General features: G+C 37.5%; 18 protein-coding genes, 1 long non-coding RNA gene, 1 other non-coding gene and 1 pseudogene across 39 annotated transcripts; 4 read left to right on the top strand and 17 right to left on the bottom strand.

Moving 5' to 3' along the window:
• Window positions 1-609: 609 nt before the first annotated feature.
• Golgin84 (golgin A5) lies at window positions 610-4270 on the top strand. Its single transcript, XM_071701677.1, has 7 exons — window positions 610-906; window positions 1202-1632; window positions 1828-2275; window positions 2362-2566; window positions 2658-2897; window positions 3068-3301; window positions 3373-4270. Exons 1-7 carry the CDS (start codon window positions 761-763, stop codon window positions 3430-3432), a joined length of 1764 nt encoding a protein of 587 aa, XP_071557778.1. The 5' UTR covers window positions 610-760; the 3' UTR covers window positions 3433-4270.
• LOC139770043 (uncharacterized) lies at window positions 3638-18660 on the bottom strand. Of its 3 annotated transcripts, none has more exons than XM_071701680.1 (3): window positions 18079-18660; window positions 9133-9446; window positions 3638-7620 (listed from the first exon to the last, which is right to left on the bottom strand). In XM_071701680.1, the coding sequence occupies exons 2-3, from the start codon at window positions 9428-9430 to the stop codon at window positions 7316-7318; spliced, it is 603 nt and encodes a 200-aa protein (XP_071557781.1). In that variant the 5' UTR covers window positions 9431-9446; window positions 18079-18660; the 3' UTR covers window positions 3638-7315. The 3 variants fall into 3 exon arrangements, with proteins under 3 accessions (XP_071557781.1, XP_071557780.1, XP_071557779.1); XM_071701679.1 differs by lacking the exon at window positions 18079-18660 and adding an exon at window positions 15541-15775; XM_071701678.1 differs by lacking the exon at window positions 18079-18660 and having other exon boundaries at window positions 9133-9481.
• A 208-nt stretch (window positions 18661-18868) lies between these two features.
• LOC139770040 (uncharacterized) lies at window positions 18869-24635 on the bottom strand. The gene is made up of 10 exons (XM_071701676.1): window positions 24492-24635; window positions 22826-23183; window positions 22407-22668; window positions 22103-22264; window positions 21943-22033; window positions 21713-21849; window positions 21258-21390; window positions 20251-21184; window positions 20043-20142; window positions 18869-19878 (listed from the first exon to the last, which is right to left on the bottom strand). The coding sequence occupies exons 1-8, from the start codon at window positions 24633-24635 to the stop codon at window positions 21134-21136; spliced, it is 1338 nt and encodes a 445-aa protein (XP_071557777.1). The 3' UTR covers window positions 18869-19878; window positions 20043-20142; window positions 20251-21133.
• A 1113-nt stretch (window positions 24636-25748) lies between these two features.
• Window positions 25749-26735, bottom strand: LOC139770041 (uncharacterized). Its single transcript, XR_011717671.1, has 2 exons — window positions 26489-26735; window positions 25749-26338 (listed from the first exon to the last, which is right to left on the bottom strand). It is a non-coding gene; the product is annotated as an uncharacterized lncRNA (long non-coding RNA).
• Window positions 26736-26768: 33 nt separating this feature from the next.
• On the top strand, window positions 26769-29283 carry Cycc (cyclin C). The gene is made up of 5 exons (XM_071701674.1): window positions 26769-27049; window positions 27119-27225; window positions 27746-27952; window positions 28046-28297; window positions 28375-29283. Exons 1-5 carry the CDS (start codon window positions 27018-27020, stop codon window positions 28575-28577), a joined length of 801 nt encoding a protein of 266 aa, XP_071557775.1. The 5' UTR covers window positions 26769-27017; the 3' UTR covers window positions 28578-29283.
• Window positions 29284-30390: 1107 nt separating this feature from the next.
• On the bottom strand, window positions 30391-36647 carry LOC139770036 (uncharacterized). Its single transcript, XM_071701673.1, has 10 exons — window positions 36521-36647; window positions 33689-36450; window positions 32819-32938; window positions 32604-32721; window positions 31998-32259; window positions 31739-31891; window positions 31572-31662; window positions 31345-31481; window positions 30568-30700; window positions 30391-30495 (listed from the first exon to the last, which is right to left on the bottom strand). Exons 2-10 carry the CDS (start codon window positions 33830-33832, stop codon window positions 30445-30447), a joined length of 1209 nt encoding a protein of 402 aa, XP_071557774.1. The 5' UTR covers window positions 33833-36450; window positions 36521-36647; the 3' UTR covers window positions 30391-30444.
• A 393-nt stretch (window positions 36648-37040) lies between these two features.
• LOC139770039 (uncharacterized) lies at window positions 37041-38223 on the bottom strand. Its single transcript, XM_071701675.1, has 4 exons — window positions 37943-38223; window positions 37684-37836; window positions 37517-37607; window positions 37041-37427 (listed from the first exon to the last, which is right to left on the bottom strand). The coding sequence occupies exons 1-4, from the start codon at window positions 38200-38202 to the stop codon at window positions 37287-37289; spliced, it is 645 nt and encodes a 214-aa protein (XP_071557776.1). The 5' UTR covers window positions 38203-38223; the 3' UTR covers window positions 37041-37286.
• A 2678-nt stretch (window positions 38224-40901) lies between these two features.
• Window positions 40902-46129, bottom strand: LOC139770035 (uncharacterized). Of its 2 annotated transcripts, XM_071701672.1 has the most exons (9): window positions 45351-46129; window positions 44452-44571; window positions 44237-44354; window positions 43781-44042; window positions 43522-43674; window positions 43355-43445; window positions 43129-43265; window positions 42346-42478; window positions 40902-42275 (listed from the first exon to the last, which is right to left on the bottom strand). In XM_071701672.1, exons 1-9 carry the CDS (start codon window positions 45492-45494, stop codon window positions 42225-42227), a joined length of 1209 nt encoding a protein of 402 aa, XP_071557773.1. In that variant the 5' UTR covers window positions 45495-46129; the 3' UTR covers window positions 40902-42224. The 2 variants fall into 2 exon arrangements, with proteins under 2 accessions (XP_071557773.1, XP_071557772.1); XM_071701671.1 differs by having other exon boundaries at window positions 40902-42478.
• A 756-nt stretch (window positions 46130-46885) lies between these two features.
• Window positions 46886-50136, bottom strand: Mrn (general transcription factor IIH subunit 4 marionette). The gene is made up of 7 exons (XM_071701670.1): window positions 49205-50136; window positions 48452-48576; window positions 48066-48271; window positions 47813-47986; window positions 47653-47739; window positions 47362-47577; window positions 46886-47194 (listed from the first exon to the last, which is right to left on the bottom strand). Exons 1-7 carry the CDS (start codon window positions 49716-49718, stop codon window positions 47113-47115), a joined length of 1404 nt encoding a protein of 467 aa, XP_071557771.1. The 5' UTR covers window positions 49719-50136; the 3' UTR covers window positions 46886-47112.
• A 2055-nt stretch (window positions 50137-52191) lies between these two features.
• Psf2 (DNA replication complex GINS protein PSF2-like protein) lies at window positions 52192-69921 on the bottom strand. 9 transcript variants are annotated; one of them, XR_011717667.1, is made up of 9 exons: window positions 69329-69921; window positions 69046-69154; window positions 68798-68959; window positions 68548-68608; window positions 64168-64328; window positions 63582-63711; window positions 55576-55807; window positions 54304-54608; window positions 52192-53577 (listed from the first exon to the last, which is right to left on the bottom strand). XR_011717667.1 is itself a non-coding variant. In XM_071701669.1 (5 exons), exons 1-4 carry the CDS (start codon window positions 69571-69573, stop codon window positions 68549-68551), a joined length of 576 nt encoding a protein of 191 aa, XP_071557770.1. In that variant the 5' UTR covers window positions 69574-69921; the 3' UTR covers window positions 52192-53577; window positions 68544-68548. The 9 variants fall into 9 exon arrangements, 2 of the variants coding, with proteins under 2 accessions (XP_071557770.1, XP_071557769.1); XR_011717665.1 differs by lacking the exon at window positions 55576-55807 and having other exon boundaries at window positions 68544-68608; XR_011717666.1 differs by lacking the exon at window positions 55576-55807 and having other exon boundaries at window positions 53885-54608.
• Traf4 (TNF receptor associated factor 4) lies at window positions 53445-68310 on the top strand. Of its 2 annotated transcripts, XM_071701665.1 has the most exons (7): window positions 53446-53585; window positions 59581-59754; window positions 64833-64937; window positions 65033-65194; window positions 65446-65763; window positions 66225-66485; window positions 67020-68310. In XM_071701665.1, the coding sequence occupies exons 2-7, from the start codon at window positions 59581-59583 to the stop codon at window positions 67371-67373; spliced, it is 1374 nt and encodes a 457-aa protein (XP_071557766.1). In that variant the 5' UTR covers window positions 53446-53585; the 3' UTR covers window positions 67374-68310. The 2 variants fall into 2 exon arrangements, with proteins under 2 accessions (XP_071557767.1, XP_071557766.1); XM_071701666.1 differs by lacking the exon at window positions 59581-59754 and having other exon boundaries at window positions 53445-53585.
• Window positions 69922-70733: 812 nt separating the features above from the next.
• LOC139770031 (adenosine receptor A2b) lies at window positions 70734-81266 on the bottom strand. 2 transcript variants are annotated; one of them, XM_071701664.1, is made up of 4 exons: window positions 77188-81266; window positions 74999-75210; window positions 74227-74751; window positions 70734-73684 (listed from the first exon to the last, which is right to left on the bottom strand). In XM_071701664.1, the coding sequence occupies exons 1-4, from the start codon at window positions 77639-77641 to the stop codon at window positions 73268-73270; spliced, it is 1608 nt and encodes a 535-aa protein (XP_071557765.1). In that variant the 5' UTR covers window positions 77642-81266; the 3' UTR covers window positions 70734-73267. The 2 variants fall into 2 exon arrangements, with proteins under 2 accessions (XP_071557765.1, XP_071557764.1); XM_071701663.1 differs by having other exon boundaries at window positions 74227-74757; window positions 77188-81264.
• A 3382-nt stretch (window positions 81267-84648) lies between these two features.
• LOC139770030 (sphingomyelin phosphodiesterase 4) lies at window positions 84649-88936 on the bottom strand. Of its 2 annotated transcripts, none has more exons than XM_071701662.1 (14): window positions 88710-88936; window positions 88081-88380; window positions 87863-87965; window positions 87542-87773; window positions 87205-87418; window positions 86969-87081; window positions 86719-86877; window positions 86463-86634; window positions 86195-86380; window positions 85900-86118; window positions 85725-85817; window positions 85484-85660; window positions 85196-85425; window positions 84649-85113 (listed from the first exon to the last, which is right to left on the bottom strand). In XM_071701662.1, the coding sequence occupies exons 1-14, from the start codon at window positions 88734-88736 to the stop codon at window positions 84972-84974; spliced, it is 2367 nt and encodes a 788-aa protein (XP_071557763.1). In that variant the 5' UTR covers window positions 88737-88936; the 3' UTR covers window positions 84649-84971. The 2 variants fall into 2 exon arrangements, with proteins under 2 accessions (XP_071557763.1, XP_071557762.1); XM_071701661.1 differs by having other exon boundaries at window positions 86713-86877; window positions 88710-88935.
• A 950-nt stretch (window positions 88937-89886) lies between these two features.
• Window positions 89887-109894, bottom strand: LOC139770028 (uncharacterized). Of its 2 annotated transcripts, XM_071701658.1 has the most exons (17): window positions 108473-109894; window positions 107016-107200; window positions 106714-106910; window positions 99430-106604; window positions 99124-99338; window positions 98730-99039; window positions 98471-98649; window positions 98153-98342; window positions 97791-98029; window positions 97317-97701; window positions 96681-96795; window positions 96258-96600; window positions 95852-95896; window positions 95645-95761; window positions 95476-95584; window positions 94273-95154; window positions 89887-94125 (listed from the first exon to the last, which is right to left on the bottom strand). In XM_071701658.1, exons 1-17 carry the CDS (start codon window positions 108615-108617, stop codon window positions 93119-93121), a joined length of 11838 nt encoding a protein of 3945 aa, XP_071557759.1. In that variant the 5' UTR covers window positions 108618-109894; the 3' UTR covers window positions 89887-93118. The 2 variants fall into 2 exon arrangements, with proteins under 2 accessions (XP_071557759.1, XP_071557758.1); XM_071701657.1 differs by having other exon boundaries at window positions 89887-95154.
• A 4146-nt stretch (window positions 109895-114040) lies between these two features.
• Window positions 114041-118928, bottom strand: Atac3 (Ada2a-containing complex component 3). Its single transcript, XM_071701660.1, has 8 exons — window positions 118730-118928; window positions 118232-118340; window positions 117973-118131; window positions 117690-117887; window positions 117267-117621; window positions 116907-117173; window positions 116532-116821; window positions 114041-116445 (listed from the first exon to the last, which is right to left on the bottom strand). The coding sequence occupies exons 2-8, from the start codon at window positions 118298-118300 to the stop codon at window positions 116191-116193; spliced, it is 1593 nt and encodes a 530-aa protein (XP_071557761.1). The 5' UTR covers window positions 118301-118340; window positions 118730-118928; the 3' UTR covers window positions 114041-116190.
• Window positions 118929-119684: 756 nt separating this feature from the next.
• On the top strand, window positions 119685-205972 carry Nachra3 (nicotinic acetylcholine receptor alpha3 subunit). 4 transcript variants are annotated; one of them, XM_071701648.1, is made up of 15 exons: window positions 119685-119853; window positions 123959-124082; window positions 146393-146451; window positions 185086-185203; window positions 189509-189648; window positions 190005-190049; window positions 195123-195232; window positions 196199-196379; window positions 197273-197388; window positions 197702-197870; window positions 199997-200133; window positions 200430-200588; window positions 201857-202045; window positions 202638-202851; window positions 203416-205972. In XM_071701648.1, exons 4-15 carry the CDS (start codon window positions 185152-185154, stop codon window positions 203611-203613), a joined length of 1710 nt encoding a protein of 569 aa, XP_071557749.1. In that variant the 5' UTR covers window positions 119685-119853; window positions 123959-124082; window positions 146393-146451; window positions 185086-185151; the 3' UTR covers window positions 203614-205972. The 4 variants fall into 4 exon arrangements, with proteins under 4 accessions (XP_071557749.1, XP_071557753.1, XP_071557748.1 ...); XM_071701652.1 differs by lacking the exons at window positions 119685-119853; window positions 123959-124082 and adding an exon at window positions 132980-133508 and having other exon boundaries at window positions 200430-200549; XM_071701647.1 differs by lacking the exons at window positions 119685-119853; window positions 123959-124082 and adding an exon at window positions 132980-133508.
• LOC139770026 (dynein regulatory complex protein 9) lies at window positions 123799-127977 on the bottom strand. Its single transcript, XM_071701654.1, has 6 exons — window positions 127745-127977; window positions 127571-127669; window positions 126018-126258; window positions 125665-125871; window positions 125186-125317; window positions 123799-124115 (listed from the first exon to the last, which is right to left on the bottom strand). The coding sequence occupies exons 1-6, from the start codon at window positions 127912-127914 to the stop codon at window positions 123915-123917; spliced, it is 1050 nt and encodes a 349-aa protein (XP_071557755.1). The 5' UTR covers window positions 127915-127977; the 3' UTR covers window positions 123799-123914.
• Window positions 163183-163256, bottom strand: Trnan-guu (transfer RNA asparagine (anticodon GUU)). The gene has a single exon. It is a non-coding gene; the product is annotated as a tRNA-Asn (tRNA).
• Window positions 205429-210013, bottom strand: LOC139770025 (uncharacterized). The gene is made up of 6 exons (XM_071701653.1): window positions 209179-210013; window positions 208788-209080; window positions 208380-208529; window positions 208198-208312; window positions 207892-208069; window positions 205429-207811 (listed from the first exon to the last, which is right to left on the bottom strand). Exons 1-6 carry the CDS (start codon window positions 209389-209391, stop codon window positions 207681-207683), a joined length of 1080 nt encoding a protein of 359 aa, XP_071557754.1. The 5' UTR covers window positions 209392-210013; the 3' UTR covers window positions 205429-207680.
• Window positions 210014-210616: 603 nt separating this feature from the next.
• On the bottom strand, window positions 210617-237198 carry LOC139770027 (uncharacterized). Of its 2 annotated transcripts, none has more exons than XM_071701655.1 (2): window positions 236480-237198; window positions 210617-214807 (listed from the first exon to the last, which is right to left on the bottom strand). In XM_071701655.1, the coding sequence occupies exons 1-2, from the start codon at window positions 236515-236517 to the stop codon at window positions 214150-214152; spliced, it is 696 nt and encodes a 231-aa protein (XP_071557756.1). In that variant the 5' UTR covers window positions 236518-237198; the 3' UTR covers window positions 210617-214149. The 2 variants fall into 2 exon arrangements, with proteins under 2 accessions (XP_071557756.1, XP_071557757.1); XM_071701656.1 differs by lacking the exon at window positions 236480-237198 and adding an exon at window positions 220019-220176.
• Window positions 237199-243444: 6246 nt separating this feature from the next.
• Window positions 243445-245030, bottom strand: LOC139770193 (facilitated trehalose transporter Tret1-like; annotated as a pseudogene).
• Between the last annotated feature and the right edge of the window lie 525 nt (window positions 245031-245555).

Raw genomic sequence — 245555 nt, 5'->3', positions numbered from 1 at the left:
ATACAAATTTGATACGGATACAGCGTACTTGGTACGCGTATATCAAACGGTCGGTGTATAAACTAGGCCATATTTTAAATTATATTTATATTAAAATATTTCAATAATAAATATGTATAATTGAAAGATTGTTGGATTTATTGGCAATCGAAAAACAATGGTCTCATATAATACTTGTGTAATTCAAAATTAAGCTATATAATTCCACTATAAACATTATATTACATGCATTTCATAATTTGGAATAATATATTTTATTCTGAGAAAATAAAAAATTATATGTATAGAATATACAAAGAAAGCAGAACAGAAGAAAAGATAAATCTTACATACTTAAAATAAATTTGTATGTTGAAAATGTTACAAAATAACATAAACTCGAACATTTTTGAAAACCGCATACCATGATCAATCTGAAAATTGCGGACGGCGTCTTTTATTTGAGAAACTCTAGCGAAAAGATCCACTATGGATCTTTGTTCAAAAATTGATGAAAAGATCGAGTTTCGCGAATTTTTTATCATGATTACAATTTCCGTTTGAGTGCAGCGAGTGCGGGTCGTGCGGGAGAGTGCAACTGAAGCGAACACGTTGCCCCTACGTCACTCTACGACGACTACTACGGCCTACGGCCAGTGTTCTGTGTTCTGTCATTTGTCGTGTAGCGTTCGGGAGTGTGGTATGGTTTGTCGGAGTCGTTACGTGCGACACGGTTTTATTCGCTTTTTCCCGGACATTTCTTATCAGCCCTCGCGTCAATATGGCCTGGCTGTCCGGTCTTGCTGATAAGGCAGAGAACCTGTTAAATAAAATTGACAAAAACACCGCGGCCGTCTTGAATAAAGATAAATACGAGATGCCGCAGGGTCATCTGTCAGAAGTTACGTGGCTCTCTCCGGAATCTGGGTAATTGCGTTCATGTCAATCTCCCAGGTTATTACTGTTGGTTGAATATTTGGATTAGTTGACCACTTCGTGAAATTCGTCATTCGTCATTTCACTTTATTTGTACACAACGTAAAATAATATGAATAATAATTTATTTATTCTACCAAAATGTCACTTGCGCTTTCATCCAGGTTTTAAACATATATGCTAATGAAAAAGCGATCAATGAAAAAAATATATTCTAAAAATATGAACGTATATTACAGAGGTAAAAAAATGCACGAAAATATAACGAGCTGTTCTCTTGATTCAGGTTAAATGGAAGTACGTCCAAGACGCCTCTATTGGGATTATCGGAGCATATTCCCTATGCAGCTCCTACTTCAAGTTTAACGTCGGTGAATCTGTTAAATGTAACGGCACCTAAAGAGGACGCGCTATTTACATACTTGAATACGCCTGACCCGAGTCCGAAGAGAACAGCGGAATCCTATAAATCACTGTCAACTACTTCATCGTTATTGGTAGAACATCCCACTGACGATACAGACTCGGATCTATCGATTCAAAGTGATCGGATTAGTCCAACTCCGTCTCATGTTTCGATAGAAATGGTCCCCAATGCTTTGGACGATAAAGACGCTGAGATAAATACGGAGAATGCAAATTTATATCCATATAATGAAGTGCAGACCTTGGATTGTGGAAATCTGGATAAGTCAACGACAGAAGCTATACAGAATGGTACATCTTAATTTTTACATTTTTACATTAATTTGATTTGTAGCGTATTATTTTCCAAAAACCAAATATATTTCCTTCGATTGCCAATTTGTTGTCGAAGGAAATATATTTGGTTTTTGGAAAATATTATTGGCGGAATAAACACTCACTTTGTCGTATTATTTTCTACATATATTTTGCATTTTTACATTGTAGAACACAGTAATGCGGAAGAACATTCAGATATATTCTATCCCCAGCCCAGATATAAAATAAAATCAAACAGTGTAAAAACGGATAATTTAGATAATCCAATTGATTCAGTGAACAAACGAAAATATACAAGAGAGATGGAAAGGCACCTGGAAAAACAAAATGAATTCCCTGGGAAACAAACAGACTGTCAGAAAGAAATCGTGGTTTTAAATGAAAAGTTGAAAACTTTGGAAGTAGAAAAGTTAGAGCAGTCAAAGCAAATAATAGATTTGCAGTCTGTTATTGACAGGAAAAGGCAGGAATTAAACTCGATTAGATCTGAATTGGAACAGCATAAGGCTAGAGCGCTGAGAACTTTACAAGAAAAGGAAAAACTCATAACAGAACTGAAAAGCAACGCACCAACAGCTATGGATGAAGCCACGATCATGGAGTTGAATCAATTAAAGTAACATCAATTAACATTTTACAACTGTGTAATGTTAACAGTCGATCTATGAACTCGATTTAATAATCTATTTTATCAAATCACAGGCAGGAACGTGACAGTGTTAGGGAGGAAAATCAGCAAATGTGTCAGCAGCTGAAAATGCTGCGGGAAGAGTTGATAAATGCAGATCTGAACTTGGAAAAGATAAGACAAAAGTCAGCCGAGACAAATCTACAAAATCAAGAGATTCTTGCTAGTGAAAGACGTCGAAGATTAGAAGCGGAAGAAGATATAAGATTGCGTTCAGAAGTAAATCACATTTTTTTGCATCTCCACAAATATCACATCTCTAAGTCATTGAATTAATAAATCAAAAGGGTTGAAAATACAAATGTTTTAGGAAACAAGATCCTTGAAAGATGAACTAATTAGTCAACGTAATGGATTTAGTTTACAATTACAAAAGCAGAATTCGGAGATTTCTAAGCTTAAGTTGCAATTATCTGTATCGACAACGCCGTGCAACGAAATGGATTCGAGAATAGCGTCTCTTACCCAAACTCTGGTTCTAAAACAGCAAGCATTGGAATGTTTGACGACAGAAAGAAATGCATTACGTCTCCAGCTTGAGAAGATTGAGGTAAATATAATAGCTTATAAATTTTTATAGAGAATTTTTTTGTTTGATATATTTACAAATAAAATTTTTTAAATTTTGATATTGTAAAATTTAGTATTTTAAAATATGTTTTCCTCTAAAGTATATTTTTGTGGTGTTTATGTACATACTAACAACAGTCTTCTTAACAGCACGAATATAGAAATGCTGCAGGCAATTTACGGAGAAACATATCGTACAATAATATAAACGATACGGACGATGCGAAAGCTCAAGTTCCCACGTTTTTAATAGAAACACCGTTCGATACCAGCGTTGCTAGAAGAGTAAAAAGAGCTTATTCTTCATTGGATGCTATAAGTGTTCGAACAGGAGTATTTTTAAGGAGATATCCATTAGCTAGAATTTTAGTACTGATTTATATGGTAAGTATACGCATACGTATTAATTGTTATAATATAAATACTGTTACAAAACGCAATATGTATTTTTATAGGCACTACTCCATTTGTGGGTTTTGGTGGTTCTCTTATCTCAATCACCGGAAGCCCATTAATAAAAATTAGTACTACAAATCTTAAAGTAAAAAAAAAAGATATATATTTAAAGGAATTTCACAATTTTTGTGAATATCAGAAAGCAATATTTGAGGAGGGATTAGATCTTGTACAGTTTAACATAGCATATCTTAATCTATAAAATTATTGTTAAATAAAGATTCAAATGAAATATAGTGATAAATCAGTGATAGTCATAAAGTATTATGATTGTAAAATTGTCTTTATTTTTTTACTACATATTTAAAAGGGTATAATGTTACAAGACTACAAATATATATATGGGCAGCATTTAAAATAAAATAAATTGGTGTAGAATTGAAGGGTGTAAATAAGTTATTATATATACAATATTACTTTGTTGCAATAATATAATCATTAGTTATAATCGAGTTTAAAATTTTTATAATAATAAAAATTCTGTTCTTCCTTTAAAGTTTTGGGGAATGCAATATATATACCAAGTATATACTCTTTCAATTATTTTTAAGTCATACAAACTATACAAAATATATTAATATACGATATAATTATGGATATTGCTCTGTTAAATACTAATTTCTTATTACAATATTTGATTCCGTTTTTTTCCAATAGCGATATTAGAAATAATTAAGCACAGTGATATGACAAGACATTATTTGTAAATATTTTTATGTATTAAATACATTTTTTAATGTATTTAATGTATAATGGGTTTATTCTCGTGCATGCACGCACGCACATATGCATGCATACACACATACACATACGCACATGTCCATCTCATATGTAAGATCAAATTCATAAAATATTTTGTAATCATGTCGACAATAAAATATTCTTATCTAATGTAAATACAGTAAATATTACGACAGACATTAGGTCTAATCACTACATTGAATCTAAATATTATCTAATCGTCGCTTATTATAGATGTATATTTGTATTGCTCCAGTGATTGGAAAGTAGCGCGTACATGCACCTTAGGCACAAATTCTCTCTATTCGCATACAGTTTGATTGAATAATGCTAAAAGGATATTTATCACATGACTTTCAGTATGAAGTTATTAATTATATTCCTGAAATATATATATATATATATATATATATATGTACTATGAGATTTTATCACACAATTCTAAAATAGATTAAATGCGGTATTAACATTGCTTTCAATTTGTTAGTTATATAGATATCTCAAAATACACTACGATCATAAAATAAATAAGGATTTGTTACTTATGAGAGATATCAAATCTCTTCTTTATAGGTATATGTTATACTTACATCATCATTCCTAATAGCTAAACTCGTGAAATAATCGTCAATTTGAAATTAAATTAAAATTTCCAAAAATTTTGCATACGTCAAGCTGGACGTCGTGCGCCAAATTAGTGGACGAATATCACATAAAAATTGTTGACAAAGCTTGTTCTAATCTTAAGCATGCAATTGATGATCCTAGCTTACATTTTTTATGAAACACAAAAAGTAGTCAGTGCTGAAAAGTATTAGACTGTATTTATAAGCATTGGAGATTTATTCACGACTGGACTTAAGTCTATTGTGACCTGGTGTTAATTTCTGCCGTAAATATCAATTCCATCGCTCTTTCTTTTTCATAAAAAGAATTCATCATATTTCTCGACGCGTTAACGATTATGTGATTATCTATGACAACTGTCACGCACATATAAAACTAAAATTTTCGCGTAAAATTACGTATCTTAGTACAGCTACAGAAATCTGTTTGACAAAACAGCCACGCAAGTTAGGTAAAATATTGCAAAGAAGATAATGTGGGTGTAAATACAGACTTCACAGCCATGTAACAGTAACAGGGTACGCTCGATTAATGTTTAAATTGTTAGATCGGATGTTGCTAATGTTCCATCAAAAATTCGAGAGAAAATCTTCTTTCAACTGACTTTGTGACTCTAATATTATTACGATTACATAGTATATACCGAAACAATATTGTACGAGTAATGTTACGAGGATTTGCAAATGTTACGAGAATTCTAACATTTTTACATTATACATCATTACCGCTTCTGATTTCGAAACATTAGCCGTTTAACGGCAATCTCGATTATTTAGATAAATAAGCTGACGGTAATTAAAATCGATTTCGTCAACTGTTTTATTCAGCATCGTTGATGATTGGAAATAATGAAAAAGAGTTGAAAATTTCGTAAAATTTGTTTTCCAACTCAAAAACCAGCAGCGATCGGTTAAAGTTTTTATTCAGCTGCTCTTTAGTTGGATACCATCGTACTTTTTTCATTTTTTATATTTATGTAACTCCTTCCCGTCCACCTTCGAGAGTTTCAGAAATATCTAAAGATACAATAAACGTCAGATAATACAAATGTAAACGGGGCCCGGAAATGTATTAATTATAACGTTTCCCCAACGTTTCTATGTTCTATTCTGCGATAAGCGGAAATCACCGGAAATCAAAGCGTAAATTAGCATTGCAAAGTGTCTCGATTATTCAAAACAGCTTTTTAACGTGTAACTTGTAAATCGAATTGCGTATAACATTGTAACATTATTCGTTCCTTTACTTCAGCATCAATTAGCATTGTCAATAGCAGACTGATTTCCGTAACCACCATTCTACCTCTCAATAATCGATTACCAATGAAAAATCGTGTAAGGCTTAACTGCCAGGATCCTAATGAACTAGATTAATTAATGGCGTTCTTCCCGTATCTTACACTACTCGAAGCGATTATACTAACACCCTCTTTTTTAAATGCTCATGCCATCTAAACGTTTAACAAGTTACTGACGTTTAATCAAGGATTACTTGTCGCTGACACACGGTTAATTTTAAATCCTCCAAAAGGAGCAATCTCATTTGTTTCGATATCTGAAACAGTGTGAAAGTCTAAAAAGTTGGAAAAAAGTGCACGAGTTCTGCCTGCGTATATTAACATCCAAGAATAATTTTCCTCGCTATATCTCAGAATTATTATGTAATAAGACGCGATTACACCGGGATCTCCCTTATTCTATACAAATTGCCGCGCACAGCGAAATCGCTCGTCTCTTTCTCTCATCGAAAGCTTCGTTCTGACATTTCAGCGCAGCATTAAATTCTTTAGTCTAAAGTTTGGATCGAACTTGTTAACGCGAAGCAATTTATTTGATCAGTGAAACCTCTATCGCTCTAAATACTATAGATATCGTAACGTGAATACGGAAGGTGGAGAGAGCGTTCCAGAATAGACAAAATTGGATATATAGCATTGCTTCCTCCGTAAAATTGGAAGTAGCGAGAAAGTCCCTTTTTTTTTCATCGATATTATCGAAGAATGGCATCGTTCTCAATTCCTCACGTTCTAATATTCGGCGTAATCGAGCCTCAAAACTCTGTTAAATTCATCTCAATAACGCGCGACAAATATAATTATTTATCAATTATCATTTGCGAATGTCAATCCCGTCACTTTATTAGCCTCTAAAGCTTAATTTCCGAAAAGTCATTCATTCTCAATTTCCAGTTTCGAAGAGATGATTGATGCAAATTTCTCCAGCAAACGAAAAAAATTAAAATTTCACGAAGAGATAACGTTGCAAGTTCACTTTCCGTTAATTCTGGAGTACTCCGTACGTGAAAGCTAATGATACTTGAGTTCTAGACACTGGGACCCTGCAGAGTAACATTGTTTATAGGAATACATTTGTCAGTTTGTTTTTTTTACACATTACGCAGAACAGGAGAAGAGTCTATGTCGGAGTCTCTTCTCCCGAAGAGAAGTGTATTGAAATATATCTAAAGAGTCAAACATGTGTGTCTACATACGCGGAGTAGGTGGCGGGCGCCTAAATGACTCACCGTCTATTTACGCGCCGGTTGAGAAGTTATCAATCTTCGGGTGGTGAAAGATCAACATTCGCTCCTGTCCGAATCTTCGGATTTATCGGATGAACTTGACTCGTCACTGGTGCGGTCGCGATTATCGCAACCGTAGGTGGCTCCGTGAAACGAATCTCTCGTCGAGACGGCTTTCTTCGTGGGGGACGAGTCCTCCGAATGCGACGGCACTCGCGATCTTCGTTGCTGACCCTCCGGATTATTTAACACGGAACTGAGGAACCGTCGCGTTTCCGCCCGCAACGCGTTCAGACGCCTCTGGAGGATACGATTGCGCCGTACGAGAATTATCGTGCGTATGACAATGCTCAAGAGATCTGCGGGAACGATTGAGAAACGTTAGTCGAGAATTCGTGAATCGGGTACAATGCGCGAAAATAAGATGAATCGAGCGAATGCGAGGGATTTACGAGGATTACGAAGACTGCCTCGCGGAGGGAAAAAACTTCGACAAGCTTTGCTTTATCATCCTAACGGGGAGGGTGCAGATGCGAAAGTACAGGGCAAAATTGTCTATCTTCCTTTTCCTTTTTCTCATCATTGGATCAATTCAAATTATCTGTTTCTTATATACTCTTTTTCTTTTTATAAAATTACGGTTTCTTTTTATGCTGACCGTGATCAAATCATAGTTCATTTCTGAAGAGATTTTAAGGAAGAAATTATAAAATCGATTTAGTACTTCTGAAGAAAAAGGTACATAAAGATCGGAAAACATGATTCTGTAGGAGAGCGCTTGAAAAGTTTTGATGTCATCAGATAATTAAAAGAAGTTCGTGCAATTCTTTTTATTAAAAACAAAATTCCTCGAGAAATTAACACAACGAGTTAACGTACAGGTACTGGATCGACTAGTATGTGCGTCATGACGCAGGTTTGAACTTGCCAACTATTGCAACATAAAACAATATAATTCATAGAAATGCTCTCGAAAAACGAACTCTTTTGGTCACCTGATATTTGGCGTTGCATTTCTTGGAATGATTTAGCTTTGTCTATTTTAAATCAAGGCTACAAGCTGAGGGTGCTAAATCCTGATGACAGGATTTGATGACAAATCAAATAAGAATGACAAATTTTTTAAAATTGCTTATCCATTTTTAACAGTGGGAGATATATAATCTTTTTATTTTTCAGAAATTTAAATATATATATCCAAAAATGTTTTATAGCTCAAAACGCAAATAGCAGAAAATAATCTACTTAAAAAAATTACAAATTAATACGTGGATTACATTTTCAAAGTGCACCCTCCCTGTAAAGCGTGCTATTTGTTTTTGTCAGCTGTGCCTCTCAGTTTCGAATGAATTCACAGGACTCTTTCCACAAAGGTGTCTTTTCACACTGAAAAGGCGCTCATTTTCAGCGAGCAAAAATCTTCAGAAATAATATTTTTTATTTATATATATGTAAATAAAAAATATTATTTCTGGGGTCACGTGATTTCGCTTTGACGCTAGCGTCAAAGAAATAAAGTTGAATTTGTTCAATATCCATCAGCGTTGTCGCTGAATCGTCATTGATCGTCCCGGTACAATGAAAAATGGACTTTGAATTAATTATTTTCAAGTAATATCTTCAAGTAGTAATATTTTTACAGATATATGTATATAAATGAAAAATATTATTTCTGAAGATTTTTGCTCGCTGAAAATGAGCGTCGAGCGTCAACATGAAAAAGCAGTAAAAGCACTTTAATGGAAATTGCTTGCTTGAGCGACTCGAATCGAAAATGCGTGTTGCCGCGAGGATTGCTGAAAATTCTCAAATAATTCCGAGATAAAATGAAATATCTCGCGTAAGTAATGTCGCGTTAGCGATCCCTTTACCTTTTCTTCTTTCCGCAACGTGTCGTCTGTAATTCTCGTCGACATTCATCGGGTACTCCTCGCTTCTGTCCGCTTTCACGACGGAACAATTCGGGACCGTATCCGCGTGGTCGAGTCTCCGTGAACAATGTTCGCGGGGTGGTACGAGCGTTTCGACGATCGTCCCGGTACGCAGCATCTCCTCCAACGCTAATCTCCGCCGTTTCGCGCCGTTTTCGGATCCTCGTCGGCGGCGAACGAGCGTGCTAACGGTGGTACCCGCCATCGGGAACTCCGCTACGCAAATAGTCGGCGCCATTCTCGGTGTGAGAATCCTGAAACATGAATTCCGCATTATCGTACGATATTTGACCTGGAAACGGACGCCTGATTTTTTTGCATAAATGGTCACCTGGGGTGACCATTATTTGGAGTGATTCTTATATCTCAAAATCATTGTTATTATAATTATATATTGCATATTTTTGATTGTTTTATAATTTATTAGTATTTGAGGACAATATATATGTAGATTTACTCAACATTCTGAACTAGATTTTCTCGACGTTTCTGAAAAAAGTAAGGAGGAACAAAAAAATATTTAAAAAACGAAAGATGCACATAAAAATGGAGATATTAATTAATAAAACGCTTTTGTATTGCGGATTTTTGATGTGGGATTGCATATTTAAAGGTTCGTAAAAAGAATAGTTATTAAAAAAATATATATATTATATAATACTGCAGGTCTTACATAATTTTTTTTTCTATTATGCGGGGGGTTGGGTCTCGAAACCTTCGAATAAAAGGTAATAAGTATGGATTCTCGATCGATAAAAGTAATTACTGTTACGAAAGCTCCATTTTTTCGACACTGGGGTGTAAAAATCACCCTAGGTGGGCGTTTCCGAGTTAGTAGCGTTTAATAAAAGCAAGAATAACGTAATGTAGACGAAATATTTCGGTGAATATTATATCAATTTTAGTATCCATTCACAAAACACAATCAATATATAATTGCATTAAAACTAAACATGCTAGTTTTGATTATTATACTATTTCGTGGTATTTTTTCATTATCGTAAATTTCTTATTACTGAAAGTTATTTAAAGAATTATGAAACAGCGTAACAAAATGTTTTAAAATGAATTTTCTAATAAAATGTTATAAATTGTGTTCTCACATAAAAAAGTACGACATTATTTCTCAAATAATTATAATGATAATTAACTTTTCGCCGATACGCAAGTCATAACTTTTAGAATCTATTTGATCATTTCATGCAGAATTGCGCGAATATTGTACAACCATTTGCTCTCCCGTCACTTGGCTTATTTATATTCGGGATATATTCAGAGTTCTATTTTAAACGATCAAATACGTTCTAGAATAAATCTACATTGAGCAGGGAAAAGTAATATCGCATCCATATTGCATTCCTTTCTCTCTCTCTCAACAAAATCCATCTCATTTTTTTAAAGAAGTAATAAAAGTGATTTTCTTATTCCAAATTCTTATTTGGAATTCTTATTCCAAAAGATAATTATTAAAAAGTATCACTTTATTAAAGTTTTTTTTTCTACAATAACTTGTTCATAAATATCGCCAACAACATAAGTATATATGGCGATGGTGCTTCATAAACGCGTGCGGCGAAGACGTCGCATTTGCGAAATGGACAAATCGTGTTCCCGGATATTTTAATTTCATTTATGCGCACAACCCAACGCGCATGCTATGAATATTAAAAAGAAAAATACATATATCTCCAAATTATTGACTTGTCAATCGACAGAGTAGTATCGCACTCGTGCGCGGTCATCGCGGATCGATGAACTTCTAAAAATCCGTACGCGCGCATAAAAGACGTATACAACAATGGATCTGTCATTGTTGTTATCACTTCCGCAAAACGCGCGGTCGAGTGGCGTCATTAGCGAGCCGACGTGTTTCTTAATGTCTCGCTATTGACTACGGAATAACATCCGGCGTTTTGACGACGACCTATGTATCCTGCACGTGGGGTATCCTTCCGCCACCGCCGCCGCCGCCGCCGCCACCGCCGCCCGATGCGATCGATGCAGGCGATGACCTGATTACCGCCGACGTCACTGCACGTGCCTGCACCGAAATAATGCCAAAGCCTCACGACTCCCACTCGTGGCGCGGCGCGTATATTTGAGATTGTTTTGACCTCGAATCCTCCACCACGTGCGAGGCGTGACGCGCGCGCGCGCGCGCGCGCGCGCGTGCACGTATCCGCGACCGTATGATACGTGATAAATAAATACAAGGAGTCCTTGACACATCGGTGGTGCGTGGAAATCCGAGCAGGTAAAGAGCGTCTGCATCGCGCGGCACGCGCGCGCGCCTGCATTTCACTCTCTATTATTTATGCCGCTCTATTTTCGCGCAAATTTTTACGACCCCCCGCGCAGTCTTGCGTTACATCCGTGCTTATCTCATCACGTTCATATATACATATATTTCTTATTTGTCAGATTTTATGTATATTTACAAAATTATTTATCATATAATTTTATTTATTTTATTTATATTATATATACTTTTTTATACATATTGTTATATTTATATATATTATTTTATGCTATTTATAAAATTATATGTATAATTTAATAAATATATGTTAGTAAATAATATAAATATATATTAGTAAAATGTGACGAATAAAAAATATATGTACATATAAATGTGAAATTACATATTTCGAAGAAAAACTAGTTCTCGAAGTGTACCTATATCCTTAATCGGGGATACACACACACGTCCAAGGGTATATACGCTCTTCGAGTATTAAAGTTATCTTTCAAAACATATAAGAATGAAAGATGCTAAAAATAGTGTCTTTATTCATCGCCGTCCATCGACGTGAAATATCGAAAAATTAATATTACGAGGGATGAATCGCATGATTATATATACGAGTCTATTCCGACGCGATATCGTGAAATATAATTTCAACCACTATCATCTCTCTTCTTGAGCGTATTAGAACCTACATTCCGAGTATTCCGCGAGCGCTTATTTCTAAAAGTCTCGGTGTAATACGTTCTATTTCGAATCTCTTGCCCGTATATCTCCCCAGATTTTCGCTGCATTCCGTTATTAAAACCGCATAGTTTATCGAACTAGATATATCCATATGACGAAAGCGACGGGTTTCTCCGTACTCGCCTCCATCCATCAACAGATAAATAATCGCGCCACTCAGCTGTGGAATACGTAATCTGTCTTACGATTCTTTCAGGAAGACATACTCGACTCGTCAGCACATAAACAGGATTTTTTTTTCCAAGCTTTGGCACGTGTCGGTGATTAACGCGCGCGCGCGCGCGCGCGTTCCCTGAACACGTTCGAAGCAATCTATTTTGCGCTTTCCGCCGACGGTGCTGAAAATCACGCTGCGCGCGACGTGCGACGCGACGCAAGTAACGTGTGCGATGCGATAATTGTGACACATTCGCGGAGATTCGCGGGGAAAAACTCGGTTTAAAGCGTTAAGGTTACGCCGCGCCGTGCAGAGAGCGATACACGCGCGGCGGCCGCGGCGGCGAGCGACGAGGCTGACGAGGGCGGGCACGTGGAAGGCCGTCTTACGTCATCCTGCCCCGCACGCTCGCTCTATTAGCGAGAGAGATGCGGGGACGAATGCCTCCATTGCCTCCGCGCCCGGCGACACGCGCGTACACGCGCCGACCTGTATAGACGTCGGTGGTGACACGTGCGCGCACTGACATCATTCCGAGACGCCGGGACACGTGTTAATGAGGAAACGCGTCCGCGCGGCGCGGCGTCGTGCGCCTCGTTGCGTACGATGCGTAGAAGCTGTCGCCGATTTTTCACGGCCGAGGGGAACGGATCCTTGGGCAGGGCGCTCGCAGGGCGAGGCCGGATATTCAATAGAACGTGCCTATACGAATCTCCCTGGAATACGTAATTCCAGACATAGATGACTGGACGATAGTTTAAAAGGAGGGAGAGGGGGGAAGGGGAGCGTCTTATCGAACTCGAAAGTGATAACTGATATGTATTTCGCTGTTATCCGTAACGGTGATTAGTAAACCCTGATAGATAGCTTTTTTGGTTCTGAGATTTTAATCGTGTCTGATCGCGCGTGTTTTTTAATCTGCCAGCCCGCACCTTTCTGCATGGGGGGAAGGGTGCTTTCTATATTTTTATATTCCTCTCGTCGGACCTCTTTTTTTACTCCCTGTACTTTCCTGTATTCCTTAGTAAAAAAATGTCTCAGAATTTTTTATATATATTATTAATCAGAATTTCTGTGAAAATTTTTATAATTCTTCAGAATGCTCAGAATTTTTCAGATTTTTTAAATATTGGAATTGGGACGTTTTTCAGAAAAACTCAGACAAAATAATAATAAAATATTTCAGATTTTTCCCGCCAACGCATCTTTGTAGAAATCTGAATAAATATGAGAAAATCAGAAATTTTCATACATATGCCGCGGGTACTGAAATATTCCGAGAATCCTCATCCAATTATTTCTGAAAGTATCTGAGAAATTTCATATTTTTTTCAGAATTTTTCATAAGTCTCAATTCTTACAAAATTTCTGAGAAAAATGAGAAATTTTTTCACCGGGGTTATTTTATTATACATTCCATAGTTATATTTATTAATTGCATTTGCGGCTGCATGTCTGCAAGATTTATCAAACTTATCTTCTCGCCTTACAGCTCAGTTTCACCATTTCTATGATTTTCTCGTGACTTTCACGAGTAAATCCCAACGCGCGTCATTACAAGTATGATAAGTGCGTTAAACGTCAACTTCTAGAAACTTTCTGCACGTAAACAAACACGACTTTAGCCAAGTTGGAATCGATTTCTTCTCTCAGAGGATGTCGAAATACTCGTAGTGTTTGTGCAATTGGCCATTGAAAATGGAAGATTTTTTGTGACGCAGCAAATGTCGATTGGGATTACTCTAACAGAATTTTAATTGGAATTTATAGTGTACACACATATTAAGTGGTTGGAGAGATTTGCATATAAATCTATACACGTAAGAGCTACGCAGTTTAGAGATAGACTCATATTGTAAAAAGTTTTGCGCTCTACTTTGAAAAGTAGAACTTATCGATAATTAATACAATTATATTATTAACAATTCACTTTTAGCGTCATAGCGAAACTGATAACCGTTCCATGCAAATTTCTTTTTAACCTACTTAAATTATTTTTCTAGTTTCTGACAATTTTCCAATTCCACTTCTATTTCTACTCTACAATTTACTTTCGTGTTAAGTATTTATTTAAAAGCTTTGTACTTATCTACATTTTTTCTTCCCGTTTTGCATTTCGGTTTCACGTCTAATAAGTTATCTGAATGAACGAAAACGTCGTAAGAAAAAAAGAATGAAAAATCTTTATGTTATTTTATTTCACTTTAAAAAGAATAGAAATAAAATGGTATGAAATAAAAGATTATATAATTTGATAGAAAAATGGAAAGACAGAGGCGATTTTTAACCGAAAGAATTATAATTTTTCGTGAGTCAAGCAGACGCAGATAGATTTCTTAGTTAATTTTAGTTAATTTCAAACAGACTTCATATTTTAATATGAATTATAAAGATACGGAATGTCCGAAATTAGAAGATTATGATAAATAATAGCATACATCCTTTAATATTTTCATCGAGAAAGAAAGGATCCCAAATCGATTAAAGAATTTATCATTACAAGTATAAGGATGCGAAATATGGAACAGCGTATATATAAATTTTCATCGAAAATACATTCGTAATTCGCCAACAATATAATAAACAATTAAACTTTCATTTCTTCCGACTACAATTGGCAAATAATCATTCGATGATTGTCACCGTGACGATTCGACCATTGGTTTTGGTCCGATTAATCGTCAAGACGTTAATAATCTTTGATACTTATACGTATAAGCATCTCATTTTTAAATAATTTAAATTCAATTAAATTATTAAATTATTAAATTTATTGCGAAAAATATTACCTCAGCCAATGGTCGAATCGTCACGATGACAATCATCGAATGATTATTTGCCAATTGTAGTCGGAAGAAATGAAAGTTTAATTGTTTATAATTTTCATGTTATGTCTGACAATGGAGTCATTAATTACTTCTCCACGAACTCTAACTCGTAATATCTTTCAAGAAAAGGTCATTCATGATAAATTGATAAAGACTAGAGACAACGATACACACGGTGTGTATTTTTTGACGCTAGATCGCACAGCAAACTAGTGAATTACTGGAAATTTTGCAAGCTGCACGATAAATATTAAAAAAAACATGCATCGCAGAGTTATTGCGTCTACAGATCCATCGATGTAAAATATCGAAAAATTAATATACGAGGAATAAATTCCGAGATTATATATAAATTGTCTACACTGACGCACCGTTTCATATCGTGAACTATAATATCGGTTATTTTTGCACATTTCAAAACTTTTATTCAACGCCGGGGCATTTATCTCTGACATAGTTTTATTAAAAAACATTTTTTTTCCGCATATCCAACCGAGTTCTCTCACATTTTATTACGAGATCGTAATTTGTCAGACTAGATATCTATATTCACGCATTACGCTAATTGAACCGATCGCCACGTTCGTTAACAAATTGGAACTGGAGTAAAAGCGTTCTCATATCCGTTTATATACCATTCAAAGGAGAGCTGTAAAAAACATAAGCCAGCACATTGCGAGATATAGTAAAAACGAAAAAATATTCGGGTCACGTGTATTATCTGACTGAACTTTATTTAAGAGTTGAACTTATCGTAGTCGCACACGATAAATGCATTTCTTGCCTTAGCAGACAATATTACTGGTCGTATGAAAAAAATCTCGAATCTATTTGAGCTGAATCAGTACGACTATACGCGATAATTTCCAAATTGTTCAAAGGTTCTCAGTTACCTGAGAAGCTTCAAAATGTGTTTCCAATTTTCCGTATAATCGTTGCAACAGTTATTGATATAGATATTGCGATATTGATTTTCAATATTTGGACAGTTAACCGCTTTTTCTTTCCATTTTTCTTCCCATTCAAATGAATTTCGCACGTATTCCGGTCCCTACGAAATTGACTTTTATGAACTCACCTGTAATTAACAACGCATATGTGTGATCCGTATATATGAAGAACAATTATGAATTATTTTCGATTTTACATTTCACATTTAACAATTAAACCCTTCGATAAATCTTTTCGGATACGTTTCGCGTACATTTCGAAAAGCAAAAGCAATCGGGTTCGCTTACCTCCGAATTAATTAAAATCGCGCGAATCGAACGGCTAATTAGTTCAACAGCATTTTAGTCAAGTGATTATTCAGTACGATAACCATCAGTTTGAATTCGTAATTTCAATTTTCGATAAGAAAATTCGAATTCGACTTATAACTCAAATTTTACAGATATTCGCATATTTTTCGGTTTGCGTTCACAAAATCTTCAAGATTGCGGGAAAAACGCAACCGGAAAGAACGTCAGCGTTAATCGACATCGCTCCCTTTTCTCACGTTCCGCGAATTTACTGTAGATACTGAATTCCCGTTTTTCTTTTCCGCACACGAGAAGCCCGCGGAGAGCACACGTGGCGGCTGCAAAGTTCAACGACTCGAACTTGTGTGTCCGCGCGTATTCTCTATAGTCAGCACGTCGCAGGTCGCAGAAGGACGGACACGCGCAATTCATTTTTACTCTCGTATAACTCCATCCATTTTCTCTAGGACCCATTCTCCTCCGATTTCTCAGCTCTCGCGGCTAAAGATTATATTTTACAGACATGCGCGAATTTATGGACCTTGCACGCGAACAACGATACCGCATCCGCGACGTGAATGGGGGAAGACGAGCCAAGATTATCGACGTATGCAAGGATTCAATATGTCCACGAAAATGGAAACTCTCAGTTTTTCAAGATATCTGTAAGATCATTTCCACTTTCCACCTCGTCATTTTAGGTGTCGGAAATTCTTACATAATATTTAACCGGCGCGACGATAAAAACTTACGCTTGTTTATCTATTCAAATTGTAAGTTAATATTTAGACAGTAAGATTATTTGCGCATCGTGTATGCCTAAGAGATTTGCACTGAAGCGTCTCGGAAGTTATATCGCTTCCAATAAAGCAACTGTTTTGTACGTTTCGGTTTAGGATCAAGTAATATCCTGATGGAAAAATGCCGCGATATTTTACGGGAGAAAAATGAATTTGTTAGAATCCTGCTCTGTTCGTAAAATGATTTATGAATGCCTATAATTGATAACGATATGCTGTATTTATCACTGCAGTGTAATCGAATATAATACATATTTCCTATTGTTAGTATAACGAATAATGCTAAATCTGTGAAATGGTAAAATATTTGAATTATATCATTGTTGATTGTTTTTGTACCTTGACCTGTTTTGACCTCGAAATTTTGTATCGCGGCTCAATGGATTGGACAGCCGATAAAGAGGAGAAAAAAATCAGTTTTTTTTTTTTCAAGACGGGATCGAGGTCATATTTTGGAGTCTGTCGCGAATACCGAGAATTCACATCGCGCGGAAAATACTAAAGCGCTCTCTCCTCCTGTTGCATTTGCGTCATTCACGAGCGAAACGCGGGGTAGCGGAACAACGCGAGAGCCCCTCGAAACGTGTCGCGAAACTCGACCTGTGATCCCGTGATCCCGTCGCCGTGTTCGATCCTTTCGAATGCGAAACCGGCTTACGGGGAGGCGCGTGCAATTTCCGGTAGCGGGACGGAGATGAAGAAAAAAAAAAACGCCACACGCGTCGACCGACGCGCGAATTCGGCCGTGTAACGACACGCCGGATGGAGTGTTCGAGAACTCACGGACCGCGTATAACCCTTTTTTCAGAGCAATATATATACATACGTAATAACACTATATATACATATATAAATATTATATACTTACGGAGCGGTAGAAGAAGAACTGTCACTCAACGTCGTCGTCCCTCTCTCATTGATCTACACGCGCCGATGGTCGCAAATCGACTAAACCACGCCGAGCAGTCGCCATGTTACTCCGGCCCGTGGTGTCGAGGGCACACCAACGTTGGTCACGCACGCGCGCGCTATGTCGGTGAAGTACACGAGGCGAAGGCTCGAATTGACTCGGATGTATTATATCACAATGACAAAAGGGACGACACGTGCGTCCCCACCATAACGGCCCGCCGTTGCCGCCGCCGCCGCCTCCGCCCCCGCCCCCGCCCCCGCCCCTGTCCCTGTCCCCGTCACCGTCCGCGTCCCCGTCCCCGACGCCGCCGCCGCCACCGTGTCCGCCGTGTTGGTCGTTGAGACATTTCGCGGTGATGTTGCCGCGACAAGACGGGACGACCTCGGGTCCGCGATTAAGCCAGCCCCCGTCTGAATCTGAACTCCGAGCGAAAAGAAAAAAAAAAAAAAAGAAAGAGATTGTCTCCCCGCGGGCGGGAAAAAAATTTTCCCGGGAAAAAGCCGTTTTCCCGGAGCGGGAAAACCGACCCGGGTATAGTGATCGTAACTTGTAATATATGTATGTATATATAAGAAATGTCAACGTTAAAGTAAACGAGACTTTTCGGAACTTCGAGATAACCTACTTCTGCGAAAGATATCCTCGAAGATATACGTCCTATGAGCCTATTCTGTAACTCTTATAACGACAGTTTCGTTATCGTTATATTTGCGTTGCGCAGCTTTTTTACCATATATATCTGCGCAACGCAAATATAACGACAACGAAACTGTTGTTAAGAGCTATACAGAATAGACCCACTGGCCCTTGAAAGTTGAATTCCCAGTAAAATCGCGGAAAAATTCGTATCTACGGTATCAATCCGTCTACGATATCAATTCTTGATATATCCGTGAAAAATAAGACTTTCGTAAGAAAATATATAGATAGATGATTCATTTCAGTAAATAAGAAATTTATTACTTTTGAGAGAGGTTTGTAAAATCGATACATGTAAATGTCGTAAACGTTGAATATTTATCTTTTAAGAATATCTCGAGTTTTTTCTGTTGAAGAATTCAAAACGCTCGTCAAGGGCGCAAAGGGTCTATGTATATAATAGCTATGATGTAAAACGTACAATTTGTGTGCTGTTAAAATACATGGAAAATATATATGGAAAATACATGGAAAACATATGGAAATACATGGAGAAAGAAATCCGCGAGAGGCACGCAAGCACCTGTTTTTACGATCGTTGCAACGTATGCATAAAGCGTGATACGCACGATTCGCAATTCTAAAGTTATCGACAAACGTGATAATACGCGACATTCTCGGTCTCGATGACATCGATATAATCCGATGAAAGTTATTTAAAGATTTGCGACTATGCGAAACTCGATTATATCGAGATAAGCATGAGTAACTTCACTTCTCGACGTAATAACTCACGTCCGAATGTTCTGATATAGTTACGTTATCTGCTTTTTTTTTTCGAGTTTAGCCGTTAATTTTAGCGGCTACAGAGGCTCCGCGAATTCTCCAAGCGGTCTGACTCGCCTTGACAATGAGATCGGCGTTATAGGAACAATGGAAATTCGACGTGACTCGAATTTTACGAGTGTTCGCATATCTCCGCTAATTACGCCAAAATTTTATTATATATCAGCCATTCGAATTAAATAAGCTCAACTTAGTGAGCGCTGTTATTGTTCTCGCAAATCTTAATTATTTACCTGCGACTGGATCTCCTCTCGAGAAGGAGGAAAATTCCTGAAAGAGAGTTGACCGAAATCAGATCTAATCTAACGTCAATTAAAACCCTATACGTTTCGACGTTCGATCCAACCGATCCAACGTTCTTCGGTACTTTCACGAACTGCAGTCACGTATTTATACATATATAAACGAATAATTAATTTGCTTTTTTATTTTACCTTGTAAACTTTGGTGTTACTAGGCCGTTTTTGTGTGCTCGATTGTACGTCAATAATAGCGAGCCTTGAGTGGTCTTTTTCACTTCGCTCTTGGGATCAACTGTTTTTACGCAAACATATAATTATTTATTATAGAATTATATGCTGCAGTTATGTCATTAAACGGTTTTATGTAATAATATACATAGTAATATATTCTTGTACTTACTGCTCGTTCGTTGAATTTTTTTTCGATTTTTACGAAATGGTTCTCCGATGAAATCTTGTCAACTCCTTTCACAATGTCTTGGCTTGTTTTAATTGCAAAGCGTTCCTTGATGCGTTTTCAGACTACGACGAATGAAGCAGAATGTCTCAAGATCTATTTTCGTCTTTTTATCGTTGTCACAAACCAGTGTGTTAATTCATAGATATAATATCTCTCGATTAATATTCTCTAAATAACCTTTTCTCATCATCATTTTCTGCTATATTAAATTCATAAACGTCACTTATTGTCGGAGAGCAAGCTTGGATGTATTAAAAGGTTAAAGTTTCTTTAATACCCGCGTGTTGAGCTACGAAGCCAGAGACGGGAAAATTGCCAGGGAATACACGTAAACGTCTTTACATACAAGATATGTCTATACAAATAACTTTCTTAACGATAAAATTACTTTTAGTTTAACAGATCAGATCTTTGTAAAAAAAAATGTTAATAATTATAACAATATATCGTTGAATTTTTATTAACATTTAAAATCGAAAAATAAATCTACAACACGTTTCGAAGTACGTTATCATTTTCATAGCTTGTCAATTTTTACTGATTTCATTTATCATTGTTACGCGATAGAATTAAAATTATTACTAAATTAGATATTATTTAAATTAGATTATACGAGTATATTACTAAAATTATATATATAGTATTATTATAGTATTATTACTAGTTACTATACATACTATTATTATTATTATTAGTTACTATATATACTATTAATATATTACTAAAATTAGAATTTTATATATGATAAAAAATTAGCCAAATCGCGCTAATTTTATCGTTCAATTATCCGACATCTTATTTCCCTTCTTTTTTTAACTGCAAATTACTTGAACGACGAAAGGGCGGTGAAATACGATACGGATGCCTGCATCATCTTAAAATTCAAAATGATTATGTGTTTCCGCAGTACTGAAAATGCTGTACGAATTGAAAGGAATCATTCTTACCGAAGCGTAATTCGCCATCGACAGCACGTACATTTTACCGGCCGTTAACGTACAAGGCACAAATCCCCTGTAAAGTAATATGCTCAATAGCCGTGTCGTTCTTCGCGACGTTTTATACCACACCATGTTGTACCTAAAACAGTGATCGAACGCGTAGTCTTCAATCTCTACAACGATCAGTCAATTCCTTTCAAATATTCCTTGAAACATTGAAACTTTGAAAAGAGCAGAAAAGATTTAGAAAAAATAAAAAAATAAAATAATTTTAAAAAACACCTAAGAAAACTGCAAAATGTTAAGAAATAAACAGAACAAGTTTATTCTCTTCTGCGTTGCCGAGGAACAGAAGGCAAGAAATTTTAAATGCTCTTTTCCGAAAAATCTATCTGCATTTTACCACATTTCTTTTTCTATTTCTCCACATCGCGCAAATAACTTTGGTGCGATATATTTACGCTTTGTGGAATATATCTGCGCTATGATCCATTATCCTTTGACCGGGATAACTCAGAACGAAGAGATGTATGAAAGCACCTATGACCATCGCTACATATCTCAACATCTCCTCTTTACGATCCATTAAGGCAGTTATCTGCAAGACGGTTAAATTCCAGATTGATTGAAGGAAGTTACGAGACGATTTCCGATCGGCAACACGTAGCTCTTAATATCATCGCGCGCTCACTTGAATTCCGAGGAGACTCGTAACGATGATAGTGATAAAGAGCAACATAAACGAATACAGTTCGAATAAAGAATCCAACAAACGGACATACCTGAAATGGCACATAAACGGATGAATCGGAATGCAAAACACTTTTGCGGTAAAAAAATTCAAAACTCACTGAAGACCCAGCTGATGCTTTTGCAAGAGAAGCACCAGTTCGCGATAGATCTCGTCGTCATAATCTCGCGATTTACGCTCATTACAAATTACATCTGCATCCTTAACGGGCCGATTATTTTCCTTTGAACTTATCTCCGAGGTCAGATTTTCCAATCGGCACCTTTGGAGCACGATTAAAAGTTTATCCATGCACGCGGCATGGCGCGGGCGAGTATTTCAGAAAGAAGAAGAAAAAAGTTCTTTTGCATTAAATTATAAAGCTTCTAAAAAAAAAACAAGTGATATACGTAAGTATACGATACCCGATAGCAGCGAAAAGACTGCAGGCGTGTTGCGCGAGCGACATGTAGCTCGTATCGGTTATTACCATGACGCTCATAGTCACCACGGTCGACAAGTACGAGTGGAGTAATACAGGATAGTAACACACCTCTCTGTCGAAGCTGTAGTCGATATCGAACAGATACTTGTAAGGGCGCGATTTATTGAGAGGCATGAGGAGATCCAATAATTGCGGCGTCACTGGGATCAGCATGTAAAGGCTCATCAACGAATAAATCATCACTGCAACTCGCGTTATTATTACGATGTAAAAAAAAAAAACACGCATCGACGAGTAGATCGGATGTATTGTGCAATTCATGATGACACGTGTAACGTTAAACGTGATGAGCAGGCGTTAAAAGCCAAGCGATACGCGAGTGATTTATCTCATTATTACCGGCGTAACTTATCGTCATCTTCCTCGCTACGATAGCGTACTCGTGCATAATTTGTACCTCCAGAGAATGCGTGAAAACGCGCCAGTGATAGTCGATGAGCGACAACAGTCGTTCTATCTGATGAGGAACATGGAATAAAAACGAATATGCGATGCGATCCGCCGCGACTCTTGCGATTCTTTTTAAAGTCTTTTCTCTCTCGCCGAAGCGAGAAGATCGCTGCTTGCGAAATCTTACGTTTTTGTTTTTGAGAACTATGAGGTAGAGCTTGACGTAACCGCCGATTGTTATCAGCACCATGATGAAACATTCGCAGTCCTCGGTTATGCTTCTCCATGTTTCAGATAGTTTTACAAACTGAAAATCGGCGATAATAATTGCGAACACCTCTGCGCATCTCTAACGTTCCACCTACCTGCATTAAAAGCAATGTAAATAGCCGGATGTGTACGAATTGCGACGAGAATAATTTTATAGACGTGATAAAACGATCTTTTATCTTCGATAACTTTCGTAAATAGTAGATATGTATATACACAGAAAAAAAAAGTGTCAAATCAACACTGATATATACTTGTGTATGTACGCAAGAATATATAATCTTGAAATATGAGATTATATATTGCGTTAAACGAAGAAAACTTGCTTGAATGAGAAATCATTTACTTATAGTTAAACGAAGTTTTACGTGGTTCAAGAAAAAAAAGGTTGAAATAAAAAGTTGGAATTGTTATTAGATTTTTATATATTCGTATATACAAGTTAACAAGTATATCAGGGTTGATTTGACTCTTCTTTTTTTTCTGTGGTGTTCCAGATCGACCGCACTTTCCTCATACTTTTGCCAATTTTAAATCGACTTCTTTTTTTCTTAACAAAAATATGACAGATTTCATAGCATTCTGTGTTTTATATAAGCCATAAGCAATTAAAATTCAAAAAGACTTTCTAAAAATAAAGTTTCTTTAAGCTTTCAATTCTAGTTTTTCAATCCTAATTGTTGCATTTTTGTTGCGAAAAAAAGAAGTTAACTTAAAATTGGCCAAAGAAGATGATATCTAGAGCACCCTATATAATATCGTTACAAACGGAATTAATTGACTATTTACTCGACAAGATAATGTCATGAAGATTTACATATACGTCTCGGATATTTATGAGAAGTTTAAAAAAAGTTGTCAGAAAGTCGTTCTCTAAAAAAAGTCATTTAAATCTTTAAGAAAGTTTTATTTAAGGTGGTTTTTTGGAATTTTTGCTTAAATATTTACACGTGCGGTATATTGAATTGTTGAATATGATTCGCGATTACTTGCAGCACAGTGTTAAGTCAGACGCATAATTTTATTGCCACGTGAGTCACGATGATTGCTTTGAGATTTGAGTAGTTTAAATATTTAGTCGATATGAAGTAACACACGCGCATCTATTTGAGTATTTCTTGGCACAAAGTATGAATATTTAAGACATTTTATCTCAAATCATTTACAAGGCGACTTTGCGAAATTAGCGCTATATATATGCTCCTCTCATCACGTCCAAAATACGTCGTACGTATGCTAATCACGTGGAGATTCTCTCTCTCTCTCTCCGTTTCTCTCTCGTAAATTTTATTCGCACAACGGTTTTTACACGGACACGCGGCGCAAAAAGCAGCCAGGAGTTTACCTCGAGAAAACCGATGCAGAAAATAAATGACGTTATTATGGTCGGCAGCAATATCTTCATGAATTTACTTTGCGTCGGCCAACCGCCGAGTTTCGACATGAGGCTCTTGTTAATATTGTAATAACGTTTCACAGCCGACTGCATCTCCCCGGCTCGGTTTTGTCCCGCGGCTGTCGGTTATTCTCCTTCAAGATCCAGGCCGGACATTTTCCGGACTTTCTCCTATATCTAAGTACTACATTGCGCGCATATATCCGCTAATAAGATGTTACGGCATTACATATATAGTAACGTTGTCTGCAATAATCATGGGTTGTCGGAGAACGCGCGTGCCGGCTGTGTCCCCCGCACATATCTTTATGTCTTACTCCTCTCCCTGTCAAAGAAAAGGAATTGACATCGCGCGCAGAAATTATACTTCGCGAAACGTCAATTGCTGCGGTGTGACACACACGAGATAATACTCGTCCATGTACGTATATCCGTCCCCCTTGCCGCCAAACTCGCGCTAAAAATATTATGTATTCTTCTTCTCTTTCTTCTCGCGATACCGTATGACTTTTTAATGTGAGTTGTGTCACGACGATAAATATAAGATAAGCGTAGCAGGAAAGTCGAGCGACTCGAAAAGCCGCGATAAGCGGCTTTATACGAAGGTTCGCATAACACCAGAGGGGACACGTAATCGTCGCAAAAATCTGACCGATAAATAATTTATTTTAAACTTAACTTTCGGCTATTTTATATCACACGCTGTCTAACAATAATAAATGAATCATACCGGCGCGTATCAATCCGTAGGAGCTCAACAGATCGAGAGTCTCATTAAAGATAAATCAAGAGAAAAACAAGACGAAAAAAGTTCACCGAGAAAGAAGATAATTCAGGCGGCTGCTTTCTAAAAGGAAAAAAAATACATGCGATGTGTATAAAGAATCAACAGTAGAAAAGAAAGCGCGTTTATTATAGGGCAGAATATACAGTAGACAATATAAGTAATAAGAGACTTTTCTCTCTTTGTAAATGGTTACTTCGTGTAACGTGACTGCGGATTTAAAAATTTGACACTTCAATTTATCGATACGAAATGTGTAAATTTTTTAGATTTTAATATCATTATTTCCATTAATTTTTCGGATGACTAGAAATCCGGAGAAACAGTTTATTTTACATTATTGCAAAATAATGTCAAATAAAACTGTGTAACCATTTTTTAAATATAATTATATAATATGTATATTTAATTAAATAAACATATTATGACGTTTACATATTTATTATTATTAACTTTCGGTGCTCAGATATTTATTATGATCGGCTAATATTCATGCACTTAAATATTCTCGTGGACATTATTACACTGGTCTTATAATCTCCTGTTACTAATCTGTGCAAAACTTCGAAATTATTATCTGCATAATCTGCATTATATACAATGTTTGAATTATCGTCATTATCGCTATTTTAGCTATTATAGCCGTAATATTTCTTAAGGGGGCGTGACCGTACGGCAAATGTAAAGAATTTCTTTTAGAGAAATTTACATTTGCGTCCTACGGTCAATAAACAATCGGTAATGGTCGGTAACAATGGTAATCGATAGCGACCGCGTTCCAAAACCCACCGAAAAAGAAGCTGTTTCGTTTGCAGTTACTTTTTGATCAAACTCCATTTAATCAGCGATTAATTCAACAATATGTCGAAGTGTATAATTTCTTCATTTCTTATCTAACAATAAATTAATCTTAATTTCACTTTTTTATGTAAGTGTGGCATGTGATAAATAGCATGAAATTGTATATTTTATTTAATTAAAATTGCTGGAATAAGTAACAGCACAGCAATATCTGTGAAGAAATAAACAACTTATCTGCTTTATTATGTTTAAATTGTAGATTTATAAATAATTTATATAAGAGACAGATTTATAAAAATAAGCACATTGCATGTTAAAATAAAATAATATAAAATTTCTAAAAATGTTAAAGCGAGTGTACCTGATTGCTCACGTCGCCAATTGGCCAATTTAACACAGAACCTTCTGATTGGCTGGTCGAGTGGGAAAACTTCACCGGTCGCTGTGGAATGGCCGATTGTCCACCTTGCTGATTGGTTGATCCAGTGGAAAAATTTCATTCTCCGGTCGTAGTGAATGGTGGTTTATTGCAACGTGATTGATCAAACGGGACGCTTCCGCTAGATCAGCCAAGTGAGCCAAGATTGGCCAAGATCACCCCCCTCCAACTTTTTCTAGGGGAAGTAAAGAAGACATACACGCAGGCACGCATTTACATGTATGTGTGAGCTATCGTAGATTTTTGTTCTCGATTATTCGTATCAAAGAAAACAAGAAAACAAGAAACACGGTTCGGTTCGTGCGCTGTCTGTATTTCGCGAAAATACGGAGTAGATTCGGTGTAAAATGTGAGAAAATAATTACCACGTACATTCAGTGTAATAGGATTTTAACAATTGGCACCGTCCAACGCGCACCAAAGGTTTACAGGCGGATAATTTGGTTATAGAATGGCCGGGAATTTCTGGCAGAGCTCGCATCAGTAAGTTCGGGAATCGTATCATAAACTTTAACGAATGAAATTTTCACGATGATTTCTTGTTTTCAATAGCCAGCAGTGGTTACTGGATAAACAGGACTTGATCAGAGAACGTCAGCATGACCTGTCAGTGCTGACAGAAGAGGAATATCAGAAAATATTTATTTTCTTTTCTAGCAGTAAGTTGCTGTGATCTTCTTAACAATTTTGAAATGATTTTTTCACAACTGATGAAGATTAAACTTCTTCTATATTTGTCAATCAATTGAGCATCTCGATTAACCTTTCTATCAGCATAATTTTGATAGGCTATTATTTGATTGGTATATATATTTGAATAGCCCGTTCATTCTCGTAAATTTCATAGTGTCATCACGATGTTAATCAAAATACAAATTTAGTATGAATAATTTTAAGATATATATTGAAACGTACAGCTAGTTTTCATCCAGCAAAACTATCTACTTTGCATTTCTGTTAACAAAGACGTTAAACGGTTCAGTGAACTTATCCATATTTTACGTGATTTATTAAATTCATTAAAACGAGGATTTAACATTTACCAAGCTGTAATTGATCGTTCATAAGTAGGGAGGACTGTGTTACATTTTGTCGTACAAATTACCACGTACAAGCATATAGCATATGCTATATGTAACATAATCTGTAACTACATCCATACATAAATCCTGTCACTAGTGATACAGATGATAGGTGAACAGTTAAAATTGAGGCAACAAGTGGTAGCTACTGCGACAGTCTATTTTAAAAGATTTTATGCTCGCAATAGCTTAAAATGCATAGACCCTCTATTATTAGCTCCTACTACAGTCTTTCTGGCGTCAAAAGTAGAAGAGTTTGGAGTAATTTCTAATAGTAGACTGATATCGACAATGGGAAATGTAAGTAAGTTCCATGATATATTGAATCCACCGTTACAGTTTGCTGGGGACTTGTGTCTAACTAAACGGTTTGATTAATGTCGTGTTTTTTTTTTAGTTAAGAACAAATTTAGTTATGCGTATTCGCAAGAATTTCCATATCGCACAAATCACATCTTGGAGTGCGAGTTTTATCTTTTGGAACATTTGGACTGTTGTTTGATAGTATATCAACCGTACCGTCCATTATTAACATTAATTCAGGATGTGGGACCAGATGATCAGCTACTTATGCTTGCGTGGCGTATTATTAATGACAGTCTAAGAACGGACGTATGTTTGTTATATCCACCTTATCAAATAGCTATTGGTAAGATACAAGTAATGGTTTTTCTTAATGCTTCAATATCACGAGGAAACTTAATGGCAATATATTTTCCTTTGCAGGCTGTTTGCAAATAGCTTGCGTGATATTGCAGAAAGATCTCAAATCGTGGTTTGCGGAATTAAACGCAGATATGGAGAAGATTCAAGAGATAGCACGGTACATAATAAATTTATATGAATTGTGGAAAAAATATGACGAAAAGAACGAGATGCCAGCAATATTAGCTAAAATGCCAAAACCAAAAGCAGCGCCACAGCGTTGACAGCAAGTTCTTGATTCGCCGAATGTCTGGGATTCGTGCTAATGCAGTGAAATGCTTCGATTAAATATCTGTCCTTTTTTCCAACATATATCGCTATCAGACATACATAGAATTGACAACGAATACCATTCTGCATTAATATCTGCGTAAAAGTATGTCTTAATCCATACATAAAGCTATGTTTCAAAATATGTTCAAATAATAATAATACAGAATTATTTGATATTTCTGTGTACTTGATGCTCGATATAGCGTATGGACGAGAATTATACATGCCACAGTTAAATGATTATTAAAATTTAATCCAATATTGCTCACTACCTAATAAGTGTATAGTAAAACTACTAATTTATATGTTTATTCGCATGCCTTTTATCTACATGTCTTTCATCATTTGTATACAATATTACCTATTGATTTAAATTATAAATATATTATTCACGCCAAAACAATTAATTCGAAAATGTTAATTCGGAACACGCTATATCGAGATTCGTGTATTAAATTTACTTCAGAAATGTAGTGTTAAAAGGATATTGGATTGACGGCTGTATTCCGATGGGAAAATTATTTATTAACGACATAAAAAATTGCAATAGATTTTAGTTTGATAAACCTAATTGATGAATTATGAATAATTCCTTCCTGATTGTATAAATTTTATAATTGGAGTAAGAATAAAACAGACAACTTAAATATCTAGAAACTTACTTCATTAATTCAGTATCACACCACGTTGCAAGACCTAGTCCGACCTGAGTTTTGGCATCGATTAAAAACATCTCTCCAGTTTTTTTTCCATTATTCCTTCAGTTTGTATCAAGAACGCTTCTCCACTTTTTCTGGAACAATATTTTTTTGTAGTTAGGAAACATAACAGAACATACATATAGAATTAACTAAACTTTGTTAAATCGAACATTAACTCGAGCATTTTGAATATCATTTCCAAAACTTTTACGTCATCGGCCAGCTTTGATAATCCCCCCTGATCGTCTTCTTACGAAATAAACATATTTTGTCATTAATTGCAGCACTTGTCACGAAATTTTTCGACAACGTAAATTATATATTTAATAAATATTTTATAATCTATGTTTTAAAATTTAAAATAATTACTTTTTGCCAAATTAATTACTCCTGTTGAGAGTGTAATTCATAAGAACTTTGAAGCTCTTTTATGAAAGAAATATAAAACTCCATCGCTGAAGAAAAATCAATTTTCGAATTTTTATTTATAATAAATGAACTTGACCGCTATGTAATAAACACAAAAAATAAAAATGTGCTTTATATAGCTGGACCTTTGTGCTTAATAATATTTTTGCGTATAGATTTTTCAGCTCAGCAAACTGCGTGCTGTAATGTCGGTCTTGAAACGCAGTCTCAAGCTGAAGCTGAAATAGCACACATATATAATTAAATTGGTAATTAATTTAATAATAATGATACTATTATAAATAAGCATTATACTCACTGCTCGTTGGAATGGGAAAACTGTGAGGGGATACACACAACATTTACATCCATACAACAATTACATCCATACAAACAATCTTTTAACGATGAACTTTGTTTCGGTTTAACAGGTCGAACTTTTGCGAAAAACATGATAACGATTATGACGATATAACGGTAACTACTATATATTTGAATTGTTATTAAAACAGAAAGATAAATCTATACAACACGGTTCGAAACACGTTTTCGCTTTCATATGCAACTTGTCAACTTTTGCTGAACTTTATTTGTCACTGCTATGCAATAGAATTACTTTCAGACGTTTAGCAGAGAAAAATCACTCAAATCGCTAATTTTATCGTTCGACAATCCAACGTAATCGTTCTCCTTTTTCTTTAACTGCAAATTACCGGAACGACGAAAGGGCGGTGAAATAAGATAGAGTTCCCTGCATCACCTTAAAATTCAAAATAGCAAAATATATACTTCCGCAGGTACTATAGGTGCTGTCGAAAAGAGCCAATCTTACCGAAGCATAATTCTGAAACGACAGCACGTACAGTTTGCCGGCTGTTAATGTACAAGGCACAAGACTTCTATGAAGTAATATGCTCAATAGCTGTGTCGTTCTTCGCGACATTCTGTACCACAGTATGTTGTATCTACAAACAATAACTCAATATATAACTTTTTTTTCTCTACAAACGATCAATCAATTACTTTCGAATACCTATTGGAATATTTAAAATTTGAAAAGAACAGGAACGATAAAAATTGTAGAAAATAAAATACTTTCAAAGATACTTAACTCTAGGTTGCTAATTATTCGTCTACGTTACTACTATAGGTCTGCGAAACCTAGAGTACCTTTATCTGTTCAGATCTCAGGTAAATAATATTTTTTATCTTTTTTTAAACGTCAAAGCCTGCTTAAACGAACTATATAAGCTTTATCTTAGAACCATAAATAGGAAAAAAATTATAAAGGCCCGGTAAAAAATTGTTTATATAAAAACATAAAAATATATGAAAAATTTTTTCAGAAGCTTAAAACACAAAGAATAATTTTTATACATATAGCCGAACTCTAAAAGTTTGTACTCGGGTCTTCCAGATCCGATGGTCATAGTAACCTAGGGTCAAGAAAACGAAAGGTCAATTGAGAAATAAACAGAACAAATTTAGTCTCTTTAGCATCGTATTATCAGAAAGGAAGAAATTTTAAATCCCATTTCTGAAAAAAGAAAATCCATGTTTTTTTCTACTGTTTTGTTACATCGCGCGAAAAACTTGGGTACATATTTACGCTTTATGGAATATATCTGCGCTATGATCCATTATTTCTTGGCCGGGATAACTCAAAACGATAAGATGCACGAAACCACCTATTACCATCGACACGTATCTGAGCATCTCCCCTTTGCGATCCATTAAGGCAATTATCTGCAAGACGGTTAAATTCCAGATTGATTGAAGGAAGTTACGAGACAATTTTCCGATCGGCAACGTGTCTTAATATCATCGCGCGCTCACTTGCATTCCGAGGAGACTCATAATGATGAAATGAAGAAAGATCATCGAAAACGAGTACAGTTGGAACAAGGACTCCAACAAATCGACATATCTGAAAGGTATACGAATAAAATACATTGAATACGAAACATATCCTACAGTATGTGCAGTACAATACGAAAACTCACTCAAGGCTCAGCTGATGTTTTCGTAGGAGAAGGATCAGTTCGCGATAGATCTCGCCATCGTAATTTGTCGACTCGTACTTATTGCAAGCTACCTCTGCATCTTTAACGTGATGATTTAAACTTATCGTCGAGGTCAGATTTTCTAGTCGGTACCTTTGAAACAAAAGTTTATCCATGGTACGGCGAAGATTTAAGACAAAAAAGTTCTTTTACAATAAATTAAAAATTTCTCGGAAAATGAGTAGTACGGATACAATACCCGATAGCGGCGAACAGACCACACACGTGATGCGCGAGCATCAGGTAGCTGGTATCGGTTACTACCATAACAGTTATAGACACCACGGTCGCCAAGTACGAGTAGAGTAATACAGAGAAGTAATATTCTTCTCTGTCGAAGCTGAAGTCGACATCGAATAGATATTTATAAGGGCGCGATTGATTAAGAGGGATGAGGAGATCCAATATTTGCGGCGTCACTGGGATCAGCATGTAAAGGCTCATCAACGAATAAATCATCACTGCAACTCGCATTATTATTATTACAATGTAAAAAAAAAACACGCATCAACGAATAAACAATCAGGCCGCATTATATATTGTGCAATTCACAATGACGCGCGCGTAAAAATTTTTTCTTTGTTTTGAGCTCCTGAAAAAATTTTTCATATAAAAAAAATATAAATATATATAATTATATATACAAAATATGTCCATATATGTTTTCTTTCTCTTATATAATCTCTGCCTGCATATATAAGAAAAATAATAAAAAGAATAATTGGAAAATAATTAGAAAAATAACTTTTGCATTTTCTTTTTGTTAAAAGCCAAACGATACGCGAGTGATTTATCTCATTATTACCGGCGTAACTTATTGTCATCTTCTTTGCTAAGACAGCGTACTCGTGCATAATTTGTACCTCCAGAGAATGCGTGAAAACGCGCCAGTGATAGTCGATGAGCGACAGCAGTCGTTCTATCTATGAGGAACATGGAATAAAACGAACGAGATACAATCCGCGTATTGGATTTTTCTTAAAGGGCCAAAGTGAAAGTACGCGGCTTGCGAAATCTTACGTTTTTGTTCTTGAGAACTAGGAGGAACAGTTTAATATAACCGCCGACGGAAAGCAACGCCATGATGCAGGACTCGCAGTCTTTAGTCAGCTTCTTCCATATCTCGGATAATCTTACAAACTGAAAATCGGTTAATAATTGCGAACACCTCTGTGCACCTCTAACGTTTTACCTACCTACCTGCATTAAGAGCAATGTAAAATAGCTGATGTGTGTGTATGAATTGCCGGCTTGGAATAATTTTAGACGCGACAAAATAATCTATTTTTTATAACTTAAATATAAAATATATATAAGGCTGTTTTTCAACCGCACTTTATTTATATTTCGAATTTCTTTTTCCTTAAAAAAAAATATCGCAAATAGATTTTGAGTTATAAACGGTTAGACTCTCTGAAAATTAAGCTTTAATTAAACACTCTGTATAATATCGTTACATATGGGATTAATTAACTATTTACTCGACACAGTAGGGTCGTGAAGATTTACAAATACATGGTCTTGGATATGTGGAAAGTCTAAAAAAATTGCTAGAAAGTTATTTTTAAGATATTTTTTCAAATAAGTTATTTATAACTTAAAGAAGTTACGATCTTTCAAACTAGAATACCTCCTTAATCGACATGGGAGTAACGCGGGTATATATTAAAAAATTTTTTTTTAGAATATGAACATTTGACGTATCTTCGGTATATATGTCAAAGAATTTCAGAAAGCGACTTCGCGTGGAATTCATGCTCGACATATAAAGTAACTCGCACGTATGCCAATCACACGAGCGTATCTTTCTTTTTCTCTCGCAAATTTTATTAGCGCAACGTGGATTTTCACTCGCTACCACACACTACGTAAAAAGCGGCGGGAATTTACCTCGAGAAAACCGATGCTGAATAGAAAAGCCGTTGTTATGGTCGGCAACACTGTCTTCGCGAATATACTTTGCGCCGGCCAAGTGCCGAGTTTCGACATGAGGATCTTGTTAACATTGTAGTAATGTTTCACAGCTGACTGCATCTCCCCGACTCGGTTTTGTGTGGCTGTCGATTCTCCCTCAAGATCCACCTGACGTTTTCCGGACAATCCCCCATATCCAGATACTCATAACGTGTCACGACATTACATAGTAACGTTGTGATAATCATGGATTGTCGGGAGACCATCCCGCGCTCCTTTATTTCCTACTTGTCATTATTGGATCGAAGAAAAAGAAGATGTCGTGCAGAAATTATACTTCGCGAAACCGCAATCGCCGCGGTGACACACGCGATCGATACTCATCCACGTGCAGTCTTCCACGCGGCACTCGCGTCGCGTCGCGTCGCATCAAGAGTATTATTTTCTTTTCTTTTTTGATAACGTATGATTTTTTATGCGAGTGATGTTGCGCCGGTAAGTACAAGGTAAGCGTAGCGAGGGAAAGTAGTTGAGCGACATGAAAAATCGCGCGGTATAAGCCAAAGAAATTACAGTGTCTACAAAAGTTCGCGTAACGCCAGATGAAGTCATACGAAAGTACGAGTGCCGTCGTAAACATCTGTCCGGTAAATAATTTATTTTTAATTTTCGAAGGTTTTATCCCGAATGTTTGTTCAATCTCCGCGTCTGCCGCGAGCTATTAGAATAATAATAATGAATCACACCGGCACTCATCAATCTATAAGAAGCTGAACGATAGATTGAGTCTCATTAAAGATAAATCAGGATAAAAACAAGATAAACAATTTCACTGAAAAAGAAAACAATTCCGATGCCTGCTTTCCGAAAAAAAGATGTGAAAATAGGTATGTGATGTAGTGAAGAATCGGCAGTAAGAAAGAAGCGCGCTTATTATAAGATATAATTTGCAAATAAGATGTTTTTTTATAAATGTACTTGCGTGATGTAACGTCAAGACCCTATACTTCAATTTATTGCTACGTGAAGGGACAATTTTTGAAATTAATATCATCTTTGTTTCGGATGACTGAGAAAACAGACACTTAATTATAGAAAAATAATATAAAATAAAATATTGTAACATTTTTTTTTACATAGAATCATATATATTTCATCCAATATCCGACTGTCCCGATTTTCAAATATTATTTATGACTTCTAAAGGCCATGGCACATAGAAAAACTTTAGCAGTAAGCTGTTGTTTTATTTACTATTTTTGTATTTGCATGGCACCAAAGTGTTACTCCAGAACACGCTATATCGAGATTCGAATATTAAGTTTATTTTAGAAATGTGGTATTCAAAAGATATTAGTATGGTTGTATTCCGATGTAAACTTTATTGTGACGTGAGAAATTGCAATAGATTTTAGGACGCTAAACCAAATTGATGAATTCCGAATAATTATTTCGTCATTATACATAAATTTTATAATTGGAGTAGGAATAAAATAGACAACATTAAATATCTAAAAACTTACTTCATTAATTCAATATCACACTCGTTATCAAAACCTAGTCCGACTTGAGAGAGCTTTGGCATCGATTAAAAAGAAAACATTATTTCTTCAGTCTATGTCAAGAATGCTTCTCCAGTTTTTCTAGGCACTTTCTTGAAACAATATTTTTTTGTAGTTAATATATAGAAAACACAACAACATAGAATGCTTACAACTAAACCTTGTAAATCGAACATTAACTCGAGGAATTTGAATATCATTTCCAAAACTTTTTTACGTCATCGGCCAGCTTTGATAATCCCCCCTGATTATCTTCTTACAAGATAAACATATTTTGTTATTAATTGCAGCACTTATCACGAAATTTTTCGACAACGTAAATTATACATATATTTGATAAATATTTTATAAACTGTTTTAAAATTTAAAATAATTACTTTTTGCCAAATTAATTACTCCTGTTGAGAGTGTAATTCCTAAGAATTTTGAAGCTCTTTTATGAAAGAAATATAAAACTCCATCGCTGAAGAAAAATCAATTTTTTTTAATTTTTACTTATAATAAATGAACTTGACCGCTATGTAATAAACATAAAAAATAAAAATGTGCTTTATATAGCTGGATCTTTGTGCTTAATAATATTTTTGCGTATAGATTTTTCAGCTCAGCAAACTGCGCGCCGAGTAATGTCGGTTTTGAAACGCAGTCTCAAGCTGAAGCTGAAAGAGCACACATATATAATTAAATTGGTAATTAATTTAATAATAATGATACTATTATAAATAAGCATTATACTCACTGCTCGTTGGAAAGGGAGAACTGTTAGGGGATACACGCAACATTCATACAACAATTACATCCATACAAACAATCTTTTAACGATGAACTTTGTTTCGGTTTAACAGGTCGAACTTTTGTGAAAAAAATGATAACGATTATGACGTTATAACGGTAACAACTATATATTTGAATTGTTATTAAAACAGAAAAATAAATCTATACAACACGTTTCGAAACACGTTTTCGCTTTCATATGCAACTTGTCAACTTTTGCTGAACTTTATTTGTCACTGCTATATGCAATAGAATTACTTTCAGACGTTTAGCAGAGAAAAATCACTCAAATCGCTAATTTTATCGTTCGACAATCCAACGTAATCATTCTCCTTTCTTTTTAACTGCAAATTACCGGAACGACAAAAGGGCGGTGAAATAAGATAGAGTTCCCTGCATCACCTTAAAATTCAAAATAGCAAAATATACTTCCGCAGGTACTGTAGGTGCTGTCGAAAAGAGCCAACCTTACCGAAGCATAATTCTGAAACGACAGCACGTACAGTTTGCCGGCTGTTAATTTACAAGGCACAAGACTTCTATGAAGTAATATGCTCAATAGCTGTGTCGTTCTTCGCGACATTCTGTACCACAGTACGTTGTATCTAAAAATAATAACTCAATATGTAACTTTTTTTTCTCTACAAACGATCAATCAATTACTTTCGAATACCTATTGGAATATTTAAAATTTGAAAAGAACAAAAACGATAAAAATTGTAGAAAATAAAATACTTTCGAAGATACTTAACTCTAGGTTGCTAATTATTCGTCTACGTTACTACTATAGGTCTGCGAAACCTAGAGTACCTTATCTGTTCAGATCTCAGGTAAATAATATTTTTTATCTTTCTTTAAACGTCAACGCCTGCTTAAACGAACCATATAAGCTTTATTTTAGAACCATAAATAGGAAAAAAATTATAAAGGCCCGGTAAAAAATGTTCTATATAAAAACATAAATATATGAAACATTTTTTCAGGAGCTTAAAACACACAAAGAACAATTTTTATACATATAGCCGAACTTTCTGCTCGGGTCTTCCAGATCCGATGGTTATATAGTAACCTAGGGTCAAGAAAACGAAAGGTTAATTGAGAAATAAACAACAAATTTAGTCTCTTTAGCATCGTATTATCAGAAAGGAAGAAATTTTAAATCCCTTTTCTGAAAAAAGAAAATCCATGTTTTTTTCTACTATGTTTTGTTACATCGCGCGAGAAACTTGGGTACATATTTACGCTTTATGGAATATAGATGCGCTATGATCTATTATTTCTTGGCCGGGATAATTCAAAACGAGAAGATGCACGGAACCACCTATTACCATCGACACGTATCTGAGCATCTCCCCTTTGCGATCCATTAAGGCAACTATCTGCAAGACGGTTAAATTCCAGATTGATTGAAGGAAGTTACGAGACGATTTCCGATCGGCAACGTGTCTTAATATCATCGCGCGCTCACTTGCATTCCGAGGAGACTCATAATGATGAAATGAAGAAAGATCATCGAAAACGAGTACAGTTGGAACAAGGACTCCAACAAATCGACATATCTGAAAGGTATACGAATAAAATACATTGAATACGAAACATATCCTACAGTATGTGCAGTACAATACGAAAACTCACTCAAGGCTCAGCTGATGTTTTCGTAGGAGAAGGATCAGTTCGCGATAGATCTCGCCATCGTAATTTGTCGACTCGTACTTATTGCAAGCTACCTCTGCATCTTTAACGTGATGATTTAAACTTATCGTCGAGGTCAGATTTTCTAGTCGGTACCTTTGAAACAAAAGTTTATCCATGGTACGGCGAAGATTTAAGACAAAAAAGTTCTTTTACAATAAATTAAAAATTTCTCGGAAAATGAGTAGTACGGATACAATACCCGATAGCGGCGAACAGACCACACACGTGATGCGCGAGCATCAGGTAGCTCGTATCGGTTACTACCAGAACAGTCATATTCACCACGGTCAACAAGTACGAGTAGAGTAATACAGAGAAGTAATATTCTTCTCTGTCGAAGCTAAAGTCGACATCGTATAGGTATTTATAAGGACGCGATTGATTGAGAGGCATGAGAAGATCCAATAATTGCGGCGTCACTGGGATCAGCATGTAAAGGCTCATCAACGAATAAATCATCACTGCAACTCGCGTTATTATTACGATATAAAAAAAAACACGCATCGACGAGTACGAACGATCGCCTTTATTTAGATCGGATTGTGCAATTCATAATGACACGTGTAACGTGTAAGTGCGATGTGTTAAACGTGATGGAGCAGGCGTTAAAAGCCAAGCGATACGCGAGTGATTTATCTCATTATTACCGGCGTAACTTATCGTCATCTTCCTCGCTAAGATAGCGTACTCGTGCATAATTTGTACCTCCAGAGAATGCGTGAAAACGCGCCAGTGATAGTCGATGAGCGACAGCAGTCGTTCTATCTATGAGGAACATGGAATAAAACGAATGGGATACAATCCGCGTATTAGATTTTTCTTAAAGGGCCAAAGCGAAAGGTCGCGGCTTGTGAAATCTTACGTTTTTGTTCTTGAGAACTAGGACGAACAGTTTAATATAACAGAGGACGGTAAGCACCGCCATGATGCAGGACTCGCAGTCTTCGGTCAGCTTCTTCCATATCTCGGATAATCTTACAAACTGAAAATCGGCGATAATAATTGCGATCACCTCTGTGCACCTCTAACGTTTTACCTACCTACCTGCATTAAGAGCAATGTAAAATAGCTGATGTGTGTGTGTGTGTGTGTGTGTGTGTGTGTGTGTGTGTGCAGTATGAATTGCCGGCTTGAAATAATTTTAGACGCGATAAAATAATCTACCATTTTTTATAACTTTCTTAAATATAAAATATACATATAAGGCTGTTTTTCAACCGCACTTTATTTATATTTCGAATTTCTTTTTCCTTAAAAAAAAATATCGCAAATAGATTTTGAGTTATAAACGGTTAGACTCTCTGAAAATTAAGCTTTAATTAAACACTCTGTATAATATCGTTACATATGGGATTAATTAACTATTTACTCGACACAGTAGGGTCGTGAAGATTTACAAATACATGGTCTTGGATATGTGGAAAGTCTAAAAAAATTGCTAGAAAGTTATTTTTAAGATATTTTTTCAAATAAGTTATTTATAACTTAAAGAAGTTACGATCTTTCAAACCAGAATACCTCCTTAATCGACATGGGAGTAACGCAGGTATACATTTAATTTTTCTTTAGAATATGAACATTTGACGTATCTTCGGTATATATGTCAAAGAATTTCAGAAAGCGACTTCGCGTGGAATTCATGCTCGACATATAAAGTAACTCGCACGTATGCCAATCACACGAGCGTATCTTTCTTTTTCTCTCGCAAATTTTATTAACGCAACGTGGGTTTTCACTCGCTACCACAGACTATGTAAAAAGCGGTGGGAACTTACCTCGAGAAAACCGAAGCTAAATAGAAAAGCCGTTGTTATGGTCGGCAACACTGTCTTCGCGAATATACTTTGCGCCGGCCAAGTGCCGAGTTTCGACATGAGGATCTTGTTAACATTGTAGTAATGTTTCACAGCTGACTGCATCTCCCCGACTCGGTTTTGTGTGGCTGTCGATTCTCCCTCAAGATCCACCTGACGTTTTCCGGACAATCCCCCATATCCAGATACTCATAACGTGTCACGACATTACGTAGTAACGTTGTCTGTGATAATCATGGGTTGTCGGGAGATCATCCCGCGCTCCTTTATTTCCTACTCCGCCTACTCGTCATTATTGGATCGAAGAAAAAGGAGCTGTCGCGCAGAAATTATACTTCGCAATCGCCGCGGTGACACACGCGATACTCGTCTACGTGTCTAGCTCCCACGCGGGACTCGCGTCGCGTCGCATCAAGAGTATTATTTTCTTTTCTTTTTTGATAACGTATGATTTTTTTATGCGAGTGATGTCGCGCCGGTAAGTACAAGGTAAGCGTAGCGAGGGAAAGTAGTTGAGCGACATGAAAAAGCGCGCGATATAAGCCAAAGAAATTACAGTGTCTACAAAAGTTCGCGTAACGCCAGATGAAGTCATACGAAAGTACGAGTGCCGTCGTAAAAATCTGTCCGGTAAATAATTTATTTTTAATTTTCGAATGTTTTATCCCGAATGTTTGTTCAATCTCCGCGTCTGCCGCGAGCTACTAGTATAGTAATAATGGATCATACCGGCACTCATCAATCTGTAAGAAGCTGAATGATAGATTGAGTCTCATTAAAGATAAATCAGGATAAAAACAAGATAAACAATTTCACTGAAAAAGAAAATAATTTCGATGCCTGCTTTCCGATAAAAAGATGTGAAAATAGGTATGTGATGTAGCGAAGAATCGGCAGTGAGAGAAAGAAGCGCGCTTATTATAAGATATAATTTGCAAATAAGATGTTATTTTTATAAATGTACTTACGTGATGTAACGCCAAGATCCTATACTTCAATTTATTGCTACGTGAAGGGTCAATTTTTGAAATTAATATCATTTTTGTTTCGGATGATTGAGAAAACAGGCATTTAATTATTGAAAAATAATATAAAATAAAATATTGTAACATTTTTTTTATGTAGAATCATATATATTTCATCAAATATCCGACTGTCCCGAATTTCAAATATTATTTATGACTTCTAAAGGCCGTGGCACATAGAAAAACTTAAGCAGTAAGCTGTTGTTTTATTTACTATTTTTGTATTTGCACCAAAGTGTTACTCCAGAACACGCTATATCGAGATTCGAATATTAAGTTTATTTTAGAAATGTGGTATTTTCAAAAGATATTAGTACGGTTGTATTCCGATGTAAACTTTATTGTGACGTGAGAAATTGCAATAGATTTTAGGACGCTAAACCAAATTGATGAATTCCGAATAATTATTTCGTCATTATATATAAATTTTATAATTGGAGTAGGAATAAAATAGACAACATTAAATATCTAAAAACTTACTTTATTAATTCAATATCACAATCGTTATCAAAACCTAGTCCGACCTGAGAGAGCTTTGGCATCGATTAAAAAGAAAACATTATTTCTTCAGTCTATGTCAAGAATGCTTCTCCAGTTTTTCTAGGCACTTTCTTGAAACAATATTTTTTTGTAGTTAATATATAGAAAACACAACAACATAGAATGCTTACAACTAAACCTTGTAAATCGAACATTAACTCGAGGAATTTGAATATCATTTCCAAAACTTTTTTACGTCATCGGCCAGCTTTGATAATCCCCCCTGATTATCTTCTTACAAGATAAACATATTTTGTTATTAATTGCAGCACTTATCACGAAATTTTTCGACAACGTAAATTATACATATATTTGATAAATATTTTATAAACTGTTTTAAAATTTAAAATAATTACTTTTTGCCAAATTAATTACTCCTGTTGAGAGTGTAATTCCTAAGAATTTTGAAGCTCTTTTATGAAAGAAATATAAAACTCCATCGCTGAAGAAAAATCAATTTTTTTTAATTTTTACTTATAATAAATGAACTTGACCGCTATGTAATAAACATAAAAAATAAAAATGTGCTTTATATAGCTGGATCTTTGTGCTTAATAATATTTTTGCGTATAGATTTTTCAGCTCAGCAAACTGCGCGCCGAGTAATGTCGGTTTTGAAACGCAGTCTCAAGCTGAAGCTGAAAGAGCACACATATATCATTAAATTGGTAATTAATTTAATAATAATGATATTATTATAAATAAGCATTATACTCACTGCTCGTTGGAAAGGGAGAACTGTTAGGGGATACACGCAACATTCATACAACAATTACATCCATACAAACAATCTTTTAACGATGAACTTTGTTTCGGTTTAACAGGTCGAACTTTTGTGAAAAAAATGATAACGATTATGACGTTATAACGGTAACAACTATATATTTGAATTGTTATTAAAACAGAAAAATAAATCTATACAACACGTTTCGAAACACGTCTTCGCTTTCATATGCAACTTGTCAACTTTTGCTGAATTTTATTTGTTACTGCTACGCAATAGAATTACTTTCAGACGTTTAGCAGAGAAAAATCACTCAAATTGCTAATTTTATCGTTCGACAATCCAACGTAATCATTCTCCTTCCTTTTTAACTGCAAATTACCGGAACGACAAAAGGGCGGTGAAATAAGATAGAGTTCCCTGCATCACCTTAAAATTCAAAATAGCAAAATATACTTCCGCAAGTACTGTAGGTACTGTCGAAAAGAGCCAATCTTACCGAAGCATAATTCTGAAACGACAGCACGTACAGTTTGCCGGCTGTTAATTTACAAGGGGCAAGACTTCTATGAAGTAATATGCTCAATAGCTGTGTTGTTCTTCGCGACATTCTGTACCACAGTATGTTGTATCTAAAAATAATAACTCAATATGTAACTTTTTTTCTCTACAAACGATCAATCAATTACTTTCGAATACCTATTGGAATACTTAAAATTTGAAAAGAACAAAAACGATAAAAATTGTAGAAAATAAAATATTTTCGAAGATACTTAACTCTAGGTTGCTAATTATTCGTCTACGTTACTACTATAGGTCTGCGAAACCTAGAGTACCTTTATCTGTTCAGATCTCAGGTAAATAATATTTTTTATCTTTTTTTAAACGTCAACGCCTGCTTAAACGAACCATATAAGCTTTATTTCAGAACTATAAATAGGAAAAAAATTATAAAGGCCCGGTAAAAAATGTTTTATATAAAAACATAAATATATGAAACATTTTTTCAGGAGCTTAAAACACACAAAGAACAATTTTTATACATATAGCCGAACTTTAAAAGTTTCTGCTCGGGTCTTCCAGATCCGATAGTTATAGTAGGGTCAACCTTAGGGTCAAGAAAACGAAAGGTTAATTGAGAAATAAACAACAAATTTAGTCTCTTTAGCATCGTATTATCAGAAAGGAAGAAATTTTAAATCCCTTTTCTAAAAAAAGAAAATCCATGTTTTTTTCTACTATGTTTTGTTACATCGCGCAAAAAACTTGGGTACATATTTACGCTTTATGGAATATAGCTGTGCTATGATCTATTATTTCTTGGCCGGGATAATTCAAAACGAGAAGATGCACGGTACCACCTATTACCATCGACACGTATCTGAGCATCTCCCCTTTGCGATCCATTAAGGCAACTATCTGCAAGACGGTTAAATTCCAGATTGATTGAAGGAAGTTACGAGACGATTTCCGATCGGCAACGTGTCTTAATATCATCGCGCGCTCACTTGCATTCCGAGGAGACTCATAATGATGAAATGAAGAAAGATCATCGAAAACGAATACAGTTGGAACAAGGACTCCAACAAATCGACATATCTGAAAGGTATACGAACAAAATACATTGAATACGAAACATATCCTACAGTATGTGCAGTACAATACGAAAACTCACTCAAGGCTCAGCTGATGTTTCCGTAGGAGAAGGATCAGTTCGCGATAGATCTCGCCATCGTAATTTGTCGACTCGTACTTATTGCAAGCTACCTCTGCATCTTTAACGTGATAATTTAAACTTATCGTCGAGGTCAGATTTTCTAGTCGGTACCTTTGAAACAAAAGTTTATCCACGGTACGGCGAATATTTACGACAAAAAAGTTCTTTTACATTAAATTAAAAATTTCTCGGAAAATGAGTAGTACGGATACAATACCCGATAGCGGCGAACAGACCACACACGTGATGCGCGAGCATCAGGTAGCTCGTATCGGTTACTACCCAAACAGTTATATTCACCACGGTCGTCAAGTACGAGTAGAGTAATACAGAGAAGTAATATTCTTCTCTGTCGAAGCTGAAGTCGACTTCGAATAGATATTTATAAGGGCGCGATTGATTGAGAGGCATGAGGAGATCCAATATTTGCGGCGTCACTGGGATCAGCATGTAAAGGCTCATCAACGAATAAATCATCACTGCAACTCGCATTATTATTATTACAATGTAAAAAAAAACACGCATCGATGAGTATAAACGATCAAGTCGCATTTATTTAGATCGGATTGTGCAATTCATGATGACACGTGTAACGTGTTAGTGCGATGTGTTAAACGTGATGGAGCAGGCGTTAAAAGCCAAGCGATACGCGAGTGATTTATCTCATTATTACCGGCGTAACTTATCGTCATCTTCCTCGCTACGATAGCGTACTCGTGCATAATTTGTACCTCCAGAGAATGCGTGAAAACGCGCCAGTGATAGTCGATGAGCGACAGCAATCGTTCTATCTATGAGGAACATGGAATAAAACGAATGGGATACAATCCGCGTATTGGATTTTTCTTAAAGGGCCAAAGCGAAAGGTCGCGGCTTGTGAAATCTTACGTTTTTGTTCTTGAGAACTAGGACGAACAGTTTAATATAACAGAGGACGGTAACCACCGCCATGATGCAGGACTCGCAGTCTTCGGTCAGCTTCTTCCATATCTCGGATAATCTTACAAACTGAAAATTGGCGATAATAATTGCGATCACCTCTGTGCACCTCTAACGTTTTACCTACCTACCTGCATTAAGAGCAATGTAAAATAGCTGATGTGAGTGTGTGTGTGTGTGTGTGTGTGCAGTATGAATTGCCGGCTTGGAATAATTTTAGACGCGATAAAATAATCTACCATTTTTTATAACTTTCTTAAATATAAAATATACATATAAGGCTGTTTTTCAATCGCACTTTATATATATTTCGAATTTCTTTTTTCTTAAAAAAAATATCGCAAATAGATTTTGAGTTATAAACGGTTAGACTCTCTGAAAATTAAGCTTTAATTACACACTCTGTATAATATCGTTACATATGGGATTAATTATATTTACTCGACACAGAAGGGTCGTGAAGATTTACAAATACATGGTCTTAGATATGTGGAAAGTTTAAAAAATTGCTGGAAAGTTATTTTTAAGATATTTTTTCAAATAAGTTATTTATAACTTAAAGAAGTTACGATCTTTCAAACCAGAATACCTCCTTAATCGACATGGGAGTAACGCGGGTATATATTAAAAATTTTTTTTTAGAATATGAACATTTGACGTATCTTCGGTATATATGTCAAAGAATTTCAGAAAGCGACTTCGCGTGGAATTCGTGCTCGACATATAAAGTAACTCGCACGTATGCCAATCACACGAGCGTATCTTTCTTTTTCTCTCGCAAATTTTATTAGCGCAACGTGGGTTTTCACTCGCTACCACAGACTACGTAAAAAGCGGTGGGAATTTACCTCGAGAAAACCGAAGCTAAATATAGAAGCCGTTGTTATGGTCGGCAACACTATCTTCGCGAATATACTTTGCGCCGGCCAAGTGCCGAGTTTCGACATTAGGATCTTGTTAACATTGTAGTAATGTTTCACAGCTGACTGCATCTCCCCGACTCGGTTTTGTGTGGATGTCGATTCTCCCTCAAGGTCCACCTGACATTTTCCGGGCGATCCCCCATATCTAGATACTAATAATTTGTTACGACATTACATAGTAACGTTGTCTGTGATAATCATGGGTTGTCGAGAGACCATCTCGCGCTCCTTTATTTCCTACTCGTCATTATTAGATCGAAGAAAAAGGAGATGTGTCGTGCAGAAATTATACTTCGCGAAACCGCAATCGCCGCGGTGACACACGCGATCGATACTCATCCACGTGCAGTCTTCCACGCGGCACTCGCGTCGCGTCGCGTCGCATCAAGAGTATTATTTTCTTTTCTTTTTTGATAACGTATGATTTTTTTATGCGAGTGATGTCGCGCCGGTAAGTACAAGGTAAGCGTAACGAGGGAAAGTCGAGCGACATGAAAAATCGCGCGGTATAAGCCAAAGAAATTACAGTGTCTACAAAAGTTCGCGTAACGCCAGATGAAGTCATACGAAAGTACGAGTGCCGTCGTAAAAATCTGTCCGGTAAATAATTTATTTTTAATTTTCGAATGTTTTATCCCGAATGTTCGTTCAATCTCCGCGTCTGTCGCGAGCTATTAGTATAGTAATAATGAATCATACCGGCACTCATCAATCTATAAGAAGCTGAACGATAGATTGAGTCTCATTAAAGATAAATCAGGATAAAAACAAGATAAACAATTTCACTGAAAAAGAAAACAATTCCGATGCCTGCTTTCCGAAAAAAAGATGTGAAAATAGGTATGTGATGTAGTGAAGAATCGGCAGTAAGAAAGAAGCGCGCTTATTATAAGATATAATTTGCAAATAAGATGTTTTTTTATAAATGTACTTGCGTGATGTAACGTCAAGACCCTATACTTCAATTTATTGCTACGTGAAGGGTCAATTTTTGAAATTAATATCATCTTTGTTTCGGATGACTGAGAAAACAGACACTTAATTATTGAAAAATAATATAAAATAAAATATTGTAACATTTTTTTTACATGGAATCATATATATTTCATCCAATATCCGACTGTCCCGATTTTCAAATATTATTTATAACTTCTAAAGGCCGTGGCACATAGAAAAACTTTAGCAGTAAGCTGTTGTTTTATTTACTATTTTTGTATTTGCATGGCACCAAAGTGTTACTCCAGAACACGCTATATCGAGATTCGAATATTAAGTTTATTTTAGAAATGTGGTATTCAAAAGATATTAGTATGGTTGTATTCCTATGTAAACTTTATTGTGACGTGAGAAATTGCAATAGATTTTAGGACGCTAAACCAAATTGATGAATTCCGAATAATTATTTCGTCATTATATATAAATTTTATAATTGGAGTAGGAATAAAATAGACAACATTAAATATCTAAAAACTTACTTCATTAATTCAATATCACACTCGTTATCAAAACCTAGTCCGACTTGAGAGAGCTTTGGCATCGATTAAAAAGAAAACATTATTTCTTCAGTCTATGTCAAGAATGCTTCTCCAGTTTTTCTAGGCACTTTCTTGAAACAATATTTTTTTGTAGTTAATATATAGGAAACATAACAATAGAATGCTTACAACTAAACCTTGTAAACTCGATATTAACTCGAGCCTTTTGAGTATCGTTTCCAGAATTTTTTCACGTCATCATGGCCGGCTTTGGTAACCACCATGGTTCTCTTCCTACAAGATAAAAAATATATATTTTGTTATTAATTGCAGCAGTCACGACAAATTTTTCGACAACGCAAATTATATATATTTAATGTAATCAAATTAAGAAAAACTCTATTAATATTATATATTTAACATTTTATAAACTATTTGTATTTTAAAATAACACAAATTACCTTTCACTTTGCCAAATTAATACTCCGGTTGAGACCGCGTGATCCCTAAGGACCTCGAAGTCAGTTTGCGAAAGAAATTGACTGTATAGAACTCCTTCGCTGAATGAAAATCTATTTCTTTCATTTTCCCACAGCTTTATTTGGTCTACAATAGTAGGTGGCAATATAGGTGGTCCCGCTTCTATCATCTTACTATGTGCATGTTGCTGTAAATAGCTGTTGATATAAAAAAATATGTAATACACAAACGTTTTTTTACTTGGCTATTTAAGACATTAGCGTCATACGTACCCTACTATTTGAGAAGCAGTTATTCCACTCCTTAATGCTTGTCTTACGGAATCTCTTGTCAATATCGATACAACTAAATTTGGAAACCTAGACATAGAATAATATAATTGTTAAAATTTTTTAATATATTTTGTACATATCTTGTATATGTTGTAATTACCTATACAACATTTCACAGAAAAGTCCAAGTAATGCAACTTGCAAGTTCGAGTTTGTATAAGCATATACTCGATAATTTGTTTCTACAATTATATACCCTTCTTTGTCTGTATCTCTGGTTAAAGGTTTAGTCTCACCAGTAGCAATATTTAACGCTAATCGAGTTGGATAAAACCTTGCAACACAAATTGACAGAAATATCAGCAATTCATGATTATCTGACAAATAACACACATCATGTTTTATCTACTTACCTTCCTGCTTTACGTTTTCGTTGATATACAAGTCCAAATTCTCTTAAATGTTGTAAAAATGTCAAGAGTCCTTCGGACATGCCTTCTGTACTATAATCTTTACCGAGGGTGGAAAAATTTAATTGAAACAGGAAAGTAAGGCACTCTACTAAATCAAGACCACGTGCCTCAATTGTGTCGAGATATTGTAGAATAAAATACCACACCTATGTAAAGAAAATATTTATGATGTACAAAGTAACTTGTGCAATACAAAAAAGAGATTGTTCAATATTATTGTATGAGTATATAACAATTAAGTATGAAAAGACATCCCATTCTAAATACGAAAATACATCTCTAGTACGATAAAGAAAATATCTCACAATCAGAGAACTGATAATTACCTGTGAAGCTGTGTCTAAGAGCAAAAACTGAAAACCAGCTTGTGTTATAATTGGGCTTCCATCAGCTTCATCTCTCTTCATTAAACCAGCATGTAGAAGAATTCTTACAGCATCGGCAGATATACCTATTGCAACATTTTATGTTAGACGTCTTAAATTTGAAAAGTTTTTATACAAAGTATGATTAAATCACAAGATACTTTGGAATGAAAATATGTCTCAGAAATCAGTTGTGCTTGAATAAAAAATATTTAAGCGCAATTACATGTATTTTTTACATTATATACGTAGAATGTTGGTACAAAATTTCAAAATTGTCGATGAAATACGGTCATAAATTTATATATTTCAAAAAATTCCTTGTCAAGGATTGAGACTTTCTCTTTGCAAAAAATCATACACATATCTCTATACCTTAGAGGTAAAGAATCATATTTCCATTATTATAAATTTAGTGAAAACAAGGTTTAAGTTTTTTAATAGAGAAATGGTGTATCTAGATATAAAATAAAAGTAGCAATTTGATTAAGTTTTTAATAAAGTAAGTTTAACCGATATATATTTAATAATACAACTGTCAACAACGCTGTACCTGAAAAACTGGAGATATGATTCTTCACTTCTAAGGACTACAGATCTAAAGACCAATAGTTTATTTCAAGTAAAACATTTTCCAACGCAGGAAAGCATAGAAATTTTGCGCCCTTTACACAACATGTAGTTACATTTTCAACAAGTCTCAAGAGCTCTTACCCTCCTGCTGCTGGGAACCGACCATGTAGTGCAAGACGCACTCCCACCTTTCCAAGGCGTAAGAATCCAGAAAGGCGACGTCTCGCGGCTTACTGTCGGTCTCCAGCTGATTGGACATGGTCCAGGGCTTGCCGCCTCCCAGCAGCACGATCTTCAGGTTCTTCTTGAAGGTGTTGTTCAAGATCCAACCCGGTAGCCCACCGGGTATGGACGCCTCCTTCCACACGTACAACTCGTTCAGGATCTGCACCACCTTCTGATGCTCCTCGAAATACAGTTTGGAGCACCAGGACGCAATAACCGCCTGCGGCACCGGCTGCTCGACGAACAGCAGCCTCATGACGTAGTGCTTGGCGATAACAGGTAGCTCGCGGAACACGGCCAGACATATAGGCGGCTTGTGATACAGCTTGTTCAGGGTGTCGGGGGTGCGAGACTTCAGATACTCGTGCAGGTTCTTGCACTGCAGGCCGATCGGCCGTAGCAAGTTCCTACCGCTTATCGTATTGGACATGTTGGCGTCGTTCGATCGGGCGACCTGTCACCAATGCGACATCAACGTGCGAACGATCCTCCGACGATGCGATCACTTTGCGATTTCATTTTTCAGCAGAGCGTATAAACGCGTTCGTCCAAGTGTTTCACGTGTAGGAGAGGTATCGGCAGTTCCGAGCAAAATTTCTGTGACAAATATCTGTTATTTTCACGACGCCAAACCACAACTGAACGCTCTCGAGCTTATCTCGTACTCGAGCCTGCAGACTCTATTATCTCGCGTGATATTATTTATTATAAAATTATTTCTGTTGTTGCCCTCGTTGCGCTACGCGGCTTACACCTGTGCGTGCGACCTGTGCCGGGATAAATACGCTTATGAACTGTTATGAACACTTGCGAAGAAGCGGAGTAACATTGGAAGAATGAAAAGAGAACAAACTGGCGTGGATGACGTGCAGCGCCCTCTGTCGTGGTGTCATTGAAGCGTCGGATGAAACTTCATGACCATTAATGGATCTCGGGGTAAAAGCTGGAACCGTTATTACCGATCGTTTTGTATCTCGATCATCAGAGGCTCATCAGATAATTTCAAAATGACTTTTATCATCAATGGTAACGTTACCTGTAATGAATTTCACTCGAGCATCGGTTGTCAACTCTCACGGGGACATCGCATTCGTGTCATAAATTGCGTAAACGTCAACATTTCTTGCGTATGAAACGTCTCGATGACGTAGACGACTTTCTATTGCGTAAAGACGACTTCGAACAATTTCCGATCAACTTTAATCGGCAATTAATTAGTTCAACCAGAATCGCTTATTGAATTACCTACAAAAATTTCCAATTGTATTTGTCCCTCTAATCTGATCTTTCTTTTCACGTATCAAACAACAAAATATTAATTATATATTCTATTTATATTAACAAAATAGTGTATTTAATAGTGTATTATTTGATAAGATAATTGCTGATTAAGTTAATTAAATTTAGTCAATTAAAATTAATCGGAATTTGATCAAAGCTCCACCCTAAGGTTCGTTATAAATTTTAAATGTTTTATTATACATGGCATAAGTTATACAATATGTTATATATTACATGAATAAGATATTTTCGAACTCCTTTGATCGATTAAAAATTAATCTAATGAAGAACTCGAACCGCGTTAACTGTGCATTTTTATGCATTCTACGGTCCGAATCCCTGCTTTAAAGATGCAATCTTGCATTGTTTGGAATATCGATCGTGATATTGCATTCCACGATATATATTTCGCGCAATTTGCGCGAAATATATATTGTATTTTTACATTTCTGCATCCGAGGTACATTTCGACCGCCACATACTGTCCCGCTCACGGCTGAAGACATCAACAGAATCTGAAACAGACGTTCTCGTGCTCTCCTCCCGTCTCCCGTTCATATTCGTCACCCCGGTTCCACAGTCAATGACTTCACTATCGCGTTGCGATGTAATGGAGAAACGGCGGAGGACGGTGTGTCGCGCTTTGCGTGATTGCGTGTGCTATCCAGTGCTATCCTCCGTCGAAGAACGTCGAGAAAGGAAGAAAGAGGGAGAAGAAGAGAGAGAAGGGAAAGAGAGAAGAAGGAGGAGAGAGGAGAAGGGAGATAGAGATAGAGATAGAGAACGAGAGAGTGCGAGCTTTTCCTACGTGAACGCTCGTAACGACATATGTATGCGCGTACCGCGTACCAGGGAGGAGAGAAAAGAGAGAAGCAAAAGAGTGAAAGAGAGAGAGAGAGAGAGACATGTGCGAGCTATTCCTGTATGTACGCGGCGAGTCGCAAGCGGCATAATAACGCCATGTTGTTGCTTAGCACGGTGAACTCTCTTGACGAGCGGACGAGCCGAACCCGAAGCGGGATATGTATGTACGCGATATTTAGGGTGACCGGAATGATCTCCTGATTTCCGAGGACGTGCCCTTTCTCTCCACGGCTTCCTTAAACGTCTCCGTGGATTTTTGGAATATATAATTTCAGTTTTGTACTCGGAAGAGAGAAGGGAGATTATAATTTATAAGATAATTCGAGTTCATATTGGGGGATATACTATTTGTCGATGACATCAAAAGCTGTCATTAGGCAATATGAATGCATGCCCCACAAAAGCGATGCAGTCAGCTCTAAATGTTATCATTACGACATCCGCTGTGTATATCATTGCTATGTAAGTCACGTTTCTTAGAATATCGTGGGTGACGTTGAGCTTACGATCCACAATCCGATTTTTTTCCCCAACTAAAAGTGGGGAACCAAGACGGTAATATATATGGCTTCCAATTATAAACGAAGTGCTTTTTACTTCCGACAAATCAAATCGAATTGAATTCAGATTGGCTTTTTCCCCGTGATTATTACGCGCGGTTTTCCGTAATTCTGTTTCTAGGCCCTTGGCGAATTCTCGTTGCCCCTCCTTCTTCCAATAGTATTGTCATCACACAATAAAATAATATCACATATTAATAAACTATGAATTATTATTTATTAATTTTTGTTAATTCTAGTCATTAGTAGAAGCGAAAGAAGATTGTTTTCTCTGCAATTATGTTACAATTTATGGGGGAACATTTAAATCCAGATTAATTCTCCGAGTCCTTTTCGAATAAATTAATTCGAATCATCGTCATACTCGATTTTTCCGATCTCGGTACCATCGGGTGTTATTTTGTGAAAGGGGCCGATTCCTTCCGTCGAATTTAAAGAATCCAAAGCGCGCTTTTTTTTCGAAAGGTTCTCCCTCGGTTATTACGCGCGGTTCTCCGGTAATTCTGTTTCTAGGCAATTCTAGGCACACTTGGCGAGAGTTCTCACTCCCTCTTCTTCCTCCGAGCCTCCGGAGTCCGGACGGTGTCGTCGTCGTCGTCGTTCCCCCTCTACCAAAGGGGCTTTTGTATCGCCTCTCTGTCTCCGGCACTTCCTGTGTTCCGCCAACACGTTCACCTGTCTACCGCCACCTGCCTCTGGTGGTTACCTAGGCGTACACGCCGTATACGGGGGCCCGGCCCGCTTACGCCTTACGCCCCGCCGGCCTGCGGCCGCCGAAGCGAAGGTCCCGAGGGACCTTAGTTTCGCCTAGCGCACGGTGGGGCCGCGATCTTGTCGCGTGTACACGTCGCACGTACGCGGCAATGCGACCGCACGCGATTGTGCAGTCGACTTTACGCTGTCGCGCGGCTGCGGGCGCGCACACGCGAGCGAGTTATCCCCTCGTTCCGATAAGCAGGGACGTTCGTCGAGGGCCGGACGATAGATAGAACTCCAGGCGGTTCGACGAACTCCCAGGCGAACGCGCGCGAACATCTCGCTTCACCGGACAGTCGCGAAGACGTTCGCGACGACTCTCGCGCGGATATTTCGACATTTCATCGGGAAACACGGAGCTCCGGTCGTGTCGCGCGCGTGTGTCGAGTCTGCCGTTCGAGAGGGAGAATATCGAACATATTATAACATATTAGACGATGTTTGAACATCACATTCGAACATTCCGTGCGCGCCGGTCCGCTGAGACACGCGTAGCTGAACGTCGGCAACTTATTTCAAGTTCGAAATAAATACAAGCTTGAGCGTCGAGATAAGATAGAGAGGGACAAGTTTGATGTAAGTTTAGGGGGAGAAAGTGAGTTTAAGGTAAACTTGTTTTCTAACCGAGTGCGATTGAAAGAAGGCTTTGGAGGCAAGTTCAAGATATTCAGTCCGCGAGAACTTGGTGATCACGCTTGAATTGCGACACCACCTGTCGACGCTGTTGAATCGTTAAAGAGCACCGGTCCTCGTCCATCTCGACGACGCCTGCTTTGGTTCCTCGACGCGGACAGCCGAACGCATCGACCTATGATGTCAACCGGATATCTGAAACGGTAAGTTTGCGATAAATACGACTGTTCGATGGTCTCGCGACCGGAGACGTTGTGCAATAAAGTTATATATTATTTGATTGATGATTTATACCGAAAAGAATGTTTGTTCTTTAATATATAGCACTATATGTATATTTTTTAATCAATTAATTTACTCGTTAATTCGGAACACAATGTTAAATTGTCAATAATAAGTGAAACAGGATCGATGTAATATGCAATCAATTAAAGAAATTGCCATTTAAGGCCCGGGTTGGAGCTTGTTAGCCTAATAATAATATTCTTTGAATTTTGTATACTTTTTCCAAACTTAGTAAATGGCGCGTCGATGTTTTTAAGAGACTAATGGTTGTCCGGTAACGTTCTTGGTTCATTTTTCATCGTCTCCCGCGAGTCCAGTAAACGTACAACTACTTGACGAAGAGTCGCGGTAGCGGCATTTTCGCGCGGTCGACTTCGCGAGGCCTTAACTTTCCCTTATCTACGTGTCGGCCACGCAGTATCGCGCGTACACGCGGGTACAGAAGTGATGTCTCTTATACGCTCGTATCCGGCGGTGAGATTTTTCTTCGCGATTCCTGGCGCGTTGCGCCTTTGAGAAGCGATTCTACTTGTACATAATTAATCGCGCGGTCCGTCCGTGCTCGCGCGAAGAGCCAGGTGATTCGCGTCACTTGGAGGTGTCGTCGCGAATGCGGGCCTCGCGATCCAGGTATACCGTTTTAACTCGCCCGACTGTACCGCCTTGTACACGACATACGCGTACGTAGGAGCGGAAGAGCGAGCGAGCGAGCGCACTGCCGATCGGCGTTCTGCCGATCGAATTGGGCGGGGTAATGCGCCGCGCTTCGCTGCAGCTGCCGTCGTCCGACACGTTCTGGAAGTCGTCGACAGCTGCGAGAACCGATTGCTCTGTGACTGCCCGAATTTCCTGGCTTTAGAGTGATCTGATTAGAAGAGAAGGGACGAGGCTGGCAGGAGGAGCGCCGGGACATAGAACGAGCCAACGAGATGTCTTGTCTCCTGCAAAAAATATGTTATTTGTCTCAGAATCATTGACATCACGTTTTCATCTCGAGTTCTCGATCAATTTTACTTCCAGAAGATTAAAAGCTTATTTAGAAAAGTGAAATCTTTTTTTTTATATAGATATTGTGTGTCAACAATCAATCTCGACGTAATCTGTTTGTATAGATACTTATAAAATATAATTGTTAATCTCTTAATATCTCTCTCTCTCTCTCTCTCTCTCTCTCTCTCTCTCTCTCTCTCTCTCTCTCTCTCTCTCTCTCTCTCTCTCTCTCTCTCTTCTTCTCTCTGTTCTCTTTTTTTCGTAATGTGTATAATAGCGAGAACTACAGCTGGAAGTTTTCTGAAAATGGTATCGCAATTGAAACGGAAAAAAAAATCAATTCAAGGTCTGAGATAAGCGAATAATATGTCGAAGATCCGACGTTACTCTGAAGAATCCACTAACTTATCTAGTATACGAAACGCTGCGAAACTTTCCTTTCACCTGGCTGTATTTGCGACACGAGTCTTCCATTGCGCTTCCACGCTAGCTACACTAACGTCGATTACGCAAGCGTAAATAATCACAAGTGACCGTAAAGGTCCATATGCAGATATAGGACAGGAATACGGTTTATTCTCTCGATTTTTTTTTATTTTTTTTTAAAGAAGATAAGATTATTCCAAGTCTGTCGTAAGTTATATACGCCTCATCAAAAAACTTAAATGATAAAATCAGACAAACCTGTTCGTTTAAATCAAACTATATTATTATTCAGTATTCTAATAGTCATACGATGAGTGGTGCAAAAATTGGACTTGTCCAAATGATACATATGTATCTACGAATTATAACGAAAGTAAAATAGAATTATTATGACGGTAAAGAAAAACAAGCGTCACGCGATTTACGATATCGCAAATAATACACAAAATATGGAAAAAAAAATAGAAAATTAGAGATCAGCGAATGTATTACCTCTTTGTCTGTACTTATTGTGGAGATATGTCGCGCAACATCCACTACGGATGTGCCATAAGAAAGCAGATGTGTGGGCAGGGTAGGAAGTTTAGTTTTACACAAGAGGCAGCTGATGTGCGAGCACAGATGCAGGCAGATCTTTTCATCTCGGAAAGAAGTAAAGATGCTTTTTTTCCTCGCGATGGTGGTAGTTGGTTTCGAAACGGAGTTAAGATATGCGGGCCTCTCTCTGGCGTAAAATAAATCATCACAGTCACCGATTACTTAAGGAACAATTTGCCTCATAACGATCGAGAGATAAGCGTTTTATTAAGTGTAATTTATAAATCAACGTATCACACACACATACGCAAGAAGAAAATATGAGATATAATTGAAAGTCTTTTTATAAAAACTAGTAAATTTAATTATCGATCTTATTGAAAAATCTATTATATTATCATTATTTAACTAAACGAAATCCATCCATTTTATGTACGATTGTGTTTTAAACGACTCTGTATTTAAGAAAATTGTATTTTAATAGACTCCGTCTTTAAGAAGAATACAGAGTCGATTAAAATTCGATCAGAACACAATATTGACAAAAGCAAAAAGATCAGTCTAGTTAGAAGCTCATAAACAATCACGTGAGCAATACATTTACATTACATTATTACATTTATAGAATAAATGTAATAAACGTGTTTATACTAATTGTACGACATTTATTACTCCAATAGACTCGCTTTCAAGATAACGCGGAGGCACAGAAGGCATCTAAGGTATGTCCAAAGAATGTCGATTAAAGGACATTATAATCGCTGATACGTGCTTTAAAGTTTAAACCATATCTTTTGGCCTTCCGTTGCTACGCTGGTACGGCTTCCAGCTGCGTTCACGAATTCACTGCGACAGGGTATAAAAATCCGTAAAAGAATTAGTATGCCGAGGCAGGAATTAGGCGGCGGCGTGCAGCCGATGCGAGGCAAAAGGTGCAGGAGGCGCCGCGCCGGAGGAAGGCTGGCCGGTCGCCGAGCAAGAAGAGGTGGGAGATAGAAAGAGGTTCGCAGCTGCTGTGTGACAGCTGCACACTTCCCAACATTACTCCCCGGAACGGTGCGCGCTCCGTTCCTATCCTCCGCATGTGCTCGATCCCTCCCATCGTCTTGGGCCAGGTGCTGCTCGGATCGCCGGCGCGCTCTTCGAAAAGGCGCACCTTTGTATCCTATACGCCCCGTCTGTCTGGCCGCAGGACAGCGTGCGAGGACTCGACGAAAATCCCTACCTCGGAAAGAGAAGACTTTCCGATCGGGTCGCGATCGTGCAGATTGCTCGCGCACGTTCACGTTCCACGTTCTGCAGTCCACGTGATCGAGGGACAGATGCACGCGGCGTCAAGTACAAGCGCATGATTGGCGAACGATTGAGTAATTGATTGAGTGTCGTAGTTAAGTAATTGTACTGATTAAAAATGCTACTTTCGTTATTTTAAATCTTACGTACAAATATCGGAGGCTTGTTTTTGTTTTACTTGTTGCTAGGTCGAATAGTTCAGCTCGACACATGTGTGACCACAAAGGGTTGAAGGGATATCGATATCCTTTGACATTTAGAAGTCTATTAAAGACAAAGAATCGTTTGTTTTACTAATTGTAAGTAGTATATGACCTTATGATCCTTCTAAAAACATATCGTACAAAAACTCCTCGAAAAACTCCTAAATATTCCTCGATAACGCTTAGATGCTTCGTAAACGCCAGGATATAAAAAGATTTTAACTCGTCCAAAAGTTTCATATTACATACGGATTTTACTATCGCTTTGTTTCACTCTTGTAATCTGTCATCTGTCAATTATAATTTTTATATTACGATATAAAAGATCTATTCTTAAAGACCGACATCTTCAGAAAAATACATATCAATTATCTTATTTACACATATCTCTATACAAAAAGTTTCTTAAATTCGTGAACGGTTCAGTGAAAATGTAGAGGGCTAGACAAACGAAGATATATATATATTAAAAGGTAAAGGAGTATAATAGCGGTAATAATCGTTATTACCGCTCCAAAGCGATTCGAGGAGCAACGCTCGGATGGCGAAGGTTCGACGAGTGAGGCGCGTGCACGCCTAGATATTTATTCGACCGCCGAACGACACCCTTTCGGCTTCGTGGCCTGTAACCCGTGCAAGCCCGTGATCCACGGGCGGATCGCTTTCGCGATTGTCAGGAGAAGATTTGGAGTGGACGGCCGCCGGTCAAGAGAGCCGGGGCTTGTCCCCCCTCGCCGATCATCGGTGGGGGGAAGGTCGAAGAAGGCCGCAGCTGGGCTAGATCCGGTCCGCGCACAGTTGAATGCACGGTGTGCATTGGCGTGCCTACCGGGCAGCAATATAGGTCCGGCGATGTCGTTACTCTCCCCACCTACCCACCTTCCCTCTTATCTCTCTTTCTTTCTCGCCCCCTCCACCTCCGCTCGCTACTCCACAAACCTGCAGTTGGCAACACGCTTAGGTATCTCTCTCTCTCTCTCTCTTTCCTTTCCGATCACGTCGTTGATAGAGCTCTTTGTCTCCGAAAGGGTCATTCCGGTATCGAGACGGAAATCAGGTTCTTCTTTAAGGCTTTCTTTCGCACGCCGATCAGTTTCTTTATGTCAGAGAGTCGCGCAATACCGCGAAAATTTCTCGTCGATAATTAATCAAGGGAGCAAGGTGGAAGGGAAGATATTTTGATAATTAAGTACTTTGTTACGAAATTAAAAGCAAAACGATGTCTTAATTATAATGGAATGATGACCTAAGTTCTAGGCAAACGTTTTGAAAGGTACTCTGCAGGATTGTGCAGGATCGTACCTGTTCGCCGCCTGAGAAGGAGAGAGAGGAGGAGAAAGAGAGAGCGGATTCCTGTTTTACATGCACATGCTCCTTCATTCACGACCTGTCCCTCCCTCCTTTCCGCTTCCCGACAGTGGTCTTCTCTCAGTTATCATGTTTCCTCCGGTTATCTTCTCCCAAAACAAAAGTCTATTCTTACGGGGGTGAATTGGTCTAAAGACCGGTTTCGCCGACATCTTTTAGCCTTAATCTTAACTCAATTAGTCTTCCTTCATCTCTTTCCACCTTTTAAAAATAAGATCCTAAACTAACTGGCCAAATTAAATCAATTTATCAACGTTGACGAAGTCAACAAGTTTATCAACAAGTTCTACGAATCTGTAGACTGTAACATATTGAATTACAATTCACGAAACAAATCGCTCGGTCGCGATCGCCTTTCTCATTCATCATTCCGAGTTCCCACACTCTTTCGGGAGAGATTTCAGGAAGTTACGGGGGATAATGCGGGTAGAACGAGAAACTGGGAAACTACATTCGCATGATCGCATCATGCACCATCCTTCGCAGAGCCAGTCTCCCGGTCGCTCCAACGGCTCTTCTGGCTCGCGACCGATTCTTCCCCCTTCTCTTCCTTCTCCTCCTCCTCCTCCTCCTCCTCCTCCTCCTCCTCCTCCGCCTCTTCCTCTTCCTCCTCCACCATCGGCCTAACCACCACTACTACTACCGTCCTCGTCGTCCCCATCGACACCATGATGGGGTCCAGGGGAGCTGTGGAGCTAGTCACAGCCTGCGTGTCAGTTCATCAGTGAGCTCGGTCTCGCGCGTTACCAAGCCGAGAGCAGTCTGCTCGAATAGGTCCGTGTTTGGCAGGTTTCTCGAGGTTTACCTGAGGTCGAGTCAAGTCAGATTACATTGTACGGGCACGCAACTTCCTGTCGAGTGTCACGACCGCGACACTCGAATCGGCTCGAGTCTCCTCGGCTTCTCGGGAAACGGATCGCGAGTAAGAGGTGCGAATCACACACACGCACACACTCGGACCCGTGGGAACGCGATTTAAACGGAAAACAAGCGACGACCATGTCCCTCTTTCGCGAGCCGCGAAACTGAATGGTACCAGCGGCGGACCCGAGTCACCTCAGTTGCGCGAGTGACGTTAGTGCCTTTAACTTTGAAGATGGTGCGCGGTCTGTCGCAGTGGACCAAGACCCTGAGCTTCCCGGCGAGGGTGTCGCCTCAGAGACCCGCCAAGGAGTCCAAGGGTTTCCACGTAAGCCCCAGCGCTAGCCCCACGTCACCGCCCAGCCCGATCAACGACACCATGGACAAAGCGCCTATAATTACCGACGAGGTTTGACACACTTCTTTTTAATTTTTTTTTTACATTTTTTGCCTTGTTTCCCCGTTTCTCTTTTTGGCTTTTCATTAATCATCTTGCAAAGTTAACAGTTAGTAGAATAACGATGCTTCCTTATCTAAATATCGAAGTATCTAACATATTTTTGCACAGGCTGCACGATCGGAAGATCAGAATAAAAAAGACATCATATGTGTGAACACGTATGATAATCACATATTTGTCTTCATTTCGTTAGACGGAAAATTTGGTTTTTTGTAACGATCATTTTCGCGATGACAATATAATAATGTAAACTGCGGGCGGGGAGAAAGAAAAAGAGAGATACGCCGTTAAGTGCATCGACGGAAACGACGGTTTCCGATATCAACGTCGCTTCCGGCGAGGACATCGGGAATAAGTTTACGGTGATTACGTCGGGACCGTTGACTCCAAGATGCAGAAATTCCGCGCCGGGAGAGAACGGTTCTTCGCGACAGCCGCCGCGTTTCAATATTGTCGCCAGATGTTGCGCCAACACTCGGCGACGACGCGACGAGGACTCGACGACGATGACGAAGCTCGCGTTTTTCTTCGCGCTTCGCGCCCGTATGATTCGTGGAATTTCGTGCGCGAGCGCCCGGTACCGTCTCACTGGAATAAAATGCCGGCTGTAAGGCACGACCGGACCGGCGGCGGGCAGCGGAAGCGTGGGAACCGAGCGTAACAGATGGCCTCGACCGCTTCCGAAGTCGTTCGACCTCTCCTCCCGTTGCCGCGGCTCCTTCCTCGCACGGACGATATATCGCGTCTCGCTCGATCCAACGAACGGCGGTGACGCCAAGTGCTCGGTTAAAAGAACCCCCCCAAGTATTTCATAATTGACTTGCTCAGCGCAATTTCCGGATCCCTGATATCTAAGAAGAATACGTTAAATTGGAGTTAACTGATGTTAGCAAACACAGTTTTAACAAAGTGAATGAGAATTTCCGAGATCTCGGATTTTATCTTTCTTGTTAGCGTAAAAAATTATTAATTAACAATAATATAATAAGTGAAACAGGACCGTTATGATATACAATTAATTAGATTATTAATTAATAATTAAAAGTATTAATTTTAACGCTATATTTTCTCTCATTTTCGTCTAAAAGAACTGAAGAGAGGATTATTCGCTATAAATTCTTCAATTAAACGAGTTTATCGAATGGAATTCAAAGTTACAATTCCTATGGTTAGAAAAAATTCAAATTTCAAATATGCCTACTAATTTTCACCGGAAACAATCCCGTTCGAAGTTACTTCGTTGAACTCTAAAACGGAGCATGCCGCGCCGTTCTTCTTCTGTTGTGTATAGAAATATACGAGCAGAATAAGATACGATCGCATTGTATAACGCAGATTAGCGAATTCAATGAGGCTATTAGAAAGTGGGAAGATGCATCGTTTCGTTCGAGGAGGATAATTTCTTAAACCGATACGCCTGGTGCGTCGTCGGTTCTCGGTTCGGGCGAATCGCTTCGTTAATTCAACTGCGAACGCGTGTGTTTCAAATCCAAGTAAGAGCGCGCGCGTCCGCAATCGTCGCGACCTTTTGTGGTTCCCCCCGTGTCATTCTCCACTGCTCAAGAATGCGAGAATGCGAGATAACACACGGGACGACGGTTTACGTTTAGTCCAACGAGCGGTAATTACAGTGCGTTATATTAAAGGCTCTCGGCTTCTCTCTTTCTCTCTCTCTTTGTCGCCCCCCTCTCTTCTCACGGCGACGACGACGACGACGACGACGACGACGACGGCGTTCCCCGGTCGGTCTGCGCCGGAAGTGGCGCGGCTTCGCGTTCTCCTCCTCTTCCTCGCGCATTGTTCCTCGTCGCGCATTCCACGGCGATGAACTCCGCCGTTCGAGTGAACGAGAACGTTACGCTCCGCGGCACGGGCGCAGCTCGCTGCGAGGGGAAGCCACGCGAGAGAACCTCCATTCGTTTGCGCGCATCTTATACATCTCCTACGACCGCTAACGTAAACAATCACTTATCTTTCGCGACGCGAATGGACGCCGTATCTTACCTCGATTTCCTCGATTCACACCTTTTTGGGACAGTATACGCAATCGTCTAAATATTCCGCGTGCGCGCGTGGAAAAAATATCGAAATAAGAATTACTCTTCACGGACTTTTCTACACGAACCTATCTAATTTGTATGAATCGTCGGGCACGAGTCTGTCTGAAAATTCTTGCTACGTACATTGAAGGATGCGTGTACGAAGAAATTAAATTTACTTTAGAAGAAAGAAGAAAAAAACTATTAAAAAAGAAGGCGAATAATAAAAATACATATGAAATGTATGCGAAGAATATATAGGATAATAAGATTATGTGAGATATAGAAATTTGAAGTATCGATTTCAGTCATTTTCAGAGAAATATAAAAATTCGGAGTGTGTCATGGATTATATAATTCGTGTTTACACCACATTAAACTCTCTTTATATCAATGTTCCACGAATTGTTTCTATTTCGAATCAAAAACACTGCTTTACAGATTGCTGACTGCTAATGGATAATTCTATTAGCGGTCAGCAATCTGTAAGGCGATCAAGAAATGATAAAGCTGCCATGCGGAACGCGAAAGAATTAAAAAGGCGGTTTTGTATCATAATTACTGCGCTTCGAATAGCTAAAGTGATCCATTTATTATCTCGATGTGATATTATTCGCTTGAGGATTCGATCGTTTTTGGGAATGAGGAGGCGGTGAGATCAACACACGTCGCGTCGTATGTTAATTTTCGACCATATATTCGCCAAGGTCGTGCGCTCCGGCGGGACCGAAAAGAGACGGTCGTTTCGAATGGAGCGCGAGTTCGCAACAGTCGATTCGTGGGAATATTCTTTTTATGTGTCGCCAACAGTCGCCAAGGAGAATGTCTAATTTTTAGCGACCATTTACGTTGTCGAGTACTTTAATGAGTAGAGCCGCGTCAAAAACGCTTAAACAGCCTGAGAATGCTGCCGATCAAAGTAATACGAGCAATCAATCGGATTTTTAATTCCTCTAAAATAATTCCGAAAATAAAATAAAATAATACGAGTAATAATATATATTTACGCAATCTGAAAAAACGATGTGAAACAATCATGAATATTACATGACTCGCTCGTTGTTACAACACGGATCTCGATCTAGATCGCATCTGGTTCGTCGAGGTCACGCAAAGAAAAAAAAAATCATGATTACATAAATTACGCCGATCGACCGTTTATGATGGCAATGACACTGAGTATTGAACATTGAACATCCGACGCTGCAAGGTACGAAGAATAAGTGGAACGCGCAAAGATCGATTGTCCGTTACTTTACCGTCATGCTTACCTGCCGCGGTGCCTAGTATTTTAATACTGGGGACCTAATACGACGCGAAAAGAACCTCATTCGAGGAGGGAACAATGAACGACTTACGATTAGTAGAGCAGAAACTTCCAGAGTTTCTGCTTATTTATTCCTTTAAAGTTCCAGAGTTATATTTGTTGTTATTGACTCTATCTCTTTTCTTAATCGCTCTTCCCGGCCTGTTTAATATGACTATATCTTTACGCTATGATGAATTTGAAACGCTAGGTAATTTATTCTTTGTTTCGATTTATTTTGAGACAAGATAGCTCAGGTTCTCCAATTTCTTCTACGTTTTTTCCTCTTTCGGAGCGTTCCACTTTTAAAAAGCGTTCGATATACAGTGTTCGAGAGCGATCTCAAAAGCGAGAAGGCATGTTTGTCTCTTTCATTTCTTTTCTGTTTATATCTCGCCGCTCTAAACGGCTGGGTTGGTTGCGTTACTTACGCTAAGTTCCTCGACCTTGCCGGTCGTGCAGGTTTCAACTTCCAAGCGTCTCCGAGCGCACGCATTTATACGCCGGATGCATTTGTATATGAATGGTATAAAGGTGGATTGTATCTCACGGCTCCTTTTTCTGAAAACCCGAAACGCTTTTTAAGAAAACAATTTCCGCAAATAAATCCAATAGAAAGAGAAAGGGAAAGAGAAAAAGTGAGAGGAGAGAGAAACGGGAAATTATTAAAGTTCTCAGAGTTATTCGCATGCATGTAGCGTGCATGGTTGTTAATTGTCTTGTACGGTCGAGCGTCTATCAATCCGATATAATTGGGATATTTTTGGCAATTCTCTACGTTCTAAACGTCTTTCTAAACGTTCAAAAATATTCGAAACAGCAAACGATTGTATTAAACTGCACTTATCGTAATAAATTTACTTATTATTAAAAATTTCTAAATTTTTACGCATTACTTTGACTGACGAAAATTGTTCTGTTGTTTTACGTTTGACAATATTGAAAACAAAATATATATATATATTTTACATTCGTCTGTTTGCTGAATTAAGTTTGGAAACGAAATTGTGTACTTACATCGCTATTATAGTGCAATCGCTCGAGTAACGCGACAATGGGTTCAAAATATTCCTGGCTTGCACCACCCACGCGGTTCTCTGCATGAGGCAGCATCTCCCATGGCGCTTTATCCCGTGTTACCACTTCGCTATTCCGAAAAGTAGCCCAGCCAGTGGCAACTTCGAAAATAATTTACTGGTTATTACAGATCAGACAAAGCTTTAAACACATTTGCACGTTCGAACAGTTCAAGAGAGTTTCCAGTTTGAATAATTCAAATGAAATTGTTTCTAAATCACCGATAAACTGAAATAGAGTTCGCGATAATTTATGGTTACGTTTTACGATTATAATTTGTATAAATACAATATTACGCGTTGTGCTCCTTTATCGAGTGGAGAGAAGAGCTTTAATTATTTCTAAATTTTAACATATTTCAAGAATAAAAATTAAAAATACACGTCATTGCAAATATTTCGTGGGAAAAGGTAAGAGGATCGTAAAACGAGGTAACGGGACTTTGCTAAAAAGATTCTTCGAAAACTACAGATTTTGATCCATTAATAATCCGGACGTTTACATTTCGGGTTACGGTATACGCGCATCGACGGTTTTACGTTTTACGTTTCGACAAATGGCGAACGGACGAAGGCAAATAACGTCTTCGTCTTGGTCTTTTCCAGAACTTCCAAGACACGGAGGCAGAAAAGGCAATAATGGGCTCCATCGTATACTGCATACATCACAAGGACGGCTGCAAATGGTCGGACGAGCTGAGGAAGTTGAAGGTAAAGTCATCGTGAAGAGTGCTCGGTATATTACATAGAATGTGAATGAGCCTCGACGGTCCGACTAAATTTAGATTATTTCCCTCTTATCACAGGCGCACCTGAACACGTGTAAGCACGATGCAGTTCCTTGCGGCAATAAATGCGGGGCGATGATTCCTCGCGTACTCATGGAGGACCATCTGAAGTACACCTGCGCTCAGCGTAGAGCCCGTTGCGACTTTTGTGCCAAAGAATTTACCGGACACACCTTAGAGGTATAATGATTCCCACACGCGCGAGAATTAACGAGATCTCAGAGAGCTTTCAACGATTGTGTCAGTAACAATCGGAAGATAATTTTATCGTCACCTATTTACCAAATTTATTTTTTTTTCTCAATTATTTTCGCACAAAATAATTGCTAAATTTTTTTTAGCAGTTTTTAAAAATTTGTTATTTCTACTGGAGATGCCTTCAAGAGTTATTGGTTTTAGAAAGTATAATTGTAAAAACGCAATGTTTGTAGAAACACACGGGGACATGCGGTTACGAGCCTCTTTATTGCGAAAACAAGTGCGGCATGAAGGTGCAAAGGCGACACCTCGGCCAACACAAGCTGGGGGAGTGCGCCAAGAGACTAGTCGCCTGTCGTTACTGTAACAAAGAATTCGTTTTCGATACGCTCGGCGCTCATCACGCGAAATGTGGTCGATTCCCGGTTGCATGTCCTCATCGTTGCGAAACCGCGGTGCTGCCCCGAGAGGATCTCGAGGTTCATCTGAAGGATCATTGCACCACGCATCTACTTTCCTGTACGTTCAAGGACGCCGGTTGCCGCTTCAAGGTACTATTTTTTCGCACGTTATAGCTTATATCCGCTTGCATAAAGGGTAAATAAATTAAAACGTATTGAAACGGGTTTTATTTCTGCGAAATAGAATACCCGATGTTTGAAATGAGAGATCGATTTTTAATATTTTTTTATGTATCAAATATCCTAGCCATCACTCCAAGGGTATAACTAAATATATTTAATATGAATTAAAACAAACTTTCCATACCTTAATATTTTCTGGGTACAAATTTCAATTTTTTTCGCGAGAATAAGCGAGTGAATACCATGAAAAAGAGAGAAATCAATCGGTTGATATTCAATGAGACGTTGTAATTTTAAATGTTCGTAACTTTGAGAAATTAATTCTATTAAATTATTTATAATTTGTTTGTGTTTAAACGAGAAGCCTATCTCGTCTATTATTTTTATTCTAGTTCAAAAAACGTTACGCCACGATCTTTCTGTAACAGGGAAATAGGTTCTCGCTGGATAAACATCTGGAGGAATCCGCAAAGATGCATCTAAGCCTCATGTGTAGCCTGGTGACGAAGCAGCAACATCAAATTACGAGCTTGAAATCGGCGATTAGCAAGCTTTCGTTAAATTACACGGGCACGCTTATATGGAAGGTCACGGATTATGCCGCCAAGATGTCGGAAGCGAAAGCGAAGGAAGGAATGGAGCTTGTCAGCCCACCTTTTTATACTAGTCAATATGGATATAAGTTACAGGTGTGTATATTGAACATTATATAAATCAGTGATCGATTTCAATTATAATTTTCGACTCAATTTTCGTGCCGACACCTACTATCCAGTCTCATGTTGCTGCATCTTAACAAAGAACCGCAGAACTTGTGTGATACTCTACCTCAGGAGCGGCCGTAATGTCAAAATTATAATTTTTTATATTATATGATGTACACGAGTTTCTCGAACATCAATCGTATCACTCCACATATATTGTAAAAGTAAATTATATATTCAATATCAAAATTCAGTATGATTGCAATTGGTGAGATAAGAGCCTTAAATAGGATTTTATAATTATTATAGAAATTATAAGAGATATACACACATAATAGAGTCACTAGATTTCACGTATTTTTCAAAGCAGTTAAAAGTCTCTTAAATAAATATACAAAATAGAACTCTATTGCCTTGATTATCTTATGGATTTTCATGCACTCGTGCTGTCCAGATAATTGGAACTAGAAAATTAAATGCTGAGTGTTGATTTCCTAAAATAATTTTTCGATTTTATAGGCTTCCATTTTCTTAAACGGAAACGGGACCGGAGAGGGCAGTCACATTTCAATATACATAAAGATCCTACCCGGCGAATACGACGCGCTCCTGCGATGGCCGTTCTCGCACAGCGTGTCGTTCACGATGTTCGATCAGACGGTCATCGCGGAAAAGGCCTGCAACATTGTGGAAAGCTTCATACCGGACCCGACCTGGAAGAATTTTCAGCGACCGAGCCGCGAACCGGATTCTCTTGGTTTTGGCTTCCCGAGATTCGTTTCTCACGAGATGGTGAAGAAACGACACTTCGTCAAAGACGATACCATGTTCATTCGAGTTAAAGTGGATCCCAGTAAAATCGTAGCGGTTTAAGGGAACACGTGAACGATTCTGAAACGTTACATTTCTGGAAACGCGGATTTTATGACCGGCATTCATAGTCCGATCTTATCGTCCTGAGCACGATCTCGAGGCGTTGTGTACGATCGCTTCATTGGTTGTATGGAGTTTTAAGATTGCCAATCTCAACCAGACTCAAGACGATCTTAGATATAAGATCAGACTATGAATCTCGCCTTATGTGATATTTTTTACTCGCTTGAGCGGGACGTACGGTACTTATGTCGTTTTAAATAATGCACGGTAGTTCAAATTAAAATCGACTGAAAACGCACGGGAACCTATGCTGCCGCCTGTCTGCGTCATAATAGTTTTCACTTATTAACTCATGTTATTGAAAATATTGCCGATAATTGTAATAATAATTAATTTATTAACATTGCCAAATGCGTAATGCGCCAGAATGCATTTAACTTTTTCAATTTTCTCATTCTTTTTTATCTAATTTCTTTATCGTATGTGGCGTGTAATCGAGACACACAAACATTTAATATTAATTATTACTTATTATTATGCGACATTTTGCGAGTACTTTTGCTGTCTTTCTAATAATTCTTACGAAAAATTGTATGTATATTTTCGAAAACTCTTAACGAATGAGAGCGAGACGCCTTGATTTTTCTAATGAGTGGCCTTACGATCGCGCGACTACTTTTAAGGAGAAAAAAATCAAAGATTGTTAAGAGACTGTGTGTACTATAGGCTTAGCAAATGTAAATATAAATGCGGAATGCCATACGATAATGGACAACGAAGAGCAATCGAGACAGATGCACCAATGTAAATACGCACTTATTACACATAGTAATAATGAGAAAATGTGATCGAGATATGCTAGTGAATGTATGTAACAATTTGAAAATAAGTTGGCTAATAAAAGCGTTATATAATATTCACATATAAAATGCAATATGTCTTGCACTTCATTTCCTGCATTTATACCATATGATCCAATACGATTGAATATTGAAATACGACATATATCAAGCGCTTATATACATATAATAAAATACACAAAATATTAGGTATAAAGCTTTCTCGATTGTACGATTAAACTATAAAAATAATCAAAATATTCACATCTTTTTAGTGATAATATCACAATAACACTAATATAAATAATTAATAAGTAATAGATATTACTTGCTTTACATACTGCCGTACCCACTGCTGCTTTGCTGCTGGGAATTCATTTCTCCTGCATTTGCCTGCAAAAAGACGATAGAAATGAGCTCATATATAAAATAATTATTGCAATATGATAAAAATTATGGCAATAATAGTGTGCAGTGACAATAAAGCTGACAGAGTTCCTGCATTATGTATATAAGGAAAATAGATATACCAATATCTGCTGTCTAATTTAATAGATATGCTATTTGTAAACCTGTACTTACAGATTGTATCCGTAACATTTGATCTAACGCGTGTGGCAGCAGTGGACGTATTCCATTGATCTCCATCGCGGTCAGATGATCCAATCTCGCGTGCACTCCCTCGCTCTTCACAAAAGCGTCCACGGATGTGCGCAATTTAGACATTCTTATATCCCATATGTCCTACAATACACAAACTTCCACATATGACGTCTATCTTTCGTACAAGTGTTATCTCTTGTATATTACATCCAGTCGGTCCTGCTTACCTTCACGGCGATTCTTATTCCATCCGCGTCAGGGATATCGTCGTTCGCCACGTTCAGCAAGATTTGACTCTCGTCCATATAATGACTGCTCGGCATCTCCGTGAACAACCTGGTACATTGCAATTTTTATAAATATAGGCGTATCGAGTTAAATCGAAATACCATGGAGTTGGATTGAACGTATACGTCGGAATACTCAGGTGAAATACCGAGGTTGACGAGAAAATGAGACGTCACGTCACGACAAGTAACGAGAAATTCTGGCAATAAGGGATCGACTTACTTGGACATTTTTTCCATCTCCTTCCTCTCGTTCAGACTCTCGATGTCCATCCATTCCTGCCTGACGACACGGCACTTCTGCTTTTGTTTCAAACACGCGGCGAGCCAGATCGGCACCTTGACCGGCAAACCGGCGCGAAACGGCCCCACCGAACCCGAGATCAGGTAGATCACGTCGGAGCTGAAGTTCGGCACTATGCTGACCAGCTGCTTCTCGCCGAGAAACTCGACCTCGCTCGGATCCATCCCTCGTTCGAAGCGTCAACTCGATCGTTCTTCGATACCCGCGCGTCTACAGCTGTATCTCGGCGCTTCCCGACGCATTCCGAGTGACTCCAGCCTGCTCCAGCCCGACGCACCGGCTCCAACGAGTCCAACGTACTCTCCGGCGATCCCAGGCGATCCTCGGTCCCTTCGGTGTGGCAAATCGAAAAAGGCGGGAACACCGCACAGCACGTTATGGCCGCCGCCATGTTCTCCCGCCAGTCCCGCCACTTGTTGCGTCTTGCGAGTTGCGTCTTGGATCTCGAATGTCGGGCGCGCCGCGCCGGCTCAGGCTGCGCACTTTCGCTTTCGCGTAAGAGTATAAAATAATATATATAATTTATCATGACAATACTAGGTCTATAGACGCATTATATTATGACGTTACGCCCGAGATACCTAATCGAGAGGCGTTTGCGACACCCTACACTCGTGTAAATGAGATATATTATAACGCGGCTTTACAAAAAGCATTAAATTTCAGAGCACTTTATTACACGAAAACACTTAGGAAAGTTAAGAACAAAAGAATAGGTAAAGAATGGATAAGTCACGAAGCCGGTAATTTATACGTCCACAAATCAGACCCTGGAGCATTTCGAAATGTCCGCTTCAGTTGACACCCGATATCTTGAAGACGAATCCCTTCCTGTCAACCACCCCGAATCGATTGGCAACAGCTGAGTTAAATGCTAAATATTGATCGGGTACAGCTGTCAGACGGGACACAGGGACGTGACAAATTCGAAGGTGTATAATTAGATTGAAGAGAAAAAGAACAGATGGGAAAGTATACTCTATAAAAAATTTTATATATAAAAATATAAATATAAATATATAAAAAAATGTACCCATATATATGTTTTCTTCTTTTGTATAATATCTGTATATAAAAAAACAATAAAAATTGAAAAATATTTAGAACTTTTACATTGTTTTTTTTTTATTGGATAATCATATTTTGTATACGATTATTACATTTAATTATGTATGATTATATGTATATGGGTAATTTTTTCTCATTTCCACAAACTTCCCTTTTAATTTAAAAAGAACAGTGCGAAAATTATCCTTTTAATTATTCTTTTAATTATTATTTTTTATATACAAACAAAGATTACAAATAAGAAAGAAAGCATATATGGATTTTCTATATAATTATATTTGTGTTTTTATATAACAAAATTTTACCAGGTAGAAAGTTTAGTTACAAACAATTAGGCCCGTATCAGACTACATATTAGAGATTGTGGATCGCAACGGAAGATTAACATTTGACCAATCAAATAATTTTATTAAATTCTAATCTCCAATCTTCGTAATCTTTTATAATCTTTGATTCGTAGTCTTCACCCTTTTTCCCTCCGACATTTAATTGTACATCTATCTCATTTTAAGAAAGCTAACATAACACAATATAGCTACAAGGAACAGACTTTACGTTCATTTATCCTAATATACGATAGATTAACTTTAATCTTGGTTTAATGTACTTTTTATTTTTTTTTAGTTTTAAGAATTAGAAAAGATTATATAAAAAATTACACCGAGATTAAAGTTAATCTGCATTGATAGAAATGGACATTACTGCCAAATTGAGAAAAATACAATATCTGCTGCGTCGCATAAAAAGAAGGAACACAAGTTAAACGGAACTGAATGTTTAGTAAAACAATTTTGGGCGTGACAAGAAAACAATGTAGTCAGAGCGTATGGATACGTCTCCATACGAGACGTGAATGCAAATCTAACTTTGAGAAGTTCACTGTCGTTTGACGGGCACAGATCACGAATATTTCGGCTGGAATAAGATACAATAAGAATTTGAATGCGTCGCATTGACCGGAAAAAATATAAACGAGAGGATATCGATCCTGATGAAAAAATTTTTATAATATCTCATAATTAAGAATTTTACATATTTTAAATTTATGAAGATTTCTGAAAAACATTTAAACCCCTTCAGATTTTATAAGTTTTCTTCGGAAATTATTGAACGAAAAATCTTAAAATATTTCAAAATTCACATATGTAAAAAGAACTTTAGAAAAGATGTAAACTTTCTCAGTATTTTTGACAAATGTTTCAATTTATATATTAAAAAATCTGAGAAATTTTCTAAAAAGTTATAAAATTATGCTGAGAAATTTCGAGATTTATGTAGAAACTTTGAAAAATTATGTGACGAATTCTAAGAAAAATTTTTGCCAAGGCATCCTACAAGAAATTGGGTGACAATGAAGCATCGAATGCACATATGGATTATACGCGCGAAGCTTTTTAATGACATTGATTTCATTCGCTCATAATGCCGCGATACACAGGGTGCTTATTGTACGCTAAAAATTCGCATGCGTTATTACACACATAAATATCCTTTTCGACCGATTTTATTTTCTTATATAATAATCGTTACGATGAGGCGTTCTAAGATTTTATAGAATCTAGAGTTCTTGATCAAAGTTGTCAATCAAAAATGGCACAAGTAATTTTCTGAGATTTAACATAATCTGGACGCTAAAATAAATAGACACGAAAGGCAAAAAAGAAGAGGGGTGAGTATTAAAATAATTGAATCGACATCCATTTGCACAATATTTGTTAATTTTACAAGATCTCGCGGTTTTTATTAACAATAAACTTGTACTGTCCGTATTTCGGGGAGAGAAAAACCGTGCATTTAAGGCGTTTGATAATAGATCAATATTTAACGAAGATTTCTTGCTGAAAATTTTGTTGTCCACCAAAAATTTAATTGGACATCTTATTTTCTCTGAAAGGGGACTTACAACAGGCCGATATTCTGTTAAAGCAAAGTTCGGCTAAATGGTTGATGACTGAAATTTTTGTTATCTATTTATTATCATTTCTGGAGAGCGGTTTGCTGAACTTTGTTAACTTTTAATAATAGATACGGCTGATTGTTATTTGTATCGCGATAATTTTGTCGATTAAAATATCATTTCAGTAATTTTAGAAGATTAATTTTAATAATTATCAGTATCAATATATGTACCGAACGCGTATACAATCTAGCAAATATTGCACGTAAAGAATATGGAGAGGAAACGGGAGGAATGGCGCACAAACGTCTAGTTATATCAATCATATGATATGCAGAGTATTGCACAGGTGCAATGTTCGTGCAAATGTTCTACGTAGACACGCGTAGACACACAATCACAACGTGCACTGTTTTATTGTACAAGTTAAATTAAGTATATTGTCTCCCCTCGGAATACTTATCACTCTACAATCTTGCCACTGAATCGCCACACACGATGCAGCATTGTCCTCGCCGTGCGTTCGAGAACACGTCCCTTCTCCTCAGGTGCCCTCGTGGGTTTCTCAATATTTGCCTCTCTTCCTTTAGTCTAGTTTTTATATACAATACCTACATGATAAAAAAGGAAAGTCAGACGTGCCACACACACTCCGTTTGTCACTTTGTCTTTTCGAAGCTTCAGCTCTAGCATCGCTGTCACTCCATTTCAACGTAATACATTTTAATATAATTTATTTAAACGCTAAAACATGTATGCTATATGGCACGCTCGACGAGTAACATAATAATAAAATAAATCGACACATCGAGAGAGATTTAGAAAAAAATACAAATTTCCTAGTTCAGTTTGTTAAAGAATCCGTTTCACTTTTTTTTTTCGCGGGTACTCTGTTAGCCGCCCGCTACGTCGATTCTGTCTCGAGATTCCTCCAGGACGAGGAGACGATCGGGAGAGGCGTGATTCACCACGTCGGCCTCGATCACGAAGATCGACGCGGGCGGCGTTTCCTCGACGTGGTCCTCCTCCGCGGGCAGGAGCGGTGCCAGCGACCTGTACGTTCGCAATTCCAACGAGGTGGAACTTCCGCGGTCAGTCGCGTCATCGTTGCGGTCGACGATATCGCCGTCGCTGGCTAATTCCTCCTCGCTCGTCCGTTTGTTCGTCGTTAACGTGGAGTTGCTGATTGGAATCGGACTTCCGACCGCATCATCGACATCCGTGGCGTTTTGACACGTCTCTTTCTCCCGGATCGACGAGACGCGCCTTTCGGGGCACGCGTTGTCCATCCTTCTGCTCCCATCGATCACCTGTGACGGTAAATAGAACGGAGATAGATCGCGAAACGTAGATCGAATCGAGCAAGGTAAACATTATGCGAAATTTTAATAGTTTAAATAGTCCCGATTATGTTTTCGCTGTTAATATAATAATCTTAATCTTCCGTATTTTGAGCAATTTGGCTACAATCTTACTGTAGTAAATTTTTTAATACTAGTTCTTTCTCAAAGTTTTTATATATTTGTCTTTAGTTCTTCAAATTAAGTTGACAACATTATGTATAATAGTTAATACTTTTTGTACTGAAGAAGATGTAAAGATGAAATAATTGAAACTAAAACGAAGAATGAGAATAACAGATAGAAGAGTAGGAATAGTTTGTAATTTCCTACAAAGTAGCGAGTTTATTTCTGTCCGTTTTAAGTAATTATTCTTAAATTAGAAATAGAGAAGTTTAATTTCTTTTGCTCAGGAATAAGCAATGCTGGAAAATGAATTTCTTCTCTGTTCCACAGGTCCGATAAAATATACAGATTTACAGAACTTGTAAGCAGTTTAAATATCAATGTACCTGGCGCAGCAAGCTCGGTCTCTGACTCCTCGGCTGATCGAAGCCGCTGAATCGCCTCTGAAGCTGCCTCTGCGAACCAACGAGGGAACCCCGATCGTGGATCACGCTTATCACGCTGGACTTGACGTCGCTGTGCGGGAAGAGCAGCTGCCAGACGAAGTTCTTGAGGGCGATGCGAAAGTCCTTGAGATGGTAGGCGTAGAGGAGGGGATTGCCAACCGAGTTGATGTGCGAGAGGATGATGCAGAATTTCATGAGGAAGTCGCCCACCTCGCACCGCGGGCAGAAGGCCATCACGCAGTTTATAGTGTACAGCGGGAACCAGCAGACGATGAAGAAGACAACGATGCGGGAGAGATTCTGCGTGGCCTTGACTTCCCGTTTGCGCGCCGCGCCAAGACAACGCAGCATCGTCCCCGTCGTCTGGTGATGGTTACCGCCCAAACGGCCGGGGAGACGGAGGACCCGGAAATGGCGAACGGTACCGCCACCCCCCGGGTCGCTGGGGTCCATCGTGACGATTTGCTGTAGCTGTAACCGTCGTACCCGTTACACTCTTTAGCTATTTTTCCACCGTATCTTTCGCGCCGCGCGGCGCGTCAGCACTATCGCCACTATCGCAAATCTCTCGGAATCTCCCCAGCTAGCAGAAAGTCCTAAAAAAATGTCTTAAAGACATCACAAAGACGTCTAAAAGATGACATAATTTTTCGAACGCCCTTTAGACATCTTTTAGAAGCTTCTGCTAGCTGGGTCTCTTTCTACGACTGACCTGTTTTACGATTACCCGGTATATGTGGGCGTAGAAGGCCGCGATCAGCAGGGCGGGGAAGATGATCGTCGCGAAGTACAGGAACACGAGATAATCGTAGTCCATGACGTTCGTAAAGATACACCTGTGGTCGCCGGTCTCGCCGGCGTTCCAGCCGAAGAGCGGCAGGAAGCCCACCAGGGTGCCCGCCACCCAGCACACGCATATTATACCTGGAAACCGATCGTCTTTCCCATTTAATATTCGTTTATTCCTTCGAATCCGCCATCGATCGCCTCGCCTCGCCGTCGATGGATCGACGCGCCGCGCCGTCGTCGCGTCGTCGCGACGGCAATATGTACGCTCAGTTGATTCGAATAATAACTCGTTCACGCGCATCCGTTCGTTACGCATCGGTCATTCATCGCGATTAGCACCGGCTTCTCGCGCTCTCTTCGGCTTCCACGTTGACGAGAGGCAATTTTTATATATATACCCGTGGATATATACGCGGTTTCTTATCGATTGGTTCGTCATTCGTGGAAAGCGGCGCTCCTCTGGGAAATGCGCGTTATCGGGTGCAATATGCAAGAACTGACGTCTCGTAGTGCTTCGAGGACTTTATATGGTCTAAGAGAAATTTACTGTACTTATTACTTGTCTCGAACGACGAATTTTATATTCATTATTGGATTCCGTGATCCAAAAAGTAGTTCTTTTATCATTCAATTGGAGTGAAAAATAATAAAAATATAGATGTCCCATTCATTCTTGATTCCTTTGAATCTTACTGGACAGTTTCCGAAAGATTTTGTAACATTTTTACGATACATCAACCAAATTTCTCTCATAGAAATTTATTATTTTGACTGTCGCGTACTCGATAGATTAACGTTAGATTAAAGTTTAACTCGAGATAATTAAAGCTTGTCTGATCTCTCAAGAAGTTTTATTTTGTCAAAGAACTTTGCAATAAACATAGACTCAGTGTTGTATTATCACTTATATCGGAACAAATATTTAAAGTATCATTTGACATTTAATACTATTGTTGCTTGCAAATCTAAAAATTTTCCCCAAGTATCCCTTTTAATCTATCAAATCTCAGGGACTGTAAAAATTTTAAATTACCACTTTTATTGCCCGCTTCTAGTCTCGAAACGAAGTTACAGTCTTGTTGATTTCTTCTTTTCGGATCATTTTGAAGCGTGTCTCTTCCCGAACTACCGCGAATCAAATTTGTCCGTCGGTTATTCCGAGAGCTTCCCGTCCGTGTACGACACAGAGTTTAGAACCAGGAAATGGTGGGGAAAAACACGTGAGGATTTTACGATTAAGTATCTTAAGAAACACGCGATGCAGTTTCACGATTGTTTTGCATGTTCGCGCTAATTGGCGTATGCGTTCACGCTTTAATAAACGCAATGCAATGTCATGCGACGCGACTTAAAACGGCAATAGCGGATTACGCGAACAATGTTGCGTAATTATACGGACACGTGTACGTGGAAATTAGGGCTAGAGTGTCACGCACGACCACTGGGCCAGAGACCACCCTTTTGTCCCTTTCGTTAACGTAGTTAATAACGCACCTAAAGATCTCCGGAGCTTTCTTTGTGACCGGCCCTTGGCTAAACAAGTCCGCAATTGAGCAGCTAAGTGCCACATGCGTGTCTAACTCGTAATTTCTATTACTCGAACGGCCCAAAGAGCCATACTTGCCAAGTACACGCTTTCATTGCATCAATGGAGTATACTGAAAACTGTATCCAAGTATCTATGAGGCACTCAGGATTGATCAACTATAATTTCGATGAAATAAACTTTCCTTCCTCACATACATCATAGACGTAATTACATTCTATGTAACGAGTCCAGAATGTCAGAGCTGCGATTTACTCAATTCGAATTATTGGCAATCTCAATCACGCTCGAATACAGGCTTGTTTAGCGAGAAATAGCAATAGCATGTAAAAAAATTGTGAGATCAATTCATCTAACTGTGTAATCGTTATGCCGCGATCGAGTTACCGCCGGCCGTTTCTCGCGGGAGCGGTGATCTTGGATCAACTTGGATCAGCGTACTTGGATCATTATTAATCTCACGATACGATATCAAGCTGTCCGATATCAGGTATCAAAATTAACGACGTTGGCTAAGGCCGACGCGACGGGGGCGGGGGGGGGGGGCAAAAGGGTGGGTGCCTCACCTATGGCAGTTTTGGTGCGTACGGTGCGCGAGTATCTCATGGGATGCAGGATCGCCCAGTAACGATCGACGGATACCGCGACCAGGCAGAAGATGCTGATGGTGCAGAGGACGACGAGGACCGACACGGTGAACAGGCAGGCGTGGAGATTCGTCGGCAGGCCGATGCTCGCGAGGATCGCGAACGGAATCGCGAACAGTCCGACGAGCAGATCGGCCGTCGCCAGCGAGACGATGTAGTAGTTGGTGCGTCTACGCAGCTTCCGCTCCTTGCCGAAGACGATGATCACCAGGCCGTTGCCGATAACGGCGCAGATCGCTACCAGGATCTCGCAAACGGTGTACGGCAGGTTCAGCTCCGCGCCCAGGGACGACGCGTTCGTCGGCCCGGTGTGGTCCAAGTAATCGTACGGCGGATCGGTCGCGTTCGACGGAAATCCCATCGCGACGACCATCGGCACACCGCGACCGGCGGATGCGGCGATGGTCTTATTGGCGGCCTCGGGGACGCGGGACGATTGCACGACGCGCGTTCCTCGTCGTCGCTTCACGACCACGAAGCATGACGCTCCTATATCGCGACACGGGATCGATCCGGAGCAATCGTGACGTCGCGATACTTTCTAGTGATGTAAGCGACAGTCATCGCCGTCCTCAAGGAGGTCCGATATCTCTCGAATCTTTAGCGCTCATTAATATCTCTCGAGTCTCTCGAATATATTCAGCGCGCGGGCGCGCTCGCGCGCCACGTGCGCTCGTCGCTCGTCGTGTCGAGAGAGAAATTGGCTGTGAGAAATTTCGTTAGATCAATTTCCACGCTTCTATTTTTGCGTTCTAGATTCGCACATTCTATTCTCGCTCGCGTCGGGCATAAAATTCGCCCTCGTCCGCCGGGGCTCTCGCGGAGCGAGATATTAAAGGCGAGGATCAACATTTGTCATTCACGGGCCCGATCTCCGAGAGTTGTTCTCCTCGGCTATAATTATCGAGCTTGTCCGTTGTCAGATATCTCAATTTCCGTCTCTATAAATCACCACCGAGACTCGGGAGAGTCTTCTCGGAAACTCACACGACGTCACTGTTCGTCCGCGTCTCGCCTCGTCTCCTCTTCTTTCCCAAATCAGTCGAACCTTCGCGGTTTCTCGAATTTTCTTTTTTTTTTTTACTATTCTTTCCGAACCGATTTTTCTCGGTCTTGCGCTATATACGACTCCGCTTCCGTTTGTCCGAAAGGAGCGAAGGAACGATCGATCGGGTCGGTCGCTTGCTGATCGCGTGACACGTTAGCGACCGTCGCGTTTCCCGTCCATTACTCATATACGGAGTCCGAGTTACGCGAGCGCGTAAGATGATTTCCACGCGATATCATCTAATAGAGCCTGCGTGTCACGAGAATTTCGCGTTCGCCACGAAACGATGGCGAGGAGGCCAACTTCGTCTCCTGCCTTTTCGCGCTTTCGTGCCTCAGATTCGCGTCGTCGCCGTTATCATCATCGATATATCCATCGATTCATTACTTCCCGATGACCCGGAAGCGAAGCGAGCGAAGAAACACCGGACTCGACCGGTTCACCTTCGATCCGAGATTCGGTATCGAGCGAAATCTACTCGCTTCCTGGATTTCAGCGTCGCGTTGGTATAGTTAATTAATAAGTCGCTGACTGCGCGCTGTCCTCGCGTCATCCGCGTGCGTGCGTCATCGAAAGAGCGGGAAAAGTCGCGTGGAGAGTCCGAGCCTCCTCGACGAGAGAAGAGAGAAGAGAGAAAGAGAAAGAAAGAGTTTGATCTACGGCAGATCGATCGACCGGGCGCACGGCGTGTCGTCACGGGCAAATATTTATTTCTCTGATTAATTAGTCCGGGGACGTGGGTGTGAAAAGTCCACGACGTGCACAAAACGGGGAGGGGGGGGGGGAGACGGGACGGTGGGGTTCCTTCCTCTCCGCGGCGCGACGCACGTCGGGGCGCCGAGGTCGGATGGAGCGAGCGCGGTCCGCCTTCTCAACCCCGTGGCGTGTAACTGAGGCTCGCTGAGGACGCGCGAGGTCGCCGAGGCCGGCGTGCTCTTCTCGCGAGTCGTGACAGTAGGGCACGCGATATAGAGGTGGTGGTGGGAAGGTGGAATCTCCGGCCGGTACCGCTCTCTTCGCGCTCTTCCTTCCGCCGCGCCGCGGAAAAGTCGAAACGCCAAAAAGCCGAAGGGCCAAAAGGGTACGTTCGGTTCCGCCGCGCGCCCGGCGCCGCGGCACTCGGCGGAGCGTGACAGACGCGGATCAGCGGATGGATGCGACGAATGCGCTTCGTATTTACGCGTCGTACAAACGCGATGCATCACACACACCGGATGCTTTCACGTGCACGGCGTGCTTGACCTCGGGCCCGCCGCGCGCCGCGCGCGGCCGCCAATATCGCAAGCTTTTATCGTTTTCGCAGCGACGGCGACGCGGACGGACGTATTCGTGTCACGCGCGCGCGCCTTCTCTCGCTCTTCCTTCATACACTTCCCTCTTCGTTCACCTTCTCGCGAACAACGTCGTAATTGTTTCGCTCCTAAATGCAACCGAGCGTAAGGGAACCACGTGATGGATCTACTCCGTCGCGGCGATTCGGTCCCAGCACGAAGTCGCCATTCGTACGCTATTCACGATTCACGCGAACATTACCGCACACATCGCGCGCACACGCTCGGCACTCAATTAAACGGTCTAATCTCGCGTCTTGTTGCCTTAATACGGCGGTTGCCGTTCGGTATTGATGTAATACGAAATTCAGGCAGCCACATCCGGTACTAAAACGTGCGGCGGCAATATGGCGGGGAAAGAGTGGGGCGCAATCACATCCGTTCATTTACGTAGTTATATGTTCGAACGTTATGTATAGCGAGAAAAATGCAGACTGTTACCGCGGGGCGCGGACCGATAGCGGTCCCCTAATAGAGTACAATCAGCACAATGTAGCTCGCGAGATACTCTATAATCTAACGCGGGCTATTGTTCTCGCGTACGAGCGGCTCGTGCAGAAGCGCGCTACAATTAGTTAACAACAAGGAAAATCTGGAAAATTAATGGAGGGGAAAACTCTAAAAAAAGAGGGCATTTGAAAAAAATCAACTTTTTGTCTGATTGTACTTCAGACTTCCTCCATAGCAGACGTCATCTCGAGACGTTTGACTTGTAGCACTATCTTATAATAGAGGGGTTGCGTGGTATTCTTCGATAAACATATTAATTATTAAGAAGATAAAGATTAAAATAATGCGCTACATTTTCCAATTGCCGAAAATATGTCGAGTCGCATTAGCTCGTCGATTCCGTTGACGTATTCTTGAACGATTAAACAGGACGTCGTACACTGTTAAGTCAAATTATACTCGTTTGAGTCATTTTTAATCATTCCTATAAGCCGCTACCGCTCCTACTCAATTTGTCGTTAATTTAACTAAAACTGAAGTTAAAATAATACTGTTTTGTATCAAAATAATAAATTTTGACACACATAATGCAGTTTAAAGTAACAATATGTTATTTAACTGAAGATATTAATTTAAATTTAATCTTTTAATATTTAACAGTGTAACTGAATCGCCGATCACGGAAACGATGTTCAAAAGAAACCACGTTAGAATGGTTAAAGTTATTCCCGTATAAAAGTTAAAGATGTGGGTAATATAATAAATGAACGTAATTAGTAGTCATTTGTTTAACGAGCGACGGGAGGCCTTCGCCCTACGTTTTGTCCTCTGATGATCAAATGGTCACAATACAGATATCTACTTGTTATACTTCCCGATATATAACTGGTCGATAAGATAATATGGAGATAGAATTACTATCCAGGTTAACCCGATAAATAAATTCGCACATTTTTCGCACGCACACTCTTTCTCTCTCTTTCGCGGATGCTGGGCTACTCGGTGTATGCGTGCGTACATCTGCACCTGGATATATATCTGAAACATAATATGGTTGGGGAAAGGGTCATTTTTTGTAACCGCGAATATCAGTAGGAATACTATATTCCGCGAGCTTTCGTTTCGTCATGCTTCCTAATGAGTCTTTTTATCGAACCATAAAGTTGTCCGACGCGATCGAACTTTCTTTATTTCTTTATATCATTTTTTTTCAATTTATATTACAACAAAATCATAATAATTTTTACTATAATGGGATTATTATGATAAAGTCTAATTTACATTGTAATGTGGAGCTCAGAAATAAAGAAAGAAAAGAATTCTAATTATCAAACGCTCATCTCTGTTATTCTAAACACAAAAAAATCTTCGCAAAATATAATTATTAGCAAAATGAGAGAAAATTCCCTCGAATTTCCCCCTCTTCAATCCAGTCGGAAATCATGGAGGTGTTAAAGTGGAGAACATTTTGCTTCTGCATCCCCTCGATCCGTTCACGCGAGAATACAACTCGCGGTCATTCGTCAGGAGATTATTTATTGATGACTAATCTCGTGCAAAAAGGGATGCGGCCGCGCGCCTCGAGAAAGCAGCGGACGGAAGTCGCGGCTCGGCGAGGCTTTAACGAATGGTGAACGAGTCCATTCGTGGTAATTCGTACGTACTCATTGTCCGTAACTGGCGCATAACGGAGCGCTTGACATTGCATAAAGGATCTCTAATTGCGCCCGCGCGCCGGCGATCTCGATTTAAATCGAAAATGGGTCGTGTTCGTGTTGCACCGACCATATAAACACACCCTGGAACATTAGGAACATACCACCGGGTATCTAATGGTTTAATACGACTAATGCATCGCCGGAAGGTGGGCTTAAATCCAGTGCCGTGCCTTTGACTGTCGGATCCATCGGCAAGTGTCGATGTATGCTGCAGGAAAAGTCAGATGAAATAAGAATATATAGTATTCGGTGGAAAAATAAAATAATAGATTTCGGATTAAAGTTAAAAAAGCTCTTTGGCACGATTTTCCTTTCATTAGTTTTTGTAAATGCTTTCGTGCGACATTTCGATGTTTCTTCTGCTATTTTAGATTGAGAATAAATAGAAAAATTATCCTACATAATGATTAAATACCAGAATCTATAAGTCTGCTTGCATTTAATATGCACTTATCATAATCAATTTAAAGAATATATTCTATTTTATACGATATTTATATATGTGATGTATAATATTAAGAAAAATAAATTATTCCTTTTTCATCCCGTTTAAAAATTTATAAAAAGGCACGCGTAAGCTTATCTCGTGGATGGATTGATGTAAGAAGATAATTTACTATCGCTCGTTAATGTTAATAAAATCACTGCAATTATCATATGGAGTACCGTTTTAACTCTTATATCGTCAGAAGAGAACAATCGAAATTTGTACAACCAACCTTGACCTTCGAGATAACGTATGTTTTCGGGGATTCCACGATTATATACCATTTTACTTAATATTCTTACGCCCGCGGGCATTAATAACACGCGCGCGCGAGAACGGTTGATGATTTCCAACACGAACGACGCTAAATACATCTGGATATCGCTTCGCTGCGAATCGAATCGAGGACAGAGATAATGAAGAAAAAAAGCGAGCTTTAAAGAATCGCGTAAAGCAAGCGTGCTCGAATTTGTGGGCGCGCGCCGAATTTATGTGCGGTTCGTAAAAATGCGCGTCGAGATTTTAACGAGGCGCGCGACCGGCGCGAGGAGCGTGCGGTGTGTGTAACGCGAGCCTTATTTACTCGCGGAAGTAATAAAGGACCGGCCGTTTTTCCACATCTCGGTAACAACAGGGAGCAGAAGGCGAGGAGGCGCGACGCGCGACGGGGTCGCGAAGGCGTGCGCGGAAAGCGCGGCGCGACGCGCGATATTTAACGGGATCCAATTAAAAAAGCTCGCCCCCCGTCCGCGCGAGTGTCGTGCGACTCACGACTCCGCCGGTGTGCTTTACTTTTATTACAAGCCGCGCGCGTGACGCAAAACTTAATAAATTAATACACCAACACGCTACCCTCCGCCCTCCTCTCCTTTCCCCCCTTAAAGTAATGATTACGCTTCTCCGCGGGCGTGGGCGGCAGACAAATATTTACAAACAGAAATAATCACGATCGCATTTGACACCGTTACACGCGAGAAAGGCTAATCAGCCGAATGGGATCGGTGGATATTCATTTAAATAGAAAATTAAGTCTCTTTCCTTGTTTCGAAAATGGCGATCTGGCTTTCATTTTTGTGCGAAGACCGGTCTCTTGTCGGTTTTTCCCTTCCGTTCCTATCATGAGCGAGAGACGCGTCAAAAGATTTTGTGTTTTCAAGATTTAATTATTTGTATTTATATTTCGCGAACTTTAAAGGGTCGAGGATCGTTCGAATTTCTTTTATATACAAACGTCTCCAGTCTTGGATTTTACTGTAAAATGTTTGCAAGAACTTTTAAAATATCACATTAAAGAAAAAATTCGTGCTTTTTTATATTAAAAATAAACGATGTAAATTAACGCAGCAAGTCAGCGATTGACTGAAATTAGTATATACAAGTTAAAATCTATGAAAATGTTTCTTTGCTACATATTGTTTATAATTCATATTTTATAATCCAGGTTTTCTCATTTGGGTATCCAGGGATTGCAGTTATTGAACGTGTATGTAATTTAAAGCTTTTAAATGTAAGGCGTTTAAAACCTTTGTATTTAAAAGCTTTAAATTCAAATTTTATTCTAAATATATAATCTCCCCCTCGCCTTCGTAAAACTACTCAAAGAATAGGGATCGGAAGACGTTTGGTACTTTCGCTAAAAACTAAAAAACACGTTTAGTGAGTATCCGGATATTGACTTAAGGGTTAATCCTCTTTGCGGGCGCTCGATGCCTCATCGATAGACGATGTAAGTTTCCGAATTCAATTTGTCTAATGAGCGCGAGCTCATTTTTCCGTTGTGCGCATCACGTTGATTAAGCTTCGTGCTGGCGTTGGAGAAGTGGATCGCGGCGTTGATCGTTCTCGCGCTTCTACTATCCCTGATACACACAGGTAACACACAGGGCGATGAATCAATAATTGTTAATGTTATTGCATGTGCACTAAAGTATCGGGGTGATCGTAGACTGTGCCAACACGGGTTGGTACGTATCGCGTAGCTTACCGCTTATCGCGAATTGCACGATGGATATAAGTCATTAAGCTTAATCTACATTATAATTAGACTTCCCTTTTCACGAGAAAGAGGGAATCTAATTAATTTCAACTATAATACTGGTGGTAATAATTTTTGTACGTAATCAATGAGATGTGTATATATATATATATATAGACTCCTTACACGTTTTAAAATTTTAAACTTTTGAATATCAAGAGACACGGTAGTGTCTCGCGCCAAGTACACGCGAAGCGAGACCGCACCGTGACTCTTTTACGCGAACGCACGAGTTGCGAGTACTCGAGATTTTGAGATCTCAATAGAAGTAATACGCAAGTTTTTAATTAAATTATAAAAGATAAGAAATGTATACACAAGTGAGTGATATATTCACTTTTCACATAAACAATTTAGAAAATAGTTTAACGAATTAATTTGTAGAGTCATTTTCAAAGGCGAAGGTCTTCGATTATAAATAATTACAATGTAAATACAAATTTCATGCAATTACTTAGCGCAATTACTTAAAGTAATGGTTTGCAAACAGAAATGTTATCGATAGTATATTTTCTATCGTTTAATATACTTACAAATATATATGTATCCAAAATTGTTATTCATTGTTCACAAAAAACGTTTCATCCAAAATTACTTACAGTAATGCAGTTCATTATCTTAAAATACGAAAGTATCATCGACTAATGGAAGATGCACTCGCGCTTGGTCTGAAAATACTTGCGCTAGATGGAAAATAGTGTTGCAACGTTGCACGTATAACTATGTACATAATCCACATAAAAAATATAAATCCCAGGAACATGAAAGGACCATAACTGCAAAAAAAACTCTAAATGTAATACGAGACTTGTCGTAGATACTTCCCAACAGATCATAAAAAATCACGGAATTACATACTTGGTGAGCCATGCGATCAATATACCAAATGATATACTCATGAGGAAGGTATAATTGGCTAAAGATCGTAAACTTAATCGAGGCGGCAATCGTTCCTCGGAGCCACTGGTAAATCCGTTTGACATTCGTTTGGGTAATTTTACAATGGTGGTAGGGGGGGCAATCAGTTGCCGACAAATACTACCAAGGAAGCTACGTCTGTTGTACAGTGCGATTATCTCGTGTCGATACTGCAAATAAATGGCAAGTTATCGAAATGAAGAACAGCTTCATGATTATACACAATACCTTGAGATTGATGTAACAGCATAGCTTGTAAAGGTATCGAACGAGAAGAGCGCACTCGTTCGTTCGTACCGGCTGTAGCTCTGGATCGCCCATGTATTCGATATATCGACACGTCTGTCTACCCTCTTGCAACGGTACGAATGTACCCGGTCTGCTCGAATCGAAGCTGGACTCCATCTAAAAATCACGTCTTTTAATCGGTCGAAGAATTTTAATAGAAACCTATTTCAATAATTCGCACTTGCGACTGATGACAGAAAGAAGTCGACATAATGCTATCGTGATATTCTTGATCCGCCACTATAGCAACTTGCGGAATGTCTTCGAGCTGTATCTGCAACAATCACGATTGTGCGTGTTACTCAAAATAACGATGGATACGCGATTCGTTATCGATGTAAAAGAAATTCAATCACTTGAAATATATCTATCAACTGCTGTTGAGCGGTAGCCAAAAGCACCGGAACGCGTCGTCGTTCCTCTATGCTGATGTCATCCGAGGAGTATTCCTCGCAGCTAAAGAATTCCCAGAGAGAAAGTAGAAAGCACTTTCCCCTTCTTCTGTTTTCCAGAGCCTCAACCAGGCTAGTCGCCGTTAAATGAGCTTGTTTAATATTGCTCAGAAACCATACGACCTGGAATGCAAGGTAATCGTTCGTTAATAAAGCTAGCAATTGATAGACACTTAGAAATCTACAGAGTAAAAAATACCTGCAGGTTGATAGCTGTCGAAAACATAGGGACGTATTGATAGGTCGGACCTTCCAGTTCAACAATCTGTTGCCTAACGATCGATGTCCACTGATTTGTAGTTATTCGACCTTTACTTAAGCCTGCGTCATCCATACAACTCTCCACTTCACATATCATTTTTGCCAAGTATGGTTGTGAAAATACCTATATAAATATATGTATAAAATATACACAAGTACATCTTTGAATATAAAATAGTATATTCAGCCGAGGAAAATGCACGTACTTTTGTAACTCTGAATAACATTAATGCATTCTTAGGTGCTACTAGGTCAGTTCTCATAAATCGCGGAAGCAACTGCTGGAACACAACCGTATACGCCAACAGATTATTAGCAACGAAAGAAATCCATCTACCAGGATCATGAATCTTGCCTCTTTCTTCTTCCTCTGCTTTACTGAAAATGTTGAAAATACGGAAAATATTAGCCAAGACAATGACAATATTTTGGCATTAACGATAACACAATACATACGCATACCCTTCCTTAGTATATGATACTCCCGGTACATATCTCCACGGTTGAATAAAGCTCAGCCAAGCTTCCAGTATCAATCTAAACGAGCTGTCTAGAGGCCAATGATATATTGCCTTCCTCAAAAACGTATATATTTTTCCTTGAACCGAAGGAAGAATTATTCTAACAAATAAAACAAAAAAAAATGTTTAGAGTAATGGCAACAGTTATAAAATTTGTAAAATGTAAGAGTTGTAAAATATCATCTCAATACCTCTTCAATTCGTCCATTGCGCTCTTGTCGCCTGTAGCGCTATTCGTAAACTCGTGCAGAGTCTTTATGAACGCTCTTACAAGGCGTATGTGTTCTCCGGAATGTATACTGTGCTGAAATTAGAAGTTACAATCAAATACGTTTGAAACGATGAAAGTTATTCCTGCCCCACAAAATTATTCACATCTTTCCATATAACACACATCGGCCTCTTTGATTGCACACAGAAAACTTACTCGTCGCGGTATCGAAGACAGATAGGATGTACTTAATTGCGCGTCCTCTGTATACTCTAACCAAAAATCGAGAAAGACTTGTACTACAGTCTCGCTTCGCCAGACTTGCGGTAAACACTGTTGCTGCTGCGGCGCGCCTGATCCAGGACTCATCGATCCCGATGTTAATATAGATGCTCGCAGAAGTCTCAGAGTTTGTAATTTCTGACAATCTCTGATTAAAATATTTGAAATATATGAATAGAGCGCACTTGCCACTTAAATTTACGCGTTTTTAAAATTAATTAATAGTGGCAATTTATGCCACTTAAATTATAAACACCAAATGTCTCCGTACCTTCGGAATTCTGGAGACTGAGTCAATTTTCTTGGCGGCGTCTTCTTCACATATGGTCCAATCACTGGTAGAACCGCAGAATTATCTCTCGGAAGAAAATGATACAGATAACAATGCGCTAATTGAACGTAAACTGTTTCCCAATTCATCCACACATTTTCTTGCTGTTGAAGTCGTAACCAGGGATTGGTTAAATGATACGCAAAATGAAATATGTAGTACTCAAAGGGATATGTGTTTGTGTTAAGAAATATTCAGTGTTAATAAATCATATGAGATAAATAATCATATAGTAGTTATGTAATATTTAGTGAAGGATACTCATAGATAAAGCTGAAGGAACACGTGTCCCTTGATCATCTCTTATTTTATCGAGATAAAATGGTGATATCATAGCTTCCTCCAACATGGAACGTATTTTCGACTGGAATGAAAAACATTACGATATATATATATATATATATATATCATTACCGATAGCTGAAGTAGAAAATATAAAACAATACATTGATGTGCATAAAGTTAATTCTTATACGCACCGGAAGATAGGACACTGGAAAGTTATACTTGAGATAACAGTCTGGAAGTAGTTTATAACATAAAGAAAACATTGGTCCTTGAGGACTAAGAAAGTGACACAGTGTCTCATATTCGTGTGGATTTTTCTTGAGGGTAATATTGTGCAAGCCCCACCCGATATTGTCTACTATTCCGAATAAGGAATCTATCAGCAGGGGAAAGACTAGCTGCAGCTCAGTGGTGCTCGATTCGTCTATCAATACGGACAGATCTCTGCATCGCTCCACCAACGGTTCGTTTAAATATCTCTGAGCTCTGATCTGGAAAATTGATGAACGTAACGCTATAAAGATATGACGTAAACTCTAAAAGTATAAAATATACGTTATAACTAACAGTAACATTACTGTATTTCTTTTGCAACATGTATCGCATATACTTTTAATTCAACGACTTTCAACAGGCGAACATACAAATGCCGAAGTATCATAAGCATAAATTTTTCTTTGGTAATCAAGGTACGCCTAAAGTTACATTTGATAACGAATAATATTTATATTTAAATCTCGATGTTACTCCACATTGTTTACATTGTTAGGTATCACATGAAGCATTTGTATTTTACAAAATATGAATTAGTAATACATACTGTAGCAACATCGGTGGAAGATGCCATGGTTTCGAGCTGGATAGAATTATAAAAAACAGCAACTAAAGGATAATAGTCAATATTTGTGTGGTGCTCCTATCGAACCTCACGCCGGTTAGACCAGGTTAGACTACCTGACCATTCCATAGACATATACGTCTATATGGGCCACTGACTGAGGCCACTCGCACTCAGAATGGCGTGTGGTGTGAAAGGAATGTGTATAAGTGTATATATGCATTTCTGTATAGGGTATATCGTATATCAATGTCTGGTGCGTATATCAATGTGTGTGCGCGCGTGCGTGCGGCATGTATGTAACGATCTCTTTGCATTGTGATTGGTTAGGGATTCTAGTATTCTTGTCATAAGCTTTATTCGAAAAACTCGTGCATCAACGCCATCTCAGAGAATATTAAACGAGGTTATAACGAAACATTTTGAGATCCCTAGACGCACACGCACTTAATAACGTCTGCATTTAAAATGAAATAGATATCCTACATATATTAGAGGATAGGAAAGAAGGAAAGATGAAAATTAAAAAAAATTGTCCTGCTGCAAAGAACAAGCATTTGCTTCAGGAATCCTATCAGTATTATATCAAAGTCTAATACAGTTACGTGCGCACGCACGCGCACATGCGAATTATGTACTTATGTCCCAATATTAATTGTTTAGCATTTAAATACTGTATTATGATTAGTTGAACAAAAACTTGAATTAATAAATTGGAAAATAATCAAACATTATTTGTATTATGAATCATCAATATATATTATTCGTACAGGATCATCATAATGTCTGATTGAAGGAAAAAATAAAAAGACGTCAAATAACACTTACATTTGTTTAAAAAATATATTGTACGAAAAGATATTGTATATTTTAATAAACAAAATTAATTAAAAAAATAATTTGGTATAAAAGATATCAAAATAAAAACATACTTTACACGCGATTTTGTGCTTAAATTTTAAAATCCTTGAATTTTGGACTTTCAGTGCTCGTAAAACAATAAATTTTGTTAAAATTTAATTCTTTAATTAATATTATACACAGGTATTTGAAAATGTCCTTTTGTTAAAAATTGATTTCATTATTCTCTATTTTTACAAAAATATAAGGAGCTACCGAAGGAAGGAATAGAGAGCAAGGTGAAAGAAAAGTTGAGAGATTCGACAATATTATTTCAATATATTGAATTTTATTACAAAATTCTTTTATTTAGGCTACAACATGTAATATAATTGCGTTTGGTCTAGACCCTTATCAAAAGAAAAAGCTAAACTGCACCATGTTTACTATTGTCTTAACGAGCCACTTCGCTAATTTACGCCTCGAGGAAAGACCTATATGGGCAAAGAGAAGTAAACCACGCGTCGACGCTTCCAAAATTTGCATGCAAATTTTACAAAAAAAAAAACCGTGCTTCTGTCACATTTCATATCGCTCAATTATACGACAGCTAGCAATCGTTTCGTACAGTAATATGTTTAAAATATTTATTTATATATAAATATTAGAGACCATCTCGCTAAATGCATACAACGCCGCGCACAAAAAATATAGATTTAGAAAACGTGTACGATATCTCTGATTTGAATGCACGCTTCAGTATATATCCATACTCATAAAGATATTCAACGACCTTTACCAAGTCTTCATTTACTGAACAATATCGCTTTAGAATACAAAGAACGATCTAGCGCATCAACGATATCGATGCACATTTATTTGGAAATTTAAGAAATTTAATACATATCTCACTTTCTCAACTCTCAGATTAATTTTCTCAAGTTAAAAATACAGAGCGCTAATGCGCTAAATCATTCAAATGTCTTTAAATGATCATCCTAATAATTGATTCACATATTGCAGCGGCTTGTCGTCGAGAGAAGGATCTCGCTGAATGTACAACTTCCGATGTGAATCAAATACATTCCTACGACTATCCCCTCATCAACGTATAAGATCGCAGGTAAATCGCTCCTGCCGATTGCACGTTAAAGAAAGAAAGGAAGAAAGCGGTCGCTTTCATAATAGAGATCCTCGAGGCGCAGCCTAAGAACCGGCGGCCCCAAAGACATGCTGTGCCTAAAGAAGAAGACGATAGTCATTGTACATCGAAACTGCGCACAATCGATATACATCGTAATAGGTGTAAAAATAATAAAATTAGTGGTAGTAAACCCCTCTATTACATTATACGGCATGTAGAGTCTGTGTACATGCTTGTGGGTGTTTCATACGTGTATATATATATGTATAACCGTTCCATTCGGTTGCAAAACGTTCAACGTAGTAAAGGAAACTCTCCCAAGCAAGCTAATCCTAAGATAATGTAATATCCTTTTCTTGTTTATCCATATAGCTTCTATTTATATTAGGTATGCATGTACGTGTGATAACTAAACAGATACATGATCTCTTCTTCTTTCGTCGCATGCGGCCACTAGCGGCCTTTAACTTCAAAGAGCAGGAGGCTGTCATGATCATCCATAAAATTCGAAAAACTCAAACTTACACCTCGCGAAACGCGAAGGCAGTATCGTGATCACCAGCCACCAGTGTAATTGCGTCTGTCCTGAGGACATCCCTATTTCGATTTCCTTCCTACACTCCTGGAGGGTTGATTGACCGATATTCATATCTGACACTTGGCGCTAATATGATTACTCGCGTGATATAAAGGGCGAAAGGATATTTCACGGAATCAAATGCATTTCAGCTAGTTATGTATCTTCTTTTGTTATATTAGAAAAAAATTAGAGTTGATTGACATTAAAATTAAAAAGCTAACGTTAGTCAAATCAATCTAAAAAGGGATTTTTGATAATCTTTTTAAAATACTTTTCGGACATTTATACCGGCCGATTGTTCTATCCACGTCCCGTTCACTCCGGTGAATATAATTTTTACGTTGGACGAAATTCAGACTCAGGTAGACTATATACAACGACACTCAATGTGTAGGTACTTGATAGATAATTAAAGGATATAGATACTGACAAATTGTGAGAGCGCAGAAAGAAACTTTAGGTAGTGTTCGAATGAGACAGCTTTGTCCTTCAAATCACGCATCATACGCACGGGTAATATAGGCTAATTTTAAATCAAAATTACTTTAAAAAATTATGATTATCTTATATAATTATCAAATAATTCATATGTAATAATAAATAACTTTAATATATTTATATTTTTTTGTTTACAAAACGCACGATGTACCTACTATAAAAAAAATTTGCACAAGTTTGAATAAATCAAAATCATATAAATATAGGATTATGTAAATAATTGCATGCTATGGTATAATAAAAATTTCCTCATGCATCGCCAATTACGCTAACTGCTGGTTTTGTTAAAATCCATTCTGTTTATTTTTCACATAGGATACACTTAAAGCAGCCTCCTGTTCTCCAATATAACTATATTTAATGGTTTCTCATAGAATTATCAAGTAAAATTTGTAAAATACAATATACTGCCTATCATAAATTCTTAATCTTTTTCTTTATAAATAATTATAGTAATAGTTTTCACACCATTTGTTAATTTATTATATTCAAATGTCATTCTTTTGAGTTAAATTTAAATATTACATTTGTGCCCTTTCCGCACTAATTTATTTTTGTAGTATTTTGCATGACTGCACGTGGTTGTGTGTATATATATAATACATGTAATATATAATCTAAAGGACTTACGGGATATTTACAATATGTACATGTTAATAACGATGTGTCGTTCAAAACCACTCGATAATTTTTATTCCTTTTCGGTCATTATTAAAGATGAATTTCTCGTTTCTTTATTCCACAGGACACCCTACTACTTCACGGAGAATGAGTATCCCCCATTCTCGCCTTAAAACTTTCCGGAAATAACTTCACTTGATTTTCATGACTGGCGGATTATAATAACGAATAATAGTGAAAAATGGTTCTGGTCAGATCTCTCTCGCCTCGTTATCTTCCAGACGAAACGACCGCTATGTCCTCACTAGAATTAGAGTTTTTGCGGTCGCACGTCATTGTATACAAATCCATTTAAACCGAAAACTAATTACAGAAAAACTTACAACTCTTAGAAAATAGGCTCCGCCCTGTCACTATGTTTCATCATTCCGCTCGCTCTACACTTGGCCAACCTTAGATTTGCCTTTGGCGGCATAAGAAGTGCGAGGACTACAGGACAACTGTTTGCTTTAGAGGTCGAAGAGGAAGACTCTATAGCTTTATATTTCACATGACACACGCACTAATGTTCTCGAAAAGATCATCTGAAAAGTTCATGCTCTATTCGCATCTGCGTTACCGCTTTTTCCTCTGTAGCAAAAGTTGCGATCTTACCTGGGCACGCTCCCCCTACCTAATGATTCAGGGTTGGCCAAGCTCTCACTCATGCTACGACTCGAGATCGTCCTCTCTCTGGCTACTGAAGTAAGATACCAGCCCGCCAAATTCGCCGGTGCCATGGTCTTCGTCATTCGGATGCGATTGCTGTGGCGGCGGCCCCTGAGGCGGTGGCGGTCCTTGAATCGGCGGTTGGTTGTCTGCCGGCGAGGAGAAATGCTCCGAGGGATACGGCGAACTCTGATAGGCAGCTGCGTCGTCCGCCGTGGACATTGGCGGAGGCGGCGGGTAGGCACCGTAGTGATAATTAGGAGGAGGAGGCGGATGATACGGTGAGAAATTACCGGGCGGTCGATTAGGGGGTGGTGAAGGTTGCTGCATGCTGTGATTTACGGGTGAGGCATTAGTAAATGGCGGCATCTGATGCCTAGGTCCCATAGGATTTTCGGCAAACCTAGCCATCGGCGGGCCACCTCGCACATATGGTGGAGGTGGTGGTGGCGGCGTTGGACCGCCTTTAGCCAGTGGACTGCCAGCCGACGGTGGAATCATCGCCGGTCCGCCAGGCGTCAAGGGCGAACTGCGATCTCTATTACTAATGGAAATCGGTCCGCCGCCCGACGGGGACGGGTCCATCGGATGGTGTGGCGTGTGATACATCTGCGGTCCAGGTACTCGCATACGCATTGGTGGCGTCCCCGATCTGACCGCGGCAAAATGCGGTGGTATGGATGACTGACCCGCCTGCCTGTAAGGAGACGGGATTCTGGCACGTGGCTGTATCTCGTACCCCGTTCGTGGACCGCCCATCATCTGTCCGCCAGCGTTGGGCCCGCCGAAATACTTGTGACCCATCGCGGCCGCCGCTGCAGTGAACGACTGTGGAGTGCTGGATACCGGTTGGGACTGAAGCATCCTCGTGATGACGGAAGACTGTTGACCGGGTGGTAGCGCTGGATAGACCGGCTGTGAGTTCGACGGCTGCGTCGAGGGAGGGCCCGGTGTCGGCACGGCACTCGCCGGTGGTGTGGAAGGCGCCGAGCCAGATGTACTGCTACCTGGAGTAGGAAGAACGTTCGGTATATCGTTCTGTTTCATGTCTGAATTTGAGTCAGTACCCATGCCGGCAATCAAACCGGCTTCGGCCGCGGCCTTAGCCGCCGCTTCCGCGGCTCTAGCCGCCTCCAACGCAAGAGTCTTCTTGCCTTTGCCACGTCCTCGTCGTTTCGGTTTCATCGGGGTGCCATCCGGGTTGAAAAGCTGTCCGTCCTGTCCGGTCATAAGAGGCATGTGTCCCCTTTCAATGCTCCTGTCGCTTTCCGGCGTCAGACCCGAAGATAAAGTAGCAGGACTTATGTTGTGTGATATATTACTCACGCCGTCCGGCGTGCCCACCGCACTGATAACTGACGATGCGATGCCCAGATTCTGCGTACCATCCCTGCGCATCTGTTCAGCGAGTATCTCGGCCTTGCTGCGACGTCCACGCTTCTTCTTCTTGGGCGCCTCACCGTCCGTTCCCTCGGGTGCGTTAGGATCTCTCTGGCTCTCCGCTGCCAATATCTCCAGAGCCTTCAAACGTGCTTTCTCTAACTTCTTAGCTTCTCGCTCCTCCTTTTTCTTTTTCTTCGCTATCTCGATTGCCGCGAGCTCTAGCTGCCGCCGTCCGTACTCCTCATCCATCATTTGTTCGAGCTGCTCGTCGTCCAGGTCGGCCAGCTCCCCGGCACCAAGACCCGTTAGCGAACCCTCGGGAACGTCTCCGGTAAACGAACTCGCTACCGACATGGTCGTGCCTGTCAGTCCAACGTTATCTGGAAGATTCTCATCTATTTTAGATGCTATATCACCAATAGTATTATCCATAACTCCACCAATCATGTCTCCGTCCAGATCATCCCTCAACTTTTGTTTACGTCCTCTGTTTTTGCTTCCCGGTTTCGGCCCGGGTTTTTTCCGTTGTTTTGGTACGTCATCGGATAACGATTTACGTTTGGCTGCAGGGCTCTTGTTATTACGTGACTTTTTTGCTTTCGGTGACTTGGTCTTAAATTTCAAGGCATCCTTCTTAGGAATATAAACATCTCCTAAAACATTTAATTAATGTCTATAAATATACAATAATCGTTACTTATATTTGTGTATATTATATAAAATATTTAGTAAATTATATACAATAAATTCAGTATGGAATAATCTCGTAGGAAAAACGAATTAGAAGTATAAACTAAAGCTTTCTCGTACAAAACTTCTTTTTCAATTAAAATAATCTTCGAAATTTTTTAAATGCGTTCTCATTTAATTTACTTTTGACTTATTTTACGACAAATTATTTCTTATTGCACTACGGTTTATTTGGGTACGATAAATTTCGTAATCTTATAAAAGATACAAGAATGTGATGTTACCTGAATCAGAATCCTTTTCCCCATCATCATTTACATCATCTGCCTCGTTCACCACAAACTCATCTTCGCTTTCGCCAGTCTTTCTCATCATCAATGCTTTTTTCAGCTCCTATAAAAGAATCAGGATTTAAATACACATGATAATTTCGTTAAAATTAAAGTCACTCACCTCCTCGCTATCCGACGCCATTTCCTCTCGATAATTGATTTTTCGTCCTCGAGTCCGTCTACCTAATATTTCTTCTTCTTCTTGTCTGTTTTCATCTGGAAGTCCGCCATAAACAATCTGTAAAGAATAAAATTTGATGAAACTACTATTGTTTGAAAATAAAACATTCATAATTAGTCATTAAATAAGGATACGAAATGTATATACCTTTCGTCTAATACCAGGAGCCTTTTTTGGTTTAGGCACAATGTCCTGAAAAAATAATATTCAATATTAAATCTTCTGTTACAGTAATTAGTGACGATCGTGGGACAGAAAAATGTACGCTGCTCTAACGAATCGAAGATCCAAGTTCAAATTCGACCAAAAATCGGTTTTTATTCGATCGTCAGCTCTCAGAAAGTGACAACCACTGAGAGTATCTTACTATACACGAGAATCTTTCTATATCTGGAGAGAGGACCGGCCCTCCAGGTTGGGGGTTAAACAGTAGGTTGACAATCTACTCCCAAAAAACGAATCTTGTCTTGGAACCTCAAATTTGGGAAGGTCCGAGTCTGACTTGGACTGTAGTGTCATTGATGGTTACAGTAATTAATTAAAATATACTTGCCTTTTTTACTTTCTGGATCGGTACTACTTCTGACGGCTGTGGTTGGATCTGTGGAATCGGAACATCTGAAGCTGCTGCTTCTTGTAATCTTTCATCTTTTATTTCAACGTTGTCTTCGGCTGGAGCAGTTTCAACATTTTCCTGTTTATTATCGTCCAACATCTCATTTAGAGTGGTGTTGAAGTCTTGTAAATTAGGTTCACTTTGTTGTTCAACTTTCGGCTCATCGTCTTCGTCATTCTCACTTTGATTGTCAGATTCTATTATACGTTTTCTCTTTTTTTTCTTCTTACCCTTTGTTTTGGGTAATATTCTAACTCTGGATGTTGGTATTGTTCTGCTTCTACAACAATTATAAAAATATTTTAAACATTTTTCTCTACAATTTTCAATATGTTATCTTTAATATTACACATTTCGTACTTTTTCTTTCTTTGCCTCCATGAGTTATCGCTGTCTTCGCTGTTATCCGAATCTCCCCACATGGATCGCGACTTCTTTCTCTTTGGCCGATCACTCTCATCACTGTCATCATCAACTGAAAGGAACATTTATTTAGAAACATTAAGGTTTATTTAAAAATTGTGATCAAATATTTTATTTTATTAAGATTAGAGTATAAATAACTCTCAAGTAACTTAGATAATATAAATCACAATATTTCAAAAATTTTGTGATTAATTATAATAATCCTGTAAATTAAATGCATAAATTAAATGATAATCTGTTTGAGACAATTAAAAATCTTCAGATAAAAGTTTAACAATTATTTTGGTAAAATTTATACAAGATATAGAAGATTTGTATAGAATACATCGGGATGACGTTTGTGACTTCATGTAAAAGTAGTCAGTTTATAGGGAGGCCCTGGATTCGATCCCGACTATCATCTTTTATACGTCAGTTTATAAGTGACTGATTAAAGAATTAAAAGTTTTGAAAAAAATATATAAAAATGATTGTAATCCGTTTTGAGAACAATAAACTAATAAATACGTAGAAGACATAGAGATATTAAAAAGTGGAACAACTAATCTCTCGTTCATTGCTAAAACTTACTAAAATCATTATCGTAAGCTCTAGTCATGCGCGCTCTGGTAGATCTTCTAACAGGACGTGAATCGCCTTTTCTACCACGTCGTTTAACATCGAAACTGTCATCGGATGATGACATATGATCATCAAAATCCTCCTCATCTTCAGAGCTTGTACCCTTGAAATCTTCATCACTATCCGGGTCGTCTTCACTACTTATATCGAGACTGTTCAGCTTCCGATGTTTCTTACGTGCTAGCAATTTCCTAGCAACCGTATTTTGTTCCTCTTCTATTTCGTCAATCACATCTTCATTCTCAACCTTATATTCTTCGTCACTTTCTTTTTCCGGCTTTGATTCCACTTCGTCCTTGTCCTCTTCTAGTTGCGTCATCTTTAACGCTTCAGCCTGCAAAACAAAGAAATGTAACATATTATATCTGACAATATGTATTACATTCTCGTATTTTACATATATATTTAATTATTTCCATCTACCTGTGCCTCTTCTTTTTCCGCGTTGACTATCGTTGCAATGTCTTTGCCCCTTCCCTGATTGCCGGCACCTTGAACTGCCTCAACTTCATCCTGGATCGCGGCGTTAATCATGTCATCATATTCATTAAACTTGTAAGTGTTGGCGCACCGACGTTCTCGTAATTGATAAACTGGCACGTCGCTGTCTTCGCTACTCGATGTTTCGGAACTAGAGGCCGATGAAGAAGAGTCTGAAGATTCTGTAGAAACAGATTAATTATCGCGTGTACTATAACGTTACACGATTATTACTAATTAATACAGGGTCATTGTTATTTAAAAAGGACGTAGATAAACTGCAATATAAAATACACGACATTCACCGTTGTCTGATTCTTGACTGGACGCTTGCGATCCTTTTGATCCACGTTGCTCCTCGCCTTTATGAAGTACATTATCCAGACTTATGCCAACAAAGGCCAATCGCTTCTTCCGCAATACTTCATTCTCGTGTCTTTTTGTTAACTGATCCAGTGTTTTTAGGGTCTCTTGAAATTTGGTCACCAATAAAGTCTAAAAAGATAAATATATAATTTTATAAGTACGTGTACACACATACATTATAGAACCATGCGGAAAGTGTGCAATATTTAGATGCAGACAATTTACAAAAAAATTGTACAAAAAAAGAATAAACATACATGTTGACACGGTGGGCAAAACCAGTCGCCTTCGGGTATAAGCATAAGAGCTGGTCTGAGGCACGAACAATGCCAGCCCTTATCACAAGAATCGCATAGAAGAATCCATTCAGGATGATCAGCCTTGCCACATTTCTGACAGGCATATTCATCCTCGGCTTCCTCAACGTCGCTTTGGGCTAATAGAAGATAGATATAATAGAATAATGGAATAAAAGCCCCATTAAATTTCTCTTTAGCAAAGAACTTTTTTTTTTACCTTTTTGAGCTGTTCTAGCACGTCTTAATGGTTCAGATTCTTGATCCTTCTCGAGATCGCTTTCCGGAGAAAATTCATGATCACTTTTAAACAGCAACGATCCCTCGCTCTCAATATCTTCCTCTTCCTCTTCCTCGTCTTCATTCTCGTTCTCTTCGTCACTACTAGACCCAGATGAGCTCTGCCATGGGTTCGCCTCGTTAAATTTGGCAAGCATCTTCTTTTTCTTCCTCTTTCGACGTTTCTTCTTGGACTTTTTCTCCTTTTCAATTTCCTTTATGACAAACACTTCCTCCTCCTCGCTTTCCGGCTACGCGACACAAATAATTATTTATGTAAACTACTGGTTACAATCTTTCGTGCGTTTAACATAAAACAATATTTAATTACGTACCTTCTGCTTTTTTCTCTTTTTCTTCTCTGAATCCTTCTTGTCTTCTATCTCACGCATAGTTTCCTCCTCGATTCTGCGCCTGTCCGCTTGCTCTTTTATTTTCAACTGTGCTATTCTTCTTGATTGCCTGACAGGCGTCTCATCCTGTACTGTGACTGGTGTTTCCGTCTCCAGCGAGATATCTCTGCCTATTTCTAAGCCCAAGACCATTTTTCCTATAAAAAAAATTGGTTTTTTTTTTCAATCAACAGACTCTCACTAACGTTGCATATCACTCATAAGCGATCACTATACGTATGTACTCACGTTTTTTCCGTTTCTTCTGCGTTGCATTTAAAGCATCGTTAGACGTTCCATCAGGATGAGCACCAGGCGACGTCTGATCACCCTGAATATCCGTGAGCTTCGGCCGATTGGGACGCCCGCCACCCCGGTAACCACGCCTCCGTCTACCCCTAGGACGACCTCTGATCTTTTTGTCGATCGCCATCGCTTGTATCACGTTCGGATCATCGTCGTCTTTAGTAGCGTGCTCCGTTGCATTGTCGGGATCACATTTCACAGCCTCATCCTCAGAGCTCACCACCACCACACGACTTTCCTCGATGGACTTTCGTAACTCCTTATCAGGTATACGTTTTGCGCGTAATTTCATCCTTTTGCCACCCGTCATTTCTTCGTCTTCTTGCTTCGCAGCTCCGTCCTCGGAATTCGATTCATGAGCGCTGTTTCGCCGCTTTCGCGAGACCTTCGGCGTTTCCGTAGTGCTGTCCAATTTCCAGCCCTCATAAACCAAATCGGTTGCCGGCTTTACGCGAATACTTATCTTGGAAGTGTCAGACGCGTCCTCAGTGATATTCCTTAAAGCATCGTCGTCGGTACACGCTAAGGGATCTACCTCTTCCTGCGGTACGTCAAAAACACCTTCATTGTCCACGCCTGTTGAATCGTCAGAAGCAATACTTTTCATCTCGATATCCTGGATTTCCGCAGGCTCTTTTATCTCTGTAGGTTCTAAATCGACCTTCTTCGGATCCTCGGTCGGTGCGACAGCCGCGGAATCGTTTACCGTACCGAAATCGTTTTGAAACAATTGCGTTGTAGAGATCGTTGGTGCTCTCGTTTCATCCTCGATTTGTGGCTTTAATTTTTTGGCCTCGTAGGATATATCTGAAATCTTAGGCATCTGTACATCGGAGTCTGCTAAATATTCCAGCGTCTTGTCATTGGTTTCCAAGTACGGAGGTTTAGACTTTAACGGAGGAACATCCTCTATATCCGAGGCATCGATCAGCCTCTTGCTGGCTTCTTTCTTAGGATCAGATTTTACAGTATCGATTTCTGAAATAATCTCCTGAGCGGGAAATGCCATCGATTCATTATTCGCATCTGAAGGCGCATTCTTATCAAAGTTTTCCGTAATCTTATTTACATTCATGTCTATATTAAAAGGCTCATTTTGATTGTTGCAACTGTCCAAGTTATTAACATTGTCCATCTTCGTGGACATCGAATTCGAATAATACAAAGCTTCCGAAGACACACTCCCTTCTAAACTCGCGCCCTCAGTTTTCCACGTGTGTGATTTATCCGCATCTAAAGTATTATCCAGTTTCGCTGGCGCTATATCTGATTTTGTTTGAATCGGTGGTAAATTCGTCCCTTCCATGAACGGTTTAGCTAAACACTCTTCTTGCGATTTCACATCCCATTTATTGTCTTGATTACTACAATCGGCGAGATCTTCTTTGAATCTTTTACACGGAATAGGCAGTTCCTCGGTAATAAGTTCGTTTATATTTCTTGACTTTGCAATACTCTCGTCCACATTTTTCGTTTGCTCTGTTATATGGAACACGCCGGTCACCTGATTGTCCGTAGTATTAAATTCCGTGCTTTCTCGAGTAAACGAAACTTTTGCGGTTTTATTTGCGTCACTTTCGCTGAAATCGCGAACATTTTCAGATGTTAAACAATCTGCCTTTTCCGTCTCAATAGCATTTTCCGGTGTTAAACAATCTGCTTTTTCCATCGTCTCAATAGCATCTCGAATGTCCTGTACTGTCGTCATATTATCAATCGAATTATTGAGATACTCCTTATTTTTCTCGCTATGATCGATAGTCATCTCAAAACTCTTGCTCTGAAGAGATTCAGTTATCTCTTCAGTTGTGACTGGAACTACTGTGATCTTCGTTACATCTGATATTTCCGACATTTTAGAATTATCAGTAGCAGAAATATCGTGAATATCTGTTTCTTCTTCAAGTTCACCCTTATTTAAAGACGATGTCAACTGATCATTCGAACGATATTCAATGTTATTGTAAACAGATTTAACTTGCATTTCATCAACACACTCTTGATCTCTAATTTTACTGTCTTGCTCTATGACTGTAGTTGTATCTTGATCTCTAATTTTACTGTCTTGCTCTATGACTGTAGTTGTATCTTGATTTAATACTTCATCAATTTTCGTTTCTAAAGATTCTAATTGTTGCTCGGCGGACGCTGGTTCTTGAGGCACATCAAAAATTAAATTCGTGCTGTCGATGTCTTCTTCTTTGACAAGTGATTTTTCATACTGCTCTTTATTCGTTCCTTGCTCATCATTTATTTCTTGCTCTATCGGGGTGACAGCACGATCCTTAGAATCGATTATTTGCAGGTCAGATTCGAAAACATCATTGGAATCGCTATCATAATTTGCAACTAGTGACTGTTTGTTAACATCCGCTACATTCACTTGTGATTCCTGAGAAATTACATCTACAGCATTTGTCCCCGATTGTTCAGTAGTTACAGTTGTTGTATCTGTCTCTGATTTTTCCACAACTGCTGAGTTTTCGGCAGCTTCTTCACTTCTATTAATTTTGCAGGGATCTTCCGTTACCATCGCATCTTGTTCATCGGTGTTACAAGTTTCACTCTCGTCTTTTGCCGTAAACTCTTTAATATCGTTATCGGTTTTGCTCTCTGCATCAACTTCAGATTTCTCTTTCTCTAAGATTTCAGTTTCCGTCACTGATAAGTCAATTTCGGACTGACACGGTTCATGTTCAATACTCGAAAGGACTGGAGCTTCTTTCTCGAGTTCTGTTGATACTTCTTGCGTTGTATCTTTTGACGCTGTATTTTCTGGTTGTTCGTCATTCGTTGTCGCAGTTTCCTCAATTTCTTTAAATGATTCATTCGACTCAGACACACGATCATCTATAACCATCTCACCATTCGAATCTTGATCAACGCAAGAACTGGGATTTTCAGAAGCATTATCAGCGTATTCGCTTGTAGATTGGACTAAGTTAGACGAGCTCATTTCTTTCACAGTTTCGACAATATCGGACTTGGACAGTTCGAAGGTATTTGTTTCAGGCACCGTTGCAGGCGAAATGTTGAACGTAGAAGGCTTATCAGTATCAGACGAAGTATTTTCTACTTTTTCATCATCTATTCGCACAGGTTCACTCTCCTGAGATGAAGAGTCTTGTACGGAGGTATCGTCTGAACTGCTTATAGTAGGAACTACATCGTGTTTATCACTTTCTCGAACAGACTCCGAACTAGTCACTACAGAATTTTCAGGAAGATGTGTTTCGGAATTTATATTAAATACAGTATCGTTAACTTGGACATCATTCAATCCTTTGTCTTTAATTTCTTCAGAATCACCTGATCCGTCGTCCTGGGTTCCTATGTCCGATAACGCATCAGTTCTCTCGCTATTCTTGTCGTAGTTAACGCACAAAGAATCGGCATCAGAACCGGCCAGACCTTTCATTTTCTCGTTGTCCGTGTCGGTTGAATGATCCTCCTGACCATCAATTTCGGAAAAATTGTCATTCTTATCACTCTGCTTGTCGCAACTTTCTCCGATAGAATCCAAATCGGTTTTTTCGAGCCTGTTTGCTTCCTGATCATTTGCAGCATCCACTGCATTCGTAGAATCTAATGGCTCGTTCAAATTATTAACGTCCTCAAATTCCCTGAGATCGGCCAGCTCTGTTTGCGAATTTTGTGTAAGTGGCGATAAAGATGAATGCGCCGTTGCCTCGGATTCAATTCTGTTTTGCTCTTCCTTGAAGACGTTTGTATTATCCGATTGATAGTCGTTCTCATTCTTAGAGTCATCGATCAGTGTTTTTTCATCTCTATCCCCTTTATCATCCAATAACTGCGACGTAACATCATCCGAGCCTTTAAAAGAATCTTCTTGAGTCTCTGTACTTACAAGATTTCCAGAATCTATAGTTTCGCATTGCGGTGGTTCAACAATTCCACATTCTGCTGGTTGAATACTGGACTCGCTGTTCGAACTGATTTTAATTGAATCTTCTTCAGTCATACTTTCATTAATACTTTCATTTTCAGTTATCATCTCTGACGTAGGGCTTGTACGCAATTTTGAACAGTCATCCTCTTTCATTTCTTTATCAGCACAAACAGATTCTTGCATACTTGATTCTTCGCTTGCCTCTACTTGAACTTGCGGGAGAGATAAATTAGCAGTATTGTACTCGGACGCACTACTTGGATCTATCGAGCTATTAGGCGTCGAAGTTTTTTCCTCCGAAGTTTGATCCCATGTGTTACTTGGTGCTTCAACTTTTTCTATGTCTTTGCTATTATTTCCGCATAAAATGTTGTCAGATTCTGAAGTAAACAGATCTGATTTCAACGAATTATTGTTTGTCTGCGTCAAATCAAAGTCTTCCGTCTTGTACGAATAAACCGTATCATCCGCTGGTTTTGACGAAGACACGCATTCATATTGCACAGTATTCGTTTTATCGTGAACAGATGTAGTCAGGCTTTGCTCCATCTGAGATCCCATTTCATCGGATTTCGAAGTATACGAGATGCAATTGGGACCAAAAAAAAATCTCGGCGGAGATGCGGCTGCTGATTTGCATTCGTTATTCGTTATTTCGGGAGTATCTGGTTTGCGTGAAACCATTTTACTCGAATCGGATAAGCTTTGTGCATTGGTTGAATCCATCGTAGGTTCAGGATCTGTACATGATTCGGGTTCTTGCGAAGTGTTCGCTTGACACGACGATATCGACGAGTCACACTGCACGGGCTCTTGAAATTTAGAATCCCTTTCCTGTTTCATTGTACTTGTATTTTCCGAACTGACGTCGGACACTTGTAATTTAACACTATCTTCAATAGTTTCACTGTCTGCGTTTACAGGGTCATCTACCTTGGCGCCTTGATCCACATCGGCGGAATTCTCGTATCCAGTTTTGGCCGATTCAGCATCCGCACTGAGCAGTTTCTTCTCTTCCACTTTGTCGCGTTCGTGATCATCTGTACTTTTCTTCAGTGATATGTCTCCTTCGTTTGATATGATACTACTGTCACATTCTCCTTTCTCTTCCGGTTTCCCTACGTCCCACCTGGATAACCTTTTGACAGAACCAGTTGTACTTTTAGGTATTATCTGGACGCCTAACGTGTGCTTAAACTTTGGCTTCTCTTGCATAGAATCTACTATTTGATAATTATCGTTTACGCTTACATTAGACTGCGGAAAGTTTCTATTTAATTTTACAGGGGTTTTGTTCGACAGTATCGAACCCGTGGATACCTCGTCCTCGGTTAAAACCTTATTCTGCGATAATGCCGTGGTAGCTGAGTCAGGTTCAGTTTTTGATTCGTTGCTTTCTTTATTGTCAGTGGGCGCGTCGTCGCCGGGGTTACCCGTCTCACACTCCGCGCCGGAACCCTCACCATAGAAAAAAGCCGTCGGTTCCTCTATAGCCTCTCCGACAATGGGATTCACTGCGTCGCAGTCGCTGCCAGATCCCTCGCCTTGAACCATCATTATAGGCTCCTCGATAGCCTCGCTCACCTCGTCTCTCCAGTTGCCGCTCATCATCGGTCTCTTGTCTATAGAACCTCTGATTGGAATTACATCCGCCTTTATCCTCTTCAGCATATCTTGCTGCATATCATCATCCTCTAGGGGACGTTTCAGTGGTGCGTTGTTCATCCTTAGCGTCGTGATCTTGCTGGGATCGGAAAGTATCGTATAGCTTGGCAATCTGTGCTCGTCCTTGGCAGGTAATCTAGCTGTATTATGATACGGAGCTTCGTACGCGGTGAACGGTAGCTGTCTCTTGCTCAAATCAGCCATCATCATATGATTACGTAACATCATGTTGCGCGTATCGTATGGCAGATTCGCCATTTCCGGTTTGCTCACCTTCTTCGTACTCAGATCCATTTCTCGGTGCTGGAAATCTTGCGTCCTATAGCCCGGAGAAGGTAAATCCATTGTTTTTCCCAATTTTCGACTAGAAAGATCGATTCCAGAGAAATCCACCGGTCTGTTCTGCTCGTTTGCGTTTTCCCAACCACGCGGTGACGTCGACAAGTCTATGCCTCTGTGACATGCCCTGTGCGTCGCCGACTTTTCGGATTGATTTCTCGCGCAAAAGTCTTGCGGCAGCCTATCATCTTCTCCGTTTACCATATTTCCCAGCATACCACTGGATCTTGCTAAAGATTCTGCTATCTTCTCCAGCGATTTCGGTCCGCTTGGTTTCTCCAATTTCTCCGACTGTATCCTTACAAGATTCGCAGCCAATTGATCGATTGGTTTGACAGATAGTTTACTGTGCCCCACAGGAATGGAATCCGTAGACAAGAAAGATAAACTGTTTTTGACAGGCAGTTTCTCGAGGGATTTTATGACAGGATCTGTCATCTCATCGGGAGCACCGTGTTTCTTCGCCGCATTTAAAGATGCGATAACAGACGTCGGACTTACTAACTTTTCTTCCGGCTGCTGCTTCAAGTCCACAATATTCACCAGTTTCAGTGGAGATGAAGTAATAACAGGCGTTTCTATAGATTTTAATGGTGCCGGTTCTTGAACGTCGGCTTTCGTGACACCGATCTGTTTATACGTTATCGAGGATTTGTTTTCTGATGCCAAAGAAGCGGACGTTTCGTCAGTAGCCTCTCTGTGGCTCGCATCTTCCGATGTTGCGTCCACTTTCGTGTTCAGCGTTTTTAAATTAGTCGCCGATAATGAAGACGAATCATTTGTACACCTTGATTCTGTGCTCGGAGTTTGCACCATTTCTTGAGAATCATCTTCCTCCGTAATCTGCTTGGAACTGTCATCATTCGTCGTATCTTCCTCTTCCGCGTCAATATCCTCTTCGTCAATATCAGCTTCTTCTCTTTCAGCTTCATTAATGACATCATTCTGAACTTGATCTTGATCATGTTCTCCTTCATCCTCAAACTCATCGCTTCTACCGTTTGGTAGCTGCTTCATCTCGTCGACGTGAACGCCGTTTTCTTGCACAACTTCGTCCTCTAAACTTGGAGACGTTGTTACTTGTCCAGTGTCAATTATAGGTTTCTCAGAGATTTCTAAGCTGTTGCTATCCTCGTTAATTGGTATAGCCCCGATTTCGCCATTTGTCAGGGTACTTATGAGATTAACAACACTTTCTCGATCCCTATTACAAATGCAATATTGACAGATATATAGAATAATAATAAACAGCAACACAAATAATAATTCAGCATTATTATTTAACCTAGTATATATAAGAAGATAAGACTTACTTAGCAACTAATTCCCAATTCTCTTCATCTAAATCTTCCCTATAAACTCTTACGTTGCACTCTTCGTCCAGCTGACACCAGTACGCTAATCCACTTTTGTCCCTTCCTAAAGGTTCCACACGTAACTCTTCAGCTGCCAATTTGTTTACTTCATTCTTAAACTTTTGATTTAAGTCAAATTGTGTTTCCAATAATACCTAAAATAGAAAAAGTATTTGGCATGAGATAGATTAACTATTTGGTCCTACAGATCAACTAATTGTCCTATGGGCAAAAAAAAAGAAATACAATATGGTTCATACTTTAAGTAAACGCAGTTTAACAGCAATGCGAGCTTTCTTGTAACCGAAGCGTTCAAGTTCCCATCCATCCTGATTAGAGTACGTGTGGCAAAACTTGACTAGCGCCCTTTCCCACTTTTCTGGCGACACGGATTTACGCGTTTTTCGCAACAGTTTGATGTGCAGATTTATTAATTCTTGCGACACTAGAAAAAACACAAATTTGTAAGAAAAAATGAGAGACAATCACATATATACGATACAAGCGCGCGCGCGCGCGCGCACACATACACACATGTATACACAGTAGATCTCGAATTACAAGACTTTATTGGGCCGTCTTTATTGGGTATAGCCGTGAATAATTTATACGGAAGCTTCCCTAGGAAATATAATATTTATTCACATCTCCAGGATGTAATTAAAGTGTATGTACTTAAACCAAAATGATGAAAAAATATCCAAAAGATTTCTCCGAATTCAAGTTCAGAGTGCTAAAGAAAAACGATTCAAGGGTGAATCTTGAATGGAAACTGGAAACCCGAATGATGCGACAAAAAGCTAGGCACACCACTTTGTTTACGCGTTCTACGGTTAAGGGGGACAATCGTCGGCGGTTTCCCCGAGACGAGCGCCTAGGACGGATCAATCAATGACGTTTCCCAGAAATCGGAGCGGACGCCGTAGCGTAGCGTGTCGCTTGTAAACTCGTAATCACGTGTAACCGACAAGCTGACATGGAAGGTGGCAGCACGCGGCGGAACAACAACAATGTGAAACCCTCCCGTATCTCGCGGCTGTATCTGTCAATAGGAACGCCTCGCGGAGGGAACGTGTTATTAGGCCGTTCAGGTCGGCGCGAAACCGCGCGGAACGCGAGGGAGGGACGCGCAGAGGGGAGACGCGGCCTGTAGTTACCTATACCTATACCGATATCTCTCGCGCCAAGCCGCTCGCACACACCAAAACAAAAAGCGGCGGCGACGGAGGCGGAGGCGGAGGCGGCGGCGGCGGCGGCGGCGGCGGCGGCGGCGGTGACGGCCGCCCGTCCCGCTGTCCGCCGCTCTTGCTCTTCTTGGCTTCGAAGGAAGCGAGAGAGCGACTGCCTCCTCTGCCGGAACGAATCAACGAACGAAAGAATGAACGAACGAACGAGCGAACAAGTTCGAGGCTCGCAGTCGAAGCGGAGACGTACGAAGGAAACTAATAGTACGCGCTTAGACGACTGGCCTCTCGCGGGGGCGGGTCGCTGTCGTTCTCTCTCTCTCGCTTCCTCCCCCGCGCACCTCCTCCTCGCATACTCCATCTCTTTCCTCCCCCCCCCCCCTCGCTGTCTCGCGCGCATATACAATACAACACGGCCGTATATCTCTCTTTCTCTCTCCTTCCCTTCCTCCCGCGCGCGCGCGAGCACGTACACACAAGCGTAGAGAGAAAGAGAGAGATGGATATAGATAGAGACTGGAGCGGAGACCCACCTTCCTGCGTGTTCTCGAGCATCTCCTGGAGCCGAGCGATGTCCGGATAGATGATGCCGCAGGACTTGCCGAAGCAGCCGAGGAACGAGCAGATCACCGCGAAATTTGGGTCACTCGCGCAAGAGGCTTCGTTATCGGACGCCATTTTTCCGACCGTTTCTCACCGTTGGGCCCCGTCGTCGTCACCGCCACCGCCACCGCCACCACCGCCGCCACCACCGCCGCCGCCACCACCGTCACCGCCGTCGTCGCCGCCGTCGTTGCGAACGTCGTCGCCACCGCCGTCAAAGCAGGCGACACACGCTATTACGGTTAAACGGCCCGACGGCTCGCCGCGATTCCCATTTTCCCCACGCACGAGCGGCCGCCGATCACCAGTGCCAATAACGTCAACACCAACACCAACACCAACACTAGCGGCAGCAGCAGCAATAGCAATAGCAACAACACAGCAGCAGCAGCAACGTAACGTGACAAACCGCGCGCGCGCACGCGTTTAATCGGGCCGGCACCGTAGTCAGCAGGTAGTCGGTCCGTCGGTCGCCGGGCGTCTCGACGCCGACGCTTCCCGCTTCCTCGCCACTCGCCACTCTCGTCCTCCTCTACCTCGCCGTTGTGCGCGCCCTCGCGCGCTCGCTCGCTCGCTCGGTCGGTGTCTTCGCTTCGCGCGCCTCCTCTACCTGCCACTAGCGCGTAGATGAGAGGAAGAGAGAGTGAGAGAGGGGAGACCGGAGGGAGATCACAACTACACGCTCGCGGAGTGTGTGTGAGAGAGAGAGAGAGAGAGAGAGAGAGACGGAGATGTTCTTTCCTCCGCCCTCCCTCGAGAAAGACAAGCGAAAAGAAGCGGCGGCGCCGCTTCTGCCTTTCTCTCTCCGTCTCTTTTTCGCCCGCGCTCTTTATATCGAGTCTCGCGCACTCCCGTCCTCCCCTGCCGTTCCCTTCTTCCTCTTCGCACCTATTTTTTTTTTTTTCGTAAGTCACGGGCACAAACACATCGCGCGCTACGACGATTCTACGCGCGTTGTCTCCATCCCCTTCCCTTTCGTCCTTCCGTTTTTGTCTTTCACACGCAGTACACGCACGCACACAGGCACGCTCGATGTCTCGCTTCGTCAATGCCGAGAGCGCGCGCACGTATGTACGTACGTACGTACGCGGTACGCACGCACGTCGTGTCGGCGACACGACGTTAGTCAAGGATCGTGCACGTAATCCGCGAACCGAGGCAAATACCGCGCGCGACGCGAGCCTGTGCGCCGTGCGGTGCACGGGACACAGTTCCGCTACGTAGTTATACGCGGGCCGAGCCGAGACACTCGCGTCCTAGACGAATGTACGCGTGACGCCGCGATCGCCGAGTCACCGGGTACTGCACAGCGGCGCAGAAACGACCACCACGACGACGACGAAACGCAGCACTGGACATCGCCTTCGGGATTGGAAACACTCCGGGGGTTCTCAACCTAGACGACGAACGCATTACTGCGCCAGGGCCGTGTCCAGCGGACGGCAGTCGCGCACGAAAAGTAAATGTGTCTTCCAAGATGACTTCGGAACTAAATTTGGATTTATTTAATCGGCGATTAATCCAATCGATCCGAGAGAATTGCTTATGACAAAATTTTCAGCTGTGCAACAAAAACTTGATAATCCTTATCCATTCGTTGCGTTTGTAAAATTTTATCATGGGTATTGCTTGACAAGTTATATAATTGCACAAATTGAGGTAATCGTGGTTTGGATCGCTAATTGTAAGTATCGAACGCGAACGAATTGAATTCGGGGTAAATAATCAGCAGTTATTTAATTAAGTACCATGAAACTTGGTAAACATATTCTAAATAAACGTGAAAATTATTCAACTTTTTATTGTGACATTGTTTAAATTAATATTAAATATTTATAAAACAATTGATCGTACGTTCATACGCGCGGCGTGGCTGTTATATCAATTAAAAAAAAATAGTCGATCGTTGGTGCATCTTTATTTGATTTTGCGTGCTCAAAGAAAAATTCCTCGTTACTTTCTCCTACATCTTTTAAAGAGAAACTTTTCAAAGAGCAATTTTTCTATCAAATTTAATGCATGAAGAAATCCAATAGAATTTAGATAAAAGCCATTTCCACAGAAGAACATTATCTTCACGAATGTTTTATGAAGATAGAATAAATCGAAGGGTAATTCTCAAATAAAAATATCTAAGAATATATATACTTTTGTCAAATAAAACCGAAAAGTCCAACCGCTGAATATATTTAGCCTTAAATTTATTACAGAAACGCAGACGAATAAAAATATGCAACGCATGTAATTCAGCTCTTTATTGTCATTTTGCAATAAACACAATAGGATCCTCGGTCGATTCGATCCGCTCCTGATCGTACCTGGCAGTCTTTAAGCCGCGTCCACGAGAACATCTCTTTCTCTCTTGCTCTCTCTTTCTCTCTTTCCCTTTCTCTGTTATTATCTTCCTAATCACGTATAAAGCCAATGTTCGTTCGGCTCGCATCGACGAATCATTTTCGTCGTCACGGCAAGCTCACGTGTCGCCGTCGAAAACGGGGGCCGCGCTCAGAAAAGAGCGCGAAAACTTGCAGATTAAAATAATAAGCTGCGTGTGGTGTCCCACGTTCGCTCCGCCGAACGACGCTCTCGCTCGATGACGTATCTGCGCAGTTCGCGACATTGTAGAAAGCATGAGCACCGCGTCGCAGGGCAGTATCTAAATCGCCGGGTGTCTGCGACGAACTATTGTAATTATTTAAATATTATGATGTACAATTTAAAACACTCAAATTCCGCTAAAGAAGGAAATTTTACAACGTGAGTTCACGGTATATTTACAGTGTAAATTACAATATTAATACAATAATTTTAATGTAACAGAAAAATGGACTCGTTATATAGTACATATATATGTTTTTATGTATCTAGCATAATTTAAAAATCACCTATACAGTTTTTTACAATGTGCATAACGATATAATTAGCAAAAATATACATATAATTATCACTTTTCATAGTACATAATAAATAATAAATACTATGTCGTTGTAGTCTAGGTTTACAAAATGTGCGCTATTAAAAAATATATTTTTATTTAATTTATACTAAGTACACTATATTTTCTTCGTGTATGTCGTAAGAGATGAACTTTTCTGTAATCTTATTCCTGAGTAGAGAATAATCGCAGGGCATCTCCACGGACCCCCGATTCGCGTACGGTCCTGCCGACAAAAAGAGGGAGGACGCGAGGCCTGATCGCTCTCGTGAGCGCACGCTTCTTTCAAATTTAACTCTTAAGGTGATCGCAACTTTCAAGTAACCAAGCCGCCCCGCTGTATACACGACGTACAACGCTCGCGTGATATATTTGTATCCATAAAACCGCCGCTGCCGCCGCTCGTACTGCTCGTAGTGCAGTTCATGCTATACGTGTCTGTGTGGGCTGTGTGGCCCCAGCGACCATCAGCCTTCAACAATATGCTTCGAGAGCGAGTAAGCTAGCCGCAAACAGAAGCTCCATAATCCCCCGGGCGGATTATGTCTGATATTCAGCTACGATACGCCGCCGATCGTTATCGCGGACGTTATTTTTGTCTCCGAGAAAATTTCTGTACCCGAGAAAAATGCGAAACTGGCATCCAGAATTACAAAATATACGCTCGATGAGGGTACAGATTTCGATATCGAAAGTACGAAAACGATCCGAGATGTTCCTCCTTTAATCTCGCAACGATCAGCGTATAGAACATAATTCTTCCATTGTTTACGCAGAGAATCAAGTCTCTGGCGAAATTCAATAAAAATTATGCCGACTTTCTCTGGTAAAAATTGTGCGCATAATCGACTCATATATTGATACTTATTATATATAATCTTGAGATAGTAATACAATATACGCATCGCTTAAAGGGACGCTAACTGTTTTTTGAAACGAGAGAGCTCGTGCAGCGGCGTTACCATTCGGTCGAGTTTCGCGATCGATCCACGTCGGGAGAACGCGCCCGAATATCCGCGTCGCGGAAATCGAACGCGTCCTAAAACGAATTCGCGCGCGGAAAGATCGCGACGGAATAATAAGAGGATTCTCGTCTTCGTTCCGTCTTCTCGAGATAAATTCGGCTTCCGGCAAGGACCGCATGATAGGTGTGTCAATGGGTTAAGTTATTTATTGATTGGCGCGCGTTACCCACCCCCGAGAATTATCCCGAGGACGCCCATGGGCGCGACGATTCGATCGATCGTCGAAAGTCCGACATCCCGAGGCGGGAGAACGACCGCTGGAACTGGAAATGCGTCCGCAACGTCGTGTTGAAGTTGTGGCCGCGAGCGTTTCCATTTCGATGAATCGAATCCGCCGTGCCGTGTGGGACACCGTAGGATATGCGTTTTGCGCCAATCGTCGCCTACTTTTCAACATATAAGACGACGAGCGTGTAGAGATGATCGTTTTCGCGTGGCTGCAGCATCGAGCTCAGCGAGATGTCGCCTTGTACGTACGGTCCGTTTCACAAAAAAATGTACGGCAGTATGGGCCGATATCACAGTCTCCGATTAACGTGATCCTCCGATTAAACTCACTCTGCATCTCTTTCTAACTGTCTTTTCGTCTCTTTCTAGGGGGACAGTTAGAAAGAGATGCAGAGTGAGTTTAATCGGAAGATCACGTTAATCGGAGACTGTGATATCGGCCCTAAGTCGAGAATACACAATCCCGGAAAAAAGGACTCTAGTACATAAAAGTAGATTTTAAAAAATATTGCATATTGCAAGTTTTCCAACATCATAAAGCAGATATGATGCTGTCGAATGATGCCAACTGTGCAGATGATGGCCAACCGTCTTGGATTAAGACCGTAGTTTTTTGTGGAACAGACTGTACATACTTGTCTTCTACACTATCTGCACTTGAGTCTAACGTAGTTCTCGCCTTTTGCCTTTCGAAACAACGGCGCGGGAGAGCGAGGACTGGAAGAGAGAGAGGCGAAAAATGGAAAAAGTACAGGTAAGTGTAGAAAGTGCATAGAGCGACGCGACGAATCTTCCGCCGCGATCGATCGCGCCGGGGCTACAAAAATGCCGTGTATATCTGCATAGACGTGAGCAACAATAGGCAATTCTCCGTTGGGGGCTGTCAATGCAGCTTGAAATGAAACTCTTGATCCATAGGCCGACGGACAAAAGTAAAAACGCGCGGACAAGAGCGATCGTTAATCGCGCGAATCGAGTTTTTTGAGATATGCTTTTATTCGAGATGCCGCTATTGGAAATCGTTCGAATCGACCGCGAGGAAAATGTTCCCCGGGGGTGGACCACCGGGGATGTTTCTTGTAGAAAAATAATCCAGGCTAAAATACAAATGCAATCAAATAGCCAATTTTGCGAAAATGTTTGCTACAACTTTTGTCAATAGAAATGTAATAAATCTGCTAACAGAACATGATAGCACATTGCTCAAGTCTCACATATTGTCACACCCTCTATATGGGGTTGATTGGAGAGTTGAAGATTGAGTGAAAAGGAGCTATGAGGTGAAATGTAATCCGTTTCGGGAACTCATATTGCAACTATGTATAAATTTATATTTACAATGTACATTGCTAGAAAATTCTTATTCTAGAAAAATTATATTCTAAGTATAGACCGTTGCATTCCACAACTTTAGCGTTTTATACAATGCATATTCTTTTTTTTTGTACCTGAGGTCAACCACTTTCTATATCGTATCCTTTTGTCATACACTCTCACCGTTTCACATCTCGTTCGATAACATCTTTAGATATTAGATTAAATTGGTCAAATATTCTAGCATCGACTAAATACGGTAGATACTTAATATTTTTATTTTTGTTCGCACATCTTCGTCGATTTATCGTCGAAAAATCATAGCTACCAGGTAGCTGTTGCAAAAATACTTGGAATGCAAACGCTTCGTATTAAACTAAGGTATGTGAAGCGATGTCGTGTACAGTTGAGTAGACTATGCGAAATTATATGTTAAGCACATTTTTAATTACACACCGTTAGGAGCTTCTCGCTGAATTGATTTGCTTTCCACATTATGCTTTCTATTTACAGGCGCAAGCAAATTTATTTGTCCGGTACATCGACAATATACAATTCTGATGTTAATCGTGATTGTAGAATTCATTATACATAGACTTCGTATTTGATTCAACAACTTCAAAGACGTTTTATATTTTTCATCTCGATGTCTGACAATCTGTAACAACTCATAAATTATGTAGGAGCATAATTTATGGTAAAGATATGAAAGTACAATATGTATAAAATTCTAAATGGCTTATAAACTCCAACGACATTATAATCTTTGCGCTATGCTCTGCGCACCTTCTCCATCGCTATTTAATAACCGATACTTGGACGAAAGAAATGACTAACATGTTGAACGAAGAATGTCAAATGTTAGAGAGCACCTAACAATCAACATTCTCATTTAAATATTATTATGAGTAATCAAGGAAAAATCACAATTGCCTACAATTATTTTTATGCAAAAAATTAATTTATATGTACACTTATTACAAAGAAGAAACAAGACTTATGTTTACTATATTTTACAAATTCTTGCAAACATTTATCTTGTACAGATGAATTTAAGATATATATTGAGTTGAGTTATACTTTCAACATAAACAACAAATATCAGAATCTTATCTTTCCATATATATAAACAAATCAATCTTCCTAATAATTTTGTCTCTCACTTAAAGGATCAAATTATTTATTATCATTAATCAGATTAAATCAAAATAAAAATTTAGAAAAGGATAAATTTATATATTTGGGAAGTTATTTGTGATTAAACCTGATATACAGAATGAGACACTTTTATAACTCAGATTATCTTTGTTTCTTATTTTAGGTAGAAAAAAGTAGGGAAAAAGACAAGAAAAAAAAGTTGTAGCAATTGGAATAATTTAAATCTAATTCTAAATCATAATAAATCTATATCTTAAATTTTAATAAATCTATTATATTAGAAAGTTAAAATATTTTGAAAAAATCTGCTATTTGTTGTAATAATGAGAAATTGTTGTAACTAATAACAGTTAATAAACAAAGTTATTGGTTACAATTTCTCAAATTTACAATTTAGAAGCATCTTTATCTATTTAAATGATGTTTCTTTTAAAAAATTAAGCAGCTTTTATTTATTTAAAATATTTTTCTTCTAAAATATGAAAGATAATTTCAGTTATAGTGTCTCACACATTTTATGTATATATGTATATATAAATTATCTGGAAAACATATTGAATAAATTAAGTTTGATACATTATGTGGAAAGCAAAATGATTCATATATTCGCAAATTTCATACGTCTGGCCGTAATTTGTCCTCAATCTTACTAAAATACTTATTTATTTATTTCTCTTTTATAACATTTGCACATACTAAAAGAAATAGAGCTCATGCATATTAAAGTAAGAAATAAGTTTATAAACATTGATAAATATCTTGTAAGTATGTAGGGAACTTTCAGTTTCTTATAGGTATTCATTACAAAACTGTGTTAGTAATGAAAATTGTTATCTAGTATCTGAAAATTCAGATACAAAAAGAGGATTGAGAAGATTTTAATATATTGTAAAAATATATGTAAAAAATCAAAGGTATAGTCTTTTGATATAAAAAAATCCGATTTGCAAATGGTGAAACCGAATATGAAATCTATATCTGTACAAAATTACTTAGATGCTATTTGCGCTGTGATGTTCTTGAGTTGTTGTTTATATATTTCCGCTTCCTTCTCCTTTTCTTGCAATTGCTTACGATATTCGGCGGCTTGTCTTCGCGCTTCTGCTAATTGTCTATTTAATACCGCTATATCCGTTACTAGCTCGCTGTTTTCTGGATTATCGTCTTCAGTAATTTCTTCTATATCGTCATCTAATTGTAAAATTGTTGATTCTGTAATCTTTGCTGGGGAACTCGCAACTTTCTGAAACATTAAAATGTATATTTATTTATATTTGCTTGTCTATTATTAATTTATATTTTATATCTGAAATATCCAAGTAATCTTACTTCTTTTGTCGAAACGGAATTCTTGATTTCAGTGACAGTAGATGCTGTTGAAGTGTTAGAAACTGTTGTAACCAATAATTTCGTTGCTTTGTTATCAACAGCAGACTTTTTCAAAATATTTGGACTTCGCGACGTAGTGGTAGACGTATTAGAATTTGGATTTAAGATTTTTGATTGAAATTGATCTGCTCTAATTGTTATAAGTTTTCTTGATGTTCCCTTCCGCGAAGCGACTTGAAGGCGTTTAATTGGCGAACCTTTCGTCAAATTCAAAGCAATTTTTCCAGCTTCTGTAATTACATAAATCATCTTAGAATAATACATTCTGAAATTAATAACTTTTAAATCATTTTAAATACATATATAAAAGCGAACCTGTTAAAACTACCGTTCTCCCACTTTCCATTGCTTTTTCTACAATAGATGGATCATCATCTACGGGTATCATTCTGATCCCATGTGCTTCTAATAACCTAAACTGCTTGCCTATCGACACAATATCTTTATGTTTCTTACTATTTATAATATTATTTGCATTAATCATCTCAACATCTTCAATTTCTTTTTCCTGTTCGCCATCTGTGTTGTTTGGCGATACAGAAATTTGTTGAAAGATCAGTTTTTGTTTCTTTTCAATTTGCGCTAGAAATGATAAATGGATACACAAAATGGAATTCAAAGTACGAAGAGAGTAAAACACTCGCACGGAGAAATATATTGCGAAATATAAATTACCTTGAGAAAGTTTACGTTTACGCTGAGATTGTTGCTGCTGTGTTATTTCAAACTTTTGTTGTTCCTCTTCCTGTATTATCGAACTTTTGCTATTATTCTCCGTCTCAAATTGTACTAAATTATTCGTGGCTACTTCTAATTCTGTAGAATTAATCTGATTCTGTTGAATATCCATTAGCACTCTTTCCTGTTGTAATATGTCCACTAAATCTAACCTATCATGCTCTAATGCAAGACTGATTGGAGTTTTCTCAAATTTACTAGTTACATCTGTATCGGCTCCGTGATCTAATAGAATGTGCATTACATCCACGTGTTCACGTTCTACTGCCCAATGCAACGGAGTCATCTTCAGCTAAAATCATTTTCTACGTTTAGTCATCTTGCATGAGAAATCAATAAATCCATACTCCGATATCGTACCATGTCTCTGCTATTGACATCTGCTCCATAGTTAAGCAGCAATTGTACCATCTGATGATGGCCTTCGTACGCTGCCATGTGTAAGGGAGTTCTGTCGACTTTTGTCCTAGCGTCCCTCGATATTCCTGCTCGAAGTAAAACTTCAGCAGTCTCTATGTGATTGTTCTGTGCGGCGAGATGGAGCGCACTTGTGCCAAGCTAAACAACAAGCACATATATGCCAATTCTTTCAGATAAAAATCTATAAAGAGTGAATAACCTTTTAGGATGCTGAAACACATACCCAATCTGTTGTAAATGGTGCGCCCCTACACATGAGCTCACGGACAGCCTCGGTGTCACCATTCTTTGCGCTATGTAGAAGCTGCTTTCCAAGTTCCACCATAGTCGAGGCATCTTGCGGTCTCGAGTGAGAGGAGACATCGCAAGCCAAGAGTCCCACCTAGTGACAATTGCATGACCATTAGATATTAACAGTAGCTTCGCGTGAGATTAGACAGCGCATTCTTTGTACATATTTGACACATTAGAGAGATACTTACGGGTATGAGGGTATCCGCGTCCAGGCCTTCGATATCGTTGGCACATATGCTCTCTTGCACAGATTGCATTCTTGAATATCCAGCTCAGTCCCCTTCGTGCAGGTGGGCTCTAAAATCATATTATCCATAACTGTGACGACCACCGCGGATCTTTCCGAACGATCGGCGTCAGCTGCGGGCGATTAAATTTTCGGGCGACTAATCACTGCCGCGCGACCTTGGGCCAGCAGAATCCAAAAGTGGGCCGTAAAAATAACGTGCTCGCCGACGGAAGGGCACGTGCGGCCGGACACGTTCGATTCCCGCCCCGCGACGTATCGCGTTTACTTCGCGGAATCTTCGCATCGCTTACAGGATGTTTTTATTTCGCTGTCTCGGGGTCGCGAGGAACTTCCTGTTCCTGTTTCATGCAACGGAAGTCCATGCCATAGGCCCTGTGTTACGTGCCCGAAAAAAAAACTAGCCGACTTACGGGTCGGGACGGGACGTTATACTTACGACCAGCGCATTATTCTCGCCTTTCTCGCGATTTTTTCGACGTTCCACCGACGGGCGCGTGGCGTCCGCTGGAATTCTTCCCCGTCACAGTCTTCGCGATTTACGGTCACGGTAAAGTTTCATGAAAATGGCGGCGCATTGGCGCCATTCCTAGCGCCCGTCCGGCTCAGGTGGTAAAAGCGTTTCCCATGTGTGCGACGAGCTACTACGAAGATCGTCCCTTCACCACTCCCCCCCAACCCCCCCTCGCCATCGTCGCCCGTGTTTACGGCTAGATGTCATGAGGAATTTAGATTGTGTCCGCCATCTGAGGTACGCGACCATCGACATCCAATAGGACAATCCGTTTTCTAGGGAGCGTGACGTAGCTAGGGTCTCTAGAAAGTATATTCTTCTATTGGATATTGAATGTGCCGCCAATAGAATATGCAGGTTTGAATAATCTGTCACGGAAAATACGGTATAGAGAATAAAATATTTTCAAATTCTAATGAAATTATTGTATCGCGTTTTTGGGATCGCTGAACACAAAAATAATATCTAAATGTAAAAAATTTCAAGTGCCGAATCTGCAGTGTGGAACAAGTGAAAAAGATTTAATATCTTTAATATTGAATAAAAGATGTTTGGATGTAATATTATATAGTGTGTGTGTGGATCTAATAATATCTTTTTTAATCTTGCTACGGCTCGGAGAAATAATATTTACTCATCGTTAAAAGTTTTTTAATTTACTTCTTATATAGCTTGAATGCACACTACAGATGAGTGAATTTTACAATTTTATTCTTAAAAATGTGAAATAAATGTGACGGACTCGTAGCTAACTTCATTATGATTCATGAATTTATCAACAATTTTTGTTGACCTCCGAGAGAGGTCTCTGTAGTTTCTCCTGTCAACCGTTCGGCGTTCGGTTCGGCGTTTAGATATGTCCGGGCATGTCCGACGAGTTACTCCGAGCTCCGAGTCGTAACTAACGTCGTATAGTACTTAACAGTTTTTATCTTGCAGTACGTTGTACGCTTTTCGTAATTCTTGAAGTTTTATATGCAGAAATTCTGCAAATTTTAGAATTCTACATTTTTTGGTCGATTTCCACTGAATCGTAAGGTATCATCAATGTATGTATTATATGTATATAAGATAATTTTATAGCACTTTGCGAGAAATCCAAACCATTTTAATGAATAAAAATGTTCTGAATCGTTGTCGATGTAATGAATATTTACGAATTTTTAATATTTACTAAAAGGTCAATGTATGAAAATTGATTGAAAAATTCCTCGAAATCTGTATATATAGGTAGTCGTAAAATTGATTTATAGTTTTCGGTTTATGAACGAAGTTTTATTAATGCCTCACACACACACACACACACACACACGCACAACGATGTTCAGTCTATTTGCTCGATGCAGCGCATCGATGTGCTTTAATCGAGCGAATACATCCAGAGTTCGGTATTTCCATCTGATTATCGAAGCTCAGCTCGCTCTACGCGTTCTGCCAATCACTGGTAAACGGGAGTCTCTCTCACACAGATTCGAGGGGATTGTCTGAATGCTTGATCAGTATCTAATCTAGTACGGTAGTACGCCATGCGAACACGTCTAAAATAATAACGTAATAAACGTAATAAAATTGTGGTGAGGATTATTAAAAACTCATTATATTTATACTCTCTTATCGTCTCGAAATAACGTATGTCTTTTTACGATATAAATTATTTAAGTTTAACGTTAAAATCTGAAACTATTATAATATTAGTGAATTTACATTATTATTTCAATTGATGTAATATAATTTACTGAAATAATTTTATTATAATTTTAAGCATTTATTTTGTGTAGTATCACAAAACAAACTTAAATGACGTTGTACGATTTACAATCCGTATTTTGGATAAATCTCCCCAAATAATGAGATTATTTCGTATTTCGTATACAAGATTAATATAAGAAATTGAAATAAGAAACTTTAAGGCGTAAAATGAATAAAAAATTTGGCAATAAGAGTTACTACTTGCAAAATGATTTGTTTTCGATTTTTTTAAGTAACATCGTGTTATGCATGAAGGAAAGAATTTAAACTGGCCTAACTTAAATATTTTCGACTGGTTTTATTTACTTTGACCTTGTATTTGCTGAGAATAGTCTCAATTTTTAATCGAAGCGTGAGTTTATCGTTAATAAAGCTGTCCGGTCATCGGATAGCTCTCGATTGATTCACGATTGAACACATTTGTTGTTTGCGTCGCGTCGACCGCGTATTGGCTTTCTTATCGCGTTTTTTTTTCCATTTACAACATGTGGCACTTTCCGAAATGACGGAAATACGTGGGCGTCGTACATAATAGAATTTTGCTCGGGGGTTTCCGGGCAATGTTTCTCGCGGGCAGCCTCATTTTTAAGCGCATCTTATCGATGTAGGCGAAAGCTGGGTCAGCGAGGCAATTGCACATACAGCCAGCGGGGCGCGCTATCACGTGCGTGCACCGCCACATCGCGTTACCCATTCCTTATATCGTAATCTAAGGAGGTGGCTGGCCGCACGATCACGCCGCGCCGCGCCGCACCGGGCGTAAGCTTGCTTGCATGCTTTCGTTTTACGGGAGCGGGCTGGGACGGTGGTACGTTGGGTAGCCTCGTGAATTTCTTACGAGGGAAAATGCACAACGGCGTCGCGGTACTCGCGGTTAACGCCGAGCTTACGCCCCCGACAACGGGAAACAACGGTCGCACAGGGACCGCTTTCACTTCATATACGTTCCTGTCGCCTTAAATTTTCCAACTTCACCGGATTAAAACTTTCCTTCCTCTCCCCCTTTTCTTCCCTCTGCGCGGGGGGGGGGGGGAGGCTGCCTCGGTAAACTGTCCCGTAAAAATAAAACTGCCCAGAAGCATATGGCGCGAACAGTGGCAAAGGGTAAAGATCGATCGATTTCCACGTTATGTTTTATTTAGAACACGAACGTCCCGAAAAATCGCTCGAAAATGGACCGACGATTTTTCATTTTTTTCGCTAAAAGATTGCCTTATGAAAAGAGAACGTAACGTACGATTGACTCGATATGTGTATAGAATGATAATATATCTTGCTTTCTTATATTCATGAAAGTGCTCTTCAATCGACACGTGTTTCAATAGTTTCTTGGAGGGTGAGAATTTTCCAATCTGCGGGATATATACATACTTAACGCATACGTATTTTAATATCGGGTTCTCTCGTAACTTAAATATCTGGTCACAGTTTAAAACCTACGAAAATTGCAATTGTGCAACTGTGTATTTCTATTTTTCCTTGCGATCGATAGATTTATGCCGCGAAGAACCGTCCGCGAGCGTGCTATGAAAAGCGAAAATAATCAAAATTACGACTTTTACATCGGAATTAAGCGTCATTACGGCTATAGTAGTTGCACATGCATTTACACACGAGTCGCGATGCAACGGCGCGTTTCTTAAGTGCAGTTCACACGGTGCTTTTTTGATGTCCGGTATATTAGCACGATGTAGTAGTTAAAATGTATGGTGTACTTGAGGATGTCGAGCTAAACTAGTTTGCCTTCCTCATCGCCAGCTATAAGCACGCTAGTAAAGTTAAAATATTCAAAGTTTATTAGCTGCTAGTACTGCATCGTGTGTCTGCTAATCCTTTCGCCAAAAGTGCTGCATAGAGCAGCCAGACATTTTCAATAGACAGGATAAATTTGAAAATTTATGCAGAATTGTATGAATAAACCCGTAAAAAGAGATATACTCTCTCTCAAAGAATACATTTATCCTAAAAATACACAAGGTAATTTCTCCTGAAAATACACGTTTTACGAATTATTAAAATTATTCTAAGAAATTATTGAATTCTCGCTCTAATGGCAATAAATTTTCTCAACTAGCCAAATTATAACGAAATAAAAATACGAACACTTTGTAAACATATAATGTGATGTTGGCGCTGGTATGTGCCCCGTTCTAAAATATTTTTATATTAGCAGGGTATACAGAGAGAGAGAGTGCTCTACTTCTCGCGTTATTCTTTTAACGACAGATTCTTTGGAGACAATTTTGCTTTACGAAAATTGTCGATGCACCGAAAACAAACGAAAAAAAGATTTACCGAACTGCAGGCAGTCAAGTGAATCGCAAAATTACATTATTTAACTTTACATAAAATTTATTTTAATAAAATTCTGATTTGAAGTTTAGTCGAAGAAGATAATATAAGATACTAAAGTTGCGAGAGTGATCTCTCTCGACATTTTCGCTGAGATGAGATCGACCAAATTGATCAACGACCATATCATTTAAAAAAATCATTAAAAGACATCCTGTATACAAAATAGCTTATTTTCAACGCGCCTTTAAACAAACAATAAAAAAATGCGTCGTGTAAATCACGTTTTACGCGTAGACGCGCGCGTGGCGTTCGTGCCGCGTATATAGAAACCTAAGGCACCCCGCGTCAATTATTACGCTCGCGCGTGTCATGTAGTGTTTCAGAAACCCGATGCAGAATCTAGGAAGTGCTGCACGGGAAATGAGATTCTTGCGTGAACAATACTCGACCTCTGCACGCCTGTGTGTGTGTGTGTGTGTGTGTATATGTATACGTGTGTATATTTTATATCACGAAGGGGGCACGAATTGGCATTCGGCAATTCGCGGAATCTCTGTTATCGTAACACCGCGCCGATTCCACGGCGCTTCCTTCATGTTCTCACGATTTTCGTATTTTCGAATAACCTTGCAGTGTTACGTTCTCTCCTTATGTCAATCTCGAGAATTATACAAAGTGAGCCGAAGGAAAGTAAAATAAAAATTTATTACTGATCTTTCCGTCGCCTGTTAATTTAATTCCGATAAGTAGAATAAATATTTTTTCTACGAGGGAAGGTAAATAATCTGCACGAAATCACCGCGCAAACCCTGCCTCTTTGATTTCTCTCAAATCTGAATTGGGTGAACGAATCAAAATAATTTTGACGCGCTTCACTCGATGTTCGCCCGTGCGCGTTTCGAGATTCAAATTACTAGGGCACGATAGTAGATCAATTATAAACAGCCGTGACCTCGGTTAGATCACTGACAGATTAATAGTCGTTCGCCCAATCAGCTTGAACGAATCAGATATCGACGCAATTACGTTAGTAATTTAAGAGTACCGGGCGAAAGGGGGAAGAGAGTTATTTCTTCGTTTTAACGGGCTTCTTTTTCTTTTTCTCCTCAGGTCGATACGGCCCCAGCTTCCGGCGCACCATGACGCCCCGCCACCAGGCTTGCATCTTGATTGCGCTATGCTGTACATGATCCTCGTGCTCCTTTTGTCTTCGGAGCGCCTCCTGCTCCGCGAGGTATGTGTCGATGAATTCCTGGTTATTGCGATACTGCAACAAACACCGTCCGTATCCAGCTTCAACGCGAGTTTATCGACATATTTTACCGGACTCCGGATGTCTTTCTCGGCAATAAGTGTGTCTTATACGAGATTCATTGGGGCTTTACGCGATCGTGTATCTTCATGAGCAATAAGGGAAGGTTCAATCTTGTTTGTTATATACGGACGTGTGATTAAAAAGTAAAGGGCTAAATTCTGCTGTAGAAGGTCGGGTACTTTATGTTCGGAACAAATTTTATTGCAGGACGTTAAATAGATTTAAAAATTGGACGTAATGTATGTAATATCATTTAAATAATCTGATTTTTTGTCAATGATTAAAATTTGCGAAATTTTATGAGGAACTTATGATTTGAAGAAAAAGTTAATTCTTTAAAATTACTACAATAATCGTTCTATAATAATTTGATAACAATCTTAATCTGTCAGTATACTAATAGAGATTAATATACAACAAATATAGAACAAATATAGAAAATATTTTCTGCGTGTTTGAACAGGGCATTTTTGTGTTATGAATTCTGCCAGATCTCTATATATGTAGATACCTAAGCTAAGGGAAATTAATCCGCAAACTTCCGGTCAATGGTTTAGTTCTCACTCAAATGTACATAAACCGGTCTCCGGAACATATGTGAAAGGTTCTCAGGAGCCTGGAATTCGAGGGGATTTCGGCTATTAATAACGATCATCAAGACATTTCTGAGTCTCGGCGGACACGTATATACTTGACGCGAATTATCGATTACCCAACGAAACTTCGGCGCGCCCTTTAAACTCACCCGGCGGGCCAAGTTATCTGAGCTTGATTGCCAATAGGCGGAACGTGACGTAGTAAATCAGACAGTCACACAGAGAATGCGAAATAAGATAGTGATTGTGCTTGTTACGCCGGCTGGGATCCTCTTTATCCGGCAATTAAGATTCACAGTGGCGGTGGTCAGAGTAATTAGCGGCGGAATGCAAATTGAATTACTGCGCTCGCACCGTACCTACCGCGTGAATGAAATAAAAATATTTCTCGCACTGTCATGTCGCACAGTTTTCGAGTCATTATACCTCCGTTGTAAGTTCCTCCAAGTATCTCCGAGCATCTTCGATCTCATTGCGTACTTTGTGGATCTCCTCCTCATACATTTTCTTCTCCCGATCGTATCTCTGCCGCCATTGCTCGATCCGATTCTCGACGAGCTGTAAATTCAAAGTAAATATTTTTGTTATCCTTACCGGGGCATCTTTGCCAACTCGTCTTAAATTTGACGAAATTGATTTCGCGCAAGTTGCTCGAGCATCCGGCAAAAGCGCCGAATTTGTGTTAACATATCCACTGTAAAAAAAAAGTCATAAAAAGCTCCGATCTCAAAGTACATTTTTCAACAACCTTTTAAGCTTTTTCGCTGAAGAACTTACGGGACCGCTTAAGCGGTCTTCATTTTAATGCCGGACCCTTTTAAGTCTTAACTATTTAAGTACGAGCTGTCTACGAGACATTTTTGCTCGTTTTAAGCGAGAGAAGTTAGGAAGGAGTTCGCGCTCACCGTTACACGCCGCGTCAGATAACGCGTCAATACATCATTCACGTGATTTTCGTTCCTCTCGCGCACGCAATGATCATTCAAAGTCTTTTTCAATTCGTCCAAATCCAACTCGTAACGCAGCACGTACTGCTCCCGACGTGCCGCTTCCCACACTCGGACATATTTAATCTCCGCGTCCTTAATTAGTTTCAGCCTCTCCTTCTCGTCCTAAACATTTTGCCAACAAGTTTCGTTTTCAACGTGGCTCTACTTACGCACACAACAAATAACGGTTAAACAGTAAAATTTGATGATTTATCGCCGTTACGCCGTACATATATTTGTAAACCTTCCGCAGCTTACGAAACATTTACCCGTGTTAAAGTGAGCTTCTTCGTTAAACGCTCCTCCTCCTTCTCGTTCGCTGTTTTCTTATCGGCAATCGCTTTTCGTAACTCTGCCACGATCGTCTGCATCCTTTTATTTTCTTCTATTACAAGCTGCTCCTGTTCTTCCTGCGACGTGATTTTCTCGATCTCCTTGGTTAATACGTCGATGGTTCCGTGTTCGTTAATTTCTCGCTTCAAGTCTCGTATTATACCGCTAACATATAAACTGCAACGTAAACGGTATCCCTTAATTTTTGCACATTCAGGAGGATATCTATTTTTTAGCATGTTTAAAAAATTATATCTCTCTGGCAAGTATTGAGTAATTTATAAAGTCAAATAGAGCTAATTTAAAAGGGGGATTGCTTTTAAACTTTAACCAAAAAATATATTGTTTTGTTGATAAATACTGATATTAAATTATAAAAAAAATTATTGCTTAGTAAAATATGATTTTTATTGGACTATCATATCATAAAAGATTTAACGTAGTACGCAATGTAATTTTCATGTTGTAATAATATCTCAAACACAATTCTGATACAAATTCCAATACTGATTCCAATACAAATTTATAAAATGATATTTTTTATTATATAAAACTCACGAGTCTCCATTTCAATGGTAAAAAATGTAGCGGTTTGAGCTATTGATCAATACTGGTGGATGTGATATAGATTATAGGCCAAAAATGTTTAACCTTTATTACGTAGTTCTTATCAACGTGCATTTTGTTTTATAAATTAAATATAATCTTGCGACCATGAAAATATTTCTATGTAAACTTTTATTTAGACTTTGAAGATATTTATTTTTGCATTCATTATATTGGATTCATCATTTTCAATTTTTATGTTTTGATCCTATTTTTATATTCAGCGATTACAAAAACTTTGAAAAATAATTCAATTTAATACATTTCTCTTCTAAAAATAATTGGATGTAAAAGAGTTAATATCGGAATGTGAACGGGAATATTTATAATCGAGTTTTACTCATTAGATCTGCAATATCTGCATATTGGCAAACAATTCGAGAACTTTCTCAGTCAATGTTGAAACTTTATTATATTTGTATTTCATGATTATTAAGTACGATTTATAAATTGAACCAAATAAAATTTTTTATTTGGCTCAATCAAAACCAATGGATGCAGATTTAAATATAAAAAATAAGTTCATATTTAAATAACAAATACGCGCAAAATTATGTTTAATTACAAAATAGCACGTATAATAATTATTTGAAACGAAGCATATAAAAAAATAATCAAAACGGCGACTGTTATTACCATAATATTTTAAATGCTTACACGATTTAAATCTGATACTATAATGTTGTAATACATGAATAAAAAAAGAAATTGCTTGTCACTCATAATTTTATTTCTTGAGAAAACAGGTGTTAATTTATTAATTATATAATTAATTTCGTTTTGAGGCTTCATTGTTATTGAATGGTCTATTGGTTGAACCACCACTGCCACGAATATGTCAGTCTTTCAGACAGGCTTATGGACAAACTAAATACATTCCGACCTGTCTCGTCGAAGCTTTTCACGCGCAGCTTCCCTCCGTGAATCCGCCATACCCGCTGCGCCTCCGGTGAGCGTCTGTAGAATAGACGTTTCCGAAATCCTGCGGATAGATATACAAAGACAGGCGCGTCATAATGTAGTCGCGTTTTATCGCGCTGTACCTCGCCCGACGTACTCAACATTGGAAAAAATATTAGTGGCGTCGTCTCTTGTCGCCGATTGTTGTCGCAAGGTATTTTGGTAAACTGCCAATGAGTCCGCACATTCCTCCAGGACCTCCAAGACAACTTCACGCTCCGCCGGCGAAAATCCTGCGGGACTTGTCACTCCAATCGACGCTTCCATCCTCTGTTTTTTTTTCTTCTTTAACGAAATCGAATCGGTCTTTCGTTCGCTGTGCGTCGTAAACGTAGCTGTTTTCGTTAACAAATTTATATACACAATTTTATTCGAGAATAAAACTGTGAAACGCGGAAAATATTTCGAAATTGTTTCGACAGGAACCGCGCGAGAATAACAGAATCACATAAGTATGTCTTACGATGTAAGGAATGTTTCACACGGCGAAGTAAGGTTCATGCATTTTTATGCATGCACTTGTACATACGTTTTACGTCCAACGTCGACAAATTCAATGTTAAATGTGTTCGCCTGATAGATACGTCGTGTCAGTCTACGTCTGTCTGATAAGCCAATTTATCACGCGTTCCTGCGTAGATTCAGCTCGACTTCAAGACGGTTCTCCGTTACTTCCTTAAATTCTGAGCAACATCAACGACACAGTCGGCATACCAACTATCTTTTCAGAGAAATAGGTGCAGGGTAGGTGCTCGGAACGATCGATTAACAAGAGGCGATTTATGTATTTACTTTCTCGAACTGACTTTTTGCGAAAAATATATAATCGAAAATCAATAATGGAAGAGCGAAAGACAATAAAATAAATTAGCGAATGACCATTAACTTCACTAAATAGCCATTTTAATGCAATTTATGTAACATTTTTTTATTAATAGACGAAGCGAGTCACGTAATTCGTTATAAATTAATATTTCATCAATCTAAATATTGCAAAAACTACTGACGGCAACCTAATGGTATGAAAAAGTGCATAATTTTTATGAAGTATAGGTAATGTTTGAAAGTGACGTTATTTTTTTGATTTTTTAAGATTATCTTGAGATTTTTTATTAATACATGCCATTTTACATAATTGTATAACGAACATTAAGACGATAAAAATACACTTCTTAAAAGTAATCTTGAAATATCCTTTAAACATTTGTTTTATAAATCCGAGTAATTTACAATAATGATGTATCATCATTAAGAATTTTTCCGAATTTTTCTGAGATATTAACTTATAACTTCTTATATACATGTATACAAAAAAAAAGAACATATTTAATAATCATTCGATATACATAATGAACATTGAAAGAGTATATAATACACAGACATTACCGTATATGTGCCAGACACACTCTTACAAATAAGCAGACATTTTTTCGCGGGCTAATTAACACATCGTCGGACTGGCATCACATCGTTCCCGATACACTGTATTGCGAAGAAAGAAAAAGGAGAAAACCGTCCAAACTCCGTACTAGCTCCGCAAACCTTTCGAGCGAGTTAAACAGTTTGATCCATCGCCGCGGGCTGCCGTGGAAACGAACTCAGGGACCATGGACATTAAAAGCGGCAGTAGGCATGAGAAGAAAAAAAAAAGGAAGACTGGAGTTTCACAAACAAAATCGTACAGTAGAAAATGAAAAGGAAGCATTTGCCGAGGGGAATTTTTTTCCCTCTCATAATGTGAAAAGCCCAAAAGTCCGACTTGAGCGCGCTGCGGCATTTTTGAAATTAAATTCATCGAATCGCTGCGGGGAAAAGTCGCGCGCGATTTCGTTAATATTCCCGGGAAACGGAAATCGCGAAAAATCCGAGAAGAGTTGCGACTTAATGCGCTCGTAAGGGCGCGGGCGTCGGCGTCGCATCGTTCTGCGAACACACTCTCCGAAACGCGATTCTGCTTCTCGCACATTTCCGGGAAAGTTTTCGCGGAGAAAGAAACTTTTTGCGGAAAAGTTGGAGTCTTTAAAGGCGCGGACACACTCGTACATTTAGCACGAACGCGGACGGAGCCAAGTACATTTTGGCTTACATGAGGCCGAGGAAATGCATCGTGTAGTTTTGCCATAGAATGCCTGTCTGGAATTATCGATTTTAGGTATCGTGAAATCTCCCACTCGGCGTTTTATCTCTCAGCACGGCAAAAGACTTTTCACGTTGTTCTTTTGCTGTTAGTCGCATTTCCAATAACATTATAATTTAGAAATAATGCCACAAAGTACGTGTATAAATACATACATCGAACAAAATAAAACAGGAAAGCTTATAAATTTTGTCGAATACCTCGTAATGTTATATGCTTTGTTGAAAGAGGTTTAATAGACAAATGCTATTCAATACAATGCGTTTATGTTAGAACTTATTTGTTTTTGCGATCAAATTGACATATTGGAAAAAGGAAACTATGGAAATTCGATAAACATCGTTCTATCTGATCTGCTTTGGACGAGCAGACCTCGTGCTGTTGGAGTTGGTTCTCAATTATTCCGCGAAGCGAAGCAAACGAAAGTCGAAAACTGTTAAATTGATATCGACATAATTACTATCCGATTGCGTTAGGGTCCTGGTCCTGGGAAAAAATTCTGTGGGCGAAAAAGGGCGCGCCAGTACGTATCAGTTTGATTGGAAAAGTTTTCACATCGAGAGGGGACTTTTAATTGAATCTGCATTGTCTGGCAAGAGAGAGAGAGAGAGAGAGTTCTTCGCGTGGCCTCTCGAGTTCGTGCTCTCGTTTAACGTGAAGAATATCGGATCGTGAATTCGTAAAAACAAGATGACGATATCATCTGTTACAAAGAAATCTGACAAATCCTGGGTTTGCGTATACATGGATGTTTCACTGTGCTGCTTTTCGATACTTATTCGATTAATCGCACGATTTGACAGGTTGCAAGTCACCTTTTGATTAAACTGTTAAGCAAAAACGAATCTTTTCGAAAAAAAATTAGATAGAGAATGTAAAAAACTGAATGCAAAAATTAGATGAAGAACGTCAAGATTGTTAAGCGTGTGAAATATTATGTATGATCTTATGCAAAAGTGGATTTACCTATCAAGTAATTGTTTCGGATTAAGTATCAAAAATTTCGAAAATCTAATGGTGCTTACGGTATATGTATAATGCTTTTTTTATTTTGAATCAATTTAATTTTATATTATATTGTCATCAATAACTATAAAGGAGTCATAAGAATCACATGTTTGACATTCTAGTAATATATTTTCTAATTCCTTAAAGTCGATATTTTTGCCGTCAATTTTTGTTGTAGAATTACTAATCCACAATTTGCGACACAAGATTTCTTATAAAGAAGTCTGATTTTGCCTTAAGACAGAATTTTATGGAAGACACCGTCTTTTCCATATTAAACACTAATATGAAAGATTAAAACAAACATGGATTTTCTCCTTCCTTTTAATTTTTCTCTTGAATTTTCTCAATTAGTTGCAAAAGTATTCATAAAAATCTCGTTTACAATAACATGAAAGATTTGATTCTTATAATAAGTTAGCACAAGTTTCTCGAAAAATAACTTTGAGTATAAACGTTAACTTCGACATTAAAATATATAGACTGAGAAATCGGATATTACAAAGTTATAAATTTCTAATCCTTGAAGAAGGAGAGAGAAAGAGAGAGAGAGAGAGAGAGAGAGAGAGAGAGAGAGAGAGGGAGAGAGGGAGGGGGAAGGGGATTTGGTTTAACAATTTTTTATTCTTTTTATTGCTTTCTTACTTGAATTGTTCTTTTAATCCCTTGACTGCTGATGACGAGAATTCTCATCATTTTGAACATTGCGTTTAGTGCCGCGAAAATGCATTTTCTCGTCATAAAATATTTTATTGTATTAGAGCCGCTAAGTGATTTTATCACTAAATTATAACTAGGGGCTTTTGGGTATGCTTGTATGCTACACGATTTTTGAGTCTGATTTACAAAATGTTGCTTTAGAAAAAGGATATGTTAGCAGAAAAATAAAAACTTTCGAAGATTTTCGTCATGAGATATTTTGTTATATGAAGTTTTATAATGATTTAATGACTGAAACACAAGGTACATTTAGGAGTTTTTGGATGTGCTAAACGTAACGTTAAAGTCATATTTGAAAAAAAAATTTTTTAACAGTTTTATGACAAAAGCTGTCATAAAAGTTTATGACAAAAATTTTCTTTAATTTGACTTTGAATTGACTTGAAATTCGTCATCAGCATCATCAAAAACCTCTCTATGGCCGGTATTCATAGTCCGTTCTGATTTCACGACTGTCTTAAGTAATGTCTTAAGATGCTAATACGGCTCTGTGATTGGTTTATGACATCTTAAGATTGTACTTAAGACGGTCTTAAATATAAGAACCGACTATGAATACCGTCCTTTATAAACTTTCATTAATTTTCGAGAATCTTTTGTTTTGGGTATTTTAGGACCACTCGAGGAAAATGGTGTGGCACTCAAAGGGTTAAATAATTGAGTTCTTTTACATATATAAGAAATTTTTTACTATTTTCCCTTGGAAAAAAATTACTGTAGTTGCGGAAAAGTACACAAAACTATAGCAATTACTGTAATATTTACTATAGTTTCATGTACTTTTTTCGCAACGGCAGTAGTCTTTCTGTAGTTTTTTTTTCATAAGGATTATCTATCTTTCATCTCTTCCTTTTGTCTTATAGAAGAATCTTAAAAAAGTCACGAAAAGTGCATTATTATATTAAAGAAGAGAAACTTTTAAATTAATCTCTAATTCAATTTATTTTAATTAAGTTTTAAGCGGCGGAATAAATTTTCTTTCGGTCCGCCTGTTTTTCTATGGGAATAATTTATACACTAATGTCAGGTCATATTTCCGAGGGAGGTGCAGTCAGTTGCAAAAGACAGAATGTTAAAAAGGCTCACAATAAATCTCCCAGAGATTGATTCCAAAATTTCTCGCAACCCAGCAGCGCGGCGGTTATATAAGGAATGTAGGAACGCGAAATGCAACGCGGTAGACGAAATTCAGAGTTTCACGAGATACCGTTCGCGGGCTGAAATGGGGTGGCTGTCCCTTATCTAAGGCAAGAGTAAACCGTCGCACCCTGTCGGCTGTTATCGCAGTCCGAAGTGGACCTAACCCGCGCGCAGGAAGACGTATGTGTACACATGCGGCGACCAGGAGGCCACCTCCGGCGCCGCGGCGCTTGCGTATTCGCGAGGCGGCGTCGGCGTCGCGACGGCGCGCTTCCGCCGCGCCCGATGCCGTGGCGAGGAGACGCGAGGGCGGTGTCGGTGGTGGTAGCAGCGCGAGAGGGTTGTTCTCGTCTACTCGCCGTGCGCTCCTCGCCGTCGTCGTCGCCGTCGCCGTCGCCGTCGCCGTCGTCGACGAGCGCGTCGCGGCGCTCGAGAGCGTTTTCTCCCTCGGGGATCACCCAGCCGCGGATCGCGATCGCGGGGACTCCTCGGCGCCTCGTTCCGGAACGCGCTCCTCCTGGTGCGCGGATTCCTATACGCGGATCTCGAATCGCCGGATCTCGGAGCCGACGGGAGAGAGTCTAGAGAAAGAGAGAAGGACTGCGCCCCCTTCGTCCTCGTCGTGGCCGCTCCTCCAAGTCGCGGAAATGTCCTCCGGTCTCGCTCGCACGGCGAGCCGCGCAAGGTTATAAAATCCCACCCCGTTGTTACCCGCACCGTCACCGTCGGCGCCGTCGGCACCGTCGGCGTGGATGGTGCGCTGGTGGTCGTGCTAGTGCCGGTACTGGTGATCGTCCGCTCTCTCGTCTGCCAGTTGTCCAGTTGTTGTTATTGTCCGGCGCATCTCGCACCAAGGGTGAGTACATCAGACTTAACCCTTTCGCCGCGTTCGGTCGTCATCTCGCTCCTCGTTCCTCGCGCGAAGACGCGAAGGCGACGGGTGAGAGACGACGCGAGAAAAGTGCGCGCGTCTCGGAACAAGCTTTGACGACTGAACTTGTGTAATGTCGATTCGTGCCCTACCGAGGGTTGTTACGGGTAACCTAGTTGGCACTTTTCGCAACCCCTCGTGTTTATGTCGACCCCTCTTCTCTCTTTCTCTTTCTCCCTCTCTCAGTCTTGTCCTCGCTCTCATCCCCGTCTCTCTTTCTCTTTTTATCCCTCCACGACCGTCTCGCTCTTTCTTTTTCTCGGGCGGGGGTGGTAAACATGCCGTCCTGCAGAGACGTTCGATGGGAACGACGCCGAGAATCCCGCCTGCGGGAAATAATCTCGGTAAATCGAATTGTAATCGCAGCGGGCTCTACTTCATCATCGTAACAAAAATTATCAGTAGATATTGATGCTGATATGATCTTGATGAATCCAGATCGCGCGAGGTCGTAAATGCACCAAGACGAATCGCGATAATCAAAATATACGATTAACGTAGCCGACAGGATAAATGCGATATCGTAATTTATTTCATAAAATCGCTTTCTAATGGTTCCAACAAGTCCGGCAAATAAGTCATTGTCATTACAAACAGTTCTATGAGTAGGGTACTAAATTCGTCATTGAGATGGTATTTCGGTGGCGCATGGTCGCCGTTATGCAAACACTAGAGTTAACCCAGAAAGCCTTCAGAAACCAGATACGTAAGTGAATCGGCAACGCGAAACACTAATTTAATTAAAATCGCTACTTGCGGAGTTAACTCATACAATTGCATAACGCTGTTCAATTATCACGATTAATCTTATGTTTCTCGGTCTCTTGGTATCTGAGCGTCGAAAATCAGATTTACCGAATACACCGTTAATTTCACTGGCAGCTTACTAATATCATTAATCGATTTATTATTATTATTATTGTGATTTGTTATTAATCTATTTATTATTATGATTCGTTATTAATTGATTTACTATTATTATTATTGAGCCAGGTGCGTTATAGCAATAAATTCGGTCGCTTTCGATTCGTTTCGTACGCTCGACTGAAAAAATAATTATTTTAACTTAATGCAGTATCAGCCAAAATGAGAATTTAAATCGCCAGTGAATAATGAAAAAATCAGCGTAGGTATCGTTTACTCGACCCAACTGGCCAAATTTATTTTAAAAACGCTACGTTTCGACCATAGATTTCGGTCCTTTTCAAGCGTATGACATATGAAATTTGGCCAGTTGGGTCGAGTAAACGATATCTACGCTGATTTTTTTAATGCAGTATTATGTGGCAAATATTATTTGTATTTACGACAATTAATTGTACTATAGAATAATGATAGTGCAATCAACCGTGTCTTGCTGCTTCCTTTCTGCCTCAGCTCTATTCTCTTTTTCTGATTCGTGTGATTACCTATATATCGCAACTGCGCCAAATTAAGCTGCAAAAAGAGCGTTTTATTTTATTTTATTCTAATTTTTTTACTTTTAGAATTATTTGCTAAAGTAAAATATGATTTTCGTGTTTTAACGAGGCTTTAATTCATCGCCAAATGTGAAATATTCTCTCTCTCTCTCTCTCTCCCCCCTCTTTCTCTCTCCCTCCCTCTCATCTTCTCTCTTTTTCTTGAGAAGAATTACTGGCTTATCTGAATCCGAGACTCGATTAACAAATCATCATTTTAATCGAATTTTCTTGCGGGACGTGTTTTTAAAAGCACTCGACTTCTCTCATTTTGCTTGTCGCGCGAACACTCGTGCAATCGCTTTTTCCCACTTCCAATTAACGTCCTGCACGCGGCCAAGTGCCTAGTTTACATATGCGCCTGGAATAGGCATTTTTGGTATTAGAGCGCTCCCCTTTTGTGCTCAATCTCGGACAAGAAAACGACAAATAGAATAAAAAGTAAATGATATTTAGTATTAAATGTTAGGTAAAAATTTTTTATTACAAAAATTAAAAATTGAATTGTAAATTTTTTCTCATACATATAGGATGTATGAAAAATTTAAAATTTAACTTTCTTTAGAAATTATTCTTTATATAATATTTGTTTGAAAATCTCCCTCTTTTCCGATTCTAACGAGATTTGAATATGTATGTGTGTGTTTTAGTATATATTAAAATAAGCGACACATATTTTTCAATAGGTAGTGTTGTTCATGTATAGGTGAAGGAGATGAAATACCTCCTTGAAAAAAATCGATTTTTATGTTTCCAAGCATATACCATTAGGACAGATATGATAAGAGATACGAAAGAATATATTCAATAAAAGTTTTATGGTTTCAATGACATTTTATGAAGGTATATTTACAAATTTTTCAAAAATATATACATAAAATGCTTCCACCACATATACTTATTATTGTTCTAGATAATTTAAAATTTTTTACAATCGAATCTGTCTTTAACTAAATTTTAATTCTGTCATACACAATTTTAAATTCAAAAATTGTAATTGTTGATGGTGAAAAATTAAAAAAAATGTGAATACATTTTTATAAATTGCCTTTGAAACCATTCCTGTTTAAAACATTTTTTATATCTTACTGTTTTAACAGTATACGTATACTCAGAAACATAAAAGCTGGTTTTTTAAAGGGACAGTTTCATGAGTAATAAGCGTATATTATTAAAAAACTACATATCTATTTTTTATTTGTACTATACATGTTGATAAAAAGTGAAGAAAACACTTGCGTGTGTGGCCTCCTTGTAAAATATACTATTATATGCTATTTAAAAATAAACTTGGTATATTGTATTCGAAAAGTCCACTTTGATACGTTGCGTCTAAGGACAATAGTCATGAATGCCATGTAAATTCGCGACAACGCTTAGCGACCGGCTAATTTACTGTGTTAAATCGGCTGACAATGTGACAGTGATAATTTGCCTCACGATCGTAGTCGCGGGAATTCCGGATTACGATTTGCGGCACGTGAACCAATCCCACGCGCTCGGCTATTATTTACCTGGCGGTAAAAGTAAGCGCGAGCGGCTAAGAAGTTTAGGACACACATTTCATCACTTTCGCATGAAATCCGTTTTAATCCTCATAAAATTTTAACGATACTTGCGCACGTAAGTCGTGATTGAATCTTCTATAAAATTCCAGTCCGAATATACACTTTTTTGTAAAACTACGAATTTTTACGATGATATAGCTAAAATTTATATGTGTAGGCAAGCACATGCAGACGTGTATAAACAAATAAATTGATACATCACGGCTGACTGAACGATGCATTCTATTTTTTATACTTCTGGTTCTTTTGTTATTCCGCAAAAATATTAGCGCAACTCGGTTTTTTTCGAGATACTTTTATTTTGCCTCGATTTATATTTGATATCTCATGTTAACGATGTTAACGCGTCTAAAAATTAGTGATTAAATAGAAACGGTTTCTATGATACTTGTTCTTTTCTTTTGGCATTAACAAAATCAAATCATTTAGAAAAAAATCTCGCTTGACGTACTTATCGTCGAGCGTACAAGTATTACACATTACATACATATATGCTCGTGTTCAACGTCGTTCCTTGAGGATTTCATTTGCGCGAAACGTTGGCCATAAAGCGCTTCACCTTGGTCTCAGAATTAGTAAGAGCGTTTTCAGGAAAGTGCTGTAAACGTATTGCCCGAGTGAAATGATTAAAACTTTCATCGCTGCCTCTCTTATCAGCGTTGCTCCGTACGTATTTTAATAAGGCAACATACGCGATTTAAATGCGAAATTCCAAATGATATTAATACCGTTGACTAGAGTGGAAAACTAAAATAAAAAAACTTGCGGATGCTCTCTAAAATCTGTTCGCGAAAACTTTTTCTTCGGATTTCGAAAATTACGGATTTAGTATTCGTTTTAAATTAATTTTGATTTTCCATTTTATACAGCCATTATAATCAAGATCCTATTCGCGTAATTAAATCCATCCACATAAAGATTTTTCACTGTTGGATACGATCCGATCTTTTGCCGTGAATTTCGTTATTTATTTTTATGTTTTTTATTTAATTATTTTCTTCGCTTTAAAAGAGGCCAAAGGGCTTCGAGCAAAGTGTTGTTTTACGCTCTTATTAGCTTGTCGGATGCTCCTTTAATGTCGCTCGAGGTATATTGTTAATTGCTTCACTCTACGGTTTCTCCGCTTTGAATAAATTTTTCCTTCCGGCGAAAAAGTGTATTCGTCCGAGCCAACGTACTTCTTTCCCTTTTTCTTCTATTTTCTTTTTGGCGTAAATAGTCAGGGCGTGTACACAATATTATCCGACGAACTTCCAAAGAATGTCATGCAATTTCAGGAACACAAAGGCCGGTGAGAAAATATCATTAAAGTTCCTGTTTTTCCGTATGTCCCGTATGGGGCATCGAGAAAATTTCATCGAGCGAGGCAAAAAGATATTCGTTTAGAACATAATAGGTTGAAATGTCGACTCGACATTCTGCAGCTTTTATATCTTTATTTCGTATCGTGGGGATTTGATTTCCTTTCGATGACTTTGAATCTTCCGACACGACAGACTATCATGTGTGTTCTTTATGCCCCTTAACTAGTAGAAAAGTCGAGTTTGTGCTCGGCAAGCAGACACCGGCGCGGCGACTGATAAGAACATCGAATGTACAGTTGGGCTTCCTCGATAAAAACCAATAGCCCAAGCAAGAATTTTCATATGTTGCTTATCGACGCAACCTTCGAAAGTGACAATGGCCCCCCTGACGAAGAGCAAAATGTCGCCGCTAGGGGCGACAGCCTGCTCTGTTATCCGATAATAATACTCATCAAAGAGCTTCTCGGCTCCATCGAAAGTCGATCAGTACCCATGAAAAATTCGCAGTGGCCTGATTCGCGAGTTTCAGATATCGAGTTTCTTAAATGATCATCAGAGGAGTGAAAATTATACTAAAACTTTATATATATTCGTAAATACCTATAAATTTGACTTTTAACGTATATGTGAAGTCAATTAATAACGTGTTAAAATAATTAAGCCCGCGCTTGTAATATGCGCTTGTGAAATTGCAGAAGAAACCATCAGTGATCACCGTTTTAAAAATGTTTTATTCCGTATCAAATGTGATATGATTGTCGGACTCACATAATTTCGTTTTTAAATTACTTTTTGTCACGTACAATCGCTCGTAAACGATAAACAGCGACATAAACGCGGGCCAGTAGATTGCAATAACTCCGTCATGTAATGGCGGAGTAACAATCTTCGCAATTGAATTACGTTGACGGGAATTAAGCGAGCGCAAAGTAAAGTACAATTAACAAACACGCCCTACCTACAACCGCATAATACGCCGCTGTTAAAACACTTCGTAAACGATGCGTCCTGTTTTCCAGTGCAAAATGCGAGGTACGGTGACATGCGCATAATGATTTGCTTTATGGAATGTAGATTTAAAAGCATAAAATTTTAAGCAAAACAATTGTTGATGCGAAGAGTCACATTAGTGGATAAATATAGAATAAATACTTATTGTAAAAAAAGCATCTTTTATTATTATTATTTTTTTACTAAAATGTCATAATTATAAGAATCTAAACGGAATATAGTAAATCAAACGTAAAACTTTCATTTCTGTTAAACTATAGCTAATAAATAATCCATGAATGACCATTCAAATAATTTAACCAAATTCTTGTTAAATAACGATTAATCTCAAATTGTCCATTTTTGATAGTATCTCTATTAAGTTGAAATCTCCATTAATCCTCGGGTCATCTCGATTACCCAAAACGAAAGAAGTACATTAAAATTACTGTAACGAGCTTCATTTTTTTAACACTGGGATATAAAAATCACCCTAAGTGATTATTTCCGAGTTAAGCAAGTTCACACCTATTGTAAAATTAAGTGTTATTTATATGTTAACTTATTCTATTTTCGATTTTGTTACTCGAAGCGGGAAAATACGTTCAAAATTTTGGATTAATCTTTTTTTTTACAAGAATTTAATTGAACATTATCTCATTTTATAACTATTCTAATCTTTGGTATTAAATATCTTGTTAACATTAAGCTTCAAGTTAAAATTGTGTTAAAGTAGATCCCATTTGAATTGAAGTGAAAAATTGGCTTTGCTCTCTTCATATTCCCCAAGTTTAATCTGCGAAGAATTATCCATCTTTAGTCGGTTATAACTTAGAAAGAGTATCGGCGCTTTGATATCTTTACTGAAGAAAGATTGACTTTAAATTACTCAAAAAGTTTACCTTTGAAGTACCTTACAGTACCTTACAGTACGATGCACATTTTGCATATTTAATAATGTCACTTTCAGTATAAAATATCATCTAGTACCCGTTGGTACGTAATCCTGACAGTACATTATGTAAATGTGGCATGATAAAATAGAATACCAGTGACCTGTAAGGGAATTCAGTACGTGATTGTGAGATAAGCGCCTCTTTTGTTACACGTTCCGATACGTCTAGAATTTGAATGGTGTGTGGAAGCTGGTCAAGTATCTTGTATCTTCGGGTGCATTAGCGAGCTGCCTGAAAGGTCGCAATAAATTATGTGATAACCGGCCGCACTCTTCCTCTCGTGCGCGCCCACTTCCCCTTCTCTCCTTTTCTGCCTGCCGTCGTTTTCATTTTCCACGTTCCCGTTTCACATCGCTGCTATGTTCCGTTCTCGTTATACGACGGCATAGTTTAAAGGGCGAATTTCCGTTTTGTTATTATTTGAACAGGTCTAAACGGGGGAAATCGATAAATTCCCCCGTTTGGCATCTTCCCGCGCCGCGCCGGAGTCTCGTAGCATTAACCGGAGATTAACATTACCGCTATTTACACGGATAACTCTCTAACGCGGAGAATGAACGGTAAACTGGAGATGACGACGTCGGGTCGGCGAGAAGTTCACTAAAGAAATTTATCATAATATACCGGAGCAATTTGAAACTTCCAGAGAATTTTATGGCTTACAAGATAATACGTTAATTTTATTTTTATCGCTTAGAAAGAATATAAAACATTCAAATATTGATTTGGATTAACGTTACGAAACGTTGATAAGAAATTAAGTAACTGACAAATTTTGATAATATCTGTGCTATAAATAAGCGATTGGCTTGACGTTATTGAGATATCGTTTTATCTTTCAAATCTGTTTGAAAGAAAGAGTGTCCTAGTTTTTTCAAAGTGGTCGGAGGACAGTTTGAGAGAGTGTGTGCGTAAAGGCGGCAAGCAGGATTATACGTTTTGCCGCGACAAGACGATAACGACGCTTAATTGCATAAAGCAATATAGAAGGATAATAAAAGTGTCTTTAGAAGGAGAGGGAGAGGAAGAGAGGAGTGCTTGTCGTTGGACGCTTTCTCTAACCGCTTGCCACTCAACGCAATTTTCTTGTCAGCAAATTCCCCCTTACCTCTCGTTAAATGAGAGCAGCGTCTCCAACAGCTCGAAGTTTTCCTCGGTTATTTAGATGCCAATTACAATAATCGGCGAATATTTCCTTTCCCAAGGCGCTGCCAGATGTCGCAATTCTCATCAATATCCGAGATGGAACTCGCCCCTTTGAATTTACACCGCCTCTGTAAAAATTGTCCGATAACCCTGTAAGATTTTCTCTTTATTTTTTTACTTTAAGGAAAAAATACTCTGAAAAATGCTGTGATTTATTTTTTAAATACGTATTTTTTTTAGCGAATAGAATATACGTTGTATACATCGAGTAAAATTGTATACACCCATATAAATTGATGCGGAATTTAATCAAAAATATAACGTAACGAATTATTGGAATAATTTTTTTCGTGCAGTTGTAAAATCAATGATGAAAACTAAAATTGTTTAATACACGTCGTATTTAAAACACCATGTACCTATATGCCGGATTAACAATTTTTATTTTAGTTATTTTGAGAAAAAAATTGCCGTCTAATTGCCAAGTCAGGTAATACATGCGGTATTTCTAGTGTCGCTTTCTGAAGAGAATACTCTATAGATTTCGACGAAAATTTCATTTTGTACAGTTCAGTTCCGGTCGATGCGGAGTCTGAAGTTTTCAGGGAGCTCCCAGTACTCAGATGTTTGAAGGACTCAGGAGAGGAGAAACCAGGACTCGAAGCTTTCGAAGAAAAGTACGGTAGACGTTCTTTTGTCCTTCTCATGTCAAGTCTCGTTTACCGTTCATCTGTCGCAACTGTTTTAGCAAAGCGACCGCTATAAAGACGAAAGCAAGGTTTTAGGCGAGAGAACAATTTTCTTACTCGAAACTTTGCCTTGAAAAATTTAATACTGTGTTTTACAGATCAGTATGAATACAAAGAAATATCAGTCATGACATTGCAAATCCAAGTGCAGTTATTTGTACACGGACAAATGTGTAAAAATGACACATTTGATTGTCATCTCTTTTTACACACTTCTTGCGTGATGTTAAATTACGTCACTTAACATGTTTAGTCGTATTAAATTAAAAGTTAATATGTTCAATTGTATTAAATGATTTGATTTAAAACGGCAAGAAATATGTAAGAAGAACTTCAGCTAAGATAACACATTTGGGTTTGCAATGGATGAACGAAAGAAATATTAGCCGTAAATAAAATCTTGCAAATTCAGGAAATTTATGAGATAACGAAAACGAACGGTCTGGATGTTTTTATTTGTTAATAATTCTCTCATCGTATTATTATATTATCTTATTGTCATTTTATTACTATACTATCTCATTTAGGGCTGGTTGTTCCAGCCTGTTGGTAAACTACCTAATATAGTTAAATTATATGTACGTCTTTGTTTATCCTTTACATTGGACAAAGATAGACATGTGATTTAACTATTAGGTAGCTTACCAATAGGTTGGAACAACCGGCCCTTAATGACAAATTGCGTTATCCCATGATTATGTATACAAAAATAAGTACAGACGCAACGGAGTTGCGCGTATTCTCTACCACGGGGAATTTAATATTAATAATTCTGGAGCTTCCACTTTCACCGTAACATCCGACACAAAGGACCGTAATAATTCCATTATTACGGTTGTCCAAATCAAATAACATAGAACAGAGCATGGTCGACTGTAAAATTGCGACATTAGGATAGCGATTGGACCGTTCTCAATTACCTATCGATCTCTCCATTATTAATGAGACTCTAAAAGTGTATCAATGATGAATACGCGGACGAAATTTGTCGCGCACGTCGATATAATTTGAAATTTATTAATGCCCAACGAGGAGCAGTCGGCGGAGGATATTTAATATTTATTAGATAGCGGCTGCGAACTCCATTCTCGCGACTCCTTTATAAATCGACCAGGTCAAAGGAACACCGGAGATTCTTTACGGTTCGTTTTAGCTCTTCAATAACGGGCCGTGGCGGGATACGTGACGAGAGATTTTCCAGTGAGTTTTATGTCAGTGACCATCGGTTCCACGGCACGTGGACATATCCGTAAACCTATTCGAATCGTTCTATATCAGTCATCGTGACAGCGACTACACGATTTAATGACATTTAACCTCTCCGAGATATCGTTCAGCATAGAGAAAATATTGTAGGATAAATCACATAAAAAATATATTTACAACATTTTGTTGTGAAGCAAGAGTATAACGATATTATAATATTTACTACTAGGAAAATTAACAATATTTATACATACATATATTTTTACTATTATATTAAATAATTGAAATTACTGTACGTTATAAAAAGTTATATTTTAATCTGTGGTATGAAAACTGACAATTTTATTATTTCAAAAAAGTTATTGTACTGATATTGCAATTTTTACTAGAAACATAGTGAAATATACAATTTGTATATAGTCAACTGTCCTCAGGTTATAAAATTTCTTCGATGAAATTTATTTGTTCTAAATTATTAGATTACATAATTGCGAAAAATTACAATCACATATTCTTTTATAAAATATAGAACATACGCAACATCTTTGAATAAAAATATTGTAATTTCCATTATAATATCAGTATTTCAGTATGTACATACATACTGAAAAACTGACAAAAACTAACAAAGACGTTATGTACATTGTATAATCTTTACCACAATATTTTCTCCGTATGCTGACACATATATAGTGCAAGAGTGCGTTGTAAAAGATTTGTTATTGCAGCTTACTTTTTAATCGCTTTTTATAGTTGATATATTCTCCTCTTTTCTTTGTTATACGGAATTTCTCTTTTTCATAAAACAGTATGGAATTTTTTTCTCTTTAGAAAGTTGACATAATGCTGCTTGAAAGCTTAAGATAAACACCCTATACTTATCTCTTATTCTTTGTACACTTTACCCTTATATCTCGTCTTGGCGTATCTGCGTACAAATCTGCGCATCTGTGAGAAACGCTCATGCTTGTTGCTCCATCGTAGAACATATTTTTTGGCAATGACATAAGGGCAAATGAAAAATATCGATCTTACGTGTTTACTTGGCTTATATGCTGGATACATTACCTGAGCATAAAATATTAATTTATATGAATGCAATAATGAAAAATTAACATTATGAAATTACAGCTAACATTCGACGTAGGTAACACTCGTTACATAAAATATTGAGTCACATCATTAGATATTTAGTGAGAGTTCTAATCGTGCAATAAGACTGTCGACGAGAAAGAGAAGTGAATAGAGGGAATATCTAATCAATTAAATCTCATAGACATTCCGTATTCTCTCTATTCAAATCTCTTTCTCGTCGACACAATTTATCGCGCGATTAGAACTCTCACTAAATGCCTGATGTCGAATGTTAGCTGCAATTTCGTAATGTTAATTTTTCATTACTGCATTCATATAAATTTATATTTTGATTTAATTAGGTGTTTAATGTTAATATTCAAAAATCTTTTCCATCTTTTTACCAGAAAAATTTTCTTGTAATCGGAATTTTAAAAAATAATCTAAAGCATGAAGCATGTAATATCTTAAAAATCTTCATATTGTGATATCTCTCTAAATATTATGCATATACACAGATACGTATAATTTCCTCTATGTAATTTCCATAGAAACAACCTCTTGTAATACAACTTTTTCCATTTATTTTTTAACTTATGGGCGAAAATTCAGCTCGTGCTCATGAAAATACCTCATTAAAATTAAAATTAAAATTTTATATAATAATAATTTATAGTTGTGATATCTTGAAAAATAGAAACTTCGCGAAACTAATATATATATTACAGTCCTTTACACGATTCGAACCAACTTTTACTGTTGGTAGTGTTTAACAACGCAAAAAATGTGAAGAACGCATTGAGGTAACGAGTAACGAGCGGCGAAGGAAAAGTTTAATAACCGCTCTTAGGTGACAACGCGGGCGCAGCAAGAATAATTGACGCAAAACCGCTTCAGCAATGGTCTTCGCGGCCGTCGTGTTATGATTTATGCTTCATCGAGAACACGCTGGCCAACTCTGTGATGTTCGTGCAGTATTACTGTCGTAGTTTTACCGACCATTAGTCCCATGTATGATGCATTCCTTTACGGTCTACCACTTTATTAACACTTCGGCCATCGCAACAAAGGTGTATGTGAATGTATTTGTATTTTCTCGAGAGTTACACTAACTTGTATATATTATGTGAGACAATCTCAGTTTACATTTATTTCGCATTTGTACTTATCACATACGTATACGTCATTAACGTAAAACCGCTTGAGGAAGTTTTCTCAACTTGAAGGAGCAAAAAAGTAAGCAACTTGTGCGAGAATAAAAAAAATCGAAAAAGTTTTTATAGCTATAAGAATTTAGTGCTCGTATTAAATTTAAACGACACTTTAAAACTTATTTTTTGCGTTCTGTAACTATAACGTGCAACAAAAAATTGAATTTTTTATAATTTATTGGTATGGGAGATTTATATTTTATATTTTGTCAGTTTGAAATTGATAATCTGTGTATGTGATATCATGAGTTTTACATACGAGTTTGTTTTAATAAGTATTTTTTATGTTTATTATAATTATACTTGACTTGAAAAAAGCTTTTCTTCAATTTTTTGTTTTTTGTATTCTAGCTTTTTTTATCGCATTAAACAATTTCTGCTAGATTGCTTGATTCTCGAATCGAATGTTTATAAATTTATCAATATTATCAAATTTCTATTGAAATTTATCAATGTATTGAAATATTTTAGAAATATGTTTTTAAATTTGAGGAAAATACAGAAAAGAAATAAAGAATTTTAAAATTTTGTATGAAAAATTCCTTTAAACTTTAGACGATAAGTAACACTGTAGATTCGAATGTCATGGTATTCGAGAAGACATAACTGTAATTTATATATAATTACTGTAACAATATAAAAAAATGTTTAAAGTGTTATAGAAACTAAATGCTACAAAAACGCATTTATTTCTCACGTGTCAGATTTACAACGTCTAAGTTTTCACCAATGTCTAAAAATACTAGATAAAAAAACTTTTATTACGTATTTATTATCACCCTTGTCATTATTCTTTTTGTAAATATTCAAGCATGAAATGCTTTAAGAAGCAAAAACGAATTTTACAGAATTTATAGTCCAATATCCAGTCGATGATTCCGAAAAGTCACATGATAAACATGATAAAAATAATTACTTAAATTCATTATTTATTCATGTGTCATGTGTAGAATGACAAGAAAAACGAAATATCAAAATCATGAGAAGCATATATCTTTGAAAATATCTAACTGTTCCGCTAATTTCTTCTATGATAATATTAATAATAAGATGTATTAGAAATATAACAAAAAAGTATTCTATGTAAAACAATGTGTGCGAGTATAAAAATGAAAGACTAACATATATACGATTTGTTTTTACAGGGAACCGTCCAATAGAGACTCTCTTCTCGCCCAGACGCTCTTAAAGGCAGCTGTCTAAGGTAAGCTTTCTGCGACACTTAATTCTTTTTTGCACTGCTTAACTCATAAACCCGATTGCCCAATAACAACGAAAGCAGCAAGCTTTTACAGCCCTTGTTTGTGCAAGCAAGAAATTCTCTGCTTTTACATGCAAATCTTCTTAAGAAATTTATTAAGCTAAATGCTAATAAAATGTTTCTCTGCAAAATGAATAAAAAATGAATACACTATTCCGTTGAATTAAAATAATAAATAATAACGGTAATAATAATGAATGACGCTAAGAAACGACAAAATAGAAATTATTTTTATACGTCAAGATAGAATTCACGACTTGCTTGAGGAGATCGCTAAATCCGGAGATCACGCGAATTAAATTAATTACAGTACGCAGCGAAGATAACGATATGCTAATTCGTACGTAAAGACGACGAGTTTAATGGCGTAAAGCTCCGTAATTGCGAGCGCGACGAGACAATACGTCGCGTAGTAACGAGCCGAGTTACAGCAATAACCGGCGCCAACAGCGCCAATTAATTTATTATAACAATTCTACCTTTCAGTTAGTAAACAATACCGGCGACGGGAGGAATTATGCGCCGCGAGACTGCTGTGTCATGTCTCGACGTGTGCGTTTGTATCCATGTCTGCCTGTTTCCGTATGAGTGCGGCGCGTAATAAGTCCGAAGTGCCGTAATTAATTCGTCATTGATTGAAATGTAAAATTCCAGCAAAACTAAAATCCTCCATAAATTCCCAACTTGTTTCAACGCTCAATGATTAATAAGCTCTTTGGGATTTGTTTTTTAAATTGCTTTTTTAGAGAATTTTTTAAGTGTACAAAATGTCCCAGACATCGATAGAAAGAGAAAGAGAGATATTTTATTTGTGAATTTTCTACTATATTTAATGTGGAAATTTTCTTAATAGAAGGGGAAAGAGATGATTAATAATTCTAAAGTTATAGCGACTAAAACTGAAGGACTTAAGTCAAATTCAAACAGATGGTAAAATATCCTTTGTTTAATTTAGAAATTGAGGATTGGAAACTTGGGACAAATGATGAGAGAATAAATTCTCAAGAAGACACTTTTGTAAACAAAATTCGATTTCAAATCAAAGAATGTATAAATAAATAATATATTAGACATGGAACATTTTATGTTCCGAAAAAGAGATGCGAGCGATTGTGAGTAATCTGCTTGAGCCTTGTCTCTCATCGTAATCCGATCGCGTTTCTTCGACATTCCAAGGAGCGTTAAACCAGAAACTGCGAGGGTGGAGTACGCGGCCGCTTGGAGAACTTCATGTCTAATGGCTCGTAAAATTAAATGTCGTGCACGTCAAGCAGGAATAATAATTGATAATAACTACGAAGTAACGAAGAAATAATGCGTCAGTCACTTTTGCCATGTTATGGCTTGTCCTTCGCTGAGAATTCTCGCGAATCTAGTAAGATTGAAGACATCAATACTAAAATATTTCAGAATCAAATAAAACGTTCGTCTAAATATTTCAGTAATTTTCTATTATTTGTTATTAAAGTCACTGGCAACAAAGAATACGTTATTCCTATTAGTTTACGCACACATGATAGATTTTACTAATATTAAAACAAAACTATATTATTGATACAAACATATTGTATGTATTATATGTATACTTTTAATATGAGGACTAATCAGTTGAAATTTGTCATTATGGTACGTACACGTACACACTACGATTTGTAGTAGATAAATATATTAGTTTCGCTCATTTTCACATAAATTTTCAGGTAATTACTTCAAATTTTTGCATTTTTATAGAATGGAGATACGCTATATATCGTACTGCTACATAAAAATAAAATATTAAAAAAAATATTTCATTTACATAGTTCTAATTTTGAGTTAACTAGATTCGAAAATCGTAAAACTATAAAGATTGCAATAATATCAAAATTATAAACGATTAAAATTAAATATTAACATCGAGAAAAGTTTCTCTGCGCGCTCAAAATAATTATGCTTACGCAAACTAATTAATTTTCTCTCTCAGTCCATATTATAGTTATTATAGATATACAGATATTATATATATATATATATATATATATAACTTTTTTATTACTTAACTGGAGTTTAGTTTTTTAACTTGATTACATGTAGATATTATGTAAATTATATCAATTATGACAAATTGATGATTTCATCTTTAATTGGGATTTAAGTTTTTATACATTGCTAAAAAAAAATACATTTTGATTAGGTATTACTTATAAATTTACAACAATACAAATGAATATTTTTACTATAAAAGGATGTTTAATATTATACATATATAATTCTATTCTCGAATTAATATTTTTGACTTTAATAAAATTCGCACAAATATAAATCCTTAACGCTTATCAAACTGTCAAAATATACAATTCCCGTAATGACAGTTGTTTGTGGTACGAAGTAACACGTGTTGGTACGAACTTATGACGAGCGTACTATGATTTCCTTCCATCTTCAAAAACAAATCAAGTTTTCAATCACGAATAAAATTACTCACATAGCAGGTAATTCTGTTTTATTCAAGATATTAAAATGCACAACATGACAGCTGTTTGCTGTATAAAGTAAGCAAAACAAGAAAACTAATCAGCATTGGAGAAGCGCAAAAAGAGAAATTTCAATTTTATACGCGTCTCTTTTAAGAATTAACTATTAAAAGTTGATTCAAGCAGAGATTATGAATATAAAATAATCTAAAAGAAGTATTAACTATATATAAATATATCTTTTGAAATCTCTTCGAGATTACTTTTTGAGAATCTGTTTGAAATTTAGAGTTTCCGAGAAGAATGCGATGCACTTTGTTAAGTTGGTAAATTGGAAAATAAAGTTGTACAAAATATACTCTTAGCTACCGCGTTTCTTGGCATTTTGTTAAATCCACACGTAAATTTAAAGCACATATTTAACCACACGAACTGATTTATCCGACCTTACTGAACGACACTACGACGTAAAAACGATTTTTATATAGTTATTTTATCGCGCGTACGAGCAAGTTGGCGCGTTTCCCGACTGCGATGCGCTAACTGCGTCTGGAGTGCAATGAACGCGAGTTCGCGACGAGGTAGTCGAATAGCAGAAGGGTTAAAGAGGCCGCGGGGGGGGGGGGGTGAGATGTACACTGCTGCAAAAGCAACGACCGGGGCTGACCTGAATCTACGGACGGTGCGATGAAAAGAGAACGACAAAAGCTGCGATCTGCGGCACGAGGACAAGAGTGAAAATACGTAAAATAAGGCCGCGAGACCACTCATATATATATATACCACACACATATACATATATATTTACACTTACACACATATGTATGTATATATGTGTGTATGTGTACATACGCGTGCGAATGTGTGTATATATACATACGTTCTCGTCCCTTTAGATCGTAACGTATGATCCAATCGCATCGGAGGTCGGAGAAATTATACAGTTGCGGTTTGCGCTATTTAATGTTTAAGGACTGTTAAGGCGTCGCGGTAGAAAGGAACGATTCCACTTGCGATTATAGGGGCGTGAAACCATTCGCATTGCGGTGAGATGATATGAATTTACTTTTAAATCTGCGGAAGAACACCATCTGCCATAATTGAAAACAGAAACTTCGTAACATATATAATTTCCGTAGGAAATAGATCCGTCTTAAATCTGTATTTTAAAAAAATGGAGAAAGCATGATCTGCATTTTCTGTGAAGATTACGCATTGCTAAGCTCCCCGTGATTTCCATTTTTTAAATATGGATTTGAGACGGTTTGGAAATAAGAGTTCCTCAATTTTCTTACGAATAAACTTACGGCAGTGGGGAGACGACTAAAACGATGTCGAATAAAAGAGGGTAAACACACGTATTATAAATCCTCCACAGATTCCGTGTAGAAAACACAACGCGCAGTTTGTTTTTAATTTAAGCGCAGGACAAGTCCCGAAGGTGAAACGTGAAATGAGAGAAATCGCGTTAAAGTTTCATATCTCCACTGCAGATAATTATTAATGTTTAACGTCGCCTCGCTGCCCTCTTCTTATCTTTCTATGGCGCAAATTACATCGCGCCATAGAGGTAACATCATCCCGTAGATACCTGCACGTAGGAAGAGACATGTGGGAAGATCAAGGGGTGGAAGGGGAAAGAGAGGAAAAGAAAAGGAAGAGAGAAAGTATCGAAATTCGTCGGCGTAATCGAGATCGACGTTGTCGATGGTAAAGGTTGAAGGGTATCGTAAATTTGTCCGCGACGCGAAGGAGTATACCTGCGAGCGTTAGTTACGTCACTACTGTGCAGCACGTCGGAGAAGCTCCGAAGATCCGAAGACATCCGCCACTGCGGGGACTTTGGGGTCGGGGCAAATTAGTTCCGTTCGAATTTCGTGTCGTAATCCCTGGGCACGCGAGAAACGTCAGAAAGAACGACGTTCGTATACGGTATCCCGTATACTTCCGCTTCTCCCCCGAGAATTTTCGCGAACGTGAGAGCTTTGCATGCCGCTCGATCTAACGCTTGTACGTGTTCCTCATCTTTAAACAAAATATTGCGCGCGCACGCACGATCTGGATCAAAGCATATAGAAGCATGTTACACTCTTAGATTTTTTTGGATTAAAAGAAACTACGTTATTGAGCGAGATGTAGACATACAATAGTTAATAATAAAAATGAAGTTTCGAAATATTTCAGAAACATGCTATTCTTCGCAACATTTTCTCTGATTCTTTTCATAATGGGCACAGCCCTTAGGGTACCAAATTTGTCTCCATCTCTCATGGCCAAATAAATAATATATAAGTAATATATATGTAAAAAACAGAATTATTATTTACACTCGAGGATTGTAACTTATGCATTCATCTTTTTATTGTTGACGTCATTTTTTTTATTCTACTGCCGTCAGCTTATTCATAAGAAAATTGAAAAGCTTATTTTTAAACTATCTTAAATCTATATTTAGAAAATACTTAGAAAGCGTGAAAGTTTTACAAGTTTATAGAAAATAGACCTTTGTTATAGATTATGTTTTCTTTTTTGTTTTACAAATATATAAGGAAAGTCGGGTTTGTTTTTTGAAGTTTTCACTCTGGTAATATGCATTTCCATAATAAAAAACGATTAGAACAAATTTTAAGGCAAAAAACTTCGAGGGCGTAGTTTTCCATTAACATCCATCGTATCGCAGAATCGAACTTTCCTCATCGAGAATGGAGCGCGTAAAGATCGGCCGAACTTTCTCGTTCAGATGTGCTTACAAAGAGCTCTGGCCTGGTTGCGTCCGTTATAGATAATTATTCAAACAAGAAACTAACGAGCTAATTCTGGACAGTCTTTTCTTCTTTTATCCTAATAATCTAATATCACATTCGATGCTTGAAATTTATTTATTAGAGTTCTTCGAATTATACAAACGCGGTTTGTAGAGAATCCTTTATTATTAAACGATTTAGATGGATAATATTTCAAATGTGATTATTTTTTACCAGTTAATCATTTATATTCCCGATAAATTATAAAAATCTTGCTTTTTCTCAAATATTTGTTTTTCTATAAGAATTTTATCTATTTTATTAAAACTGCAGCATTAATATTAAACAATGACTAAAACAAAATATATAACTTTTTGTCTTTAGTACATAATACATAATATAGTTACATTTAGCATATCACATGTATATCGATATTATCGATATTATAAGAATTTCTATTCTATTCTAATATCTGGTGTCCAGTAATATCTAATTATTTGATTTTGATGATTTTATAATTTACGATTTTTACGGTGTTGCAATTCCGCATGACTAAATGTACATTTATTGCTAAAATTGTTAGCGAAATTATTTCGATATTGAGTCTTTTTGAAAGATTTATTATATACAAATACATCGAGTACGTATTACAATAAACAACGCTATTACCGTGATATACTAAATGTATGCTTTATAATTTCTCGATTGCCCCGATTTCTCGAACTTCGTATCGCTTGTGATGCTTCAACCACACTTGCCGCCGTGAAGACGATGAGGATCTCGTATCGCTTCGTTAAGCGCGCGAGTTAAAGCGACGATCCGGTGCATGGTTGGCTGACTGTGTCTCTCCTATCCGCGGAATCGAACCGTTTAGGACAACATTTCGTCGAGAATTTCCACCGGCGAAGCCGCGTAATAGCTTTCGGTAGTTTGAATGTCTACAGAGGTAATTTGTTTCGGAGAGTGAGCTGGATGAGGCAAGGGGGTGAGCGAGGGCGGAGGTCGGAGGGCGGAGGGCGGAGGGCGTTCGTTTAGCCATTCGTTCCTGGACGAATTTTATTGAAACTTTATGAACGAAAGAAGAGCTGTGTTCCAGATTCGGCACGGCAGAAAGGAAATTGGAAACAGAAACAGGATCATCGCGGGAGCGATAACTCGTGAATCGTGTGCTTTTCAGGCAAATCGATTGTCTCTGTATATGATGGTAATAGTGGTGACCGCTCGAGATAATTGAAGAAAATGTGGTGAAGACAATCTCTCTCTCTCTCTCTCTCATATAGTACGCGGAGATTAGTACTGATATTGAAACCTTTGCGAAATCTCTTGTACGAGTATATCGTTAAAAAAATGTTCTAAAGCATTTTATCGTCACCTCTTTTTATTCATATATTCTTTCTGATAAATTTTGACATTGTTTTTAGAAACAGTGATTTCACTGAATACTGCTCACACAGTTTTGAACAATTAACTTTGAATATTTGTAACTGACGCTTAAAGAGAAAGAATAGATTTCTGTCAAAGTAAAATTTGCTTGGAATTAAATCTTCTCATTAAATTTCAGAAAATATCTCCAAAAGTCTTTCGAGTTCTCGCGCGATTCATGTTCTTCAATGTTTGTAATATTTTTCCCTGTTTAGGAGAACGATATTTAAATGACTTGTTATAATCATTGGCGATGGTGGCATCGTGTTTGTTTATTCGTTTATCATGAGGAAAGAGAGAGAAAGAAAGAGAGAGAGATAGCGAAAAAGAAAAAGAAAAGAAAAGAACGATAAGGAGCGATATTTTTCGGCTCGTTGTGCCATTCGTCACGACTAAAGAGACGATTGATATGCTGAACGAGTTGTCCTCGACGACGTAGATGGATGGCGTCTAGATTCCGTGGATCGCAGGTGCGATTCATATCCAGAACTCCTCCTTTACTATCGACCTCTTTTCTGTTCGCATTATTCATCCTCTTATTGCGCTGAATTTAGGGAGCTAAATAACGGAGAAGAAAAATAATTATAAAGTTTATTAACTAAAGACGTCGATTTTTATCGCCCGCCTTCAGTATGTCTAAAATATCATTCTATTTAAGAAAGTAATCGGAGTATAATTTATTTAAAAAACAAATTGAAGTAAGATTCTAAAATGTGCAATCGAAAGATAAAAAAAACAGGCAATGAGAGTTAATACGCAGTTGAAGAAAGCAAACAACAAATTTTTCCAATCGCGAATCTGTCGACTTATCCGACGATCATACAGTTTTATTAACGATAAACAAATGATGAATAAACGAGTGAACGAATATTTTGGTTTGACGATCGTGGCGCATAGAGATGCGCTGGGCTAGTGAGTCGAAGATCCGAGATCAAATCCGGCCAAGAATTGTCGGTTTTTATTCGATCGCCACCCTTCTCAGTGATACAAAGTCAAAATAAACAGAATAAGAATTTCATCTGATCTAATTTATGTATTTTCGACTGATTATATTTACTTATATCTATAGAAGAGTCCCAATTTTGAACCGAACCGTTTGTTCGTTTATCAATAATAAAGCTATTTGTTAAATGAATCGATTAATTCACGATTGACCATTTGTTGTTTACGTCCTGTCAATTACCTTTTGTCTCTCATTGTCTAATCTGCTTGAGTTTAATAATTTCCGCAAATCTATGTGTATACTTTGATCATATTTCTTGAGCTATAATAAATCATATCTCTTTCATGCATCATATTATAAGAGATATTCGAGAGTGAAATAAAAATCTATGTTACTCCGGAACCGCCAATGATTTACAGCTACCTAAACATTAAAAGTCTCGTCTCTCGTAAAACTTGTATTTGATACGATCTGATTTTTAAGCCTTCGATCATGTAACTCAATTTCCAGAGATTCGTTGTTAGATACCTTAAATTCCCAGCTAGCTAACGACACATAAACTTCGTAGAATTGATCGTAAACTGCTAGTTGCCAAGATTTTTTCGCTTTTTGATATCGCGGCCGCGAGACCGAGGCGAGAGAGAGAGGAAAGAGATAACTCACGCCGTGAGTTTTCACGATATGGATAGCGAAGTTTCCCTTCCATTTCGCTGCTCCGCGCCATCCCCCGCGCCGCACTGTCTCATCCTCGCCATCCTGCGAATCACCGGCGTATTCTCGGTCCTATACGTTGGGCTTTATGAAAATCCCGTTGAAGTTTAGTCGGGCGAAATGGCGCTGCAAAAGTTCCGCGAATGCGGCGGCTGGCAGCGTCGTACGCTTTGTCTACTCGGCCGGCTTGTTCCCCGTTATTTCCCTAACGGAGAAAAAAATCTTTCGACGGAACGGAGAGAAGGAACGGTGGAAAGGGGGAACACTTTTCACTTTTCCCGGGAAATCCCGAAGGCTGTCCCCGTTGAAACAGCATAGCCGCGAAGTACCGTTCAATGAATTATGCATGTAAATCACAATTGGCTTTTCACGAATAACAGTCACTGTGTACTCGGAGTGGAGTTCCGAAACATACCATCTTATTAATTCCAGATCCTTCGATCGCTTTGGAATTCTAAACTGGAGAACGTTTCGAGGACAACCATCGTTTGCTGCAATCTTTTTACTAATTCAAATAATTTTAATATCAATATTTTAATATTTATATTTTTTATTCTCTCTCTCTCTCTCTCTCTCTCTCTCTCTCTCTCTCTCTCTCTCTCTCTCTGTGTGTGTGTGTGTGTGTGTGTGTGTTGTCAATAAGACACTATAGAACTCAAATTAAAAAGCCAGCTGAAACTAAGCAAGTAATATTTCGTTATTTGATTAAGTTCCACAAATATTTTAATTTTTTTTAAATTTTGATGAGCTATCTGACTCTGATAGAAGAACTTTCAAAAAATTTTTGCACATCTTGAGAGTAATTAATCTCCGTATCGAGAACATTTACTCATCATAATGGGGTCTCGAGAGTTTTTGAACGAGCCAGAAGTACGACCAAAGTTTCGACATTCAGCAAAACTTCATCACGATTGATAAATGAAAGAAACTTTCCTTATAGTTCAAGTATAATTAGAAAAATGCCGAATTCACCACTCTTGTTATCGTTCCTCTAAAACTCGCTTTTTATTTGAAAATATATACCTCAATATATTTGTGGTCGTATATATATATATGTATATATACACATGTATATACATAAATATATATACACTATCTAAAAATGTAATTACTTATTGTTAGAAGTGTAGCAGAATTAATTCCCTATTATTAATTCTCTTGTTTCTTTTATTAATTAATAATAAGAAATTAATTCTGCTACACACTTCTAAGTAACTATATTTTTAGATAGAAGTTTTAAGGTGTACATTTTAATGATAAATGAGAAATTACACACTTGAGCAACGGAAAACGATGACGTATAATGACGTCTTATCTTGCGGTCTATCTTCCCACGTTTCCAAGTTTCGAACATCTGCGATTTTCTTCGTCGAGTAATACGAGCTAGGCAGAATTTGCGCCGGTACACGGCAGATCTAACAACGATTCGGAGTTGAGATCTTGTAAATGAGCCTTGTTCACAAATTTATCTCCAGAGGTGTAGGTATTTCACCGACAAGACTAAAACTATATTACCATTAGGCACCTACCTTCGAGATTTGTCTTTTCGTAAAATTGCTGTCCCCTTTATCGCGACAAGCGCGAAGGCACGGAATTATCGGAGCGAGTCGATGATAACCGACGATAACGAGCGACCTGACTCCCTAATGATCCATGTATCACTCCAACTATCTAGCGCAGCGGCCGAAAGTTCATCTTGTTATCGCGCTACGGGGGTAAATCTGTACGTTCTGATGACCGCCATCTAGCCAGCAAGGATAGGACAAGATAAAGTAACTCCGGTCGTAGCTGCCAACGGTACGTGACACTCTTAGGCAAGAATCATAGGCTCCGGCTTTGTGGTGCTCGCACGTTTTTACTAAAGATTTTATTAACTCTCCTCGGGACTTAAAACGAGAGAAACGAGCATGCTTTCACTGTAACGAAATAATAATGATGATAGAATTTATTTAATCATTAGACCTTTTCTGTGAAGAATATCAGTCAAAAAATCCAAAGATTTGAAACAATAGCAATATTATTTTACAAAATTTATAATCTATTAATTACTCGTAAGTTTAATATGATTATTTAATAGATGGTTTTGATAAAAGATATTACTTTAAGATAAATAAGTTACAATTTCAATGTTTACTTTTTGCTTCTTTAGCTCCGATAGTTTTATTGTCAAAGATTTTTCGTAATTTCCATACCTACTTTGCAATAGCTAATTTAAAAAAATGCAAAATTTCAGGTATGTAAATCGGCTATTCTTTAAATACCACAGTGCCTCATACGCTTTTACAATTCACGATAATTCCCGGGTGGTTACTCATCGGTGCGCCTACTCTACATTCCACTTTTACGATATTACGTTACGCCGCTTGGAGATGGAAGCGAGTCATTACGTTCCATCATGTTCCATTTAACAATATGACTTACCGGGCGATACTAGGAAAAGTGACCGTCGCTCGTTCCCCAGCAGAGCCAGCGAAGAGCGGGAAGATGGTATATACGTGACATCGAATCCCGTAAGATCGAGCGGGAAAAGTCGTTCTATTGACCCGTGGGAAAAATCCATCGGAATAGAAGGACACGGCCGGCGAGGACTAAAACTCAATTTGTCAGCGTGTCGTAGCTTTCGGGATCTCCCTCCCAAGAATACCGTCTTAGCCTTTTAGGGCTTCGCGTCTCACCTATAACCGCTTGCTTGTCATGTAGCAAAAGTCCCTTTTCCTTTCTCCTTCCAAATTACGTTTTGCTCCGATCCCCCCCAAAAATATTCTATAGTAAAAACTCAACCAACTAAAGTCAATTATATATAATAACATTACAGACGAGCTTAAGAAAGTTTTCCTCCTCGAAAAGGGCAATCGCAAGCACTTAGGAAAATTTATTTACCGTTGAATTATTTGGAAGCTATAAAAATCATTTTAATCTGTGGAAAATATTTTTTATTAAATTGCTGTGAGGTAAATGAATTTTCTCTTAAGCTTTTCCAACGTTCGACTTTTTTTTTAAGAAAAGAAACATGTAGTTTAATTATTTTTTAAAGTTTTTGGGATTGCTGAATACAAAAATGGTATTGTAACGTAACGTAAGAATTCGAGGTAGAAGTTCCAATATGGCGGATGCAAAGAATAAAATATTTTCAATTTCTGAAAGTTTATATTAAATTTGTATTAAGAAACTTTCTGATGAAAGTTTGCACGTTGCATTGATCTGTTTGTATTGCTTGTATTCTCAGGATCGCAGAGTACAGATATAATTTATACAACCAAGTTTTGAAAATATAACAAAACGTTGATAAGAATTACATAGTAAGTTATAAGTTTTCGCTTTAATTTAATACCACATTAATTTGTCCGCGAGTATTAATCAATAGCCACTCTTCTATTCGTTTATCATTGAGATTCAAGAAATTTAAGAGTTTCATTATATCTTATATATAGCATAAATATCATCAGAAACTTATATTATTATAATCATATTTGAGTAAGCGTTATGCGAAGATATGCTCTCGTGTCAAGAATTTCATGATTGATCCGAGAAATTTTGAATCTTTCTGTAAGTAATTTTTTAAATATTTTATAATAATGTTTATCACAATGCTTTTTGTTAAACTTTTAAATCACCCCATTTAACTGTAGTGACTCAATATTTATGAGATATGCTTTTTTAAACCTATCGGGACATATACATCCTACTGGATGTAAAAGGGTTGATATATAAGATTGAAGTAACCAGATACAAATATCAATGTATCCGCAAACTCGAGAAAATTTATTTTCTCCTAAGTCCGAAATCGTGTTGAGAATTTTTCTGTGAGAATATACTTTATCGAACCCCGTCGTTGTTGATCTGCATTTATTAGATTTTTAATCAAATCCGCGCAATCGTCTGACATAAAATGAAAACGATAAACGAGAGGAAAACGTGAGATCGATGAAGGGCGCGCTAGGTCGCAAAGCGAAGATCCACCTGTGACGAAGGAATTGGGTTACTCGAGGAGCTAAAAAATTCGTAGAGGGTGAAAAAATTGCGGTGGATAAAAGTGCCGCGCGTAGGTGAGCGTCGTAACGCCGGCAAGAGAAGGTGGAAAGTCATTATCGCGACAAAGAAGATCGGGGCAATCGAGCTTGGTTCAAGAAGCCTATCAGTAAGCTTCAGCCGCGACTAAAGAAGCTTCCGACGATTTGAGTGTGGTACCTAGGGGAAAGGACGGTATCCGCCCGACTCGAAAAATTTGTGAAGAAAATGCTTCAAAAGGCACCGATCTTTTTTAACACAGAGAGTGAAAGAGAGAGAGAGAGAGAGAGAGAGAGGGGGAGGAAGAGGAAGAGGGAGAGAGAGAATTGGCAATCCTTGTGCGGTAATATATAAACCAAGGTCCAATTTTAAAACGCGAGCAACACGAGAAATTCACTCGCCGCTCTTGTGTATTTTCTTTTTTTTTTTTTTTCTAAAACATCCTACAATGCGATGAAGCCACGGACCGTATTCTCGAGCCTGTTCTAATGATTTTCGTATGCGACTTTCTATTCGAAAAGCATTGAATTTCGCATGCGAGTTTCATGAAAACGATTCGAGACTAGGGCCCCAGATTCGCGAGGCTGATAAAACACCACAAACGATATCCGCATGCAACAGAAAAATTCCGACGAAAGTGTTGTGAATAAAGAGAAGGATCGCTGAGAGTTAAGCGGGCTTTCGAGCAACACGCTCCGAGGTGAGATTCTCGCGAAAGAAGAAAATTATGGTCTCAAGGGATCGGAAGAAACGGGGACAGAATTACAGCTCCTGTTTGTTTTCACTTTCTTTTAACACTCCCATCTTCGAGCCCATCTTTCGGCTTTTCCGACTTCGCGCACAAAGAAAGCTTTCGGCTTGAAACACGGCCTTTTACTTTCAATGGTTTTATTTTTCGTTTTACCAATCTCCTCTCTATTGTGAGGTTTGCATGCGCGCTTCACAGTCGTCTCTATTTTGCACAGATAATTAGTTTTCTCGTTTGTTTCCTGCATCTCTTTTTTTATCGGCCCCGGCCATTATTCTCTTTGTCGGTTCAGTCTTTTGACTAGATCAAACGTGCGGAAGCTCAAAATGAAGTTTGTCAAACGATCGGGAGTTGATAGGCATTTGGTTCGATTCTAAAATGTTAGGCTTTTCATTTTTACTGCGACTCGACAGGAATACGATAAAAGGGATCTCTCACCGAAGAGAAATATATCTACGCAGATGATAATATATAAATATATATATATATTACATTTGACTAATTGTAATGTAACTTATTTTTACATTATTCTTAGACTGGAAATAAAATAGATTTTAAAAAATAAAAACGACTCTATATAGTTAGCAAAAGGCAAAGAGCTAATAAATAAGAAAATATATTTTACATATCATGAATAAAAAAATATATATCATGTATAAAAAATTGCACATTTACATTAAATTTATTGATGATATTTATTGACGATATTTAATTCCATTTCTATCTCAATTAAGTCTTCATTTTCGTATTTCTGCTTTAAGATCTCAGTCGCGTAAAAAAGCTATGTCAAAGAAACGAAAATAATCTGGCATTTAAAAACGGTCCTACAAAGACGTCAGATAAAAAGCAACCGTTCAGAATCTTCCAATATTTGGATACGTGACCTGCGGCGAAACCGCGAACGTAAAATTCAACTGCGCTTGATGCCGTGTTATCGACGTTACACATGCAACGATCCGACAACTATCCGCACGACAGGTATTCGTTTTCACAGGCATTAAGGGATCCTCCCGTGGGCTCTCGAACTTCCCGTCCGCGGATGAGAGACACGTGAACTTCCGCCATCGTCTCTAGTCTCTGCCCCGATTTCCGGTTCCCTACATATGATAAGCGTCGAACATGTCGCGTGTTCCGGACACGTGACACACGTGACGCACGCGACGCCGACTCCTAATGAGTTTCGATTAACCGGCTGGCACGCGAACGCATGTATTGCGTTAGTCTTAGGTTAACGTGATTTTGGATCTACTGTTGAATACAATTCCTTCACATTAGAGAAAAATTGGAAGTTTAAAGCGACCAAAGTTGTGATAAATGCAATTCATAAGTACAAGATTACATTATCTCATAAATTTACTGAATTTATGAAAATTCTCGTATCAATGTTATATATATTCATATATTTTCCTATACAATTGCTTAACATGTAATTATTATATTAATTTTAGTTAATTATCCAAAAATCGAACTAAAAAATATATATGCAGTGATATATTGCAATTTTTTGATATTACGTAATCGACATTTTATTCATATTTCGTGTACATTTCAATTGATTTTGATAATATATTCTCCGATTTGAAATATATATATATATATTATTTCTCGGAGAAAATTATTTTGAATAAATATTATAAAGCAAGAAAAATATTGAAACGCGTGAAACACTGAAAGAGGAAAAGAATCAATATTACTGTTATCAATATTTGACGTGTATAAACTTATTATTATATATGAATACGTCCATTGAGTACGTTTTATTTACGTTAAAATACACATTAGTGCACTCCAGTTACTGATAAAGAACAATAATAGTCATAGGGTATTTAGCATGCGAAAACATGTTTTGTAATTTAGCAACCATACATAAAAGCAGTTGCCGTATTATAACTTTTCTGGATAAACAGATTTTTTCATATCAACTTCTTCTTTCAATATGCATCCAAAACACCATGGTTTGTTCTGTTGAGAAAACTGAATACTGTCGGTGGCGATAATTAATAATAAAAAATTGTAGTGTTGCTCTATATTATTATTTCATGTTTTAAAAATAGAATAACTTTAATTATTTTAATATTGCATTACGGGATAAATAAAAAGCATTGAGTCATCAGTAAGTGAAAAAATTTAGTCATCAGCAGCATCAGATTTCCTGACGGCCGTAGATTGCGATAACTCTACGGGAGCAGGGTGGAGTCTAATCAGTGATCATCTCCAGAAACTCATCATCTGCTGTATCGATCAGTGATATCCTTACTGATGACTGATCTGAGTGTCTCTCCAGTCCTCTTATATAGCATTCTTGGATGATTTTTTCTTACGAGTAAACTGAGCTTCTTTGCGACATCTAGTGGTGAATGGAGCAGCTACATTGCTGGCTCGGTCTACACATATACATATCGTCCATGGACGCGCTTGTGTAAGTGCCGCACGTGTTCGCGATTGAGACACGAGTAGATAGATTTTGCAAGACTCGATTCTCGCTCGCATAAATATTTCATGAGTTCTTCTGACGTGATGACTATGCTGAATCATTGCATTTTTAGTGAAATATTTTAAGAAGGAAGGGAAAAAGCCAAAAGAAAAAAACAATTTTCTTACGTAACGATACCTTCTAGCAAATTGTAGTATCGAAAAGCTAACGTGCAAAAATAAAACGCAGAAAAACATTTTTAAAAAGTGCGCAAATATGTTATTAATTCTTCTATTTTCAGAGGTTTGAAAACAAAAGCCTCGAAAAAACGTTATTCCATATTTTCGACTATTTGCGCACGAAAGGATTCACCTTTTTTTTTCTATCGTATAATATGATTTTCGACACATTTTATCTATCCTTTCGCCTTTCTTCTCTACATTTCTAGGCTTGTTACAAATAAAGATTTTATATTACAAAATATCTTTTGTAAAAAAAACATACAAATATTAAGATATTTTTCCACGAGACCTGAAGGACGTCACATCCATAAACGTAGTATGTTATAATATATCATATAAGTCGTATATCATATATTATAGTCATAGATGATATTCATAGTCCAAACTTATGTTTAAAATCGTTTTAAGTTTGGTCATGGGCAGTGTTAACTGTCTTAACTGTCTCCGTTTAACCAATTAAATAACCATATAGCGTCTCGAGATAATATTTAAGATGACCTTGAATAGAAGATCGGACTATGAATATCGGTCCGTATATATTATACCTGTCATCACATCAATGACAATATTTTTTAATATTATAATTACAGCATCTGTGATTTCTCCGAAAGCGGTTGAAGTTAAAAAGAAATAATACAAAAGAAATTTGATTTACAATAAATGAATAATAAATAAAATTAATAAAGATATATATCTATATCTGAGCGTAGGGTTTTTCAGAACGACTTCAAAAATTGTGACCAATGATTTGGGAGGTTATTCTACTTGAACATAGATCCTAATCTCAATACTTATATAATACAATATACTTATATATAATTACAATTTACAATACAATTATATATTGTATGTACATTGTTATATATATTATACATATACATACAATATAAAAAAAAATATTTAAAATTTTAATATTAATATAAATTAATATAATTTGAAATTTTAATATTAATATAAATTAAAATATAAATAATTAAATATTAAAAAAAACGCCCCCGGGTGGGCTCGAACCACCAACCTTTCGGTTAACAGCCGAACGCGCTAGCCGATTGCGCCACGGAGGCTATTGCCTTTCCTTTTATTACATGTTGTATATACATATATATACATATGAATATACACACATATACATATTATGTGCGTGTGTATATGTGTGTGTATGTATATCTGTATTATATATACATATATAAATATGACTAAATCTGTTTAATTTAACTAATGCAGTTTAGAAATAATAATTTAATTATAATTTATTATAAAATAAATTATATTCTTCCAATAAACATATAAGGAATATCAAGTAAATTCTTTCCTATATAAATCTATTGAATTTGTGAGACAAGAAATAATTATACTACACAATCGCGTAATTATGAAATAATTTGAAATAAAAAAGAAAAGAAAATAAATATGCTTGCTAGATTGCATCACGAATACAGCGTTCGATCATTTTGACGTCATTTGTAAGAGCAAAAATAGCATGTTTCCGAAACTGCCATCATCTATTGATCGCGTGTGTTGGCCCGTGATGAGAAACGAAAAAACGAGTGTCTCTTTTATCGTCATGATAACCCGCGGCTGAAAATGTGCATAATTAACATGCAATAATCCAAACATACAACACGCAAAATAAATGCGATAAACAGACCGGCCTGCAGTGAATACAATCAAAATGTGCGAAACCAGAAAATCGTAACGTTTGTTCTTACAGTTTTACTGACAATGTTTGTTTTGAGCATTGAAACCGATGTTCTTTCAGTGAATTTCAATTTTGATATTGTAGACACGCGAAATGGATCTTTGGTGTTTATTCGTGGCGATGAAAATGCGATAGTTTCAGTCAAATTTATTTTTTTGTATCGACAAAATATTCGGAAGTATATATGTATGTACATGCATACATATAAGTGTATAGCAGACATATGTACTTATATTGATTATAGGCATTTATGTTGATTTAATATTAAATTGAAAATTAAATTTCAGATTACAGATAGAAACAATTTTCGATTTTGATAATATAGATGATTTGTCTGCATTTTTGCACGGACCCACATTACATAGACCAACTTTTTTAAATCACTTTACATATAAAAATATTAAGATAAAATTATCGAAAAGTAAATACTTATGAGGTATTTCATATATCGAGGATATATTATATATTCTGGTAAAATATGGAGTGTATGTGAATATGTATGTACCTATGCATGTCCTAATATTTTTTTATATAAAAGTTTCTTTTTAGTTTTTTGCTAATCACAATGTTTCTATATATCTCGAATATGCGCCAGTTATCGAATATTCTACATGTATATTGTAGATTGAACTTGCCGTACTAGTTCACTGGTTTCACTGGTTAGCAAGAAAAATAGAGGTTTTTCATTTTAAAATTTTATCAAGAAAAAAAATCAATTCTAAACTTGTCAAAGAGTGTGAGACATTATGTAAGCGTGCGTAATCGGCAGTGATCGATATTTCCGCGCTGCGAACTCGTCGTAGACTTAAATATGTATTTACATCCAACTAAAAATTGGAGTCGATATCGGTGGACTCAATCTCGCTCTTTACGTCGAGATTTGCAGTAACATGAAAATGCAACGAATGCAAACATTCACGGTAGAAGCCGAGAGTGACGCGGGTGAAATAATGTTCGTGAAAATATTTTTGCCCGCAACCTGCCGAAGCGTGATTCTCAAATCCAAATAATACGTATCCAGGAATACAGAAATGCGAGTTTGGCATACGATCTGACGATAATAAAAATAGAGAGACATATAAGCCCTCAGCAAAGAGCTTTACATACAGGTCCAAAAATTCTAGACGGCTCAATCTCTCTGGTTTAATCTCTCCAACGGTATATCACGAGAAAATATTTGTCACATATATAAAATATCTTAGAAGCTCAAATCTTTTATTATTATAGTTTCTTTTATGCGGAAAGTTTATTGATAAAAATTAAGAAAATAGCTTTCTCTTGTAAGAACTTCAATCGCGAATTTTTAAAATACAATTATCCACAAATTAGATAACATAACATCATCTCGAAAGTCTCGTTGAAACTTTTCTTCGTGTGTAAACGATGTATATGCAAACATTGAAGTAATAGTGACGGATGTACTTTAGAGATTCTCTCTTTCTCTCGACTAGACTACCTTCTCGATGTTAAGCTTGTACACATTATTTATTATATATATATATATATATATATATACATATATATGTGTGTACATACAACAGACTCTTGAGCTTCCCGTCAATTTACGTCGTTGGCACTAGCTTATATCACAAGCCGTTTACGATCATTTATCGGCGCCGACGTCGACATGGAACTTAAGGCACTTAGGGCAAATCGTGATCTACGAGCGAACCATGAGGGGCACGGCTGCGAGGGAGCGGCTCAACTCGCCTCAAGACACCTCGAGATAGCCCCCGTTCGAAGTGCCGTCACTAATTAAGAAATACTTCCCTTGACGCCTACCCTAACAGCTCGGACACGCCTGATTCTGACCGACACTCTCACAAGGCCGACTAGCGGCAACCTTACTTATCGTTTTAGAAAAGAAAAGCGGAGCGGTTCACGTTTTTCAACGTCTTAGCGTCGCAAGAATAGATTACATTATTGAAAATAAAATAACAAAGATAGTTTTTCTGATAAAAAAAAGTTTACAGCACAACATTTCGTTAACTACAGTTTTAATAATTTTTGCAACAGTAAAGAGACTGATTTATGCAACATATAAATTCGATTCTTTTAATATGTGCTACTGTAATTTTTGCTTTTGCATATAATTAATGTTATTCTTGCATACCGATAGCGTTGAATGAAACAAACGGCACAAACGTTACAGTATCAAAAAGTAGATCTGTACCGTTTTGCGTTTCACAGTTTCAATTGTTTGTGGTGAAACTTGCAATATGAAACGAATTGTCAACAACGTGTGATTCACGCGCGATTGTGTATCAACTAGCATCATGGAAAAGTTTTGTTGGGTCAGATATCTCGATTTCTCGTCTTTTTAATAGTGCACTCTCGCATTGAAACGATTTGCACGACTTTCGCGAACTCATATCCTACTCGAACACCGTATCTTGAATCTAAGTTGGACTTGGAATTAAAATCTAAAAGTTAAATGTAAGACGCCAGATCAAATTTACTGAGCAATCGCCCCTTTATATGCGCATCGAATATATATTTTCGAGCAAACACGAAAGCATGAAAGTTGGATTAAATCGTTCCCGAAGAGTGATCCGGATTGCCTTCGAAAACCTCATAAGATTCAAACAACGACGATTCTTTCTCGTAAAATTAGTGGGTCAATTCCAGGATCAATTAAATCATCGAGGCAAATACCTCAAACTATTTACACGAATGTCAATTGCGTGTAAATATACAAATGGCAATTGAAAGAGTTAACATGATGTTTACAACATTATAATTCGTACAATGTTCGCTTTGTTTTATTCTACGCTATTATTTTAATTATTTTGTATTATTTTATTTTTTTATCATAATTATAAATTATAATTATATTAGGAGTAGAAAAGCTCTATTCGCTTTTATGTCGATGTGTTCGCACGGTAGTTTCCATTAAGTATCGAAACTCGATCATTTGTGTTGCATAATACGTGTTGTCGCTGCTTATCGGAAGCGTTTGAAATCGCGTTACGTAATCAAAATTGTGTCATCATGTCGAGGGCCGCTGGGGGTACGATGACGTTTAATTGGACGATATTTGCTGAACGCATGTAATCACCTGTTGCACGCAGGATGCGCCCCGTTTAACGTCGACGCGCTAAAATAAATTCCCGTCGGATATTTCTAAGCGAATCGGCATTCGCCCCACGGAGCGCAGGGGATGTTTCCAGACAATTTAGAGCCTTCGTTCGCCAGCCACATTGCGAGCTTTACAAGTAACCGAATAGGATTTAATCCTGCGCGCGGAGTCACGTTGAGACAGAAACGCCACAACTTAACGTTTATTTTATTTGCTATTATATAGATTTGTGATAAAACATATATATAAATTATACATTGCAAATTGGATAAAAATAGCAATTATAAAGCGCGATAAAATATTATTGCGGACATAACTGCATGCTTCCGGTGTAACTGATGAAGTAAATTTATTAACATGTTCTCTGCCGCGTGGGGCGTTTGCACCCTGTTCAAGGCATCTATTATTATGGAATGGCCATTTGATATTTTCGCTACATATAACATTATTATAAAATATTTTATAAAATCATGTACTGATGCTTTATAAATATTATGTAAAATACAGTTATCACATCGTAGAAACATCGTTATATTTTTTCTTAATATCTAATAATTCTAGATAATAATCTATCTAGTCTTATAAATGTTATATAGTATGTGTTATAAATAAAACTATTAGTCTCGACGTGGGGCGCATGCGGTCCACGCGACCTGAACGGAAAGTTACCGAAAATCGATTCGACAGGGAACGGGTTAAAGTTCTTACAATCGAGTATATCATAGAAAATTTATAAATATAACAAGAAGCTCTCAATCTTTGTCCCTTCAATTTGGACTTACCCTTGAACGGTTATCCATTAAATCTTTTCCGTTCATCCCGGGCGATGTCTTATTGGGTCACAGGGTATGCGTGTGCATGTCCTTCGGATTCCAGAACACGCCGGAATGACGAAGGGAAGCCCGAGAATACGTTGGTAGTGTCGATGACGATCGACATATTGGGATTTTCATTTGAACAGTAGGACGTTATGGAATGTGACGCCGGTCGACAGTCCAGGAATGAAATAATCCTCGGGAAATGGGTGACCTTATATCACGTACACATCGCTTTCACGTAAGAAGTATAACTGTCAATTTATTTGACACTTGTAGTTTTTCTCAAGCAAAAATAGATGTTCCCTGTGCTATCGTGCATTAAACGTGAGCATCTTATATTTTTATACTAATTAGTAGCAAGTAAGATAAAAAAGTCTTTCCATCTTTAGAAAATAAGGAAACATGAGTAATTATCTACGATTGTATAAGTATATTTCGAATTGGTTCTACCATTTTTTATCTTCATAATTTAAGAATTGTCTGTATGATTTGAGAATTGCCCTATTCTAAATAGGAGATTATGAATCACTAGAAAACGTAGAAAAAATGTACAAAAAATAAATATATATATATAATTACGATATATTAATATGTATATATTGAACTTTATATTATGATAATATATTATGTTATAATATATATTTTACAATAAAATTGTGGAAAATATGTTCGCTATGTATGACAAGGTGCTCCGCAGAAATAATGATATTGATATGTGAAGGATCACGTGAGAGAATAACACTAATGGAAAAACAATCTCAATATCCCGTCTCTCTATAAAGAAGCTACTTCTAAAATATCCTTAGTCCTTAAAGAAATGTTTCTTGCATTACGTCTTCGCACGATACAAAAATATATTTTATTACAATGCATTAGAATAATCTTTATAGCGTGCGTAGACATAATAATAGCGAGGAACATCGCTCGGGTCTATAGAAAAATGTTTTAGGGCCGGCTCTTTCGACGAAGTCGGAATCGGTTTTCCCTTAGAGTTGTACCCTTGATAACGTATATTTCTCACGCGATATCAATATTTCTGTGAGAGCCGGCTAGCGTGTAGTACCGGCGAATGATGTATTTTCCGTAGCAATTGTTGAGAATAATTCGATCGATCGCGAGAGCGGCATTTAATTATCACTAAGGGGATTGTCGGGCCGCTTCGAGTTGTCGGATTATCGCGCGTACTGAAGTCGCCCGGAGCAAATTAGCTCCGTGCCTTGATTTCATGCAATCATCCGTGGCCGAGAACCGAGCTGTGCACGAACCGCCGATTAGGACGCTTGTGTATGCGCAATTGCATCGGTCGCGAAACGAACGCCCGCACACGGAATGCAACGACCTATCGATCGAGAGCGAGTCGCTTCGAGTCTCGCGGTTCGCCACCGAGGGGCGAGCGACCAATTTCGGGGCACGAATTATCCCGATAGGAACTTTGTAACGCGTACACGTTATTATTACCGCGATAATTGGATCGGTGGGTTTGCCGATACGGCATTGACGATCGCGTACGTGAACTTTGGCCGAGAAAGTCAAAATATCTGGGGCGCGGCCATTTTGCGGCCTCCTTCGGTCGAAAAAATACGTATAAACGAGAAAGTTTATACTTATTAGCTGCGGAAAGTCAAAATATTAGAAAAGAATTATAATTACAAAGAGAAAAATATTTGTGTGATTAAATATTTATACGATATAAAGTCTACAAATATGAAACATTTTTTAATGAAAATTAATTAGAATTCTGAATTATATTGTACATGGAAATTTTATTAAAAATTTCGTGTAATTTAATATACATTTTTATAAGCTTTTCATAAATTTACGTATTAAGACTCATTTTAGGCAATTTATAATTCGCATCAAATAGGATCCTAATATTATTCTTTTAGATACTCACAGAATAGGAGATTTTATTTAATTTACTTATAAATACGTCATGTACACTTTTGTATTATATTCTTCAATATTTTGGTACATACACTTTGTATTCTTTTGAGATATTTTTACATGATATATATACGTAGCACATATAATTGTAAATAGAAATCTGTTCTGAGATCGTCTAAGTGATAAATTATAAATTTTACTTAATTCACGTTGTCTCCTACGAAAGAGCTATTACTGCAGAAATACTAACTGCTTGATTCTAAAATTCTTCAAATCCTGCATCTGTCCAAAAATGATGGATCGCGCACGATGGCTCTTAGGTGAAGCTCGAAATGCATTGTAAGCATTCGGTCGAGATTCTTTTTCGCGTTCTCCATTTTCCTTTCGTTTTCATCCCGCTACGTGTAACGTGCGGCTGTCGAGTATCAAAGCTTCGAAACTTCCGCTCGCGCGAGACTGGAACTCTAAATGACGTTCGACGTAAGCGCCGTTACGGTTTGGAAACTTCAAGCTGTCAGCTTCCGGCATCTTATCGCTCTTGCTTGCACGTTCCTCCCGTCGCCCATCGTCTGGCGATTTGAATTCATTCGGCGCCGCTCGGCGTGACTTACTTTCAAAACAATTTTAAAAAAGTGCTCCTTTTATCATCTCTTCCTCGACAAAGACTCTCTCGACGTAGAACGTTTCCTTTACCATTGATAAAAACGCGCGTGTGCCTTTGTAACGATGATTTCGTTCTCATTCTCGCTTTTTTCTTCATACTTTGGTAAAACAGAAAAGCAAAAAAAAAAGAACGCATCTATTTTTTTAATCCTGAGTTGAGGAAAATACATCGAGTCGTCTTTATGCATTTCACTTTAAAGTTACATTTACGTTAGATTCGAAGCGCCATGCCACGTCGGACTCGCGATGCGGATCCGTTGAATCAGACTTCCGCTTCTTCGCTATTCGATCCTTTTAACTACGTGTACTCCACCCTCGCTAGACGAATGCATATCACAACGCGCCGTCGAGAATCGCCAGACCGTCACAAATGCGAGGCAAATCTTCCGGCGTAGCGGCCGGAAGTTTCGAGTGCCACGGATTCTCGGCCATTGTTGCTCTATAACGGCCGGCAGGATTGCGCTCGCGGGCAGGTCTCAAGTTTTCCGAGGGAAACTCCGCATCTTCTTTGCATCGCAATTTATTTTTCTCTCCAGAACCGCGAACCGATTGTCTTTCGTCATCGTCGCGTATATTAGCTGGCTCTCCCATAAAATTGCGCCGGTAATTCAGATAATTATATTGAAGCGCGAATTTAACATGCAAATTGGACGTCGCCACTCTTTAGAGTTATTACACACCACTTTAGAGCAATAAAAAGAAATTTTATATATATATTATTTTCTAAATTGCAGTTCTTTCAACAATTCATAATAGAACTTCCATAAAAAACTGAGAAACTTTTTTGTAATTAACTAAATTTTTATAATTAGAAATTATTGAAAGGAATATGTTTGATGTAACTTATTCACATATTATTAAAATGTAATCTTAGAAATGTAAGAGCTTGAAAAACATTGATTTATTTGCATATCTCATCTTACATGATTATTGCATAAATCAAAGAGGAGTTTTTACAAATTTAAATAATAAATTTCTATCTAATTTTTAATATTTTGATGAATAAAATTCATCACGTTATAATATTAGAAAACTGCAGAGATATCGTTTATTAATTGTAACGTTGCAGAGATCTCTAATCGCGTTTTGTAATTTCCCCTGTTTCAGTAGATTTTCTCAAATACGACACACGTCTTTTCAAGATACATCTCACGATAAAACATATATTTCCTGATATTAGTATCGTTTACGGCATTAGTATCGTTGTTGGTAATCCGAGATGTCATCGGTCGCTCAATGATTACAAGGATGTCCAGCACAGGCGTCAAGGGTACTCTCGCACATTTTCTGCCTCTCTTCCCGCCTTTCTCCGCACCCCTTTTCCAAGCAGACAGCACTCCCGTAACCCAATTTAACGGAGGACACAAAAGAGCGTTCGGCGATATCGAGCTGTAAGATGTGCGACCTACTTGCGAGACCTCTCTCTCGCTTTATCTTTTTCTTCGTCCCCCCTCCACGCGATTTACCTACCTCTACGCCGCGGCGCCGCGCCGCGCCGCGCCGCGCCGCGCCGCCTGGTTCCTTCACCTCAGCTCAGCCCTTTTACAGCCCCGATCGGGCGATTACGAGCGTCCAAGTATTTGTTTTCTAAATCCCCGACTATGCCGTTTCTCCTTCTGATTCTCGCACATCGCGCCCGTGATTTTATTAAGCCTCGATCATTGCAGTCAATCTCCATTACACCGGACCGCTGAGAATACGTCGGGAACGTTTACTCGAAAGAAATGTTTGAGAAGCGCACTGGAGAAACTCTTACAGTAAGCTCTTTCTATCTCTCTTTCTCACTCATGCTTTCTACATTTTGCCGCTTTTCTAAAACTGTAGAGGGATTCTGGATTCTGTGTATCGCTCCACGGAATTCTTGGAAAATACTTGAAGAAAATAATTCCTACAGATTATTTATAGAATTTTTACGGAATCGTAGTTGATTTTTAATCTCATTTAATTTGCGTCAATGGCGGATTTTAGCACCTCGAGGCTGACAGTTTTGTTTGAGAGCTCCCTAAAAAACCGAGGTTTACTGCGCCAAATGAAAATTTGCCATTAATTTGTATGATATAATTAGTCGCGTGTGCTAATTAAGCGTTGCATTTTTTACTACAGCACGGGTCGATAAATTATATAATAATAATTTCCACGTATTTTTGTGGGTTTGATTTAATTTTAAATAATAAGTTACACACATTTTGTTATATCTATCAGATTCATTACCAGAAATAGAACATGTATATTTGCATTTTTATTATATTCTTTATTATATTTAATTATTATAATCGTTATTATATTTTATATTTTGTAATTAAAATACTGCATTTGAAATTAGCACGATTGTTATAATTCTACGTAACCAGTTAATATACGGAATTCTCTTAAATTTAATTCAATAAAACAGTAAATTCATGTTTGGCTTTCGAATTTTTGTGCGATTCCTTTTTTTATTTATCTACTCGCTCCGTGCGATGGTATACTATAGCGGAAAAGTAGGACTTAGGGCGCTCATGGTGGCCGAAATTTGTATTATTTGCTGGAGTGACAGTTATTATTTTCCAGTAATCTAGTACATCGTAATGGAAAAATTACGAAAGAGAAACTTAAATTGTTGCGTGCATTCGTGTAAATATGTATTTCACAGAAGATATTAAATTTTGTTTAATTCCAAAAGCATTGACAGACGTTTGCAGTATCATACTGCACCTTATTAAATGACTTATATTGGCACTGCGCAATTCTTCAACGCGAACTATATGCGATATTGCTAAGGCTTTTTTTTTTAATATTGCACTTGGATTAAATTCAATGTCATGAGTGATAGGCCCGAATCCCGTTTGTATGATAAGGCTCATTGCAAAAAGTCAGAGAAAAATTATCTTATATTTAAAACAAATATAGCGAAAATATATTTCAACTAATTTGTATATAATATAACAACAATTTTTTCATCAGTAAAATTAAGATTCAAGTTATCTAACGACAGTTTACGTAGCTCGAATATTTAACAATCATTGACAGCTATTCCAGCAAAATGTACGATATTTCATCAATCGTGGCACCACTAGTCTCTCTGCACACAGCGAACAGTCATCTGGCAAAGTCTTTCGAATTACAACACTGTTCTTTCTAAAAATGTGATATTGGAAGCTGCAAACGCACGTACTGCGGCCAATAAGAACATTAGAAATGACGGTAGGAATATAAAAAATCTCGTTCTTCTCGATTACACGTAACTTCTGTTCACCGACTTCGCTTCTTTTATCTTCGCTACGTGATTGTTTTATCGCTGTTATTGCGGTTGAATAAGTCTTCTACGCCGTTGAACGTATACAACCTGGTGATGCATCGACGTGTATCCGTCGACGCATTGTGCGTGCCAGGCGAATGTGCGAATCTTCAAACACGTGTACCCGTTACTGCTCTGTAGCTAGAAAACACAGCGTTTGTCGTTACACTCCGTAAATATCAACACGTCAGAATTTCCGAGCCACATCACCGCGCGATGTTCGAAAAGGTGACGTCGCCAAGAGTGATTCTCGTGTGCGAAATATAACATTTCGCGAAAAAATCTGAAAGGAAAGAAAGATAAACATATACGCATTTCAAAATTACACTCGACGGATCGAATTATATACATTATACGTTTATTTCAAATATACACTTGAAGGAGTATCTGTTCTCCTCCGTTTTCGCACCCCTCGCGTTCGCTCTTGACGTATCGCCGAAAACGGTCATCTATCATCGTCGCGGCGTCGGATCTTTTATACGTGTCATTACAGACCAGACGAATAATAGCGAGGCATTCGGCATCTCGTTCGTCGCGCAGACGTCTCGGGATAGTTAAAATTCTTACCGCACGCGCCGCGACCCGAGCGAATGGAAAAACGCGATGCTACCGATGCTGAGGATATTTCATTTTCCATGAGTCGAAGTGCGGCCAAATTGATTTTGCGCGAGTGGTACCGATTGCCTTATGCGCGCGGGAGTATAGGCTGATACCGAATGTGCCGCAATCCGCATACTGACGATGAGATTCCCTGAGAATCTCCAACGTCTTTCAGACGCGCGCACGTCTCGAGTCTCCGATATTCGATTATCCGTGAACACTAGGACCCTCTTCCCCCGCGCCAGTGCATCGCGAGATTCAGCCGTCGTCAACCGTTTTGTATTTGCAGCGTACAAATCGGAATTGTTAGTCAAATCGCGTGATTGCATAACAATGGCCTTCGTCGACGATCCGGAACTTGGATCTGGAATATAAGCCGCTCGTTTAGTGAATTTCAAGCGAAAATCTCAAGAGGACCGGGATTTGAATTGATAAATCTATCGATTTTAATCGGGATTACAATAAGAAGTCTGATAATTACCGAATGTATAACGAGGAAGGTATAAAGTGTAAAATGAGAAAGGAGCAGGGATCGCTCGGTGGATTACGGATTATATATATATACGCATTGTATTAAACGGGGCTATAAAGTATACACTCACAAAGCATTAAATCCCACCTGTTGCATTAAACTTTTTGTCTAAATAATTGCTATCAATCGTGAAACGCGGGAGTATAGTTAAAATATTAGCTACTGTGGGTTAATAGTGCGTTACACGGATACGGAAGTCGCCTTTCGTCATGTATACGAGGCACGCGGAGCGAATTTGATTTTACGCTTAAAATTATGTCAGCGGTTCTTATAAGTTTTAATTTTATCATGAACAATGCTGCTCAATTCTATTTTGGAGATTTGCCTCTCTCTTTCAAGCAAACTTTATAATCTTATGATTCTCTTAAGTATATTATCCTTATCTTGAGTTTTGTACGTGTCTAAAATAAATATGCAATTCGTTTCGTTGGTATATCTTCCAATGGCTTTTCGCTTTAACAAGAGGCTCCAATTACCATTCTCCGTTTCTCTCACTCTTCTTGGGATTTCTGGAATTCCGCGAGGCATTTCTGGGATTGCTCGACGAGAAGTAAGACGTATCCAGTCAGACGGGACTGCCCAGGAATTTCCGCCTTCCGGTGACCACGACAAGTTCGTTGATCTAATGGCGTTACACGTCACATATATCACGGTGGACAGGCGAAAATGCGCCATAAAAGCGCGTTTAATTAAAGGCGTTCAATCTCACGAAGTGCACGCACTTCCTGAATTAAACGCGGCACGTTGGAAACTAAGCTGAAAGAATCTCGCAAACGCGGGGGCTCTTAATCTTAATAATAAATCAGTGTACTTTTAAAGAAGAAGAATTCAAGTTACATTAGTTAGTATCCTTCGTCGTAATTGTACTTAGTATCTGGAAAGTAATTTAATATATAGTTCATTATAGCAGTAGGGGTGAAATTTCAGATCGAAACTTTGGGAAAGTATCTTTCATCATCCTAGAGCGGAAGTTTCCGTAATACAATATTAAAGACGTCCTGTGAGACTCGGAGAATGCTGGGAAATTTAGCAACATCCCTTTTCCCATCGGAATGTTAATAATTATCCATATATGCAGTATCGCGCGTTGCAATCCAAACATGAAATTTCGCTATTCGATATATTTCTCCTATCTTTCTCTCTCTCTCTCTCTCTCTCTCTCTCTCTCTCTCTCTCTCTCTCTCTCTCTCTCTCTCTCTCTCTCTGGAAAAATGAACAGCAGCATTGATAATATAAATATTCACGACGAAAAAATGGAGGATATTGAATTGCCAATGAACATTTTGCCTTTTCTATTGTTTTTACTCATTCTGATAAATTTTCGATATTGATAAAATGATTATTTACAGAAATATCCTTTTTAATTACTTGTTTGTATCATTTCTGATATAATATTTATTATACTAGACACTACAGACGCGCGCTTTGCGCGCGCTATTTAGCTTTAACATTATGCTATTACTATTACACTATTAACTCCTTGATACACACAACTGTCAAAATATACAATGACAGCTGCAAATGAAGTAAGCGCAGCAAGAGAACCAATCGGCATCGCGGAAAAGCGACAACAATAAACTTTACATCTCCTTTTTAGAAGAGGAATTGTGACAGTTAGTGCACTGAATAAAAATCTGTCAAATTTAAACCACCAATATCTCGTCCGATGTCACAATTTTTTTAAATATCTAGTCTAGAAGCTTGCTTTAAAAACAGATGAGAAAGATGCTGCTCTGTAATCTGGATAATCGGATTGCTTGGCTTCAGACAAATTCGATATCGGTTGACCGAGGTCAATCGCCTTTTTTTTCGAGGACACAGATATTTATAATATGCATATCCGTGCGCGACAATCTGCACAATGCGGTTGAATCTTTCATTCCCACGAATAAATCACGTTCCTTCATTATTCCCGAGGCGGGTTCAATTATTGTAGCGAGGTATCGACCGTCCACTGAAGTTACGTCTTATAGTGAAGCGATCATTATCTTCTCCAAGAGTATCGGTGAGTCGGGTACTATTAAAATTCCGATCGCAAACGATAACGAAGTATATAAGAGATTCGACGAACGAAGACAATAGGGCATTGAGAAAATTATTCGCGAGCAAAAGCAAGAAGCTAGAGTTCGAATTCTCCCGTAACGTTTACGATATAATCGTGATATCGGTCTTAGCTCAACTAACTATCTGAGAACATAGGGTAGTTGGCTCTTTTCCCCCAAGACATTGATCGATAGGTTCTAAGCACTGCGGTAATAAATCATCGGCCATCGATGAATGAATCTCTATTGCCGGTAATAAGATGATGAGTCAGCTCGAAAAAATCAATGTCAATGACTTTTACAAGAACGCGGTTTCACAGGGTCTCGGATGAATACCGGAAGAAGAATCGGCGATCACATTTGTATCACCGATGCAACGATTTATACATCAGAATTAATATTCGATAATATAACACGCACGATTACGAAAATCGATTGGTATTGCCTACATTTTTCGACAAGAAATAATATTACGCGAAATTATTTCTTAATTCTGCGGAGTTCTCTATAGACACGTTCTTAAGAATTAATTACTTCGGTTAATCGTAGTCGCTTCGCCGAATTCGGCAAACGTATCGATCGATGTTAAATTAAACGTCAGTGCGTATTTTCTGACGGACGATCCTTGCTAGTCTTTATGTTATTTGTCAAAGCCTGTATGTGTTATTCTAGGTGCATTGATCACCTTGCCATCGTCGGTTTATTGTGTGCGTATGTACGTGTATGCCCGCGCGCGCGCGCGCGAGCGCGCGTGTGTGTATATATGTGTGCGTGTGTGTGTGTTCAGGCAAGAAAAATAAAGAGCGCGCCATCACAGGCGGACTCATTGCGAAGGTTTTTGCGAGCAACCGGCCTCGTGAAAGCGACCGCTCGTTTATACTCGTCTCGCCTGGATCGTAATCCCTTTATGGTGCACCATATATTTTTATTAAAAACGCGCGACAGCACATCGAACCTCCGCTCTGTCGTCTAAGTGTATTATTACTCCACAACCGCGGCTCGTTTTGTAATTCTGATCGATCCGCACCGCAATATGGTTTCGCGAACAACCGCGACAGACGGATTAATTATTCTCTCGTTTCCGACTGGTCCGTCCTCGAGAGAGAAGAGAGCAAAAGAGCAGCTAGACATTTTACTCTAGACCATTATTCGTAAACTGATCCCGCAATGAGGATCGCGCGGCCGAATATATCCCCCGCCTATCGAATTTATAGATATCTCTCCCTCAGGATCGCGCAGAAAGAGCGTCGTCGAGTTTTACGTTACTCCGGCGACATGTCAGGACGATTCAGTAAAGTTCTATCCCCATCGAACATCCGATAACTCCCGCGAGCACGATTTTTACACGCGGGAGCCGAGTGAGAGCACGCGCAGCCGCTGTAATCTCGATTAATTAATGCAAGAGGATATCCGGATTATTGAGCTATTGTACATCGGGCTGACTGGATTCCAAACCGAGGACCAAAATGCGCATGTGCCGCGTATTAATGTTCAAAAGTCGGTATACTCATCGTACGTAATATAATGTTACAATATTTAATAATGAATTATGATTTTATGAAAACTCATGCTCAATATAAAGCATGGTATTCTTTGATAAGAGGGTCAAATCGTATAGAATTTAATCCAATCGTTGCAGGTCATAGTCATTTATTGTTATTGAAATATTATTTTATAGTCCTGTTTATTGAATTATAAGTAAAATTAACAATCGCAAAGCAAAAATTTTTTTCAAACTTGATGACAAATACATTTTCAGGTTTCCTTAAGTTTGGAGCGAATGTGAAGAAACACAGTACTTATCGTAATTAGTAGTTCATTTAGATGGATATTTTGCGCGCAGTTTAATAATCTGCATGATTAATATATTTAGACTCCAGCAAAATTTCATGCTGCGTCAATGAATCACGGGGATCGCCACGGGACGTTGCTAATCAGCGGAAGTTAATTGCGGAAGCTGAAGATACAGTTTCTTAACAGCAGTAATAAGATTTATGAATTTAATAACGCCGGCGCGTCGCAGTTGTTGTAACAATCGCTTACATAATCTTCAGTTAAATAGGTCGAGCTGCCGTTTGTCAGGCAAGAATTTGCAACGATAAATTTTTCTACCGAGAGCATATAGGAATGCGATAAACAGAATTCACATTCACAGTTCAGCGAGTCGATACTTATTCGACGAAGACAATTTTAATCTGTGAAATTTTCGCGCAAAGCATATCTGAAAATTTTCGTATAATATAAACGTAAAATGACTAGCCTGTGTTTCTGATTTAAATACTTCTTGACGTATGTTACATGACGTACAATTTTACTTATTCTCGGTACACCGAGGTTGACGAGAAAACTCATTTACTAGCTAGCTTTGTTGACGACACGTGGATGAGGATAGAAAGCCATTTAAAAAGCTTTTTGCTCGTACGTAGCGGAGATAATTATCCATCTCTCAAGCTCTCAAGCTGGCAAGTGAAAATGCCAGGCATGGACAGTGCGACGGACGGATTCGGGGTTTATCGATCCCGCGAGCCACGTAGCAGAAATAACTTTCGGACGGGAGAGAGTGAAGGAAACGTGAAGTTTCCTAAACGATATTCTGGAGCAAAGCGCAACGGTAATCCCGATACGTGTTTGCCCTCAAATTTTACGTATTAATAGCCTACTTTGCGCACTCTTGTCCAATATCTCTTTCGTTTGTCCTATGTGTTTTGAATTCTAACACGAAGACGTACTCCAAAGTTTTGTCAAGTGTATAACTCATCTTAAACAACAACTGAGTTGTGTAACGGTTAGATGATTCTTGATTCATTGTGTGCGTGAATGTGAGAGAGTATTTCCGAATATCTTGTAAATGTAGATGTATAAAAAATGGATCTGACATAAATCACGTTTTCATCGCCACGAATAAACATAGCGTTCCATCTTGGCGTGTCTACAATATCAAAATTGAAATTCAATGCGAAAGTATACAGTGGTTTTATTTAAAAAGAGTATGTAATTGAACATTGTAAATTGCATATTTATTTTTAAAAGTATGCTATATGTTTTATTTATATTTGATTCATCTTATTGTTCTGTACGTAAAAGTATAAGTATATCAAGATAAAAAAGTAAATGTACAGATAATTTATATCTTATGTCAAAATTTATCAAAATGATACATATAAAATATCTCGTAAACGTGAACTATTGATTTTTTAGAATTTTTAGATAATTTTTCCTTGGTACTTTTACATACAGAATAATTAAAAGAATTATTGTGAGAGAAAAATTATATTTTTATTTACAAAAATATCGATGACACTGATATCTCACAAAAAGCATATGGCATAAAAGAATTGTTGCACGTAAAATATTTCGTAACTATTGAGTTTTTAGATAATTTTCCCTTAATACTTTTACATACAGAATGATTAAAAGAATCATATTGTGTGAGAAAAATTATATTCTTATTCACAAAAATATCAATGACATTGATATGTCATAAAAAACGTATAATATAAAAAAAATAGTTGCGTGTATCATATTTCTCTCGAAAACTGTGAAATTTTTATTTCAAACATTTTTCTTTAAAACAAAAAACACCTGAAATATTTGAGGTGTACAATTGAGATGAGAAATATTTTATTATGTTTTTGTAAGGCCATTTTTTCTGGGTGGAAATTTTATAGAGGATCCCACATCACGTTTATTTTCAACGTCAAATGTGTTCGTGATCGATAAATGAACTTTTCTGCATAGAATGGAAATAAGGCAAACGAAATAAACGTTGGTGCACTCGTCGGCCATTATATACCGACGCAATATACGGTCGTTGATGAAGATCCGACTGCTGAATTGTTTTTACTGAAAGCTTTTCAAATTTTGTACATAGATTGAGTTCGATCACGTGTCGATTAATGACCTGTCGAGTTTCCATTTTGTCGTGTATCGCACGGAAGTTTTTGTTATCAATTGTAAAAACTGTATGTACGTATTATACATGTACGAATTGTCACAGAGATCTACCGAGCCACTTTTTACACACGGACTTTTCGATCAGCTGGAGTTGATTTTACCTCAACAAAAATATCGAGAGAGCAACAATAAGTAATTGAGTAATAAAGGATCTTTCAAAAACTGATCTTTGAAGTGCAAATTAAAATCATTCTTTAATTTCAAATAGATTCTATTTCAAGAAATTTTTAATTCTGAGTTTAATTTTAAGAAATGTTTAATCCAATAATCTAATGTGCCATTTTTGTGACAGAATAATAAGTAATTTCTCTTTAAACCATTTCAACATTTAATTTCCAAATACGATTATTCTATAAGTTCTTCAATAGACCAATTTCGAAAATTTGCGACTAATAGTGGTTTAAGGAGTAACAAGGAAAAGTGAGCTTTGAGAGTCAAACGCGGTTAGTTGTGCCTAGCGTGAGCCAACGCTATGTAACATTTAATTAATAATTTAATATATTATTTAACATAAATCGTACGTTTCGGCTCTACTTTGAGCCATCTTCAGCGACGCGATGATAGATAAATTAAATGATCTCAAGTATAATCTCAAATAGTAATATTTCTCGCCTTCGACGTTTATCACTGAAGAAAACCAGGATTGATGGAAGGACCCAGATGAGAAGTTTGGGTTTTGTTAGGTCTGAAAACGGATCAGCGCCTGTATGTGTGCAATATGCAATTTTATTGCGCGCAGCGATATTGCCGGTATTGTCGGTATCGGGGGTTCTGCGTGGAAAAATGCAACCCCGGGGCTGCAGGCCGGCCACTGCCGGCCAGTCGGCCGAATAATGGATGCGGAGCGGACAAGGGACGACCGGGTGGCGAGATGTTGCCGGCCGGCCAAACAGCCAGCCAGCCAGCCCGTCGCTGGCGAACTGACGCGACGGGTTGCGCATAACAGAATATTGGCACTCGCGGAACCGAATAACCGATAATAATAAGTGCCTGCCACTCACACGGCCGCCCGCCCGATCGCCCGTCATCTATCTCGCGCCCTGAAAGGTCCGTTCCCTCCCCCTCTCCCCCCCCCACGCGATTCGCGAACGATTGCCCAATATGGATTTCCGCGGATTTCCGAGAAACTACCCCTTCCGACAAATACATTGCGTACTTTGTTAGAAAGAGGCGGTCTTGCGGAATAACGTTTAGCAACGATAACTACATTTTTTTAGGACAGAGAGAGTAGAGTTTGATTGCTAATTTCCAAATTAGTTTTGCGGAGATTTATCGAACACACAGGTGAGGAATTCAATATCGCAGCAACAATCTACAATCTTGAAAAACGACAGATTTTTTCCATATTGGATATTGGATTTTTTTCAATAATAAAAAAAATGGAGAGGATATCACACGATCTTTGCGAATATGTTTGTACAACGGAGGTGGATTTATACGAGAGGTAATCATGCGAAAACAGAATCGCTCGCTAATGGCTAAATCACGTTATTATTGCGGGGTTAATACGAGGGATAAAAAACCTTCAACGCTCGAAAAATGTATCGTAATCCCTGTGTTGTACCGTTTCTTCGAGGATCCCCATTTTCTATCGGATCCGCGAAAATCGGGTCAACGCAATGCTCATGCAACCGTTCGCGAGTGACAAACGCGTGAAACCGACAACAGGACGCAACGAGCGGAACTGGAATATGGCACAGGTGAAAAGGAAGAAAAATAAGGAAGAGAGAGAGAGAGAGAGAGAGAGATGTTCGCGTCGGCGTAAAAATGATCGGTAAACGGAAGCCGGACGGATAGATAGATGGGTAAATATAGAAGGAGAAATATAAATGTACAACACAGAGATAGAAGGAGGGGAAAGAGGGGGATTCGCTTTCCACGATATAAACGACAACGTCTGCTCGCGCGCGCGCGTGCGCCCGGCTTTTTTGTAATTTAAAGCGCGAATCGGTTTTCTCTTCGGTCGAATCGACTTCCACCGAATGACGGATACATAGGTACACGAGCGACATTGCTACAATACACACGTCAATAAACGGATAAATGAAAAAAGTCCCGCAGCACCAAGCAGCAAATCAGCGGGTACGTTTCACGTCATCGACATCGCTTGCATCACCATTGTCCTAGATAATCCTGATTCAACACGATGTTCCGTCGTTATCTTTTCTAACAATAAGACACGGATGAAGTTATTGGAGCCATTTGAAATCAGCTCTATAATTGAATTCTCTTGGTCGAGCAAGAATATCTATGCAAGGAAATTATGTACGATCTTCAAAATCGGATCAGATCTTGCTAATTTATAAAATATATCGTATATTTTCTATTGTTACTTTTTATTATGCTATATCAATGTGAAAATTAACTTTTTTAAATTCTCATTTTACTTATGGTATTCCAATGTATTATTGTCCATAAATTTAATCTTATTTACTCTTTAGTTGTTCTTATTGTTAATTTTAAATGTTTGATTAATTTATTTTGATGAAGAAGACTCGGTGTAGTCAAACCGTACCATTCTGATATTTTTATGTTTAAATTAATACACGAATTTTCTAACAACTATTGTTGCTCGTTTATATAGACCCTTTATTATTTACAGTATATTGTTGCAATAAATATTGTAAGATATATATTTTTATGTAGGAAAGCGCTAAAGTGATTGTATCAGTCAGAGAAGCGAATTGTAAACGAGAGTCGGAAGAAAATTTGAGAAATTCGTAGGTCGCGTTGACGAAATCTCGCGGCCGGTTCCGGCGAAAGATTGGAATATCCGCGCGCAAGAGGATTTATTGGAATTCGAGAGATTCGGAGATGGTCTCCGAATCGCTGGAATAATTGACGCCAGCCGTCGCGCCACCACCTGCAAAAGTATCAAAATGCAGAAAGGGTTCGACATCACGTAAATGCGAGCCTTACGACTGCCATAAATCTCCCGGCACGAAAATTGGCGCCGATAACTGCGCGCAAAACTCCGGCCCGCTCGTAAAAACCATGAATCAAATATCTATTTCGCGCAAAGCAAACACTTTGCCGTCGAAAATTATGCGCCGTCGTTGTAATCGCGGCAGTGGGTAGTTTCGGGAAATATTAAATCGACGGTCTTTCAACGGAGATACCGCAATTGTTTCGAGTACTCATCGACCGTTATAATTCCCGCGCTTTTCCTCTTGATAATTAATTTAAAAATGAGTTGGAAATTCATTATTTATTCGGTTTGTCAAATTTGAGCATTATTTGAAAAGTTTTAATTTCCACCTTTTGTTTTCCTCAGAAAATAATTGAAAAAATGCAGAATTTTTTGTATTATTAGTATTTGTTATTTAAAAAGTTGATATGTTAATAATAATATATCAAATGAATATAGTCTGTCTCTCTCTCTCTCATTTTTTAATAAATAAAAACATCTTTGATTAATTTTCAAAGATCACGTGCGATCGCAATGACGTCCGAATTTTCGCTAAACCATTATCGTTTTCGGAAAACTGCATATCTTTGATCACCACGTATAAGTGAATACCATAGCTTATCGCGTGTTTCATCGACATGGACATATTTGAATATATCGCGAGCGCGAGCGCAAAAACGATCGTAAGTTTTCGCGATAGCCCACAATTACCTATTCATAATTCATCTCGGCCGACATTCTTCGTGTCCGTTCCTTGCGTGTGCCTTATTCGAATTCGTTTGGCGTTGTACCTTTGTAGTAAATTTACAAATTCGATTTCGCAGTTGTAATCAATACGCAATTATGTTGCATAACTAAATATTAAACCTAAGATTTTCCAATTTTTCATAAATCGCGTGATACAGCAATAATACACTTGTTTGCTGCGTCAGAAGAAGAAGTAAAAGAAATTTTAGAAATGTAACTATATAGGGCGAGGCGTGGCTCTGTGCAGGAACGATCAATTTGTAGCTGGCAGGTCCTCGTTTCAATTTCGACCCTCACCTTATATATACCTTGGTTTATAAGAGACTGATTAAAGAGTTAAAAAGTTTTAAGTGAAAGAGTACGAGGTGTAATTGTAACCCGTTTCCATAACAATAAACTAATGCATACATAATAATCTAATCACTCATTACAAAATGACAGTTATTTTATTTCAGCAACTTCTCGATTTACACCCCCATATATAGATATATGTATTAATATATTATATTTATGCATATATTATATAGTAAAAAATTTTATATGTTTAATAAATATATTTAGCTTGTTCACTTTAGAACGATAATTTGTGTGAGAAAAACAATAAGAATTATATAAATGGAAAGGAAAGAACGTTGACACGAGATCTGATAACGTTTCTACGATCGACCGATCATCCTTCTTTCATTGCAGTGCAAAAACTGAGGGGTCTGGGGCGCACGAAGGCGAGAAGAAATGAGGTGGACGTGACACAATGACATGATGAAGAGCCTGGTGGGGATCATGTGGATAGTGTTGGTGCTCATATCAGGTACGTATGATCAATCTAGGAATCGCATGTCTGAGACTCATACTAATCATCCACCGATACTAATCGATGGAAAATTTCATCTTATCGCTCCTAATATCCCAATTCATCTTTCATTTCCAATCCGAAACACGTAATATGATTATCATTCATTTTCTTCTTAAAGAGTACGAATTGATAGCGTAAACAATTTTTAACTCGGCTATTCTTAACGTAATGAATAAACAGATATAAATATTTTGACAGATTGAGGTCTATAATGAATAAATTGCGAATTTGAATTCCAAATGCTAGCTCGAATTTTCAAGAAAGGGGAAATTTAACGTTTCTTTCTTTAGATCAAAAGATAAATGTTTTTGTTGAAATAGAGAATAAACTCTTTTTAGTTACTGTATTTGTTTAATTTTTTCACATCTGACATTTTCTGATTAAAAGAAACATATGTAGTTTATAATTATCTTTAAAAGTTTTTGGGATCGTTGACTACGAAAATGAGATAAAAACATAAAAATTTCAAATGGCGAATTTAATATGACAGATGCAAAGAATAAAATATTTGCAAATACTAATAAAATTGTGTATTACGAGGTTTTTGAAATTACTGAATAAGAAAATGATATCAAAATATAAAAAATTTAAAATAGCGAATGCAAAAATCAATTTTTTAAATTCTAATGAGAATTTGTATTGAAACGATTTTTAGGATTATAAAATATAGACTCAATTTATTAAAAAAATAAAAATTATGACGAAACATATATTGATAAGAATTGTACAGTAATGTTTAAAAGTTTTCGGTCTAATATATCCGCAAGTCTTTGAAATATTAAAGATGCGAAAGTTGTATTTGTATCTTATAGCAAATATGATAAAAAATTTATATTATTAGAAGCGTTAAAATTTGAGTAACCGCCATACGAAGTGACACTGTGTATCGTATCATATATATTTCATGATTAATCCGAAAACTTTCGAATCTTATTGCGCAAATAATTTTTTATACATTTTATAACAAGTATTTATTACAATATTCTTTGTAAATGTTTAAACAATACTCTTTGAAATGAGTGTTTATTTGATTTTAATGACTCCATATTTATTAGACATATATTTTTTTTAGATATTCTAGAACATACATGTCGTACTGGACATGAAATAGTTAAATAGATTACAAAATAAATAGATAGTGTCGGGTAATTTACAAGCCAGGTTTTTCTTTCCTAATAAATAAAAATTTTCTAATTCAAAAAAAAGAACATCTTTTTTGGTGGATATTTCTCCTTCATTTTGCGGAAAAAAACACGCACGAAAATGCAAAATGCATATAGGCGAATGTTATTTCTGCATGCATAGGCGAATAACGACTATAAATGTGCGCGTGATCGCAAAATCTACTTGAGGCTCGTAAAGCGTTTTCCATGTCCCGCGAGTGTGTTTGCGAGCCTGACGGCGTTATAATCCACACGAACGCGCACGTCGTTATACGCGAATACGCGTTGTCGTGCATATACATCTGTGCAGGTCTACGAGATGCGTACATTACCGCGGTTTGCGAGTATGGACATACACAGGTCGTCTGCGTTTACGATTGCATTTCTCCGCGTTGTTCTTGCGCACCTATGCAAGTGGAGTGTACTCTCACGAGACGGTCGTAACATCGTCGTTTCGTTTCTCTGTTTTTTTTTTACTGGGAAAAACGTGCGCGAACAGTACAGCTGAACGGAGCAAACGACGCGATTACAAAACCAGACCTTCAAATGCCACCCCGTTTGGAGAATTAACTACCGTTTCGAATAGTTATATATGTATGATTGTCAGATAATAGTCGTGAATCGTGATATTTACTTAAATAAGTAATATTGTATTTATATTAAAATACATGGATAATTAACTAAAGACTCTTGAAATTGAAAGACATTGACATAATTAACTAAAGACATTAAATTTAACAACAAGGAAAAAGTGACAACTTTGATTCAAAGTTTGTCAGCAAAAAATTACATTGTCTTTGTCTATTCAATCTTGAGATGCTCATTTAATGCTCGTCAGAGATTCAGCGTGAGATTATTTAATTTATCTGTTATCACTTTGCTGACGTCAAAATAGAGCTAAAATGTAAGATTTATAACTTTGTATTAAATTGTTAATTAAATGTAACGTTAATTCACGCACAACTAATCGCATTTGACTCACAAAATTCACTTTTTCCTTGTTATTTGTCAGTATTTATATTAATTGTAATTCAGATTAGATAAATTTTTTGTGCTCAATTATCGATAACATCTTCGAAATATTTGTACGGTTTAGTATATTGTAAAATACTATTATAAAATCGAGTAAAATGTACGCACGACATGTACCTATGCCATTAAAATTTATTAAATCACAAAAATGTATGAAATCAATAAATTGTAAATACACAAATGTATAAGTCGGAAACAATTTTTCATCGCGTTAGCAGATATTTCGCGCAAAATTTCAATACCGTGAAAGTTAAATCACTATAAAAGGACAACGCTCCGTATAGTAAAAGTTTTATCGTAGGGTCTTTGCCAATTACATGTTGTAACATTTTTAATACACGTATATAAATTTTAGCGTATCGTTGATACTAGTATTTCAAGATTACTCTGATATGTCAGGGATTAAATTAGACTAAACACGGAATATATATATATATATATATATATATATATATTGGGTCCCATCATTATTGACATTTTTTCTCGCAGGCAACTTTAGTCCTTCGTCCCGCGGCTATGATCTTTCCGGCTAGTCTTGAATCCAATTTCCCGGGACTGTCTTTCAATATACGAGCCGGAAGGACCCCCCCCCCTGGCTCAGTTTCAAAATTAAAATCACTGGCGACGTTACGTCACGCGTTAGGAACGGGATGGTTGGGAGCTCGTAAAACGGTAATAAAACGACGCGCGAACGGAATAAACAATATAACGGCGGGCGAGCCGAATCCGTCGGCGACTCTATCGTAATGACGAAATATCGACAAGTATTCACGCCTCGTCGTACGAGCGGAAGTGTTTGTCGTCTCTACATATCCAGCGCTAATTCGTCGTTGAAAAATGAAATTTCCTCAATCAACGCAGATGGATAAATTACAGAATTTGCAGTACAACAAATACATTCTGTACCGTAAGTCAGTGATTTGATAGATGATGTGAAAAAATTTATAATGGCGGAGAATTATATTACTTTTTTGTCTCGTTAATCTTACAATTATTATAACACAATGCAATTTCCGATAATATTTCAATGCAGATTGAAGATTGGACATTATTGTATTGAAAAATATTCAGTTATCTCATAGCCTCTTGAATGTGTTCTCAAGCAAAATGAACGGAAATCCGCTCAATGAAATATCGCAAACTTTTGAGACGCGAAAGAATTGAACATTAAAACGAATTTATATAACAATATTCTTCCGGCACATTTATCCATTCACACACATACATTCTGCGTTATCGGGATATACTTACAATTAGCGAAATGTACATCTCAGGCCGCGCTTTGTGACTCCAATATTAATGGTGATTCGCAGCGTTGCACGCAGATTCAGAGGCTCAACGTTTTACTTTGAAATTGCAAATAAGTGGAGAACGATTCGGACGACGGCGGGTATATATCTGGGTTCGTATCGTATATTCCAGCCTATGTGTTGGTCTTTATAATGACGGCAACACTTTATGCGCTGCCGTACGGCAAAGGGTTAAATATGCGCAAAGCGAAATATACACGGCACGCTCACACGGGCACGGATAATGGGAAAACTACGAAGCGGAATTACCGAGCTGTCCTGTTACGTGAGCAAACTATCCACGGTTGTCTCCCTTCCTTTGATATCTGCCCTCGGAGCGAAATATTTCCTGCTTTTCCTCTCCTCGTGTCCTTTCGGATTCCTTTGTTTTCGCTTCGTTTATCGACTATCGTCCGAATCGCGATATTAGTCCTAAATCTCGTACAAGTAACGAAAAGTCATATTAAAGTGAAAAAATACAATGAAGCTACAATATATCGTAAATGGAAAATCCATTTAAATTAATTCGTAAAATAGAAGTAAATTATTTTTGGACTTATATAGTAATAATTTATACAATGATATATCATTGTATGACATAGTGTACATAAGTTTGACATTACATACATTCGATTCAGTTTGCTGTTAATCTAACTTTAAGCCTACTGCTATACATATAAAGACAATGAGCATTGTAACGTGTGGAAATTTAGTTTAGTGCGATAAGTTTCCCATTTAGGCGACGATTTTAGGACACGGTTCTCCTGTATTTCCAGGATGCTCAGGAAATCCAGACGCGAAGCGATTATACGACGATCTCTTGTCGAATTACAACAAGCTGGTTCGTCCAGTGGTCAACGTCACAGACGCCCTCACCGTTAAAATAAAGCTCAAGCTTTCGCAGCTCATCGATGTGGTAAGCAATTATATCCTCACGACCATATTGCTCGTTACAACAATGTGAGAACCAAGCAAACAAAAATTACGGATTCAAATATTAATATTAGATATTTTTGTACGTTAATATTTTGATATCAAATTTCGAAGCACTATTGTTAATGCCATTATCCGAAGGCGAATTTTAACGCGTACTTTATATTCCGTATAATGATAAAAATTGTTATAGCAGATGCCGTTGACGCGTACATATACATAGTCCGTTTTTTAATCATCTCGGGAGAGCATGAGATAAATTAGCTCATAAAGGAATGTTGCAATATATTTTCAGAGCAGGGGAGAGCGATGTATTCTCACAAAATTGATCTTTTGCAGAATTTGAAGAATCAGATCATGACGACGAACCTCTGGGTCGAGCAGGTAATATATCCTAAAAGATCACGTAACGTAGGAATTAAAGAAGAGGTAAATCGGGGGATTTAATGAGATATTTGTTAAGCGCGTATAATGGTAATACTGAACGATGTTAGAATAACATTCGTAACGAATCGTAACAATTTCCGATTACGTAAGGCCGCTTCGAGGTCCGCTGAAACTTGCATTGTTGGCCGTCGTCCACGTGGAAAGTAAATGTTTGGCCTGTCGATGACACGTTTTAGTACGTGTCTACATATGCAGGCGCGTGCGCGCGGATTTTCGTACGCATGCAGAAACGAAGATCGGACAGGAGCTTCCGCCCGGAGAAGCCAGAAAATAACTCCGGTGAACCGTGCAACCCACTTTCAAATGCTGGATTACGTAAGATAGATAGATTCGCCCCATGTGCGCGACCGTTTTTCCGTTTTCTAGGATATATAGCGAGCACGAAATAGATTCGTGCAATAAATACGCGAGTCGCGACGGAAAATCGGGCCATTAAGAAGCAGATACCTCATAACACGATTACGGGGTGTTGCTTGATAAATCTTCTAAACACACTTAAGGCTCTTGTTGTGAGATCAACGAGAATAAAAATACATTTATGTGTTTTATAATATCGTTATATATTGATTCCTCCGGTTGTAGTATTTTTAAAGAAATTGTATTTTTGTCTCGGTACGTCGGGATTTATCTTGACTTCGTTTGCATAACTTTTTTGTACGCGCGTTGTAGATTTTATTATCGTATTTCTCTTGTCAGATATTTATACATATAAAGTTTTAATTATTGTTATTCCATCGTTGCAAACAATCAAAAAATAAAATGGAATGGTTGACGAGGTCGGTAATAGAAATCAAATCAGAATAAATTGAAATTTATATCAGAGTATTGAGATTGAAACGCTCCAATTTTATTACAAATTTCGATTTATCCTGACTTTATTTCAGGTCCTCATGAACTGCACATATGCATTAGCACTTACATGCCTCATTCGTTTCATTATTAAGTCTTTGTTCGCAAATTGTTAAAAATAAATTAAAATTAAATTAGGAAGGAAAGAAGTAGCATAATTATGTTAGTCGATCGCGTATCTTTGTTTTATTGATAAAACTAAATTCTATACATATATAGGTGATTAAATTTCACAAATTGGGAATCCACGTATCTCTATTTGGCAATTTCTATCAGTTTATTATTCATGTCGTTCGTGGAAATCCCGTTGGTATGAAAAGACACCAAATATATATTAATGTTACACGGTAAACCAGACACATCGTCGTCAATGCTCGCGCATACAGTTCGGAGAGTTACGGACGAGCGTCATGCCACCCGAAAGTTCGGGATGTCCACCGCATCACGCATCAATGTTATCGCAAAGTTCGCGCACGAAAATATTAATTTCGTCGCGATTCATCGACGGGATTAATCGGGTCGTATTGTTGATGGCAAGTTGGCCGAAAATATCCGCGTTGTGAATAAATTGTCTGGCGGCGATTTTTCAAATTAAACTTTTTAAACTAAACTTTGTAATAATTGTAATTTCTGTAATATAAATATATTATTGACTTGTGGCAACGTTATCCCCACTGATCTGCGGTAGTAAATTTAATAAAACGTGTCGTGGCCATGTTTGTTACAGTATATATATTTGAATTGCGTTAAAATCAAAATCGCAATTAACATACATTTAATTACTACGTAAAATCGAAATCGCAATTATGCGCATACATTTAATTACTACGAAAAAATGACGCGTTAGAGTCCAATGGAGGATCAATAGAAAATTTAACATATTGCGAACAAACATTTGATCCATTCTGTGGTTAAATTTAATTCCCTGCTTTAAAGCGTGTCGGAGTTGCAAATGGATTATGTGGATTACGCTATTTCGCGATGAATATTTAATAAATTACCTCGCAGAGTGCGCACCGCTCGCTATTTAACTAACCGTTACCTTTGGTCCGGTTAAACACAGCCAAATTTCGCGGAATATAGTCATGTTCAACTGTATGCCGGCATAATATTCTATCTGGCAAATATAGCGCGATGCGTAAACGAAGAGAGACTTCGGCTCCGAGCTAATATTCAACATGCCCCCACGCATAAAGGCTGTGTCCACGCCCGAAGGAAGCGCATTTCCGGCGCTCCATCGTTCTTGGACGTTCCGTTGACATAAGTAGAAAATTGACAGTAATCAAGTAATCAAAGCAATCGTGTATTTATTAAGGCTAATTTAGCTTTTACGTTTAATTAGTTTACTCAGAAATTTTACAAAGCGACCGCAATAAATGGAAAAAGATATTCGTTGGTTTCTTAAATTCTTTCAGAAAATGTTTTCAACAAAAAGACGCCGGTAGTTTTTGAATAATAGGTTGAAAATAGAACTCTTGTTTAAATAATCTTTGTTATTTGTAAAAAAAAAAGTTAAGAGCAATATTACACTTGAATGGATTATTTATTTTAACAGGATTTTAATTTAAAGCATAATTGCAGAAATGTAAGATATTGTAAGTTTAAAAATTCCCAAGAGCGATGACTCAGCATTTTTATTGAGAAAAAATTGACTTCAAATTTATCTTCAAAAATTCACTGCAAAAGTTTTGATCCATTTATCTTAAGATATTCTTTATAAAAGTTGAATATCGTCGACAAAGATTATTTATTTTTGAATACGCAGTGCGTCACTATACAATATTAATCCTACACATTTTTTAGTCTTATTACGAAATTCTGAGAGAAAAAACACAAGCTTCGTATTATTTATGGAATCGAATAGATCACCGGCATAGAAATTTTTCAATAAAACGCGCAATTTTAAACGAGAATGAATGAATGAACAAGAAGAAGAAGAAGAAGTTCGTTGCACCGCATGCAAATCTGCGCGTTTCAGCCTTACAACTCTCAATGAGGAAAGTTGCAAAATATTGCCTCTGTGCACGGTTTGTCCCCGTGAAGTAGCTTCAGCGTCATCTCCCGATCCTTTGTCGCTAGACCAATTTTAAATCCATGAATTAGCGATAGATAAATTCATTGAATACTCGCGGCGAAAAGTGTGTCTGCACCGCGTTCACGTGCGACGAAGAAACATAAAACACGCGAATAGTTTTATGGTATTTTGTTCAATGCGATAATACATCATTTCCTTTCTATTCCGAACGACGATTTTTCACAATGATTTATTCAATCATCGATATTTACGACATTGTTCTGGCATGCAAAAATATGAGTTTGTTCCCGACGGGAACGAAAAAGAGATTATGATATGAAAGAAAAGTTTTGTTCGAAAAACTACATCACTTCCTACGCAACGCAAAGTTATAATAATAGCATGACATAGTGTCAAGTTGTACTTGTCAATTTAAGAGATTGGGCCACTGTAAAGAGTCGAAAAAAATAGACTAATTTTAAGATGCTCTTTTTGAATTAGAAAGAAATGTGAGCATGTGCATATTTTATTAATATATTATTAAAAATTTATATTATTAATTATAATTATTATAATATTTTATAGAGAAAAATGAAAAATATCAAAGTTACTTACTTGTGTAAATGACATTTGTAGAAAATAATGAAATAGTGGCTTTAATTGAGCTTAGACTAATAATCTGGAATTAAAAAGTCAATTTTTTTTCTTATTTCTTATATTAAACTATTTGTTGTTTACTTAGAAAAAAATTGAGATTTGTTGAAATAACAAAATAGCATGCTTTTAACTTGTGGGACTTTTCACAAGTTGTTAAAACAAAAGAAAAAGATGACCATATTATCTCGTCAAAAAAGACTAATTTTTATCGAAAAAACCGTTACATTTAGGTAGAGAATGTGCGTATTGAATCTGAAAGAATTGTTTTAATTTTCAGGGACACTATTTTGTAAATTTGAAACAGTTTCGAGGAAAACGTTACTTATCAATCTAATTGCATCAATTAATCTAATAACTGACTTTCTAATTGCAATATTTAATGTATACCAATCACTAACAGAGGAACATACATATAATTACATTCGCTCCAAGATGGAAATCGTAGAATCGATTCTATTGCATCTGCGTTCAATCAAAAGCGCAGAGCAATCAATACTGCGTCAGAGAAGATGACCAGCGCGATTTCCTGATCAACGAATAAATAACTGAAGAAAAAGTCCACCATGACCTCACGTATGAACGTATTGGTTCACGGATATAATTATTATTGTTATCAGTTATTCTTGTTCCAAGATTTCCGCATTTCCGCATTAGACTCGAGCATTAAAGTAACAGGCATTATGACAGACGTTATTTTTGACGGACATCATTACCCCAGTTATATACGACCGTTAATCTATTGAAAATTCGCACAATAGACAAGACGGATGAAATCCGGTTTTCGTATGTAATATATTGAAAGTGCAAAAAAAGGAACATATATCCAACAAACAATTCGAAATTTTGCAATAGCGCAATTTATTTATTGCATTCTCATCTTCGTTAAAAACGTTTTTCAATTTCTATTAATAATTCGAAATATTCAGTCTAAAAATTTCATAAGTTTTTTTAGGAAAGTAAGAAAATTATTACATGAACAATTTGGTATATAGTAGTGTGCTAGACCAATTTATATCCGTAACTACGACTATGTAATTATTGCTAAAATGTTCTAGCATGATGTGCTAAATTTGACGAACGTGACAGTATATGTGATTGTTCGTATTTATCTCGATTATTTATTTATTTTGATTAGAAACGAGAATATCACGTATCACGAATAATCGACATTTCGGGCGCAACATTTCGGGAGTTTATCCGGAATTGTGGCAACGATAATACACTGCTCTCGAAAAATACGCTCGCAAATTCCGTCAGTGACGATGCTGTGTGTTGCGAATTGCATTCAGTTTGGAGAAGAACGCCAGCAATAGGAAAAAGATTGTATTCGAGATTCTATTAAGAAAACGCGACAAAAGAATACGTTATTTTTCAAATTTCTACAGTGGCCTAATCCCTCGAAAGACGTAAAGCAACATGATAAGTAAAAGTGACAAAATGACAAGAAGGGTATAGTATATACGATAACGACGTCGATTCTTTGTTCGCAGGCATGGTATGATTACAAATTAAAATGGGATCCGAAGGAGTACGGTGGAGTGGAAATGCTGCATGTGCCGTCAGATCACATATGGAGGCCCGATATAGTTTTATACAACAAGTAAGATCGATCGTTAACGACGATTAGATTTGCCATCTTTCCGTTCTTTTTTTTAATATACACACACCATTAGTGTAAAATATTATTGATTTGAATAAATTACTGATTAAAAGACGCGGTAATCTCGCGCTTACAATATATAATGTGTCAGATAAAAGCACGTGGGGCAATTATTCTCACTTTAAGATAAAAAACTTTTTATATGTTTATTAAGAAATATTAAAGATTAAAATTATTAAGTATGGTAGAACTTATCTTTTCAAAAATAAATCAGCTATCTTCTGAAGAATAAAACATATATTGAGTGACAAATTATACAAAATGTTCAAAAAGATTGAGACTAAAATAGAGTATGTTAAATTTGTTAAGTAGATTGTAAAAATTTCTATGCAACCATGTCTAAAAATGCTTTAGTAAAGACTTATCAATGATTCAATGGTAAAACTATATTCTTATACAACTGCTAAACGACTCGTTGCCTCAGAAAAATAATTGTTTATTTATATATTTATAGTTATCTTGATCTCTGTACCGTTTTATTTATTCAGGATCACAAGAATCTGTATCGTTTATATTTATTTAGGGTTAGAAGACAGTACAACGTTGAATAAATGAAAAAGGTCAGGAGGGGTTATGAAACTCATGAGAACAGTTTCGCCCCTGAATCATTGATCTCTTATAATTCTTTGATAAAGCATTGTTGTACATGGACGTTCATACTACCTTCTTTTATCTAGTTTAGATATCAATTTGATCTCTTTAGATATCAATTTGATCTCAATATTTTTAGACATTTTGTACAGCATACCGCAAACCCGTAAAAAAAGTTATTACATGTTACTCTGTACCGGAATGATAGGCTTTCAAACAAAACATAATTTGGACTCAATTACTTGTATATTTTTTTAATGAGATTATTTTCTTCCGCGAAATATGGGAATATAAAAGGATTTACGTTTAACACAGCGCCGACGGTAACTTCGAGGTGACGCTGGCGACGAAGGCGACCCTCAACTACACGGGTAGGGTCGAATGGAAGCCGCCGGCGATTTATAAGTCTTCCTGCGAGATCGACGTCGAATATTTTCCCTTCGACGAGCAGACGTGCGTGATGAAATTCGGCTCGTGGACTTACGACGGCTTCCAGGTGAGAATCGCCTACTTATCTCGCGGATGTTTCGGAAATTTCCTTCCTCTAACGTTTCCTTCACCAAACACGTGACCGATCGATTTAATCGTCGCAGGAAAGCCATTTGCCTCTATTCGTGAGTTAAAAAGAGAGTTGACAATTACATACGTAAAAAGGCAAACATGCATATACATATAGAAAGACATTGTATTGTACGTAGAAGTGTACAGTTGCCAAGGATATTTATATATATCATATTTCTCCAATCATTTTTCTTCTTCACGAATCGAAAGTCTGAAATAATTAGAACTTTTCCTTTTGCGATATGCGTTATTCCTAGATAACGAATGTAATCCATCTCGAGGACTCAAAGAATTCAATCTGTTGATGCAACAGGAAGATCTCGCAAGGCTCTTGTTAGAGCAATCATAAATATTCTGAGAGCGACTTTCGTGGCATGTTACGACGAGAGGAGTATTATTGTCCCCGGTCGTTAGACACCGCGCGGTGAAAGATCGTATATATCGCTTGTTATTTTATTTTATCGAGTAAAATGTCGCTTGTTAGAAGTGCAATCGAGTATAAATGGCGGCTGGACGGAATTGAACTTGAACTAAAAGAGATGAAAGGTGAGACGAATTGACTGACCTAAATATTAAGTATTTAATGTTATTTGACGAGCACGCGCTCTCGTTTTATATAATATAATAATACAATCTATCTCTGCTTATGCTAAGGCTTTTACAGATTGTAATTAGTTGTTCTGATTTAACTTTAAATATTTCATTGATATAGTACGTGTGGACTTTCTCATGATGATAGAAAAAGATCGAGCATAAGTATCGATTGATTGGACGTTAAGCAGCGCGATATCAACAATGCATTGTAAAATTTAGTAATTTACTGTTAAGGTCGATCTTAGACACATCGACGAGGTCCGAGGCAGCAATGTCGTCGACATCGGCGTCGATCTGTCGGAGTTTTATACTTCCGTCGAGTGGGATATACTAGAAGTCCCTGCTGTGAGGTACATATACGCTTTAATAATTTTGTGAACCTCTCTCAGATCAATAATTTGTGTTTGGTTTCCTACGGAATGGTTTTCTGCGAATGCAACGATTTCATTTAACAAATATATTTATGACGACGTAGACTGACTTTTCCCGTACTTCGAGCGATTTAATTAAGCATTAATAATAACTTTATTAATAATCAGCATTAATGTAGATAACTTCAATTTTTATTTTGAATCGAAGGAAGGTTGCGAAAATATGCATGAGACGCTTTTAATACTATTATAATCGATCGTTGAGCGAAGTACGTGAATGTGCAAATTGCAGAAACGAAAAGTTTTACACGTGTTGTGACGAGCCTTACCTCGACATCACTTTCAACATCACCATGAGACGGAAGACTCTATTCTACACCGTTAACCTCATAATACCCTGCATGGGGATATCATTCCTCACGGTGTTGGTGTTTTACTTGCCAAGCGACAGTGGAGAGAAGGTAATTAATTCATATTTTTTTTATTTTATTTTATGTGCTGTGTGATCCAGTAATACGCCTTAGGTATATAATATTTATTTCGCCTGATCTTTTTCCTTGTATTGGGAAAATTGTTCGTCTTATTCCTTCAGGCTAAAATTTCATTTTATGTTTTCTAGATTAAATCAGAGTAAAAAATATATAAAATAGAATGTAATCGTTTGAGTTTCGTTTTTATATACTTCTGAATATTTTAGGAGCATAATTAGAAGTGAATCTCCATATACTCGAAAATTTTATCAAATTAAGTCAGATTGAAACTTTAATCTAGTAAGCGATTAATTAAAAATTCAAAGTTTTTTTTTATTAGAAATTTAATTTTCTGTCGATATGTTATGTAACAGAATTTTACAACAGAAATACAAAAAAATAAAATTTGAATTGAATTATAATAACATCATTAGTTTACGATTAGATTAGATGAGAAAATATAAAATTGCGCTATTATAGCCTGATATTGAATCTTTTCGCAAATATTACAAGTGTGTGTGTTTTTAAAGAAGTTTAGATATTTAATCATAGATAAAAATTAGTCAGGGACAAAAATTAATTTTTAAAGCGCAAAGATTTTATTCGATTAGATAAGATTAGAATGATACAATTTGTGATTAGATTAGATCAGGATAAAACTTGTTCCGTAGTTTAATACATTCGATTTTTTCTTAATATATTATGTGTTTAAAGACTTTTAGATATTTCTTAGGAACGCAAGCAGAGATTAATCCTTAAAATGCAAGAATTTTATTCGATTAAATCGAAATAACTCGCGATCGACCTTATCAGAATAGAACGGTATAGTTCGCGCGCCACTACAATTTTATTCACGATCGACCTTATTGTCTCGATATCGCGTTTATACAGTATTATACACCTTCGGGGACTTTGTTTCAGCGTCGTAGTTGGAAATTAATTTTGCAGACGCAAAGATTTGGCTCGATTAGATCGGAATATTGGAATATGGCACAGCTAGCGCGCCAATCACGATTTAATCCGAGACGACCTTTTCGCGTCGATGTTACGTCTTTAAGCGTGTCGTAAGTCGTAAGGTACACTCGACCTCGAGCACCAATATCAACTTACCGGCTACATAATTCAGACCTATTCTTCCGCTTTGTCACCGCGAAAGGTGTACCGAGTTGTTCTCCGCGGCAGATAAGCAAGCAAGAAAAAAGGGAAGGAAGGTCAAACGTCAGGGTGCCGGTCGTTTAGCAATCGGCGAGAATACGTAACGAGAAAAACTACGGGGAAAGAAACAGGACTCGGGTGAAGCGGCTGTAATACGTCTTGCAACGTGCTCGGCAGAATCAATTGCGAGAGGACTGAGAGACAAACCCCTTTCCAATCGGTCCCGATGCACTTTTAAGGTGTAACTCGTATGCGTTTGTAGCCGTATAAATTTGCAGTCGAAAGCTCGTTCCGTACATTATGAAAAGAGATAGAAACATACTGATAAAATTAAAATTACGCTTTAAAACGCTTTAACCTTGTTTTCCTCCTAACGCAATATTCTCAAGGTATTAATTTTCGATGAAATTATTAACTTGTAAATCTTCTTTGCCTAATACAAATAAAGCAATTCGAAACATTGCAATTGCAATACAATTATATAATCGTTTATAAATAAAAGAAATAAGACTTTGGGCTCTCAAAATCGTTTATAGATATTCGGAATAATACATATGAGCTTTGTTTGTTAGAAGCCAAACTGATCAACTTTATGGAATAAAAAGTAAAGAAAAAATTGATAAAGTTATAAATTTATTTATTGGCTCCGATACCAAAATCATTTATAAAAAGTGAAGTTAACTAGTTTGGTTTCATTTCACTGACTTATTTTACTTATTAATTAGTTTGGTTTCTGAGAGACTTATATCTAAGAAATCAAGAATAAAATAAAAATTTCGATTATTTTACATCAGTTTATATGTGTGTGTATGTGTAATCTAATTTAATATTCAGGAACGTACCCAAAAGAGAGTATAATTTATATCTCTGCATCATTCTCGTAGCACATTCTTGTCGCGTTTTCGCGATTTAAATAATGTATCGCAAGGTTAAGACTTTTTTTTCTCTCGTTTCTGCCGTAGGTCAGCTTGTCCATCTCGATTCTATTGTCACTGACTGTGTTCTTCCTCTTGCTGGCCGAGATTATCCCGCCTACGTCGCTCGTGGTACCGCTTCTTGGTAAATTCGTCCTCTTCACTATGATCCTCGACACCTTCAGGTACGGTAAACAAAAATAGTCGCGACTGCAGAAGACACTTGTAATAAGTGCGTACATCGAACGTTAAATTCATTAAGTTAAATGGCACATTCGCTTTAATACTAATCGAATAAAATTCAGATTTTTTTAAATGCTGATCTTTCGCCAATGTGCTATTCCTGATGTTTTATTGTTCCGCCTGTCGAAAAACATGTGCCACTTTAATTTAAAGCTAGTACAATTGTAGTTACCGAATAACAAATCGCGGCCCGCATATCTTTTCGCATCTCCTGGCATCTTTCTTTCGTGCATTGCAGCATATGCGTAACTGTGGTGGTCCTGAATGTGCACTTCCGTTCGCCGCAGACCCACGTAATGTCGCCGTGGGTCCGACGCGTGTTCATCCACGTTCTGCCGAGGCTGCTGGTAATGCGCAGGTATAATACGCCATCGCAGCGAACCGATTACGATTCCAGGCAAGATATATTCTTCTGGCATTTGTGGCCCGGTCATTGGAACCACGCCAGAGCGGGCATTAGAGCACTCATTAGTGTTTCCCGTGCACGTGACGTTAGTGTCGCGTCATACCTGCAAGCATTTAGCACCACGGTGCATCACTTCTGCATCGCGCTGCATCGTGAGTGATGTGTCCGCCTATCGTTAGTCGCATCTCTTCCCGCTGTGTATTTATTTGTCATACAAATAAAATTTCCTGATTCCCGGCGAGACGTCGCTTGACATTCTCGCTCGAATCGACGATCGGGACGATCATTTATTTTTCACCAGAGATCGCGCATAAAAAACTGTACTACATTTAAATGCCGCATCTCAGTGAAAAGAGTATGTACTTTTAAATTCATATCATTATCAAATTAAACAATCTAGATTCTAGAATTAGGTTAAAGCTTTTTCTGATGGCACAAAAGTGGCGAAATTGAACGTCGATAATGTTCGATAAATGTGCACTTTTATTCAGGAATTTTATTTTATGATGCGTAACATTTTTTTACGTCGCGCGACGCCATTATACGTTACATACTTGTACAACGCGCAATATTGAACGCAATAATGCTTCATTGATACGTCAAATTGGGCATTATCGCATAGCCACACACTAACTTTACATCGAATTTACAAACGCTCCTCATCATTCGAATATATGCATTACTCGAATATACATACATCTCGAAACACTCGCAACTATGCCAAACTGAAAGTTGGGAGCATGTGTAGTCACGATCTCGTTACAGTACGGTACGAGTATCGTAAACCAGCTGACTTTACGGAGCAATAAATTATTCATTGCTGCACACCAAGCTTAAAGCCATTATAATACGGGCAATCAGTGGATTCTATAATATTAGTTCTTCAGTTACTCGTAGAAGAACGTCGGCTTCGGAACTATGGATCCAAAAAAATCATTCGTGCGACCGTAGTAACTAGTCAATTCCTGACTATCAGGAATTGTTAAAAATAATAATAGCTCGGGGCTCGAAAAATTGAAAACAAAGGAGATAAAAAGGGGTAACGAACCAAGCAAGGTGTACGTGCTAAGAATGTATTACAAATTTAAATAAATAATGTGACGGGAATTTTTAAAGTGTGCAAGATATTACATACGATCGCACGAATCTCAGCGTGTTCGCGGACGTGCTTTCATAGTTCCGGAATCGGATTGGGGAGACAAAATGAGTCTCCATGTCGGATAATTCGGATAAACTATATTGTGTTTTTACCACTTTAGGCCGCAGTACCAGCTAGATAAGCATGGGCGTAGCATGGGCGGGCATCATGGTCATCGCGTGATGGTCAGAACATGCAACGGTCTCGAACTGCGAGACCCATCACTGTTCGTCGAGTCCTCGGCCTCGGAGCTGGTCGAGTCCTCCGTGCTCTTTCCTAGTGTCGACTCACGGGACGAGCTGCATCCTCGGTGCGTGTCGCCAAGATTACTCTCGGAACGCTCCATACATATGTATTATTTGGTGTATTATATGGTTGAAAATATAATGTGTAATTTATTTAATTATTATAATTTCGCGAGCTTTACATATGATACGCATTATATATCGCATCATTTTATTCTACGTTTTGATACACCTGATAAAACATATCTTACAAGTTAGATAAAGATTACACACAAAACTGAAGCCATAGATTTTGCAGTACTTGTACAAGTAATTGTGTCGGTGATATAAAATTCTTGAATATAAGCTTAATTTTACAACACATGAATGATTTTACTGATATATTTTGTGAGAAATCAGTACTAGAAATAGTAAAATAGTAAATATAAAAAATTAAATCTTAAAAAATTCAAAATATCAAAATGACGTTAGCATAATAAATATATTCTCATTTTCATGTGTCGTAGAATTAATTACTTCTGATTGCCCTGAAATTTCTATCTGGATGTTTTTGCGCAACGTCTTATATTTCCTCAATTTATTTTTTTAAATTTCTAGAATATATATATATATATATCCGTGGTTATCTGTTTTGCGACTTATGCATTGTCTGCTTAGGGAGTTGGAAGCAGTAAATTTAGGAAGCACGTGCCGTATCCACGGTTCGCCAGCGGCAACGGCCGCGCCGCCGCCGCAGCTTCCAACAGAGGAGAGCGTCGACGCTCTCTGCAACACGCTTCACCATTGGCATCACTGCCCAGAACTATACAAGGCCATAGAAGGCATTCGCTTCATCGCCGATCATACGAAGAGAGAAGAGGATTCTACTAGAGTAATTATGATTTTGCACAATTGCGATAACAATGGCAGCATTCCGAGATATACAAAATATAACATACACTATCCAGAAGATCTTTATAGGATGTTTAAGAAAAATTAGGAAATCTAAAAAAAAATTCAAAATTTAGAAATTTTCTGGATCTTTTTACGACGTTCAGATATCCTTTAGGCTTTTATCAGATATTTTTTATTTAACAAACATTGATTTGTTAAATCAAGTTTTGATCAAGATGTGATTGAAGTTTAAATCAAGTCAAAAGTCAAGTTTTTCACTTTAGCGAAATTAAATCGGTTCAAATTGTTTCAAATTAAAATATTCAAATAACTGCATCTTTTTGTTAAATATGAAACGTGGGTAATATTTTCGAATAAAAATATGGTAATTTCGGTCCTAAAATGTCAGGACATTTCAATACATTTCGGAATAACGGCAACTTTATTGCAAATTCTCAATAGAATCTTTTTTCCCCGTGTCCATAAATCTGCCGCTTCGCGTAGCTGTAGAAAACAATACAATGCTTTACATTTTTTATCGTCGCCGACGACTCGATCGTAGGTCAAGGAGGATTGGAAGTACGTCGCGATGGTGCTCGACAGACTATTCCTCTGGATCTTTACGTTAGCCGTAGTCGTCGGCACGGCCGGGATTATCCTGCAGGCGCCGACCTTGTACGACGATCGCATCCCCATCGACGTGCGGCTCTCCGAAATCGCCTCCACCACTGCCAAGCCACACATCGTCACGAGCCTCTGAGGGACAATTACTAATTGCATTAATGCCGCGCGCGTAAAACACGTATACAAACATATACATAACAACCTATTACTACTATTACTACATCGACACAGGCGACAAGCGAAACGTATTAACGTCCGAAAGACTGAAGCCTCGCCAGGTCTTCGACTTTTGCATGAGTGCGTGTCGTTCGACTTTGCGCATTTGCGCCGCTGCCGAACGGAGAATTCTTATTATTATTGACCCACTAACTGTCGGACTTTTATGTTTTATTTTTAACCGACGATATAAGAAAATTATTAATGGCTAATTGATGATATATAAGAAATAAAGAGTCGCTCGGTTCACAAATGAGGACGGTGACAGTTTGGGTTAAGGCGATGCGTATTCCTCACTTCTCTGTTTCGCGCAACACACAGGACATTTGTTAATTAAAAAAAATTCTGCAACCCCATATGTGTGAGACAATTAAAAATAGCCAATTTATTTTATCGTAAATTCTTAATTTTTAAAATTCGAGAGCAGATTGATTTTTCAGCAGTCCCACTTTCGAATTTCTTCCTTTTCGATTATTAAAAACTGTCAAATTGCTGTTTATAATGAAATAAGCGAAATACGCTTACATGTTAATTAATTATGGCCTATAGGGGGTAAAGCGATTCGTAATCACGCGTTGATTTTGTCGTCTTACTAAGAATTCCCGAGCCACAGTGGGAGATGAGCTTCCCGCGCACAGAAGGTGATAAAGGAAAGAGTAACGCGACGAAGAATATGTCTCAACCATTTGCACGCTGATTCCGTGTAGCACATGGACGGTGTAAGAAGTTTACATGTAGGTAATACAATCCGATGAACGCGAGATAGATCTTCCTATTTCTCGAATTAAATCGGAGGAAAATTGAGCTTATCGTGCGAATCGATAAAACGTGCAATTATAAAGTGAAATAAAGATTGGCTGGTTTTAAAAAAGATCTAAGCGAGGATATATATTTACGACACAGAATTTGCAGCCTCGCATTCATTTGTATATCTAGATTTATGCAATTATTTTCTGTTTAATCCAATTCCATATCTTATTTTTTTTTTAAATATGTTTGAAATCTAAACTTTATCGAAATACGTTTATCTGTTGCTGATCAAGTTAATTGTCTAAAAAAATGGATTGTTTAAGACACCTAATACTATTTTTATTGCACGTACAAAATAATAAGTTCGAGTAATAAGAAGAGCTCACTTATCATCATCGGATTCAGATGCGGCCTGTTTCGCGACTAGGAAAATATAAAGTTTAATAAAAGAAATGAATATATAGTAGGTAAAAGGGAGGATAAAACACGTATATACTGTAGAATTAATTCAGAAAGATCTTAACACAGTGCGATTTCGTGCCAGTTGCGTTTGTAGAAACGCGACGACATCCATGTCAACATCACCCTATCCCCTGTCAGTACGTTAGAATAGAAGATACCCTGAACACGGCAAGCAATAAATTATTATCTCGAACATATTATTAAATTGCTTTTACAAGAGATACGTACATCGCCAGTAAAATGAAAGGGGAGAAGAGGAAGTATAGCGACGCGAAAGATGCAAGTGGCACGAAGTCATACGAAGCCTGTTGCAGACTCAGGAACAAAATAAGAGGAATATTTCCCAACACTACATCGAGCCTGTAACAATGGGGCCATATTTTCACAAAGAACGAAAGTGCGTGTTCTCTCGTATTTAAAAAAAAAAAAATTAAAGATAAATGAAAAATGAAATTCTAAATATCTGCATCGATTACACGGCGCAGAAAACGGGTTGGGCCTAAGAGAAAAAAAAAAGAGGAAGTTTAGAGGACTCAACTTTTATTGCTCATAATGTATATGTTTGTAATAAGAGTAACTTTCGTAATTACATTTGTTCCAGCACCATCCCGTATACCAGCCGACACGGCGGGCATTTATTAAACGGATTTGATGGAATATATAATATACGATAACAAGAATTGTTTGACAGTGTTTCCCTACCATGATTTTTGTCGTCTTCCTACCCCGATACCATTGAATTCCAATTCGTTTCGACACACGGCGACCTGCCGCCATTCTTGCCAAAAAGAGAAAAGGGAAACAATAAGTATTACGAACGCGATAATTTGTTATTAGTGTGACACATGTAATCATGGATTATGAGGTAGTAAATCGTCGTTTGATACTTTGTACGTTTCGATATAATTTAGAACGAAAAAAGACTCTTTTTAGAGCGCGCGTACCGGCGCGCGATTAAAGAATTTTAATTATAGATAGATAATTTACCTGGATGTAAATTGTAAGTTTTATTAATCCTACAATGTATCATTTTGGAATCGAAATATAATAATTTTGTCGATAAATAACATACACGTATAATTTAATTGACATTTCTAAATTACTCATCAGCTTCAAAATATACGGAAGTTTCTCCGTAAATTTTCGTGCTTTCGGAATATTTAGACAGAAAGAGATGAATGTAACAGCAAGCAACATCATTTATTGATTTGTTTTCGCGGTTGCGGTATGAAATTAATACGATGCATTAAATACAATCGTTTGGTCATATCATCGTTAATTCGTTATAGCATTGAAATGAAGTTTAAAAGTACTTTAGCTCGAATTTCTTTCCTCTTTTGTTCAACAAACAGTGCTTGAGCCATGAACGTGCGTATAATAAGAATGACGATTACACTTTATCGAAATAAGCGCAGTGATAGTTGCAAATAAACGCAAATTGCATCTCTCTCTGGTGGTATACATCCGTAAACATATAAATAACCCGTACACACGATATAAAACAATATAACAAGATATTTTGTAAGTGTGTCTATAAGATTAAACTTATCTAATAAATTGTCGTTGTCTTCATTTATATAATACATTTATCAACAGTAATAATTTATCAACAGTTTAAAATACAACAGGACAATATCTCTGCATCATCCAGAATTGAAAAGAACACTGCATACATATATTTAGAAAATACGATTTAAAAGATATACGGGCTCTCTTTCTAGGGGAAAAAATAAGTAGTACCAAACAATATTCCACTTGTAAGAAAATCTGGATTGTCTGCCAATTTTAAGAGCGAGACTGTATATTAAGTACGTCTCTAGCGCTGCCCCTAAAATTACTGCGATATAACAATTTCGTTGCTCAAAAATGCACATTACCTATTTACTGCCATAAACAAGGATGGTATATGGTACCCGGTATCAAAGCCACTGTAATCGAATTTATGATGTGACCCAAAATCAACTTGTTACTACGAATTATTGACGATGTCTACATCGTCCATCAATGCAAATGCAAACTGCACGATAATATAACTTCGTATTAACAATATAGCGTCACATATCGTATATGTACAGCTTCGCAAACGCAAACTTACTACTTCGAGGATTTATGTGCAGTTATATCACACGAAGGAACGTATGTTCAATTTGGATAAGTGTGCCATTCAACGAACCGATACCGTATTTTACATCTATGACTAGTGTAATATTTATGTGCTTTGAGTTGTATAGATCAACAAAGCGATTAACAACAATACTCCTAAATATTTGCTCCGAGAAAACGCCTCCGACTCGATTGTAACATTACTGGATTATCCAGTTAACTATTGTCGAGACATCCTAAACTAAATTATAAACGCGTAAACGCCGATGAATTTTCTACATAAGCGGGTGTACATCTACGAAATTATGAAATAAACTTAATTTTTATATAAAAATTGCAGTAGTCTTATTACATTGATTCTGATTCTGATCTCTCTCAGAATACACAGCTTTAATTGCTTCATTTGTTAAGTCACTAATTTATAATTACGTACAAATATAGCTATACACGAATCTCAATAGAGAATAGTGCTCGTTGAAAATAATGCATGCCATCGATGTGGCAAAACAATCTTAAAAAAAAAATTCGTGCGCATTCGATGTTTTGAACATCACAATAAAATCTATTCTTTCATCGTACAAATAAATTCGTTTAAAAAAGACTCGTAAAACTCTTTTGTCGTTGGTATAAATTCTGCAAATGCTACTTTTCAGAAATATTTCAGTACAACTTCTAATTCTCCGCTAACTCGCCATCTACTTGCGTTTCAAACGGTTCCAGTTCCTCAAGATCTTTTGTCGATGCACCTATATTGCTTTTAGCTTCACGAATCCTTTTAATTTTCTTTTTAATCGCCATTGCGCCTGTTCACATAATAACACGTTACAATCCAGGTTACAATCTAATACAAATTTCAAATAAAAAATAAGTATGTAGAACTTACAAACTAGGGTTTGCCACAATTCGACTTTCTTTGCTCTTCTTTTATTACATTTCCTCAAAGATTCTCTGTGCCTTTTATGGATACCAGCCAATTCAATGGCTTCCTGCGTTGGTGGTGGAAAGAGACAGATCTCGAGCCAATGTGTAGCTTTCGCGTGTCCAATGAGTCTTAACCATACCTAATTGCATATTTTCATTAACATACAGCATTTATATACACACATATTGTATAATGTAAAAAAATTAACACTGTCTAATACTTATATTTAATTAACAAATATATGTATAAGTATAAATTTGTTCCTACCGAATCTAAGCATTCTGCTGCAAACCAAAGCCACAAGCCAGGTTCCGTCCTTGCATATTTAACTTCTTCTGACCAAAGTACAAATGTAGGCACATAATGCAAGTACAAATAGATCCTGAGGAATATCATTTGTCACATAATAAATTGATTGGAAATAAATCGGGAATATAATATGTACTAACCAAGTCAGGCAGTGTAACAGAAATAACAGCTTAGGTACTGGTCTCCCAACAGTTTGAAAAATGCACAACAGGATCCGACAGACATTAACTATCACAATGTCAATAGTTTTATACATTAGAAAGGTACTCGTAACTGTACACCACCTATAACTGTGAAACATACACATATAATATTCTTATATACCCATAAAATCCCACAAATATTATATTAATAATGCAAGAAATGTCAATTATCAATATAACAATGTTAAATGAAAGATCGAGATTTAAAGATTACTTGAAACAGGATAAGACTGATTGTGAGAAGAGAAGGAAATAAAAACTAAGCGCAAATAAAAGCCATATGAAAAAAAATGAAGGAAAATGTTACGTCTATAACAAAATAGTTGTGACTGGAGAATGATTTACTTTTGCTGATATGGATTCAAGACAAAAGATGCGAAGAGCAAGTTTGCACAGCCCTTTATCCAAGCACCATAACACAGTACGTCGATTCCCGCTTGATGAAAGTAAAAGCTCTTATGCAGCGCGACTCCCAATTCCCGATACGTCGTTCCCTGCTCTTGAGGTGAAAAGCTTAGGAGTTGCATGGCCGATGACCGCATGTAACATATACTACCGAAACAGAATCCGAAGTTCCACACAGCCTCGATTATCCTGCTTCGTTGGACCAGCGGAAAGCACATACGCCTGAACAGGGACTGCATACGACGAGAAAGCAAAAGATATAAATTATACATTTTGGAAGAAATATATATGCGTGACATTCAAATTTCAAAATGTAACGTGTTGAACTCACGTTAAGACACTTCTCGTACACCAAGTACAGTATCACCCAGAATAGAATGAGATATCCCACGAGCACATCGGTCTCCCGTACCTTCGTGTCGTTTGGGTAACGCGAGCCGATGGCTTGCTTGTCCCATAAACTCGGGAGAAACGGCAGGAATTTCGTTGGATCGAGCAGAGAGTATAACCCAACGGCCCAGCTACTCGCGGCTTGTTCATACATGTTGAATTTCTTATCGCCTAACAGTGATACGATAGAGGCACAACATCGTAACGTTAACGATACAAAATAACAGAACCCTAGTGGTACCGCCGTGACAAGAACGCTCAAATTTACTTCTTATTCCTTCCGTTACCACGTACTTGCCCGGTGTACCCGTGTCCTACTTACGGCTGACGCCTGACAGCTGATAGCTTGTCAGCTTGTCAGCTTGTCACTCCGGCTCCAGTTTCCGGCAGCGATACTTCGCTAGAGAGGACGCGCGCTGTCGCGCACGTCTGCCGATTTCATCCTACACCTTTCACATTCACATTCCTTTAATTCCTTATCCTTTATCCAGCAATAAATCGCAATGGATACACAGAGCAGGGGGTAAGATATGAAACCGATCTCCATACTTGGCTACCCGCGAAAACCTGGCCTGATTTTGGGCGAAAGTTGAGTGTTAAAAGCGTCGTCTACAATGGCAGCAGGAGTATACAGTAATGGCGTTTTCGATTTGCTACTCGACCCGACTCGGGTCTCGGGTCGCATCAATGGACGTGGAATACATACGATAGATATGTATGTATTCCACGTCAATGATACTAGAGTCCTGTATACATGATACGACCCGAGTCGGTTTGAGTCGCAAATCGAAAACGCCATAGGCTGCGGTCCACGTGACGCTACAAATGCTTTGGATCGTTCTTCTTCTCCTTCTTTCTCCATTGAAAGAAAAGAGAAGAGGAATGCTTCGAAGCATTTGTAGCATCAAGTGGATCGCAGCCATAAGCAGTATTTCGTAGTTAAATTACATTAAATTTACGATTTATTATAATATATGTATATTTTCATATTAATTCAGTACATAATAATTAATAAATAATTTTATAATACAATATTAGAATTCTTACACTTACGTGAAAAATTAATATTTAATTACGAAAATTTATTGATTATTTACTAATTAACACAAATATATATATTATAGTGTAAAACAAGTTGAAATTTTTTCCTTTCTGAAAATTGTATCGTGACAGATTGAAAGTATTTTACAGATTGGATAACTCTCTTTCTTGAATTTAAAAAAGTAGATTTGTTTTTCTATCGAGATAAACATTGCAAAAGAAGTAATGTATTATAAGGACTTAAATTGTTAGTTTCGAAGATTAGGAATCGCGTATAGTTTCATTGATATACTTTTTAATTACGGATTTGGCTGTGTGAGACAGAGCAGACAATAGACTTGGAAGTAATTAATTTATTACTATTACAAGATTTTCAAGTGACGCAGACGTTTTACAAAGACCGTACAAGTATCTCGAAGATTCAGTACGCACATTTAATCTGTACATCTCAATCGTCGGTATCGTCTACTATAAAGCTGACTGCGTGTCTTACTGAAATTGAGCGTTTTTAACAGCATTATACTTATCGCAATATAAAATCAAGGCAGTTCCACCTAATTCCATGATGCAAACACTTACACGTTTGTGTAAAGCTAAAGAACACCAAAATAATGAACGCACGCGTACATCTTAATATATTAGAATGATTACGCCGTTCGATAAAATTTGATCGACTGAATCAATTTCTAAGTATTTTTCATCATAGCGCAAACAACGAAGGAAGCACAAAATATTGTATGCGACAATATTTTGATTGCGTAGCGAATGTCCTGACACAAGGACTGCAATTACATCGTTCGCAACAGATTTAATTATGCAAAAAAGAACTTTTTCGAAATAGAAGGTTTGCATTAACATTAAATCAATTACAGAGTGGTTCTCTTTTATGTACATTTCTCAGAACCTTGATATGAATAATTAAATTTCTTATTTCGCGTAATGGTACAATAGTAAAAATTTGTTTATATTCCGATTGGACTTGTGCATTCTTTTTCGCATAATTGCATTCAAGTATCAAATATTCTTTATTAATAATCTAGTTAACGTCGCCAATTTTTTAATCACGATTCCACGCGAAGAGTGAACCATTACCGCAGTACGGTATTTGTATTCTAATCATTACGTTACTACGTCGTTACTACGTGTGTGTATTAATTATGACCCATAAATAATCATAATTTATACACGATCTCAGGGACTCTCAAATACTCGTTGAAGTTTAACTATTTTACTTGCATTCATTGCAGCAACGATTCTCTTTGCTATTAAGCAGGAGAATAAATAATTATTTCTATCTTTTGATTATTTTAATTAGGTCATATCGATATGTATAAATAATAGCAAATATACCAATATATGTGCGCTACTATTTGAAAACCCCTGAGGTACTATATCTTAAGAGAATCATAAAAACATGTAACTCACGATACGGAATGAATATAAAAGTCATCCTTAGCATAATTTAATTCTTAACTTAATTCACCTATGCATAGCGAGTCAATTGCATAATCATGAAAAACTTAAATGTTTTGAGATTTTTCTGAAACGTATTCGACAAAGAGATAAAAAATGCATTAAAAAGACGGCTTTCAAAAAATTTTAAATCAGGTGCGCAGTACAGATTCGAATCATCGTCTAGGCATGGTTTTCATATCAGACCTTTAAGGTTTCCACAATTTTGCGCGGCTCACGAATGCAGATTATGTTGAAACGTAAGTTTCAACAGATATGGCACCGTATTCTATAATTTACTTTACGCATCTTTATATTTACATAAACTATATACAAAGGAAAGAAAAGCACAAAAATAAATGTAAAAATTTGCGTTACTTGTTTCGAACAAAGATTTTCAACAGATCACGAATGGGAAGCAAAATGTACAGTGTACCTAAGCATAGAAAGATACAGCCTTTTAAAAATTATACCATTTATTAGAAATAATTTGTGTGTTGTCCGAAAATTATTATAATAGTAACAATTTTTGTTCGCCAGATTTTTTCTTCTTTTGCTTTTCTCTATAATTTTTACTTTAAAAAAGTTCAAAAAATTCTTAACCGCAAACTAAACATCCGATGCGCAAGATCCATAACTATTCGGATTCTAATCATATCGACGCGTCAGGAAAGCATCTCACCGGCTCTATGTACACTGCAAACGTAGAGTTCCAAACACCGTTCTAAAATTCTATCGGCATGGAAACATCCGCCGACCAGTGTGTCATTCTTTTCTACCTACGACTTAAAAACGATTTTTCGCGAACGAGTATATTCACAACTCGCGCAACTTAGAAGTTAAACGATACCTTTTATTAACTTTACGTAGAAATAAATAATCGTAGAGCGCTAAGTATGTATATATACACACTAATGTCGGTCGCCGCCGCGGTATAAGATACAATTCGATAACATTAACAATTCGCTCACGAAAACGAAAATCTAACGGAAAAGGGATACTTCAGCGAGATTGATCTAGCGCGACAGCTTCTACCGTAGATATACACGAATTCCAAGACATATAGTTTGTACAATCTTACTCCGCTGTCCAAAATGCATTCGTTCTTTCGATGTAGCAGTATTTACAATAATTCAGAGGTAATTCGGTACTTTAATTACAAACCACTGGTCATGACTTATGTTACAATAAATTGTGTATGTTATAAAATAACATCCAACAATATAGTATATACATGAACTATTTCGACTCCATCTTTCTTTCTATACAATTTATAAATAGTTTCTAAAAATGTCCAAATGTCTAACAAGTATTTTTGTATTTTATATCCTCGAGATGTTGATATATCGTTTAAATTTATCTAGAGAGCAAGACTTGCTACATACGATAGTTTTTAAATAAATAAATATATATATATCCATAAAAAACAACAAAAGGCTAAACTTAATTCTATGGATTGTTTTTTTTTTTATTATTTTAGCCATTTTTCGTATTGTTAACAGTTTTTGCATCAATAGAAAATCTATATTTTCAAATTGAATTTTTTTTCAACTGAACTGAAACGCAATCTGTATTAATTTTAAATTGATTCTAACTCTTTGAATATATAAAAGTAAAAAGAAATAGCGTAAAGTAAAGAATTATTCTTGACAATGCGATGCTTCATCGAAAGAAAATTGTACCAGAAAATGCAATCTAAGATGTGACGCAGGTAAGAGTGAGTCTAAACTACATAATTCATGTGCTTAAATGTGTCTGTCACATATGAAATTTTCATCTTATGCTCATCTTCCTCATACCTTCCGTAGCTGACACATACATTTAAACCAATATTATTAGAAATACAATGTACTTCATGCGCAATAAAATAACGAAAAAAAATGGTTTACGTTATGTATAATCACATCCGTCCCTGATTTTAGGTTCTTCTCATTTTGTTTAATTGGATTCAACTGCTGGTGCGAAGACAATTAAAAGCAGAACAGAATCAAACGTTATCTCCTCATAATGCTATGCCAAAAAAAAACGCATATCTCGAGATATCTTATCTCATAGTCTCAATTCTGTTTAAGAACTACTAGTTTATTTACGCGGAATTTTACATATCCGACGACAATTTATTGTCTCGTAGTCCACCTCGTGAATACAATATTACCGAAACGTAACTTTAGCAATCATACATAACTGAGCGCGCGGACAGTGTATTTCAATCGCGGCGAATTGTAAGTCCTTCGCAATTCGCCGTCGGCGCATCCTGAAGTTCTGTCGAAACCTCAGAAAGCCGGGAGTCGCGGAAGTGTCTACGGAAAGAGGTCGAATACAAGGCGAGGACGCGGGATCTGTTCGCGATGACAATCAATGATGCGCAGGCGGCGACAGTGACGATAGCGACGGTGATTACGATGATATCGTCGGCGAATCAGACCTGTCCGCCCATGTCGGCCTGGTACCGTAACGTTAGATATTCGGCCGCCTCTGTCATACGGGCGATGCTGCTGTGAAGGCCGCGCAGATGACGCTTAAAGTTTTCGGCAGCGATGCTCGCCAGGTCGACCACGCACTCCTCACCCTCCAGACCGCTATCGATCTCAATGCCGTTCTCGGAGTCCGAGTCGGAGGTCCAGGCGATCGAGGATGCGCTCTGCACGCTCTGCATCGACGTGGTGCTGGGACAGCGCACGTGGCCGAGTCTACCACCGGTCATAGCCGCCGGATGATGGTGCGCCAGTTCGGCGGACGGGCTACCGACCGGATGGCTCTTAATCGGCGTCTGATCGTCCGCCAGGTTGCCCCGCGTGGGTTCCTGCGACCACAGCAGCTCGATCTTCATCTGATTGATAATGTTATAGAGGCGGTACAGGTCGGTGTTGACCAGGGTGTCCTTCACCGTGCTACCGCGCTTGCCCTTCATGCAGACCGTATCGCCCGCGTCACCCACGGACAGATCCAGCAGGCGGCTGGGCACCAGGATGGTGTCCTCCATCTCGCTCACGGTGCGCACGAACTTCTCCATGCTGTTCAGAATGCTGGCATTGCTGAACTCCGGCTCGTCGTGCCGGGCGATCCTGCGCAAACTCCTGTAATGAAAATTATTCATTGTTCTTTTAATATGTTATTACATGTTTCGATATGCATAGTTTTTTACGTTAGTGTGGGTGGAAACGTTCATCTTAATGCTCTGTAATGGTGAAAATAAATTAGATAACAGAAAGATGCACTTGACTACAACCTATACTACAGACAATGATTCTTTCAACAAGTAGAAATAATTGAAATTATATTTAACATCTTCGCTGTCATCATAAAAGTGTTATAATGCTTCCTCAGGTATCATGCAAAATAATACATTAATATTGAGATCATGAGTGATGCATATCTTTCTGGCATGCATATAAGCATGCCAGAAAAATTCAACGTAAATCGTCTATAAATTTTGATACATCACGGAAAAAAAGGAGTCGTAAAATATGGACAACTAACATTTTTTTGCTGCGAGAGCTATATTTTTACCAAGAATAGCGAAAGTTTTGCTACGATAGCTAATTTTTCTTCCGTGATGGCAGCGAAGATGTTAAGGAGTTAGTATTTTGACAGAGATGTTTTATCAAGTTTTTGCAATAGTTAAAGATCTATAGTATAAGAAACAAAATATAATTTATTATCATCATTTAATTATTTGTCAGTTTACTGTTTTGATTAGCTTTTTATCAGGCTATATAACTTTTTTTTTTAAATATAATTTTAATAAACTCAATTCTCTAAAAAAGAAAAATCGCTATTTTGCATTCATTAACATCTCCATTCAAGACCCATAACTCATTTTATCAAAACTTGACGATCGTAAAGGTCGTCCCGATCTTGCGTCTCTTCGCAAAGTCACCGCGCTTTCATCATTTTACGGGACTGACATTGAGACCGTCATTCAGATTAACTGAATGTATGGAATGTAAATCCTGCGCGGTAAACTCTGATCTTTGTTCGACGACCAAAGATATTCAGTAGTTAAAACATTACATCGAAACATTACTCGAGCAAACGCCAGCGTCTTGCTTCAGCGTTTTGCTGCGGAAAAGAAGATTTCTCAAACGGCTGATTTGTATGCGTGCGCTTGACAATGGTGGCGTAATATACGAATATGACGCAATGTCATCAAGCAAGTAGCGTCGCACGAGCGTAACACACCGAGAGGAATATCCGGTGATGTCCTCGTCTTCGATGCGATTGCAATTCGATTTCGTATCTTCGGAAAATGCTGATACCATCGCTAATGACTGTACCAATTTATATAACATCAATGTATACGCAATTCCAGCAACAGAAGTTGCTGAAATCTTGTAATAGGTGAAGAGAATGAAATGACATAAATATATCCTATAGAAAGAATCCGTTATTTTTATTAGCATAAAAGAAATATGCTCTATGTACCCTGAATCTATTAGAATTTATATATAAAACCACTTATCAGCTATTATATTAAAAACTCAAAATTAAATCTACATCACTTTTGAAGAGCAAATTAAAGAATTCAACGTTCACTGCAAAAGTATAAATAAATAACAGCTTACTTTTAAGTTGATTGTCACTCAATGAAGCTCATAATAATCAGCCCGAATAAATCGAAAATTTTCTTGCGCGCAATAACATGCATGTTTCCAAAAATATATATATATATTTGCATACAATGCCTCGCAGATGTATCTTATTGATCCCAAATTGACAGGATTAAATGTTGATTTAACGAATCAATGTTTGCAACTGATTTAATATCAATATAAATTATTGTCATTGTTATTGCGATGTAAATAATTTTACATCTGCGTATAATTGTCTAATGTTTCATGCATATTAGTTTCAATCACTAATTCTATTAGGCATAAGGGCAAACTTGAATTTACATGAATATCCATGATAATTATTGCGGAAAACAGTAATTAATTATAGCGACAATGTTCACGGTCAAACGATTTTTTTTTATTTCTTCAATAAAGCTTTAACTTCTTTTATCCGCGGTAAACTTTTTTTTTACCTCACATTAATAATGTAATGGAATATTTTTATAATAACCCATAACGTAATGACGAATTTTCTATCATTTAAGTGCTGTATATCAATATAAAATATATAATAAAAATTATAGATATCTTCATTTAAATTCGATTTTATTTCAGTAAATTTTTAAAAGATGATTTTGTTGACAAAGATTACTTTTCTAAAAAAAGTCAGTCTTTGTTTAAAAGCATAAACATAACGAAGGTAAGATATTATCTCTTTTCGAGTTATTTAAATGCAGATGTTAATTGATATTTTTTTCCGAGATCAAAGAAACATAGAAATATCGATTTTGTCAAAGGTGAATCTTCCTCGATTGCATCGAATGAAAAATGCGAGAAGCTTTCAAATCGGTTTATTGACATCGTAAACAACAGCGATATTGTCCATTTTATCGTCGCTTCGCAAAAGAAGCAAAGTAAAAAAAGGAATCAATAAAAACGGTGACTCCAACTTCATTAGACTGATAGCAAAAATTTTTTTGTCAATAATTAAATGACCTTCATTAATTGAATGATCCCGGGGAAGCTTATCTCGCCAGCGATGGACTTATGACGGCGATTATACATTAGCCAGCGATCGCTGAAATTCGCAATAAAGTCCAACTGCTCGTTTTCGCGCATGAATATTCAACCGTTCTCCCGGCCGAATTCATGAAATCGCTTTGTTATGTTAATCGCCGTACTTGCATAGCGAATACGTGAGCAAAATGGAAATTTACTACAAACACATTGACCGGCAAGTTCTAAAAAGTGCGCATTGTACGACGTATCGCGTATCGTATCGATGATTCGCTATTCTGCCTTCGCTTTCAGCGGAAAACGACGGAAATTCGAAGCGTAATTTAATCACGATTAAGTTTCAAGCAAGTGATTTGCGTTCGCACAAACGTCACAAGCTCGAATTGCAAATCGCATTTTTGCACAACAATCGCGCACGGCCGATTATCTCTTTCCTGGATATTCTATACAGTATTTAATAATACAATATATTGTTTACGCAGACCCTTATTTATAAAAGCAACCGCGCGTTAGGTCCGCGACACCCGGTGTGTGCAGTACGCGTGCCTCTCTAGCAACCCTTTAAAAGGGACGAAGAGCTCATCGGAGAAAATAACAAAGCGCCCCGTTCTAGCGTTACATCGATCCTCGACTGATTAAGGACAGCGAAATTAAGCGAGGTGTCTCAGGTGACGCGCTAAAAATAGTCGCCGTGTAGCGCTCCACTTTTAACTATAGATCTACACTGTCCCACTTGCGCACAGGCCCGGTCCAGCATGCATCCAAAAATCGACTATCTCCTTCGCCCTGATGGGCGAAGAAATCAGAGAAAGAGAGAGAGAGAGAGAGAGAGAGAGAGAGAGAGAGAGAGAGAGAGAGAGAGAGAGAGAGAGAGAGAGAGAGAAAGAGAACGCATTCCTTACTTATCGAGCACGCTGACCGTCCTTCAGCTCTTAACTCCGGTATACATATACACTCTCCCTGAATACAATTTCCAATGCTACAGATACGAAAATATTGGGCATCATTTTTCGTCGCTCGCGTATATGAACACAGAGAGATTATTTTCCTCCATTATGTTGAAAACTCGATTGACCAGAAATTCTAATTATAGATTCAATGTTCCCAAAATAGTCTCTCATTTGAGAAGTTTCCCTCAATATCTCAAAACTGTAACATCTCGTTTTTATTTTGTTTCTAAGATTTCTTTCTGATTCGTCTATCAATAACTATAGATTGTCGATAATTTTGAGAAATACGTTTTAGGCTTGATAATATGATAATCATATAGTAAGATAAACATGTTGCTGCGATATAATAATTTCCTTGAAATTTTAAGGGACACGTTTGATCAGTTACAAATAAACCTGCTATGGCCAAATAATAAATACGTATAACACATTAAAAAAAAAACAGCGAAATTACTAAAGGCAAAGTCTCGTTTCCTAAAATTACATATGTTATCGCAATATAAACGTATATCGGACACATTCAACAAGCAATATAAATAATGTAACATACGACAATATTTTTTCTCTAATTTATTATTTGTAAAACAATATATTAGGCCGCACTCTAAACTGCAGAAAATAAATTTTCGTTTACTTTTAGTCGTTTTACTTAACTCCGCTATAAAATTTTTATAAATTCACCGAACGGCACAAATACCCTGAGTAAAAGTTACCGAAATCTGTAAATTATTTGATCAACCAAGCTGTTTCTCAATTTATCTCTTTTATAAAGTTACGGTTAAATAGTTTCCTCTATAGGGAGACGAGCGAGAGTTCCGAAATGGAGATCGCGCTACCGTGAACCAGCCGTTTTAACAAAGGCTTTATAACTAGGTTGTTTCGATACGAGAACCATCTGTATATGTAGAGCCTCGATCACGAGTAACGTCTGAGGCAGACGCGAGAAAGAAACCCGTGCCACTTTTTCGTGGAGGAGATCCTACTCGAGGTACCGTTCCGTGTATCTCCTCTTTTTCACGCGGCGCCTCGTTTAGGGAAACGAGGAGTGTCCTCGAAGCGAGCCATCCGCCCGAGGCGTCGAACACGCTAAATTCCACAGCTGAAATCGCGAATGGCCTAAAACGCAATCGCGAGCCTCGAAAAGTGATACTTCCTGTCAATTCTCACCGTGGAGATCCGCAAAGGATTACAAAAGATCAACACGTTTCCAGATTTCTAATCTACGCACATGTCCGCACTTTCCTCCGCGAGAGAAGCGTTCGACGCAAAACGATCGGTTCGCACTGTCCTAAGCAACGAATACGTTTCGCGCGTATCGCGAGGAAAACGTTAACCCTAGCTTGCCACATTCCGGTTCAGTGCACTGCTGAACGTTTTTCAGTTTTCTAGTTTTCACATTTCGTTATGATAAATTCAGTTTAAACTCAAATCATTTTCTTGTCCTGATATTATCAGACGCATCTTATTCAGACTCTGTATCTTCAATTCCTATATTACAAGCTTAAAAAAATATTAATTAGAATGAAAATGACAATGCAACAAAGTCGAGCAGTCTCCCGGACCGGAGTGGGGACTCGTACTAAGGACTCGAAAATAAGTGTGGCTAGCTAAGATTAATATCGGAAGTACATTAGAAGATAGTCGCACGGTTTCGCGGTGAGCGTTTTTATTTTCGGAGAGAAAAAGAAATTGGAGTGAAAAAAACGAAACGTCGAAACGATCCTGTCGATCGTCGCGACAGGATCCACCCGAAGACTCTGGTACGTACCGCTTGGAATACAACATCCTGCCGCGCGGGGTACCACGTTGCCCACGATCGAACACTGGTCGTCGTCAGGTATCGCCCGTAATCGGTAAGCCCACTTTACGGACGAGACTGCCGAGGCCGACAGAGAGACCGAGCTTCGCGGACGTCCGTTAAGAAGGTAAAGACCGGCGGCGGCCGCTGATGAATATTCGCTCCACGGCTCGTATATTTGCCATGCAAAGCTCTCTGCGCGCTGACCCCGTGACGCGAGCGCGTATTATATGATAATGGTGAGAACGGCCGGTCTCCTGCAATTATTCCGGTATTTACCCCTGGCCGCCTTCCACGATCGCTACCTTTGACCGGTTATCCAAAGTCGCGCGGAACCGATCGACAACCCCCCTCCCCCACCACCACCACCCTGCGCCGCCGCTCTTTTTCTCTTTTTCTTCCTCGCTCGATTTTACCTGATCTTCGGCCGCGAATCTGACGTCAATCGACATAAAACGTGCTAGTCTTAATGACGGAACCCAGCCACAATCACCGTCATCAAACCGGTTTTTTTTTTTAATATATGGATAAACGGTGGAATAAATTGGTCATTTAGCGAGTGATGCGTACGCCGAACCCAGGTAAGGTAAACGCCGGTAATGCTATAGGAATGTTTTTTTGCGCGCGTGTTTGTGTTAGAAGTAACACATACTTACATATTATTAAGTCAAGCAATGAAACGAGACGAGATCGTAAAAATGAAGACTACACGTGGATTACGCTGAAGGATATGACGTCGCGAAAGTACATATCTCGCTTCCCGGTAATGTTTCAACTGTGCACAGTATGCACATGCGACGACGCGGCGTGTATAGGTACGAAATACGTCACTGGTCTTCCCGAGAAACGGAAATTATTTGCAATTTGATGAACCCGCTAATGACGCGGGAGAAAAAAATTTCGCGCGGGATTACCCTGGACTTCGGATTTAACGATTGTGCAAGATCAACATAGGACATCGGTATTCAGTGAAGAGCAAACATTTTATAGCGACGAGATTGTTCGCTGGTACTCTTGTTCATTTAATACCGTCTCTCGACGAGGGTCTAAATCATGGAACTAAGTGTGTACCGAAGCGCAATCGCGGCAATCTAGGTGTTTGCTTTATTTTACGTTAAAAAAAAAGCTTCAAAATGAACACTCGGCAACATACTTTTTCACGTCACATGCTACTCCCGAGGTATCCTTCGGAATAATTTGTAGAAGAGATCCGGTCTCAAGAGAAAGAGAAATATATATGAGATAACGTAAGATTTTATAATTATCACTCGATGAAATCGAGCATTCGTTACATTATGTGTATTATCTAGAGAACTGATAAAGATCTAAATGTCTTCAGAAGTAGAACACAATTTGGATTTTCATACGTGTCCCAAATAAACAAGATCCGCAGCGTCACTGTTACTTCGTAAATCACCGTCCACTTTCTGCGTCGGTACCACCACGTCGGTGAACTTTCTAAGACGATTGACATACGTAACGCTCTACCTCATCATTCGCCGCTCTCTCATTCTCTTTCTTTCTCGTGTACTCTATGGAGGAAACGCACCTTTACATCATGATTGAAGGGTATCGAGAAAAAGAACGTTGCATTTCTTCGACGAAACGCGATCTCACTTTGTCTGATACCGCCGATCAAGCATTTGTAAGCTAATTCCGCGATTCTCTATTGTTAAGTATTATAATTAATTCAAATATTATATTAATTAATTTGCGATATTAAATTACTCGATACAGAGTGATATATTATGAAATTAATTGTGATAATTTCAAATTAATTGGCACATGTCTTCTTCACATGACTTCTCAAATTTAATTTTATAGGAAAGATTTCTGATCAAAAACATATAGGGTACATTTAAATCAGTAATTTTGTAATATTCGGATATTTTTATGTTTTCGAATTTACTATATTTAAATCATTTTTTATTATTTTTATCCATAATTACTAATGCTTAATACTTTTTCAATGTAATAATACTATTTCACGATATCTTACTTGCGTAACAAACTAAAGCGAAAAAAATGCAAAATTTGACGTACATCAATATTTTCTTCGATATTTTACCCATTTTTACTTGGATTTACCTATCTTTATTAATCGATATATACTGTACGCATTATGCACATTAAATAAATAATTGATACATATATCCAATATCGCATTATATCGTATAAATAATTGAATACACGTGCATAATCGCAGTACAGCTTTTTTGGATTCGCATAAGTGATATTTGCAATTTGCACGTTTAAAATCACGTATGATTACGTCGAGGAAAAAGAGTGTTTATCACACGTAACAGCCGGATAGGGCCGTGACCAATTATCATCTTATCGGACATCTGTCAGTGCTGTCGATAACTCATGCCCCAATATTTCGTGCAAAAATGTATCAACACCATACAATTTTATAAATACGAAATATCACATCTACAGTATACCTATAGAAAATATGCCATATTGATTACACTGCGTCACTTTAGTTGAAAAGTTCAAACGTCAAAAGCTATTCTGAATATTTCTGGCAATATTCTATTTTAAAAAGTATAAATTGCATCAAACAATATTTATACACACAAAAACTAAATAAATAAAAGTAAAATCGACTTTTAAATAACTTTGCTATCCTATTCGTGTGGGCGTGCGTGCGTGTTGTGTGTGTGTATGTGTTTTATATTATAATTAATAAAATGTATAATTACGTATATATAACCATATTATAAACCATATACATATATGTTGAGAACGTAACGCATGTTTTATTGAAGAATTATAATTTTGCTGACGTAATAAACGTCGGCATAACTTCCGCCAATTCACACGATTTACATCGTTGCTAGTATCTACCGGAAAATTACGCGCCAACGGCAAAAGTATGGAAAGATTGTCGACTACTTTCGCCGAGCAGCCAGTGAGATTTTCCATAATGCGCGTTTCAACGGAAGAATTAAACTTGATTTTATCGTGTCGCTGGCACTTGCGACTGGTGCCGAGAGAGGCTAATTGAAGTTAATATCATATGGATTAACCGATGCAGTTATTCGGGTTTCGGTGTCACTCGGCATCACGTCAAATTATTTGTTAAATCACATACGAGTTCAAGTTGCGCGGAATTTATTAATATACAACTGAAACACAACAATGCGCGCGTCATTTATTCCTAGATTTTTCCAACATTTTAGAAATCATATGTTATTAATATCAAAATATTTGTATTGGTATTTTACTCATATAAAAATATTTCACATTATTTTTATTGGAGTAATTATTCAAAATGCCATTTATTTACGTAAAATACCTATAGTACATATTTAATTTTCATTGATTTTTACATAAATTTCCGGATAATACTCATCATATAATATATATCGATCACATTTTTTGTTACCAATTAATTCGACTAATAATAAGTTTGCTGAAGTGAGTTAGCTTTTTTAGCATAAATGTTATAAATCATAAATCATTATAAATTAAAATGTGAATACTATTTTAAATGCACTCATACATTTTAATTATTGTACAAAGTTTAGGACTTTGAAATCCGATCGTTCTAGAAATGCAAAATACGCAAATCTTGCCTGCGCAAGAGAGAAATAAAATGTATATTACTGTTTAAATTAATCAAAATTTTATTCCCAATAAATAAAATATTACACGCATAGTTATTAAACTTTAGCACTGAAATTTTAGCTCTTGTCAAAATGCACTTTTGTTTTCCAATATTTAAAAAAATTATACTCTATTACAAATATATTTTATTATATATTTCTAATGATGAAATAATCGATCAAAATTTCTCGTTAAGTTATGCGAAAGATATAATAAATATTATATTAATTTTTACGTAAAAATATTTTTTAAACAGTTACAATACTTTAAACTTAAATTTTTATAGCACTGCATTAACAGAAGTACACTTATAGGTAAATACCACGCTGCTACGTAAATAAATTATTTTAATAACGTATTGTAGATAGATTAATAAATCCAAGATCCCCCCTAATATCCAGATCACAGTAGTTTCAGACCTAAGAAATTAAAGTTAACCGTAGAACACCGTGTATGTGTACACATACTGATATTATTTTTCCGTTATTAATATTTATATTTAACTTTGCTTTTCAGCTTATGTATAATGACGTATTGTACATATACATAAATACTGCGCAGGATATAAGCTATTATAAAATAAAATGCACGAGATTTAAATTTTTAATGATTTACACGCATTATTTTTCAGTTACATACACGTTGGCTACTCTGTACAAAAAATCCTTTCTAAAAAAAGGCATGTTAAGTCGATAGTCGAATTTATTGTTGCCGCTTTTCCGCGATGCTGATTGGTTTTCTCGCTGCGCTTACTTCATTTGCAGCTGTCATCGTATATTTTGACAGTTGTGTGTATCAAGAAATTAATAGTGTAATAGTAATAGCATAATGTTAAAGCTAAATAGCGCGCGCGAAGCGCGCGTCTGTGGTGCTAGTAATTTATAAAAAGCAGATCTTTAAGTTTATTTCTATTTATTCGTATTATTTTTAATAGAAAACGTGAAATGCGTAAAACAGTGTGTCATCAAATTCATTAATACAAATTTCGTCCGTAAAACAAAAAGTAAATAAATAAACTCACACTGTGAATCAATAGGTATCATAAAAAAAAGCAACAATAAGATTCAATAATTTCGAATTTCGATTTTATATGCCTTCTTAAAAACGGAAACATTACGTTGTGTAACGAATTTAGATAAAATTCACTCGGTATTTGCAAAATCAAATAAATAAACGAAAGACTTTGACATGTAAGCAATATATTTACAGTTTTTCAAATAATTGTTCAGTCGAAATATTTATAATATAAAAGTTCTTAATTACTATGGATTACGTGTGTTCACGGAAATCGTCTGACTTCATTTTGGACTTTCATCTGTATACTTAAGTCGCTCGTGAAAAATTTATCACATTTGATATCACTAGCTTGACATCACATTGACAGCTTTCCCTGTCGATAATAAATAAAAATAATCCAACTAGAGCGTGTAAACACGTGATTGAGTATTCCTCGTCAGGTACTCTTTTTTTACACAGCTAAAAAATCAATAGTCAGCTTCTGGATAGATGATTTTTCCAAAGAGCAAAATTTGTTACAGAAATATATCAAGAAAATAAATTGGGATATTCATTAGACTTGAAAAAAAAAATGAAAATTTCTAAAATTATAAAATGTTTCATTTCGGGATTTATTAAATATCATGTGGCATGCGCCTTTCGATTTATCTTTCTACATCATCAGCTATAATTTTAAAAGAATTGTGCAAAAGTAATATATCATCAAAGCGAGGCATATAAATTAATTAGCACAAAGAAAGCGACGTATAATAAAAAATAAAGTGCTGCGCGAGGAAACCGTATATACATATAGACTCACGCGTACAATCATGAGTTAAAAGGCCGTATAAAACATATCGTGTCTTGAATAAGTAAACATATCGAAGCACTACGCGAGCTCGGTGCATATGCACTTAAGAAAAGAGATTCAAATCCTATTCGAACATATCGAATAGCTTCTTGTAAAAGCGTCTCTTATTTAGACACAAAAATCGAACAATATATAAATATACGAATATCAATGATTATATGTATATAATCAATTTTTATTATTACAAAATTCAGTTTGTAGTCCGCGTATACTAAAATATGTCTGCAGTCTACAGTTGTTTTATATGAACTAGAAACTAAATATCTTATCGCAAACCGGATATTTTTAAATTATCACATACACTCATAAAAATGCACAAGTTTTTTGACATTTACATATAGAATGTAAAAATGTCAAATATGATTATAAAATCGTAAAATATGATTATAAAATAAATTATAAGAATGCAAGTCTGCATACTTAACAAGTCTGTATACTAAAAATGTAAACTAAGCGAAGCAAGAATTGTACTTTAATGTTAATTATAAGCAAAATTATAATAGGTCGAAATACCCAATTTCCATGTTTTTTTTGCATGTTTATGGCGGTATAAAATTAACTTTTTCCATGTTTCTTGTCAATTAAAAATTAAAATTCAGCGAGCAAAATAAAAGAATATATATAAATGTACAAATTTCTATTATTTTTCATTTAGGTTAATGAAATTATAACTTGTGTGTATATATAACAAAATGCTCTTTGTATTCATTTTTTTTTACGCAATAAACCGCTATTGATTTCTTTCAATATCTTCCAATTTTCCGTATTCTATTACCAAGTAACTACACATTTAATGTTTAGTTCTATTTATTTTTTAGTTCTAATATTACATTTTCTTGAATTGCATTACAAAATAAACATAAAATATAAACAATTAACAAATTTACTTATTTAGCTTCCATAATGTACAGTACAAATTTGGAACTGACAGAATTCATCGAAATTCAAAGAAATCCTTCACGGTACGACACATAAATATCGAATAAACGCAATATTATAATAAATATATCCTTTACATGTATAGTTATCTTTACATAATATTATTCATATCGAAACTTCAAATTCCATACAAATGCCAAGGATTTAAAATTTATTTTCTGTGCCAGATTTCAGAAACTGGTACTTATATATTAATATGATTAAATGATTTCTTATCTTTTCCACAGTCTGGTATATATACATATATCATTAATTTTATCATAAGAAAAAAAGAGATAACTTTTTGTTGCTTATACGATGCGACAATGACAAAGAATTCGAATACGCGTGTAACTCAAATTCTGGTGTAAATACCCGGTTTCACTTTGTATAAACTGTTTTGTATTTTAGGTTTATAATAAACAATTGTTTTTTACTTATATGGCTCGTTTTTTTAACTTTATTTAGAATGTAACTAAAAATAACGGTGAAATTAATTGTGTAATAGATGATTAGAGATAAGCGTGCATAAATTTACAAGGAGCTGTTATTTTGTAAGCTATACTATACTTATAATGTTAAGAAGGCAAAAAATAATCTTCCATTTAAAGCAATGCCTTGCAGAAACAGTTCAGCGAGTTCATCTTACTATGATATCATACGGTTTACTATCGTTCTAACGCAAATGCGAGATTATCGCTATACGACTTGTCGTAATTCGTTGCGGGAGATGACGCTATTACGATAAAGAGAACAGATCCAAATCTGACACAACACAATTACTGTTAAGAAAAGTAATGAATACTAATGATCAATTTTTAAAAATCTAGGTTTTTTTATTTAATTAAATCGAGCTACTACGTACTAATTATGAAATTGAATAAATAATTTATAAATAATTTCAATGAAACGTGCACGGACCAATTCCAATTTGCGTGAAATTTGTCGAGCGATTTCAAGCATAGTTTCACGAGGAAGCAACCAAAAGCCTTAAAATAAAGTTTCATTAAAGAGAAATTAAAGTGGTTTTCCTCTACAAAAAATGTCTGTGTACGTAACACCATAGTTGCACCAGCTTATTAGTAAACGTGACTCGTAGAAATGATTTTCAAGTTCGGCAGCGAACGTGTATTTTTAGCGTGATAGATCGCGCGCGCGAGACAGAAATATAATAATGCATGAATCATCGATCCCAAGATACGACTAGCCGACTTTGTTTCCGAAGATCTTGATCTTCGTCCCGCGAATCTTAATCGTCGCCGGCTGTGTTCTGACACGAAACGTCGCGTACTTAAAAGAACATTCCAGAAGAATTCGCGTGTCGTCAGGAGTCATCCAATGACAAAGATGGCACGTGATTTTTCGTGACAAAGACATTTAACCAAGAACGATGCATGATCAACATGAGAGCAAGAAAGGAGAAATCGAGCATGCGATACACGATGCATGTGACGCGGATTATAGTGCGTGATTACTATGCAAACAACCAGTCAGACGGATACAGAGAGTACTAATGATTTTCCGAACGGCTGGGTGCTGCATGCCATTGTCATTTCCGATTCTGGATTTAATTGCATATCGCTGGAAAGGAAAAATTTTTGCACGTTGATAGATCGGGGAACTTGAGATATATATGATTCATAATTCGCTTCCGGAACAACCCAAATATATATCTTCATTCTACGCGTGATATTATCACATTCCCCTTTTAGTAATCCAGGATCGAAAGTTGCTTCTCCAATAAATTTTCACACTTAAGGGATCTCATATATTTCGGTCACGGATATATTCGGAATTTGTCGAAACACGCGGAATGCATATCTCATTCCACGGGAATTTCCTTCCGCTGTAGAATTTCCCAGTAAGGTGGTCATCACGAAAGCCACTTTCTCAAATTTTACTCACTACATTATGATATATGATTTTGACTTCTTACAATAGACTTGAACTTCAACGCTAAAAATAATGACATGTGAATAGATATGGTAATGACACTATAGAGAAGTATCACTTTGAAACGTAAATTAGATTATGCAATGTTACTACGAAATCGATCACCAGAGAACGTTCCTCGCAGGGTCGGGTTTTAGAGCAAGAAATTATAATTGCGTAAATGTATTTTTTAAAATAATGTTTACGTAGCTCGAAAGAGCTGACGATTGAAATTGAGTAAGAAGTGTTGCATTTATTGCTGATTACTTTAAAGTTTTCCACGAAAATAATAATTATATAAGTACAAATAAGGGAGATAAAATTATATATATAATTATATCTTAAATATATATAATTAAATGTAATTATATATATAATCTATATATAATTATACAAATAAATTTTTTTTTACATTCTGTTTTTGTTCATCATAAATAGTATAGAAAAGCACAGTTTTTCATAGCAAATAAAAAAATTCGATTACAGAGAAGTTTAAATTCCACTAACAATAAGTAATAAACATATTAATTACAAATATTATTACTCGGTCGTTAGATTCTGTACAATTATTAAATAAAATATATAACCGAAGCATAAACAATTAATAGAGAAGTTTATAATATTGATAATGCGAAAAGTTACAAACGGTATAAGAAACAAATCTCGTTAATATCTAAATATATATATTAAATATTTGTAATGAGAAAAACATATAAAGAGTCAAAGAAACTTGTACTGTGTAATTTGTATTTTGTTCTTGTTGATCTTGTTTAACAATTATACAGTTATTATATCTATAACAATATAACATCTGGATAATTTAATTCTCATATCGATAGAATAGCTTTTTCTCTACGAGACGATTTTAAAAACGTGATACCATCGGAACGAGAATAATTCTACGTCTCAAAATATATACAAAATGATAGAATCAGTTATATTTTCGCATAACGTCTCGTTTCTTAGAAAATCAAATTGAGAAATTAAAAATATCTCCGCGCTTTTTAACGATCTTAACACTTCAATCATGATTTATAACTTACAAGTTATTAAGTCTGCCTCGATAGTGACTATTAACATGTAAACAAACAACAGAATATTCCATTAAAAACAGAAAATAATTTTAAAAAATGATTTAAGGAACAGAAGTAAAACTATATGTATGTAGATTATTGAGGTCTGCAGTTTTATATTTTCTCAAAAATGTTCTTTTCTATATGCTTATCTTAAAGGACTGCATCAGCTGCAGGAGTTTTTCCAACCGCGCGATCCCTGCATTTACGATATACAAGGGGAAAAAATGCCTCTAATCTATTTCGCACAATTACACGCTTCACTGGCGAGCATTCCAAACAAGCTATCGCTCTCGATACTTGTATCAGGTCGGCGAACTGTCTCGCGAGGATAACCTTCTGACGCTCATAAAGTATCGGCACTTAAAAGCAATTAGTCACAGTTGTAACTTTTATGATCGATGCATGCAATGCTCACGTGATGGGCACGCATCACTCAACGGTTTCGTGAGAGGTGCTCGATGTATGCATTAATGATGATATCGGTCGCGCTATCAATCGATTAATCAAGCGCGGCACGTGTCGCTCTTTGGACAGATCGCAAAATTGCGAACGATGCTCGCGATTTCGCGAATCCGATTAAGACAACTTCTCCTGCGTCCTTTTGTTTCGCGTGTCGCGCATTTTGCCGGGCTCGCGGCCGGTGTGGAAATATGTCGCGATAATTAAGATGCGATCGCGAGTGCTGGCAAAACATTCGCTTAAAGCGTCATTCCTGCATGCATAAATATTACTTTTCGCAATCCAATCTACGTGAATTCGGCTATCGCGAAATTGAAAAAATGGTATCACTTTCTCGTGGCGTGTTTCGATTAGGTAAGGGGACCTTTGAGTCCTCTTCCTGATAAGATATGAAACGAAAACCAGTTATCTATTTTTGGACAAGTGTCTCGGTAAATATTTACGATGTGTGTGTACAAATCTCGGAATCTGAAAATGTTTATAAAAATTTCGGGGTTTATAGTGCAAAGTACTTGCAAAATGCGTGTAAATGCAAATATAAAAGTAAAATTTAAGTGTTGCCATCAAAATATGTATTGAATAACTTTTCATAAATATTTATTTGTGTGATTTCTATACGACGGAAATATCCCACTAATATGCATAAGAAATAGTTTTATCTATTCGTACATGTCTGAATAGTTTTGCGATTACAACTTCTGTAAACAAAAGCGCTCATTTCGATTTGCATATAACCTTCATTATTATTCAAGTTCAATTTTTTTTCTCGGAAATAGAATACGAAAAAAAAAATATTCGCTCATTTTATGTATAGATCGTATGTAGTAATTTTAACATAAAAGGAAAATACAAATATTTAAAAAGGATGCAGAAAACTTCTTTTCTTTTCTTGATCTTACAATCAATATTCTACAGTTGCTCGAAATATTTTAAATTTTATATGAAAATGTGCAAAAGAGAGACAGATTTCTTTCAGTAATCTATTCTTCAGCAATTCTCCAGTAATCTATTTTATAATTGAAAGCGAGAAACTCACGGATACGGTTCTATGACAAACTTTAGTTCCGTCACGCAAGCATAAAAGAATAAAAAGCGCTTTTTTGCGCTCTTTTGTAAGAAGTATCATACATTAGCTTGTCTTCCCCTTGTCGAAGCGTTTGCTTTTTACGTCGTTTACACGCTTACATTTTACAATGGCATAATCGCAAATAAAGAGACATAAAGATTGAACTTTGAACACCGTAATAGAATGCGCGAAGAACATAAAAATCGCATCAATTCACGATATGTCGACAAAAGTGCCTCTCTTCCTTGGTACATTTGCATTATATAACGAGCGTAATGGCGCGAGCGAATCGTCTAGAGGTAATTTTGCAACGTAACAAATCAAGCGTGAAAGGGAGAATCTCTTCCTCTAGTACTGTTACGACACTATCGTTCTTTTAATAAAAAGAATTACAGAATCTTTAAAGAATTTCTATTAAAAAATCAGCCGAGAATTCATAAAAGAATGATAGACAAAATAAAAATCAAGAATTGAACGTAATTTCTCGATATATATAATATATACCTATCGTATATATATATATATATACGATAGGTATATATTATATATATCGAGAAATTACGTTCAATTCTTGATTTTTATTTGAAAGATATATATATATATATATATGAAAGATATATATGAAAGATATATGATTTATATGAAAGATATATATATATATATATATATATATATCTTTTTGTTTAAAAATATCAGATATTTTTTAAACTTATTTCCTGATAATATTTGCATCATCAAAGCAATCGAAAAATATTCTTCTTAAAATCTTTTGCTTAAAACTTATGTGAAAACGAATAATTAATTCCATCAATAACATAAATTTATCAGGTCAGATATTGGTTTCATGCAAGACACTCTTTTTAGAGTCACTTTTATTGATTTGCACAAAAAAAATGGCATGAAATTTTTTTATGGCAAGAGCAAAATGTATAATTACATATACGATTCAGCTTTTATCGATTTTGTTCAAACTAACTCAATCGGCTTTACGCAATTACAGAATTCGGCTTTGATTATGTCCAAGAAAAGTAAAGCGATGTAATTACAATCACAAAAGATCTTTCATTAATATATATTATACACTTATATAATATATTATATAAAATTAATAAGTTATTTATTAACAATTAATATATGTATATGCATATTACTCATATATGTTACATTATTATATATGTATTAATAATATATGTAATGCACAATATATATTAATACATACATATATATTATTTATATGCTAATATAAATATAATGTAGGAATAATTCTCGAGAATGTTACAGTGATTCCTGATAACTGTGTTGTACATAAGAATTCGTAAGAAATTATTTTTCATTAAAATACTTTACTTTATATTAAACAATATCCTGATTTCATTAAATTTTCTTAATCTTAAAGTGCGCAACTTTACATGTATGCAAAGCGACTTTTCGATGCTCCGGCCTCCGTGTACTTTCCCTTATGAAGTTTGTACTGAAAACGCGCAGATTTACATACTATCTGTAAAGGACCTTCTCTGGTCCTTCTAGTCCTTTTTTCTCTTCTGAATGGAAAGTCCCAGAAAGTCATTTTATTTATTGAAAAAAAATACTCAAAACTACTCAAAATGCTATACTATAAATGCTACTATAATGCTGCTATAAAAAATTACGCATTTAAGGGTTAAAGCCATTTAATCACTGAGGTTACAATAATAAAAATAATGAAATTTTTATCAATGTATTTAACGTCATTGAAGTTACGCTGGGTAACTTCTGCGTCGCGTGGGCGTTACGGTAAGCGTACGATAACGACATTCGTATAGCCGGTGAGTTACGACATCGGTATTTCAAGTTCGCCAAAACATACGATTGTTTGACCTTTCCGAAAGCCTGACAATGAAACCGCCTCGAAGAAATTCGAGATTCAAAACGCAAGAAAAACTGCCTTCATTTTCTTATTAACGGTATAATAAACACGATAAGTGTCTATACATTATCTATCTGAATAGTACTATTTATACAAGCATACAATTTTTACAGTTACCTATAAGATTTTAAAGAACCAATATATAAATGTATATTCACAGATATAAAAATATAGAGCATGCTGTAATATTTTATTTCATAATTCATAATACGTAGCATAATCATACAACGGGAACAGAAGAGTTAACAAAATTAATTAAATTTAAAATGTGGATTAAATATAATAAATATGCTAAAAAGCATATGCATGCATATAGGAATATGCGATATTTGCATTATAATATATTTTATAATCTGCTTTCGGTGAATACACGATTAATAATTTTTTTCAACGCGCATTTCTTCTTTCTTAATAATCTTTCAATATAAATAACAAAAAAAAATGATTAAAAATGCTAATATATATGTAAATCTGCAAGCAAAATTCCAGAAATAACGTATCTTAAATCGAAATTATATTTTAAGTATCAAATATTGTCTGATTTGTTTTGAGTAAAATCCGAAAACAATCCGAGATTTTTAATCTAAATGCATTAGTATAGATTATAATTTAGATTACATTTAATAAATGCGGTACAGATACATTTACAAAAATATAATTTCCATAAATTTACATATCGGTTTTTACAAGGAAGTCGGGTAGACTTTTATCACGTGATTGCTATGTGATATTCAACAGACTGCGACAACAAATGTTATCAAATTATCAATGAACATCCTGCTCACGGCGTGGTCACGTGCAATACGATCAGAAAAAGAAAACTTTGACCCAGACTCCTCAGCGCCAATCGCGTATTACTAATAAACCGGCTTTAATCAACGAATAAATATTTCTGACAACAAGCACTAAACGACTTGGACTCGTCGTGATTTTGCGTGCGTTCAGGGCATTACATATTTTCGTTTTTCGTTATTCGTTATTCGTTATTACAAGATAACGCAGTGGCGGCGAAGCCACGGCAATGGTGTCACGGGTAAAGTCACAGCTAATGCCAGACTTTCTACAGACGATGACCAAGACCGAAAGGCGGGGACGTGCTTCGCGTAAAATTGCGCCGGCGATTCTTTCCAAATTCACTCCTGCGAGTGCTACTTTGCGCCTCGATGCGCACGTGACGGCTTCTTTCGCCAATCATTCCTTTCGCGGCCAATTCTTTTGTAAACAGCAGCAATCACACCCGTGGGAAACACACAATTCTGAATAATAAAATTGCGAAATGTACACGTATGCACGTGCGTATATTTCAGTGCACGTGTATATAATTGCACAGGTAGCTTAAAAAAAATGTTAACACTTACGTGGGAGTAATTTTTTTACAGGAACAGAACTGATAACACAAGCTATCATATCAATAATAAGCGTATTATGTCTTCAAAAAATTCCCACTTGTTCATCATTAAGATGCAAGATCCCCGACAGAGAATTGCAAATGTGATTGCAATACCTAAAGAAATATGGCTCAGAAGTCTGGAGACCATCTGAAAACCATCTGGAGAAGATTCCAAGAATGTGTTGACAATAGTAAACAAGTGGTGACTCTTTGAAGACAAAAGACATTTGTTGCTATGATATCTTATGTTATGTTATCATTTCTGTTTCTCTAAAAAAGTTACTTCTGTTTAAGTGTAAACATTTTTTTAAACATCTTATATATATCATAATTATACATGCATATTATATATATATACATATATATATATATATATATATATACATATATATATATATAAATGGAGGGGTGAAAAAACCACAGTGGTGTAAGTCAAATTTTTAAAAATATTTTCTCGTGTGGATAGATGCAATCTGTACAAGATATAAATTGCCTCTATGCACACGAGAAAATATTTTTAATTTGCATTATTTTTAATTTTGCATATATTGATATATGCAATATTAATATCTATTGTTAAAATTATTAATGCTATATAATTAATAAGAGATCTTATAGCTTTCTGGTTGTAAAAATACTAAAAATATATCGGTTTACACAATTTTCAGACATAATCAAAGATACGATTTTTGCGCAAAGTCAAATGGCTTAGTTTTGCAGATGAAAACTGGATCATAGCGTACATAATTACACGTATGCTTCTACCATAAAATTTCGCACATTAATTTTTTTTATGTTATTAAGAGTGACTCAAAGTGGAGCATTTCTTGCACAAAATAAAATATTGAAATTGATAAATCCGATCATTGAATTTATTATTCGTTTTCACATAAGTTTCGAAGAAAAAAAATTTTGAAAAGGGACATTGCCGTTCGCTGTTGTCTGATTGACTGCTGAGAATACAAACACAATTAACGAATAATCTTAAAAGATATTCAGATTTTCAGCATGAACAATATGATTATCCATATAGATAATCTCGCGCTACGCGAAACCAGTTATATTTCAAGTTTCATCTGGTAATTCTGGTATTCTAGATCACCTCTGTCCAGATAAGTCAATGAAGTTGTATATTTATTTTGAGGGAACACTCGGCGTTGTTAATTCTTTTAAAGTTAAAAGTTCTAAAGCTGTATACGCAATCTTCCATAATGCAAAAAGATATGTATGTAATTAAAAAATAATTATTTATCTGGAACTTCTTAATCTTTCACGCATGCGGAACTCTTGAAAATTTCAAAATCAAGTCGAAATTTGAATCCGAAACGAATGCGGAAACGGGCGCGTTCGATTAGGAAATACCAAAACCGGAACTGTGAAAGTCATTAATAACGCCGAGTGTGTGTAATTACACAGTTACGAGGGTATGAGCTGTTCGACTTGTGGCACGCACTGTATACCTCGTGCGAGCTACAGTTTCGACATTCGTCATATATTTTGCAACCTCCGGGTACAAGTGGCTGGTACAAGTTGCAAAGCTAGTTATCCGAGGGAAAAGGGGGACTGCGAACGAAATACATGGCACATTCCTCCTCCGAGACATCTCGATTTTTCCGGGAAAAACCGTCGCGTCGCCTAACAAACTCTGATTCACTAACGAGGAAACGATCTAATGAAAAAAAAAAAAATAAGTGCATCCACGGAAGCATTGCGTAAAACACTCGACGAAAAAAAAAAAAAAGAAAAACGTAACGCGGCGCGCGCGCGTTCTCGTAGCTTCGAAATGGAGCACGCGAGCCCGGCGAACCGTCAAGCGTCAATCGTTCGCCAAAGCGGCTTCTCGCCCGCGGATCTCGCTGCGGAAAAGTTTCGCTATAAGTAAGGCCCGCCGCATATACGCGGCCGGTATTATGTTGCAACGTTCTAGCGCGATTTCATTTAGCTCGCCCGACCATATTGCTCCAAAGTTGGCCAATCAACCTCTCGGGTGACCGATCGCGTGTACGGAAACGTTCGTACGAGCGAAAACGAAATTTTCGACCGGTACGCCCGTGTGCGGTGTCCGCGGTAGCGTATACTCGGAGCAGAAACGTGCGCTCCCCGCGGAATGCGGCTCTCGCCCAAGGGGAACGAGATTCGTAGGCGAACGGAACACCGAACATATTAGAACAGCTACGTTAGCTACGGGAAAGTCCCATGACGTACCTGGCAGGATCAACGTTCGACATGTCCCCGTAGTTCATCTTGTCGACGTAGTCGGCGTAGTCTGCGAGTGCACGCGCACCTGGCTGTCAACTGAGAGGTGAGAGCTCGGAGAGAGACGACAGGTCGCCCGCGATATAGCCGGGCGAGAAGATGAGAACCGGGAGGCCGTCCGCTCTCCACAATTCGCTCCGCTCGTGTCTTTCGTGGGCGGAAGAGAGCCGAGAAATACGACGCTCCGGGATGGGATATATGCGAGAGACGACGAGGTGACGATCCGCGATTGCCGCTTCGATCGAACGTTTCAACGCCGCGCGATGCTCTCACGATGCTGGACGGACGAGACGAGGCGCGCTTATACGGAGCAACGCCGATCGGAAACTGGCAGGAAACTGCAGCGGCCGCGGCGCGTATCTCTCTCGCCCCTCCCTCTCCCACCGAGTGCCTTCTCACTCCCTTTCATCGGCCGCGCGCGTTCCCGCGCCAAGTCCGACGAACCCCGGTCGCTCGGTCCCCGATCGAGACCGCGTCAAAAGTCCGGCACGAGCCCTTATCACCGCGTATTCACGCGCTAATGAGATGGACGCGATACAAAGTGGAAACTTACGGGCTCGCGGCTCGCCCCCGACTTGAGAACTCGGAGAGACGAATCACGCTGATCACGCAGCCGAGCGGTGACAACGACAGCACACCGCACACCGCACCACAGTACCACACACCACACCGCCGCCCGCGCCGCGCGCCGCATCGCACCCTCGCCGCAGTCGCCGCGCCACCGCGCCACCGCGCCACGAGACCAGCTGGCCGCACCCCCCACCCAGCGTGCTCGTGTCGGACCACAATCCTCGAGCGCGATTGGCTGACGAGAACCACGCGAGCTCCTCGTTTCCTCTCCGTGGTCACCGTCGCGTCGGCATCGACGTCTTCTTTCTCCCCTTTTCCACGTATAGCGTGCAACTCGATTCATGCCGTAAGTTGCCCGTAAGTATAAGTCTGGTATAAGTATACTATCAGTCTATCAGTACGGCAACCGTCGACAAGTTTGCGCTGGACCGACGGGACGATATACCGTGTAATTGATATTGATATTATTTCCTCCGACGTTATCGAACGCGCACCGACGATTAGCGAGGCGAAGTAACGATTAACAATCGGAATCGGTATCGACACGATCCCGGTACATGCATAATATTAACGTTTAAATCGCCTATATTGACTCTATCGCTATTTACGTATTATGAAAGACGATAAAAAAATTTTATTCCTTTAATACAGATTTGTATTCCTTTCCGTTGTCCGGAACTTGGATATACCGTGAACAATATACTCCCTCACTTCCTGATGTAACGAGAAGCTGCGCTTGCATTCATTTACTCCGCTTTTGTTTTGCTTTTTTTTTTGTCCCGCGTTTCAATTATTCCTCCAAGAATGAAATGAGAGACGGACTGCTACTATAAACTCATCCATGCCTATATCTTTCATATTACATCATTCGGTATCTATCTATAATCGATGACACAGAGTAGATTAAAAATCTTCCCCCTCCTTTTCCCAACGAATCAGATCCGAAATTGCAATGTTATAATATAAAAGAATTTTAAACTGAACATATTTTGTTGAATAAAACTTAGTCGGCTCTCCAGTCATTACAAAAATTTTAATTTGAGAGAAAAACGCCATTTACGGTCCGGGATCTTGGTATAGCTTAATAATAATATATTGTATGAATATTGTGTACTTTTTCGTAAATTCAGTAAACTCGGTAAATCGGCATTTTTCTCTCTAATTGATTGTATATCATAACGCTCCCGTTTCACCTATTATTAAAAATTTTAATATCTTCTTGATAAAAAAAGGTTGAGAACCCCTACGTTAGGTGGATAGTATAAATGCGCCCATCATGTAGCACACCATAAACTATTTTAGCAATATTGGAACGTTAGAGCTGTACTGACGTTGCGACGAATATTCTATTCTATATTATACGGGAGAATTCGTTGGCTCGCCAATTTTCTTTGCCGGCCGCCTGCAAATATAGCGTGACTCGTGCTTTACGGATGCAACACGCGATCGAACGCGATTGCGCCGTTTTTGTTACGAAGCACGAATAAGATGTTCCCACATAACGCAGAATATTCTAGAACAATATTGCAACAACGTTCTCACATTATAGCTGGTGTATTCGAATGTTGCTGGAATATTCTGTGCTGTACGAGTTACGTGAAATATATACATATAACTAAGCCGGCTTATACAATCGATCGTAGGTGGTAACTTATAATTAGCAATAGTAATTTCAGAGACGAATCCGACATTGATTTAACGATCCAACAATATGCATCGTATATGTATATATCTGAGAGAGATTGAACCCTTTCTTACATATAGATATTCCGCTATTGCGCGTTTCCTATCTGCTATCTAGATTGATACAGTGTTTGTGATATAAAATTTGACTTTTATACTTTAAGTTTTTACAAACAATAATTGCGTGAGATATATGAGGGCAGATTACAAGCGGAAATTTATACAATATTTGCAATATAAGCTTAATAAACAAAAAGATAAAATTAGTCGTATAATAAAAACGTCAAATGAGCTGTGAAAATTAATGGAGCGATCGATATGTCTACACGTGCACGCACAATTATGGCTCCGAGAGCGCGAACTCTACTCGCTAACTTTAATCGCTTGAGACTATCGTGACTTTGATATTTTCAGTGTTGAAACTTTTGACTCTAATTAACCTTTTAAAATGCGCAGTTACAAGAATTTATTAAATATTTTACGTAACTGTATGATCACATTACTCGCGGGCAATGCTTCTGTTACGGAATATAAAATTACGCGAGAGCTTTTCTTTTAAATGTAAACTACATATCTGAAATCTTATGCAAAAGTCTATATAATATTTATTACTAGTTTTATGTAGTTAAAATAGAAAATTTTGATGAATTGTTTTGTTAAAAAAATATATATAATATATTTGAATTAATAATTTAATTTTTTAATATTGGCAAAGTCTACCGTGAACTCAGAAAAAATAATGGGTGTGATAGCGCGTAGATCGTAACTATAGATAATATACATAAAAAAGAAAAAACAAGAGAACTAAAACGAAGAAAATATATGTTTGCGGTTCGTAATGATTTCGTTCAGCAAGTAGGTCATCTTTGAACATTTTCTAAATTAATACGTGTTAACAATAATTGGAAATGATAAAATTTATCATATTTTGAGGAAAATTCTCTCCAGCTTTATTTATTATATATGTCTAAATTTAAATTGCGATTTAACGTTCTTTTCTATCACACAATTAAATTTGAACGCTCTCGAGAAATCCGTGTTTTTTTCCGTGTCGTCAACATGGCCGAATCCTTTGGATTGCTAGTTAATAATTAGATGTAATTAGTTTCTTTTTTTCCATCGCGATTGATGCGGTAAAATTCCGATCGCTTTTTCTCTGCTATCTTCCTGTTACGTATCTTCTATCGTCGTCTCACGTGAGAAAGGAATGATCAATTGGTTTCCACTTCAGAATACCGTGATCATCACGTTGAAAGGTCGATGGTCGTGCCGGATAGGAATATTACGCCTTCCGTAAAAATTTTTTCGCGACCATTGCAGCGTTGGAAATTTCCGCATTCGACGTTTTCGCATGCGAGATATACATTTTTAATGAGCTTATCAATTAATTTGACGCGAAGGACATCCTGTCTACATTAAGGTTGCACTCTTCAATTGATACTTACAATGAAATGAACGTGAAACTTCTTTTCTCAGCCTTCTTTCTAATTTCTTTTATTTTCTGTCAGAAAACATTCTGAGAAATTAATTTATTAACCATCTAATTCTCTTTCTCCTCCTTTTTTTCTTTTGACGCAAGAGAATTTGTAATGCGCGTTTCTATTATCACCGTATGGCTATCGATGAAACAATAATACAATTCAAGAAGTTGACAAGTATAGATACATTTTAATCAGCTTATCAATTAATTGAGGCGAAGGACATTCTATCTACATCAAGGTTGCACTCTTCAATGGATACTTACAATGAAATGAACGTGAAACTTCTTTCTCAGCCTTCTTAACTTCTTTTTATTTTCTGTCAGAAAAATTCTGATAAATTAATTTATTGACCATCTAATTCTCTTCTCCTCCTTTTTTTCTTTTGACGCAAGAGAATTTGTAATGCACGTTTCTATTATCACCGTAATAAAGATGGCTATCAATGAAACAATAATACAATTCAAGAAATTGACAGGTATAGATACTTAAAAATCAATTTGCATATTTATAAACCAGTGGTTTGCGATACTGCAGAAACACCACGCACGTACAGATGCAAATGACAGTACTTATATAAGTATGGCCATCTAAAATGTATCATCTCTCATTAATAGTCGATTTCACTCAATACGTCAGCCATATGGTAACTCAAGTAGCAAGCTGACGTTATCTGTCGTAATTTTGACGTTAAAATGACGTCAAACAACGTTAGCTTGCTACCTGGGGATATAGGGTTGAAGTAAATGCCCCAAAAAAATATCGCGTGCAAGTATGCATTATATGCATACACACACACACACACACACACACAACACACACACCAATCGTTTTCTCTTAGACTGATCTGTTGTCTTTATATATTTTTCTCTTTCTTTCCTCACCCTCTTTTTCTTTTGCGAATCCCTAGCTATATGTGTTTATTTCTTTTAAATCCAGAAAGCGTGCACACATAATGCAGCCAAAAATATTAATATTCTCTTTTTGGAACACGTTCGTATGCGTAGGTGCACCCACTTGGCGTCCGTTACCAGCGTATCACATGTACGATGCGTGAGACACTTTAAATTGCAATATCGCCGTGATGAGCACTGGAAAAACACTGATTTTAGATATCATGTAATATTACGTCCCATTTGGTCTCCCTATTTTATAGTATTTGGATATTATTTTTTTTCTTTTATCATGTGACTAATTCAATTTTATCTTTACTTATTTATATTTTCTTATTTATGTCTTAACTTCTTTATATTATTTGTCGGCTGATAAAAATTCCGTGTAGTTGAAACGTTCCGACAGTTAAATTGATAATAATTAAATCACATTTTATTTAATTTGTAATTACTTAATTTGCTCGTTTACGTCCTACGATCTCAGTTGCTTTACATTACATCCAAGTATAGAAAACAATACCCGTCGTTATTTAATTCCACGAATGTGATATATGAAAAGATAATCAATAATTACCTTATCGACAACTTATTATCTCTCGATCGAAGTCTGTGATCAAAGTAACAATCTATTACTTAATTGCTAAATATAAATATTTCCTTGCGATTTTATTCTCAAAATTGTATTCTCGATATGGTATTAGTGTAAAATGCTTTCATTTTTTTTCCAATAAAGCTCACCGCGTTTTCGAAAGAATGCGATGTCCGGATATATTAGGTTTACTCGTGTTCCAGAAGCTCTAATGTTTAATACTTGACAATTGATATTTAACATATTTAGTCATCTATATTTGCATAGCCAAATCCGTGTCGAGAGTCGAGAGCAGATTATGCAAGAGTCTACTACAACATTGTCGGCGATAAAATTAACATATGCAACGATATCGGTAAAATTTTGTGATAAAGATCTAGAGTTAAAAACAAAATATGATGGTAGAGAAATTGGACAATATTTAACATAATTCACAGCAGGACAAATAAAATTGGACAAATCTTGTATTTCACTATTTAATCCTTCACGTCTGATTTCTTTTTAGAAGAGGAATTATAAAAGAGAATATATCTAGTTTCATTATTTTTAGAGATCTTTGGCTGAATACGAACACGAGATCAAAATATGAAAATTCAAAATAACTAATGTAAGACTAAAATATTTTCCAAATCTAATAAAATGCGTTTATTAAAAAGATTTATTACAGAATTTCTGGAGTCGTTTTATACAAATATGTTAAAACAAAAGATTTAACATAGTGGATTCAGAATGCAAGAAATAAAATATCCTTAAATGCTAATGAAAATGTATCGACAAAATATATATAGAAGAGCTAGATAGCAAAGTCCAAGTTTTCGACCTAATCTATATTGTATATCATGCTTATCTTAACTTTTACCTGTAGAAATCTTTCTTTTTATATTATTTACTATACCCTTTTTTAGATAGGATTGTTCATAGAAATTAATATTTGTTAAGACTGGAAAGTGTAGACCTCTGTGGAGGAAAACGAGGACTAACGCATAAAAGATTGAATTATGATAAAAAAAAATAGGATAATTAAAAACTAAGAAAAATTAAAAACACTTTTATTGAGATGCGGGGAAATCACATGCAGGATTACAATAGATATTGATTCACCTATATTTTGTCGAAGATGCGAATTTATGTTGGATGGTCAACAATGATTTATTTGTAGTGGGCACAAATATCAAAATAAATACATATAATAATAATGCTAGCTTAAAAAATAGTTAATAATCGATGAAACTTTATACAAGTTACCAAAGAGTCAGTCTAAAATATAATATAATATAATGGCCATATCATTAAGACGCTGATGCTTCTTTGGATCTTCAAGGGCAGATCGACTAGCAATATTTGCGAATCATCTTAAAATTTTCGTTTCTTAGAGCTATGATATAAGACAACAATGTAGATGTTAATACTATTTTACGTAATTTCAATTTTGTCACATTTCTAAAGTGTTTCCTTCAGCACGTGATACTATTGCTCAACATAATTTCAGAAAAAAGAGAAAATATATTCTCTTTGATCATATTTTACTTATTAGATAAAATATATTTTGTTTAAATTTCAGTTGGTAAATCCTCCGGGAGGGTTAAGAGGATAGCATTATGATATAATAAAATGACAATGTGGACATTGAATAATATTACGATCATTCTCGAATATAGAATACCTACATGCTGTGCTGTGATACGAGCTCGATACAATGTATTCAATTTATAAAATGTGTTGCTTTATTTATACACTGCAAGTTATTATATGTACAACTATAAAATGTACATCAATAAGTACAATTTGTATTCTTCTGGCAGTCAAAAGAGTCTCTGATCAATTCTTGGTCGATTTCTGGTCTCAACGATTCAACTCTCTTTGTATTTGATCCAGCGACTTGCCCTTGGTCTCCGGAACCAAGAAGTAAACAAATAAAATGCCGATGGCGCAGAATAAAGAGAATATCCAGAAAGTACCGTAGGAGCTCAGGGCGGCGGTCATATCAGAGTAAAATTTGGGTGACTATAAAAGCCATAAGCCAGTTGAATAGACAGGCGCTGCTCCCAGCGACTCCCTTCACCTCCGGCGCAAAGATTTCCGGCATCATCATCCACGGGATTGGTCCAAAGCCGAAAGAAAATAGTGAGAAAGACGCAGAGCGGAATGAGCGCGAACCACTTGATATCATCGAAGGCAGTGGTATTGTAATACAATAAAAGTAAACTCCGAGGAGCAGAGTCATTAGGAACATCACTACGATCGATGCCATCAGTAAAATCCTCCTGCCCAGTTTATCGATGACAATTACCAAGAACACCGATACTACTTGCACCGCTCCTTACGACGATACTAGCTGTACTGGGCTTCATGGTGCTTCCGGCTTTGGTAAAGATGTCCGAAGAATAAAAGATGATGGTTTACTCCGCTCATTTGTTGGAAGAGCATCAATCCGTAAGCGATTATAAAGCCTTTCTTCGCGGCCGGGGATTTGATCAAAACTGCGAACGACGCACCGCTCCGCTTGGTTTCTTCAAGCGCCTCACGATGCGCCTGCAACTCGGCTTCAACATTATATTGATTGCCACGAAGTCTGATCAAACTCTTGCCGGCCTTCCTCATTACCTTTCTTCAGATAGTACACTGGAGTTCTCTGGCATGAAAAAGAACGCTCCGAAGAAGATCAGTGGCATAACCGCGGAGATAACCGACAGAGTCCACATATTATCGATAACGTCCCAAGGACGTATGAGATCAGGATACCTATGGTGAGCATCAATTGGAAGTAAGAGCCGAGCTCGCCGCGAATCTCACTCTCGATATCTCTCTGCCGTATATAGCGGGGCAGCTACGCAAAAGGCTCCACCACTGACGCCGGTAATGATCTACCAAAATAGAACATGAGTACCGATTTCGAGAAGATGATAAGTAGCCAACAGCGTGAAGGGAACTACCATGAGCAGCATGGCAGTCTTCCTCCCGATTAAGTCCGCTAGCATGCCAATAGGAATGCATATCGCACCCGCTCCAAGAGTGGTGAGTGATCCTACCCAGGAGAATTCGCCGGGCTAATTGGTATATGATAATCGCGTACTAGGTTCACCCATTTTCACCGGCAGGCGATGACCAGCGAGCACCATGCCACAAGCGAGAGCGCCGAGCGTCGCTGCTATGCCTGCCATGTATTGTGCAACTTCTTAGCTTTACCAAGCTGGCCATTATTAGAGACCAAGGTCTGTTGCGAGATACTAATCTTCTCGGTCACATGGCTTACCACTTGCTGACAAAAGTGGTGTACTCTCGTCGGTCTGGAAAAGAAATATTTTGAATTATTATATATATATATATACAATATGAATTATAATTTTTCATCGAATCTCTCTCTTACGAAACATAAACATAAAACTTTAACAATTTGATTGGAATATAAGGCAATTTGAAAAACAATTTGTATCTTGAATACAACTGCTATTTTTCATATAAACTACGTAATCAATTTATATAGAATATTCTGTAGTCAATATAGCTTCTATTCAAGAGAATGACATTTATTTACTTCAAAAAAACCTGACAGGAAATTATTGTTTAACATTGCCCTATATATTAAATCTTTCCTTTTTTTCATTTTCTTATAATTATGACGATTATTTCTATCTTCTATTTAAGCTTCAAAAATAAAATTATAATACAAATTAATGAAAGAAAATAAGAATCTAAAAAATTTGTTATATTATATATTATTTCATCGCATCATTTCATCAGCATTTCGGTCAGGAATGTTCGTTAAAATATAGACAAAGCGGGGACGAAGGAATATGTTGAAGGACACAGGG

This window comes from Temnothorax nylanderi, unplaced genomic scaffold (genome assembly GCF_030848795.1).
Source record: "Temnothorax nylanderi isolate EJ_2023f unplaced genomic scaffold, tnyl_v1.0 TNYL_tig0027_pilon, whole genome shotgun sequence".
In the NCBI taxonomy this organism is placed as follows: domain Eukaryota; kingdom Metazoa; phylum Arthropoda; class Insecta; order Hymenoptera; family Formicidae; genus Temnothorax; species Temnothorax nylanderi.
This window is presented reverse-complemented; position numbering and strand designations above follow the sequence as displayed.

Excerpts from the sequence above, each read along its gene's own strand:
- Nachra3 (XM_071701648.1), top strand. The coding sequence starts at position 185,152 with ATGATGAAGAGCCTGGTGGGGATCATGTGGATAGTGTTGGTGCTCATA. Across the intron at positions 189,649-190,004 it reads TTTCGCAGCTCATCGATGTG|AATTTGAAGAATCAGATCAT; the intron begins GTAAGCAATTAT and ends GATCTTTTGCAG. Across the intron at positions 197,871-199,996 it reads CAAGCGACAGTGGAGAGAAG|GTCAGCTTGTCCATCTCGAT; the intron begins GTAATTAATTCA and ends TTTCTGCCGTAG.
- LOC139770027 (XM_071701655.1), bottom strand. The coding sequence starts at position 236,517 with ATGAACTACGGGGACATGTCGAACGTTGATCCTGCCAG. Across the intron at positions 214,808-236,479 it reads TCGAACGTTGATCCTGCCAG|GAGTTTGCGCAGGATCGCCC; the intron begins GTACGTCATGGG and ends TTTTCATTACAG.
- LOC139770026 (XM_071701654.1), bottom strand. The coding sequence starts at position 127,914 with ATGGAAGCGTCGATTGGAGTGACAAGTCCCGCAGGATTTTCGCCGGCG. Across the intron at positions 127,670-127,744 it reads AATATTTTTTCCAATGTTGA|GATTTCGGAAACGTCTATTC; the intron begins GTACGTCGGGCG and ends ATCTATCCGCAG. Across the intron at positions 124,116-125,185 it reads TGGAGGAACTTACAACGGAG|TATCGCAATAACCAGGAATT; the intron begins GTATAATGACTC and ends TGTTTGTTGCAG.
- LOC139770039 (XM_071701675.1), bottom strand. The coding sequence starts at position 38,202 with ATGATTTATTCGTTGATGAGCCTTTACATGCTGATCCCAGTGACGCCG. Across the intron at positions 37,608-37,683 it reads AAACATCAGCTGAGCCTTGA|ATATGTCGATTTGTTGGAGT; the intron begins GTGAGTTTTCGT and ends TATACCTTTCAG. Across the intron at positions 37,428-37,516 it reads TGAGTCTCCTCGGAATGCAA|ATAGTTGCCTTAATGGATCG; the intron begins GTGAGCGCGCGA and ends ACCGTCTTGCAG.
- Traf4 (XM_071701665.1), top strand. The coding sequence starts at position 59,581 with ATGGTGCGCGGTCTGTCGCAGTGGACCAAGACCCTGAGCTTCCCGGCG. Across the intron at positions 64,938-65,032 it reads ACGAGCTGAGGAAGTTGAAG|GCGCACCTGAACACGTGTAA; the intron begins GTAAAGTCATCG and ends CTCTTATCACAG. Across the intron at positions 65,195-65,445 it reads TTACCGGACACACCTTAGAG|AAACACACGGGGACATGCGG; the intron begins GTATAATGATTC and ends CAATGTTTGTAG.
- LOC139770036 (XM_071701673.1), bottom strand. The coding sequence starts at position 33,832 with ATGCAGTCAGCTGTGAAACATTACTACAATGTTAACAAGATCCTCATG. Across the intron at positions 31,892-31,997 it reads GGTCTGTTCGCCGCTATCGG|GTACCGACTAGAAAATCTGA; the intron begins GTATTGTATCCG and ends TTTGTTTCAAAG. Across the intron at positions 30,701-31,344 it reads GCAGATATATTCCATAAAGC|ATACAACATACTGTGGTACA; the intron begins GTAAATATGTAC and ends TATTGTTTGTAG.
- LOC139770031 (XM_071701663.1), bottom strand. The coding sequence starts at position 77,641 with ATGGTCGTCGCGATGGGATTTCCGTCGAACGCGACCGATCCGCCGTAC. Across the intron at positions 74,758-74,998 it reads ACCGGGTAATCGTAAAACAG|CTACAGCAAATCGTCACGAT; the intron begins GTCAGTCGTAGA and ends CGACGGTTACAG. Across the intron at positions 73,685-74,226 it reads GACCGAGCTTGCTGCGCCAG|GTGATCGATGGGAGCAGAAG; the intron begins GTACATTGATAT and ends TTACCGTCACAG.
- Atac3 (XM_071701660.1), bottom strand. The coding sequence starts at position 118,300 with ATGCAATCTGTGCAAGAGAGCATATGTGCCAACGATATCGAAGGCCTG. Across the intron at positions 117,174-117,266 it reads TAAACGTAAACTTTCTCAAG|CGCAAATTGAAAAGAAACAA; the intron begins GTAATTTATATT and ends TATCATTTCTAG. Across the intron at positions 116,446-116,531 it reads ATTCCGTTTCGACAAAAGAA|AAAGTTGCGAGTTCCCCAGC; the intron begins GTAAGATTACTT and ends TTAATGTTTCAG.
- LOC139770040 (XM_071701676.1), bottom strand. The coding sequence starts at position 24,635 with ATGCAGTCGGCTGTGAAACGTTATTACAATATTAACAAGAGCCTCATG. Across the intron at positions 22,669-22,825 it reads GATGACGATAAGTTACGCCG|TGATGATTTATTCGTTGATG; the intron begins GTAATAATGAGA and ends CGCGAGTTGCAG. Across the intron at positions 22,034-22,102 it reads AAGCATCAGCTGGGTCTTCA|GTATGTCCGTTTGTTGGATT; the intron begins GTGAGTTTTGAA and ends GTGCCATTTCAG.
- LOC139770025 (XM_071701653.1), bottom strand. The coding sequence starts at position 209,391 with ATGTATGAACAAGCCGCGAGTAGCTGGGCCGTTGGGTTATACTCTCTG. Across the intron at positions 208,530-208,787 it reads TTGAATCCATATCAGCAAAA|TTATAGGTGGTGTACAGTTA; the intron begins GTAAATCATTCT and ends TATGTTTCACAG. Across the intron at positions 208,070-208,197 it reads CAGCAGAATGCTTAGATTCG|GTATGGTTAAGACTCATTGG; the intron begins GTAGGAACAAAT and ends ATATGCAATTAG.
- Mrn (XM_071701670.1), bottom strand. The coding sequence starts at position 49,718 with ATGTCCAATACGATAAGCGGTAGGAACTTGCTACGGCCGATCGGCCTG. Across the intron at positions 48,272-48,451 it reads TCTTAGACACAGCTTCACAG|GTGTGGTATTTTATTCTACA; the intron begins GTAATTATCAGT and ends TTCTTTACATAG. Across the intron at positions 47,195-47,361 it reads TTAATTTGGCAAAGTGAAAG|GAAGAGAACCATGGTGGTTA; the intron begins GTAATTTGTGTT and ends TTTATCTTGTAG.
- LOC139770028 (XM_071701657.1), bottom strand. The coding sequence starts at position 108,617 with ATGGCGTCCGATAACGAAGCCTCTTGCGCGAGTGACCCAAATTTCGCG. Across the intron at positions 98,650-98,729 it reads TGCTAGAACAGCTCAAAAAG|CCCAAAGCGACGTTGAGGAA; the intron begins GTAAAAAAAAAA and ends ATCTTCTATTAG. Across the intron at positions 95,897-96,257 it reads CGATCCAGAAAGTAAAAAAG|GACATTGTGCCTAAACCAAA; the intron begins GCAAGTATATTT and ends TTATTTTTTCAG.
- LOC139770043 (XM_071701678.1), bottom strand. The coding sequence starts at position 9,466 with ATGCGGAATTCATGTTTCAGGATTCTCACACCGAGAATGGCGCCGACT. Across the intron at positions 7,621-9,132 it reads CGTTGCGGAAAGAAGAAAAG|ATCTCTTGAGCATTGTCATA; the intron begins GTAAAGGGATCG and ends TCGTTCCCGCAG.
- Golgin84 (XM_071701677.1), top strand. The coding sequence starts at position 761 with ATGGCCTGGCTGTCCGGTCTTGCTGATAAGGCAGAGAACCTGTTAAAT. Across the intron at positions 1,633-1,827 it reads GACAGAAGCTATACAGAATG|AACACAGTAATGCGGAAGAA; the intron begins GTACATCTTAAT and ends TTTACATTGTAG. Across the intron at positions 2,567-2,657 it reads ATATAAGATTGCGTTCAGAA|GAAACAAGATCCTTGAAAGA; the intron begins GTAAATCACATT and ends CAAATGTTTTAG.
- LOC139770035 (XM_071701671.1), bottom strand. The coding sequence starts at position 45,494 with ATGCAGTCAGCTGTGAAACATTACTACAATGTTAACAAGATCCTAATG. Across the intron at positions 43,675-43,780 it reads GGTCTGTTCGCCGCTATCGG|GTACCGACTAGAAAATCTGA; the intron begins GTATTGTATCCG and ends TTTGTTTCAAAG. Across the intron at positions 42,479-43,128 it reads ACAGCTATATTCCATAAAGC|ATACAACATACTGTGGTACA; the intron begins GTAAATATGTAC and ends TATTATTTTTAG.
- LOC139770030 (XM_071701661.1), bottom strand. The coding sequence starts at position 88,736 with ATGGCATCTTCCACCGATGTTGCTACA. Across the intron at positions 86,878-86,968 it reads GCAATGGACGAATTGAAGAG|AATAATTCTTCCTTCGGTTC; the intron begins GTATTGAGATGA and ends TTTATTTGTTAG. Across the intron at positions 86,381-86,462 it reads TGTTATTCAGAGTTACAAAA|GTATTTTCACAACCATACTT; the intron begins GTACGTGCATTT and ends ATATTTATATAG.
- Psf2 (XM_071701669.1), bottom strand. The coding sequence starts at position 69,573 with ATGGATCCGAGCGAGGTCGAGTTTCTCGGCGAGAAGCAGCTGGTCAGC. Across the intron at positions 69,155-69,328 it reads GAGATGGAAAAAATGTCCAA|GTTGTTCACGGAGATGCCGA; the intron begins GTAAGTCGATCC and ends GCAATGTACCAG. Across the intron at positions 68,609-68,797 it reads AAATGTTACGGATACAATCT|GCAAATGCAGGAGAAATGAA; the intron begins GTAAGTACAGGT and ends GTCTTTTTGCAG.
- Cycc (XM_071701674.1), top strand. The coding sequence starts at position 27,018 with ATGGCCGGGAATTTCTGGCAGAGCTCGCATCA. Across the intron at positions 27,953-28,045 it reads ATCGACAATGGGAAATGTAA|TTAAGAACAAATTTAGTTAT; the intron begins GTAAGTTCCATG and ends TTTTTTTTTTAG. Across the intron at positions 28,298-28,374 it reads ACCTTATCAAATAGCTATTG|GCTGTTTGCAAATAGCTTGC; the intron begins GTAAGATACAAG and ends TTTCCTTTGCAG.